This window comes from Argiope bruennichi, chromosome 7 (assembly GCF_947563725.1).
Source record: "Argiope bruennichi chromosome 7, qqArgBrue1.1, whole genome shotgun sequence".
NCBI classification, from domain to species: domain Eukaryota; kingdom Metazoa; phylum Arthropoda; class Arachnida; order Araneae; family Araneidae; genus Argiope; species Argiope bruennichi.
The window spans coordinates 55,340,474-55,628,831 of NC_079157.1; the positions used below are offsets into that span (position 1 = coordinate 55,340,474).

The window sequence follows — 288,358 nt, forward strand, 5'->3', positions numbered from 1 at the left end:
ATATAACTTTTGCCGAGGTAAATGTCTGGATATAGAACTATATTTAGAATCCCATATGAAAATTATATAAAAGGATATAAGTGGAAATATATTATGACCCTTGATAGCACGGTCTAAACTTGAATTATTGCAACAAAAATGGGTCTATTTATTATAGAATGTAAGAAAAAACATGTATAAACCTTGTCACGTCAATGTAAAGAAAATTTCAAAAATAGATTTATGATTATCACGGACTTCTCCTAAAGTGAGGAAAAAAAATATGTAGAGTGGAAAAAAATGTTAAGTAATCAATAGATATACTATCAAGAGAAGATTTCATGCCCGATATTAACAGAAAAAAAAATCCTAATGATTTTCAAAGAGAAACTTCATCAAGAGTTCGAAATTAACCATTGTATGCCTTGGGAAAAATGAAGAATATCACTATCTATACATATATGTAAACATATTTTAGCAGTTGCATGGTTGAATAGAAGAAACTTTTGAAATTTTAAAACTTTCCATTTATTTCACTACGGGAGGAATTTTATGAACAAAGAAGCGATGATACGCTGACGTTCGTTTACATCGCGACACAAGAGCAGAAAAGACAAGATTTTTTCCTTTCGATCATTTTGCTACGAAATTTTGATAGGGATTTGACATGTGTAGTCTTAGGAAAAAGAAATTTAGGGATCTTTAAAAAAATGTGGTAAGCATTAGAGATTTCTATCTCTTCTTTCTGAGTGCGGGAACCGGCGGCTGAATTCAACAGTTTTTATAGAGCGCGTATAGAATTAATTAAATAAATAAAATGGGAATCGGATCAGGAAATAAAAGAACAGGAATTAGAATAAAGAATTTAGAATCTAATTAATATGGGCTAATTTCAAATGAAAATTAGGAAAATAATAAAGATTTCGATTATATATATATATATATATATATATATATATATATATATATATATATATATATATATATATATATATATATATATATATATTCTGATGTTTCATTTATGGATAATTGTACCTTTGGTCTGTTTAAAAGACCTCTTTTTAAGCGTATACCAACTACGATTGATGGAGTTTAGAAAGCAATGAAAGTGAAAGAGGAATGGTGGAAGAGAAATGTAACATTAATTAAAAAAAAACCGAAATCATTCTCAAAATATGTAAACACCTGTTATATTTTTAATTGGTTTCATTTTCATTCACGGTGCTAATCAGATAAAAAAACACACACATTTATTTTAAGAAATGCATCGCCGATTTAATGAAAAATAATCTAATAAACTATTGTGGGAATTAGGGAAAAGAATAAAATGGTAATCAGTTTGTCGGGTAATTAATTTTCAATTTAACAGGGCAATAAATATTTTTTTGGATAATAATTTATAAAATCAACGAAAAATATCAAGATTATAAAATTAAAATAAAATGGTGACAAATAACAAGAGGAAATGATTATTTTGAATGCTTTTAAGGATTTATAATGCAAATCAATGCAATAATGCAGATTGCAAAGCAACATGCCTAGCTTTATGAGTGGTACATTGTATATGTATGGCAGATAATAAATTTTTGTAGACATATGTGTAAACTCAACTGTAAGTGATATTCTAGAAGTGTTATTTCAGCTGTTGTTTTTAGGAGGGTAATGTATTAAAATTATCAACATTGTCTTCTCGTGACGACAGGATTATTTAAAGAAATAGAGCTCAAGGATAGCTGTAATAAAAATTCTTAAATTTTAGAAAAAATCAGTTAAGTAAGGTGAATCAATAGGGGAGGGGGGTGGAATTTAATGTGTGACAGAAATAGATATTAAAATACCTATGAAGTTTTTTCAGTAATGAAATCATTCGGTAGTGAGTTACGTTTAAAGTTTCAGATCTTTGCCTCATTGGGAAGTTTGTTTAAAATCGATTGAGAAATTTGTGCCGAACAAGCAGACAGAGAAGAAAACGAATAAATAAAAATGTATTAAAATATATATCAATCATGAAAAAAAAAAAAGCATACAAAAATGCCTGTGAATTGACATAGTTAAAATCCACATTTCACTTCGAAAATGAAGTCGAATTTCACTTCGAAAATCAAGTCGAATTTCACTTCAAAATCAATTCGAATAATAGTTAGAATCCACATTCACTTCTAAATATATTAGATTTAGTATATCTGTATGAAATAATATGACAAACATTTTTTAAAAAAGAACAACATGGTTTTAAATTAACATTTTTCTGCTCGTGCAAAATTTTGCTTAAATAATGCAATTCATGAAAGTAAAGAAAAAAAAACCCTTCAAAAATTTCTGTTCTGTTTCATTTTCAACTGTTAATCACATCATTTACCTTTCTTTATTTGTGGTATACTACGATTACTGTTGGCATTATTTATTTGCTGAATGGATATCCAGCGTATTTACATGCAAATGCTTTTATTCTGCCCTTGTTCAGTAATGGTTCAATTTTTATAAAATATTGACTTTTCTTCACTGCCTATTTGTTGTTTTCATTGTCTTATTATTTTCAGAGGTATAAGTTAACTCAGAAATCTTAAATTGGATTGAAATTGATTAAATGGAAAGAAAATAGTACTTTTATTTCTGTAAAATATAAAATTTTCCTGCAACTCACGATTCCGTTAATTAGAAGTTCCCAGCATTTGTTACAGGTGTGTTGCATCCAAAACTGTGTAACTCGAATGCTATTACATAGTTTAAAAATAAATTTTACTAAATGCCACTAATATCGGTGGGCATGGTTTAAAATTGAACCATTGCTGAACAAGGGCAGAATAAAAGCATTTGCATGTAAATACGCTGGATATCCATTCAGCAAATAAATAATGCCAACAGTAATCGTAGTATACCACAAATAAAGAAAGGTAAATCTAAAAAGAAAGGTAAGGTATTCCTAAAATGAATAATACTTAATGTTATCTACTGTGTGTTAGTGTTTTAATCCTACTTTGTATATTTAGCCATGTCCATGAGTAAATAATTCACGATAAAAAGGAAATACGATATCTTTTGTTGATCAAAGTGACCATGGGCCAACTGAGGCAAGAGTCTAACTTTAAACTTAGAGTGATTTTTAAAAAAATTAATTAGAAATTTTAATTAAACTAAGAGAGTTTTTGGGTTTTTCCCGTAATAACTCCCAAATATACTATTGTGCAAAATTGATTTTTTCGCCATTTTAAAATTTTAAAAAATTGTCTTTGTAATGCTACCAATTTAATTACAGCCTAAATAATTCCTGAATTTAGGAGCCTTTTAAAATTTTTTATTCCGTAATTTTTAATATCAGTTTTCATTATTGCAATGAGATTCAAAAGATATTCATTGTTTCGTAAAATATTTAATCTCAGTATGATTTCTTCCCACTGTTGATAACTAAGGAAGAAAGATTCTGTCAATTATTTGCTCAATTTGTAAAAAGGGATATTACATTAAAATAAAAGGCAATGTACAATTTCAAATAAATTATTCAGACATTTAAGCTTTAAATGGCACTATGATTCTCATGGGATTTAACTCCATTAAAAATATTCATTTATTTAATGAACAGATGTAAGGCTATTAAAACTAAAGCGGTATAATATTTTCCTCAAATTTCATGTTTTACAGAGGGAATCTCAAATATCAAGTTAGGCCCAAGAGATTTAATTGAAATTAAGTACAACTAATATTCTCAATGAAACAACTGGTCGCAAAAGACGAGTAGAAGGAAATAAAAGCTTATAATAAGTATAAAGGAATTTGTAAATTGAAGCTTCATAACCAAGAAAATAGCTCCCAGGAACAGCATCTAAATAGTTCAATCAGCACTGCAAGATAACCTTACTGAACTGAAAGAGATAAGAAATCCATTCGCTAGGAGAAACTAGTTTTAAAAAAAAATTTAACCACTTTAAGCTAATACGTGTAAATTATTTGTTTAAGTTCTAAATATTAAAAAACATCAAATAATACTTGCGGAAATGCTACGAGAAATGGATGATTTCATGCATCATTGGTGACGTTGTAGACTGTTGACGCAATTTAATTACAAAAGTAATTTCTTGTCTAATTTCAGTCTTCTGTTTGTTGACAACATTTTCCTTTACTGTACTCGTTGAATATACAGTATGAGCAGCACTGAAATAAATGCTATTTTGTCTTGTTGCCACTTGAAAAATTCCTTTTCTTGAAGAAAATTAAGTGTGAATTTTTTTTTACCTCTACAGTATAGAATATGATTAAAGGGCTCAAAATCTCGTTATACAGACAGGCACAAACGAAAGCGAGGCTATGTTTTTTTTGTGATATACTTCTACCTGGTTGAAATGGGTATGAATTTGAGGGAAAATCTGGCTTAAAGCATTTAATTATGGCACTTCTGAGAGTGAAACGACAAGAACAGAAGCGACAAGAAAAGTAATGTTGCGTTATAGATTCTTATAAACAGGCTGAATTTGCAGTAATCTAATTTTCGTCAGAAAAATTATTAATAAGATCGAAAGTTATTGCGGAGTGTTGCGGGACACAACAGCAGTTTTCGGTTGGTCGAATATTTACTTTCTCGTATGCGAAATTTACAAAGAAAAATCGCTATAATCGTCGAAAATTCAAACTCGAGATTTTGAGGAATTTACACGTTTGAAATCCCCAGTCCGAAGAAAGATTTATTTTTAATCACGTCTATTTTTTGTCAACACATAACTCAAAAATTTTAGATGATGAAATTTATAGATTTCAGTCAAATTTTGAACGAAATCTATTCACTGGAGATCTATCTAGTCTGAATACATGTGAACATGATAGCTACAAAACATTAGCAGCTAGATGGCTTAAATTTAGTATATACAATCGAAAATGTAGACCTTTATTAAATTTTGAATCAATTAAAAAGTTCATCGATATTTTTTCTCTATTTTCACATGCATGCAAAGGCGATAGCTCAAAAACAATGGTTTAGGTAAATGAAGTTTGATATGCTATCTTATTATTAACATTATATTTTTTGGGTCAAATTTTGGTATCAATTGACCGAAAGAAAGGCATTCTTGGTTTTTATTTTGTTTATATTTGCCAAAGTCCATATTTTTTTTGAAGGGTAGAGAGATACCACTTTTATTAAAAAGAATGCGAGAAGGTTTTAGGGAGCCTCCTCTTGTTGGTTTACATAAAAACTATTAAATTCGTTACATCATCGGGAAACTATACAAAAGAGCACACACCAGCACATTTTTCATTAATCTACAAATGTCAATATCTGTAACAACCTTTGGCGACAAAACTATACTACTGCGTATTGAATCTGTTTAGAAGAATTAACAACATTACGTTGTTTTGTCACTTCGGTTTCCCACATTGATTTGTTTTGGAGTTTTCTGGAGCAAGAGCCATAGATGTGATCATACTATGTCAAATTGAGTGGAATTCCATTTTAATAAAAGTGAAACTAATATGAACAGAAAATTAATATAAATTCAATTTAATATCAGTAGTTGAAACACCGCTTAGTGGCATATTTCTTTGATATACAAAACCGTCCACCATAAAAAAAATTTCATAGTTCTACAAATATTGTCATAATTTTTATTTTTGTGTGCTTTATGATTTTACAGTTTGCTAGAATGGAATGGATATTGTAAGTGAGTACTATAAGAATTGACTCATTGTGAAAAGTTTTCCCTGATGGATGGGCAGAGAATATCTTATAGTACGGGGAGCCATTTTGTCCGGTTGATATGACATCTGACTTAGAGAACAAACACTTCAGAAAAAGGGAAAAGACACCAAATATGTTGTTTGATTCCAGGGTTCTAATTTGACGTTTCTACCACGTTGACCACATTTTTACGGTAATACCTCAATGGTTTTTACTTTCTTTTATTATTTCATCAAGGGTTCTGCAAAAAATGGAAATAAAGGCTTTTAGGATAATAAGGTATTAGAAAATATATCTAGTAAGCTCAGAGATTAAGATTATTAATTTTTCCAGTATATATAAATTCAGTAATATGTGCCCCTCCATTTTAATGTTGAAATTAGATGCATTCGCAAATTTCACTTAGATTTTATATGATATGAATAGTTATTTAATTCCATTACATGCAATAAACAGAACAAATGTGTTATTTAACCCTTTATTTAGCAAGGTTGCTCAGAAGCAAAATATATTTTCTTTAGATCTTATAGGAAATCTATAGCTATAAATGCTCCACATGCCTTCTCAAGTTGCTGGTTAATATTAAAACAAATAAATTAAAATACATTTCAAAGAATTAATTAAATCAAAATTAATTAATTAAAATAAATTTCTTAGAAGTGTAAATTAATTATACATATCCTACTTATTTAGTATGTTCACCCACCAAAAATTTTTACTACAACTTTTCCTCATTTGCCAATTAAAGGATTAATAAAACGAGTAAAACATCTATCACAGTTTAAAATTTTAAATTATTTTGTAAAGAGAACCATGATAACCAAATTATGCATTAGGGATTACATTAATTTTCAGCGAACAAGCTGTGCACCTATTGAAAAATCATCAACAGTTTTAAGACACTTCACATTTTCAAGCAAAGGACAAGTACTCATTATCATAGTTGGCATTTATTTTTTAATGTATCTCAAAAATATATTGTATTCTGATACATCAGTACTACAAGCATTCTGGATATCTCTACGTGGGTGTAAAGCTGACTTTCTCACAAATTTATACTTGTCCATCCTGTCCAGAAACAAGGTATGTCGGACGACTAGAAAAGAAAAAGATTGAAATCAATGGACGAATCCGTTTGCCATTTGGTACTGTTGCGCGTCCACAATGACGCTAGTGTACTGTGGCTGCACTCCACCAGGATCATTAGGACACACATAGTCATTCGCGCCGTTGCTGGAAGATATACAGTAGGACTTGTCCGCGAAGTTGTCACACTTTGACAACGTGTATTTGATGCCCGAATCCAAATGCGGCTGTTGCTGCTGCTGTTGTTGCCTCGCCGCTTCGAAGTAACACGAATCGTTGTACGAATTGTCTGTCGGCGAGCAACTGGCGTAGGTTCGTTGCTGGAATTGCTGCTGCTTTGTCAGTCTCTGGCTGATGTAGTCCGCCGGCCTCTGCAAGTTGGTGGCCGTGATGACGGACTTGTAGTGATTGTTGCTGTTGCTACTGCTACCACCGCGAAGAACGGGTCCTAAGGCACTTGATGGTTGCTTGTTGCTGCTGTGTTGATGATGGAGGGGTGAAGACGTGGATGATGTAGATCTTGGTGAATCTGTCCGTCCGTTTTGAAAGCTATCAAGGTCCGATTCTGACAACATGGAGTCCGACGGACTACTGAAAGGTCCTCCGTTACCGACAGGTGTTGTGTATAGAATGTGGTGATTGACACCCATTTCATGGGCTTGTGGTGCGACCGGTGGAACGTATCCAATGGGGGCCGAACACATTTCTTGTTGAGGAGGCATGGCACAGGGCAATGGCTGCAGTGGATCTGTCTCGACATCTGGAGATGAAGACATTACAGAGGCCTCACACGGAGGGAAAGAAGTGTAGCTCTGCACGGAGTACCTAAAAAGAAAAACGAACTTTAATCCTCATAGATGTAGAAAATTATGCGTAGTTACAATATTAGAAACACGAAAAGAAGGCAAAAAAGTATTGATAGAAAAGATTTAGCTGTATACAAACCATATTCGTTGATCCTAATAATTAACGAATGTTAAATTCTACAAGTTATTGCATGTGTAAACTCTTGGAGAGTTTGGTAGAAATCATATCCTTTATGAACATTTACAAATAATAAACATTCTGTGATTTGTATAAATTTGTGAGAGATATTTTAATGCTCTAATAATAATAATTATTTTTTTCAGAGTTTCTAGAAATCTTTGCTGTAAATGATAGTGAAGATCATATGTGCACATCTACAGTTGACTCAATCACCTGAAAGGATCTGCCAGAATGTTCGTGAAATCATGTATATAAGATAGGAAACACGTACGACAACTCGTGGAGCAACTTCAAGTACTTTTCAAAATATAGTGCTTGTTTAAGTGCTGCTTTTTTATTTTTCAAGTTCATTGTTCAGGCGAGAATATAATGATGGGAATTTTAATCTTGGATTGATATATTGTATGAATTTTCTTTGAACTATCTTTCCATACATTTTTTTTATCATGTCTTTACTCATAATGCTCTAAAATCTCATTTTGGCCGTCAATTAATATTAATACCACCAGTTTTTCTTCTATACCTTCTTTATGAAATAAGTTAAATATATGGAAAAAAATAAGAAAAATTTCAAAAAAATTATTTTTAATTTAGAATAGGGATCTTCAGAATGACATGTTGAGGCTGTGAACCAACTTCATTTCACGGAATTAAACGATGTTATTTAATTTTATTCCAAAGTAATGTTCTATCAGGGCCCGGTTCATTAATAGTTTACTTTCTCCTCTAATTTTATGTATGGAAAATTGAATACAGTGTTTCCCTAACCAGCATAAGTATCTAATCGCAGCTTCATTTTGGACTACAACACATGCTTGAAATCTAAAGAGGTAACAAATTTAGACAAATATTTTGTTAGAATTATGGACAGAAGTATGTATTTCTAGAATTTTGTTTTCTTACCAGATAAAAAGCAGAATTGTTGTGCGTTTGGAGGAAGAATTCATTAGTGGAAATTATTTGCAACTTACCTTTCTTCCCTGTCATATGGAGCCTCAATGTGGGGCAGAGGTGAGATCCGTTGTGGAGGATAGTGTGGCAGGAAGCTTCCACCCCCCGGATCCAACAATCCCATAGCCACGTGGGGCGAGTGAGGATATTGTGGGGGTGGATTTGGACCTCCGATTTCGGAATAAGGTGAGTGCGTGACAGCCGAAAAAGCAGCATGGTGCAACGGAAAGGAGTTCATCTCGAAAAGGCAAGGATCCACTGCATCGCCTGAAATATTAGAAATCACACATTAGAGGATGCTAATTTTCTCTTATCAGGATTTGTTCTTTTCAGTAAAATTACGCAGGGCAGACACATAAAAGGAAATCATCTCAAAGCTAGATCAGTAATAAGTTATAGAATTATATTCTTTAGTAGCAACATAAGTATATTAGTGCTAGAACTATTTAAGGTCTGCTATTAATAGGTAATATAGTAAGGTCTATATCACCCAGTTGATCTCGTTTGACTTTCCTACTTTAGGTAAAATATATATGATCATAAAGATCGTCCATAGAGATTGACTAAATCAAAACAGTTAAAGCTTTAAAGCTAAAATAGGTTAACAATTCATTCCATCATAAATAATCCAGGTCAATTTGAAATTTCAAACCTTAATAAAAACCGTTTCGAAAGTTCTTTCGTAGAAACATTTTTTAAGGTTATTCAACCCTCTTTTCCGTAAACGTCATGGTATGTTAATGTTAGAAATTTACTATTATTATATATCCGCGATAACGTGCGCAGAGAAAGAAGGATTTTAAATTATCCCAACGCACGTGAGTATAAATTCAGTAACTAAAATATTGAAAAATATTGCTCTATAATGTATCTAAAGTATTTTTTTTAAAAAAAATTATTAAAATTAAAGCTCTTATCTTTCACAATTTTTTGAAATATTTTTGCATCACTCATGTTGCAGTTTATAAATATGGCAACTTATAAATATTATCATATTAAAGTTTAAAATTGCGCTAGGTTTCGCAATTTGTTAGTGACATTGTAAATATTTTTGAAAATTTTCTTGTTTGTTTACCGTACTTGTCTTCGTGTTAACCAGTAATAATGAATCTCACATACCATTTTTGATGAGTTGATAGATATATAAAATGTATTCTATCCATAAATGTAATGTAATTCTAACGCTGTTCCAAGATTTCCCATTAGAATAAATAGCTGTAACCATGCATAACGTTTATTCTGAATGATCGAAGCACAACTGTGACCAATACCAAAGCACAATTGGCCAACATCAAAAAGTATTTGCATTGGCAAATGTGTGCAGCTATACCTTTTTCTCAATATCAATTATTGTTCAGTTTATTGTTATAATTATAAAAATCAATGCAATGATGCTTAGAAATCAGCAAATAACAGAGTTCATGAAATTTCCTTTGAAATAAAATGAGTCTCATTTTTTTAAAATGAAGTTGGTTACCTCTCAGGCAACCCATATTTGCTTCATCATACAGATAGGGAGACTTCCTATTCTTGGCCTTCTGGTGCCTGTTCCGTGTAGGCGTCGTGGACGATGTACCGTTCGTGGTATTGCCTTGAGTCGTTGAAATGGACGACGAGTAGAGAGAGTCCGGTTTCCGTACCTGCTCTACTTCCAACTGCATGCTTTCGGCTTCTTGTTTGCTAGATAAAAAGGGGAACTACATAAATAAATCATTCATAAATATTTGGCTTAATTTAGTTTAGTTAAGATTAATGTTCATTTTTGAAGTCATAAGAAGGCAATTTCGGGATGTACCTTGTCATTTTAAACACTGCCGTTTGAAGCTTGATTTCACTTCATTTTTTAATTTCCCCATTTCTAAATGAGATGATAATTTAAAGATACAGACTTAGCGCATATATATACGCATTTAGGGCGCAAGTCTCTCTCTCTCTCTCTCTCTCTATATATATATATATATATATATATATATATATATATATATATATATATATCCCAGATCTTTTAATGGAATGATGCTCTGTACTTATTAAATCACCACCAAATTTGAAACCAAGGAATCACCTCAGCTCTTTGACAATATATCTTTGACAAAAACAATTTAATGTTTCTTAAAATGAGGTTGCTTAATCCAAGTGAAGGCTTATCACTGATTTTTATTAACATCTACACATGCAAAAAAAAAAAATCTTTAAACTATCTTAATTTGAAATATTTCTATAAAATTTTACAGATATATGTATATTTCATAGACTTATTTTCTCTAATCATTAATTAATTAATGCTGAATTTTTACGTTCTATTTTTTTGTTTAAATATATACTTAAATTTGCAAAAAATCTTTTCTAATATAAAAGATCTGATCGATAATTTCTGCTGTCGAAATAGAAACAGGAAAAAGTTTAAGAAACTTGGATTTTGAGGAAATACTAGTACATCGATTCCGATTTTATTTTTAATTTGTTGATGAATACTTCATATTTTTTAAGTACGTGATAATTACAGGATTTTTGATATTTCTTTATTTAATGATAAAATGCGCTTTGCTCGAGTTAAGTAATATTTTTAGAAATTTGAATGCACACATCTTGCTCTATGGATTTGTTGTTTGCATTTTTTTCTCCGTATTTTAACAATAGATTATTTCAGCGAATTTTTTTAATTATTTAATTATGTTATTAAAATTTTAGAAGGCATTTTCATTAACGACATATTTTTAAATCTCCAATTTTTGAACAAAATCTTAAAAAATCAACAAAGTATTTTTTTTAGAAACGATTAACACGAATTAATACATTTATTTTCTTTGTATTACGTACAAGTCACTTCTGGCAACTAGCTGATTTGTCGTCATTCTGGGATATTGATCAGATTTAATTTCGATTAAATTGCTTAGATATGACTTAATGTCTATCGTTCCATCAAGTTTTCTTACATTAAAGATATGTTATTTTAACTGTCTTACAAATGCTCTCTTCATTGTGCGTAAGAAATTCTGTAATGGAGACCAGCCCCATGATAACATAGCTCTATTAAAAACTTAAACGGTTTGAATACTAGGGCAACCATGAGTTATATTTTTGGAAATTGGACAAAAAATATTTTTAAAAGATTGCCAAAATTCAGAAAACATTTGTGGAAATATTAAATTAGTATCATTAAAAAGATAAATTTTTGAATTTCAAAATGACGTAAAGATAATTTTTATGCTGTAATATTTTCAAAAGTTATGGTGGAAAAACATCAAAATTTAACTTAGTTTTTGATTAATTAGAATTCCACTTAAAATAAAAAAAGGCCGTTCTGAAATATATAGATATATCAAGTTTGGTAGCTCCAGGTCTAAAAGTCAGAATGCCAACACCCACATCTTTATTATTAGTAGAGATGCATAGTAAAGGGCACACAGTGAACAATAAATATTCCCGAATAGATTATTTGTTAAAATTATAGTTCTTATAAAATCCTATATGAAAATATCACTTGCAGTGTTATATCCTTTTGATCGTTGTAGTATGTTTTTGCCATAATCAATTATGATAATATCTTAAGATGAAAAACAGAAATCGAGAGTTTCATTTAGTGTTGAAATATTTCTCTGGCAGAAAATATTTTTGACAGCACATGTAAGCATCAAAAAATAAAATGAAATAAAGCAGTTCTTCAGAACGACAGAAGAATTTCTTAAATGAAATTTTCTGTATTCTCTATTCTATAGATGAAGATTACTTATAAGTTAATTCTTTTGGGAGAGCATATAAGACCATTTTAAAAAGCAAAAGCATTTTTCATTTGTAAAGTGCACATAATTAGTACATTTCACTGCACAAGTTATTCTCCTTATTTCTCATTATCTTTAGTGTGCATTACAATAGTGTACTACATATCAACCTTCTGCTTTAGAAGAATATTAACAAACTTTACGACATCAGCCTCACACTATCTGTAATTTAGTGAAGCAACTGTTTTTCTGTTCTTAAAACAGAAATCATTTAAGGGCTTTTAATAATGCAAGGTCTTTTATGTCGTTAGTATGCCATTTTCCTGCAGTGAAAATTATTTTCCTATCGTCAAATCGTGATTCCGAAATCGAGAACACTCTGTAAACAATCCAGGAGTGTCGCAAACGTCTCGTCGCTCCACTAACCTTAGCACGTAGTTGACGCTAACAATACAATGCGGCCGTGAAGACCGGGTGTTATGGACAACAGTAGCGTAGCTCTGCATCCAAATCCAGCCGCCATCTTTGGTCAGGAATCGGTAGTACTTTGTCGTCACTTGACCTTTGTGCAATACTGTAGGAAACAGAAAAATTCCGTACTGAAAATATGATTATTATACTTTGATATAAAAATAATTGGACTTTTAAATAACAATATTTGAAAAGAACAATTTTCGTAGCATAACAACAATAATAATTTAGTAATAAATGCTATAGAGATGATAAAGAATCTTAAATAATAATGAAAACGTGTCTCCATCGTTACATGCGAAAATGTTTTGAAAAATTTTAAAGGAGATTGGAACCTTTAGGCAAAACAATTTAGCTTAATAATGTATTAGGCTTTATTCATCAATTTTTTTAATTTTTAAAATTTCTTCTTATTCATACAGTGATGATAATGATTAAAAATACTTTTATTTCTTCGCAATGCGCATATTTATAAATACAGTAATAAAACAAGGAAAAGTATTGTCATAAAATATACTTGAAAATATTTTTAAAAATTTATTGAAAGTAGAGAAAAAAAACAGCATGTGGAAATAAAAAATTTTACAATTAGAAAGTTCTTCTTAAAAATTTTAAAGTAGTGTCAAAATGTTTCTGTGCAATAATACGCACTGAAATTATTAAACAAGGTTTGTTCGTTTTTGAGAGATTCTTAACAATTTTTTTTTTTTAAAGTTTGAGGATTAATTGTTATTGAGCTTCTAATACTTACCTAAATACCCTTACTACTAAAAAAGGAAACCAAATTTGATTATTTTAGGATCAAATCTGATCTGATCTACTTGAGCATTTGAAACGATTTTTTTTCATCATGGATATCGCAGAGTAGGCCAACTCATAAACATTCAGATAAGAAATTAATATTTGAAACTAAGAAATTTCTCAGCTTGAATGTACATACAGAAACAAAATTTTTCAACGAAGCTTCTTAAAAATCATTTTTAAATACAGTTAAATCTAGTTTAATTTATTTGTATTTCTATAATTAAACCAGAGAGTAAACACATATATTTTATTAATAAGATAAAAAAATATGCATTATATGGAATGTTTAGATACTGCATGGTGGAGACATTTGAAATTTTCAGTATTTCATATATGGTTTATTCTTTCTCCTCTTTTACCTTCTTGATACGAAGTAAGGAAGCTGGAATAAAAATGCTAACCGGGTTAAACTCATTGTAGTTTTCCCGCATTGGATGAGGAGTAAGCAAACACGCAAGCCAGTGCTGAATGCAATTTGTGAATAAGATAAGATAAGATTTAGAAAAATACACCAAACGTCCTTCGGAATCCATTCTATTGAACTAAATGAAATGCGTGAGAGGTTAGGAAACAAATGTGAGTTATTAAAATAATGAATCAATGTTGTTTACAGTTTTTCAACACGAGGAATAAGAGACAAGGAAGATGTCATTTAGATATTTAACTCTTACTACAATAACAAGATTAATATAAAGACAAAACAACAGAAAGAGAATTAATGTTCGGATATCATACAGTGGCGAAATACGGTCAATATCAGTCCTTGAGTCATATAGTTCCAAACTTCAGCTCAATAATGTTTAGTAGTGGTATACTTGATTATTGTATTAAGCCCCAATCCTTAGATTACTACAGAATGAAATTTTAAGCTAACCTTTAAAAACTGGCAGATAAATCGAAGAATGTTTTCTGCTTTTGAAAAGTATAGTTTGTGAATCTTCCAGTTTACCTGTGGAGTTTTCCTTTCTTATTTTTCCACTTTTGCTACGTTTAAAGTTAATACACACGTCATATCGTAATAAGACAGGGAAGCAAAATTATCTATTGGGCTATAGAATTGTATGAAAAATTAGTTAATTGCGAGTGGGAGCGGGCCAAAGCTCCATTGATTTACTGGTGCATCTTCTGTAAAAATCGATTTAAGAGAAAAGTTTATGCTGGTACAGCTTTTATACCATATGTAAGCTAAAAAAAGACTCATTTAACTTATCTGAAATATTAATTGCTACTAAAACCAAATATGCGAAAATTTTTACAGCTTCCGCATGCTAATCTTTACAATAAGGTCCTTAAAAATAATATCGAGTCTAGAATCTTTTTTCCTTTCTTTGTTTACTTTATATTAATAACAAATGATGTCTTTCTTACAAATTCAAAATCTTGTAGATCTTGATTATAAAATAAATTTTACATTTGGAAAATAAATTGGTATAGTTGGAGACCTCGTGCCATTATCGTGATCCAGAAATGTAAAAAGCACTAATTTTTCGCTATCACATTTTCTTTCAAATTCGTCAATACTGGTAATAAAAAGTAATGAAAAACATTTCAATAATATTTGTTAAATAGAGATTTCAAATGGATTATATCTTTGCATAACGAAATGTTTTGTTTCTTCATGAGTTTTTTAATGTTGATTTGAATCAAAATTTATTTAGAAGAGGATAAGGTGATAGTAGAAGCCTTTCTAGCCATGTGTAACCATTAATGATTATTATTAATGAAACTCGGTTTAATTAAGTCAAAATCATTTAGAAAGTTCATACCCTCGATCACACGAAATCACATGAAACCACCGGGATAATCGCAACACTGGAGTCAGTTCACTAGACATCGCAGTTATGCGACAAAAGTAATTGACGTTTAAACAAATGAAAAAAAAACATTTAATTGCACGTTGTTGTGACGTGACATCATGTCTGTTCTTTTCTTACGGGATGTGCAGTGGGTTCCTAAATTAGAACTGAATGGAGATTTGATTTAAATTGCATCCAATCCTTTGAACAAATTTCATTCAGAAATGTTAATTAATCCTTAGACTACCAAAGGAATACATACATCCCATGAAACAGAACATTAACACAAATTATCAATTCTAAAACTCATTGCATATAGTCCCACTGATTCAGAACTCAATAGAAGTTATAGAAAAGAAATCACAATTTTATGACCACGTAAAAATTCCATTGTGGCACCTAACCACACAAGATATTAATATATAAGCACTTTGTGTGAACAATCCTAAAAAAAAAATGTTTGTAAGATATTTGTTTTTTCTTTTACCTAGAATACCAGTGGAACCTAACGATTTCATCTAGTAGTATCAGTAGGGACACATATGCCCCCATCCCTGTAAGTCTCTCTCTCCTCATAATATAATTATGATCAAGTATTACTAATTTCAACATAGGCTTCAAAAATAAAAATAAATCGGTAATTTAGGGGTTAAGATTAGGCAGTTTTTTTAAGAATAAAAATTTTACTATATTCTTCCGTCAAGTATGCCTCACAGTAAATTGCATAATAAGCTTCCATCAAAAGATACTCACATTATACATATGGGTATATATATTCTTCCCACAGTATGTCCAAGCTGGCTATTAGTATAATTTATCGGTTATATAAATTATAAATAAATATAAGCTCATTTGACTACTTACGAGTATCGTGAGAATATCGCATTTGGACACAATCAGCTCCATGGATGTAATGATATAACGTTTTTTCTATTAAATCTTGCGGCTGGTAGCCTGTTAAATTCGTCACTCTGGAAAAAATAAACAAATGGTAAGCGTAAATGATGACATTACTTTTATTATTATTACTTTTAGCATCGATGAACTATCATCATCAAATACAACATTTCAATCTGTGAGTTTGGAAAATGACAATTTTGATGGAATGTAAAAGTTTGAAAAGAAAAAAAAAGTGCAAATTTTAGTTATACATAATTATAAACTGAGATATTTTTTGAGCTTTTATGCAAACCTATTTGTTCGTAAAAAGACAGCTTAAGTGTCGAAAAGCCTTTTGACTGAGGATGTTTATAGAATATGTGAAATTGATGTGATCATATAATAACTCTATCTTTTAGAAGGTCCTCTACAGTTAAAACTAATGAACGGAATGAAATCATATTTCACAAGAAAATTGTATAAAGCATAGGGAGATGAATTTCAAACAGAAAAAAAAAGTTTCTGATATAATATCTTATGTACAAAGATGAAATCACATTGAAAAATCTATATTATTTGTTAACAAAATATATTTTCTGTAAGTTTCATACTGTATATCATAAATTTTTGTATGTGCAATTTTTATGACTCGAACATTAGTGAATTTGTGCATAATCCATTTTCTAAGCATTCGTTGCAATTATTTAGTGTTTTATCTCCTAGCAGCTACTTTTGTTACTATTTCCTACGCTATTCAACTTTTTTACATAATTTTGGAAGTTTTTTTTATATAGTTTATCTTATCGCGCATTCCACCGTCTGAATGTAACAGTTGATTTCATTCTATTTATTAATTCTAGCAGCAGATTCTTTCAAATCGGGAAGTGTTATTTTATCGCCATCTTGTATTTTAACTGTTGTCATCATCCAACTCAGGTCCTCATCCTCAAGGTACGTCCCAAAATAGTTCTAGTTTTGCTTCTAAACGTAATGTTCATATAAATTAAAAATTAAACTAGTGAATAAACTGCAATTGATATTTTATCCTCCAAACTTTTACGTATTTTTGAAATATGAGGTTCATAAACAGACATAATATCTTGCGGAAGGGTGAGGATGTGTGCTTTAAAATGTTGAAATCTATAAAAAACAACACGATCCAATTTTTTTTTTTTTTTTTTTTTTTTTTTTTTTTTTTTTACTATTTCTGCAGTTTTCTTTTTTAAACCATGTCTGATAATAGAGTCAATATTAACATAATGAATAAACGAAAGTTTTCCAATAACAGTAGATTCGAATCCTAAGAATGCTAGTGACTTTTAAATTTAAAATGCATTTAAATCATCCATTTTTTTTCTTAAGATTCAACACTATTATTCAGATATTATTCTTAAAATCTGATTTCGTAGTTACTAGAAAATCGTAATTGATCGGAAGATTATTAATACAAGGTAATATAATAATATGAGACTTCTCAAATTACAGCAATAAAGACTGATTTATCTTGATGAAGGAATAAATTATGTTAATCATAAATTATGTTCAGAATGTAAATTAAGAAAATAATTTCTTACGCTTAAAGATTCTTGATTAGATTCTAGAAATTCTTGAATTAACTGCAGTATTTGCATGATGCCGAGACAAAAATCTATTAAATTGAATATTATTGTTTGAATTCATTCTGAAAATTTCAGATATCTATTGTTTAGACAGCGTAATTGCTGGCTCTTATTGAATGGATTTCAAAGCATATTGTCGAAACTATTTCCAGATTATTGCTACACCCATCTGTAATACCATGCAGGATATGTGGCAACATGCTCTTGAAAGGACAAGCAGTCGTAAAAGTTTGAAAGTAAGAACTTCAACTGTGAGATTATATTAGTTTTGCTTTTCTTCACTACATTTTTACTTTTCTATACAATTAAATTTGTGTATATGATGGTGAATAAAATGTGGGAACTTGAAAATACTCTTGTTTAGTATCCTCATTTCTTTTAACTTTCTCATATACGAAATATGCAAATATATACTGAGTTCAAAAAATCATTTTTTGGAATTTTAACTGTCTGTCTGAACACGATGGCTCAAAAGTGCTTTGAGATAGTTGGATGAAAATTGGCAATTCTATCAAATTTTGAACGATATTCATTCAGAGGAAATCTGTCTGCCCATTTGTCAGAATACAAGTTAACACAATAATTATAAAATAAAAATAGCTAGATAGATGAAATTTTATATATAGATTTAGCATGTAAAAATATATATCTATATCAACTTTTAAACCAAAATTTGTTAAGTTGTTGAGCTTTTGTCGGATTGTATTTTTACAGACATCTAAACGCTATAATTCAAAAACCTAACAACTTAGATAAACGAAATTTACTATGTCGGGAATGAAATTTAATTTGCATTTAAAGTATAGATTTTTTTTAAAAATGAAATTTTGAACCAGATTGGTCAAATGTTGACAGTCTCTCAGTCGGAAAGCTTCAATGCGTAGAAGTAATGATGCATTTGGAACCAGCATTTTCATTATAAGTTTCTAATTCATTTATACACTTTATATGGAGGATTTTCCCTGCAATCGTGATTCAATAGCTCTCTCCTATATTATCAGAGACAAACGTATCATCCAATCGAGATAATGTTGTAAGTGATGAAAGAAAATTCAGATGCTTTGAATCGAGTATACAAACGTTTCCTATTTAAAATTGCTATAATAAAATCAATAACTGTGATTTTAAGTCTTATTGGCTATTATCCAGAGGATATTTTTGCGTTCTAACACAAAAATTATAGTTGCCCTTTATGGTTGGCTTCATATGTTTTACATACATTAGCATAGAATAAAATATGTTGACCTTGAAAAGAATCTTTTCATAGATTTTGCAAGCAATCAGAAGAAATTCAACAATTAAATAAAATTATGAAACAAAACAATAAAAGTGCAACCACTTCGATAAATAAGAATTTCAAAATGTAAAGCAGAATCCTATAAATGTATAATTTAGATTATAAAAAGAAAATCTATGCTGTAAAATTTTAGCACAATTACATAAAAAAAAAAAAATTTATTGATCAATAAAATCTTAAATTGACTTTCTTGAAATACTTTTGTTTTCATATATATATGATTTTTTGACGCTGAAGAGAGTATTTTTACTAAAATAAAAGCATTATGAAAACAAATTTAACAAACTGATAAAGTTATAAAATCATATAAAATAATAAATAGTTTCAGAAGTGAAGAATAGAGAAAGGATAAAAGACGTGATTCAAATGGAAATTCTACAACATCCCTATTTTCTAGTTTCAAAAACTATGCCAATAAATTGTGTGCCGCAAAGGCTTTTGGAACTTTTAAAGCGGTTTAATTTAAATGCAAAATATTTCCTTTTGTTCAAGGAAAAAAATGACAATAATGCTATTTTTCAGATAATTATTTTAATTGTAAAGACACCTTCATTTATTGAAGCTCATTTTCAATTTAAATATTCTATAAACTTTATAGAATGTTTAAATTGAATATATGGATCAATACAATCACAATAAACATGGATCAGTTTTCCTTTATAGTATAAAAGAAAATTGATCCACGTTTATTGTGAATGCCTACAGTAAAATTAATGCAAAGGAACATAAAGTTTGTTGCGCTGAGTTTTATATCCATTTTATTTGTTTAAATCTGCACTGCACAGTAATAAAGTGTAAGCATCAAACTCTAATTCTTACTGCACAATACATCTTAAGGAAATCATTTTTTTTTAAAATCCGATTATGAAATGGCCGAAATAAACTATTTTTTAAGCCCAGCAATTCTATCTTATTGTGTTTTTTACCGTTGCCATGTGTGTCTTTTGACAACATAAGACATACATAAGTTTTATTCCTTGATCTACGAATTTATTTTACCGTCTAAGCAGATAGCACATCTAATGGGAAAATTTATTGTTATTTCTATCTATATAAATATTTCCTTCCTTACGATATCAAAATGATTTTTGTCTTTTAAAATAGTTACTACAAGGGGTGTTCAAATGAAAAAGTACGAAACGACACTATGGATATAAATGAGGACTTTATTCAAAGTATACACCATAGGCCTGAGCTAGGCCTTCCTGTGGCCGTGACGAGACCCAGTCCTTCACAGCGTCCGAGTTGAAGCGCTTCCCTTCCAAATGTTTTTTCAAGGGACCAAACACATGAAAATAGCAGGTCTACATGTCCGGGCTGTAGGGCGGACGATCGAGCTGCTCCCACTTGAACTTGGCCAGTTCCGCGTATATGACCCTGGAGACGTGTGAACGCGATCTATCATGGAGCAGAACCACACTCTCCGTGAGTAGCGCCGGTCTTTTGTACTTGATGGACCTGCGTAGTCTTTGGAGTGTCTCACAGTACACATCGGAGTTAATGGTTCTTTTGTGCTCGAGGAATTCAAGCAGTAGCGGACTTTGGACGGCTCTCTTTATAAGAGCCTCTGCTCTCGCCTGCGCATGCGGGCGCCCACGCATCCTCTGATCTACAACGGAGACTCCAATCGCATTCCTAGAAGTCTCACTACTTTCTCCCATAGCGGCATAAGCAAATATGTTGTTACGACATTTCGTACCTTTTCATTTGAATAGACCTTCTATTTTTTATTGATTGCAGATTTAATTATTAAAAAAAGTCATGCTAACATACTCGAGTAATTCAATTTAAGTATGCGAAGGGGTTTAGTTCTAATCAGCAATAAAATTCTACTTTCAATGCTATAAATACCGATCCTTATTCTGTAATGAACTGCACAGTTAAAGAAAAAGAATCTTCCATTTGATTTCAAATTCAAAAATGACTATTATATTAAATTTTCGATTACTTTCTATCCTTAATCCCAAAATGTTATTGAAAATTATCATCATTTAAAAATCATTATCATTTAAAAAAATCATTATCATTTAAAATTTAAACTGATAGAAATACTCAGAAAGTAAATATATTATCCCCAAATGGAACACTGATTTCTTCCTTTTACTTCCTTTAGTCGTCTGTGTTATTGGTTCATGAATATTAGCTGTAGATGTACAGTGAATGTCGCATATAGTTATCAGTATATCTAAAATGGCTTTAAAATGCACTGTCGAGTTATATTATTATGGACACCTATATAATAGCTGAAATAGCCGCCCCTGATAGCCAACTAAGCATTAAGGCATAGACTTAATGAGTACTTAGAAGATGGCAAGAAGCATCTTTGACCATGAAAACACCAGAGCATCACATAACTCCTGAAGATTCCGAGGTAGATGGTCTTTTTATTTGATGTTTCAATCGAGATGCTCCAACAGATTTTCTCAGGAATTAAGATTTAGGTAACTAGGAAGCAGGGTAGTTAATGAAATTCTTTCTCATGCTCCTCGAAGCATACACGGACAATTTTGGACATATGGCATGTAGCATTACCTTGATAAAACACGCCAACACGTAAGATACGCAGTTGCGACGTAAGGATGTATGCACGTACTTATCTACGGCAATGATGGATAACTACGCACAGCTATTGAGGGGCCTTTCATAGGAATTAATGGTCTTAAAGCATACTAAGAAAATAGTCTTCAGAACATCACATTGCATCTTCCATTTTATTGGATATCAACAAATGTTTCTGGAAGTTTGTTTTCAGACGTCTCTCGGTGAATATGCAAGCACTCGTCTCTCCAATCCAACAGAAAACGAAACTCACCTAAAAAAACAACCGATTTTTACTGTTCCAGAATTCAATGTTTGTACTGTAATGAATGCACAACGCTCTCTGCAATACAAGCTTGTCAGCATGGGTGCTAAAATCAGACATCTTCTGCGAAAGCCAGTACGCAATTAAGCATACGTTGAACATTTGTCCTGGATAGCTGTATGATGCATTATCGATTTACTTGGGTCGCCAATGTATCAACAGTAGAGCTTCAACCCCTCTTTACCAGATGTCTCAAGTGACGCGCATCCCTGTTAAATAGTTCGTGGTGCCACACAATTTGCACGCCTGGACTGCACACCTTCTTGATTCTTCCAGATGTTGTACACATTGCATTATTGCTACGTGAACACTTCTCAAAAGCTGCGGTTTTAGAAATGCTGCCGCTGCGTGCTTTGCAGCCGATAATCATATCTTTTCAATGTCCATTAAATCGCGTGACTTGTACTGTACTATCAACTTTATATGTTTCATGCTGCTGTTCATAACGTTATATATTGGGGATTTTTTTTAATATGAAGGTTTTCTTCCTTTCCTCTCTTATATGTACACTTTCTACTTTTTTGTTACTTTGAGGAATATTTCTTATATGAGAATATATAAGGAATTGACAAATTTCTAAAAAATAATCTGCCCCGTAATGCCTTAAATTGAAATCAAGTAAATCAAGTGCCTGAAAATATCTATAATTGTTTTGAATGATCTTAAATTGAGTAAATATACCTTAAGACTGTAGTATAGCTTATAAATGTGCATTGATATTGAATATATAAACTTAAAAGGAAACTTTTAGCAGATAAATGAAAGTTAGTTCATTCATTTAAGTTCTTTTCAGCTTAAAGGTAAAAGGAAACTTTTAGAACTTTTAGCAGATATGAATGTTATTAAAATTCCAGATCATATTTTTGGAAAATCAAAAACAACAATCATATGTCTGCAAAAGCAAATTTTAGAGAATCAGAGGAACTTTAATTGAGATTGTAATTTTGGGGTTTTTCAAAATATTTTACAGAATGGCAATGGATTTTTTTATCGGATTGAAAACATCTGCCTCATTACAGCTCAAGACTTTTCTCTGTTTGATTTTGAATTTTAATATTAGAAGTAAAAAGGATTTATTGATAAATAAATTAGAACGGTCCAAAAATGAATGAAAACGGGTTGTCATTAGAGAAATACAAAAGAAAATAAGAAAAATAGGAGCTATATCCATCAGTTAAATCATCTTTTGAGTTTTTATTAGTCTTTTGATTTCATTTTCTCATTATAAGTTTCATTTCAGTGAATGATTGCATATTAAGCATAGTTTATGAAACTGAATTCTTTAGAGTAATGACTTTCAACATATGGGCCGCGAAATAGCTTTTTTGTATTTTATTTAGGTACTATTTTCCGAAAACTGAAGCTGAAAGTCAGATTATAAATTCTTTTGAATAAGATAACATAATGATAAAAAAAATATCGTCAAATGTAGAACACATGTTAATTGAACTATCATGTGACCAGCCTCTAAAATGGTTTTCTTTTTTAAATATTGCTGGTTTCGTTCTGGATACATCTTCAGTAACAGAAACGAAATCAAAATGCCAGATTTACACTATATTTGATGGGGGTTCTCGAGCACTTTCATGAATCTAATAATTTTTATGAAGCTTTCATGAATTTGCTTACCCAGCTTAAGATTTTTAAACATATATATGGAAACCAACTAAATATAGCGAGCTTCTTGAAGCTGAAATTGTCATTCTAGACAATGGCTTCCATTTGGGGGTGAGGGCAAGTAAAAAATTCTCACAGTTTTCTATTTTAAATATTGATCATGTATTTTAAAAATTTCTTACATTGTGACAGCTAAGTAATAATAATAAGTTATTTTTATAAACAATATATTTTAAATCCTTTTATAGAAAACTTTACTAGTTATTGATATATACCGAAATATACATAAATGTATGCAATTTTTCATTTGTATATTTAGTTATTGGATCTCAAAATGTTTATTATACAACGGGTATTCCGCATAACCAAAAATAGTTTGGTTAGATTGTTTGACTTTGAGTTATTCAATTTGGCTCGTAATTCTACTCGAATAGTAACTGTCCACACGGATTTTTAAAAAAATTCAATTAGATTTTTAATTAAAAATTAATCCAAATTTTGTTTTTACCCTCAATAACTCCGTGGTAATTTGCTTGCGGAAAAAAACTTATTTACAACATTCGAAAATATTTTTTAATATATTTTACAACAATATTTTTTCATCATTTTTTTGTAACTACATTTATATATTTGCTCGTTATGATTGTATTAAATGCACTTTTATTTTTTCTGCAAGTTATTGTTGTATAAAAAAAGTAATTTTAAAAATAAAATGAAGATATATGAAAATAATCTTAAAATACAATCAAATTATGATGTTTCGTATTAAAAGAGTGAATCTCCTTCACTTTTATAAATATAAATTTCAAAAAATTTCAATTGCAATTCGATTAAAGCAAATGGACATTGATATGGATACTTTATCAAAGTGTAAATCGGTGCGAGTATGAAGCCGGTATTAAGATACTTAAGTAAGATACATAAGTGCAAATATAAATTCGTTTCACACTAGTCTTTTTTACCGATTAGCAAGTAGGTCAAAAAGGTGCATCATGGAAAAGAATGCCATCTACCATCAACCTGTTGCGGTCAATAACCTGTTTAAGGAAAAGGAATCTTGCAAGAGTTCAGAAGTGTGGCGGAAAAGACGGAGTAAAATCCAAGGTCGAAGTTTTGATAAACTTTAATGTTGAGAATTAATTCTCTTCAGTTACCTATAATTAATATGATAGAGTCACAGAATTATGTTGTTCAGTGAATGCTTTTTAAATGTTTTAATTTTTGAAATTCAATAAAATTCCACTTTTACACATTTTTAACGTTACTCTTAATTATATAGCAATGATAATATGCATTTTATATATATATATATATATATATATATATATATATATATATATATATATATATATATATATATATATATATATATATATATATATATGAAACACCTTTTTTGAAAACTTAAAATGAATTTTAAAGAAATGTAATAATGCTCCTTGCACAATAAAATGCATTAGAATTACCGAGAAAAATTAAAATTATGATTAATTTTTAATGAAAACTCTAATTAAAATTTTGAATTGATTATTGATTTTTTTAGCACTTATAACTCAAGAAGTTATTTTTTGCGATATTTGGTTTTCCAAATTCAAAAATCTGCTGTGTAGTGCACGAAACATGTTGCATGACGCAACTTATAGACAATATATCAGCCTATAAACATAAAAAAAATAATTGGAGATCGCATTTACATATTTATCGTTAAATGCTTAAATAATTATGATATTGTAATGAATTTTAGAAGGCATTTCATTTAAAACTATGCCGTTTATCATAATTTCAAATAATTTTTGTATCCTTTACGCTCGCAGTTAGAAATTGTTAATAGAAATTATGATCTTCTAAAATTTAATTTAATAAGTTATTATTTGTAATTGCATTAAACAATTTACAGATAATATGCCAACTAATAATCATTATAAAACACGCAAAAATTAAGTGGAGTTCACAATTTACATAAATGTGATATGTTCATTACCACTAGATGTTTGAATAATTATGTTTTTTTGAATAAATGATACGAAAATAATGTGATTTAAAATAATGCCGTTTATTATATGCTTCAAATAATTTAGTGTTACGAATCTGTAATATTGCTTTTCTGTGCAGATAGATTCAGAGTAGGGAAGAGAAATTTATAGATATTTTTTATCAGTATTGATTAGATGAAAAGTCGGTGGCCCTCGACCTAGGCGATCATTTGATAACTAGGTGACGAACTCCATGATTTTAGCTACAAAAATGAAGGTTCTAAAAAATACAAGAATTATGGCGATTTCTCTTTTATGATTCATCTTGAAGGTTCTATGTTACATCGGAAAACTTATATAAACTCGAAAGGAGTGCAAACATCGGTGTTTGGCTATCAATGTTTTCTTGTAGAGTAGAGCGTCGTTATTTGTGTTCTAGCTTGTTGGACCTTATACTATTCATTCTTAGATGATTTTGACAACATTATACCTCCCTTATCTGAAAGTTGCAAATTATTTATAGACATTATGACTCGCCAAAATTTAGTTTTGCTTGAGTATATCCAACACGCTTATTTAGGATTATCGAAAGAAGATAAGATGCTTAATTAATTTTAAACCTATGTTCTAACTATGGATAAGTATATATTAGCATTAGTATATATAAGCAGCATATTCTGTTTAATTCAGAAATAAGATGTCATGTTTTTTTGCACCCAAAAAAATAGACATTCTCTCTACAGTTATCTACATTCAAAATTTATTAATTCAAATAATTGAATTACGTAATTTGAAGAAAAGCATATACAGCATAATTGAATTTATAGACAGCATCTATGTTTAATCTCACCTGGCGTCCAAGAAGATTAGTCTTAGGTCCATATTGGCTCTGAACATGAACATGTTGGAGTACATCTTGATCTCGGTGATGGCACTGGGAGGCAAGGAGTGACCAACAGCCACCAAACCCATGTTCTGGAAGCAGCTGTCGTACGGCGACGTGTCCACGGTATACCTTTGCACCTTCAGATACCCGCTGCAGTGGATTACCTGATGGATAAAAAAATATTTTTATACAGAAAGACTTTTCTGGTTCATTAGGTTTCTGTTCTCCTACCACAGAAGAAAAAACATTTTTTTAATAAATTGCTAAATACAAGTAATTGAAAAAATACTATTCGAAGAACCGTTCCTACTTTACTTTCTAATAGCATTCTGGGTTTTTTTAAAGTCCAAAAGTATCATTATAAACAACATATTTTAAATCCATACAACGCTTAATTTAACAAAGTTAAATTTTTAAACAGAGAAATGAGGAAATTCTAAGCATCTTCTTTTTTTAAAAAAATGGCATTGATATCACATTGGCAAGTTCGCATTTCTGAATGGGAATTTTTTTTTTAATATTCTTAATGAATTATTTGACAAAAGGAAAGCGAACATCGGAAGCATTTGTGAATGCTTTTATAAGATGTTTGATAATTAGGTTAATGATCTTCATATTGAAATTATATATTTATATTAAATTTTCAACGAAATCCGTTTATATTTGAAAACAATTGATCAAAAATACAACGAATTAAATGTAAATAAGTAAATTACATATCAGTTTATGAACAGAATAGCTTGTCTGTGCCTGTTTGATTGATGGACAATAAATAAACTGTTTACTCATATGTGTATATGAACATGACAATCCAAGAATAATACAAGTGAGATTCAGTATATTGCCACAGTATACATTTCGAAATTTACAATTCAAAATGCACATTCGCTTTGCTTCATGTAGTACGAAGACCGACACAAAACATGTCACATCTTATTTACATGAAAATGTTGATGCAGGAACATTCGCGTTGGTTTTAATTTGCTTTCCTCCTTTTAATTAGAGAAAAATATTTTCAATGCCTCATAGGTCTGCTTTCGTTCTTTTATTTTTGTTTCTCAATAAAATAATTTTCTCTACTCAGTTTATTTTCATTTATTACTAAGCGTCTTTTGGTGAATAGAATTGGTTTGCTGGGAATGCATTTAATTGCAGTTAAGTCACTTAGAAAATTCGATGTCCATGATTCCATCAACTCATCAGATATGAAAGCTATGTCATTTTAATAATCTTATATGTATTCTGTTCATTATTACATAAACTCTTTTAATAAAGATTAATCTCTTGACATCAAAATAGTACTCAAAATGCAACTTCCTGGTTCCATCTTTCGCAGTATTGCAAATTTTCTTTTTATTAATTTTGCAAACTTCATAGATATTAAACAGAATATTTTTCTCCTTAGATTTGAACACTGGAAGAAAATCCCACTATTAAATATTGGTGAAAAAATGAAACTGTTTGAATTTCATAACAACGATGTAATCTGTTATTGGAAATTAAATGAAAAGTTTTTTAATTGCCAGAATTCAGGAAAAAAAATTTACATAACTTTAAAATGGTATCCTTAAACAGAAATTTTTTTTTTAATTTTTTTGAAACGGTGCAAAGTTTTATTTGTGTGCCATAATATTTTCGGCCATTATCGCAGAAAAACCGCAAAATTCAACTCATTCTTAATTAATTAAGATTCTAATTAAAATTTCAGGCAAATCACTGTCAGGTGCACAGTTTTACTCTTCAAGTATATATGTGCCAAATCTGATAGCTCTAGGTCAAACAGTGTGAACTGTAGAGTGACAATGCACGCACAAAGATAAACAAAGACACATACATACAGAAAAACAGAGAGCACATACAGATTTATCTTTATAATTAGTAGAAATTTGCCTTGGAAATAAACAATGTTTAACACAAATTTCTTTATAATCATTTACATTCCGTTAAAGTTTGCTCAATTGCAGCGAAGATTTAAATTCTATTATTAAAATTAGAAATTTCGGTATAAATATGAAAATTCTTCATATAATTATAGTAGTTATAAGCTTTTTGTAATCTTTAAGTGTATCGTAAAGTACGAGAGATGTTAAACCACAAATACCCATTTCTAAATTTTTTGGCTCATATTAAAATTTTTTAGAATTGATAACATTTAGATGAGACGAATAGGCTTAATGAGATTTTTTATTTGTAAATAATAAAAGTTTTACTAACATTGCCAAGTCCAAAAATAAATAAATAAGGTAGAATTTTGGTTGAAAGACCTTGGAAACGGTCAAAGAATATCTAATTTCGAATTTATTAAGTGCAATAAATTAAAATTCAAGGAAATAATTCCACTTCTTAGTTTCCTCAATGATGAGTGAAAACACACTGACACACAAATCTCTTCATCTTTTGATCCTTTATCTTTCTACGCTTGATATTTATCTTACGAAGATTTATTTTGATATTTTTTTATTATCTGAGATTTAATTCTACACATGAGACAAAAGAAAAAATTCATTAAATGGATATTTAATCGACAACGATGATTAGAATAAATAGTTTTTACTACAACTTTTACCAGGAAATATTCATGTTTATATAGTTTAAAGGAGCCAGGATGTTTCATACGATAAATAACAGGAAAATTTTATTGAAATTGATAAGGGAATTTGTTCAAAGAAAATAATCTTTTGAGATGATAGAAATAATGGTTTTCTTATTCTTTTATCATTTACTATGTGATGGAAGGATCATATTGTTAAAAGATTTTAATGAACTCAATTTGTATGTTATTTTTTCATGTTGTTCAAAATGTTGGTTTTGCAAGTAAAATCAATTTATTTTCCCATCTTCATAGGAATTTCATAATATCTTTTCCTGTCTGCTTTAGATGAAAGAAGGAAATATGGTGAAGGTTCAAAAAACCTTTGCAGACAGTTAAATATATTTAATTAAAAGTAAACAAAATATCATTCATAAGAAAGATGAGATGCTCTTGTCAGCTCCAGACAAAGTTTTGTAATTTGAAACTTATTATTTACAAAAGAATTGCAGTTCTTTTATTCAAAAGTAGAAAAATTGGAAAATATTCCTTTTCGTGGAAATAGAAGTTTGAGAAATTTATTTTCAGCATCTATTTGATATTCTTTAAACTAAGACATGTTAGGAAAAGAAACGGATCTTATTATGTAATAGCGAATGGAGGTTAATAAAAACCTTGTCGAGCAAGGATTTACAGAGCGCGAATTTCATATGTGTGTTACCTTAAATTTATCATTTCATTTGTCCAATGCTAAAAATTTCCTTCCCGAAAGCACGCTGCAGAGCGTCGGCAGAAGTTATCAACAATTTAAAGAGAAAAATGAAAGAACTATTCGAGAAACTACGAATTAAGAATAAGACAGTCTTGTAACATCAACCGACAGGGGAAACAACGATAGGGAAGAAGTCAAAGCATCTTTAAGCCTCAAGAAGTTAAAAGAATCTTTTGAAAAAAGGCCCAGGAACTGTCAGATATCCAATCGATATTGACTCATGTGAAGAAAGAAGTGGACAGTTTATGATAAAGATTGTAAACTTTGTTGTTCCTTATCGTAATTTTTTTTAAATTCCTCGATTAAAATTATTAGCATTTAAAAAAGGAATTAATGAAGAGTTGAATCTCTCATCCAAAGCAACTTAGCAAGATAATATTTTAAGATCGATTAATTTGGGTATTTTTATATCATTTTCAAAAACTTACTTTTAATTATGGTAATAAAATATGCATACAAAAAAAAGTTTATTTAATATCGTCATAATGAAAGTGTGAATATATGTAGTTAATTCAACAAAGAATAGTATTGTTTTAGAAGATACTTGAAATATTCCAAAAAAATTATTAAATTTCGAGAAAAAAATAGAAGAAAATAAAATTGATAATACTGGTAATCTAATTTTTTAAACTTCAAATTGATATAAAAAGGATTTTTTTGCAATAACTAATGTTCCTAATTTATTTAGAAAAACTTCGATTAATTTTCTACAAAAAAATCTAATTAAAATTTTGAAAAATATTTATCATCTCAATACCCATGAAGTCAGTGCTTACGAAATTCATTTATTATAGGTTCAACGGAAGGTTTCACAGAAAGTTTTTCAAGTTTTTTTAATTACGGTTATTGCAATTTGCATGTAGTATACTACTATATAAATATTAGTATGCTAATTGTTATATCATGCACTACTTATTCAGAAGTAATAAAAATCCTTTCATTTTTTTTCTTTTTAAATAACAGCTACTGTATCCGTGACTGCGGTTGCGTGTGTTTATTTCTATGTAGCAATAAAGGAATGTATGACATAAATCCTGTGTTTGTGTGCGAGCATTTACTGTAATTAAAATAGACCAGATATGGAGAACTTAATAACTGGCAATGACTTTTTTTATATACAGGAAAATTCAGAAATGCGGGGCAAATTTTTTAAAAGAATCGACAATTTTTTAAGAAATGAAAATAAAGATTTCGTTTGAATATAAAGAATGAAATTGGATTTTTTAAAAACGTGATAACGTTTATGGGCTAGCATGCTATTTTTCAAACATGTTGCATAATTAAAAAGTTTTTCAAAAAGCTCCAGATTTGACAACAAATTTGACTGGATGTAACTGTTAGGATTGACAGCGTTCGCTAAGAAAAAGTGTTCACAATTTTAATTAATTTTTTTAATTAAAAATTATTTAACTAAAAATAATGAAAAGGAATTCACAATTTTAAGTAAAAATTATTTTAAATTTTTGTGTCTTTCCCTTCTTTATTCTAACCTATTGCATAAAAACCAAATTCACATCTTTTAAATATTTATAATAATTAACTTTTAAGTGATATTAATTTTATTTTCATAATATTTTTCTAATTTTAATAATTTTTAAAATTAACTTTTAAGGAATTTTATAACACTTTATGATTTGCTTGAAGTATATTGAGATGATATCAAATACACTTTTAACATCGTCTCAGTAATTCAGCATATGATTTTTGTAATATAATCAGCAGCAAATTATAAAAGTGAAATAAAGATGAATGAATCAAGCCTAAAACTATGATTCTATGTTGATTTGGACTAGATGTTCTTCGACAGACGTATTTTTTTATTATTATACGACCAAAATTAATTATTGCCACGTTTACAGCTTTAATAACCAGATGGTTTTTGTAATTGTGGGATTTTTGTGCTACATATAATAAGGCATTAATTAAATGGAATAATTTCTAACAAATTCAATCGTCGGAATAATTGCTAACAAAAGCTCAATGCATCATTCTTCATTTAGGACCTCAGCTATTAGAGGAAAAACCACCAGTAAGCAGCATTTTTGTATCCCATATTCCATAATATCATTAGAAATAGTGTTTAATGCGTTGAAAAATGTAGTTGAATGTATGACCGTTATGTTCCTGAATAAAGGATGACACATGGGAAATTTTCATGGTTCAACAATTGGACAAATATTTGGTAGTTTAAGCTACAAAGTATGCTTTCGCGACAATTAAAATGCCACTTCATTTTCATTTTCCGTGCAATTGATATCTTTCTATCTTTTATAGTTTCTACTAAACAATTTTTATACTTGCTCCGATCTTTTAACCCAATCGTCCCGTTTGAATAAATCGTGTACTATAAGAAAAAATGCTCAAACAGTGAATTTTATAAATTATGAATGATGATTCTTGCTAACAATCACAAACCCTTTTAGAATATTATGAAAAGGAAGACATGGTTTTTACTTACTTTGTAACCCCCAGACGTAAGGCCGGCATTTCGCTTGGCAAGAACACATTTCATTCGGACGAAAAAAGACCTCTCCAGTTCGAATTCCACTGAAATAGTAACAAAAAGGGGCAAGGTAAAGAAATTTATCCACGTTGCTGATTGAATACTTTTTGGCATCAAAACTTCGCATGTGGAATATTAAGTTTATTCTCAAAGAAAATTTAAGTAACCTTTTAAATTTCTGATTTGGGGAAAACAGAATTTATCGTTGTTCGAGTGTGACACAAAAAAAAAGTTTGCGCTTAATTTTTTTTTTATGAAAAGAATATATTAAGTCTTGACGAGATTCCCGCTAGACAATTAAATATTTCATTCAGTCTAGACTACTGAATATTTCGTTCAGTCTAGAATATTGAATATTTCATTCAGTCTAGACTATTGAATATTTCGTTCAGTCTAGAATATTGAATATTTCATTCAATCGTCTAGCATTTTATATTAATATTTAAATGCACTGACAGGTCCAGAAGGAAAATATTTTAAGAGGGTTATCATTTCCTGTTTTTTTTTATAACATCAGTATTATTTGATGGAGAATGTATTGTGAAGAACTACATATAATTATGTCAAATGTTGCAATTATTCAATTTTCTGAGCCCATAATTCGCTGACGAATATACGTAAATAAAATCTACCATTTCCGGAGAGTAGAACACCTAAGTTGCGTAAAATTAATAAGAAAATTTCCAACATCAAATGCGTAGAAACTTAAAACTGCTTTCAAAAAATTCTTTTCCCCTCTACCTGAAAATATTTATATTTTAATAATATTAAAAATTAGTAGATGAAACAAATATTTCAGCAATCAAGTAATATAGTTATCATCTATCTGTAACATTTAAATAACAGATGATCACAAATAAATATTTGAATTTGTTAAAGTTAGAAAGCTTTCATGAGAAAAAATATTTTGCTTACAATACAATAACACCAGATAATTTTTAAAAGCAGAATTGTATTGCAACGAAGAAGTAACAAATCGATGCAATTGAAATTCTAAAATTCTTCATATCAATAATAATAATAATAATAAATTTAAAAAAAAACCTTCTTTATGAGTGACGGTTACAATAGAATTTAGTTAGTACTCAGGTAACCCTAGACAAGGCTTAAATTCTACTTCAAATGAAATTAATTTATATTATAAATTATATTAACATAAGTAAACGTTACTTAATTGATATTGTAATTAATAAACTATAATTCATATCAATAATATGTTTGTATAATTCATATCAATAATAATTTGTTCACAAGTTTGATCAAAAGTTGTTTCGAAATATACACCATAATTTTGAAAATAGTGAGTAACTATAAAGATAGAAAAGCAAAGAGGAACAAGATTTGGATTAAAGAAATATTGATTGAATGAAAATTTTATCCATGAACTAGTTCATGCAGTGAAACTTGCGAACTAATTCACGAATAAAAGAAGGAGAAATAGCAATTCACTTGATTGTTGCAATACAAAGAAAAGTGTTGTTAAGGACAGAGAGGAGCTGAGACGTACTGACCACCCTGTGGTACAGGAATCTGGTGATGCAAGGGAGGCGGTTGCAGAGACAGGACAGCGGCCATCTCGTCGTGGTCGGTCGGGTCGATGTATTCGTAGATGCTGTTGCCCGTCAACTCAACCTGTAATAAACAATGCAAATCTGTATTTCAAGCACTTTTGAAAAGTACGGAGCGAGGAAAAGAGCTTTCCTTGATTTCAAAACGTTAGGACTAATTAACAATAAAAGATGACAATATAACATTTTTGTCATTTCAATGTTATATTTCTAAAATTTAGAATAGAAATTAGAATAGATAGAGAAACTGAAGCATGAATATTAGCTGTGAATAAAAATTTAAATGAAACAAGTAACCTTCGGGATCAGATGTTCTCCTACTATATCAACAACGTTAATTTGGTAATATCAACTTAATTCGACTTATTACGTCTTATCAAATGAATGTATTATTTTAAATTATAATGATACAATGAATTATAATAAACATAGAGTCTTTTGATCAATGTACTCAAAATGAATAAATTAATTATCTAATTGGCAGTTGTTAAGACTGAAACCAATATCATTTCTTATTTCATTTTATCTCTAAAAAAATGGAAGAAGAAAGGGACAGGCGATCATTGATGATGTGTATATACATTATAAGTTTCCAAATGGAATAAAAATTAACGAAATTGGTGCATTGGTTGGAGCTCCATCATATTTTCTTTAAAGTATGTATAGTGAAATAGAGTGTTTGAGATTTCTATTAAAAATGGGGAGGGGAGGGGCAGCAGGAGACTTTGACTGTTGGTGATTTATTAAAGGTTCATGAGCTTTCATATGAAGTCAAAATTGACGAAATTGAATTAATTGCTGAGACGGGGTACTGATTCTTTTGTTTATCTAATTATTTTAAATATATAGATGACATCCATTAGAGAAAAAATACAATTAGTTCGTTTCGTGGTTCAATGAAATTAAATCAGCCATTTTCTTTGAAGGTTTTATAATTTAACATATTAGTTCATGGAACTGAAATACTGAAAAATAAATATTGTGTCTAATGTAATATATAGAACGATTAACGAAATAAACAAGAATACCGGCTAAATATATAAGGCTACCGGCTTATTCGAGCTGAAAGAGAACGCACTTTGGAATTGGCTGCGATAAATAGTAGTATTACAAATAATCAAGGAATTTAATATTTGCTAAACTAAATAATATTCCTAGATATAATAGCTCTTGTGTAATAAATTTTACTAATCAGATGAAATTTTGTACTCGCATCATATGCCAAGAATTGTAAACGAAATCTGTTGAAGCATTTTGGTAATGTGTTGGATATATCGGAATTATGTTGCGACTTTCGTAAATGTTCAATAAACAAATTTACTATCAGATGCCCTGTTAGCATAATATAATATTCAAATACCCCATCAAGTATTTAAAATTTTTCTTGTTTTTATTAATTTACAGAGAGGGTGCGTGAAAATATGTCTCCTTATTTGCTATCCTGCGATGTAAATCGAGCAGAATCTATTAGATAAATCGATTTCCGCTCTTTTTTCTTTCTTCACTTTTACATTTATTAAAAAAATATCGTAATGTAACTTTGAAAGACATGTTTTGTTATCTGGTCGATTTTATGAATTTTTATATCTTTAAATAAATCTTTTTGTAAGTTGAAATGTTTTTGAAGGAAAAAAAATTATGCAGTTCCGAAAGCCTTCTGTTATTATAACATATGCTTAAACACTACATAATAGAAAAAGATTAAATTTGAAACTTCGATGTTTTCAGTCTTATTCCTTCCATTAGTACCAACATTTCTTGTATTTATAATCAAAAATTTTTAATTTATAAATTTAAATATTATTAAATCTATAAAATATACTTTCATGTTTGTAAAAGTGATTTACTCAAATTTTTTTGTCTTGTTTATTAAATAATGGGATGTAAAATTATAAAATAAGAATTAATGACAAGGATTTCTTACATCTTGAAGTATGAAGGAAAAAAACGAGACACTCATTCAAATAGAATTTCTAAATTTCGATTGAATATAACAACTCATCGGCTGTTAGCTAAAATTATAGCATGTTGTGTGCATTCCAGTTATTTCAATTCGAAAATTTTTTAGGTTTTTTTTTTTTTTTAAATAGGGTATTGCTATTTGAAAAAAAAAATTGAGTTTATTGTTTAAATCTCAATATGAAGTCGATCCCATGCATAAAGAAAATATTTTATATTCTTATAGAGTCCCTTTACATATTTAGTTTTATTGTGTGATAGCTTCCGAATAGACAGCTATTTTTTGGACATTTTTTTCTTGGGAAAAACTGTACAAATTCACTATCCTTCAGTTTCTATCAATTAAAAAGTTATTTTGCTGAAATGACTGAAATACATCGCCAGCTACTTTGTCATTCAGTAATGTAGCACTCTAGATAATCTGTTTTCCTTTTCAAAGTGAAGACAGCAAAAGGAAAAGAAGTCGTCAGTAACTCATTACCGAATTCAGATGAAGGAAGAATGTCGAAGGTTTGAGCCTGTACTCTACTTAAATTAGGGAAATATGAACGCGAATTTTCCTTCTCGAAGCAACTGTCAACACAGGTGCAGGAAATATCCGAATAAAAATATTTCGTGGTAAACTGTAAATTAAACAAGAGAAAATAATCTTTGTTGAAGTATTTCTCATAATTCTTCATCTCTTTATTTCTAGAAGAAGAAGCATCTATTGAAAAAGTGCCCTAATTTAGAGTTTTTTTATGAATATCAATCTTTCAAAAGCTTCTTAGTCCGAGAAAAAATAGATTATGTTTATCTATATATAATATGTTATCTATATATAATGTTTAATATCATATGTTTATCTATATATAATAATGTATAATGTATATTATGTATAATGTATAATATGCAAAATAATTCAGAAACGCAGTTAGCTAGATGGATGAAATTTAGCATTTAGCTTTATGCCAACATTGTGGATATGCCTTCAATTCTAAAGAAGAAAAAATCCGCCAACAAGAAAATACACTTTGCCCCAAATTCCTCAATTCATTTATGAAACATGAAATATTTTAATTTATATTCAGAAATATTCTAAAAGACTTTGTCATTTCCTTTTGTTAACAAATATTTATAAATTATTTATTTAATTGAGGTGATGGAATTCATTTTTAAAGAAATTATATGTAATTTCAATTATTGTTTTCATTTTGGCCTTCAAGTCTAACGCCGAAAAAGAATATTCTTTTTAATTTTAATTAATGTCTTTATTTATAGCATCGTCATCCTTTCTATTGAAAATATAAAAAATACACTTATTTAGAGGTACAAAATTATGAATATATATAAAGGTGAAATAAAAAAGATAGTTTGGAAATTAAAATGTTATGATTCGATAGAAAAAAAATGATTCAATTTTAAGATGGTTTAAAAATTTGTTTATTATGAATGATTTTTTTTCAAAGTTATTGAAGAAAAACATCAAAATGAAGTAATTGAAAATGACTGTGATAAAATTTTATGGAAGAAAATAATTTTTAACATATTGGAAGGATTATTAAAAATACTGATAAAAAGTATTTGCAATGTAACAGAACAAAATAATTTTTAACAGCAGGCAATAAATATCATCCCTTTGTAGAAATTTACTACTATACTGAATGGAGAGTGCTCTAAATTTTTTTCTGTCATATTGCAGTTAAGGCTAGAAAAAATATTTTCTTTTGGTAGTAAATAAACGAAAGCATATAAAGACTGATAAAAATAAACGAAACAAAAGTATTAAAATCAAACATATATTTTAAATAAAGTCTAGAATATGGTATTCTGTGTTGAAATTAAAGTCCTTTTTTTAAAAAAAATTTAATGCTTGGAAATGCAGAATTGTCATAGAAATAATTTTCTCCACTTTGGAAGCATTTGCAACTAAAATAAGTGATAAAAAATGCATATTAATACGAATATGTAATTTTGCTTTCTTGCGCTGTTACTTTCTTAATAATTAAGAGAGTTTTACATATATGGTAATAGCTGCGGAATGACAGTCAGGCCAATGATTCTCAGCCTTGACCACAGACTTGGCGGCGAATTGGTGGCAAAAAGGGAGGACCCGAACATTCGAGAATCTTCAGGTAACTCCAATAATTCGAGTTCCTTTGATGAAAACTATAAAAGTGAAAGCGCACAGTCTAGTAATAAAGTTGAGAGAAACAAGTTGCCAACTGAATTCTTTCTTTGGCGTGTAAATCCTGGGTGGTGATCTGCGCGCGTCGTGCCGTTGCCATTGTTTAATAACGGTTTACTCCTTGTGTGTTGTTGATTTCTGCAAGGGGTGTTTTATATAATCTACATATATAATTTTATATAATCTATTTGTGTTTTGATGCTTTTGTTTCGTGCATTTTTTTTTTTACAATAAAACGTTGTTAGACAGTTTGATTCTTCAAGTACACCCGCCAAAATGGATTTCAATTTTTTTTTTCTGCAAAAACAAAATATTTTGTTTATTCCCTTTATTAGTTTTAAACGAAGATGTCTCCAAACAAGGAGTGTCAGGATCTATCATGGAAATGCTGCTAATATCATATGGTCGTTCTCTATGATATTATCAGCATTGTCCATATTAATGGTTAGTAAAAATTTCTGAATTGAAGCCGGATGGCAAAGCCAGATTCCTTTTAGAAAAATCTTTCACCTCTTACACTATTTTCTATTCCATCTTTAAAATTTCATAAAAATCGGCGTTATAAGGATGGTGTTTGAGAAGATCATAGATTTAAAAAAATATAAAAAATAATTGAAGTATGCAAATGTAACTTTATTGCATTAAATAAAAATTCACACACACACAGACATTAGTCGCATTTGATTCAAGGGGAATTATGGTTGTGTTTTATTTCTCTTAAATCCCTTATATATATAACTTGAAACTATTGATTCCCTTGAAAAAAAATATTCTTAAACTTGAAAATGCGATATTCATTAGAAATATGTTATGCTAATAATCTCAGATTTGCTTTGTTTATTTTGTAAATAAACCTTCCGAATAGAATCGAGATAGCGTTAGCTGATAGTAATTGTGAAAGGCACAGAAATCGAACTGAAACTGCTCCACGAAAACTGTTCCATTAGGTAATCATTCGTACAGAAGTGGAAGTCTGCAAAAGTAGCTTGTAAAAAAGTCTTGTACAAATAATTCAAATAACTTTTTCAGTAATCTTTTGCTCCGGTATATAAAAATAAATAAATTTAAATATAATAATTTATTATAAAGAATTATGGTATTATAATAAATAATGACTACAAATAATAAATAAATTCTGTATTGCTAAAACATTCATTCCTTATTACTAAAATAATATTTTTGTCCAGGCCGTTCCCTTTTTGTGCTTGACATTCAAAATTTTGCATTGTTCCCACGATGATTGAAATGATATCATCGAATTTTTAGCTCTATCTGTTGAATAACACGTGTTGACAAAACACTGAGACAAAAACAGGAAAAATACAACTATCAAGGTCCTGAAGGTCCTTGGTCCTTCGGACTCTTTCGCACGCATTTACTACTTACACTACTCCTTTAGAGAAAAAAAAAAGTTCTCCTTCAATTTTTCGTAATTTTTCACTCGGCAGTATTTTGTAATCATGAAGGAAACATGTTACGTCCACAATTCTTTATTATTATTATTACGTTGTACAGATTCTGAATATTTTACACTTACATCTCTGTAAAAATATAATAAAAGAAATTTAAGAGTATATTTATTTTCTTAAAAGAAGCTGTTTTGCCAAAATTAAAGCTAATTTTGTTTCTTAATGAAAGTTTTAATCTCTATTTTCTTTACATGTCCATAAAATAGGCAGCACATGGAATGACAGATGCATCTAATATAATTTTGTTTTAATAAATCATTTCTACAACCTGTGAAACATGAAACTTTAATTGTTTAAAGAAAAATAATCAAATCATCATAGAGACCGAAACAATTTTTTATCGCCATACTTTCTGTTGGCGATGTTTTAAATTTCTAATACGCTAAGATTTGGAAAAGGAAATATTTTTATTTTTAAAAGATTGCACTGTTAAGATTTTAGTCTACCATAAGCAAAAAAAAAAAAAAAAAAAGAGTTTTGAAATTAAGTAATATGTTTCCCTATCTGTGAGCACAATAACCCATAAATTGAACAAGCTAGATGAATGAAATTTGTTAATCGGTGTTGACATGCGACTGCTAATTGGTTTAAAACGGTGAAATTTAGATTTCTTAATTTTTCATCAACCCATTTAATGTCTCAAATACCATAAAACATTATTATTTAAGTTATTTTTATTTCACTATCTGGAAGTATATGCCTATCTCTAACTGCTCAGAAATCAGCAAACGATATAGAATTAGAGTAAACATTCTCTTTATAAATATCATATGGAAAACTTATCATTACTAAACAATGCAAGTTATTTGTTGTTAACACATTATAAAGAATTAAGACAACTAACTAAAGAATTATATATATATATATATATATATATATATATATATATATATATATATATATATATATATATATATATATATATATATATATATATATATATATATATATATATGTATGTATGTATGTATGTATATTATAAAGAATTACAGAATTAATGAGTTTGAAGCTTTTTTATATGCTACAAATCTAATGTAATATGAATTTTCTACAGATCTAATAGTAGAAAAACTGCAGTGAATTTGATATAGATCCCATTCACATAGCTAAATAAATTAATTCCAATTACGGAATAAATACATTCTGAATCGACAGAATAATCTAATGTAAGATTATGGAAAATCAATGGAAATTAAATAAATTCTAAGCTAACTATATTCTGAAAATTTTAGTTTTCACAACATTTTTGTTTCCAGAAAGCTGGCAAGGAATGAATTATAGTGTAAAGGGAGGCCATAAAAAACTTCTTCATCTGGAGGCATTTGCAGCTATGATAAATGAATGGAATGAAATTAAATTTCACATTTAAGCTAACTTAGTACAAGAAGAGATGTAAAAAAAAAATTACCAATAGAAGGAATCTTGGGATTGCCGAAACAGAAACTGATAAATAATTACAATGAGAACACGGAAAATAGATTATGGCAAACTTCATTGGTGTTCCAGTAGTAAACCGACAGAAGTGGTATTTCTGAAATTTTCTCGCATATTCTCTAATAAATGTACTTGCGTATTATTAACAGAATGCCATTAGCGAATAGTAGTTAAAAAATCAATTAGCGTACGACCTTTAGCAGCTAATCGTTGGAATGTGATGTATACATAAGTATTTGATATAAAACTACAATTGTTATAAAAATAACATAATAAATTTCATATATTTAAATTAGGGCGTTTTTTTTTTAATTTTAGAATTTACTTGTTAGTGACAGTACAGATAACAGATGGTCAGCCTTTCTAAATATGTGATTTAAAATTTAATAAAAATATACACTTTAGGTGCTAAAGATTTAAACCAAATTTAATTGCCTTACGAATTTGATTATATTACATATAATAGCTTTGAAAGTATGTATGTTTAACATTCAATCATTCCTTTTTGCTTACCCTGCATAAAAGTGTGTATTTTAGATACCTTTCTTTTGTCGATTGGATCAAGCATTTGACACATATTTACAAATAAGTTGTACTTATCACATTTCAAATTTCATTTATTTGTGTTTAGCACCTCGACGCATAATTCTAGTGCATTTTAGTTTCATAAATTCTTTTTTTGAATGTTAATTATTATCTATTTGCGTGTGTTCAACATTATTTTTTTTCTGGCATATGGAGACTTTGGTTTTATTTCAAACAGTGAAAAAGAAATTCAAATTTTCATGGTTCAGCAATTTTTCAAGAATTGTTTTCTGAAGCTAAAAGTAGAAGATATAATATTTATAATTAATTATTTCAATTTAAATTTAAAGTCAGTTCTATCATAATTTAAAACCTTACTTATAATCAAACTATTTTGATCGTAAATAATATTCCGAAAAGGACGAGTTTAATACACAGGTGAATACTTATATAAAGCCACATTTTCTTTGTTTCCCAGAAAATAATATATCGCAAAATGTATTGCATTATTCGAGTCAAAAATGTTGTCATCATTTTAAGTCATTTGTAACTAACTTGAACGAAAGGAGTGAATTAAATTTGTGCATTGGTTACAATTTTAAGCTGAACTTCCTTTTTATTTTTTCACCTACGAAGTATATAGAAAGTATTGTAATCTTCAAAAAATTCGAGTTCGATATTTTGATGAATCTCTACGTTTCAGGCATTCTCGAATCCGTAAAATATATTTTTGAAAAATGTAAATCTGTATGTCTATTTGAAACAAAAATAACAAACAAACAAAAAAAACTTCGAGTTAGACGGATAAAATTTGTTATGCCATCTTTATATCAAATTTGTACATGTCTTTCCAATTCTGAGCAAAATCCATTCAGAGAATGTTTGTCTGTTCGAATATAAGTTGACACGATAGCAACAAACCAAAACAGCTAGCTATATGAGTCGGATCCCAGATTTAACATCCAAAGTGTAGACACCTGTCAATTTTGAGTCAAATCTAATAAGGGGTTAACTGTCTGTCCTGTACTTTCAGAAGCATGCAAACGTGATAACTCAAAAACACAATGACTTAAATATATCAAATTTGATACGCCATTTTGTGACTGCAAATGTAGATTTGAGCCAAATTTTTGTTACAATCGGTTAGGAAAAAAACATCTAAACCCCAAATTTGATTTTAGGGTACTCTTAACCGTATGCCATTGATTAATCACCAAAATACTTACCAAAGATTACACCATATCGTCAGTAAAAATGCTAAATTCACTCTAAAGGTAAAAATTTCGTTACTAATTTAATAACTATTGTACGCCAAGGCCATGCAAGGCATTCTCTGGGTTAGCAATTTTATAAGAGTGTGTGGAGAAAGTTTTGTGGAGACCAATTTCGCTGCTTTAAAATGATTTAGGCCATTACAGCTTAAACTTATCCTAATAATCATATTATTCTTAAATTATCAGGAAAATAAGTCAATTTATTGAATAGTTAAACTTACTTGTGATAGGCCCAGATGGACGGAAGCAGTTTCTGAAATGTACATTATTTTCCCATCAGGTGCTACAACGAAGACAAAACCGTCAAGTGTCTGGAAAAAAAGTATTTGAAATTAGGGGAAAATGCTTTATCAATCACAAAATGGTTAAAGAGCAAATAAAAGGAATTTAATTATTTCCTTTTCAGAAAAAAATAAATTTTCGAAAATATATTCTTATCACCCCCCTCCCCCCCCCCACACACACACTCACAAATAAGCAACGGAATACCATTTCTTAAGAAAATTATGCCCTGAAATGTTATGCCCTGAAAATTATATGAATAAAAAATTGTTAACGAAAGATATTTAAATTATAAAATATATCATAAAGTATGAAAATAAGCTTGAATATTGTAGTTCTAATGGCTTTTGTTGAGTACCAAGCATGTTTATCTCCTTGTCATTCAACACATGCTATAAAACGAATGGAAGAAAGAAAAGTGATTTATTTACAAGACTACTTTGCAAGAAGAAAGTGTGAGGTGTGTGAATGTGCCCCCTGTAAAAAGGGGTTGTGCAAGTGAATGTGACGCATGAGTAGCTAAGACGTACTCTTGACTCTAGATGACGCTACTGAAACAAGAGACGCTCTCTCGGCTTAAAATCTCTGACTTTGTCAGCGAGCTTGTCTATGACAAGTGCCATAAGAAACAACACCAACACAAGTTAACAATACTGAAATCATTTATAAGAAAACTCCTTTCGAGTGTAAAATGCTTCATCATAAACAGTTATTCGCTACCATTGAAATTTAGTTTTGAAAAAATTCAACTAATATTATTTTTTCATAGTTTTATTCCAAGAGGTTGAACATTGGGATTTCTTTGGCAGGATTTGTATGTCAGGAGTAAAATGGCTAATGGCGATAAAATTTTTATTGTCAAAAAATGCTAATGAATATACCTTCACAGTCGAATGAAGAAAGTGTTTGGAATTGAGTAATGGCCATATGGTGGTGCTATTCGATGGTGTAGTGATTTTAATATGGATATGGGAATGCAATTGCAATACCATCATCAAGTTATTGACATTTATGTATTGGTATAAAAAGCATTGTGGCTTCTGACAAAAGCTCTGACACAAACCATTTAGAATCAGATTTCTCTCAACATGCATAAGCATTACCCAGAGAGGTCTTAAAATTTCTAACAGTGGAATAAAAATCACTAAAAAACTAGTCTTATTTTTATATAGGTATATACATTATGTAATAAGCCATCTACAAATTTCGTCGTTTAAGAACTGTCCTTAACTTTAGAGAGATCAACTTAAAATTTTTTCTGACCTGCATTAATTCAATTATGATAATTTTTACAGGATGGTGTTTTATCTTTAAATTGTGACATGCGAAAGGCAGGAAGCACGGTGAAACAAAATAATATACTGGATAGACCATTGGATATAGAGCTAGAAAACTTGGCATATGATAAATTTTTGGATTGTATATATTCAAACTTTTTTTTCTCAATTTTAATCAATTAATTAAAAAGTATTCATCATTTGAATGCATTTTCTTAATAACTTTGGATGATATTATTATACAAAAGATATTTGTCAAACTACTTTTAAATTATTTTAAAAAATTTCTGGGAAAATAATGTTATTTCCGAATAAATTTTTCCTACACATTTCTTTAGTTTTTTTCATAAATAATTAAAAAAAAATGTTATCCAAAAATATTTTAAGGATATTTAATCGTGTTAATTAAGATCAGTAAGTTATATCACCGAAGCTCATAAGACGATTCTTTTAATAATAAGAACTTTTCATTCAAAACTGATTGGTATCTAGGAAAAAAAACAGTAATGCTCAGAATCAAAGGAATCATATCCCGAAGTTTTAAGGTTTCGTGAGAAGTATAACTGAGATGTAATCAAACATTTAATTACACAGTCATCTTAAGCCGTACTATTGAATTACTTCTTTTTACCTTGCGGCGAGAAGAACATAAGATTCCAAAATTAAATTAACACTGCGGATTTAATGTATATCAATGACGAGGAAATGATTCTGCTCTTATATGTAATTAGTGTATTATTTAGTTTGCAACAAATAAACGAATGGGAGAGGACTTCTCAAAACTTTGACGCACATTCTACAATAAAGATGTTACTCCACTTTCCTCTACGCATAAAGTTATGGACCTTGAATACGGCCGTGAATACCACGAGTGCTCATTTATTTTTTGGGTGATTAATCGCTGGTGTGTGATTAATACACAAATACCAGGAAATCCAATATGCATTTTGGATTCGTTTTTCCCAATGAATTGAAAGCAAAATTTGATATAGAATTGCTTGCATTTGTAGTCACAATATTACATAACTAATTTCATTTATTTAAGTCTCAGCGGTTTTGAATAATTGCGTTTATATATATGCAAAAGTACATACCGACAGCTCAAAATTTTATATAGTGCTGTGTTTTTTGATGCTAAACCTGCGTGATAAATTTTATCTGCCTTTACATTTTGTATTTCTGAGTTCACTTATATTCAAGGAATATAGTACAACGCAGCATTGAAAACAATAATTAAATTTTAAAATTAAATTCAAGTCACCAGAAACATTCCTTCACTGCCTCTCTTGAGTACTAATTATATATATATATTTATTTTATGAAATTTTCCTGCATGAAAGTAAATGATTAATAAGAAAAAAAATTTTTTGAACGCCTATTGAAGGTCTAAAATAATATTATTTTCATTTCCAAACTCATTAGCTTGCCGTTCTTATTATATCGAAATATACTTTAATCCTTTAAATTCTTGATGCCTTTGGTTTTTGGTTTTGTTTCAAGAAGAATAGCACGGCTGTATGAAAGTTAAAATCATTAGATTTAAAATATCTAGCGGCTTAAATAAAAAAGGGACTGTGGTTCTAGCGGCGTTGTAGTTCAGGTGGTAGACCTTTGCCATTGCTTTTGTATCAAAGTATAGGAGGCTAAGTATGAGAGGAGAAATATGTAGGAAATGGTAACGTGTCGTTGAGTGAAACTGAAGAGACAAAATATATAATATCGTGATATGATAATCTATAGTATTATCGTGACATAATAATCTATAGTAATCAGCCTATCGTTGTATAGGCTGGCAGTAATCGAATTTCGGCAGCTGTAAAGTATTAGTGGAACCGACATTTTCAATAGAATGTATATGAGACAGAATATGTTAGAAAGGTTTTAGTCATGAATATGAGCACGTTGTAGATTAGCTATGTACTAATCAATCATAGTCATTAGTGTAAGAAGTCGACTAATTCTTTAAGATTCGTTAGGTTCTGAATGTTTGTTTCACTAAAACCTATTGCTAACAAGAATTGGATTACCACGAATCAATCCTTATAAAATAATCCATAACGTCTAACTTTTTTTTTCACGTTTAACCTATATTTTAAATGGCATGCACAGCTATCTGCTAGATATCTCGAATTTCTATAATGTGAATTAATGCCTCAACAACCAAGTTTTCGACTTTATTTGGATGTGTTATATAATTAAAATTATTAATAATTGTAAAAAAACAACAATAAAAGATTCATAAAAATTCTGAATCCTTTCATCAGAGATTTTATTCTTCTTATATCTGTCTTTTGTTCTTTGAACGATAAGCATTCTTATTCGATCATTGGCTTAATTATTAAAAACACTTTTCAGATTTTTTTAATTATTATTATTTTGACAGAAAAAGAATAAAAAATTCTCATCGATAATCAAAAAATATAAAATCAGTTTTGCAACTCAAATTGTTTCCCCAATTCACTTCACAAAATGAATTCACCATCATGAAATATTCATTACATTATTCATACATTAATAGTTCTTTCAGCTGAAAAATTGAAAATCGACTTCTACTGATCTTCAACATCCGAAATAAAGAATTCTAGTTCTGAAATATACGACCATTTTTAGTGCTCGTACATCATACAATAGCTCCCATACATCATCATTGAAACGGCTCTCTAAAAAAGAACAAATAACACACGGCAATTGAAAGAAAAACTACCAGTCAGTCAGCACTTGGACAAACACGACCCAAACTTCGCCATCTATCCATAAAAAACAAAACACCATAAAAGTGTCTTTTCCATGAATCAAACCATGAATTCCACATACGGACCCACAAACAATCGGGGCCTAACTCTTTCATTTCTCTCTCTCTCGCTCTCGTAATGGCCCCCCACTCGGCCCGATAAGCGAAAAAGAGGATTGTGAAAACGGACTTGGAAATCCTCAGCCGATCTACAACTCGGCCCGGAAAATGGCGTCTTCTCATGCGGAAGCACGATCGTCTGTCGATGACGGATTATCGCTTCCGGTTTTATGGCGGGCCACAGCACTCGAGGGACGGTGTCGGAATTATGTAAATGCTCTTTGTGATGTACGATCGGAAGTGTTGATCTTGCCCGACGCGTATAAATCGTTCTTTCTATCGTAATGAATGTTCCACCGAAAAGAATTCTTTATCTGCAGAGCCCATTTGCACGACACTGTCCACATAAAAGTATCTGCGAGCAGGTGGCGGCCCGCTAATCACGCCGGATTCGATAGCATACGGTTACAGTTCAGTTCTCGGGTTTAACTAGCGGGAGTGTCATTACGGTGCGGAGATAAATGGAAATCGGTTGAAGAAAAATGCGTTTTCTGAACGAGTCGGAATGAAACATGTTGCCTAAAAGGTTTCATTAATGGAGCGATAGATAATTTAGTCCAAGAAGAGATATTATAGAAATTGTCTCAAACAGTTGAAAGTTTGATTAAAACTTTCACTCCGGAACTTTCCATCAATACTATTTATGTCATTTGTTTGTAGGTGATCAAAGACGAAATGACTTCCAATGTATATGTTTTGCTGATATATTTCAGTATTTCTTGATATCATAAGCAACTCTCTCTTCAAAAACAATTTACTTAAAAATTCGCGAATTTTTAAATCTCTTGTTAGTACAAATTTTATTAAATAAATCTCCTCGCCGTGCGTTGGGATTTATGAGTAGATAAAATAAATATGCGGAAATTGTTTATTCAATCCTGAATATCAATTATTTCATGATGTTTACCTACAATAGGAATTTTGTAATAAAATAGAATTGAATTTTTTTGTATCAAAGCTTGATTGATTGGCGAGTCCCTTCTGATTTCAAATGGTTGAGTCAAAATATGAATTGTATAGACTCATCAGTTATTGATTTTATTCTGCTCTGAATGCATCATTTTACTTTTTTTTTAAAGTTCAAATTAAGGAAAAAATTGTTTTCCATAAATATTATATATGGAATGTAAAATGTCAGGCTAATTGCATGCTTTATTTTAGCTGAATTATCTTAATCAGGACTACATGTGGAAAACTTTCGGCAAAAGAAAAACAGTTTCTATCTCAAAGAAGATACTAAAAAATTACACAGTATTTTACTAAGCCAATCTTTGTTTTCCATTTATAAGTCATAAAAACATAGATATCTTTAAATCTTTTTCTATTCTTATCGTTTCTAGTTTTTAATTTTCTGTCGTGTTAAAAAAACAAGGTGAAATTTAAAAGAAAATATATTACATGTTCATGGTTTAACAACCAAAAAAGTCAATAATGTAGGCTAACAACCTAGTCGCCAAAAGTGGCTAGTGTAACAGAAATTCGTGGCTCTTTAATTTTTGTCATCATGTCATACTTTAATGTATAATAAAATTCAAAAATTTCTGTAATAACTAAGCAACAATTTTATCTACAATTCTGTACATCAACAAGATAAAATCTACTAATCTCTCCTGTTTTAGTTTACTCATGCATCATGCACTGAAGATACTTGGTAAAAGGTGCAACTTGTAATATCTTCCGTTTGTAAAGGCATTCTTCAAATATCTAAATACTAGTGAAGAAGGTCTAACTCTGGAGGAAGAAGTCTTACTTTGCTCTAGTATTTAGTTTTGGTTTAATACTCTCAAATATAAGTGGCCCAAATTTGAATTCACTTGGTAAAAATTCCCCAGCAAACTTCGTAGCAATCATTTCGTTACTAAATCGCAGATTTGTGTACAAGTTTTTGAAAAAAAATAATTAAAAGTACTAACATAGGAAAGAACCCATAATCTCCTAATCATTCATATTTATCAGTCATTCCCCACTTTAATCTACAAAATCCATAATAAGTTAAACAGAACAATAGAAAAGAAAGCTGAATATTATTATATTAATTAGAAGCGAAAAAAAAAGATATAAAACAAAACTTTTAGTCTCGCTAATAAAACAGTAAGTGATCATAAATAATTTGAGATATAAAATAGGATGAGACAAGTAATACCTGACGGTTTTGAGATTGATCATGAGTTAACATAGAAGAAAAATTACTTATTAGAATACATGTAATCATACTTACTTGAAGGAGATGCGAACCTAGTTCTTTTATGGCGCTTTCTAAGGGATTTGCAATAGGTGGTGCAGCTCCCCAACCGTCACCAAGACCTATTGTCAAAACAAAAACAAAAGTTATAAATATCATTTTCTTCCTAAAAAATATCAATGAAAAAATAATTTTTGCAGAATTTTAAAATTTAAATTTATTTTTTAATCATACAAATTTAGCTCTCGAGTATTTTTTTCTCTCAATTATAACAACTTCGACAATTAAAAAAATCGCACAGTTTTCATTAATAATTTTTATTGTTATATATTTCATCGTGTCACTTTCTTCCATCGTTGAAGGTAAAGAAGGAAAGATTATGAATATCATCTCTACAGCTTACTTGCGGAATAAGATTTTATTACCTCGAAAAGCAAAACACAATTTCAATATCGATTATTCGGGTAGTAGAGCCACAATGATATCACAAGATTTTACTCTATTTAGAAGGTTCAAGTTTATGATAAGCAGAACAGATATAAGACTATAAAAATAACATGACTCTATGTCTATCACAGTTTGATGCTTATTTTTATTTACAGCCGTGATAGTTTGAACGCACTTATACACATTTTGTTCTTAGCATTCTCACGCTCAAGCTGTCTTTTCAATCTCAATCTAAGGAACTCTAATTGTGTAATTGATCCCCCCTCACCCTGTGTTTTCTGGGATATGTGCTAACTCCGTTTTTTTACAGCCATATGACGCTGTAACGTCTTCATCATGTAGTGAATAGTCACTTTACTGTACCTTGAGTACTGTACCTGTATATATATATATATATATATATATATATATATATATATATATATATATATATATATATATATATATATATATATATATATATATATATATATATATACCCGAAATCAATCAAAACGCGAATTCATTAAGGAAAACGTGTTCTAACTGGCAGCGCCAGGGAAAACCCGAATTACAGCGCTAAGGAGAACGGATTTTCTCTAGTTATTTACAATTTTGTCGAGTTAAAACCGTACGAATCTAGATTTCTTGTTCGTGAAATTTTCAAAACAAAGTGAAGTTGTCCAATTTTATTCTTGTTGGAACGTGTTTATGCTGGTTGATTTATTTACGATGAGTGAAGAAATCGTTAATGCTTTTTGCGCTAAAAAGTGGAAAAATAGATTTCTTGAACAATTACAACTGTTACAGAAAAAACAGAATAATTTGAATGTGATTACACGTGATGAATACAAAACTATTTTTTCTGAGGTTGAAGAAGCAAAATCTGCCGTTAGCAAGACTTATGTTCAGTACTGCAGGTTGAAAAGGTTTGACAATCTTGAAATCAATGGAATAAAAAAAATTGATTTCTTCAAATGAGCCCATCAAATATTATTTACCAGTTGAAGAAATTTTTGTTGTCATCGAAAGTGCACATGTGGTCATAGGACATGGTGGTAGAGATAGACTTAAAATTGAAACTTCAAGAAAATATGCTAACATAACCACTGATATGATACAATTTTTTTTATCAATGTGTGAAACATATCAACAGAAAAAAATTTGAAAAGGAAAGATTTGGTTTCTAAACCTATCATTCACTCAGAAATGAATAGTCGCTGCCAAGTGGATTTGATTGACATGCAATCTCAGGCAGATAATGACTTTAAATTTATTATGGTTTTCCAGGCCATTTAATAAAATTTGTGTTACTACAACAACTTCAGAGCGGAAGTGGTTGGGTTGAAGTACTTGATATCGTTTTGATATTTGGGACTCCTTGCATACTGCAATTTGATAATGGAAGATAGTTTGTAAATTCAGTTATAGAGCAGTTACGTACGTATTGGCCAGAATTGAAGATTGTTCATGGGAAACCTCGTCACAGCTAGTCGCAGGGTTCGATTGAGAGGTCCAACCAAGACGTAGACCAACCAAGAACGTTACAATATGTAGGCTTCATGGATGAAGGATAATAATCAGGCTTCATAATGCATCATCAGGCTTCATAATGCATAAATCAGGCTTCATGGATGAAGGATAATAAAACTACAAAGTGGTCATATAGTCTTCGTTTTGTCCAATTCATGAAAAACAAAGCTCTACATTCAGGAATCAAACAATCACCATACAAAGCTATGTTTGGGATTGAACCAAGGGTTGGAATGACAGCATCAACTTTGCCATCAGATATTATAAAAACTATCGAAGTCGAGGATGAGCTTCAGAAAATTTTCGAGGATATGAATGCAGAAGAACAAGAAATTGAACAAGAACAATCAGGGGAGCATATGCTTGCTAAGAAGTCGACCAATATTTTTCTAATTAGAGAGGAAGCTAAAGAAAATTTAATGAAGCAAGCCAAACGAATAAAAAAGATCTCCGATACAACACATTCTATGGTTGATATTGGAGGTAATGTTGTTGTTCCCATTCCAGATGTTGATAGAACAAAAGATGATTTGCGATCTGTGTAGGGCTTGAAAAATTAAGATGGCCTGTACAAAATTGGTACGAAAGATGTTCTGAACAAACTGTATTTGAGGTAAGAAATGATATTTAAGCTTAATTAGTTTAGTATTTATTCAATAAATATAATTTATTCAATTTATATTAACTTTAAATTATTTTATAAGTATTTATACAGTAGATTATATCTATTCAGGGTGCAAGTTTGATACAAAAGTTTAACATTATTCCCTGATTTTTAGATCTAAATTCGATGTATCTCAGCAAAGGTTCTTGACTAAAGAACAAGTACCGAATCAGGAAATATCTCTGAGAACAGCAGCAAGAAAAAGAGCTATAGGAACTGGGCAAGGGTTCGTCCTCTGTTCTTGCAAAAAACACTGTTCTTCAAAGAGATGTTTATGTATGAAAAATGATTAACTTTGCAATTCTAAGTGTCACAGTAGTTTGCCTTGTCGAAATAAATAATCTGTAATAAGGGTATTGCTTTAAACAATATCCAAAGAAAGTATTTTTTTCTTCAATTATAGGATTTTTCCTCAAATACTGTTTTACTAAGTATAAGTTAATACAATAATTTTGGATAGATGCAAATAATTTTGTCTAACAAATCAATCAAAATACGAATAAAATGGTTATTATCCTTGATTTGTTAGTGAGAACGCATCTTTCCTTGTTAATTCGGGTTTTCCCTGACGCTGCCAATCAGAAACGCGTTTTCCCTAGTTCATTCGGATTCTCCCTGGCGATGTCAGTTAGAAATCGTTTTCCCTAGTCAATTCGCATTTTGACACACACACACACACACACACACACACACACACACACACACACACACACACACACACACACACACACACACACACACACACACACACACACACATATATATATATATATATATATATATACATACATACTTTTACTTACGAACTTTTTACCCATTTTCATTTATTTTAATTTGTTTCCTGTTTGTAAAAAAGGAATTTTGCAATAGATTTTTTCACCTATATCCTGATGTATTAGAATTTTGAAATTTTGTTCCATTGTGTGATTCTGATGGTAATAAGCTACTTTAACATTTTAGGAATTTAATTATTTATTCATCGGTTGATTCTATAAACATTTGGTTCCATACGAGTTGCATTACCTCTTAGAGAATTTGAGAAAAATTGATTTCAGGTTAATACAATATTAATAATATTGAATCATGAATAAAAGAATTAAAAGCAAAAAATAATTAAAATAAAAAATATACTTTTTTTTACTATTTTATCAATGTACGTTCGAAAGTTTTTTATTCAATTTATTTCTTTCCTAAGCGTTTTAATTTTTCTGAATGTAAACAGAAATAATCTTTAGACTTTAAAACAACTTGAAAATAATTCATGTTTCAAGAAAGAAGATATTTGTCTGATGGAAAGAGTAAGATATAATAACTGGTTAAGAACGCCAAAATAAATGAATTCTCCTCCTAATATAGAAGTTCCTTCTAATAAAGGGAAACTTATTATTATTCATTGTTAGAAATGGCGCTTGGTAAAATTATTTCTCAACTGTTGATTTCAACTTCACTAAAAAACGTCAGTCCTTCACTTCGGTAATTGCGACGCACGTACACACTCACTTACGTGCTTTTTGAACCAGAAACCTTCATGTCACTTATAAAATTTAATTACATTATAAGAGAGTTGAAACTCGAAACAAGAATGAACAACAACAAAAAAAAATATTTTTGTCACAAGTAAAACTACTTTATTTAAGATGGCTAGACATTTTCACTTATGCTTTGAATTGGTATGTTATTTATGCAATTATCGTCATATTTATTAACTTATTCACTAATAATGATGTGTCTGATAAATGCATCTAGTTATGAAATGTTTTGGATAGTGAAAACTGAGAAGTTACTATTAATTTCAAAATAGAAATCACATGGACATACTGAAATATTTTCTGGAACATATCTTTCTACACCATAAAAATCTTATGAGAATTGACATTTTCGAAACCGAATGCTCCACTAAATTTGGTGAGTAACGAAACTAGTTTTCCAATGGATTAATATATTCAATTACTGATTTTATTTAAAGACTGAATTTTAAATAATATTTCTTAAAGATTTCTTCATTAAACTAACCTTATCTTTTCTTCAACGAATGCTCTTAGTAATATATAAAAAGAAAAACTAAAAAATTGCTCCTATTATTAATTTTAATAGAACAGAAAAAAAACGATAGTAAATAATTTATTAAGTAAAAAAACGATAGTAAAAATTATTCGTTAGTTATAGTTATTAATTTGCTAAATTTGTGTTTTTATATAATTCCATTATATCAAAATATGCACATTTATGAATTTATCAGAATTGAATGTGCGCGAAAATACAATTCGCTATTCGCTGCAACGTAAAATTTCCTATTGCTGTAGATTAGAAAAAGTGAATGAAAAGTTACTAAATTTGAAACTTTAAGACTAACTTTGCTTCGTATGACTATCTCCAACCAGCTCAATAAATTTTACCTAATTAAGGCAAACTATTCAAGCCCTTCAAGGCATGAGTTTAAAAACAATGAATGCTTTTCTTTATCTTTGACATTAGTCAAAACGTCGAAAAATATCCTAAAGACAGGCAATAACCGCATAATTAAAAAAAACATCCTATTTCGTCTATTAATAAAATAGACGAGCACGAGACATTGACAAAAAAAAGAATTATTTTTGATATTAAAAATGACATTAAATTCTATCATAAATTCTATAATGCCTCTGTCCTATTTCTTCTTTAACCCCAATTTTGATTTTAAAATAAAGAGAGCAAAAAGGAAATTTTAGAATATATTTTTATCAATTATTTCGCCAATGGTTTAGTGGACGAAATTATGGCGCGATATGAAAGAAAAGATTATGGTTCCTATACCTGGCTGTACTTTTAACTTTTCTTAGACCCAACCATTCACAGAGACGATAACGAAAAACCATCATCAGTCCACGAAACTCAACAATCCAGTTCAATCCAGTTCACTATCATGTTGCATCTTCAGTTGAATATTACTCATATGAACATTATATCTAATAAATGCTTGAATTCGATAAATTTTTAAGAAATTTTAAAAATTATATATGTATGAATACTTTTCAACCCTTTACATTGTAATAATTTTTCTTCTTCTAATTAAGACGAATGAATAATACGAATGACGTCGTGTGGTCCTTTTCTCTGCTGTCCTTGTACACTTATAGAATTGTAGTATCCTTAAAACATGATCATTCGGATTTAATAATCACTTTGGCTTTTACCCAAATTTATCACTACAAGTAGCGTCTACAATAGCTCAAATGTTCTTATAATTTATAATATGATATTATCGTGTTTTTGAAAAAAAAAATTATTATAACAGCCAGGAAATTTGGGGTTAGTAATTGGGAAAAAAATAGCTTAAGTAAAGTAATAACTTTAGGAAAAATACAAATTTCTCTCTTTGCCAAAAAATATACATTTCAAGGTGATCTAATTATTTTTCTTAAATGATGAAACAAAATAATTTTCAGAGATTTCATAACGGTTATTGTGTGTCTAGAAAAATAGTTCAGAAAAGTAATGATCGTTGCTTTGCTCAAATTAGAGTATTGTTCAAAGAATTTGAACTAATTTCATCGATTAGGTAATTTTAAATGAATATACTTTAAAATTTGTAATGATCGTTTAACTTTTATATATGCTTTCCTGTTATAAACAAAAAATCTCTGAAATGAATTAACAGTCAGATGCACTTTGTGAGAATAAGGAAGTGTTTAGAATGTCACCCTAATTCATGCTCGTTTATTTTTATTCGTTTTTTAAACATGCAAATACAATCGTTTATTTTAGTACATTTCTTACACATGCAAATACAATCGCTTATTTTATGTTATTTTTTGCACATACAAATGCGGGAAATCTATTGAAAAGCTTTAACAATGCTCTGTTTTGAAAGGAACTAATTGGCAATTTTGTTTATCTTACACATGTCGCTCATTTATTGAAATGCGTTTTTGGAATACATAAAAAAGTTTTACAGAATGGGGTCATTTCATGTTCCTGTGATGCACGTGCAAATATGCGCATCAATGCAATTTTGAAATTTATTGCACATCTTCCATTAACTATATTATAACATCGCCATAGACAGCAGGGCAACATTCTTTTAGATATGAGATGTCATGCGTGGTGACGTTTACCATGCAACTATGACTTGTGAAATGATTGCATTCGTCATTTATTTATTCATTGATTCGATTTACCGTTGAGCTACTTTGTCTCATAATTTTTTTAAATAGATCCATAATTTAAAAAAATATTTTTCATATGATAAAATAAACTAACATTTATTTTATCATATTAAAACCAGAAGAAGTGTTCTCTTCTCCACTTTTCGATTATTTATGTAATAGAGATTTTATATATGTACTACAAGATGTGGCCAGCTAACAGTTTGTTTCCTGTAAATAATATCTTGCATATTTCTATCAAAGTCATAGTAGAAAATCTTATGCACGTTGACAGAGTTTTAAGAAATAAAAGAAAACTCTTATTTGCAGTTCAATTTAGATGCAAATATATAATAATATTTACAGTTTTGATTCCTTTTAATGGGATATTCTACATCCACAAATACTCAAATCAAAACTAATCATTAAAATCGATTCGAAACAAATAGTAATCTACTATTATAAAATGTAATAAATACAAAATTTTAGAAATCCCGAAAGAAACTACTAGCAATAACCTCCAACTCAAGAATGAATATTATAAATCAGCAACCTTGTCTCCTTAATCTTTCGTATAATCCAACGTAAAACAGTGTAAATAAAATTTGAAGCTAGAAATCCCTTAATTAACTTTTATTCTCTTGGATTTGTCTAGTCTTCCATCTTGCATTTTTTCTCTCGTGTTAACTTTTGTTTTCGTAGAGTGAAATGAAAATATAATGAATGTGTATATTATAAAATTTGCATACCTCAGCTTTGCTACAATCCAACATAAAAAATGTAAATAAAATGTGAAGTTAACAATCTCATAATTTATGCTTAGCTTTACTACAACACATAAAAGAACAAACTTGTTCAAATTGCTAAGTGCCAAAATAGAAGTTTGGGTTTCGCATTGGCTGGGTTATTTTAAAATTCCGCCAAGCATTACAAACGGCGTTGAGAAATTATATATACTGATATTTTTTGTATAGGTCTCTAGTGAATAAAAATGAGTATGGATTTTGAACCTCTTCCTATTGATCCATCATGGAAAATCTGATGAAGACCTATGATATGATGTCAAATCATCATATCAGATACCTTATTCCATCAAATTTTTAACTTATTCAGGAAGTTCAGAAAGGTCTTTTACTCATTTTAAAGACTACAAACAAGGCCTTTTTGCAGAAGAATATAGCTTCACAATTGGTGTTCATTGTCGATGAATTAAAGAAAACTTATGGATGTACTATATAAAATTCATAACATTAGTTCATTGGAATATGAACTCACAACAACACACACATTGATAAAAGAATTTCATGTCGCATGTAGCATGTAACATGATGAAAATGGTACGAAAAATGGCAGTATACTACAATTATAGTCTTGTATAAAATTTTGGTTTTGAATGATTAAAAAAAAATCTGTCAAGATGCGTACTCGATTTTTTTTCACTGTATTACGTAGCACAAAATGCTCATGCTCTGAACTCTAAAAATAAAATATCTAATCACTCATGGTGTTCACAGCCTTTTTCAAAATTAACAATTTTATGAGTCGGGTGGGGATAAAGCCGTTATTATGTAGTGCACAAGAAAGCCACTTGAAGACCCCTCCTTCTGGTTTATAAAGTTCTTGTACGTCTAAGATTCTTTTAAATTTTTTAAACGCAAATATTTTTAACGAATCTATTTTAATTATTAATTACTTACTTTCCTACTTTAATGTCAATATTTTTAACGAATTTTAATTGTTATAAATTACGATTTAAAAAAAATCCGAATTTATAATTATTAGTCAGAATTCTTTATAGTTTTTATTGAGCTAAGTGACGTTAATTTGTCAAATGTTGTGCAAGTAACTCATGTTTTCAAAAGTATTTATAAAGCAGGGAGAAACGCTGAAGTGTAAGGTGTCTTAAACACTTGTGTAATTTGTTTCCATAGATACAAAAACAATTATAAATATCATTAATTCTAAAAGTATTGTCTACTGTTTTTTGTCATTTTTAAAAATTATCAAATGTTTCTTTCATGTTTCATATATTTAGGGAGCCAAGGCTCTTAAGCGATCTTCTCTTAATTTTCAAACATTCCATTCAGGTAAATGGAAAAAGAGAAAATACTAATATAAACATATGAAATGAAAAATGGAACAATAAAAATTATTTTCGTCGACAGAATGGGAAATTAAAAAAATAAGTGGAAAATCTAATTTTATTTTTGTTGAATCATATGAATACCACAGAATTTTTTTTTATCGCGATAGTATTGTAATGTGAATAATGAGACAGCTTAAAGAAAAGCGCATGCGCAAAACCCGCCTAAATGCTTATTCTCATATAAAGTATTCCTATTACCTGTAAAGTTTACCGTTATTTGTATTCACATAAAAAATGGAAGAGAGAAAGGTAAATATGAATAATATTAACCCCATATTATCGCAGATCAAATAAATTAGCAATAAAAATTTATAAATTGAAATAAAGAACCGCCATTGTGGGATGGCCATATTGGAATTTATTCGTCAAGGTCTTTTCCTCACTGACTTCTAAAGAAATATTCTATATTTAAGAAACTCAACCAAATAACCTTGATTCATGCGTCAATTCCTCTATGTAGTACTGGTTCTCTCTCGATGTTCGTTTGTTCTTTATGCTCTATTGACTACTAAAATAAACTGCAAGTCTGAAAGAAACCAGGAAGGACCCTACATTGTATAACACATTTGAAGGATAACATCTTTTTGAGAATAAGAAATTGTTTCGAAATGACCAAACCAGACAATGAAAAACAAAATGACCAAAATGTATTAAAACGTACTTCCTCGGATTTCGTCTCTTAAAAAGATTTCAAACATTTATAGATTTTAATTAAAGCATGTTTGATGCTATTAGTGATGTTTTAATTAAATTATATTATAGATATATTGCCAGGAATATATTCACATATATATATTTATCATATTTTTTTCATATACATACTTCGGAAAATAGAGGCCTGAAATGATTCTTTCAAGAAAAATATTGTTAATAATAATTTAAAAAAATACTCAAAAGATCTGCGCCAAAGAAAAGATGGAGAAAAATTACTTTTTTTAATTCTAATGCTTAACCATGCTCTCCCTTTTTTTAAGATTATTTTTAGGGAAAGAAAGATCAATAATATTACTTCATATTAATGAGGCGCTTTTTTCCTCTATATTAATAACAAAAACAACATTTTTGTTTGTCCCTTCCCATTGCACGAGGTAGATTTTTTGAACTAAGAACTGTTAAATTTACATAATAGTATTTTTAGAGATAGGAACGTAATTCGGAGTGATCTTTTTGAAATTCTAATAATAATTTTAATGAATGAAAAATTACTTAAAACTTTTATCCCCTTTATAATAACTGTCAAAAATATTTTCTAGCAATTATTTTTTTATTTCATTATTCTTAAAATTCAGAAGAATTATCATTTCAATGCTACCAGTTAAATTGCCGTTTAAATTTGGTTTTCCTTATTTTAAAAAGGGTAAAAAAAATACATAAAAAATATAATTTTCAATTTTTATAATAAATTTCAAACCATTTTCGTTTTTTGATTTTCGTGCTGCTCTTCAATAGTTGAAAGTTAAGGAATGATGATTCGGCCTGTTCTTTAATATTCTTGAAAATATTTTGATAAATCTTTACTTTTTAAACTAACGGTGGAAGCTGCAAATAAAATCTTCTAATATTTTAATTACAGCTTTGCTAATATTAAAAAAACAAACTTGTGTCTGTTTGCTCTAGCGCTTCACAGTACGAACCATTTGAATTACAGTTACCAAATTTTTCAAAATATAATTTTAAATAATAAAAATGCATATTTCGAAAATTTTTCATTTGAAATTTAATTAACTGAAAAATTAATAATTACTAATCGATTGATTAGATTATAATTATAGATAATTAATCGATTTCGATTAATTAAAATTAATCCGGTAGGTTTTTTAAAAATATTTTTCTAAAATTATATGTAACAATCTATTTGATAATAATCCATATTATCTTTGAATTAGAAAAAAAATTATTTTCTGAATGATACCACATAAATTGCAATGAAATGTTTTCTTTCATTTTCAAAAAAAAAAAAAAAAAAATTAAAAACAATATAAAAGTACTTTTAAATAATGATTTTTATCAGTATTTCCCATTGTTATTAGAAAGTCAATTTCATTTTATAATTTCATCAAATTCTCAAATTCCAAGTTTTAATCCTCTTGGTGGGATGGGAGAAAGATCATTATCTTTCGGTTACTTTTTCTACTTCAAGAATTTCACTTTACACTTAGGTAATGAAAAAAACCATGATTATTTTTATAATTTATGAAAATAAAAAATAATGCTTTTTTTATAGTTTATGAAATATATATTTTTGTTTTCTCTTTTGTGGGATCTTAAGCATAAGAATGTTTATTTCTTTTTAAAATTTATCATGCGATGCTATAAAAAAGTTGCTATAGATCATCTATTTGATTGCCATAAATTCTAAAGCTATAGATACATTTGCTGAATGAAATTCACAAAAATAAATTAGTTGTGTAATAAAATTAAAGTTGAATATGTGTATTAATGTTGTTGGTATGAAGGACAAATGAACTGGTTTTCCAAGTCAGCTAGTTAGGAAATAGATCCAGTAATTCATATGAATATGATTGCTTACTTTTAATTATTTTTATCAGGATGTTTTTCTAAGCCAGTTAACGTGCTGTTATATACACAATGCAGAACGTACCTCACTATTTTATTGCTGAAATTATTGCATATATTGCATCACGTATAAGAAAGTGACTGTTATGTACTTTGATTCGACTCCACAATCATGTACAAATGAACATGATAGAATTACTAAAGCAATATGTCTTAAAGGTCTGTCAGAAATGAATATCAAACAATGTATAAAAGACTGAGATGAAATTAATGATAATCAGTATCTGTAGTAAACAAGCTAGACGTTAAAGGCGTCAAATACTTTCAAATATTATAAAATTCTTTCACTTAATAATTTTTGTAACCTGCAAAACATACAACAAACAGCTAAGAAAGTGAAAGGATGATACCATGCGAAATGAGAAATTTACTTTTGGAAAAAAAGAGTTTGACGCTATTTAATGAGATATGATTTTAAAAAATTGGAAGCTGAGAAACGGATATATAGAGGAAAAAAAGCGCATTTTGTCTTTTTGAAACTTTTTCGCATATTCCCAAATAAAGGTGTTATACCATCTCCCCCACCCGCATAAGAATTTTGGATCTTGGGCAAGACCGGGAACACAAAAAGTGATCAGATTTCTAATTTCGAAATCCCGCATATGAGTACTTCCTATGCCGTAATATACTGATGAAAACTAAGCACGCCTTTTGCACACTTTTTTTTTTCGATCAAATCTTCCTGAAACTTGACACAGAACTACAATTTGAGCAATAACTTTACAATTTTTTTAATCAAAATCATCGCATTTCTGAGTTATCACATTTACATGCATACAAATGCCCAGACGGAAAGACAGTTAAGGAAGGATTTCATTCAAAATGTAATATGATTCTACACTTTATTTAATTGGCCTGCGTACCAAATTTTATCCATATAACTTTTTGCGTTATATAATTATCGTGTCCACTTTTACTCGGACAGAAAAATAGAATAAAATAAATATCCATAAATTTTGTGTAATGAAAACATATCAAATTTCATGCGTCTAGCTCAAAACTTTTTTGAGTTGTCGTGCTCATAGCCAAACATAACAGCAGAAATGGGATTTTTTCGGATTCGAGAAAATCTGAAGCGTGGAGATTCGTTGAAATTTCATTCGGAAATTCGTTGAAATTCAAAATTTTCTCACATACTCTCTAATAAAGGTATTATATTTCTCCCTTCGCATGAATTTGTGGATTTGGAGCAAAATCGCTAATGCTTTTCATGGTGTTGAGGAGCAATAGTTAAGAACTATTAAACTTCGACATGAATCGAATATTTTTACTGAATCCATTGTGCCATCTTTGGAAATGAATCCCTGGAATTTGGTTAATACACAAATATAGAAAAATTGAATATAAATTTTCGACACCTTTTTTTCCAAAAGATTAAAACTAAAATTTCACATAGAACTATAATTTATAATCACAAGATCCTACACAAAATTTCATTTATTTCACATTTTTTTTTTAAATTATTATTATTATTCTTTCCATTTACACGCATGCAAGAATACAGACCGACAGAGGTGAACCCTTTGACAGATTTGATTCAAAATATTAAAAAAAATCCAAATTTTAGCTGTCAAATCTGTGTACTACATTTTATTTATTTATCTCCTGACATTTTGTAATTATCTAGTCCACTTATACTTGGACAGACGGATTTCTTTCTGTCTGTCCGAATTTTGAAATGTTTCAAAATTCATAATAATTTTTCAATGCGTTCTTGAACTACTGCGTTCGCACGCTTCGGAAATTATGGACTGACAGATGGTCAACTCTTTGATGGATTTGCTTTTTAATTTGATATGAATCAACACATTAGATGCTAAATCTTGGCTTCAAATTTAATCCATCTATATCACGTCATCTAGTAATTATCGCTTAAATTTTACTCAGACAGCCAAACAGACAGACTTCTTAAGTACAGAATTTGATCCAAGCGTTTCAAATTCAAAACGTTTTTGAGTTAAAATATTCACAAATAGGCAGCCATGTCTTTTTTGGAGTCAGGGAGTTCCGAACCGTGGAAATTCGTCAAAATCTCCATGTCTTTTTTTTTTTTTTTTGATGATTATAATATTTTTTCTCCATTTTTCGTTTGCGAGAAAGTAAAAATAGTTATATTTTACCTATTAAGTTATTTTTGTTTTTACAAGAATACATGCATATAAAGCATAGCAAAAATGATAAGGCTTTTCACTCGTGTTTGATAACTATTTTCGCTATCAGGAGGAAATCTAATTTCTATATCTCATAAAATTTATATGATTATACGAGGTACTACACTTGTGGTGATGCAAAAGTTTGGTGATTTCTTTGTCCTGAAGAGAAAGGGTGCTAGACTTATAACCCGGCGGCAAAAATTTCTTTTGTTTCTCTTTCAATAATGATCTTTTTTTTTTATTAAACTCCACAGAAATGAAAACAAATTTTTATACTCGATCAAAAAACAGTTCCCTATCCTGTGCTTGTGATTTAAACCGAAGATAATTAGAGAACTTGAATACACTTGGAAAATAGCTTACATTCTTATTTTGGAGTTAAATCACAATTCTGTCCCAAGTGTTACCGTGGTGCTTTGATTCGCTTTGACCAATAGAATTTACCCATAAGAGTCTTTGACTCATAGGCTTAATCAGATATCTTGAATCAAGTGAGGTTAGAAGGATAATTATCATAAACCGTAGATTTACAACAAACTTTAGACAAATATCTCTAACGAAGCATCCCTGCCGATGCGCGTGCGAACTTGATAAAAAAAAAAAATGCAGTTAAAGAGCTATTTTATTATTAATGCATCGAATTTCAGACAAATTGCGTCAAAAAATGACCCTGTAAAACCGTCTGTTTTGCTTATGTGAATGTAATAATAATAAAATGTCTGTATATGCGAGCTATTGTATTTGCACTAAAATTTCAAACCTACATCTAATACCTGATATTTCGTTCAAGGAAATGATACTTTACATGCATACTTAGTTTCCTTCGTTATTCTATGAAAATAAACACAATACCTTATTGTGTAAATATGCAAGAAAGTTTAAGTGAAGGAGTAGAATGTTTCGTATATACCATAAAAGACTGCATTTAATAAGATATGCAATTTTTAACCGATAAACAAGACATTTTAAAAAAAGGCAAAATTTTCCCTCATTTTATATTTAAGGAAATTATTCTTTTCACTCATCCTTTTGATTCATCCTATTATAAATAGTAAAGCAAATGGCCCCCACAGCAAAGCATCCTCTTGATGGTAGGAATTAAATCTCCTTCCTCTTATTTTTTCATCAATATTGTTGATTGATTTAGCTGTATAACGATTAATCATCAAAATATGATCTACTTAATAGAGCATTGACTTCTTAAATGAGTTAATGGCTCATTAAAATGATATTTTATTTTCAGGGGACTTATTATAAAAGCATTGAACGATCCTTAAATGGATGAGGCCATCATTACATTTTTAGCATCACGATAGAATCCGGAAATGTTTCTTGGCGGAAGTAGTTATCTCCAATGATAACAATTATTATCTTTTTTTTATTTTCTCGTATAAGCAATCTAGAGAAAATAATATAATCGTCAAAAAATTAGAATATCAAATTTTGAGCAAATTTCATTCAGAGGAAATTCGCCTGTCCGGCTTTTCGAAAATAAATTAACACAATTACTAAAAATTGAAGAGAACTATATAAAAATTCAGTACACAGATTTAACATCTGAATTGTTGATATCTATTAAGTTTTGACCCATATTCAACAAAGGCTTGACCATATGTTTATCTGCATTTTCCGAAACATGTAAACACGATAGCTCAGAAATGTAGTAACTGAAATATATCAAATTTGATATGGGATTTTCTGACTAGAAATGTAGTTTTGTATCAAATTTTTATTCAAATTGGATGGGAAAAGCGAGTCTGTTGTTGTTACTTATGGCACTTGCCTCGGACAAGCCCGCTGTTCGAAGACAGCCTATTTAAGCCTAAGGGGGAGCGCCTCTTGTTTTAATCATAGAGCCAACTAGAGCCAAGAGTACGACTTATCTACACACACGTCACAACTTTTTTTACGGGGCGGACTTCATTCTCGTATTCCATTCACTCAAACACAGATCGTAATTTAGATCTCAATCAGAGAACGATCACCCCTGATTCAGTACCCCCAGTGGTATTACTCTCAGCATGGAGGACTTTGCGGCCACTACAGATTTATAGCGCATCAGCCACCAAGCACGCGGGATTCGAACTCGCAACCTAAGGGACGCGAATCCAACGCTCGACCAACCAGGCTATCCCAGGCTAAAGCGAGTCTTAGCCCCAAATTCGATTTCGGACATTATTAACATACACCTGGAATAAACTGCCAAAAAACCTGCCAAGGATGACACGATAGATTCAGTAAAAGTACTAAATTCATGCAAAAATTTAATATTTTGTAGCATTGAACTCCAAAGTCCTGCAAGGAATTTTCTAGGATAACACCTTTATTAGTGAATATACAAGAAAGTTTCAGAGAGATCACTCCCGTTGGTTATGGACATCAGCTTCTTCCCGTTCTTATATATTATATCAGAATATTCTGCTTTCTATAGATGTTATTTTTTTTTTCAAATATTGATCATTAACATTGTTTATAATCTTATCGTATTCAATTGAAAATCAAAGTCATTTCAAAAGATGAGTACTGTTCATTTTCGAATTCGAAAGCGGATTTAGTCAAAATAGGGATGAAAGGGAAAATAAAAGGAGGAAATGTTTACATTTAACATTAGGGTGAACTCGGATTATTCGTGGGCTTGGGCGGCGTAGAAACTGCTGCAAACTTGTAATACTGTTGGAAAATGAACTACTTCGCAATAAAATACCTTAGAACAATTTTTATTCACTGTAAGAGGCTGAAAATTAAATTATGATGAATAAATAGCAGATTTCTGTTCTTAAAATTTGGTAATTCGCTTTTTACGAAAAAAAAAGTAATAGTAATAATTTTTTTATGTTAAATACATTTTTTTATTATTGAATTTTTGATACCATTTTGATATTAACAGTAGATAATCTTGGTCTCATTTAATAATATTATTTCTAATATTTTTTTCTTGCCAATTCTGAAAGCGTTTTTGTCGCTTGAACTAACCATATAAGCAATCAATACGCAATTTTGTGTTAAAATAAAATAGCACAGTAAGAAACGACACGATACTCACATTTATATGGAAAAAAACTGAACGAAAAACTATATAATGGCACGGAAATCAATGTCGAAGAATTTCGGAAATATGCTCTTCCTTTCGCATTTCACCCGTAAGCGAGATAGAATCGTCGAAAAGTGGTTGCCTTGGGATATCGAAACAAACAGAATATAATTAAAAGGTAAAAGAAAATCCCTTGAATTCATTTTTCCAAAAATATGCATTTGGCGATATTTTCATATTTCAAGTAGAAACTGTCTTTAACAAAGAAGTTATATAAAAGTATTTCTTATTGCAACATTTCTAATTAGTTATTATCAAAATGATATTACGACCTTTGCAAGTTATTTTTGTAATTATTACAGATTTTGACCTCTTTTCTTCATTTATGCTAAGAATTTTCCTTTGAATCTCTTTAATAATTTTGAATGTTATTTAATCAGAACCCTGATTTACAAGGCATTAAAATAATACTATTTCGATTTCATGTGTTTTAAAAAATTCGGTATAATGTCCATTAAACAACTTTAATTGTGATTAGATAACGTCTGAAAGAAACCAGCGAGAGTGATTTCTCAGGAAGTTGTCTCGCTTCCTTTTCAATAAAGGTCTTATTTTCCTTTCCCAACCCACATTAAATTGTAGATCTTCAGCAAGGCAGTGAAGGCCTTGCACAATATTGACGAACAATAAATACGAAATATAAAGCTTTGGGGTGAATCTAACATTGTTACTGAACCTATTGGGTGAATATGTATTTTGGAAGCCTTTTTTCCCTGACAGATCAATTTCTTACGGAACTATAATTGTAATTATAAGATAGCACACCGAAGATCGTTCATTTAAGTCAAAGAGCTTTTGAGTTATTACGTTTACATGCGTACCCTGGGTGTCATGTCAAGGTTTGTCTGTGTACCTCTTTACGTTTAGTAGTTATTGAGTTCATTTGTACTTGAAGAGCTAGACACGTTTCGTCTGAATGTATTTCATTCAAAAGTTGATAGAAATTTATAAATTTTGTCTTCAATAAAGTAACAAATTTCATATGTCTAACTAAAAGAGTTTTTCAATTGTTGGGTTCATGGATAGACAGGCATAATTCCATATTGTAAAGAATTTGACTCGAGAATTTCCAGGGGGTGGATGGCGGCACTGTATTGGTGTAGATCAGGGGTGTGATGACATCACGCCAGAGTTCGTTGACCGGACGGAGAGTTTTTCAGCGGGAGTCAGCGTGATGTTGTGCTATGTGATGCTGTGCTGTGTTAGGTGGTGTTGAAAGTAAAAGGCCTTGATGCCTTGTGATGGAGTTCTATATTGTGACTTAAGATAATGGTCGTGGGAATGGAATTACTAATATTGTAATGCATGAATTTCCCATTGCTTTTATGTTGTGAATGTTTTTTATGTTATGTGTTATGAATGTTTTTATGTTATGTTATGTTGTGTGTATTGTCTGACTGTGATGTTATAAATAAACACATTTAAAAGACAAATTTAGCCTATTCACTCAGCTGTATTTTCATGACATCACAATATATATGTTTTTTGAACTCAGGGAGATCTGAAATTTCGTGATTGGTCAAAATTAGCTGTTCGAATTTTTTGACAATTACAATACTTTCTCTTTTGCTACGTATGCAAGGAAGTAAAAAAATATGAAAAATGTAAAGAATCAAAGAATAGCATCGCTAGAAAATTAAAAAGACAAAAAAAGGCATCCAAATTAGTTACAGCAGCTAATTAAATACACTACAAAGAAAAAAAAATAAAGTCAGTTATGTCAAAACAATCTAAGATGAAATATTATAATAAAATTGAATACTTTTTTATAATTTTGTGTATTGTAATATATGCAATTTTTTTTTCAATATTTATTTTAAGTTTTATTCTCTAATTTTTCTAAAATAATAAGCAAAAGTTTCGTGCTGATTATTTAAATTGTTTAAATACGTGTATTCAAATTAAAATATGGGTTGAAACTGCATGACTACAGCTTATAAGTCATTTTTAGAACTTATATAGCTTATAAATAAATGATTAAATCTATATACATTGATACAACGAAATACAAAAAATATATTATGAATAATATATAATGAATATAAAATGACTAATATATAAATATATTATTAATTATATAATTAATAATATATTTGAAATGAGGAAATATATAATGAATAATATAATTAGGAGGAATTTCAAAAAAGCAAGCCAAAAATTTATTTAATGTAAAACAGAAAGAACATAAAGTACGTTAATGTATGTTATTTTTAATATTATGTACTGCTGAAATATCGTGTTTCTATTTTCTTTCTCAGTAAATGGTAATTCCTCGGCAATGGAATTTATTTTCTTTTTAAAAAAGTAGACATTCTTTATGTTATAATTTATTGATATAAAAGATGCAATGTAACAGACTAGCAAATAAATAAAAATTTTAAAACTGTATTCTACATTATATATATATATATTTGCTTGGTTTACATTTAAAGTGAAACATGTTTAAATATTTAAAGTTAAATTCTTTAGTAAAGATAAATTAAGGAAGTCTAGAACTGCGTATTTTACTTGGTTATAAAATAAAATAATTAAAAAAATAGAATTCATTAATTTCTGTATGCAAATACAAATTCAGCTCAGTGATCGATTCTGCATATGTATCTAAGGTCTACGAATTTAATAGCTGAAATATTACATATTACTTATTTGATTAAATTATAGCAAAATCCGTGCACCAATATAAATTATTTTATCTAAAACATCTCATATTCTAAAACAAGAAAAAAATCATTTTTCTAAATTTAATACTTTTTAGTCAACTAGATAAAATGCTCTATATTTTGATGCTTCTTGGAACACCTAAAGAATATCAAAAAAATTGCCCAAGACGTATAACTAGAAACTCGCCTTACTTAATCCCTGAATGTGCTTAGTAAACTTCTTTTAAATTGCTTCAGTAATTTCTTATCTTTTAAGATATGTAAATTCACATATCGAATGATTAGGATTAAAGTACAACAGGCTCCAATTCCCGGCATTCAGAGACTAGATCCGATTCAGATAATTGGGGAATTGATAAAAAATGAAATTTCTTTACAAAGTATCGATTTAATTACAAAAAAAAAGTTGTTTCTATAATACCGCATTAAAAATAATTATTTGCACGGATGAGCCAAATTCGACTGTTTTTCCATTTTAAATCGCTATTACCTGGGAAGATTTTGTTTATTTTATTCTTGTAGATTCGGAATATTTTCACCTTCTTCAAAGCGACCGAAGTAACTGGTATATACTGGATAATTGGAAATATACTGTATCTCTATTCAAAGCACTTTACAAACAATTTAATGGCCATTAAAAAAGCAGCTTTCACTTATGTATTTTAAAACTTAGGGAAATAAAGAACATAAAATAAATTAAATTCTTATAAATGGGTAAATAGACATATATTTAGAAAATATAATATAACAGCAACAATCGTCATCAATTATTGTTACAAACATCCCAATTTCAATTTTAGTAATCCACAAAATGAATGTAAAGAGTTCTAAAGTGAAAACAAGTTCCCATTATGAACAAACTGTTAGGAGAAATAAAATATCTTTCGTCATTTTCTGAAAAGCATATTGCTAGAAATGTTAATTTAAAATTATCATTACGGTTGTTGTGTATTTTTCCTCTCTTGCGGTGTTTCGTAAAAGAGTTTTTTAATTATAATCCTAAAGGATAATGATTAATTTACAAGATATCAACTCTCATCATGCTCAGTAGCTAAATTTTAAACCATTAGAGATATGTATATACTTCCAGTAGGAAAAATGTTTTAAAGGGCAAACATCTAAAAACATTTAAACATCTCTTTTATTTAAATAATGAGCATACTGCTTAAAAAAATATGATTCTAAATTTTTATATATTTGCTTATTCCTATCTTTATTACTAACAGAGATAAATGCGTGTGTGCGTGTTAGTGCTTTACAGACCTGACCATTTGGCCTATAGCTAACAAATTTGACACGTATATTCTTTGGAGTCTAGTAATGTTCACTTTGGAACGATTTTTTAAAACTTTTAACCAGAATATTTATTAATTGAAATTTAAGCTAAATTTCGCTGTTCCTCCGCGATATAATTTTCGTAAATATTATTGCGCAAAAATGCATTTTACACCAATTCAAAGTTTTTAAAATTGTCTTTTTAATGCTTCCAATTTTATTTGCCATGCAGATTTTTCCGGAATTTTGACCCTTTTCAAAACATTTTCTTGCCTATTTAGCAACAATAGATTACATTGTTACTCTGAAATTCAAATCATTTTCATTGATTAAAGGCAAATATTGATTACTTACATTGTTTAAAGGCAAAACAGAAGGATTCTAAGTAATATTTTTGCAGTTTTCAAGACGAATAAAAAATGGATATATTATACCCCGAAATTTAGATAGACAAACTAGAAGAAGTGAAGATAGATGATGTGCAAATTTACGTTTTTAATAGTTCTATGATATCATGAGACTAATCTCCATTAGAAAGATTCATGTACACTATGAAAACACTTGAGACCTTAAAAATAATTTGTGACCTATTGAATTGTTTTGTTTAAAACTTTTTTTCCTTAAATCACAATCACTTCCTAGAGCTCGATCCTTATAATTGAATTATAAATATATTAAAATATAAAACGAGTTATAAAGACTACCGAAATTAAATGCAAAAAAGAAATTTTTCTTCAAAAACTAATAAATTGAATTGGAGAGGCCTTAAAACGCACGAATTATTTTCAAATCGTTTCTTCAGTTTTTCTGAGAAATTCTCTTTATTTATTTATTTTAACAAGCACTGAACATCAGTTTTTTCACTTTATTTTTCTGTATATACTAAAATAGCTTTCAAAAGACTTTCTTGGAAAAAATTACAATGTAACCATTAAAAATTTTTCAGACATTTCATAATGTTTTACTCGAATAATCTTCATTATTTCAAGTAACTCTTCCAATAAATTGTGCTGTGAGGAAAACTGCTTCGTCTTTCCTACTTAGTTGATAATTTTTTTGCATAATCTGCCTCAATGTCTCTTTTTAAAATTCTATATGATTCTCGAAATTATTTCCACATTTTCACCCACAAAATTACCCCGAATTCATTGTCGATTCCAGAGGTGTTCAATCTTTGCTGCTTTCTTTCTGTTACCTTTCCTTTTAACAAATGTCATATCCATTTGAGTTAGAAAAAAAAAACCAAAGAAATAAAATAAAAAAAGTAGAAAAAAGAATTTATCCCACTTTTAACATACACTTAGTGAATTTTTGATTTAGCTTAACAATTCAACAAGTCGGCGTTTCCAGACGCTGTTTTGAGGTCATTGACCTAATTATATTGCGTCTTTCCTATAATATTTATATTACTTTATAAATCATTTTTATTACGATATTACTTTTTAATAAACCAATTCTATTACTTTTTACTTTCTCGTATACAAAAAAAAAAAGTACAATAAATATCAACATTTCGAGCTTATGATTTTGATAAATTTCTACGTTATAAACTTCTCAAAGTTCTAAAGAATTTTTTTTTGTATTATTTAACTCTGTTTGTGTAGAATAGGAGATAACTTAAAAGCGAAGCGAGTTAAATGCATTAAATTTGATATGGGACGTTTGAACTAAAATTTTGAATTTCTGTCCGCTTTGATCTAAAATTGTTAATTTCTGACCATTTTGAACCAAATCTATCAAAGAAAAGTCTATCGTTCTACCATCTCTGTGTATGTGGACATGATATTTTTAAACGATGTTATCGAGAGATATTAAATTCAATATATGGCTTTACTACTGAAATTATAGATCTGTGTCAAATTTAAAAAAAAAGGGTTTTGACAGAGAATTTTTTAGAAAAAAAAAACCATGTATTGATTTTGACTAAAATTGAAGATAAATGTCATCTATTTCAATCAACGGAGTGACTATCTGATGACCTCATTCGTATCCATGAATATGTGAAAATAATTCAAAAAACACAACAGACTATATAGTATTATAGATATTTTAGAATGAGATGCACAATTGTACAGTATGCAATTATACACAATTATAGAGCTCTATGTGGTTTAAAATTAGATTTGAAAATAGATAAATAACATGCTGCGTAGTTGACATAAAGCGACAGTTGTATTGTAGCATTAATTATCCGTCGATTTTTATATGAACATACAAAAAAAGATAAATGAAATTTAATATGTGGTCTTTGCACTAAAATTTTAAATGTACTCTAAATTTTGGTCTGAACAGGCCAGTGAAAGAAAGTCCAAAGGAACTTAAATAACTTCTAATCTATGCACAAAGCGCACCACATTATGTAAATATACAAGAAAGTTGGAGGAAAATCTTTTTCCATTTGTTCAGTGTGTAATATAGTACAAAGTTTAATATTCCCATTTATTTTATCTGTATTATATTCCCCTTTAAAAGGTATTTTAGAGAGTAACAAAACTGAGTCAGCAACATTTGTAATTTCATTCAAAAACTTTCGTACTTTCGAATAAGAATGATTTTCTGATGGAAGACTCAAGAGTTTGATTGACACGCGAATACTCTTTAATCGACAACTCAAAGATAAACATCTTTGAATTACAACATGATAAAGAAAAAGCAATATTTCTCTGAATGGATTAAAATGTTAAATGGGGAAAATGTACGTTTCAGGAATGCATTCAATTATAAAGAATTATCTTTAAATATCTTTAAAAATATTTAAATTCACAATGCTAAATTACATTTAGATGAGACAAAAAAATTAAAATTAGATGAGACAAAAAAATTAAAATTAGATGAAAAATACAAAATTTTTCAGACAAGAAATAAAGAAGAAAAGTTATCTTACGAATATTTTAACTGACTTAAGGTAATTTTTATATCATTACAAGAAGATACTTTTAAGAACTTTCGTCCCAAAAAAAATGACTAAATTTCAACTATTTGGTGCCATAAATAAAACGAAAGATATAAATATAGACATGAAACAAATGAATTTTTTTTTTTTAATTTGAAAGGTTAAAAATTTAAACACAGTTGCAACAATGAAAATCGGAAATTCATTTTACTTCAAATTTGCCAAATATTTTTTTTTTAAATTAAAGATAAGGTATGATACAGATTTAACGAATTAACTATTATAAATGTACTATAAGTAGTTAACACTTGTAATATGTTACCTGTGTTATAACGAAGTATTAAAAGTCAATGTTTTAATAAGAATTCGATATATATTAAATGCTTTCCTTAAATTTCAAAAAAATCAATCAATCCTCAAATAAAAAAAAGAAATTTTATGGACATATCTGACACATCTATTGCTAAATTAACATATTTCTATACCATTTGTGGTATTTGCCTACCAAATCATTTTTAAAGAAATTAAGATAAGAAAATTTTTATTTATAAAATAAAGATAAATTAATCAATCTTAAAACATTATCGTCCTCCGATGTTTCAGATTAGAGGTTCGAATCTCAGATTTTTCCCTAAGCCTTTTCCAGTTTTTTTATACCATATCATGACATTCATTAGATTTCTTAAATTATTTTCCCTTTTATTTCAAGTCTTATAACAAGATCTGAGTTTCACTCGGTAGCTTAAATTCTACTAATAAATAAGAAATTAGTACTTGATTATTCTGAAATGTTTTCTGTAATTTCGATAACTAAATATTGTAAAGAACTACGGAATGTCTAATTGCACAAACTTAATAATCTTTACAGAAAACATCTTAGCACTTTTATCTAATGATCAGATTTCAATGGCTGATTTTAAATTTTGAAGCATTTGATTGGTGGATTATTTTGCAGGCGAATTCGCTATATTTAAATGTGACCAAACAGCTAAGATGGTGCCTAAACATGTATATTTTTCAAATTTTCGTAAATAATTGTAATACTTCTAAGTAAGTTCGGTATATAAGTTAAAACCGTGTTAAATCATAATCTAAAATAATATGCATTAACCGCAAATTTCATAACAATCTATGGTATGACTGAAAATCAGAATATGCTTCACTGCTGATGAAATCAGTATTCTTCCCAGCAAGTGAACAATCCTTGCAATGAAATAATTTTAACAGTTCGAAAGATATTTATTCGATGTTACTTCCAAACTAAAACTTCGTAAATACTATGTACAACATTTTAATAACTAAAATATTTTAGAGAAAAGCAAAATAAATCTGGATTCTTCTGTAGATATTCATTTTAGATGGATTTTTTTCTATATCGAAGAAACACTATCGCTTAATAAGTAACTGCCTTTGAAGACAAAGAAAATAAAATTTCTCTGACAAAATATGATCCGAAATCAAAACTAGCAACTTCACAGTGGTTTCTAACTGCCTTATATGAGGCTGGAACCAGTCAGATTACTTTTAAGGCTTTAGGCCAGAACACACAAAGAATTTAGAATTTTTATGGGGAAAAAGTATCTTACAAAACGACTTCCGACCCTCGAGGATTCAGAATAATGAAGGTTTCGTAAACTTTCTTATGAAGCCTAAGACAGATTCTAAAAATTAAGTACATGTAGAAGGTTTCATAAGTTTTCTTATCAACTAGAGTAATCTATCAGAGCGAGTTTCGAAAATCAAGTCTTTGTAGGACCACAATCTAAAGAATCTTGAAAATGTCCCTCAGAACTGCTTTGTTTAGAACAGGTTATTGCTTTTTAAAAACCTTTTCACAGCTGATTTTCAATTAAATAGTGCTTTTATTATTATCAAGTGCTCGAAATGCTATTTTTTAGCTTCAGTTATTGAATTATTCAGTGAAAAAAGATTCCCTCAAGAATTGTATGTGCATTGTATCTTTGCACTGTGCATTGTATCGTTAAAAACAGATTATTTATGTACTGGATATTCTTGAATACTAAAAGAATATTTTAGACATTCTTAATGTGATTCCAGTGTAATTTGAATGAAAAATTCTAGGACTATTTGATAAAATAAACGTAGTTTTGATTCATTCTAATCATACTGTAAAAGATAAAACAATAATATTTCAAGATTTTAAATTTGAAAATTCGCTTTTTCTTTTGAAAATTTTTATTTTATTTTAAAATAAATAGTATCTGATAAAAAAAATTGAAAAAAATTATATATATATGATTAACCCTACAATTTAGAAAATTGTTTTAAATATATGATTTTTAGAATTTTTAACAATCAAAGATTTAATTATTTAATTCCTTAGAATGTGGATATAATAACTTTTGGCTTTTTATAACTTATAAACAATTTTTTTCTTGTAGTAGTTGAATTTCTAACTTTGAATACATTCATTTCTATTAGAAATTCTGAATTCACTTACTATTTGTTTTTCCCTACTTTTTTCTCACTATCCATCTTTCTAGTTTTCGATAAATCTAGTAAAATTAAACAAATTATGTTTGCCAGGAAGTATTCTTTGAGTTTTTTTCTCCTTTTTTTTTTTTTTGTATATAGATCTGAGGAAAAGATCACACGTACTTCGACAAAAATATAAATATGCAATATCCACGAAGTCATTGATTATGACAGAAATTAAATATTTATCAAAATATTTTCAAAAACACTCTTTTTTTACGTATACTAAAATAAAGTTAAATTATAAAATAAAAATAGAAGGAATAGTGAAAATTATTCATTTGTTGTTTTTTAACTTTAAATCAAAACTCTGTTAAATAAGCAAAAGCTTAGAAATTGTCATTTTGCATAATAAAAGAAATTAATATAAAATCATATCAAAATAAGATAATTATGTTTTTTAACACTTTGAATATTTTGATTAGCACCATTTAAGCATCACTAATTTTTTAATCCCCCCCAAAAAAGGAATTGTTTAAATTCCTACTAAAAATAAAGATAAATGTGTGTGTGTGTATTGGTGCTCTACAAGTCATATCATTTACCCACAGCTATCAAATTCCGCCCTTATATACCTTAAAAGGTAGTAAAAAAAGTAACCTTGGAACGATTTTTTTAAAAAAAATATTAGAAGTTTAATTAATTAAAAATCAAGGCAAGTTTTAACGAGAAGTTAACGTTATTAAATTTTAACGTTTTTCCACGAGAAGTCGCGACCATATTATCGGTAAAAGCGAATGTTACATCGTTTCAGAATTTAAAAAATTATCTTTTTAATGATACTAATTTAAAAGTCATGTCAATTTTTCCTAAATTTTGATAAATTTTCTTTAAAAATATTTTTTTTTTACCCTATTTCTAATAACAGAGTACACTATGTCTTGAAATTCAGATCTTTTCATTCTTTTATCAAATATTTAATCTCTTGATTTTCTTCATCTGTTGAAAATTAAAGAAAAAGGAGTCTGTTTAATATGTGTGCAGTTTTGCAAGACAAATAACAAAAGGATGTTTCGCGAAAATTAGGAGATAGGTGAATTAGAAATTTATGTTTTTAATAGTGCTGTGTTATCATGGATCTGATCTCCGTTAGAAAGGTTGATGTGCAGCTGTAAGAGAATGAAATAACACGGCATTAATTCTTGATAATTTGTTGAAATACGTATTAATTAGGAAATAAATAAAATTTTATTTTCGGTGTCACTTTAACAATATTTCTATGATTTAAATTAAAGTTTGGGTTAAGGACAATATCTAAATTTTAATTAAGGACAATATTTAAATTTTACAAAAGAAAGAAAAAAAACATTAACATTTCTTTTTTTTTCCAGATGAAAGCTATCATATTTTAAGAGCTACAATTACGTTCCTGATTTTTCAGTTGGAAAACTGAAAAATGTGGAACGTAATTGCACTTGGAACTGGGAACTCATTAATGCCTTTAATAACAGTATAGTGTTATTGGCAAATGAAGTATCTTGCGATTACCTAAGAACGCAATAAAATTATCTGATGCATAATTTTTTTACAAATGTTTAACCTTTATTTTGTTATAAAAGGCATTTAACGCTGTCTGTTTTATTAGAATTAAATGTTGCACAATTCTTTATGCTTTTGTATTGCAGAAATTATCAAAAGACATAGATTTAGATGATTTTTTGCAGTATATATGTTCGACTTAATTTTAATATCTTACATTTGTTAAACACGCACAGAACGTAAAATCAGTTAGCGCCATCTATTAACATATTCAACAACACTTAAATACAAATGTACAATTCGAGGCAAGTGTATAGTGAATTAAAACGTATTTAGGAAAACTTGCAGGTGTTTTATTTTATGTGAATACATCAAAAAAAAATGTATGTTTTTGAAATATAATAACAACTAAAATTATTTATATAAAAATTATGTCGACAAAAATACCAATATATATATATATATATAGCTATAGATAAATATCAAGGACTTTATTATATATTCGCAAATATTTCAATTATAAAGTCTACAACTATTTAAAAACATTTTTTCTTGAAAACGCATTTGAATGCACTGCATTGGTCATCAGATTAATTTTAATGTTTCGACAGCAGAATACCAAAAATTGCAATCAGATGCATTTCATGAAATAAATATATTTTCAGCTGTCTGGAATTTAATTTAAACTATTTTTTAGATATTTTCAATTTATTAAAAAGAGAAAGGTATAACTATTTCTAATAAGTATTTAAATATATTTCTTGTGATACAAAATAATAAATTTTCAAATCTGCAAAATTTTATTTGAAATAATAATTGTTTGAAGAAATAATTATCTTTATAAAACTTGAAATTTGTCTTTGGCCAATATTCCACTTATTCGAATGAAATATTTATTCATTTATTACTTTTGAAAGAAAAATTTTCTCTATTTTATTTAAAAAAATAAGTAAATTTTCTAAAGAAAGGAACAAAGAAACTAAGTACAATTGCGTTATTGATCTCAAAAAAAAATTAATTAATTATAAAAATAGGAAATTATGTCCTTTTACTTTTCAAACTACTCCATTTTTTTAACTATAAAATTAATTTAAAATCAAAAAACCGTAAGGAAAATCGCTACCGTCGTTTCAATTTTGGAATTATATCAATGTAAAGGAATGTAATCAAAACTCGTAAGTTTTTTAAATGCTTGATAAATATATTTATTTTTCCAAATTTCTATTCTAGAATTTTTTGTTACAAAATAAAATTCTGAAGAAGCTAAACGTTTTTAAAAAACGGTAATATCAGCATATTTGAAGTATCTAATCAAAAATGTTTCCTTATCCCAACTTCATATTTCCCTTAGAATTTTTTGAATCGTTTCTAAAATTCATTTTCATTGTTTTGAAAATTAACTAATAAACATTTTTATCTTTTTACGTTTATGATTTTTTAATGATTTTTTTTTAAATTTTAATTAATCCGAAACTTTATTAAAATCACTTATTTAATAAATCCTGTAAGTGAATTACGAAAGTTATTGCAGAAAATGCTCTTCTGAAAGAAAGAAGAATTTAACTGCCATCTATCGGCCATCGAAAGAAGTGGAAGGTGGTGGTAACTCGAGCTTACATTCAATTTTCTCTTCCGCGCTTCACTTATATTTCTTTTTATTGTTATTTGTCTGTTTGTTTGTTTATTTGTTTTTAATGAATTAAACCATAATTTTATTAATTATTTTTAACAGAATAATTATAATGATTGCAAGCACAGCTGAATTATTATATTTTGTGACGGCCAGAGCAAAAAGTTTACGATTATTATTAAAGAAGCAATTCTTTTTATTAGAATCTAAGTTTTTGTAGCTTGAACTGCCACATTTGATAGAGATATATTTTATAGGATAGAAAATCCATTTCGGAACTATTTTTTTAGAATTTTAATTAATAAAAAATTAGGAAATATAGTTGCATTTACGGTTGATAACTTCTGGAAATACTACGATAAATATGGTTTTTACGTAATCATAAATTCAAAAAATTATCACTTTAATTGTTTAAAAATAATTAAGGTGCAATTATTTTCTAAAGTTTGATAATCTTTTATTAAAAATATTGTGTAATATTTATAAAAATTCTTATTATTTTTCACATTTTTTTTTTGGCTACCTTATCATAAAATTTTACTTTGTGATTTTTTAAAATCTTTTTTTGTCAAATTTGTCAACCATCTATGTAAGATTTTAATCCCTATAAGTAATTAATATGTATGTCATGATGAAAGAATACAATAGATATTCTTCATATTCTTTCCGCTTAAAATGCTGTTAGATTCTCTTATATAGTAACAAGTAAATTCACCGTATGTATCATGGTACATGAAATTCATTGATTTTATCATGGCACATGAAATGCGCAGTGATAGAATATATTGCGCATTTCATATGAGGGATTAAAAATGAAAAATGAATCCCATTAGATAACGTGTAATAAAATGTTTTATATGACGTGAATAGCTACGTATGCATGCAAATAAGATGAAACATGAGTTCTCTTCATTAAGGAGATTCATTATGTAATTTTACCTTAGTCTCAAATTCAAAAAATTATCACTTTAATGGCTGAAAAATAATTAAAGTGAAATTATTTTCTGAAGTTTGATAATATTTTATAAAAATATTGTGTAATATTTATACAAATTATTTTCATTGTCAAGGAATAATGTTTATTTTTCACATTTTTTGGTAACATTATCATGAAATTTTACGCATTTTTTTTAAATCTCTTTTTGTCAAAATTGTTAGGGCGAAATTAATTAGACTGTGAATACAAAGTTGCATCGTACAATGTAAATAGTGTAAAATTTAGTCTTACATTTGGTGAATGGATAAGTGTAAGAAATAGACGCTATTTAAATATAAATATTCAGTCAGAAAAAATATTTTGGAATATAGGACTTACACATGTCTCGGGAAGTATGCCAGCCGTAAAATGCGTGGAAGTGCTTAAATCTAAATTAGCGAAGCATGGATTATCCCTGAAAGAAGATATTGTTTCCATAACTATTGATGGAACAACAGTTATGAAAAAAGTTTTGAAAGTTGATTGGTGCAAATCAGCAATTGTGCTATGCTCATGAAATTCAATTAGGAGTAATATATGCATTATACCAAAAAAAAAAGAATAAAGAACAGAATAATCCAAATACTGTGAATATAGAAACTTCAGATTCCGACTTTGAAGAGAGCGAGATTGATATTGACAATGAAGATAATGGCAATGTAATTGTTGAAGATATTGCTAATGAGGATGAAAAATTAACCCATCAAGAATTGCTTCCTATAATTTATAAAGTTCGAAAAATTGTTAAGATATTTAAATGTTCCTCAACAAAAAATGCCATATTACAAAAATATATACTAACTGAAAATGAAACAGACTATATGCTAATATTAGATTCTAAAACACGTTGAAACCGTTTACTCCTAATGATGGAATGAGTTTTGAAACTGAGAAATCCAATCCAAAAAGCAATAATCGACTTAAACCTGTAAATTAATTTTTCAGATAGTGAATTCCACTTAATATCCAGAACCATATCAGCTCTACTTCCAATAAAACTGACTATTGAGGCATTATGTCGGAGAGATTCTAATTTATTAACAGCTAATGCAACAATAAATTTCAAGTTGTAGTCACTGAAAGAACAGCACACATCACTATCTGAAGAATTATATATTACATTGAAAAATAGTACAGAAGAAAGTCATATCGAAATAGAAAATTTCTTACAGTATATACATAACTATAATGATTTTAAAATGAAAATGAAAAAGAAGAAAAGAAACTAACCAATTCAAATATGATCATGTTTATAGTAAATTTTCTTAAAATTTTTTACCCACAAACCTATCCACATTCAGAAGTTCTGAATGTGGATACAGTTATCGAAGATTATGATGACACTAATGTCGATAGTGAAAAGGGATTGTCTCTTGAACAAAAATTAGAATTAGTGATAAATGATAAAATGTCAATAAACCAAAATACAATACAGAAATCAGCAATATCCAAAACCATCCGACGAGAAATCGATTTATTTGAAGATGAGGGATTTAGAGATAAATATTTGGAAGAAATATATCGCGCATTATTAACAGTACCACCAACTAGCGTAGATGCCGATAGAGCGTTTTCGACAGCTGGTAATTTTTGCACAAAATTACGTTCCAGGCTTAATGACAGTACAGTTGATGCATATTGATTTTTTAAGATCACATTTCAAAAATTTGTAATAGTACCACTAGGGATTGCAATACCGGACCAAAATTTCAATACCGGTATTCGGTATTTTTTAGATCTTAATACCGGGATACCGGTTTTAATACCGGTATTAGAAATTTTAGAAAAAGAAAGAAAACACAGGTGTTTCTTTGTTTTATTTGCCAGTTTTATAAGAGAGTGTAAATATCACAAAAAATAATATGGAACTTATAAATTATAACAGTATATAAAGAATTAGAAAAAAGTAAAGGAACAACTTATTTATTTAAATCACAAAAAAAGTTTACATATCACTATTCAGTCTGTGGTACTATTACAAATTTTTGAAATGTCATCTTAAAAAACATGATGCATTAATTGTACTGTCATTAAAGCTGAAAAGTAATTTTGTGTAAAAATTACCAGCTGTCGAAAACTCTCTTTCGGCATCTACGCTAGTTGGTGATACTGTTAGCAATACGCGATATACTTTTTCCAAGTATTTACCTCTAAAAAACCTCATCTTCAAATAAATCAATTTCTCGTCGGATGGTTTTGGATATAGCTGATTTTTGTATTGTATTTTGGTTCGTTGAATTTTTTTTTTATTTATCGCTAATTCTAATTTTTGCTCAAGAGACAATTCCTTTTCACTATCGACATTAGTGTCATCATAATCTTCGATAACTGAACCGAATTCTTCTGAATGTGGATAGGTTTGTGGGTAAAAAATTGTAAGAAAATTTACTATAAACTTAATCAGGTTTGAATTGATTATTTTCTTTTTTTCCTTTTCATTTTCATTTTTAAAATCATTATAATAATCATTATAATTTCTATTTCGGTATGCCTTTCTTCTGTGCGATTTTTCAATGTAATATATAATTCTTCAGATAGTGATGTGTGCTGTTTTTTCATGACTGCAACATGAAATTTATTGTTGCATTAGCTGTTAATAAATTAAAATCTCTCCCACATAATGCCTCTATAGTCAGTTTTATTGGAAATAGAGCTGATATAGTTCTGGATATTAAGTCGAATTCACTGTCTGAAAAATTAATTTGCATGTTTAAGTCCATTATTGCTTTTTGGATTGGATTTCTAAATTTCAAAAACCGTTCCATCATTAGGAGTAAACTATTACAACGTGTCTTAGAATCTATTATTACATATATTCTGTTTTATTTTCAGTTAGTATATATTTTTGTAATACGGCATTTTTTGTAAGGGAAAGTTTAAATATCTTAACAATTTTTGGAACTTTATAAATTATAGGAAGCAATTCTTGATGGGTTAATATTTCATCCTCATTAGCAATATCCACTTCCACAATTACATTGTCATTATCTTCATTGTCAATATCACTCTCACTCTTACTCTCTTCAATGTCGGATGTTTCTACATCAACAATGTTTCTACATCCGCAATATTTGGATTCTTCTTTCTTTATTTTTTTGGTATAATACATCCATTACTCCTAATTCAATTCCATAGCACAATTGCTGATTTGCACCCATCAACTTTCCAAATTTTTTTCATAACTGTTGCACCATCAGTCGTTATGGATACAATATCTTCTTTCATGGATAATCCATGTTTCGCTAGTTTAGGTTTAAGCTATTAATTAAGCCATTAATTAGCTAGTTAATTTCGCCCGTTAGGGAGACATAAAAACTAAAACGTATACTATTTTGCTATGTTGGCGATCCCTAAACATGTAGTGGAGACAATTTAAAAAATTTCTAGTAAATACCGAAAAACCGGTATTTAAACTTGTGAATACCGGTATTACGAAATTGTAAAATGGCTCAAAATACCGGTATTCGGTATCCCGGTATACCGGTATTGCAATCCCTAAGTACCACAGACTCAATAGTGGTATTTACACTTTTTTGTGATTTAAATAAATAAGTTGTTCCTTTACTTTTCTGTGATTCTTTATATGCTGTTATAATTTATAAGTTGCAAATTATTTTTTGTGATATTTACCCTCTCTAACAAAACTGGCAAATAAAGCAAAGAAACACGTGTGTTTTCTCTCTTTCTCTAAAATTTCTAATACCGGTATTAAAACCGGTATCCCGGTATTAAGATCTAAAAAATACCGTATACCGATATTGAACTTTTGTTCCGATATTGCAATCCCTAGATAGAATAGATTGCGTATATCATATAAGAGATAAGAAAGTGAAAAATGATAGATAACGCGTAATTAAATGTTATATGACGTGAATAGCTACATTTGCATGCAAATGAGATGATGATGACTTTTCTTTATTAAGGAGATTCATGTATGTAATATATAAAACAAGTTAAAAACATGGATTGAGAATATATCTTTATTCTATTTTTAAAAATACTTCGTTCAGGGAATAATTAAACAATTAAAATATTTGCAACTCTTTTTTTTTTTTTTTCGCAAATATTTTATATTCGCATCAGGACCCCGGAACCTTCTAGATATATTAATAACATCAAATTTAATCAGAAGTTAACTACTATTTATAGTCCAACACCATTTCAACACCTTTCAAATTCGTCGATTCTGTTGGTATCACTTCGGGTAGCCGAGTTATCATTGGCACTTCCATGCCGGAATCTCTCAAAAGCTACCACTGTCAATAAAACTCGGTACACACTCGGCCTCGGCATTCTATCACATAGACCACGGCTCTATGACGGACAGGATTAGGGTTTACCCCTTGTTGACTCTGACCACACAGCAGCCAAGACCCCCCCAGACAAGACAACCCGGCAGGCTGGGCTGCCAGTTTTGTTTTCAATCCGAGAAGGGGGAGAGTATTTTAGGTGGTATATATGCTTTATATCTCTTGGAAGAGGGGGTGAGGCAGGGAAATGCTATCTGAAAGAGAACATCGTCCCAAAGCCATACGTCAGGCTGAATGTCGTTGTCGAAGAACTGGGATGGCTGTAAGAGCAAACAGAACTCGGTATAACACAGAGCCCGCATTTAGGTTGTTTCAGATAGGGGTCCTATTTTTTTCATTCCCCTTTTTATTGTTGCCTCGTGAATAAAGGTTGGCTCGATTATGGAGCCGTCCACAAATTGAGAAGTAGTTGTAACTATTTTTAAAAATTACAAATTTAAGGAAGAAAAAGAGTTAACATTTTTTTATTGTCATAATCCATAAATATTCTATAAAGACGTTAGATTGTACTTGCGAAATCAAAATAATTACTATAAACTAAGGGTTTTTGTTGCAAAAATACATATTCAAAATGTAATACATTCATCATTCAGGTGTTGATTATTTGTAATACGAAATGCGCAGTTAAATAAAGTAAGCGTTCTTCTAATTATTTACTCCAATTAAATACTTAATTCTGTGAGAGGAGAAATATATTTAAAAAAATTATTTTTGCTGACATTTGGATGTTAGAATTTGTTCAAGAAGTGATATCTGCAGTCTGGTAGAAATTTTTCCATCATAAACACAATATTTTTTTCACCCAATGAATCATTATTTTCAAAGATAAAAAGAAAATAAAAATATTTAGAAAAAAAATTTCAAAATATACAATTTTTTTTTCTCTTTTCTTTCATTGCAATTTATTATAGATGCTTTCAGGATTCGTATTGCTTAAAATTTCGTAGAATATTATGAGAGTTCAAAAAATCGCCAATAGATGTTCAACAAAAGAAGGATTTTAAGCTTAGATTCTCTCATTTTGGCAATTATTATTCATATTTCTTATAACAGCTGCAAAACTCTTATCAAAGCATTTCATATTACTGAAAATGGAAATTAATTACTTCATATTTGAAAGATATTGGAGATACATCTTAAGAAATTGGAGGATGAATCAAAAGAATCATTTGAATCAACTGTTTTATTATATAATAATTAAAAACTGTGATTATTTTAGAATCAATTTTACAGCTTTTTATTTATTTAGTCTTCTGTTTTAAATTTATTATCGGCAATAATTTCAATAATATGTGAAATACATCTGAATACTCCTGCGTCAATAGGATTTAATAATGCATTGCTGCATACGATGAATGTACATGTGCTTTAAAATCATATTCTGCTACATTTTTATTTTGTGTCAACATTTTGATTAGGAAAAAAAAAGGCTAGATTGCTCACATCTTAACTGTAATAGAAAAAAAAAAAAAAAAAAAAAAAGAACCTATTTGTGCTGTAAATTTTGAAATGAAGTAAAATTCATTTTTGTTCAATAATATTTTCGGAAATTATTCTCAAGAAAACACAAAAATTCATCATTATTTTTAATTAAATAAAGTTGCAACGAAATTGCTCCGTGTTGTCCATTTCACCCTCTAAGGTACATATGAGAAAAATTGGTAACTGTAAATGAAACCGTCTAGTATAGTGCCATACAAACACATAATACTCGTTCGGCTTTATTATTAGTACAAACAGATTATTTTTTGTTCAAAAGAGCAGTAAAATGTACTAAAAATAATCGATTTCATTAAAAAAAATTTACAAAGTGTTTCAAAAGAGCAGTAAAATGTACAAAAAATAATCAATTTCATTAAAAAAAATTTACAAAGTGTCAAAAATACACGTTCAAGGGAACCCAAAAAGTCTTCGAATAAAAAAGTTTTGTACCTATAAATAGATGACCCCCAGAGAAGAGGATAATCCCCGTACCCTCTCACTTTAATCAAACGACATTATGTAGGTCTTCCTTTCGGCAGACTTAACGAACATCGAGCATTTCCATAACAATCTATCCAAGAGATCACAAAAAATAATGAGAGTTATCCTATTATGGGATGGAGGAGTAATTTGCAAAAGTACCAGGCTTTCTTTTGCATTTACTTTTTCATTTTATCGATTGCCAACAAATTATCCATTTAAAAAAGTGTAGTGTTTAGTAATAGTTAATGTTAAAATTTTTCTAATTGAATTAAAACTGTGCAGTATCTATTATGTTGGAAAATAAGTCATTTGGGTTTATTAATTCAAATATTTCTGATAAGCTTCTTGAAATTAAAAGTATTCAACGGGAGTGATATTTACAAAACTTTTTCGTATATTCTCTAATAAATGTTACTTATGAACTTTTACTATACCATTGAGGAACAATAGTAACGAAAGAGTCTATTATATTGCGATAATTCGAGGTTAATCGTTGGAATGCGGTTAATACTCAAGTACCAGAACACTGAATGTGTATTTTAGACTTCTTTTTTCTGACCTTTTGAATCCAAAATTTGACACAGGACTACAATTGTAGTCGCAAAATCACATATCAAATTTCATGTTTTTAAGTCAGTGCTTATTTAGGGAAATGTGTTTACATGTTTGTGAAAGTACAGATAGACTAACGATAAAATCTTTAACGGATTGTGTTCCAAATTTAATAGGCATCAATACTTTAGATGTTAAATTTCTGCATAAAATATTTTCCATTTTGCTTTCCAGTTTTTTATGATGAGTTATATTCGTACAACCAGTAAGACTTCCTTTGAATGGATTTGAAAGAAACCTACAAACTGTTATAATTTGCCCCACCGGGGGGGGGCACTTCAGATATGAGGATGAGAAGCTTCCGGCATGGTGGTTGGTTCTCTCCACCCAGATGGGTACCAAGTTACCTGCTACTGATGACGGAATGTGCTTCCCACGGGAAGGGTTGTACCACGCTGGTGATGATACGACCTTTGCTGTTTGACGGTCCGATCAGTAAGATTAAATCCATGTGAAATGACCCCATGATGTTTGAAATACATGCATGCACTTCATGTTATTTATATGTATGTGATTTTGTTTGTTTGATTTGACTTGGGTATATTTTTTTCAGTGATATTTCAGCAATCATCTTTTCGAATTTGATTTCAGTGATTAGTTTCTATGAGATTTTTTAAGTTATTTTTATTGTATCTTTTGCGTACAAAACAGGAATCTCTGATCTGATGGCAGAGATTTTGAAAATATCTTCATTAATAAGATCATTCGAAGAATAATTTAGAATTTTTTATTTTCACATAGCGATGTCATAATCGAACTCAAATTCTATTTTTAGTTAAAAGACTGCAAACTACATCTTGTCTTTAAGTTCATTCAAGCTCCAAATATATCTGGATTTTTATCTACATATGCAAGATTATGATCATAGATTGTATGATATGATTGTAGATTAAAGCGCGATTAAGTTTTAAACGAAATGAGATTCAGCGATATTCCTAAGTCATCATTACATTACAGCCTATATAACATTTCCGAATGGCAAAGTTTTTCCATCTGTATATACTATGTAGATGATGAAATATAGTATATACACTGTTTCTGATATTTTCCTTGAAAAAGTCCACTTATATTAAATATATTTTAATAGAGTATAAATTTGGAAAGTTTCAAGTCTAGAAAAATTCATGAAGTATGCAAATTTCTAACAACATTATTCAAATGTGATTTCTAGCTTATTTCCAATATAGGTTTGCAATTTCCGAATTCGACAATTTTTATTTTTTCATACTACATCATACATACCATCTATTATTTTATTTTGCTTTTCTTTATTTCTAAACGTCAGGTTTAGAATAAAATACCTCATAATTAGTACATAATTAACCGGCAACATGAAATTAACAAAAAAAATTTTTAATATAAATTTAAATACGTAGACAAAACCTACTATAAAAAAAATCCAAAACGAATTAAATAAAGAAAAACCTAGATTTTGGTGTATATTGGTAATGCTGTTTCCAGCACTCTTTCTTGTTTATAAGAAAACAATGGGGCATGTAACGGGAAAAGAAAACGAAGATGGAGGGAGAGCTTGCTTACAAATCGAGATCGGGAAAGTTACATAGAACAAACCAGGTGATATATTGTAAACTTTCATTAAATTTGTTAAGAAGTATTCATTTGTGCCAGCACATATTATGAAACTTCATTGTTTATAAATAAACTTTTAAATGTTCGTCGACATTTTGTCAGCAGAAAGCAACTTTCACGTGATAATAGATATGTTTAAAACAATCAAGAACAACGTCGTCCAGTCCCAACCATAGTATCGATATCATCTACTATTATTTCATATCAAGATTCTAATATGTTTTCTAAATGCGTCATCTGTGGTCGCCTATCCCTTCACCATCCATTTTTGAGGGATATCATAAAATGAAACTTTGACAGAGTCCTCTCTCTGCCAATTTTATTCGCACATTAATTTTATCCCTTTGTAAGGATAGCTAGCTAATCCCAATACTCTATATTAGTTATGTAAGTAGAAATTGAAATGTTTTCTTTGGCTATGATAAGATGTATTTCATAAAACTAAACGTGACTAGATTAATTTTATTAATATTTTGAGTCAACAAAGGATCACCGAAGAAGGTTAGTTCAAATAATTTTAAAATGTTTTTAAATTTTGTTTTTCTGGAATATTAATTTGCCTTATATATTTTAATTTTAAAGAAACTGTATAATTTCCAATATTATTTAACTCAGTACTGCCGATTGATTAAAATTTTAAATACTTATATTCAGTTATCCAGGCAAATCTCATTACCAGTAAAGGCGAGGTCCGTACAGATCAGCGGAGAGCGATTGTAACGTAGCAGGGTGGATCGTTGTATGATATTCTCTTTATGGCTTCCAGGACAGTTGAGGATAGATCTTTAAGTGGCTTCCCCTTTTCACCCACAGGTGTCGGGGGTCGGATATTGAATTGAATTAACCTGTTAGAGAAGACGGAATTACGTATCTTTCCCTCAATAGGAAGCCATTTGAGATAAAAGGTCAATTGAAGCGTTATTGTAGTTCTGAGATTCTGAAAGGTAGCAGACATCCCAGTTGTTTTTTTTTTTTTTTTAAGATATCTATGTTAGTCAATTGTCAAGAAAAAAATTTTTAAGTTGATCAATCCGTATGATTTAACAGATAACTCATAAATAAAAGGGTGTCTGTTTAAGAATTATTATTATAGTTGTTGAGAGGAAGATACCATAAAAACAACATTTACCTTCAAAAATAAATAATTGCTAATAAAAACAGAGCTATACAATGTATAATTACACGTTTAAAAACACTGCCTCTGTCTTTGACCACAATAAAACTGTAACATAATGCCTTAATAGTGGGGCATTAATATTTAAAAATACATCAAAACGTTAGCAAAATAAACAAATACTCAAAATTTATTACTTCATGAGGTACACTTTAAAAGTATTAAGAGTTCTTAGACAAATCTATCGAGATGAAGATACTGGCAATTCGACATTCGGAAACATGGGATGAGCAGAAATGTAAAATTTACTTTACCTTTCATTTTCTACCATGTTCTGATGAATAGGACAGAAAAAATTACAAACTGCTGAAATTTGACGTTCAAAAGAAATTTCGGAGAAACAGCTTATTTTGATTCCGGTTTGAAAAAAAAATGTACTATTGAAATTATACCTTGTTTTTATAGTTATTTTAAATTGTTAGGAACCTTACCAATATGGTCTGAATTCAGAAGCTTATTAATAATTTTTTTTTTAATATTCTGATGAAGGTTTTTCTGAAATCTTTTCTCACTATGTAAGGAGAGAGAGAGAGAGAGAGAATTTGAATACACTGACATAAACTGAAATTACTGTATATAATGCTCGTATAATTTGAATATTTGCTTTTGAAAGGACATTTCGTTCCAAAAAATATCAAAAATTATGATTTGATGAAAGTTTTCTCTTTCTAAAAAGCATTGACATTTTATATAATCATCGTGATTATGATAGTGAAGAATATTATATGATCAACAACAACGTGGTAGCATAGATGATTCGAGTAATAAACAAAAATGCTGAAATTAGAAAAAATCATGATATTTTAAGATCACTGTTTTTTGTTTGTTTGTTTTTTCATCCAATATACAGACCGTGACATTTTTTACAGTTGTTTTTGTTTCTGGTGCTCAAATGTCACTTGACTTCCTTGATAATTATTTAATATTTGTAAATGCACATGCTTTTGAAACTCACAATGAATTTTCTAATGGCAAAGCTTTTCAAAAATTATTCTAAAGTAAAGCTTTTGAAACCTTGAATTGCAAAAAAATATAAGGGATTCGAAATTTATGTGTCTTTTTTTCCGGATACTTCAGAATTTATAAGCAAAAATTGTTCAAAAAAGATTTTTTTTTCCTCTTAGAATATTCTATTAGAATTTTCTAAATACTTTTAATTGAATTTGCTGTTAATTATTATTATTCAGCGCTTCACTTTCTTGTTAATTTTCCAATTTACAGATGACGAAATAAAAAAAAGCCTGAGTAGCTTAATAAATTTTCTATGGCAGGATACATTGAAGTAGCGTATGATCAAATATCATGGAAGATATATATTTTGCAACTAGAATGGTTTATTTTATGCGAAGTTTCTTTTCTTTTTTTTTTTTTTTTTTTTTTTTTTGCACTTTAAAAAAAAAAAAGGAAAGAAATTTATATAGGTTGAGAAGATTCTTAAAGCAGGAACGGAAGCACAAAATAGCTACAAGAATGTTATTTAGGAAGATTTCAAAAATTGAATAGAAATCCGAGAGTTTCCTTTTCCCCTCCCTGGAAAATAGCGCGCTTGGATTGCGACTGGTCCCAAATACATTCAGCCTGAAGAAGGATCTTGCACTTCAACTCAGTCCGAGCAGAAAGATGTGCAACAAAAATGGCAAACACTTAAATCGTCTGCGCTCCGAAATAAATTTGAATCAATACTTCGTTCGAGAAAATACATTGGTACTTATCTCATTCGAACGGAGAAGGAAATATCGATGGTGCAACGAAAAAAAAAGTTAGTAATATAATCAAAACTTCACTTCTTTAGTAGAAAAAAGAAAACGGAAGTAAAAAAAAAAGTTATCCGAGAAATTACCGAGTGGTTGGGAAAATGTTATCGATAAAATTTCGTTCGTTTGCGGTTTTCGTAAGTTTTCAATAAAAACTATCTATTTTATCTTTTTTATTTGGAACAAACTCTCACAGAAAATATTTCATCTCTGAATAATTATGAACAAATATTAATTATACAAGCACTGATTAAAAGTAAATTTTCAATAATATTATCTGCTGATAACTTTAATTTTATACTTCAATATTTAAGTCATTCTTTTGCGCTAAAAATTAGTTGAAATAAAAAAAAATGAATTGAAGAAGCAAACATAGCTTCATAGTTTTCCAGTAAGTATTATTTGGAGCAATTTGCAGGAATGATTGAGATCCCAGTTTAAAAATCCAAAGTAAATCTCAGTAAGAATATTAAAATAATATAAGTTCGCAGTTGTATACACACTTACTATAAAAGAATTTAATCAGCGAAACAGGGCATAACTTTTTGAGAAAAAAAAAAATGGTATTAAAATCTATATAAATTTCTATAATATTTTTAATTTCATTTTGTTATTTTTAGAGAAGTACATCAAAATCTGAGAAGTGGTGCTTTTAAATATGCTCCAATAATCATAAAAAATACAGTGTGATCAGAGAGATTTTAATGACAATATCACTTTACTTCGCCTACTTCTAACCGCCTTTAGCAACCAGCCGGTTCGCCAATCTTAATGCTCGTTAAAATTTCACTAATTAAATATTTTATGTAATTCCACTTTAATAGCTTCTTTGTCAAAATATTTTTAAATTTCAAATTTTGATAGTTATATAATTCACTCATAATATTACAAACACCTTCAACCGTAACGTAATATGTATCTCTCTCATTTTCTGTTAGCTGCCGTAAAATTTATGCTTTAAATTAAAATGGAAATGGTTAAACTGCAATTAATATAAGAACATTTTTTACTGAAACGAAGCATTTTTTTTTTAAATATGACTACTGTAAACAGAGTCGCTGAGTATTTAAACCTTATGGGCACTAAAGAATATCTTTCTTAATTTATGTAATATCTCAGGAAGTTTTCAACAAAATTTTCTCATATTAATCATGAACAGATCAATTAATTAACAATGTTTAGTTTTAAATGCATCAAACTCTAAGAAAATAAACAGAATCGTTTCAAATAATCGTTTGGAAACATGTTAAGCCTTCAAAAACAAGTTCGTATCCATTGAAAGTAGAGTTGTCAACAATCAGAACACAATGCGCATGCGTGAATTTTCAAAGCCAATTACGGTAACGCAAATGCATGAATTTTCTACGCCAGTTGGGATAACGCTATGCAGATTAGAAATTTTTAATTTCCTTTATTCTGTTTTATTTTAATTCAAAAGTACTTCAGAATGAATCTGAAAGATCGATTAATCAACAATGTTTAATTTTAAATGCATCAAACACTAAGAAAATAAACAGAGTCGTTTGAAATAATCAGCCGCTGTTATATTAAGCCTATCCTCGTTAGCGTGGGAAAAAAAACTGAAGCCTTACTCATTTGGCGGTGGGGAAATGAAAAGATTTTTTGGTGGGAAAGTTAGTTCTTGATTAATAATTAAAATACTAAGTAAAAATTTAAAAAAAAGGGACCCCAGGTGCACATTCCTGACTCCAAGGTATGCATGTGCCAAATTTGGTAGCTGTAGATCGAACGGTCTTGCCTATAGAGCGCCAATACACACATATTGAGCTTTATTTTAAATATAGATATAGATAGAAGATGTTCATTTATTAAGAGGTATAGAAGGTACGGAATTGCAAAGAGTATTGGCGGAAAATATAGAGTTTTATTGGATATTCATTAAAAAGTTCTTTAAATATTTTTCAGTAAAAAGAATTTTTGATGCGGAAAGTTAGTAGCATTTTTATCAATTAGAAGGATTAGTCTTTCAGTATCTGCTTTCAAAGTTCAAGGATTTTCTAATATCAATCAGAATATCGCCGTCGTAATTAAGCTCTGTATGTTATTTTATTGTGTAGCAAACTTAACCTATTACATTTAATAAATCCAAATTTTCCAGATAACAGATTGAAAAATATTCTGAAATTCAGAATATAAAAAATTCTGAATTCCAGATTTATACGATATATAATTACCGTTGAATAAAGCAATTCTTCCCACAATTCAAAGAATTTATAGAGATCTCTCGTCTTTTCCAATAGTCCACGAGATCGTAACATGTAATTAAGAAAATTTTATCATTGAATCCAAAAAAGAATTATTCTTTGAATGCTTTGGCATACAATGCTATCGGTAAAATAATTTATCTCCTCGTAGTAATCTTACACTGGAAAATAGTTATCCAAAAATTTCTAATCCATGTCTATTGCTTCATGCACTGAAATCAGTCCCTAATACAATATTAAAACTTGCCCTAAAACTTTTAAGCAACAACAACATGCAACGGTTTTTCATTTTATTACTGTAAATTTATTTCATTTGAAGGAAACTTAACTTTTCACTCTGTTTTTAAATAAAAAGATAGAACCATGTATAGATAAATTTAAATCGAAAAGAAAAATAAGTATTTCTTGAAAACACTGGGTAAATAAAAAAAAAACTTTTGAGTGATATGCATTTTGTCAATATCATATCTGTTGTCGATAAATGGATTGATTCTAAACTATTATCCCAAGAAAAAAGAAAAATATTATGTTGGATATATGTCTCACAAGTTTTTTTCCTACAAGAAAAATTTTAAAGTTTTCAGAAAGAAACTGAAACAAGTGGAATAATAATAAAGATTCTATTATAATAGCATTTGCAACGAAATAAGTAAAATCATTTTACAATTAATAAGGGAATAAAAAAACTATACCGTATATATATATAAAACTATATCTTCAAGAATTTTAAAACAATGCTATTAAAGAAAAAGGAATTCTCAAAATAAAGTTAGAAATAAGTATTGAAAAATAAGTTTGCTTTCAAAAATTAAATGTAATCTAGAGAAATTTCGGTAAAAACTTTAAGTTAGAATGTACTTAACATTTGCATGGAATGGTTATTAATGAATCAACAACTGCAAAGACGACAGTTTTGTTTCGTGCATAGAATGTAAAAATCGTGCTCAGTTTGAGAAATTTCATCAGCATAGTAAAAAGAAAAAAAAAGAAGAAGAAAAAAAACAGCATCTTTGTCTGTCTGTTTTTTTTTTATTATTATTTTTATTATTATTATCTGACATTTTTTAGGCTACACAAATAACTCGTTTGTTTGAACATTGGTTTCCTTATAAGCTATACATTTAGGTACCCAAAAATACTTTATTATTGTTTTTGCAATTGCCAGAAGCAAAGTTATAGTATAAATAATAAATTGGAAATAAAATTTTTGAACACAAAAGTGAGACTAATCCTGGAATAATTTTTTCTGAATTTTAAACAAAATTGGTTACTTAAAAATATAGAATTTTCTTTGCATATTTTTATTGCTTTATTTGTTTCTGTGAGTTGTCTTTTGAAATTCAAGCTTGAATTAGGAATAAAGGAATCATATGTCACTAAATAGGCATCTCCTAGTTATTTCCATTTACACTTTGAAAATTCTAGATTAAGATGCAATGATGAAACACTGCAAAATATTTTAAATAAATAATATAAGCAAACTTTTGCCTTCAAACTACAAGGAGCCGTTTGTAACCATGAAAATTATTGGAGGAATTTTTTTGAAAAATCTCTTTTATAACAAAAAATGCAATGCAGAGCATATTAGGGAGATTATTATACTGAAGCTGTTATAATAGTGACAGATATTTGTAAGACCACAATTCTAAAGTGAGAATGTATAATATGACAAACTTAAAGTAAAGAACTCATAGTTGATGAAATTAAATGAGAAGATATAAAGGAAAGTAATATCAACAATAAACTTATAGACTAGTCACAAAATTATTACTCGAATTTTATCCGTAATAATATACTGGAAATCTAGAAAATATGCAATTTATTGTAATAACATACTTTTGTATTGTTGTTGCTGTAATCAAACTAACTATACCAGGGCAAAACAGCTGGTTTAAATAGGGTAAAATAACGAAAGAAAGTTTTCAAAAAAATTATAAGGCTTCCCAAATTCAACTGTAAAAGCTTATACAGAATTTTCCAATAAATATTTGTGCAGAAATGCTTGAATGGACTTTTAGAACAATAACAAAAGTTTTTAATAAACTTTGATGAATCATTTTGCCCAAAGAAGCTTTAATTTAGTAAAAATAATTAGATAAAGGCCACATATTGCAACATTATTTTTTATTTATGTTATTTAGATCTATAACCCATTCAAGTATTTAGAAATATCAATAAATCCACTCATGTTTGAAAATTACATGTGAATTTACAGAGCGAATTTAGGTACAGAGACGTCAGTCATTACCTATTGTCATATTATTCAAAAATAATGTTTAAAGATAAAATAAAATAAAAGTTAGTTTAAAATCAAGTAAATGAGAATTTGATTTTCAAATGTGGCGAGTTTTAACATTCCAAAGTCATTATAAAATATTTTGGGCTGTAATAATTTTTTTTCATGGAAAGCTTTACTAGTTTTTTTTTGCAGTAAGCATTCTTACGGAAAATATTTTTAATACATTGAAATGAAATTTTAACAAAACATTTAATTTCACTTTAGCTACTTTATGAACTAGAAACTAACCGTTTAGTACATATTTAATCCTTTTCCCTTTAAAATGAAAAAATCGATAATTTGTAATAAAAATTTTGTATTTCCTTACTAAATTTGAAATATTTCCAAAATAGTTTTTTTAGTTATTGACAATCACAAGCTTATTACACAGCTAAATATATTAGTTCTGTATGGTGTATGAATAACTTAAATATACTCATTAGAATTCGCTATAGGAAGTTTTATCGTAAATGCAAACTATCACTTTTCAACTTTTGCTAAAAATTACTTATAAATTCAAAGTGAATAAAATTTCTTCTAAAATTTCATCCTTCAAATACATTATTGCACTGAATTTCAAACCTTTTTATTTGTTCATCAAATGTTCAAGCGCGTGATTTTCTGCCATTGCTCAAAACTAAGAAAAGAGGATTCTGCTTAATATCTTTGCAGTTTACAAGACGAATAAAAAATGAAGTTACAGTAGCGCGAAGATAAGACAGATAGTTGTGCTTTCATAATGCTGTTATGCCACGGGACTTGAGTCCATAAAAATGTTTCATAAATGCAATGAATAGAATAGGTGCAAGAATATTAAACTAATAAAACTTTAATTTCTGTCACAATTTTATGTTTAAAAATATTTTCATGGGGAAATTACGAATATTAAGTAAATACATAAGAGCATTTTATTGAAAGTATTTCCTGGTAGCCAAAAGCGGCTAATATTAATATTTTACTTCTCAACAGAAATAGGAAATGCGTAGGTAAATTTCCATAAAAAAAAAATTGGCTTTATATTTTCCTTTGAAATAGATGGTGAAGTGCATAATAAATAAATGCAATAATCCAAAAATTTATATAATATTTTCATTTTATTATTTATAATATTTATTTTTTGTTTTATTATATTTATTATTTATATTCAAAGAATTCTAAAATATCGAAACCTATTAATTAAACTACAGTTGGATAACTTTTTTAAAGAATTATACATAACACATAGATGTAAAATTCAAAATTATTCTGATATAATACTTATCATAATATGACCAACTGCATTTTATCTTTCAATAGAAAGTATGGATTTAACGCTTAAAAAAAGTTAACGCTGTAAAATTTTTATGATACTGAAATTTTGTTGCACGAATAAATATTTATAATTAAAGAATTACTGATAAATTCAAAGTGAATAAAATTTCTTCTAAAATGTCATTCTTCAAATACATTATTGCACTGAAATTCAAACCTTTTTCTTTGTTTCATCAAATGTTAATCGTTTGCGTGCTTTACATTTTCAGATATTCACTTATATTCAGCTTCGATTCTTCGAAAAGGTACTTTCTCAGAGCTTTTCCTTGAATTGTATTCTTAAATTCTAGAAGCCAAGTACTTTCTTTCTCAGTTCGAGATTTAGACATCTCGGTTCGTTCTATTTGCTTGAGTGAAGAATGCAAGGCCCTTAATCCCCTCTCAAACAGTCATTAGAAGTCAAACGACAGTGAACAGATTGGAAGGAAAAGCCTTCTCTCTTACAAAAACCGCCGAGGGATTAGATTTCAGGCGACGGGGTGGCAGATATGAGCCGGGGATCTAACGGGGCAAAGTGACAGTCCTAAATCACAAAAATGTCAGAACACTTCCGAAATAAACGCGTCTGAAGGATTTATAGATTCAACAGCTGTCGCCTGCACGCGATTCGTGTGTTTACAAGATTTCGACTAAACTGCAAAATGAGTGGCTGAACTATACCTACAAGGTCTTACTAGTTTGACCCTTCTGATGATGGACAAGGGTTAAAAGGAATGGATACAAAAAAATTTGAAAAGGATACATAAGTAACAGAAAATATCAAAATGTATCTGCGTTGATTATAATTGGGAAATAGAAAACAATTTATCTATATAGAATTACTTATCAAAATTCTTGATTTTTATTATTTAAATTCGTGTATAATAACATAGAATATGTTTAATGAAAGTTATAAAAGTTTAAAAATTTTGTGTAACGAAATATATGTAGCTTTCATTAATTTAGTCTAGAGACTTATTTTTGTTCTTATCAATCATAGTTATGAATGAATAATAAAGTAAATTAATAGTTTAGATAAAAGATTCTCATTATTAAATCATTGAATTAGTTTTAACGATGAATTCATTTTGATAGAAATAGAATATAGTAAACATTATTCTAACTGAGACATCCAGCAGAGATCATTCAATCTGGTTTTCATGTTATTAACAATCACCTTCAACATCATTAACAAAAAAATAATAATAAATTTTCCAAAACAAAGTTGCCACATTTTGACTTTATCAGGGTTATCAAAGTTACCACATTTCACTTTGAATTTATCAGTAGTTCTTTAATTCTAAATATTTATAATTAAAGAATTATTTATTTTTTATATTTATATGATATATTTATTATTATGATTATATTATAGTTATGTTCAATATTAAGCATTACTTCTGATAAAAAGATATTTAATTTAGTACAATTATTTCAACTCATGAACCAAAGTTTAAAAAAAAACTAATAGTACTTCATATTTGGTTTCACAATCGCTAGTAATTTTGTAAAGGTATCCTATTTTTAGCCTTCACAACTATTTTTTTTAACCAGAGGGTATACTTTTTATACCAGAGGTCACTTCCTGTTACTTCTTTTTTTTTTTTTTTAAGTTTCTTTGTTGCTTTTATGCAAAGTGCTCAGAACGATTGTTTCCACACTTCCAAGGTAGACCAGACATACAGAAAGAAGTAATTCTTTCAACAGAACACGGTAATTCGAAAGCTCAAAAAAATATATATATATTTATATAAAGTCACTAAAAGGAGCCCTAAATAAAAATAATAAAGGAAATCGAAAATAATAAAGGAAAAGGATACGACAGATACCCACAACACAGATATAACCTTAAAATAAATAAAATTCATTGTGACTATCTACCTCCTAAACGAAGGGCCAGTTTCAACCAAACTTATGCACTTATGCTTTAAGACAAAAGAAGGATTACTCACAATTTTTCGAAGTGCAAAAGTTAATTAAATATTTAATTAATTAGACATAAAATGAAATTTTGCCGTTTTCCTGCAGTAACTTCGGAGTAAACAATTTTGCAAAATATATTTTAAAGCCATTTTAAAATTTGAAATTTTACTAATCAATATCATTTTTGATATCAGTTTCTTCTCGGCACAATATTTCTTTCTATTTTTAGTATTTTTTTTTAAATTAAAGACATTAAAATCATTGCTACTTTTGAATACTCTATTATTATTTTTTAAATTTCTGGTATGTTTAATACAAATTTTCTCAGTTTTATATACAGTTTTCATTTGTTTCAAAGTAGAAATTTAACAATGGCAAAAAAAAAAAAAAAAAACCTTTTACGAACAAATGATAAATAGACGTTCGACGACACGACAGCAGCGATAGGCTATAAGAAATTAACCAATATTTTTTCTTTTCATCACGGACATTATTCCAAAAAAAAATTTACATCATCTTAAAATAAAACTTTTCATCTATTTAGCGATACCAGTTTCCTTTTAGTGAATTTTTTTAAATTGTTAATAACTTTTAATTTAGATGATTATCTAATAAATAAATTTTTCTTCTGCTGATAAGGGAGTGCTTCTTAGCCGGGCAACGTTAAGATTTTGAAATACTTTAATACATTTTTTTTTTAATTTCTGTTTTTTTTCAATACAAAAATCTTTACTCCCGAACAACGTCGGAAATATCAACAGTTGAAATAAAAAATTAAATTAGCACAGTCTAATTTATTAGCAAAACACAATCCCAATTTTTATCCTTATATTTTTTTTTTTTACTCGTGTTTTTGTAAGCTCGACCAACCCTTAAAACATGTAAATGAAATTTCAAAATATAAATATATAGTCAGCAGCACAACAGAAGAAATCGTTTATGACTTTTCAATAATTTGGTTAGAAAACGTGAAATCGTCAACTTCTTTCCTTGTTTAGAAAAATAGACAATGAAAAGATTGATACTGGTTCTAAGAATGTAAGTTTTAGGATTAAGCTTGAAGGTTTTATTTTGAAATTCTCTTTCAAAACAGTTTTATAAGACGTGTTTTTTTCCCTTTCCTTTTATTTCTTATTATTTTTTGACATTAAAGATTAACTTCGCCTTGTATGTCGTCATCATTATTCGACAAAAGCTCGATTTAAAATTTTATTTATAACGGCAGATGTAAATTTTCCAACGCTAAAGATTTCTAACTATTATTATCCACGGCTTTCTATATACTATTATTTAACTTTGTGGTACGACATAAATACGTATTTATTAATGCATTTAAGCTTTCACTTCAACATGAATGCCCCCTCCTCTCAAAAAAATGAAAGGGAGGGGGCGAACTTGGTAGAATGAAACCCTTCATTCTCTTCGAGGTTCCACAATTTGCAAAGATCTTTCTTTTTCTCAGGAATGACGGACTCGCCCTCGAGATCCAACAGATTCCACAGGGCAGACCAGTATCGCTCCAAACACTGGGCGCTCATTCTCCCCCCTCCTGAATCATCCCCTGACAATAGCATAACGAGCCTCTACGAGGGCGCAAACTGGAGCCAGCCATCGGCTAGCTCGTATGAGAGAGGGGTGAGAGAGAGTGAGCGAGCTGGGGCGGAGGCCTGCACAGCATGCGCGCATCGATCTCGTGTCCCACCTCTCTCTCTCCCACCGCCAGGCACTACACCACCGTTACGAAAAGGGGCCACTTACCCGTCCCTTGCTTGTCGCGAATAAATGCTTGTTAAACACGTTCCAAAATTTCTCCCCCGCTAGCTCCCAGCTTATCTCTTGGGCGCACGGGGGAAGGTTTCCCCGAGAAAACCACTCCAGAATCCACCCCCTCTCGTGTAGCCCCCACAGCCCCTTCGTTCAACGTTTGGTTCTCTTGGTTGCACTCGAAATTCCGTGGACCCCCTTCCTTCCCATTTCCCATCCATGCGCAACGTTTTCCAATTGCGTTGTGATGTAGAATTCTTCAATTTCCCCCTTTTCCTTCGAATCCATCCTTATCTTCCTCCCCCTCTCCTTCATTCGTCCGCATTTAAAAGGCACAACAGACGATTCTCGCTTTCTTGCGCATTATTACTCTGCACCCTCCCCACCCACCTTCCAATCTTTTTCTTTTCTTTATTATTTTGTCTTTTTATTTCTTCTCCGTTCTTCTTCTTCTTTTTTTTTTTAATTTCCTCCCCTTAATCCCTGTGTTTTAGATGGGACGTTTATTATTTTTGGAATGAACAATTGATAAGCTGGGCTAAGGGAATGAAGGGGAAGGGGAGAATTTAACGAAAATTTTATTCTTTCTCTTCCCCTCTTCTTTCTGAATGAGCGTACGGATTTCTGAAAAATCCTTAATGTGCATGGAATTAGCACGAGAGACGTTGGGTTTTGTTTAAAGATACGATTACTGGAATATCTGTGAGTTGGTGAGAGGGTGATGTTCGTGTCTTTTAGCGTATTATTGTCGCCATGTATAGATTTCGAAGTGCTCGAACATAATTTGTTTCTTTACTTCCGAATATCTCCGTAAAATGGGGAGCTGGTTACAGAGCACGCAGATTAACATGAAGTAGCGACGGTTCTTTTTGTTCCACGATTCTAAAGCGGCAACTTTTACTTTTGTTTCTTTTTTATAGATAAAGCTTTTAAGTAGTTTTAATTTTACTTTCACATATTGGCGTTGGGAGAATGTAGCGAACTGATTTATTGATCAGTATTTATGCGCTAAGTAGGAGGCGCTTTAAATTTCTAAGGTAATAACCTCCTTGCATTCTCTTTAATTCCTTTCAAAGAGAAAAGGTACTGTGATCGTTTCTTGAAATTTCTACTTCCCACTAAACCATCTGAATTATTTATGCAACTGAGTCTCGTTTTTCTGCATTAAATTCTACGATATCAATTCTAAATTAATTAAGCTTCATAAATTGGAAAATACACTCAATTTTTTTATTATCTTTAGATAAGTGTTTGTTTCATTGTTTGTAGAACATCAAGTTCAGTTGTAAACCTAGCTTACACTAGCCGATAAACATCAAATTCGAGGCTCCAAGCCGATTTCGTTGCTGTGGTAGTAGATGCTGTTAATTTTTGTGATCTCATGAGCTAAGTCATAATGATGATAACTAAAATGAAGAGCGTTGTTCCCGTGATCGAAAAAGAATAGTCAAGTAAAATCAACGATGGTGAAATAACTCATTAGGTGAACTGAATGCTTTTGAAGCATACTTGAAATATATTGAACAAAAAGAAAACATTTCAAATAAAAGCTACATTAGAAAGACAACTGCAAGATTCAGAGAAAAGGTTTCATGAAGTTTTCTAGCAGGCAATTAAGACAGGCGATGTAACTCTTTTGTCTGGAATTGATGCATGTGCTCTTTCTCTGATTGAATAAAAAATATTTAGACTTCCTTTTTTTGTGTAATTTAATCCCCACAGTTTATACAGAAAAAAATAGTGATTTGAAAAAAAGTCAAATCCGTAAATGAAGAAAAACGTTTCTGAAATTGGTAAAAAGAAAACCATGATGTATGACTTCATAAGTTCTACATTTAGAGAAAAGTTGAAATTTATTAAGATATATGAGCAAATATCAAAATACTTGTTGCTTAAAATTAGCCTTACATTGTTTCGCAAAAAAATTAACCATTAAATATTTTTATTTTTATTTTTTAATAAGGATATTAAATTTTCGTCTCTACAACAAAGGCATCAACAAATCAAGAATATAATCATCCAACAGTATCTGCGTCAAAAAAAATATAGAAAGATAGATAGATTAAAGACAATTCATATGGAAAAATACTAGATATTTTTAAGAAATTTTCAGAAATGTTTTTAAAATTTATTAAAATGACTCATTGAAGGACTCGGTAATTAAATTATTCAAAGACTCAAAGTGATTCCTAAATTGAACATTTTCGAGTAGGTTAATATTATATCAGACCAATGAATGCTTCAACTTCTGTTAATTATTGATTCAAATTCAATCTTATAATTTGTTTGTACAATTATTTAATTTGTTATGATATCAAATTTCCTATATATATACATCATAAATAGGTTAACCTCGCCCTCCTGAGAATTAGAGGTTGAGGTTTATATTTTTATGGCACAAGAGCCAGAATTGGCTATGCTGCGCCAAGACACATGGTATGAATATATTACCATACGATTAAAAATCTTGTTTCCTCCAGGCTAAAAATTGATAAAAACATTTTGTTAAACCTGAGAATTAGAAGGAAGGAGAGGATGAATGATCATCATTGCGGCAGTCATTCGGAAGTTGTATTGACCATCTCTGGTCATGACCCAAAGTCTCTAGCGAGAAGCCTCTTCCATCATCGAAGTGGAGAAGAACCAATTAATGCTCTAAAACCAAAAAAGTTGAGCTGGTTCTCATAGGTGTTGAATGAAGGAATAAAAACACGTTTATTTGTTCAAACACTTCTCATGAATGTACTCATGGTGTGGAGAAATTAAAATTAGATTATTATAATTATTATATAGTTTTCAGAACATTTTTAATTATTTCCTTTTTGAATCAGAAGGCGGATAAATCTGAATCTAATACATCACAAACTGTTTGGTACCCCAGTTGCCTTGAAGTTTACTTCCTACTTCATGATTAGAAAACTGCAAGTTTGAGATCTACATCGGTCAATGGAAAAACCAACGTGCACACGAAATCTGCACACATGCCATGCACCTGAGGGAAACCTAGCATTAAATGAAGTTTATTATACAGATATCTTTAGGATGTGTGTCCCATTATTTATGTATTACTCATCATCTTCCCACTGTTTCAATTTACAGGTCAGTCTCAAAATTGATCTTGTGTAACTTCAAAATGAGATATTAAATTATTTAGATAGAATTCATGCTGTTTCTAAATATTACATTTTAACAACAGAGAAAGTATATTTCTACTATCTGTTATTATTATCTAGCATACGTTGTTTAACTCTTCAAATGTAATAATAAAATGGACTCAAAAATAGTTAAAATTATCAGATTCCATTGATTTATCTGAAAAAACTTCATTTTTCTGTTTGCTTGAATTGATTAATGATGCTAAGGTAATTTTCTCGCCTACATCTAAAAACGAAAATTACTGAATGCAAACATACTAAACAAAGTTTAAAAAAATAATCATAGAAAATACATTTATTTAAGTGCTCGTAATTTTATGAAACTGGGTTTACTTGTTTAGAAAAAAAAATATCCATTATATTTTTCAAGATTAGTGGTAAATCAAATTGAAAAATTTAATGTAACAAGAATAACTGTAAATATACTTATAATATAATCTAATATTATACATTGGTTCTATTAGAGCGTTGTTGGTCAGTAATTTGATGCAGAAGTTACCGTAGGTGATAGGCTGTGTTTGTAATTGAAAGTATAATGTGAAAGTTATGAAAACACGAATTAACTTGTGAGCGGTCAACTGTCGTTAACTATCTACCTGATGTATGTTTGAATATGTGATTTGGAGAATAGAGATAGAATATTTCTTTGCATAATTAAAGTGCATAAAAACACTACTTTCAGTCACTACGCGGCTTCACTCTTGCAAGCATCCACCGATTAAATATAGATTAAGTTCAAGAATGAAGTCAACTTCTTCGATTGCAAACTTTCAAGAAAATCGTTTTTCCCTCCCTTTTTATCTTTATAAACAACTCAATTTCTTACTACTCATGCTGAATATTTAAAGAGATTTCATCAACAGACCAGGCAACATGTATAGTTGTTCTTTAAATCAAATTCAAGACTTGGAAAATGTTATTATGGGTTGCCTGCAAGTGCAAATTTCCAGAAAAATTTTTAACAAAAATTTAGAATTTCAATAAAGAAACGGCCAATAGTTCTGATTTTAATATGACATCCTCTTTCTTATTTTAGTATAATTTACTCACATTTTATATTATAAATATTGCAATTTTTATACTATATTTATGCATCTAATGTAAAGCTGTTTATCTCAATAACGTTATAGTTCTTGCCTTATTATTTTTTTTATCTTCTCTTACTCCATTCCCCTCATCACCACTTATTTTTATTTTTTTACAATCCTTTTTTTATTTAATTACTTTCCTTTCCTCTAATTCCTATGAAGTGATTTTTTTATATAGCTTATATATATATATATATATATATATATATATATATATATATATATATATATATATATATATATATATATATATATATATATATATATATATATATATATATATATATATATATATATATTATAAAGGTTTGTAAGTAGGTAAGTTTTTATACAAATTAACATGTAAGTTATAATGTATGCGTTCTCATTCAGGCAAGTATTTATTTGTATGCATATATATTTAATTCTATTTTGCTTATTTTTATAAATTTCTTTAATTATTTTGCCTTTTAGCATTCAATACCTTAAAATTTTGTTAAAAAACTAAGGTTGTTGTTTTTGCTGTTGCTGTTGTTTGTTTTTGTTTTTGTTAAGGAATCATGTTACATTTTGTTTTAAATTGTTTAGTATATTTGGTTCTGAAGTATAGTGCTGTTCATTTATATAGCACGAGGAGTAACTAATGTTCAATTATAAATCAATAATGAATATCAGTTTTTATTAAATAAACTATTTAATCAGAAACGAAATTTATTGTATCGAATTATCGCTTTTATTTTAATGCAAATAATTCATTTTTTATTGTAAAAAAATTTCATTGTAGTAAAAAGGGATCATCATTTTTTTGTTTGTTTATTTAAGTGAATTTTTGGATATATCAAATCCTTTAAGAAAGTAAATCTAAAATCTGCTATAGCATTGAAAATTATAAAAAATGCTATTGATGAAATTTTAAACTAATGGATATTTAAAACAACTAATGGTTATTTAAATGAATATTTTATCATGAAATATGCGTTTCATCATTTAGTTCCCTATCAAACGAAAAGTATTTAAATTAAAGATTGCTCATGCAAATAATTTATCAAAACTTTTTTTAAAAAAATAATAAATCTTAAAAAATTACCCCCCCCCCTAAAAAAACAGATTTATATGTGTCCGTGTTCATTAATTGAAGTTATAATCGTGCTTAAGAGAATAACTTTTTAGTTCACTTTTTTTTTGTACTAAATTATCTTTCTGTTTATCAATTTTATCCTTCAAATTCCATATATTTCCATGTCAACGCGGAAAGCCATTTAATTCTTTTTTTTAATCATTTCTCCGCTTTCCTTCCAATAATTTCTTACGTCAGCATCGCTTTTTCTTTTCCTTTTTTTCTTCTTATATTTTTTTTATTTCCCTTCTAGCCTTTTTTTCCCATGCCAAATTTATATCATTAGCAGATTTCGCTAAGAAAGACAGTTTCAAGCAGCAGTAAACGAATAAAAAGCAAAGAAAGAAAAATAATGAATGAGACAGAGGGAAGTGAATAGAGCTTGGAATACTGAAAAGAAAAGATTCGCTCGCTAGAAAGAGTGCCTCTTCTTTTTCAGACGATTTTTATTATTATCTTTATTAATTTGCATTTTTAATTTTCCCCCTTACTTTGGCAACATTTTATTGCTATTTTTACGACTTTTCATCGGAGCAAGTATTAGCGTTGGTCCTTCACTGAGCGCTAAAAACCGGTTCGCATATTTTTAAAGCGACTGTTCTTAAAAAAAAAGAAGACTAGAATTTTATGAATGATGTAAATTGAAGGAAGCGAGATAAGTTTAGAGATGCATTCAGTTTAAATTGAATATGAAAACACTTGGGAGGACATCATTTTTTTTTTTCCCCAGCTTCTTGAAATAAGTTTAGTGATATAATTTCCTTTTTAATAGATTTAATACAAATTACGTTATTTTTAAATGATTTATACAATTATAATACTTCGTATTTATACATTAATACTGCCAAATATTTTTTTATCATTCAGTTCGTCACCAGCAGAGTAATTGACAGAACATCTCATTTACAATGTTGTCAAATTTACCCATGTCCATATATATCTTTGAAGAAATAAATTGTATTATTATAAATATCGTTACCACCAATCCGTACCATTTCCTATATAGTTTTCTCCTATTATGGAAAAAATATCGAAGAACAAAAAGAAAAAACAAATTTTGTGCATTCACTAGAAGATTATTTCTGATACACAAGACAAAAATATTTAAAATCGATTCAAACGTCTTGTCCAAAACATCACATGATAGAGTTGCGTTAAATGATTGATTTATTTATTTCTAATTTATGCTCATCGTCCATTCTTAATTATAGGGCAGTAATCACGCACATCAAAGAATTAATTTAATAACGTTGCAACGCACTTGAATTTAAAAGGATTTATTCAAACAATAAAAAATATTATAGCAAAATATACTAAAAATATTTTAATAAAAAAATTTGTTGAAATCAAAAATATTTCATTAATATTAAAAAAATTTGTTGAAATTAAAAATATTTCATTAATATTAAAAATATTTTTTTTATAATTAGAAAAAAGATTGAATAGAAATAAATATTGTATAATTTTTAAAAAAAATTAATTTACTTTTAAAATAGTACAAAAATATTTTCGCGCAACAAACTTCTTTGGAAGTTTTTATGAAAAATTTAATATTTCAATCAATTTTTAGTTAAAAAAATTATTAAGAATTCTAAAAAAACCTCTTATTGAGAGCCAGCAATTTTATAGCGCTAGGTCCTACGGACTACCCTATAGAGCGTTTTGAACGATTTTAATCATATAAATCACAACAATCATACAATTTAGGAATACTATATGAGACTATAAGCATTATTATGTTAAAAATTCAATGAAAAATGAATTAGAATTCTAAAAAAAATAAGAATTCTAAAAAAACCTCTTATTGAGAGCCAGCAATTTTATAGCGCTAGGTCCCACGGACTACCCTATAGAGCGTTTTGAACGATTTTAATCATATAAATCACAACAATCATACAATTTAGGAATACTATATGAGACTATAAGCATTATTATGTTAAAAATTCAATGAACAATGAATTAGTGAGTTTTAAAAGATGTACTTCGGAGATTTTTACAAAATTATTACCTGTTTTTTGTAAATGCTATTTCAAGATTATATTACCGTACCAAGATTTGTTAGTGTTCAGTGGAGGACTCTGATTTAAAACAAAATTAATTGAACCTCGATCCATCAAAAATTCCTGGTATATGTGGACCTAGCATACATTAAATATATCTTTGGAGAGTTGAACATCCTCACGTTGGTGTGACGTGAAAATTAACAAATTGGAATGCCGATTCGGATATTGCTCTCATTATCTGACAGAGGCTAAAAATTGCACTGATGTAGATTCAAAACTGGGCACTGATCGAACAAATCAAATCAAACAGACATACATTATAATTTCGAAGGGATGTTAGATCCAAAAAAAAAAAAAAAAAATTGCACTCATTCTCCAGTTCCCAGAAGCAAACTCATTTTTCAGAACAGATCATCATCATCTCAAGACCTGTTTCCACTAAACACTGATATAAATCCCAGCCCACATTAAATGCGACAGGATCATGAATCCTGGCTGTGTAAAAGTTTTGATCGGAAAAAGCTGAATGATTAATGTACTAATACAGTTTTGATTAATTTCAAATATTTGTGCTTCAAAGGAAAATACTTTGATACCTTGCATTGATTTATCCTTAATGCGCAGCCACTTTCATAACAGCAAACGACAAAATTATTGCAATTTGAAGGTCAATTTTTTTTTAAAAATTACAGTTTTTCGGAAATTATGAAATATTTTCACTATTCAATAATTTATAAACGTTTGGTGGAATGGAGGTGAAAATATGTAAAAGTATCAAAGATATTTTCAAAACATCTTGATTATTTTTTCAAATGTTTGTATTCTGATAACGAAATTCGAAATATTTTGAGTTGTGTTACTTTGACATGCTTCTGTAGAAAGTGTTTTCCCTTTGAAACTCAACTACTGCAGTGAAGTATGATATGTTTCCTGATAACAACTGAGTCTATGCATTCCATTTACAAGAGTCAAGTTTTAGCTAATTTCGAACATCTAGTCTTTATTGCTGAATTTTTATCAAATATATAAAGAACATCAGTCTAAGATTTCATTGTCTATCCTGGTCACGGGTAATTTTTTTTAAATGCCAGCTAAGCTTTCGCTGGAGCCCTCAATAACAAACAACATCAATTTTTTTAAGAAAATTACAATTTTTTCCACCAACATATTTTATTTTTCTCTGCATATGTATAGAAAGCTTTATTTTAACATATTCTATAAATTATTTGAGGAAAATAATTTCAAACAATATCTGATGTTTTCTAAGAGAATATAGTCTCATTTTGCTCTTTATCTTACTCTTCATTAAAGTTCCTAAACTATGAGCAAACTGTCCCTTGACCCAATGTGCGTACCGTCTAATGGCAGACTTCAAGGACTTCATATCGGAAAGCAATTTTTTAAAGTTTTACTTCAAAGAACTTGAATTTTTTAAAGAATAGTGAAACGTATCCTCTTTAAAACTCCCATATGCAGATTAGAGTTTTAAGATATGGAATCATTGGAAACAATAAGCTTTAAAATAATTACATAAAATACTTCATTTTAAAATTACATAAAATTTACATGTATCTGAAAATGTGAAAAATTTTTTAAGAGGTTTTAATATAAAATATTCTTTATGCTTATTATAAATATGTTATTCGTGTTTGCATCCTCAAATGTGGTTAACGTATTTTAATACTACAGACTAATTTAAATGCAGGAAGATTTTGAAAAAGAAGTGAATAGTAAACATTTTCTTCTAATACTTTTTTCCCGGTTTTATCGTTTGAAACCATAAGTGTATCGTTAAGACAATAAAAGAAAGACGAGCATATTTGAGCAATTCTAAAAAACACAAAATCCAGTTCTCAGCTTAAGTTTTAAAATTATAAACTCAAGCTTTCATATGACTATATGGCATCAAAAAGGAGCAATATTTTGACGAATAAGAACCTTGCAATTAGCAGAAATCCAGCATCAGTGATTTAATCACATTTCTCTTACATTTTTTGACATTGGTTAATGTTTTATTTAATTATGTTTCTGCTTTCTCTTCATATTCGCCAATTTTTCCTTCGCAAAAAATCCATCCCATTTAGTTTGATTCTATTCCCATATCAACTAAACTTGATATTTCACCTATTCCTCATCTGAGCTAAGAGCTGCTCCATCTCTTCGTACGCCTGGAGGTGTTGGGAACAGGAAGTGACGAGCGGAAGCGAAGGGGCGGAGTACCATAACCAATCGGTGATGGAGAGTGTTCGATTGGCCACGCCCTTCCTGCCTCGCTACCTGGAGGGATACACTGTTTGCATACCTCACCTTCCTCTCCCCAGGGACACTCCATAATCGCCGACGAACACAGAACAATCTCCGATATCACACTTCGCAGCTACAATATTCGATTTGCGTTCCACAGAGCAAATCTATCTACACCAGTCCTATTTTCTAGAGCAAGCGAGCACACGTTGGGACAAATGCATTATGGATCTAACCAAATGCTAATGGGAACTGTGTTTTCTTCGAATGCAAATTTACGTGCCCCTACGTTAAGTATGCTTTTAAGATGGAATGCATCAGACTTGGACTCGAAATGTAGGGTATTATTACTCGGAGGATTGAAAGCAATTGTAGTTACATTCCACGGTGTATTATGTATAGCAGATTAATTTCATCATATAGGTTAAACCATTTACATTACTGGTATTATGAGTGGTCTGCAATGTAATTTCCATTATTACTGTTTTGTTTCCTGCATAAGTAAACTTTTCTTATAAAGATTACCTGTAAACATAGGCAGAAATAGAAATTTTCCTTTGGAAGAGACAAAATATCTGAGAGAAAACAAGTAATATCTCTGATTTAGCTACAAAATAATCAGTAATAATTAATTAAATATTTAAATCAAAGTAATTAACTATTTAATAATTAATTCAATAAATGGTCATTTACTATGTGTATAATGATGGGGAATAAGAAATGAACGACACAATGGCGGGGAATAATAGAAAATGAAGAATCAACAATATAATCTTAAATTGAAGATATCGCACTGACATTAAAAACATATTTTCATGTTATTATTTAAATTTTATCACAAAATAAAATAATTGTCACAACAAGGAATATATTGAATGTTATCGATTGCAATTTACCTTCAAATAAAGGACACCAAACTCAGTGATAAAGTGACCAAGTGTACCTGGAAAATTCGAACCTGTTTTAAACACTGTAGGCTATTTATTTATTTTTTACCATTGGCTTTAGCTAAAAAGCGGGAAGTTAGAACTCTCCGACAGCGAAGGGAATTATTGACTTCTTGTCCACTTGATACCCTAGATACTTTTTAAACATATCTTTGAAAAAAATTCTTTTAAAAAGTTTATGTATTTCTTTTTTAGAGAAATAATTTAAGTTTTATGGCTTGGTTCTTGTATTGGCATTTTATATAAAAAAATGGTTAGAAAAAATTGTTTAGTAAAATTTTTAACTGAAATATTCGAATTTATGGAATTATTTGTCTGGAATGAATGTATTCTAAAAAAAAATATATACTTGAATTCAAACTCGTTTTTTTAAATTTATTTTTTTTAATATTGAGATTTATTTTCCAAGAATTTCTATTAAAGCTATTAAGAGTTTCAATATTTTCAGAAACAGATTTTTTTTTTTTTTTTTTTTTTTGTTAACTTTTAAACATTTTTTTTTCCGTCAGGATTGATATGAGTATTTTATAAACATTATAATTAATCATCATTTTAACATTTATCCATACGCCGTTAGAAAAAGTATTTGTAATAATATAATTTTCATGTTGAAGAATAATTACCAGAAGAAAAAATGAGCCATATTTCGATTTTATACTTATAGTATTGAATGTAATATCTGAATAATTTTGATGTGAACTTATTCAATAAATTATTTCATAAAATCTTTAACTATGTTTAATAGCCTTCTATATCATACTTACATATGAAAATGCATTTTATAATTAAATAATTTCATTTTCATTTACACATTTTATTGACACCAACGGTTTATGTTAAATTCGTATAATTTGATTATTACAAAGAAACTCTTCTTAGGAAACCGATATGGTAAATTTTTACAGTTTCGTTTAGTTGCATTTACGTGCCATTTTAAAGTAACACTAAGGTCATTTTGAAACTGACTTCGTAATCTTGAACCGCAGTCAGATAACGAGTATGACACCTGAGCTGACACCCTGTATCCCAAGCTTCCAAGCCACACCGACGGGAGAACGTTTGGCCCCACCCAAACGTGAACCAAACCGCTTACAGGACGGCGCGCCGTTGGAACAGGGTCTCGAACCTGAAACCGTCTGGCTCCGTTGTCGAGACATTACCACTAGCCCACCGCGACCCTCGCTAACGAAAAAGAATAGTGGCAGGTGCTGCCTAATGTTGCTACCCCGTTTGTAAATCCTGAGTTTCGTAAGAAAGAAAAAAAAAAAGATCGATATTTAGAAAGTAACCATTGAAGTGTAGAATACAACAATGAAGTGTCGTGAAATATAATAAATTTAAAAAAATCTTCACAATTTATTGCTGCAAAAAGAAATGATTGAATAAATAAAGTGTCGCTTCTTCTTTTTAAGTGTTCAGTAAAATTTGAATAGGGGAAATCAAATCGAAAGGCCCCATGCATTTGCTGCATTATTTTAGAACCCCAGTGTTATATAATACTGATACTCTCATTTCTCCAAATAATTCCAGTATTAAAAGATCATACTGGTCACAAAAGTACCATCCATACAAATTTTTATCTGTTTTGCTGATTTCTTAGTCGATCGATCAAACTATCCGTAAAACGTGACATCTGATTCGCTTGTGACATGTTTGTTATTCTGACAAATGTAGCACAAATTACGGACTAAATTGATGAAAACAGAATTAGATGTCCAATGTTCTGCAAACTTAACTGTTGTCCGTCAGATCATCGAATACGAAAGAAACTCGATTATTTCTAATGCTTACAACAGAATGATGTTAAAATAAAATTTAAGTTATCAGAATCTTTAATATTTTACTCTATACACCTTCCTTCTGAAACGGCTAAGATATTTACTGATGAAACTTTTAATTTATCGCAATAATAGGAGTAGCAAATGGACAACAACAAGAGAATAATTCATCTTCTGTCTTCACCCAAGAGAATAATTCCTCTTGTCACCACCCTTGTTTGTAAATCCTGAATTTTGTAAGAAAGTATCAATATTTAGAGACTTTATGAAATACAAATATACGCATGTGAAATAGCTTTTTTTTCTTTTTGCATACATATATATCACTTTAATTAAATACTCTTTATCATCAATGATGTATTTTAGCTTACCAACCACTTTTAAATTTTTATGAACATATTTATTTTACAAGAGAGTTTCTATAATTGTAAACATCAAATATAATTAAGGAAAAAACATTATTGAATTTCACATAAACTGTCAAGCACTAATTTTTTATATACAGCTTGATAAAAATGTTCTCGAAAAGCTAAATGTGACACTTAATCGCACAATCATGCAAATGTTTTGGTACTGTAACTGATAGCTGCTGGAGGGGTGATTGACTGCAATGTCGAAAATAAAGGAGAACAGTAAATATTTTTCAATAGAAGATTTGTGAGAAGTAAAGAAGGTCTCTAGAATAAATTAGCATAATCTTAAAAATCTCTTACTTTATTTTTGGAAGAACATCTTATGTCAAAAAGTTATGGATAAGATCTTTTGTATAAAGTGTTCAAGATAAGAATGAGTAATATACAAGTTAGGGAAATTAAAAAGCAGAGACAAGTTAATATATCGAGATCAGAATATATCGAGTTAATATATCGAGCAGAATCCGGCGCATTCTTATTTATCTTCCAAAAAAGAATATTATTGAATTGTTTCTCAAAAAAACCAATTAAATTATTAATGAATACTTAACAACTCATTAATAGAAGGAAGGTGGAATATGAAGCTATGATCACAGAAGTTTCTTTGAAAATATAATTCGGTAATTTTGTTGAGCAACCTTGCTTTTTCTCTTAATCCCGTAATTTACCTCCTAATTGTATATTACTATTGAAGTTTTTAAATTAATTTTCTATTCTATGTAATAAAATTAGACAAACTCTTCAGATTAAAAAGCTAATTTGATCAAAGAAATCATTCCACTTTATATAACAAAAATTGAAAAAATAAAATAGCTGAGCTTTATAGAGTTTATAGATGAATCATGGACTTTATCAGGTGGATATAATTTTGCGATCAGGAGTCAGTCATTTTGAGGATTTCGAATTCAATTCCACTAAATATAACCAAGAATGTAGAGTATGGTGGAACTAATATTTTTTTCTTCTTTTTCTTCTTTTAACAGTATAACTTTTTAAAGGTACGGAAAAATTATTTCTTTTATGTAAAAAAGACAAAAGCAAAAATTGATGCAGTAAAAAGTTAAAATAAATAATAAAAAGGTAAAAATTTGAAAATAATAGCATATCTTGAAGTGCCACAAATATTATAAATTTTCATAAATTTGAAAATGTTCCCCAAGTCAAAAAACAACTATTCTGAGGAGTGATAATAGTCCTGAAGAACAAGAGAAAATGAAGGAAAACTCGTAATTAAAATGAAGAATAAGAGAAATCTTAGCTAAGTTTAGCAGATCAGTCAATATTGCAAGTAGGCATCAATAAAAGAGTATAAATGCGCATTAATTAGTAAACTGTTGTCTTCAGATGGAATGATACATTGTAATATCCGTAAGAGGTAAGCATGCATTGGATTTTCTAAATAATGATGAATTTAAATGGTTTACTTTTCTTTAGTGCTCATTATTTTAAAAAAAATTCGTTTGAATTATATGCGATACAATAGATCATTTACTTTATTAAATTTTATTTTAATAGTATTATTGTAACATATCTTAGCAAAGCATTATGAATTTGTAAAAAGAGAAAATAAAAAAAATGAATGCGTTTAAAAACTATTTTTTATTCTTTATAGTATTTTGAGTTGAAAAGTTTACATTTTACCTAATAAGACTTTATTATTATTCACTCCATTATTTTCAAGCAGATATATTTTTCAAAAAAACAGTTTAAAAAAGTACAAATTTTTTTTTAAATTTTTTAATAGTTAGGCATTTTGAGCCACCTTCAAATGTTGTAGTAGAACAATGCAATTTCATTTGTTTTTCTGAATCTAAAAGTCAACTATTGATTACTATTAAAACTTTTAAATCGAAAAAGTTTTTTTTTTTTTTGCCAGTTTTTTTTTACTGTAATGTATGGCTTCCAAAAAAAGCCAACAGTTGCAATTTTTGTAATATTTTGCAAACTCAAAGAGCAAAACGTTTCCTCATTGCATAACTGTGTTCAAGTGTTTCTATTTCCCTCTTGTTTTTTTTTTTTATATTTTTCGGAATAATTCAATCAACATGCATTTCTCAACACTATTTGTAGAAAATTGCGCAAAATATTGACGCAAAGTTGGATTTATAATTTCGAAACTTAATGAAATGCAATGTAGAAGCATGTCATTGAAAAATTAAGACAGCAATTGCCTAGAAGAGCATTTCCTTCATAATTTCATCAACAAATCTCAATAAAGAGGGTATATAATAAACAATTTCCACCACATCATTTCTTTTCATAATTCGCTTCATAATAATGTTTGCTTAAATGCTCAGCTTTATTTGCGGTCTTTGGCATTTCGTCTGAGATAAAAGCCAAAAGTAATAAAAATAAAAATAAATTTAAAAAAAAAACATTTTTCTAAAATCTTTTTAAAAGGGAACTGTTTTACATAGAAGTTGCATCAAAATTCAATTAAATAACTTTCTCGGCATTCATTCATTGTTATTCAGTTCGCCATTTTTCAGGACGATATTGATTAAGATTATGATATGAACATAATCGGTGATTTTCTCCTTTAGACTGTTGGGTGTACATCTCTTTTAGTTTGTATCCTGAATGAAAAAAAAAGAAATATTTGGGATTCTCTCGAACTGTCTTTTTAATGAAACATATCAATGAAATTTGGTATATATCCTTTGTAAAAAATTGCTGTAAATCTATATCAAATTATGGAATGAACGTGTCTATTGTGTGCATAACAAAAGGAAACACAAAAATTCTATAGGTTAGATAGTGGTTTTATTTCCAGAATTTTATGTTCATTACATTATATTGCTATTAAAAAAATTGAAGCTATTTTACAAGATAGAATTTTATACCGAATCAAAGAAAAAAGTTCGGCGCGTTAAAATAAAATTGTATTCGTTATTCAAAGTAATATATAGGCTAACAGTAACACTCGTTTGTAATTTAAAGGGGTTATAAATTTGTATGCTTACTTTATTAAAGTTTCATAAAAAGGATTAATGTACTGGGTGAATATAATACTTTTTTTTCTCCTCAGAAATTTATTTTTAACAATTTGACATAAAAGTTTTTCATTTTTCAAAATATTTATTATCTCAAAGATTCACAAAAAGAGAAAGAATATTGTGTTAGTTTTTTGGTTGAACCAAAATTTACACTCGTTACTCGAAAAAAGGCTTAGAATCCATGCCGACAAAGAAGCACCATACAGAAATCTTATGTCTAAGTAAAAGGGGGAAAAAATATTCAAAGAAACCATCTTAAGAAAACACTTTCTCTTGTAGAGAGTAGTTATTAGTTATTAGTCAATTTGAAGAATAAACAAAGAAGAATAAAGTGGAAGAATTAGAAAGTAAAAAAACATGGAAGAATTAGATGTTCAAGATAAGAACCTTAATACATCCGGAAAGAAATGAAAACTTTCTAATACCTTTTCGATCTTCTTTTATCAAATAAGTGAAAAAGAAAATATTTTGAAAAACATTAGAATACTTTATAGATTCCTTGTCTACATTTAAAACAGACTAACTTAAAGATATACTGAGAATTTGACAATGGAAATGATGGAGTTCGTCATAAGCGTTAGTCACTATAAAATCACAGATCTTTTAAGAATTTTGAAAAATGAGCTTTCCTTCATAGATATCTTTCATTTGTACAAAATAGTAAAATAAAAATTAAAAACTTCATTATTCTAAAATTTAATTTAATAAAATTATCTAACATCGGAAAAAAGACTATAAAAAGTATACAACTGCAGCAACAAAAATACCAAAATTATTTAATATTAGCCGGTTGACCAGTTGGTTCAAAGACAATTTTGGTTCTATTTAATTTCAGTTAAATTTCCTCGATATATCTTCATTCCATGATCAAAATCCTGCTAATAAACTATTTTGAACAATCAAATTGTCATATACATTAAAGTCGTGTTATTTTAATAGTCTTACATATATCTGTTTATTATATTTATACTTCCTAATATAAATCAGTCCCTTGATAACATAGCATTATTAAAAGTGTAAATGTCCGGTTTATCTATCTTCTAATTGTCGTGGTATTGTAATTTTTTTTTTATTTGGCTTGCAAGCTACACAGATATTAAACAGAATTCTCCATCCTAAATTTTCACCAATAGAAGAAAATAATGCGATAAAACTTTGATGAAACAATGAAAATGTTTGAAATTTAGAGCAACAAATACATTATTAAAAATTAAGTAAAAAAAATTTAAAATTTGAAAATTCATAAAAAAAATTTCACAATTATTAAATTGGCATCACTAAAAAGACAATTTTTCAAATTTTGAAACAAGATGCGAATTAATTTTGTACTATAATATTTTTGAGAATTATTATAACCCTTAATACCAAGATTTAGCTTTATTTTAAGTTAATTAAAATTCTAATCAAAATTTGAAACAAAATTCGCTCTGAAGTGTACATTCGCCCCCTTCAAGGCGTATGTTTGTCGTCTTTAGCAAGTCTAGGTCAAACGACCCTGCACCTGCAGAGTGTCAACACGCACGCACACACACACACACACACACACACACACACACACACACTCACACACACACACACACACACACACACACACACACACACATGTGCATTATCCTTTATAATTGGTATAGATAAAATGGTGGTTTCTTCTCACTTTCAAAATCACTAATTAATTTAAAATACAACAGTTACAGTTTCAATGAAAACTGTTATTATAAATTGGAATCATTATTATTAATTATAATTAAAAAATATTTTAGTGAATTCTTAACAAAACATCAATACTTAATCAAGAAGTACTCTTTTCTAAACCCATCAGTAGTCCCTCTTAAAAATAAAATAAACGTCTCAGCTTTCTCATAACTTACTTACTTTATGGTGTGATTAGACTTGTCTTGTACGAATCGATAAAAAACAAAAGCTCTTCAACATTTTCATGGTCCCCCTGATTCCAAAATTATCCATAAACCATTCCAAACCATTCCGATCTTTTAAATTTAAATGTGGAAACACAATAAGCCTCTTTGACATTCTTACACCTTCTCTTTTCGTCCGCACCTTTCGGGGCTCTTAAAACGCTTCTCCGAGCCCCCCGAGGGCTGATTCTGCACTCGGGCCTTTCCTCAGAAGAATTCGCGCCATTTTCGCAATCAATCCCTTCTGCAGCTCTTCGGATAAACGCTGACTGAAAGGAAACTGAAGTATTCGATTTTATTTTATGTGAAAGGGTTTTCGAAAGAGGTTGTTCGCTTCTGTGTCACACGCCAAAAGAGTGTTAGAAAGAGGAGGAGGAGATCAAAAGAGGTGAATTAAAGAGGAATCCCGTTTCGCCCAGAGATATTCAGAGCCGTCATGAAGAATGAACAAAAAAAGATTCCAAATAATCGATTTGTTTCGGGTATGGATTTAACAGTTTGATAATACACCACAACAGAAAACAGACTTTACTCCAAATTAAATATTTAAAAGAATTATATATAAATATTTATATAGTAGAATTTCAATAATTCGAATTCTTCGGTAATTCAATTTTTTTTTTATTGACCTTTGAATTTTTATTTCTTTGTATATGAAATATGCAAAGAGAAAATATTCTAATCGTCAAAAAAAATTCAATTTGTACGAATTTCTATGTTTAGACCTCTCCGAAACGGAAAAACAATTGCAATAAAAGTAAATTAAATATTAAGTTAATTAAAAATTAATTAAAATTTTTCTGTAGTAACTTCAGTTTAAATTATTTGATTAGAATCGTTTTTATATCATCTTAAAATTCTAAGTTTTTCTTTTCCAGTGATACCAAATTCTTTCCTACGGTTTTTTTTTTTTTTTTTTCCCCTTCAACTTTAATATTATGTTAAAAATCCGAATAACGGCTGATATATCAACTAGTTTGTAATAAAAATGTATTTTTTCTAGCAAGTTTAGCTAAAACTTTATATTTTTCTCTTTCTATTTGCACATTTTTACTTTCTCGTTTATAAAGTATTTTGATCACCAAAAGATTCGAACTCAATATTTTGAAGTCTCCAGTTTCAAATCTCCCTGAGTCTGAAAAGGTACAATTTTGGAATTATGTCTGTCTGTTTGCCTTTGAACGCAATAACTCAAGAACGCTTTGAGCTAGATGGATGAAACTTGATTTGTTGATTTAATATTAGATTGATAAATTCCGATCGAATTTTAAACGAAATCCATTCATATGGTCTATCTATCTGATTGTTCGAGTAAAAATGAACTTGATAACCACAAAACATAATGAACTACATCGATAAAATTTGGTAAACTGAGCAATCATCTAAAATGTAGCTTCTTATCAAATTTTAAACGAAATCTGTTAAATAATTTACTGTATTTAAGTCTTTACATTCATAAGCATTTAAACACAATAATTTGAATCGGAGAAATTCGAGATGTGATCTCATGTATGCAAACGTTATAACACAATAACGCAACAACTTACATAAATGAAATTTGTTAAGCAATGTTGTTATTAAATAATGGTGTTTAGGGTACCTCCGTTTCTTAACTACACTATCGAACCGGACAATTTTATTGAAAAAAATAAGTGAATTTGAGAATGGAAAAGCTGCTAGAAATATTCAAATCTGTGAAAACATTTAAGCATTAATCAATTTTCAATAGCAGCTTTCAAATCTTCAACTGAGCAATTTAATAGGAAAGTAGCATATATATATATATATATATATATATATATAGTGTTATACTAACTATAGTGTTAACATATCTTTTTTTGAAACGCATTCAAAATATTCCTCTATTTGCTGATTTTTAATGAAGTTAAAAGAATCAATGCTCTAAAAAATAATTTCGTCATATATGTTTGGCTTAATTAGGAGCAATTTATTATAAATGTGTAATTTTAATAAGGAAAAAAAATGTGAGTAAAAAAATTATCAAAGTGGATATTATACTTTTATTTCCATGCTTTAAATTAAACATATCACCTATCCTCCCAATTTATAATCATGCTATTAGTATAAAAAAATAAATACCTTTTATTGGAAAATCTGCAGACAATAAAAAAAAGAAGAAGAAGCTGAAAAAATGAAAAGAAACAGAAGGATCCACATAAAATCCTTTTGACAACTACTGAGATAAAATGGGATAAAAAATGGAAAAAGTGGAAAAGTCTCGAAGAAGAATACAGCAAAAGATTTCGAGGACTTCAAAAAAATAAATAAAAAAGGAAAAAAATGGGTCTGTCAGTGCGAGAGCATAATAAATAAAGAAAAAGAAAACTACAAAAGGCAAGGCCTTCCAAACTAAAGAATAAAAAGTGAAAGAGAGGGTGCAAAGGAATAGAAGGGGAAAAAAAAGCGGCAGAGAAAATCGTTTGGCTTCTTCGAGGGCGGGTGGCAACGGCGGGGGCGTTCGAACAAGACAACGAAGCCAATTTGCCCCTCATCTTTCGAACATCCAATTATATACGGGCATCTCTACCTTCCCACGTGACCGTCTATTATTCTTTCCCACCCTTCAGATGGGGGTTTGCCTTCCCTTCATTCTCCACCCCCACTGTCTTTGTTGCAGCAGGAAGGTCAGGCAGAATCACCAGCCTTATGCCCCGGCGGTGTCTGTCTTTCATCGGAAGGGCTGAACAGGGACACCCCGCCAAGACAACCTGCCGGACCGACACGCGTCCTAATACCAACCCCGACTTTAAATTAACTCTACGCGCCAATGAATGCGGGCCGCTGACTCTGTGACTATATTGTTCGGATTATTGCAATTATTTTTTGTTCCCTGTAACCACCAGCCGACTTTGAACCATTCGAAAATAAGCTACTTTCTCAGTTGGTGGGTTTTGCTATAGACTGTGTTGGTTTACAATGAGATCCTGTAATAGCAAATTTCTCACGCTTCGAAACGGAGCAAATGAAGATACCTGATATTTCCATTGTTGAAGTTCGAACATACCAGACTTGAATTTATAGAAATGTATGAATATAACATTGATGTAAGCTACTGAATCGAAAGAGAAATGCACATGAAATGCAAGATGCATTTAACACAACCTTTATTGTTCATCGTCTTGACCATAAATATGCATGTTCTATGCATTTTTTTAAGAATTATGTTTCTTCGGCATGGTTTGCATTCTACTTTAGAATTAATGTAATCTGTAAACAATAAATTCTGAGGCTCTTGTAGATAGCTAACCCATAAAAAGTTGTGATGCACTCAAGGAATGAGTATATGAAAAACAATAATTATGAATTTCTCTATCCAGTATTTTTACTGAATTTTTGACATACTTCGATGAGTTCTAGTTTGATTTGTAGCTACTAAACCTCGCCGCTTATACTTGTAAAATAAGAAAATAACTTTTTTTTAAAAAAATATTATCAACCAATAGATTTCATTCTTTTAATAAGGAAACCATCATATATTATATCAAAACACTATTGAATTAAAATGTTTCAGAGGACTTCATCACCTTATATATGCTTTAATTAAAGCATCATATAAAGTATAATTCAAAAGTGTCTAATTTTTTCCTAATGAATATTTCAGTTCGGAATTGTGCAGAATTTTTTCATAATTATTATTATTATTATTATTATTTTGTCAAAAGATAGAATCCGTTGCATTGTTTTCGTTTTCTTTTTTCTTTTTTTATATTTATAAACAATTTTTTAAGGTAAAACAACCAGAAAAAAAAAGAATTTAGAATTTTAGCGAATAATTTCGTCAATATAACTTCAAAATTTCATTATTTCACTTTCTCATAATCTGACATTCTTGGGGAAAGAAATTTTACATTTAATTATTGTAAAAATTTACTAAATGTTTTCACTTATAAAATTATCTTATATATAAAATCAGCTTATTGTTTTCGTCTTCCTCTTAATATAGTTCTACTTTTTCACCATTAAAAATCAACAAAATTCTTCTAGTTGCTCAACAGGTAATCTCGATACTAACTGCCATACAGGGTGTCTCAAAAACCTTGATCGCGGCTTTTATTCCTTAAATATTGATTATAGACATATATTGTAAATTACAAAGTTGCATAAAAAAAGGTACAAAATGTTATAAAATCGATTAAAATTTTCAGAGGATTAAACTTCAAAAAATACAAAATTTAAATTTTTATTCTGACCCCGTAGAAAAAATTCCCAATGACTAAAATGTGTCCCATCCTCTAATAAGGTCATGTACAAAATTTGAGCAATTTATCACAAACAGTCTCAAATGTATGAAATTACATAAATGCTGACTTAAACCACTTTTCGATGACTGGATATGAGTTCGCAAAGAAAAATCATGTCGGATGATCGTGTTTTAGGGATCGTACACAAATTAACAAAGAAAGTAATATTGAATAAATAAATAATAATTTTGCTATTTATTGGTTCAAAAGTATTAAAAATTTGTAGAAATAATAACTTGAAGGAAATATTACATAACTTAAAGGAAAAGATTGCATAAATTTTTTTACAAGTTCATTGACTGTGCTATTTTTAAGTTATATTCTGTAATTCATGATATAAAATTTTAAATTTATATTTTATTTCCTTATGATGCATTCCTGCTTCACGTCATTTGCACTGAAGCTGTAAACACTTGCATTTTAATTTGTAATTTGTTTTAACATATCTTTGAGAGTTTTCATGATAAAATTCTGAAATTTTGTACATGACCTTATTAAAGGATGGGGCACATTTTACTCAGTGTGAATTTTTTTGTACGAGGTCCGTATGAAAATTTAAATTTTGTATTTTTTTTAAAGTTTAAATCCCTGAAAATTTTTATCGATTTCATAAAATTTTGCACCTTTTTTTACGCAACTTTGTGATTTATAGTATATGTCTGTGATCAGTATCTAAGGAATAGAAGCCGCGGTCAAGGTTTTTGAGGCACCCTATATATTTGGATAGGAAATGGCAGACAATTTTAATATTTCCAGTATGATTAATAACTATAACTAGTTATTTTAATTTGAAAAATAAGTCATAAGCATTCGAAAGAATCTAAAATTAAAATATGTGCGAACTCTTCGAAAAGTGCAAGTTTTACATAATTTGTATCAATGAGATTGAAAATTATAGCATTGTCATTTTATTCACTTCATTTTCATGCAATTTTGTTAATATTAAAGACGAATTGCAATAAGAAAATTTTAAAAAAAACAGGTCTAGACAGGCAGCACAATTAGACAAAGTAATTAAATTAAAATACTCTGAAGCAAAAAAAGCCTTCAGTCTCCGTCAAGCGAAAGGTTTGAAGGATCAAGCGCGTGCAGGACTTCACCACGACGGCCCATCCCGACCATAATCTCAGCGATTTGGTTAATCAGGACGTATCCCTTCAGTTCAACTCCTCGAGCGAAACTGTTCTTTATCACAAATTGTACCCCAACTGCACTTAATAAGTGGGAGAATTGTAAGCTGCCCAAATACTCGAAAGAATGACAAAGAAAAAAAAAAGGAAGTAAAAAAAAATGAGGAAACAAAATAATTTTTTAAAAAAATAGTCCATTCTTATTCCGCTTAATTCACCCATCGTTGGTATATTCCCACAACCTATCCTCCAGTAGCTTTTCGATGACGGAGGCAGAAGCGTCCCGCTGAGAAGCTGCATATGGGGATCCACTCGAACATATGATGGTCGATCTAATAGGGATGACCTCCTCGATCTCTCTTTTCAGTAGGGAGCCCGCATCCCACTTGGGAGCACGTGATCTTGCTAGCAGGGGGGCACTAATAGTTGTTCTTGCGCGGGGAGTGAGCATTGTCCCGTTGGTATACACTTGGAGAGGTGGCTTTTTAAATGGGTGAAGAGAGGGATTGAATGGCAAGGATTTGCTTTTTTTTCCGTTACCTCTTCCGCAACATCAGAGGAGGCCGTAGCACGCGGTAGAAAAAGTTTTTTCAGCCTGTCCGAATGTATGATTTCAAATACATTCAGGGTATACGAAGTAAAATTGCTTCTTTTTATTACTTTTTATCAGCATATATCATCTTATACTTTCCGTTTTTCGATTAGCTGTCGTTTTAAGGGTAGAGAAGCACGTTTCAACGTTATAAAAATGATTATAAAAACTATATACATATCTATTTTATATGAAAACATAATTCCCACGCAGTCAACCCGATTATACCTCACTGGAGATAGACTGTCTCTCTAAAATTACTTTTTCGCCATTGTATTATCGTCATCTTAAAGATAACGAAAAGTCCCTTTTGACATTTTTACCGATAGTGAAATTAGATATAAAAACAAAATTAAAAATAAGTGAATAAAAGAAAATGTACCAAAAATACCTCAAAAATTCTGACAGAATATATATATATATATATATATATATATATATATATATATATATATATATATATATATATATATATATATATATATATATATATATATATATATATATATATATATATATATATATATATATATATATATATATATATATATATATATATATATATATATATATATATATATATATATATATATATATATATATATATATATATATATATATATATATATATATATATTACGAAAGCTTTCAAAAACGTCTTTTTCTAAGGATCTGTAAAAAATTTTTTCTCCCTCTCGCTCTCAAAATCTGTTGAATCTCTTTAAGAACATGTATAAGGCCGTGGTAAATAGCAATAGCTTTTAAACAGCAGTTTTACGAAATATAAAAATTGATTAATTATTTATTAGATTAATTATCTTTTTCTGGAATAATTCTTCAAGCTGTTCACACCATAATCCGCAGTTTGAAAACAGGAATGATTAACTTTGAACACGAGACCTTGCTTTTCGAAGTTATTCAAAATGAAATAGGTGGAAATGTTGGAATCTTTTAAAACGGATCAGAAAAAGTCATATTAGAATTTTCTTCGATAACTAAAGTGTTTTTTTTTTTTTTTTTTTTTTGCCAAGAAATGGGAAGATTCGAAGTTGTTTATTAATTTAAAGTCAAAATTCCTAGATATAAAAACACAGTTCAGATACTTTTCAGAATAATGTACTGGCGTACGACAAAACGGAAATGCTTTCTTTGTTACAATTTTACTTGCAAAATCCAGTGAAAGCCGTTCTACTTTCAAAATTCTGTTTATGCAGTAATATTAATAATTCAAAAATACTGATAAATAAAATAAGGCATAATCCTTTTTATCTTAAGCGATAATCCAAGGTGAATTTGAAAAAAAAAATGACTTCTAGTTTCCATCATTACATATAAAATTAAAATTTTACTCTTATCTTCTCATTTGCAGATTCTTTTTCTTTTAAAAGTAGTCTTGAAAATACATTCTTCTTTATGGTTAGCATTTGATCATAAGCTTGTTTAAAATGAATTTGCTTTAACTCAATTTTTAACTTGTTGAGTCAATGCTGAAATGACATTAAAATTATTAAAATAATTTAATTTTCTTATAATTATAGAATTAAAGATTGAACTTAAATAAATTTACTGTTTACTTGCCTTAAGCGTATATTCCAACGTAATTTTACTTCTTGATTATTTATTCATTATATTCCAGAACTTTTGCACAATGGAAAGGTGAGCAATAGTTTTGGAAATGCGAAGTTAGATCTTTGACAAAACTGTGCCCTTTTTACTGTCATTCAGAAGGAATATCTTTCAAAAGACAGAAAAAGATATGAAATCGAATGAATTCCCCTTAGGAATTCATTTGATGTCACTATTACACGATAAGCGTGGTTACATAAACTGTATAGTGTCTGTGATTTCACATAAATTTTCTTTCCGCAAGGTGCTTAATTGATTCGAAGATTGAATCGACTTTGTTCGCTTATTGCGATCATGAATAGATTCCAATTAAAATAGAATGTTTAGAAGTCAAATAAGAAACTAACCCTCCTACAGTAGTAAAAAAACAAGCTGATAATTATACTGTTGGAAATTGCTGACAGATTTACATGCAGCCTAATTAAAGATAACTTTGGATCACGTTCAATGAATAGTGATGCATCATATTCAAAACACTTTAGATAAGCTGTTTTAAGTTGCTCGTTTAAGTTTAAGTAGCTAAGACTTATTGAATGAATCTAAGCGTGCTGTTTCCTGCGAGAATGGAGCCAGAGAGCAGAGACAGAGACAGATCAATCAGTGCAATAAGAAGGCAGGAGAAGGGCTGACCTTTCGGGAAGACTTCCCTCATCCTGAGGTAGGAGGTGGTGAGTCGGATGATGGAGGCCTTGTCCAGCTGGCTAGTGATAGCGGAGGGGAGGGGCAGCAACTTGGCCAGCTCCAGAAATTCAGCGTTCTCCTTCTCACGCCTCGATCGGGCAGCGTTCTTGGACTTTTCCTTCATCGCCTTCCCTCACGACCTTCTGTGGCCTGAAAGAGAAAAGTAATTTCTGAGCTTTAAAAGTCATAACAATGATGCACAAGATGTTTGAAAAGTATCTTTATGCCTTAAAGAAATCATTAAAATAGTTATATAGGTACGATTTTTTTATTCCAGAATTCTAAGATTAAAGTTTAAAAAAATAACATGAGCATTGCATGGCATCTGGTAACTTATATTGTAATTTTCATTTGAATTTGGTTTCTTAGAAAGAATTTATTGAAGTTGTTAAGAATCTTAACCAATTCGAACTTATAAGGCAATTTCGAATTAAATTTCGAACAGAATGCAACGAAATCTTTAATGCCGGGAATTTACGAAAGGTATAACAAATTTATAACAGCAGATGGCATTTTGTCAAAGCCAAATCTTAACTTTCATACTCCTATTACTAATGATGTACACAAAGAAATATGCCAAACATTGGTTAAATGTTTTAAGAGTGGAGTGGAAGTTGTTTGGTTTTACCTTCCCGTTTTCAGTGCCTTTCCTCCGTTTCCAACATGTTTTGTTGGTCTCTTCAAATCTTCTAACTATTCTTACCTACAGCCAGTAATTTAAATTTATGTTTAATTTACGCCATACTATTCCTTTTGCCCATTGAAAAATGGGAAATAGAAAAGAGGAGTTTATTTTGGGCTTTTTGTGTCTAATGCAAAAGACCGTAGATGGTTCTCTTTGAGTGCATTTTTTTTTAAAAAAAATAATTGTTTGAATTGTAAAGATACTTTTTGGAAACATGGGAGATCTTAGCGATTTAAAAGGGCTATGAAATATAAAATTTAATAAAAAAGGAAAAAATACTTAAATAGAAAAGTTATGAATCATCTAACTACAAATTCATTAAAAAAAGTTCAAAAGACATGCTTAAAAGTAAACATTCTCATTTTTGCCATTTATTTTTTTTTCTAACAATGCAGACGGAAACCAATTATATATGAATTTCATTCTTTGGTTTAAAAAAATACATATTTATAACTTTTATTAAATTCTTGATATTAATGAATCTCTTGTTGAAGGATAATTTCTTTTAAAATTAATTTTAAAATAAAAATTAAAATCACACAGTTTTTATTATTCGAAAAATATAGTGATCAAGCTGTATTCTGTTAATAAATTCATTTTCTAATTTAAAATTTAAATTTATTCAGATTATGCCTCTCTTTGTTAATTTTAATGAAGTAAAATGCCAAAGAGTATAAATAAAGGCGAAGCAAATCATTATAAACAATTTATACTATAACTATATTTAAGTTGGAAATAAACTTATTACCATTTTTATAAACCTATTTTTCATCCATTAAAAGTATACTTACAGAGGAAAGCAGACTCCTCTCTACCCTGGATGTTCTTTTTGACGAGATTTTGACATTTTCTTTTGCATTGCCCTACAACAAAAAAATAATGATTTATTGTTGGAGACAAAATAATACTGAAAATTATCAGTTTCTAACAATTTGAAATACGAAAAAAAATATCTTAAAAATGAAGCATAGGCGTCTTTCAAACTTGTTTCGAAGTTCACTATGAAGCTGGGAATATTATAGATAGAATGTTGATATTTCGTTTAGTAAGCGTTTTAAGATTGTAAACTAGCGTATTTAAATTCTTTCCGTTTATACATTAAATCATATGTAATTTCTATTTATTATACAATTGAAAAATTTTAATTTTATTATATTCATAATTCTCATTTTATTATATTCATAATATCTAACTCATAATTTTATAATATTCATAGGCATTTCTTGAAAGATTTACTTTAATAATTTTATTTTTATAGACTTTTAAAGAGTGCATCAATTCATTCTGTTGCAAGTGTTTATTATTAATACGTTTATATTTGGCTGCTATTTTTAAAATTACTTCACTTGCTTCTAAGCAAAACAAACTTTAGTTTTCACATGTTCAAGCGAAAGATGCTAGTGCCTAGTGGATGAAAGATAAAAGTGCCTAGTGGTCGATAAATTTTCTAAGTGGGTAGGACAAAGGCGGATAAAAAATTATTTTGCGTGACAACTTTGCTGTTAAGACATGACACTGCGACCTCAAAACTTCAAAGGAACTTGTTTCCAACTAGGATAAGCAGAATTTTGCGCCTGCACTGAAAAGTTCAGTTCTAGTTATTATATATATATATATATATATATATATATATATATATATATGTGTGTGTTTTGACCTTTACCATTTTTTTTCTCGTGATTTTTTCTTCCCTTCTTGCATGTTAACTAGGTGACAAGGTTGAAAGTTCGTTTAAGACATTATATGACGAATCCCGGGAAAATATCCTATGTCATCATTCGTGGACCCAACATCACCCACTTTCTGTGTTCAAACTTATGTTCCGATGGAAGTCAAGAAAAAGGAAACGCAGATAATTAGCAGTTCGTAAAAAACAAGAGTGTAAAACAGGGGGGGGGGGGGGAGGCAACTAACTGGCAAAGAAAATGTCCCGTGAAAAGTGAATCATAAATAACGGAAGTCCCAGCTGTGCAGTGGCATGCCATTTGGGAGGGTGTCACACCTTCTTTTCTTTCCCTCCCGTGCAATTTAAGTGACATATAATCGCCGTGTAAAGCACTATCGCATAAACAAGATTATCCACATAAACATGGCATGAATATTATGACAGCGGAGATTTGGAAACCTGCTTCAAAGTGCACATATAAACCAATTAGAATTTTAGCTGTTTTTTTTTTTAATGTAAACACACAAATTTAAAATTTACATATTACATAATCAAAGTTGCTGTTTCTGATAACCTGTTTAATTTTTATAATACCTTGACCAAGCTCAATAAATTTGGGAAAATTTCTTAAAAATAATGCCATTCTAATAATAATTAAATTAACGCCAGAACGTTATAATCATTCAATCTATTTATATTCTATTATTTATATATTAATCATATAAAAAGATGTCTTAATTTTTACGTCGTGGAATTCTGCTCTCGAAAATAAAATAAACAAATAAATAAAAAATTTGATAAGAATTGTTAGTTCAACAGATGTAGAAAATAAGCTTACGAGAATTCAATGACATATCATGATGCTGAAACCTCATTTATGATAAAAATTAACTTCGCTGTTTACAACTGCTAAAAAATTAATAAGGTAAATTGCACATGTTCATAAATATTTAATAGTTTGCATTGCTGAATGACAGTTGATGTGATGTCACAATCAATATTGATTTGTTAAATAATTTGACGTATGTTTCCAATATTTTTCTCATCTGTTCAAATCATTTTGATTGCATACAATTAAAAAATGAATTGTAGGATTAAGAAGCACAATTTAAATAATGTTACATTTAAAAAAGGATGTTACTGCTTTCTGAATATTTTCTTGTTGTTTCTGATGGCACTTGCCATGGACAAGCCCGCTGATTCGAAGTCAGCGATTTTAAGCAGATAGGGAGTATCTCTCGTTTTTGTAGCGCCAACTAGGATTAAGAGTACGATTTAGCTACTCACGCATCGCATTCGGTTGCACAGACTCTTTTTGCAGGGGGGCACATTCACACATCTTACAGATAGAACAGATGAAGAACAACCATGCCCGAATCGGGACGCCCAAATCATGGGGAAGATGCCGCTACCCCTCCCTATGCCAGGACGCGGGTTCTGAATGTTTTAATAATAATAAAATAAAACTTCAAAGATAGATTTAATCTTTAGATGATTCTCTTATCAGAATAGATTCTGTATAGACATGGAAATTTCTCTTATTCAGCAATCAGAATCACTAAATCTACACTCTAATTTAGAGTAAAATTCTTTCTTTCTTTTTTTTTTTTTTTAAATTTAGGTACTTTTTTTAAAACTATTTTTGACATTTGTCTGTTATACAAACAAGACAACCATATATAAGAATAATTGATTCAAACATTTAATATAGAAGCTAAAGAACCTTTTATTTTTTTCTCAGCAATTTTCAAATAAAAAGGAAATATATATTGAATATAATTGAATATATATATATATATATATATATATATATATATATATATATATATATATATATATATATATATATATATATATATATATATATATATATATATATATATATATATATATAATCTATTAGGACTAAATATTATTTTTAAGTTAAAGTAGATACACAATTTTGTAAGAACAAGTTAATGTTGTTTTATGATTCAGTTTAGGATATAGAAGCCTTTTTTATAATACTTTTTAACTTGAATTTTAATAGACTATATCCCGAAATCAAATTCTTTTTATTAGTATTGATTTGTATGAGGATTCTTTATCTTAATAATAATTGATCAATTCTATTTTACATTTAAAAGATTATTATATTTAAAAAAAAATTGTTTCTATGAATATCGGACAACTATCTGAAAAAATTTCAAGCCAAAATTCATAAATCATTTATAAGTAATTCATTCATATATAAATTTTAATATTAAAGTTTGAAGAATTTTTTAAAATTAGTTAGCAAATACTTTTCCCAATTTTAAAAAAGATAAATTTATATTTCTTAAAATATGTTCACAACATTTAAAAAAATTTTAAGCAAAAACTTTTTTTATTTATTAATTTTTGCAAATTATAATATTTTTTCCAAAATCTTTATAATTTATATGAATTTTATAGTTTCATCTGTTTCAACAACAGAGTGTTCACTTAGCACATACGAGTAGAAACATTTATTAATCAAACTTTAAAACAGTTGGACCGAACATTAACTCATCGCATATTCTCTCCAAAAATATTAAGATTTATAAAGCACTTCACCCAAACACCATTCTTCATTCTCAGAAACACGGTATTTATGTTCTTGACAGAACCGTAATATTCCTTGTCTCGTTAGGACCCAATCCCTTGGGGCAAAAACGCTTAAAGGGGGGTAAAAATTCTTTTTCTCTCTTTCTTTTCGCTTCTCTCTCCCTTCTCTGGCGACTTGGGTTCTTTTCTCGGATGACAAATGGGAAAGTTAGATTTACCGCGAGCACCTACCGGTGTCAAAGTCAATTGCTCGTGAAGTCAAAGGCGGCACTTCATTTCACGCCACCATCTGTACTGCAGCAGCAGCACATCTGCCGCTCAACTCTTCTCTGTAGCATTTGCCTCCTGCTTTATCGCTCTCAGTGTTTCCCGGCTTTGTTTATAGCGTGATTCAGAATTATTAAGAAGGAAAATGTCCTCTGCGCCAGAATGGACGGTATTTATGATTTCTCGAAACTCTCAGCTCTCTCTGTTTCTTTGTAGAGAAAAGGAGACGCAGAACGAATTGTTAGAGTTTGTTTATGATCCGGAAACATTCTCGAGGAGTTTCGGCTCTACCTCTTCACACCTATTCCAGTTAACTCGTTTGTTCTTGACTCGTTGTCAGGAAAGGAAAAAAGAGAGATAGAGAAAGAAAAGAAAAAAAAATCCACGCAGGAAAGTAAATCATAAAACAACTTAAAAAAAAAAAACTCATTTTTAGAGCTTAGAATTTATGTTAAAATAAATTTGACTCTTTATCAAATAATATTGTGCCATCAAAGGAGTTTTTGCGTTCTCTTTAAGAAAATATCGACTGTTTAAAAATATTTTGGAAACAAATCTGAAACCTTGTTTATTGTGAGAAACTAAAAAATTACCATCCTTTTCTATAAAAATTTTTAAGCTGATCAGAGGTATTCGAACATGTTTACAATATTTCTTCGTATTATTTAAAAATCACGCATAATTACATCAAATTATGTAATATTCATATTTGGAAGAAGGCGTTCAGTATTCGGAAGTGGCAATCAAAATAAATTTTTTTTAAAGATTTCTAGTTTTCTTTTTTTTTTTTTTTTCAACTAATCTGGAGGATTAAATTGCCCATAAGTAGAAAAACATTTCAATGACAACTTTATAAAATACGATACAAACTATGAACATTCGTAAGTGTTTTAATCGAAAAAAGAGAAATATGTTCATTTTGAAATTCAGGATAATTACCATCGAATTCTTAATGATATTTTTATAAATTTGTTTTCATCCTGAAAATTACAGGAGGATATAAAGATAATGAAATGTAGTTGATAAAAAGCAAGAAATGAGTCAATAATGCAACTTGTTGAGTTCTTAGTAGTCTATATATAATAATTCAGCCTTTAAATAAAAAAAAAATTGAGATAACATCGGAAATTGAACTGAACCGTAATTGATTCATTTTAACTAAAAGATGCAATATGCCAAATGAAATATAAATACTTTAACGTTTGTATTAAAAATTACTTTTCAGATTCGTAATTAAATCAAGAAAAGGTGGACATTAAAAATAATAGCACATATTATTTTATAACATAACATAAAATTAATAGTATATATTAATTTATGTATCAGTACAAAAAAAAGGAAGCGCTATATAAAATTCAAAAAAAAAAAAATCTTGATATTTTTATTATCTATTTAACGCCTCAGGTGATCAACTAGTTCTCCGGGATTTCAAATAAATCGTTTAGATACAACTTCCTGTTCATGATTCATGAATCGACCAATTAATAATTAAGCTCTAAGAATATTAAAATACTGAATTGTCATAAAAAAACACAAGTATTAAAAATTTTAACATATCAGGAAATGAGGTAAAGAATCGATAATAAAATATCATCTTTAAACGAATGAATAATACAAAATGAAAAGAATTACTTTAAATAAAATTGTTTAGAATGTATTATCGAAATTCTATGTATATACACAGAAAGAATATGTATATATACCGTGAGAACAAAAAAATATATGAAAACTGAAACTATCAGGAATGAACCTCAAGATATCACGTGGCAAAATGAATTTGTAATGCACGATGTAAAATCTTCAGTAAAGCGATGATCCCCCAAACCATTCTGGTTATATAATTGAAATCCATTTAAAGCTATGCATTTTTCTTATCATTATCTGAAATGAATTCCTTCAAGTTAAATTTCTTTTTAAAAATATTCAGAAAGCTTCTTATGCTTAATATATTATGTGCGAGCAAATTTAAATATAAAAATGCGCATAGATTGATACACTTGGTTAAAGGGGATTTCTAAAAGAGACGATTTTCGTATTACGCGTTTTAATACCATTGTTGAAAAAAAAAAGTGCAGAAGTGTCTGATTAACAAACTAAAAAGACGACAATTAAAAGCAGAATTCAAGGGGAGGGGGGGGATCGATTCAAGCACTTTTCGGTGAAAGGAATTTTTAAAAGGTTGCACTTTATATTCTGTAATATTACTGCTGGAAATATTGCTTCCGCCTTACTCAAGATTCTACATTGTGTTGGAAATAAAGTATAAAATTGAATGAGAAGTAAATGCTTGTCTCTACTTCAATTTCATGTTGTTACTTTGAAAATATTGTTCTTTACTGCTTAATCAGTCTTGATTTTGATATGATAAAAAATATCCCAAAACAAAATTCTTTGTTTACTTTCTATATTTAACATCACTTTAAAAAAGTTTTATCTACAAAAAAAACCCTGCTGATTTTTTTTTATAATTGACATTTACAGTGTTAGATTAATAAAAATAAAACAGAAGTGAAATATGGTTACTTATTACTTCGGTTTCCTTTTATCTCATGCTAAATCATACTCTCAAATACAAAATTTGAATTACTAATGTGTATTTTTTTCAAACAAATGGAATTTTTACATTTGTGAAAGAGTTCCAATGCGCAAAATTTGAAATTCAACTATTTTCGCAGAACATTACAGGAAACGTTCAAACTCTGCAGTGTTCTTAAAATGGCAGTGGCATAAAAAAAAAGCACTTTAAGTTTAAAACAATGAGACAGAAATTCACAAAATGACAATTTGTTATTAGTTACTCTAATTGTATACTATAATGCTATAATTGCGCCTGATTTAAGACATTAACTATTTTAATATAATAAATATTTAGAGCATTGTAATTTCAATCAAGTGAAAAATTATATAGCAGTAGTAAAATATAAAAATCTTTTAAAGAATTGAAGAACTTATTAAAATTTAAAACATTTGCAACTTGGAAAAATACTTCTGGATTTTTATGCATGTTTTCCCGAAATTTTATTGTAATTAGTCCTCTTTAACATCGAAAATCAATGCCAATTTCAAACTGTTAATTAACTTTAAAGATTGAAAAATAACAGGAAATTATGTTTGAGTTAATTAAAAAAATTTCTGTCATCCACTTTACAGTTCTCTCTTGCCATTGATCTATTTTAAAAATTAGACAAATTCTGCAAATTATATTAATATGCTTAATTTAATCCCTTTTTTAATATAAGAGAGAAATCAATTGCGAAATAGTAAAGTAATCAAATATTTTAAAATATTGCATTCTAAGGTTAAGGAGCTCAAAATCTTTGAAATCTAACTATACGAAAAATCACAAGAATCTTTGTTATATAATGGATTTTTTGACGGATCCCTACGTTTTTATGAGAAATATATATTATTCCACATTTCTAGTAGGTGTACAAATTTGTATGCACAGCTTTTTTTTCCCAAAATTTTGAGCTTTATTTTCAAAAAGAGCTTACCTGTTCATTATCTATTGTTAGGTACTATTTTTTACCCCATCTTTTTAACAATTGAAGTATACTTTTTCGAAAAAACGATGCATGTTTTGAGGTGATCCACGAACTGGTCCATTTTTGAACTTCATAAGAGCGGAAAGGTTGATCAATCAGGCTGTGTGCCATCATTCGAAACAAATGGTAGTCCGAAGGATTAATGCCTAGAGAGTATGGTGAGTAGAGTAAGAACTTCCATTTTAGCATTTCCAACACTGTCTTTACGGCTCTTGATACATGTAATCATCACATAGAGTTGGCTCCTACAAATACAAAGCATGGCCTTGGTACCATGAACATTCGATCTGGCCATCGATGTAGATTCATATCCTTGCATTCCCCATGATTTTCTGCCCTTGAGATTATTACAGTGGACCCATTGTTCATCACTGGTCATATTGCGATGTAGATACCTCTTCCGTGTCTGTCTTTGAAGCAGCTGTTCACATGTAAAGAAATCCCTTTCCATATCTCTCGACCTTAAATAGTGAGGAATCCAATTTCCTTACTTCTGAATCATTCCCGTGATTTGAAACTTTTCAAAATTGTTCTTCTTGAGTTTGGTACGAGTCTTCATCAAGTAATGTGTCCAGGTCGGAATCTTTCTCTCGGAAAATTTTCTCTCTTCCACTACCATGTCGGTCCTCCACGTCACCGCTCTTGAAGCGTTGATATCATTGATATCATTATGATATATGATATCAGATGTTCTTTTCACTATAAGAGCAGATTCACTATAAGTACTTGAGAGAATTCGATGCATCGCAATTTTCTTCAAATGGAAGTAGAAAATCAAAATTTCCCACAAATGTACCTCCGATCAAGAATAAATTTATGATACAAACACAAATTTACTACTAAGATGTTCTTATATTGACAGATGTCCAAGAAGATGTCCACCACTAACCACTGCAATTATTTATCGAAAAACTGTGGAAGCAAAGTTGTGCGCCTAATATGTGAATTTTTAATAACAATTTAATTTTATTGTTGTTACCATCAGCGTGAAAGATATTAATAATTTTCTTCTTTTTCTGGGTAGCTTAAACATAATGAAGTATATTCTACCTCTCGCAACAAGTTAAATTCGCTTCCTCAATTTAATTTTGGAATCTAATACATATACTGCAAGCGGAATAGAATGTGATATCCTCATACGCGATGGTAAATATAATTTAAATGTCAACTAGATGCCCAGCAATGTTGATCATATAATTGTGATTTCAAGTAAACGTGAAATTAACTCATATGAGGTCATAGAGTATTGAATTTTCAGTGAATTGATTACAGCAAGGGAGAGTGACAAGAGAGATAACAGTATCACCGAAAGATAAATTAACATGCATTGAATTTGCCTATTAAATGAGTTTTTTTAAATTGAATTCACTAATTTTAATTTTTAAATTATATTTTTCATTTTTATCATTGCATACATTTATGACAATATTAAGTAATTAAAATTAAATTCTTAATACTGTACTAAAAAAGCAGCATTAAATATTGAAAATATTAAAATAGTACATTGCCATTGATTTAATGGCAATGTACTATTGGGATTTCTAATATTCCAAGAAGTAAGTAAAAATTCCATTTCGAAATTCCAAATTTCTTTGAAAGCATAAAACATATCAATTAAATAAAAACATTTTTTAAATATTATTCAAAAAAGTTTTTTTTTCATCCAAATGAGTTAAAATTCAATGTTTGGTCGTGTTAGCGGTAATGTATAAAACGCCGCTTTTGTACAGAATACCTTTATAGAATACCGGTCGTTTTTAGGCAAAGTATAAAATATGAGAATATTGTGCACTTTCCCTAGGTATTATACATAGTACTTAGGCATTTCATAAAATGATAAATGCTATCTAAGCAGTTCGTAAAATATTATAATAAGGCTATCATTTGAATTTTACTAGTTTCTAAACTAATTTTATATAACTCTTTTTACTAAAAAAATTACTTCGGAAATTTCTGAACAATAAGTGCACAAAATATCATTTTCATCATCTCTACTAGCGTGGTCACAGACGGTATGAGTTTTTTGACGATTATGCATGAATCTGCATCACAGGTTTCCTTTAAACACGCATAACAGGTAGCAGAAATGGAAATCTCTTCTGTAAGCATGTAACCATCATGTTTGTTTAACCCACCGACGAATCTAATCTCATTCCATTTTTTCAAACTAGCACTTATATTCTTTCATTTTATATAAATCGATGTTCGAAATTGTTTTCTAATATTTGCAATTGGATGATTAAAACTGTGGTAACAAATCTCAGTAATTTTTTTTATCTTTTCTTGTAATTAAATTTAATGAAAATACTGACTTGATTCTTCTTGCAAGCTTATTGCTTCCTGTAAGCTAATATGTATATCTTGTAAGCCAAAGTACTACGGAATCAAAAGTCCCGGTTTAAAATTTCTAGAAAAAAGAAGAAATTCTTATAAATTATATAAAATTTCCTTTTCTTCTGATGTTTCCCACCACTATTCCACTCAATTTCGTTACTTGGCTACTTCAGACGACAAATTTGAATCATATTAAAGAAAATAATTTTTACATAATCTAAAAATAAAATAAATTAAACTTTTTAATCATGACAGATCAATTTTAAATAAATTGCATTATCCCGAAATTTTAATATATATGAAGAAAGGCAGGAATATTGATACACTTTTTTTAGAATGCTAAAGTTAACACACTGTAAAATGATTTTATAAATTTTACAGCCAAAATTAACACAGTGTATTCCTGCATTTTTAAGCTAATATAAATGATAAAGCACTTATCACAAATTTTTCCTAACAATGGATTTGTATCAATCTGCCCTTATCAGCGGAGGGCACTGACTGAAACAACTTTTGAGGTTTCATTGACTCTTTAATGAAGTATTCTCAAAAAGTGTGAAATAAAAACAAAATATCAATGCTTTCTACATTACAAATCATGATTTAAATTTTAAACCAAATGATTCTTTAATTTCACTTAAACTCTAACACTTATCATAAGATTTTTTAAAAAAGCAAGATTGTCCTTAAAAATAGATAACTAATAAGTAATATTTTTAAACTTAATATAAGGAACACAGGATTAAAATTCTAGAATTTTTTTTCTTTTATGAATTATTAGAAACGTAGTAATCCCACAATAAAGTAATAATTAAAAAAAGAAACAAGATAAATGAAATCACATTATTCTTTAGTAACACTTTAGACAAAATGTCAGTTCATTGAAAAAAGCACAAGGAAACCATATACAGAGTGCCTCAAAAACCTTGACCGCGGCTTTTATTCCTTAAATATTGATAGTAGACAGATACTGTAAATTACAAAGTTGCGTAAAAAAAGGTGCAAAATGTTATAAAATCGATTAAAATTTTGAGGGGATTAAACTTTAAAAATTGCAAAATTTAAATTTTTATAGGAACCCCGTACGAAAAAATTCCCAGTCAGTAAAATGTGCCCCATTCTTTAATAAGGTCATGTACAAAATTTCAGAATTTTATCATGAAAATTCTCAAAGATATGTTAAAACAAATTTGGAGAAGGATCAATCACAAATTAAAATACGAATGTTTACAGCTTCAGTGCAGATGACGCGACGCAGGAATGCATCATAAGAAAATTAAATATGCTTCATATCTTTAGTTTTAAATACAAATTTTAAAATCTATGCTTCCTGAAAAATACTTTAAAATTTTATATCATGAATTTCAGATTATAACTTAAAAATAGCACTGTCAGTGAACTTGTAAAAAATCTTATGTAATCTTTCATTAAAGTAATTTTTCCTTATGTAATCTTTCCTTTAAGTTATTATTTCTACACATTTTTAATACTTTTGAATCAATAAATAGTAAAATTATTATTTATTTATTCAATCATTGTTTCTTTGTTTGTTACGACCCCTAAAATACGAACATCCGACATTATATTTTATCTTTGTTTACTATCCAGGCAAGTGATTTAAGTCAGCATTTATATAGTTTCATATCTTTGAGACTTTTTGTGATAAAATGCTGAAATTTCGTACATGACCTTATTAGAAAAAGCGGCACATTTTACTCACTGGGAATTTTTTCTACGGAATCAGAATAAAAATTTAAATTTTGTATTTTTTTAAAGTTTAATCCTCTGAAAATTTTAATTGATTTCATAGCAATTTGCATCTTTTTTTACGTAACTTTGTAATTTACAGTATATGTCTACGATCAATATTTCAGGAATAAAAGCCGTGGTCAAGGTTTTTGAGACACCCTGTATATACATAACCCATGAGAAGAAGATAAAAATCTTAACGGATCTATTGAAGTTGGTTACATTGATACACATAGAAGACTAGAATCAATGTGTTCCTATCATCTGTAACAATATGTCCGAATACATTATTTTACTTAAAATCAGTGATCATGCAAAACTAAAATTAATTTATTTTAAAACTTAAAGCTGTTCAAAAAAGTACAAGTTTTTGCTTTTGGAATTAATTGTTAGGTCCGAAGACGTAATTAAACAGATAAATCATGCACCGCAACACAAAAATAGGAACACAACTATTTATTTACTTATATTAGATGGAGAAAGTTTTATTTTGTTAGTAAAATAACAACTTTTTAAATTTCACTGGCTTAAGTGTTGCAACATCATGTATGTGGAGAAGTGATCGTCTTAAACCAAACCTTCTTCAAACTTAGGGATTGTATCCACATTCTCTTGTATCAACCTACTAAAAATCTATAAGGGTTAGAAATTTGATTAACGACATAATATAGAGATTCATATTTGTAGAGTTACTATTTTTGAATTTTACATTTAATTTGGAAATTTTCTTAATTGACTAACACATTTTATGAATTTTTTAAAAGAAATTTTCATTAATCAATAAAAGCTTCCAAGTAAATAATTTTAATCAAAAGTTGGAACTCAAAATTAAATAGCTTAATCTACATTTTTTTCTCTTATTCATGTAAACTTTTACAACTTCTGTTGGAAAAAATCGGTGCCTGTAGGGTTTTAAAGAAGTTATACTAAAAAGTTACTAAAAGTTGCCTGTAACTTTTCTCATAGAGTTTTTTTAAATTCTTTATCCCATTTATTAAACAGATTTTAAAATATGATAAATACAAAAATTAACTTGATATACAATATAAATATACAATAAAAGAGAGTAATATGGTGATTCATTATTCCCGTCTGATTTTTTTACTTATTTATCATTTTAAAATAGGGAAAATACTTGACCATTTATATGTAACTTTACAAAATGCATGTTAAAAATTCTTTTAAGGCCAGTAGATAATACACATGAAATAAAACTTGTAAAAGTTTATAAGTGCATCTAACATTTCATTGAAAAAAATGCATTGAATTTGAGAAAGCAAAAATATTGATTCTCGGCTCTACGAGCACGTGTAGCCAAAGGATTAGGGCGCTTTGAGGTAAGGCAGGAGGGTTGGAACTAACAAAAGATGTTTGCATTTCGAGGACTTTTGGTTCACAGTCCATTCAAACAAACACCCGGTAGTGTGGCCAGAGGTCATGCAAACAGAACTCAAAGGTAAAAAGAGGGATTGTAAGAGTATTTCAGCTACAAAAAGTAACCTTTTTTTTTTGTTGTTGTTGTTGTGGTCTGTTACAAGCATTCTTGGAGATAATTTTCAGGAAATGATTGCGCTAATAAACCGGTAAGTTAACATGTCATTTAGCAATAATTATTATATTAAAATACCGTAAAATAAAATTGATTAAAATTTTCCACATCGTAACTTCAAAATAAACTAAACCATACCAGATGTATTTGCATAACAATTGAGAATATTTTCTCCTCAATTTTGCTGTATATCTACCCAATATATTTGCTTTTTGTATTTACCATTCGTTTCAGCATTCTGATACGAGCACTTTTCGGTGATGCTATCTCACTTAGGGATGAGACGCGGAAAGATTTGCGGATTTTTGGAATTAACTTAATAGTTAAATGTAATCATCTCGTTTCATCTTTCTTTTCACCCCTATTTTGTCGAATTAAACACATTTTAATGCTTGCGCAAAAGCGCGAAGGTTTTAGAATCCGTTGGCAAACTATAGCTTTGTAATATGATGACAATAATCAAGAATTGATATCTTCACTAGATTGTGTATAAAAATACAGATATAAAATTGTGGTGCAAAAACGACTTGATAAATAGCATTTATCTGGTTTATTGCGTTTTTGATTTATCGCTATTTCATGCACGTGAATTGATAGAATAGCTAACCATGCAATCTAGGGATAGATTTGTTCCAAAGTTTAAAAGAGATATAGAATAAATCTAGTAATAAAACTATGATCGAAGTTTCATTTATCGAAATCTTTGCTTTTATAAGTAAGTTTGGCTTAAACTGTTCGTCGCATTTCACCAATTTAGTTTGATGAGTTTTCAGCTATTTTACTGGCAGACAGATGTAATTCTAAAAATGTCTTTTCTAGATTCGTGAAGGTCAAAGACGTAGTGGAGATACATCAACACTTCGTGATCGAATGTTTTGCTGATTAAATACTATCTCTTTGTATCACACAACTTTAAACGAGTAATTCTATAAATTTATTTCTTGTTTCTCTGAATTGTTACAATTGTTTCTTGTTCTCTGAATTGTCGTTTGATCCAGCTCTAACGATTTGGATCAAATTTTATATTAAGATAAGGTTTTGCTTTTTAAGTTTATCTATATGAGTGTTTTTCTTGAGCAAACACAATTTTACAAAAAAAATATTTATAACTAACTAATAGAGCTTTTTTCTATCTGCTCACATGCTGTCAATATCATATAGAGCCATCTCTTAAATTTTTGTGATACTTGCATTGTCGCCATAGGATGATAACTTAAGTACCTCAAAATTTTGTGAGATGGCACTATATGACAGCTCATACAGCAACAATAGCGGCCCCAATAGCAACAATGCAATTATTGTGTTAACCAATTCGAATAACATGTTAAATGAAGTCATTCATAATTTATTTAAATCTAAATAACCAGTTCCTATGTAGGTAAGATTGAAAAACATTAATATGTAATCAATATGGGATTCGCATTTAAATATTTTTTCCAAAAAAACACAATTTTACAAAAAAAAAAAAAAAAAAAAAAAAAAAACCCGAAACTTGGTTCTCCAGACACCAAAATTCTATACGAGAGATAAAAAAATATAGTTTGCACAATGGAATTTGAAAAATCGACGCTCTTTGCAAATCAGTATAAAAAATCTATAAATAAATAAAATTTTCGTCCGCTTTAACAAAATTTTATTTCACTTAAAAATAAGAATTTCTCTGCAATCAAACATAAACGATTTTACAAAATATAAAACTGAATATTAGTTCCTTATGAAGAAATCCTTAAATTAACAATTTTTAAACAATCAATACTATGTAGGAATTTTTTTCAAACATAAAAATTATCTATGAGTTTAAAGGCAAAACGTATTATTGCAAAACGGAAAACATTTTGCAATAAATAATTCATTCCATTTCAAAATAATTTAAACGACATTGAAGGAGATTGCAAAATAATCCAAAACTTACTTGTGGAATAATTCTCTGTACACGGAAAATTATCCATTTACGCGTTTCTTTGTTCGAGCAGAATTTTCTTTAATGCATGTATTAAGATCTTTTCAAACAGTCCAACATATAAAAAGAAAATACTTTTTTCTACTGGCGTAAAAGCAAAAAATATATTCAAAAATTTCATCTCATTCTAATGACAAGTTAATTTAATATACGAAATTTTTGTTGGAAGATATCGCTGTTACTGTCATCAGCTAAATTTCAAAAGCTTTAAAAATAATATTGCGTAAAGATCGTCTGCAAAAATCTACGGCTTGATTCTATTTTTTCTTATTAAAAAGATAATAATATTGCATTTTAAATTTTATTCCATTTCAGACGATATTATCAAATTGTTTTTTGCTATGTAAAATATCAATAACAAACATTTTAAAATAAAGAAGGATCAGATAAATTAATTTCATTATAAAAGAAATAATTTTCCTTTCTCTTTTGCTGCTCATAATTATTTATTCTGGACTAATTATGTTTAATTTTTCAACAAGTTTGGTTTTTTAATGGGTGAATTTATTTTTGAAAAAAACTTTTTAGTTTATTTTAATTTTATTCATTTATTTGCATTAAACTTTACGAACTGTAACTTTCTCTCTTATAAGTTTTATTTATTTATTTTTTTCTTACTTGCAAGTTTCTGCGCAATCGCAATAGCTCTTTTTTAACTGCTGCTCAACCAACCGCTCTTGATCACATGCATCTTTCATTCCTTTCAACCAGACTTTTTCCTGACAGAACTCAAATAAACATTGTTGTCCCCTCGCCCCACATCGCGACATCCTCGAACCTCTGAATAATGCCACCTGGTGATGAAGAATAAAGACTGCGTGAAAAAAGACCAAAACATTTTGTTTATAAATACAGCTGTGCAAAGAATGAAGTTTACCCCAACAGTTAACTACCAAAAATCAAATGTGGTATTTTCTCCTTAAAAAGTAGATGGATCAAGTCGAATATCCCTGATTTACGATTCAAGCGAATTTTTATTAGTGATTGCTATAAAGATTTTCTCTATTATTCTTCGACTGAAAATATCTCGGTTTTTATTTTTGTCAGCCATTTTAACCACCAATTGGAATTTTCTTTTCATGATTATAATGTTTATCGATATTTCTGAGTCAGTACTGCATAAATATGATTAATACTGAAGATTGAAATTTTACTGCTCTTTTCGAACTAAATTAATTTTTTTAGAACTTGGATTTTCTCTAACTTTTTTTAAAATCAACTTTATTTTTTATTAGATACCAATAAATATTATTTAGTATTAAAATAATAAATGTATACAACAATATTTCTCTACAATAGTGATACATTTCCACAAAAGTATTGATACACAAAAGTATTTGAATAGTCATTGTTATTATTTATTAAAGATTATTTTATTTTATTAATATCAAATTGATATATTTAGTATTTGCAAATTTAAGCTTATAATAGTTTTTTTGCAGCATGTTAATTAAATTGATATGTATTGTACAGCAGACGTTAATGGAGAGCTTTTGATCTTTGTTCTGGTAATCGGAGCCATTTTCTTCCTCCAAGATGACAGAACTGATCTTTATTTTATGCAAATTTATTGAAAATGCATCAAAAATAAGGATCAATTTAAAAATCAAACATGTGATCTGAAGTGCTCTCATGATTCATTTAACTTTCTAATATTTCTATTTATCTTACTACCCACATTTGATGATGAACTGATTCGCCATGAATAATGGTTGATAAAATGTTCAATTAAATATTTAATTTAGTCTGCTTTTAATGGCCTCCTAAGCAAAGCATTTTTAAACTTTTAACTTTGATAGATTTGTAACGCGAACTTTTTATAAGCCTTTCACGATTATGCTCATTGTTCTATGTATCTACTTAATTTTTTTTTTTTTTTTTTGTAATCTCACCTAAAATTAGAATTTTAATTTAGAACGAGAGTAATAAAATTTTGCCTAATACATAAACTTTTTAGCTGTAAATTATTTAAAAATGAGTTTAAAAATCTCTGATCTAAGCAAAAAAATCTTTAAGGCTGGAAAAAAAAAATGGTTTTTTTTTCATTCATTTCATTTCTTAATGAAATAAATGAAATTTCATCGTGCATTTCATGAATGCAAGATGAAATGAATAATTCAATCCATTGTTTATTTTTTCTTCACAAGACGTTAGCAACGAATTAGGATTCCCACTCCTATAAATAACTAAATGATCTTATCTGCCATCATACTTCGGATGTTGAAATGTCTTTCTGACCTATCGTTTAAGATTTCTGTATTTTAGTGTCATTATTGTTTGTTTGTTTTTCCCATAAAGCAGTCCTTTTTTCACCGTCTGCACGTGTTTTGCTCAATATCATTTCAATGATTTGAAATAAGATAATTAGAAACAATTCGTTCAAATAAATTGATGAGATTAAGCTAGTTCAAGAAAATGACATTGAGAAACTAGTACATGAAGTTGTTCAAAAGCCGAAAATATCCTTACAACTAGATCGGACCACTTCTGCAGTCAAGTTGAGAGATTTGTTCCTTGTGAAGCTTGAAAATGGAATGCTATTGTAATTAACAATTCCTCTATCTCCAGTAATCTAATCCAATCATTTTCGCTGAGATCTTCCCAACAAATTTTTAATAAATGAAAATTCAAATTTTAAATTCATATTGAATTTCGCAGTTTGTCATGAGTCTTTACTAATGAAAACCCCTCGTATCATAAGCCTCTTTAAGAAAAAATAATTAATTTTTTCCTACCAAAATCTCAACAAAGATTGGTTATTGGTGATATAGTACAAAGTATTACAATATGAAATCTTACAATCAATTTGTTACCATCTAAAGAAGGCTGTTCTTCATTATTATTATTATTTAAATTGGAGTTTTATTATATTCGCTTAGAATATTTGCCAGGTACTTCACGCTAAATTTGATGACAGTAACCTCATTCTAAACCACAAAACAAAATGTATTCCTAAAACTCATCATCTAATTAGAAGAAAGAACCAGATTTTGAGTTAAACGAACAGTTATTCATCTAAAATTTTGTAAATATTACACTTCTTTAAAAATATTTCTTGGCAATGTGTGGGACAGATCATCTCTTTATTGAAATCTGTTTTCGAAGCTCCTACTTCTTTTACCCAGAAGTCAGAACCAACCAGAATAAAGGTATGACTGAGCAAACTTGTCCACTACCTCTCGTCGGCGGTGAATGAGGGGGAGGGAGCTAAATCAATATACCAAACAATTTGTAGGACCACCCCAGGTGCACGACGACATACCTAAACGAGGCTCTCTGGCGTAAACAACACCTGTAAAGTCAAGGATCACTTTTGCTAGAGATCACAGCATGAAAATGTTTATTTTGTTTGAAATAAGTTATAAATCTTCTTAATCTAGGTGATTATTCTTACCAGAAATGGTCATTCATTTTTCAATGATGAATCAGAATCGATTGGAATCAATACATTTGGAATTTAGGGAGGGATGGAAGTCGCAACAGTTAGGGACAAAATTCTTTGAATTGTTTATATGCCATAAAGAAAAATGCGGGACAAAATGTCCTTTTGGAAAAGCACGTACCTCTCAAATTGGTATTCTCTAGATCTTATAATGTTTGAAAATAATGACTGATTTGAGATTAAAAAACCTACGCACATTCTTGAACCAAGTTTGCTGTACTTCTATAAATTTAATCGACACTTATAAATAGTGACAAAAAGAAAAGACAGAGCGGTCCATGTCTAGTATCACAGCGAAGGTGAAGAATGCTAGGGCAAAATTATCTTCTCTTGGTCATTATTATAGACGTTATATGTCAAAATCCCTAATAAACGCCAAAAGTATTGTTTTTATGTCATCCAGGGAATTTATAATCAACCCTTTTCTACTACTCGAAGCGACTATGATATCAAAATATTGAATCTATTCTTTTATTGAGAAAAGTCATTTATGACAGAAAATTTGTTACTTTACAGTAACTGAAACTCATTCTTGGATTTTTTAAAATTTTATTAGAAGTATTAAATTATATCATATTAAAAAGAGTGACCTTATTCCTCTTTAAAGCATAAAATGATTTTGTAATAATATCTACTAATAATAAAGATGTCTTTGAATCTGCGTGTGCGTGCATGTTGGCTTTTGGTACAATAATCAAACTTGGCACATCTTTATCCTGGAGGATGGAAATGTGCACCTCAGAACCATTTTTTGAAATGTAAAGAAGAATTTTAATTAATCAAAAATTCAACTGTTTTTTAGCGTTTCACTACGATACTTCCAAAAATATTATGGCACAAAAATGAATTTTACACAATTTCAGTTTTTTAAAATTGTCTTTTTAATGACAGCAATTTAATAAACGTGGGAACTTTTGCTAAATTTTAGCAGTTTTTTTAAAAAAATATTTTTTTACTTAATTTCCAACAATACATTGCAATGCTCTTGGTATGTAAGGTATCAAACCTTACATGAAACATATAATCATCAATATATTCTTACATGAAATATATAATCACCTGATCTTCTTACTTTGTTGAAAACTAAAGAAGAAAGATTATGTTTAATATCTGTATAATAAAAAAGTAAAACAGTAAAAGAGTTAAGTTACAGGATCCTGAAATTTAAAAGATAGGTGAAATGGATATTTACGTTTTTAATAAAATGCTCCCATTAAAAAGGTTTCATATACGCAGTAAACATAACTTACGTAAGACAGATAAATTAACACGGTTTTAATAGCAGAAAATTTAATTGAATTATGGATGCGAAATTATATCTAACCGATTTATCAAAAATGAAATATGACCAATATTTCCGGATAATTTATGGTCACCAGAAGCTATTAATATAAAAATTAAAAAAAGAAGTCAAGTCTTTTGTAATGCTCCTAAATTAAAAATTATTTGAAAATATAAAATATTACGTAAAAACTCTTTTGTAATCTTGCTGCATTTCTTCCTTTAGTTGTTAAACAAATTTTCTAAATAACTATGACTTTCAAAATTATTACCATTCGTTATAAAAAAATCTCAGATCCCAAAAAATGTAAATCTCAAAAACTATGGAATAAAACTTAATGTTCAATGTATACAAGAACAAACAGCTCTGTCATAGCTCTTAGTTGAGAATATTTAGTATCATAAGGAAATTTTTATTCTTAGAAAAACCAATTATTGCTCTAGAGTAAAAAGTTGAGTTGACTCTTCCAGGTGATATATATGAAGAATACTATTCAATTTCATCTCTGATAAGGATAAAAAAGATACTTTACAAACTAGCGGATTTTGGTGATCTGCCGGTTTGCCTAAAAAATGGTTATATTTAATTTCTCTAAAATTGCTTAAACGAAATTTCATGTTTATGATTTCATCAAAATGTCGAACATTCAAACTATGTCATTTTAATAGTCTTATGTATGCTCTATTCATTACGTAGATGAGCTTTCTTAATGGAGAATAATCCCCATACAAAATTCCGTGTTAATGTAACTTCATTCATTTATTTGTCTTGCAAACTACAGATATATTATACAAAAATTCTTCTTTTTTTCTTTCAACAACAGCAAAAAAAAAAAAAAAAAAAAAAAATCACGAAATTAAATATTTGAGACACAATGAAAAATGGTTTAAATTTCAAGGCAATAATTTAATCCATTGTTCGAAATCATTCAAAAATATTTTTAAAAAATTACTAAAATTCAATATAAATTCGTACTATTATTAAATTGGTATAATTTAAAAAGCATTTTTTTTAAATTTTGGAGCAGTATAAAATTTACTTTAATGCAATATATTCGGAAGTTATCGCAAAAAATCGCCAAAATTCAGCTTAATTTATAATTAATCAAAATTTCGAAAAATTACTCCGAGGTGCATTTTCACCCTTTAAGGTATACGTGGGCAAATCTTGATACTTTACGTCAAACGGTCTGAATTGAAGAGGCCAATACATATATACACAGAAACACAGACACACACAGTCATTTTTATTTGTAGTAAAGATTTATGATTAATTTTAATGCATTGCAATCTAAATTAAATAATGCTGCTTAAATAATAGTTAACGTATCTATCCCAAGTGGAGAAATATCAGAATCAATATTGCTGTTTGTAATATATTAACCAGTAATAAGTATGTATCATAGTAGATTTAAAAAATAATCGAAAGTTACATAACGCAATTTTAAAAGCAATAATCTTTATTTTTCTACAATATGTGCTACAAAATCATAGTAATAAAATCATTTCTTCCTTATTTTTAAAAAATTTCTATGGGGAAAAATTCCTCAGAAAAACCATACATTGGTTTTATGAGATTTGCGTATTGGTATTACATTTCCATATTGTCCTAATTCCTCTTTTTACAATAAGACGGAATATAGATAGATTCATAAGTCTAACACATTATGTTATTTCATTATCACACATTGTATTATTTTGTATTAATCAATTTAACCAACACTTTGTACGCCGGCGTCCTTGCATAGGGGTAGCGCATCTTCCCCTGGATCTGGGCGTTCCGGGTTCGAATGCCGGTTCGGGCATGGTTGTTATACATCTGTATTCTGTCTGAGAGGTGCGTGAATTAGCCCCCTTGAAAAAAGGGTTTATGCTAGCGGAGGTGTGAGTTTCATCTTCATATGAGCTAGAAGTCAGACTTCTGCCCTCGGGTGCTTAGGGATCTTTACCCTCAGAAGCTACTGTAACCCTTTTCCGTGGTAACACGGACACAACATCAGCAGTTTGTACTTTAGGAATGGTGAATTTTTTTTAAACTTAACTTTCAATATGTTGCTATCTATTTATAGTTTTTTAAACAAGACATTTTAAACTTAAAATATTGTGTAGTACGCAATATGAAGAGTGAAATTATCAAAACTAAATTAATCCAATAGTTTGAGTTAAATTGATACATATTGATTATAAAATAATAGAAGAATATACATTGTCATTCAACATCGGTGTATTATGTTTACTAGGTGCGTTCCATAATCTGCTTATTATCTTAAAAATTCAACAACAAAAAATTCATTGCATTAAAATTGGAAAAAGAATTCCCAAGCACAATCAGTAATAGTACTTTTTATACACTTTTATAGACATGTTTCATTTTTATAATGACAGAATTTTATAAATGTTTACCGTTCTCTTCCTGATGTGTTGACTTTTGAAACTGTGTATATTTTTGTATTCTTGATGATAAATATTATTTTCAATATTTTTAAAATTTGATCATTAATTAATCGATTGATTTGGTTAAATTTTTTTACAAAGATAAAAAGAATTTTTTTTTATTTAAATTTTTAAAAAATAACAATAATTTTGTGAAAAACTAATTTTTAAATATCATAATAGAGATAGTCAAGAAAAAAGTAATTAAATCTATTTATTAATAAAAAATGAGTTTTAAAAAGTTGTTTTATTAAATTCATAATACATTAAATTATATCATAAGAAAAATCAAATATGGTTAAAAATGGTAAACTATAAGAATCTTCTGGGCATTGTTTACTTATGTAGTTAAATCTTAACTCTAAATAGCCTTCCCCCCAAATGACAAAATTATGTTTCAAAGTTATTAAAAGTGCATCTTAAGTTTTTAATGATAAAAGAAAGAAGTTTGTAGAAGAAATAAAAATAAATAACAATTTTATAACAAAAACGATAATTATTGTTGCAAATTATAATTAAAATGGTGGAACCAAACACTGAACAAACTTGCGTGCTCATTGAGGCGGACTGAGAAGAAAAAATATCTTGAATTAAAGTGGTAAAATTACATCAACTGAAACCTAGCCGCAAGGAAAAGCGGAATTTAAAATCACTTGAACAGAAAAAACTTAACTTGAAAAAAAGCATTAAGGAATTGTTTTTCTATCCCATCGTATCTCTGAAACACTTCTACAATCAGTGATAATTCATATTCACACAGCTTAAAAAAATAAAATCACGAATAAATGGCATAACACGTATTTTCATGAGTCTTGTTATGAATAAACTGTGCAAAATAAAACAACTTTTGATATCGGTACAGATGTCGGTTTGGCAGCTCAAAATATCTTACATCAAAACGGAATGAATTCCAATCGCCCAAATTGTTTTAAAATACATTAAGATCATGTTTAGAATCTAGTGGATTAAGAAGTGGCTTGACTGAAGATCATGATTCGGGGAATAAAAATAACGGTTTTATGCTCTGTGTCTAATCAAGAACTTATAGAGTAATACGAGTTTTATGAATTGTCAATCGAAGCAATCGCGGTGGTTATTGAAGGCTTTCCATTTTCCCTATCAGTAAAACAGAAACAGGGACCATTGTCCACTAAAAGTCTAAAAATAATAATAATAATCTACCTCGAAACTATTCAGATTTTTGTCTCAGAAGCTTTGCATGAGTTCCAAAGTCGCTTTAATCGCCAAAAGTTGACGTACTTACTCTTTACCACGCGTCCTTAATTCAAAAATTTGTTTAGATATGCTACGCCAGATGACATTAGAACCATTACCACCACTTTCAGAAGCATTTTAATTGGTGGTTGGAAATACAAACCGGGACTTCATTGAGTAATTAGTGATTATAAATAGGATCATGGAAATAAATATTGTAGAATTTATATAGGTATTTTGCACAAATTATTATTATAATGAAGATAAGGAAAGCAATAAAGAAATAAAAGATGACCTGGAATGAAAAATGCCAGGAGAATAATTTGTTAAGGATTTATTTTGGAAATGGGAGTTGAAGTGGTAAAAAAATAATATACACAGGAAGAAACGATGTCTAATGGTGATAGAAATGACGCCATTCGACATCGCCACATCATTGAAAGGCTAGTATTATAATAATTATTTAACACTAAAATAATTAAATTGTGAAGATATCTTCTTAAATGAAATCAGTTTCAGACTTATTTAGATTAGAAATATTATGAATACTTATGAAATCACGAATTTAAGAATTTCGTGCCAAAGAATGGTTCGGACGCCATCTGCTATAGCAGTCCCCCCTGATAATTTGGCGTTTTAAGAGTTATTTGATTTCTTGATATAATCAACTTTCCCATATTAAAATGTCACTTTTAAAATTGCATTCATACCAAAGCTTGCTCGAAGGGAAAGGTGAAAACTGAAAAATAGACAAAATCAAAAATCACTAGCCTGAAAATAACATACTTAAGAACTCATCAAGGGCTATTTGTATGAACTTGGTCACTGTTCTGCTTGTAGTTCATTGACTCTTGAGCCATTAACCATTCTTTGACCATACTACGCCTGTTTCGTTACTGGTAAACAAACATTTAATAGTTATTTGATTTTAAAAAAATAATTCACTTGTTTTTGTTTTTATTAAAATGTGACTTCTGATACTAAGCCTATATGGAAGTTAGAAGTGGAAGCAAGTATGGATACCTACGAAATCGCTAACATAATGCAACATGCACATGCTTTTCAACCCAACCGAAATCAATCTGCAAGCAACAAACTCTCTTTTCCAAAACCACAACAGTATCGTCTGGGGGAAAAGTCCTTCCTTACCTCCTAACCTTGGCCGTGAGACGTGATAAAGGGTTCGTTTTCGGGAGAGATGACGTAAAGCACGTTTCGGATGCTGCGCTCCTGGTCAGATCGGCACGTACGGCACGAGGGGTCACGTGCTCTCCTCTCTCTTCCTCTCGGCCCTCGTGCCCGCGGGTCACACACGGAATGAAAGAGAGATCACACTCGCGAATCGGACAATGACGGAAGCTGTTGCTCTTTCGAGAGGGTTGGAGACATCTTTTTTTCAATATTTTCAGTATGTGTGTAAACAGATCCTTAAGAAGTGTGTGTCGGTATTTTAGGTTTGTAGCAACTGGAAAGTATTTTAGGTTTGTAAAGTATTTTATGTTTGCAGTAACTGGAAATTATTTTAGATTTGTATCAACTGGAAAGTATTTTAGATTTGTCGTAAATGGAAAATATTTTAGGTTTGTAGTAACTGGAAAGTATTTTAGGTTTATAATGTCTGGAAAATATTGTAGGTGTTTAGTATCTTGAAAGTCGATATCTAGAAATTTTGATTTCTACGAATCTGAATTTCTGAATACGAATTACATTTATGAAAACTAGTATTAAAATAAGGAATAAAATAACTCCATGGTTTATTTCTTGGTAAGTAAGTTTCTCAAAATTCATATAGTTTCATATATAAGAAGAATTAGACATGAGATTTAACATATGTGCATGATGGGGGAAACAGCTTATGGAAAGAAATAAAAATTGAACTTTATTCTTATTATTTTCTCTGGTATGCATATCTTAAACGATGTTTACAAAAAGAAGTTTTGTAAACATTAATGAACATGGGTATCTGAAAATTCGATGTTTCATTGTTTTATACGAAATCATTCTTTTCTTTTTGTTTTATACCATGTTTCTCTTTTTATTTCAGAAACAGAACTAGACATTTTGCATGATGGACTTTCATATGCAGTCATTACACCAAAAGAGTAATTTTGAATCAAATCCTTCCGTGAAAATCAAATATGGGGCCTAATTGAAAAATAACACTAGCATGATTTTTTAGAACATGCTCAATATATGCCTTGGTTAAGGTAGGTCATCAACTAAGAGGATTACATAATACTAATGAATATTTGAAATACAGATAAAACACCTGTGCATATTTGAAAATAGTTCATTTGGCTGCAATACATTAAAGTCCTCAATATCTATCTATATCTATTACTTATAATAAAGATAAATGTGTGGGTGTGTTGGCGCTTTACAGACCAGACCATTCGACACGTTACATAAAATACTTAACTGAAAATTTTAACGAGCATTAGATTGGTAAACCGGCTGGTCGCTAAAGGCGGCTAGTAATTGATAGATTTAAAGAAATAATATTTTGACCTTCAGATTAAACGAATGCAAAAAGAAAGAGTTATTCTGTCAAATGAAAGAGAAAAACTGCGTAAGATTCTCGGGGTAAAAATTATATAACTTTCTACAAAGAGAGGAGGCTGAATGTTTGAATGGTTCAAAAAGGAGATCAATAACTGAATGACGGAAATGTTAAACACAATAATTGCGAATCATATCTGTACCCATTATTTTCAGAGTTAAAAAAACATTCTTTGTAAATGACTTGTCGACATTTGGTTTACTGAAAAATTGTTTGGTTGTTCGTAATGCTAATATTCAAGCATTTATTCTTGCAATGGCGCTGCAAACATATCACCAGAAGTATTCTAAACATCACAAAACTGGAAGAATGGTTCCCATCTACATTTTTGTCACTTAAATAAATGTAAACTGCGCATGAAAAAATAAAGCATCCCCTAAAGATCAACACTAATGCATCTTTGGGGGCAAAAATTAATAAAAGACCGGGTCTTATTTTTGGAGAAACTTGGTATCTCTTCTCTTAGACGTTTATAAATACGTTAATTCAAAATCGCAATGAGTTAGTTTAGTGGAATATAGCCTACAATTTTATCATCCAAATTGTAGGTTTTTTCCAAATTTTGCGTCAAATCCAAACCTTCAATATATTGCTGTAGGTCTGTCTATTGTTTCGTATTTATATGAATAAAATAACTAAAAAGCAGCAAGTCAGATAAAGTCTAGAATATAAACACTCCTGCTGGTGAATAATACCAGATAAAGCATGTTTATAATATTACTATGACTATCTTTGAAATAAATGTTTAACTGAAATTTAATCATTGCTTTTTAAGATATATTAAAAGCAATTATTCCAGGCTACCTGATATACTGATAGTTCAATTTCATGCATTATGCATTATTAGATTCTAATGATTCTTTTAATAGAAGATATTTACTTAATAAAGTCCCATGGTATCATAGGTGCCGTTAAAATTCATGTGTCTATTAAAATCTATTTCAAACTACACGTTGTCTTTTTCCATAAGGTAACTTCAGTTTCTAATTCTTCATCTAAGTGCTCATTTAAGTAGCAGAATTTTTCTTTCTTAATATTCGACAGTGGTGATAAAATTTTTGCTTGAAAAATAAATAAATAAAAACTGCTTGAATTCCGTCGCAACAATGAAATCCATTGTTAAAAATTAAGAAAAAAATATTTAAAAAACCTGTTAAAATTTAGGAATATATTGCATGGTATTTAAATTGGTATTATTAAAAAGACAACATATTTTTAAATTTTGAAATGTTGTAAAAATTAAATATGCTTTATAATATGTCCAGAAATTATGACAAAAATGTTAAATTTCATAATTTTTAATTAAAATTTCAAAAAAAAATCAATTTAGTGGGCCTATTCTAACTTTCTAAAGTATATCTGAGCTGAATTTGATAACTTCTTCTAATAGCTTGGCCTATAGAGTATCGCACACACATACAAGTATAAACGCTTGCTTATATATATATATATATATATATATATATATATTTAATTCTTCATATTCGATACAATAAGAACTGTAACGAATATAAAGAATTTTTGCAAGATTTTCATCTATATGAAAATATATCTCTAAAGTCATTACCACGCACTTGAGAGAGAATTTCTATCTCCGACACTTTCTTTTCTATCTCTATTTCAATTTCTATCTCCACCACAACATGCATTTCCTGATTAAAAATTAATAATATGTGCAATCTACATAAGAACTGGGTACTATCTATTCAAGGATGTTCAACATTCCTTCTACCATAATATCAACATGTACAGTCGATCTCAAATATATTTCGCCGAGATCGATGACTGCAAAAATTTTCAATATTGGGCTCAAAAATTTTTTTTAACTTTAAATTTTGAGAGACAAATAGATTATACACTATTAGTGGCCTTATGCTCATTGTGTTATGCATCTCTCTAATTTTTTTTTATCTATACCTTTATACAACCAATTATATCATTGTGAAGAGTAGCGGTATTTAAAAATTGAAGTACTTTAAAAAGTGCTTACCATTGCTTAATTCCGAAATTAAACCTTAAATGTAACAAAAATATTAAAAATTTTATTAAAAACATACCTTATACCGAAACCTACCAAAGCGAAAAGAAACCAATCTTCATATCCGGATTATCAGATATGAAGAAAAGGTCAGGATGGAATGTAGGTAATATAAAACGATTTGAATTTCATTTCAATAATAAAATATGTTGCTGTAAAATAGCTTAAAATACTTCTTTTAATAACTGATTTAAAAAAATTTGTGGAAAAAACATTGGTAGCAATAAAAAGACACTTCTTAAAATTTTAAAGCGTTATAAAACACATTTTTGCGCAATAATATTTTAGGAAATTATCGCAGAAAAACGCCAAATTCATCATAGTTTTTAAATAATTAAAATTTTAACTAAAAATTCAAAAAAAAAATGCATCGAAGTCTACATTTCCAACATCCGAAGCATAAATGTGCTAAATTTAGCAACTCTTGGTCAAACGGTCTGTGATTTGTAGAGCACTAACATACACGCACATACATTGATCTTTATTATTAGCAGAGATCTGTTCTAAAACAATATTTTAGAAAAACAATGTGTCTGCATTTCATAAATGTAGAAGCTTCGGAATAAGTGAATTAAAAAATTCGGAATTTTGGCTATGTTTGATCAACAATCACCTCAAGAAGTACTCATTACTTCAGAATTTCAAAATTAATTAGTAATACGAAAAGAGAAAAAAAAAAATACTTTCTTTTATTGCCTCTTTTTAAATGAGGCAGAAAAAAATCCTCTCAAAAATTTGCATTTATTTATGTAATCACGAGTTTCATCTTCCCGAAACATACATGTGTTATGTTTCCCAAAAAAAATTTAGGAAAAGAAGTAGTTGAACTGGAAATTAATAATTATTCAAAATTAATAATTTTAAAATCGAAATCAAGAGCAATTTAAAACGGCAGATTTGACTTACAACTTGAAGGTAGATTCTAATAAAATTGGTAAAACAAATTAGAGCCCTGGCAAAATTATTATAAAATCTTGAATTAACAATGATTAAAAAGTTTCTCTTATATAGTAATTATGGAATTAAGCTAGTCAAACAAATTAAAAACCTCATGAATTCAAAGAATATTTTTAAGTAAGATTACAGAATGTTATGAAACACCACCCGTCTGCGAACACTCTAAATTAGCTACCTGGGGTCCATCTTAAGAAGTTAAAATCTTAAAGTATGATCCCTTTAGGCCAGGGCGATTGAAGAGTCAGCAGCTCTTTCTCCGTCAACTTCCGGCCGATCCTCGTCGGCCACCCACCGTCATCCTGATCCGCTACGGTCCGTACGTACCACACCAACCGACCACTGAAGCAGCGGCGGCGGAAAATTGATTTTCACAACTCGAACTCCATATTAAGCTGAATTCGAAACGGATTGATTCGAAAAGGAGGAAAGCTGCAGCTGATTTTTGTTATTTTAATGTAGACAGAAAAGGAAATTAGTTTAGAGTAATCGCCGTGCATTTCCAATCCGTCAACAACTGTTTAATGTCTCTGGAACAGTCTTTAATAAGTCACATTCATTCTATTATAATTTAAATGATAATAAAGGGAAAAGCCATCTCAACTAATAATAGGGAAGAATTTATGTGTGTGTCTATGAAACGGGCTGTCTGACCAAAAAATATTCAATTTGGCACTTATAAACTTTGAAAAGTAAAAATACACAATTCAGGAGGATTTTTTTTAAAAAAATTTGAATTAGAAATATAATTAATTTTTCCTCAATACTCACCATCCCCGAATATATTGTTGGACAAAAATAACTTTTACACTATCTTAACTTTAAAAAAAAAAAATATTTTTAGTGACAACAGTTTAATTACTGTACAAATTTTTTTTTCAGAATGTTGACAGTTTTTTAAAAATATTTTTTATATATATTTAAAAAAATAGATTTCATTTTTGATATGAAATTCAAAGCATTTTTTATTATTTCGTCAAACATTTGTTTCATCCCATTCTCCCATTGGTGAAAACTTAAATTGTTTATTTTTCTGGTTTCAATCTGTAAACCATGGCATGCATCGTGAAAATAATAATAATAATAATAATTCAAGCTATTCTACAAAGCAAACCATTGAATATAAATCTACCAATTTTGCATATGATTACTTTTTGAAAAGTTGATAGTCATTAATAATACTTTTTTCAAAATTTTAATAAGACTTTTGTGAAAAATGAATTCAAATTTTATACAGTATTTTTTTATTTTAAATTTTATATTTATTTAATTTTATACAGTATACAGTACATTTTATACAGTATCAAATTTTATACAAATTATTTACAGTATTTATCTCCTCTGTAAATTTGGAGATAACTACTGTAAAAAATCCATCCTAATACCACTGAAATTTTTTTTTTAAAAATTATTGATATTAACTCAATTTTCAAATTTTTTTTCTCTATTTTCAATCTATTTTTAAAAATATTTTTCTTATGTATATTTTACTACAATGCTTTTCATTGCTTTAGTTACTATATTTATACTCAGGCGCGTAATCATATTTTTGTCTGCCATGGTAGCTACTGATTATATAATACGTAATCATACCATATAAATAAGAAAAAAAAATTCATGAATTAAAGATAGATGAATATTATGCTACTCTGATATGGACTAAAGTTTCGAATCTCCATTAAATTTTATTTAATTATCTATTTTTCTAAGAAAAATCCTACTTTTTGGAAAATTTATAGACTAACGCTAAATTTGGGACAAACAAATACTATTGTGTCAATAAAATAATATTTTTTTTTTCTAAAATAACTATATCAGTTTTCCATAAGACCAAAAATTATATTTAAAAAAATCAGTTAAAGATCAATATCAACAAATGAAGTTATCAATATTATATTATTACAAATAGGTTAGATACATACATTTGATGCTTTTGCTTTTACAATGAAAAGTAAATACCAAATACAATACAGAGCCCTCATAAAGAAAAGAAATAAAAAGACACACAGAGAACAGGCAAGTCGCCTAATGCAGTTATAAAATTATTTAAAGAAACTGAAATATAATATGCATTACAGAGAAAGCTGTTTTAAGTCTTCTAAAGCTCTTAAGAAGAGGCAAATCCCGGGTCTTTCTTTTCCCCTAAATTCTAAAATCTAAATATTTTTTGTTGGTTAATTTCATCTTTACATAAGCAGTTTTAAGTAGCAAAGTTAAGTTGCGAAACATTTAATTGCAGATCATTTGCTAAAAATTTGGTTAAAACGTATTGCTTATAAAAAAAAGCGCAACTGAAATTTAAAAGTATTGTGAACAAAATGGTAAAAAAAAAAAAGCAACATTTTTAATGCATTCTAAATAATGGTTAATAAGATTGGACATTTTACTATTTTTAAAAAGTCACTTTCAATTTTCTTTTTTCAGCGCAGTTTTTTTTTTTTCTTTCTTTTATTTCCCCTATTTTTAAAGCCGACTTTACTTAGAATAATAATTAGTAGAATATCAAACCTGCAAAGAGTAATTAGTCAGTAAATTTACTAGAATAAATTGCAATAAACAATACTTGATTTTAATTTAAATAAATTAGATTGCACAGTTTTTATAATTAAATGAAAGCACAAAATTATATAAGTTTCAAAATACCGCAAAAAAAGCTTAAAGGTTCGGGACCTTCTAGAATTGTGAGGTCCCAGGCGACTGCCTATTTTGCCTATATAAAAAACCGGCCTCAGTTACAGATTATGGTTTAAACTGTAGATGATGCATGTAAGTGAATTGTGCATGTATTAATTTAATAATGCAATAAACTGCATTCATAATTACACGAAATAATAATTAATTACAAAACATATTATTTAGATATTACTTAATTTTAACTATTTAAAAATTCGGATTGACTAACTATAAATTGGGAAAAATTCAATGCTATTTTCGAATAGTTGAATATTTAGTGCAATAACAAATACATAAGAAAGTGGCAGAAGCTTTAATAGTCACCATCTTTTACATAACAGTAGAAGTTTAAATGTGTTCGTCATATGATGATTCATGATTCAAAAATTAGTTTGAAGTCATTCTTGATACGTATTCGAAACGAGGCGTTAACCCACCATATAAAATCAATAAATGTGTATCATTTAATATTTCAGCGTTTTTTTATCAATACCAATTAATTTTTAACAACACAAATTAGCAAGATATTAAAAGTATAAAATTCATAAGAAAAATAACTTAAGCTGAGATATTTAATAATTTTTTTATACAACTTATCCAATCCGGGTTTGTTGGCTTTATGCATATATATATTGCAGCCTATCGTACACACAAGAAAGGCCTCCCGTGAATCCATGAAAAACACATTTCGCAAAACGCAGCGTTTTTTCCCTCCCCTCCCAATGTGGGCATCGATTGACATTGAGCGATGATGAAAAATGGCGCCTCGTCATGCAACGTCGCCTCAGTTTCTCGGAAGAAATCAGTTACAGATTATGCGCGCAAATGTATTAAGCATTCGAACAAACTAACAAAGTCATCCTTTTCCTGCCTTTATAACAGAATAAACTTGGATTATTCTTTCATAACTTTTGAATGACCTCGATTTAACTGTGACCAATATCATTCAATTTTCATTAGACGGCTGATGTCTGTTGCAAACAAGTTTATATTCTTTTCAACAGAAAGTTAAGACGAATGTATTTTGATTGCAATTATATGGTTAATATAAACGCTCAAGTACATAAAAAAAAGTTGTTTGATTCATTTGTTTCATCAGGATAGTGCAATTTTTGCAATTATACATAAATGATGCTCTTTACCCTCTTATAACAATTATCGATATTCAGAAATATCTCTTGGTCTGCTCATCAAGTCTTCTGGACTCTATCCTTGCAAGTATAATACCGTACTACTATTCGTTGACGCTCGACGTGTTGATACCAGAGTTTTTAATGCACCTAAGTAAGTTTAAAAATTCATAGATATTCACAAATTAATGTGTATCATTTAAAGATCATTTAAATCAGCGAAAATGTTCACCTCTGGACTTTTTCGCTCTCTATAAAAAGGTGAAGAAGAAGAAATTGATCCTCTGTTCATCTGTTTGACCGAGCGTATGAAAATACCATAATTCAGTAAAATGAACTATAGTTTGACACATATGCCTAGTTTTGCCTGATTTTGTTCCAAACCGCAGAAGAGCAGATTGTCAATGGAATTGATTATTCATCTGAACGTGAACGCGGTAATTCAAAAAAACTAAATGGATGAACTGAAGCTACGATCTCTAGTGCAAAATGAAGATCAGTTTGAATTAAATCCGTGTATGATCATATAGTTCGTTTGTGTGTTCACTTGAAAACAGCGAATTCGCGAATTCAATGAAAACATTCTCATTGATTCGTTGGATAGCTTAGCTTCTTCGTAGAAAGAATATGTATTAAACCCACGAATGAGTGTTGTTCGTTTGTTTGTTTGTTCTCTTGAGAACAGTGATATTTTTTCAGGGGCTAAGTTTCTTCGTAGAAGGAATTTCTATCAAATTTGTGAAAGCGTGAATTTTTCGTTTTTTGTTCGTTTGAGAATAAGAACACAGAGAGAAAAAAAGAATAAAGTAAGGAGGGCATACTCAGTATATGATTTAATTCCTTAGCAAGGTAAAAGATAATCAAAAATGCGTAATATTCCTTTTAATTATAATGCATTTTCTTTAGATTGGATGAGTCCAAAATTTAACGCATATCTACAATTTTAAAGTCGAATTCATAATTACCATAATTTAATAAAATGAACTAGAGTTTGACACATATGCCTGATTTTGTTCCAAATCCGTAAAGGAGTAGATTGTCAATGGAATTGTTTACTCATCTGTACGTGAACGCGGCAATTCAAAAAACTAAATGGATGAACTGAAGCTACGATCTCTAGTGCGAAATGAAGATCAGTTTGAATTAAATCCATGTATAATCGTATAGTTCGTTTGTTTGTGTGTTCACTTGAAAACAGCGAATTCGCGAATTCAATGAAAACATTCTCATTGATTCGTTTGATAGCTTAGCTTCTTCGTAGAAAGAATATGTATTAAACCCACGAATGAGTGAAAAATGTTTGTTCTCTTGAGAACAGTGTTATTTTTTCAGGGGCTAAGTTTCTTCGCAGAAGGAATATCTATAAAATTTGTGAAAGCGAGGATTGTTTGTTTTTTGTTCCCTTGAGAATAAGAACACAGAGAGAAAAGGGAATAAAGTTATGAGGGCATTCTCAGTGTATGATTTAATTCCTTAGCAAAGTAAAAAAAAAATGCATAATATTCCTTTTAATTATAATGCATTATCTTTAGATTGTATGAGTTCAAACTTTAACACATATCTACAATTTTAGAGTCGAATTCACGTATTATATTTCAATGATCTTGCATGCTGTGATTTTGAATTATTGTGTTCAATTAAAAAAAATTCATTAAAAAACAACATATAATCTTACGTTCAAGAGTTCAAAAAAGAATTGATCACGAAATTTTGGCGATATGACCATATGCTAAAATTCATACACCTAGCTTTCAGCATTTTTGAGCCTTCGATTTCACATAAACATGAGCAGAGCATCTCGTAGACACCCTTCTACTGGAATTCGAAGGAAACTTATAATTTTAGTGTAAAAAAATGATAAAAGGAAGGAAATCTAAATGGAGGGAATTTATAAAAATATCGAGCTCGAATATTTAAGAGAAAGTTCGGTTTATGAAAAAGCGAGGAAAAGATTGTTAAAACATATAAAAAATGTGCAATTTAAATGCATTAAATGGGGGATCTAATATCTGGGACCAAAATTATCTGGCGAAACATTTTACTCATATAAGCATAACTGTCTACATTTAAAATCTTCGTTTCAATGTTATATTCGGAGAACCCTTTCGTCTATTCAGCTAACACCAACGACTAACATCTCTTTATCATTTTTATTCTAAATTTGTTCATTCGAAATACACTTTTATAATTTTCAATGGTCCAGTGTCTACTTTTATCTATAGGAAAGAAGGGTTACGAATTTAAGATTCGATTCCATTGAAGATATGAGGTGTTTTTATAGGGGAGCGGAGGGGGAGGTTAGCGCACATGCTCCCAATTTGGAAAAGTGGGAATACTAACAGAAGAATTCCGATTCAGTTATCATTCACTTCATCTAAACATAGTCAAAAGTATAAAGTCACTCTCCAAACTTCAAAACTTCAGTAATTAAAAAATTCTTAACTAAAAAAGCATGACAAACATTTGCTTTTACATTATTCAAATCACTCTTGATTTTAATATCATGTTATTTTCAAATTCACTAAAGTTTTAATTTAAATGTATTCCCCACTTATTTCTATTGTGCCTTTTTCAAACTAATATAGGCCCCTTTAAATTATTTCGAGCGAGATCCCTTTGTTGACCAACTTGTTCGTCTGGAATATTGGCTTTTCCATATTTAAAACTATAAATATGGAGTGCAATTATTTAAAACATTGCCTTTTTATTAAAAATTATGAATTTATTGAAAACATTCTACTAAAACGTTTTGAACGCAGAAACTAAAAACTATACATTACTAAGAAATAAGAACAGAAATGAAACAGCAGAAAAGGAACATTAATCCCTACTTCTGGATTAAAGTTCCAAAGAAAGCTTTCTTTGGTTTCTTTGGGGGGGAAGTCTTAATTTTAAAACCATGGGCAAAACATTTGATTGAATGTTTTTACTTAACGATGCAATTTATTTGATTCGCTCTATACTTAAAAAATATTGTTACAAATTACAATTATAATTATTTTTGCGAATTGTGGAAAAAAATTGTATTAAACTAAAATTAATATCATTAAAATGATAACTTTTTCCGAGTTTCAAGACAGTACAAAGAATAATTTTCTAGATAGCATTTTCCGAAGATAAAGCTGAGAAATACTAAAAACTTGCTTAATTTTCAACTAATAAAATGTAATTAATTTTTGGATTTCTGAAAGTTGACAGTGACCTTCTTGTCTTGAAGGGCACAGTACCAAATTTCATCAATATGGGTAAATATCGCATATCTGTAAAAAAGACAGACAAACAAATATTCTTTTTACATACAGATCATTCATTCTTGAGAAAAATGTTTGAAGGTTAAATGGTTCTGTATACAATTGCTACAACCAATTTCTAGATTTCTAGAAGTAACTAATAACCAACCAAAGAAATTAATGCCATCTTTAGACTTACTCAAATCTAACGGGAAACAAAATATTCAATAATATATTTGAGTATTCGTATATATGTTTAATTTTAATAATTTCTTTACTAGGGCGATGTTTCAATAAAAGAACATTCAAAAAATTATCTATGGAAATTTTCGGATTCAAATTTCCAAATGCTGCTTTTCCCAGTGAATTGTCATGGGTGAAATATAAATTATTATTCTTTATGTTTATAAATACAAACGATACCCCTACCAAAAAAAGAAATTAATTATTTACAGCTAATGTCTTATGTCTTGTATCAGAATGAGTTTGCTAATGCAGCTATACAACGCATAAAATCGAGAGAGTAATTTCGAAAAATGTCTTGTCCAACCGGATGATTTAGCTTTGAGGCAAATCTGCAATTTTATTTTAAAGACAACATACTCAGTTTCATCTATCAAATTCATTATCTATTGAATTATTTCATACATATGGACAACAAAACATATTGTCAACTTACTGATGAATTTAATCTAAAGTATGATGCAATTTTGGAGCTAAACCTCTTGCCGAATTTCATTTATCTAGATTTCTTCCTATATCTAATTCGCTTACAAACAAGCAAAGAAAATTCTAGTACTATGAATTTTTTCGGTGTCTGGGGAATTTAAAATTTCTTCCAAATTTCATCAAAATCTAAAGGTTTTTTTTTTTTTTTTTTTTTCAATAGTTAAAAGAGGGGATATAACTTTTCTATTACGATTTTGCTACATTTGTGATATATTTGATTAATTTTTATTAGATTTCATTCATATAAAGTAAAAGATTTGTGAAGAGTTATTAGTACATAATTATTAGTATATAATTTTCACAGTCTGGATTTTAAAAAGAGATATTCCGATTTGAACTTCACAAGTTAAAATGAACGATAGCAAATTTTATTCCCTAAAACTTATGATACTCCTTATATATATTATAGTATTGATCCTATAGATTTATATAATCCTCACCCGTTCGAATAACGGAAATTCCAAATGTTTTTAAACTATAGGTTGCGATTTTTTTTTTTTATCATAATTTTTATTCTTTCGGAAAACATGACCTGAAAACATATAGGAATCGGATAATTTTTTTAATAAAAGGAATACCATTGTGAAAGAGAATTTCTGAGAATTAAAATAGAATTATATCAAAATAAGCCTTTTTTATTTGTTTTTTTAAAGAGGAATTTAGAGAATAAAAAAAGAAAATTGGAAATCCCATGTTTGTGAAATCGTAATATTATTTTTGTTGCCAAAATACAACGTAAAGAATGAAAATCAGATTAATTATGAGCTTTTCCAACTTAGAACATTTTTAAATTGTCATTAATTTAAAAAATAAATATTTCTTCATTTTATGAGCTAGAGAAAAACTTTCATCTCAATTTAAAAGTAAAGTTTCATAATTGCTTTATATCAACAATTTTTATGACCTTTCAGTCGATGAAAACCTGATGAATACTGCAGAAAAAAGTTTTTTGGTTAAATACATTCAATTTTAAAGCTAATTTTAAAATACCCCGTCTTGATGATAGTTTGACGGAATGATGGGCAGGAAATTATAACTAAAGGATTTAAATGACACTAAATATAATCCCGGAGTACTAACAGTTCATCAAAGACGACTCATTAATAATTGCCAGTTAATATGATAAATCATTAATCAATTTACTTAATAATTAATAGAAGCAATACCACGTATGCAAATTGTCAAAATTCTATATGATGAACTATTAGATTAAACTAAATATTTCACTATAGATTAAACTAAACTAAATATTTCACGATAAGATTAAACTAATTATTTATTAGATTAACTAAATATTTCACGATAAATAACAAAAAATTCTTTTTTTCCCTCCTACCTTGGCTATAAGCATACAGTTTTTTTTTTGTTTTGTTTTTTTTAAGTTTATACAAGGTGTGGGAAAAAAAAGGACTATTCGTTATTGGTTCCGAAACATTCATTTTTCCCCCCTTCCTTTTGTAAAATTTGGAAAATTCAGATAGGCTGTGTCACTTTTTACGGGATAATATCTTCAGTTAAATTTAATAATTTTTACATGTGATGTAAGGTTAACCAAAAAATATTGGGAAAAAAGAAGTCAGTCACTCTTTAATGTCAAACAAATAATCTCATTCCTATTTAATAAGTACTCCACCGTATTCAAAATTTATAGAAATCTTACCATTTCCTTGAAATAATGCGTTACCGCATTGCTTCAATAAATCTCATTTTCATTGTTGTTGTTGTTGTTGTTGCACATTGTTAGAGTTTTTCCTTAATAAAATTTTTAATCTGTGTTTATTAAATAATATAAAAGAAAAAGTGCAGTGTTTTTGGGTACGGCTCTAAATTCATCTATCATCTTTCGGTTTTCGTACTCACCTAATTTCCTCAATAAAATATATTTTCCAGAAGTAAATTTTTTTCAGTAAAAAGAATGCCTTTGAGTATCACCTTAACATTTAATAAGAAAAAAAATTATTATTATGTGAATATTCTTAGTCTTTGCTTGGTGGGTTCAAGAAAGTACTGGGGTTTTTGAAAAAGGTATAAGTAATAATAGATTTATAATGTTAATCTATAACAATGTCTAATCTATGACAGTTCTATATCATTTTCTATTGCACATTAAAACTAAAATTTCAGAAGAGATCACAGAACTGTAGTTTGGTGCTGGAGCACAAAAGAAAGAATATGCTCCTAAAATAGTATAGGTTATCTGCTTATCTGTGGTTTCAAGAACTCTTTCAGAAAATGAACATAAAAGATTCATTTTTCCTGAAGCACAGCCAATATTCTAGATAATTTCCTTGTTCTAGCACTCGAGTAAGGAAAGCTTCTACCATATCATCCAAATGTGAACAGGCTATCAAGTACTTGGCAAACCGTCTTCCGCAACAATGCTGAGTGTTAATACTCATTCCTGTTGTTACTTACATAAATATTAGATACAGTTCTCTGATAGACCTATTAGGAAGTCTCCCAACCATAAGACATAGGATAACAACTCTCTGATAGACGTATTAAGAAGTCTCCCAACCATAAGACATAGGACCTAGAAATTTAGCAATTTTTATGGATATGATAATGGTTTTCAAAAAGTATTTTATATATTTTTTTAAATATACATTTTTTAATATACATATCTTTCATTTGTTTGATTTTGAAGGAAATAGTAAATGTTTAAATTAAAAAGAAATAGCTGTTTTTTGATAAATGTTATCATAACAGTCGAGAAAAACATGTTGAATTCGAAGAATTAAATCATAGATTGACGTTTCCAACTTATATGATTTCTGTACTCTGTTTAAAACTATTTCCTTAAGATTGTATTCCTTCCTTACTCAATAACTTTTTTTTCTACTTCAAATACTAAATTCGAAAATTATTGAAATAAAATTTGAGCAAATGGTGATAAAATAATAAATTGATTCAAGTTATAATAAAAATTATTAACAATATAAAAATAATTCAATTATTTAAAGTTATGTCTTCTATTTATTCTATCTGAAGGTTGTGCTTTATCTCTTATAGAGATAGCTAAAGAAGGAAAGGATGGCTATTGAATTTTTTTTTTTATCCAGTTTCGATTCGCTGTAAATGTTTCTAGTGGTAAAGCATGCATTTCTACAATATGGGATGAATTTCAAATTCAAATAATTAATAATTTCGAAGAGATGTTTCTAACTGAAAATTTTTAATTTCGTTTGCGTTTCTTAGATGCTGTTTGCTTCATTACAATTGATCTTTTTTTATGTACTCATTAGCAGAACAATGTTCAAATCAATGGACATGGGTTTCACGGAACAATTTGTCTGCATTAAGATTGAATATTTTGCTCCGATACATCTCTTTCGAATTACATCATTCTATCAAGATTCAATACAAAGAATGTCGCATTTTTATTTCGTATTTGGAATCTTGAATCGCTCAATTATAAACCATAACTGGATGAAAATTCCTACTTGATCATCTGCTTTAAAGCGGTTTATTTCAATCAAATTTTATAAAGAGATTATTATTGTTTTTGTTTTATTTTTAATATTCTTGACTCTTTCAAAAAAAAAAAAAAACTCTTCACAAAAAAGTTTTATAACCTAAATATATATTTTAAGCAAATAAAATTAAAAAATACAATAATAACAATAAATTCACCTGGTTCTTTTTAAAAAATAAAACGGAGAAAATAGATTAAAAGTGTACGTGTTTCAGTAAAGTTTGTAGAAAAAAAAGTTGCTTTTGCTTTCGATATTAAAGAATTTGAAATAAACTGCTTGTTGAGAAATTTTTCAAGTGTACCAATATCAGTGTTTTCAAATGCTGGTAAAGAATAGCTGAATAAAGACATTTTAAAAAAACACGTTTGTTTCTTGAGTTTTCACAGATATCTATGACCAGATAATGTTTATAGCATGCAACTTTTAGAAAATTTAGATCTCAAATTGTCTACTAAAGTACTCTGATGAGATTTTAGAGTACTTATTAACTGAAAACGAAATTTCGAAACTGAAATTTCAACTTGTTAATTCAGGAATTTTTCAGAGATTTTAAAATGTATATATATTAAATCAGAGATTTAAAAACTCTAATTTTAAATCAAAAATATTTTTCAGACACGTTAAAGTATTTATTCATTAAATGCGAAATTAATGCAGAATATTATAGAAAGAAAAAAAAAAGAAACTCATCATATTATCAAAGATACAGTTTATAAAATAGTAAAAGACAAACGAAAAAAATATGCCATTTAACTTACCTATGTGGGAGATTATGATGCACAAATGTTGATGGTTCCAATTTCCTACTCTCCACCGAACAGTCACAATATGATCAGCCCATCACTTATTGGTCAATAAACGGCATGTCAACAGTTCTAAAAACAGACTCGGTTTCGATACTCAGATTTCGAATCCAGTGATTCTCCTAGCCGTGAACGAATCGAATACTTTCCAACGACGAGTTAAAATCCATTTTTAACAATCTGACACAATTTTTAGAAGTATTCTGTTCTTTTTATGGAAAAGCAGACGAAAAAAAAAAGAACTCTAGACTCAGATTTCTGGTTGTGGTCGCGAATAGGCTAAAACTGCCGGAGGACCTGATTGTCACCTGAGTGCTCGAATAAAGGTGCGTCAATCACGATGGAGTGCTGACGCCTACATTCGATGTCATTGGAAAGACATCTAAAAGTAGGAGGAGTCAAAATATGTGTAATAGAGCCACTGAGGACCGATTTCTAGTAGGAAGGCGTGGTGATAGGCGGGGTCACTTGTGAATGATACTACTGATTGCGGCTGTTAGCACAGGGCTTAGCATATTACCAGGCGACGGAAGTGCCTTTTAACACTAACTGAAAGGGAGTGTAAACTGTTAAAGGAATCAAGATTTCACGGTTCGGGTTTCCGGGGTCCTCTCGAACAAAGAATCGTCAATCGCTTGTGTATGCTGTCAGTGTCGATGTTAGCGAAATGAATATTTAATATCGGTAGGGAATGTGTGAAAGTTGACAATTGTATGACAGTTAACAGAAAGAGGAATACAAAAGAACAGGACGAATACTGTCAGAGCAAATTTATTTTAGTGAGAATAAAATTTTAAAAAAACGGGGAGGGATAGAGAATTTGATATTTTTTTTTACAGTAGTATTTCACCAATACTAAAAACACAGTTGGAATATAGACATACTCCAAATTCATTGATGTTTCTGCGTTATAATGAAATTTACAATGAAATCTCTTTAATACGCAATTTTACATTGGCTTTGATTCATTCATATCCAATGCAATGTTTTTTTAAGTCATTATAGCTTCGATGTTATTCAATAGTGCAAAGAAAGGAACAGGATATTAATTCAACTCTTAAAGATTTGTTAGAAAAGTTTCATCAATCGACATATATGGAATTTATTTTCAAAACAAAATCAAATTTAATCGCTTCCTTGTAAATCTTCTATAAGAGAATAAAACCAAAGAAAGCAAATGACAATAAAATTAAGCCGTTAATTGTAGTACTTCAGCTCGGCAAAAGTTTTTTTTTTTTTTTTTGTAAAATCGTGGGAGAAAATATTTAGACACAAATCACATACTGATTGCAAACGGATATTTTTCAACTTACCTACATATGAATGGGTCATTTAAATAAAAAGAAATCATGAATGCCCTTAGTTTAACATGTTATTCGAAACAATCTGCGATATTACAGTATTCATTTTACAATTTATCTATCATTGTTTATATTTTTGAACTTATACCAGTTTTACCATGGTGAAATAGGATCCAAGATGGCGTTATATGATATTGTCGGCATGGGAGCGGGTAGAAAAAGGCTCTTATAGTTAATCATTAAAATTTGTGTGTGTGTATGTGTAAAACCCCTTTTTATCAGATTAAACATCTATATAAATAAAAAAATCAAAACCTTTTTTAAATATAAAATTTGATCCAAAACGTTAGACTCATTCCGAGATACACGAAACAAATTTATAAGTCTATAAAAAATGGTCATTTAAAGTTATAAGATTTTTTTTTTATCTTCTATAAAAAAAATTGTTTAGAATATTACAATGTATTCAAACTATTCTAAATTAATCTAATTCTATATCCTAAGACAAATACTGGAGAAAGAAGAAATATTTATAGATGGTTTCTTAAGGAGAATTATTGAAATAAGAGAAATATGGTATAATTATCATCCGCGTTGTTCAGTAACTTATAAAAAAAATCGGAATTTCAAACATAATTGGAATTTTAACATATTTTGAACACAGGCTGGGTATAATGTCGTTTTCATTAATATGTTATTTTGCTGTACCCTGAATAACCTACTAAAGAGTTTTATTGTATTTTGAAAACAAAATATTTTAAAAGGTGTTTTTTAAAATTTAAAGATAATATTATTAATCATTAAAAAAATCTTTTTTTGAAATCAATTATTCCTTAATAAAATAATATTCCTTCTCTTTATAAGAATCTTTCTGTCATTCCATAACTTTTTTTTAACGGTTGCATAAAATGTACTTTAATTCTTTTTTCAAATTCAATATTAAAAATTTGAATGAAACTCTTTTTACTACGCAATTTTCTAATCACGAATACCTCCTAACCACAAATAGAATGAAGAAAAAGCTTTAGGCACAATCAGTTATCGAAACAAAATATAAAAAAATTCAAGAGTTTTTCCTCTTTTTTTTTTTTTTCTTTCCTTTATTTTATTATTTTGTCTAGACGCTATGTAACCAAATGTTCTCGACTAATGCCAATAAAAATCCTTTAAAATATCCAAAATGACTTTTTTGCAGATCATTTGTCAGTATTGTTTTTCAATTTCGCATTTTGAATATTTTCCGACAATAGTTCTTGAAATTATTATCGAAAGAAAGCCGTTTTTACACAATTTTAAATTGGAATAATTATTTAATCACTGGTGGTTATCTGAATGTCTTATTACTTTTCACATTCTTTTAAAGAAAAAAAAACATTTTTGATTAAAATCAGGATTAATTGTAAACAAATAAATGTATATAATATTTCTACTATACGGAGTGGTAGCACGCTGATATAAACGCAATTAAAAATCAACGAGTGTGGTCTCTTAGAAACTTTCTTGCATGCATTCTAATAAAGGTGTTATCTCAGAGAACGCCTTGCTTGGCACTGGCGTACAATAATTATAAAATATTACTTTGGCGAGAATTTAGCATTTTTCTGACTCTATGGGGCCATCCTTGGCGAGTTCTTTGATGATTAATTCCTGAGACGCATAAATAGTATTCGAAAATCGAATTTATAGTGTAGGCACGTTTTTCCCAACCGAAGGAAACAAAATTTTGACACAAAACTACTCTTGTAGTGAAAAAAATTACATTATAAATTTGATATTTTAAAATCATACCTTTTTTTGAATAATGACGTTTACATGTTTTTGGAAATATAGACCAACAGGCAGTCAAACCCTTGTTGGATTTGGCTCAAAATTTGAAAGATATCTAATCTACACTGTCGATGTTAAATCTGTGTACCAAATGTTATTTGTTTAGTTTTTTTCCGTTTTGTAGTTACCGTATTAACTTAGAATAGCCGAACAGGCAGACTTCCTCTGGAGGGATCTTTCTAAAATTTTGACAGAAATCTGCAAATTTGGTGTAAAGACTGCATGCCAAATTTCATTCGTCTAGCTCAAAGCGTTTTTGAGTTATCTTCGTCACAGACAGACAGACATTTTTTAAAATATGTTTTTCAAACTCAGAAATGTTTAAAATATGGTGATTCAACAAAATCCCGAGTTCAAATTTTTTGACGATTACAGTACTCTATCTCTATACAACGCATAAGAGAAAGTAAAAATGTCTATAATATTTTCTTTCAACATGAACTCCACCGAGCATGCTAAGATTTTTGCTAATGTATGCACAGTATAGAACATAGCCGTTCAAATAAATACAGTTCAAATACTGCAGGTGTTCGGATTAAATTTATCTGAGGGAGGGGGAGGGGGATCGACAGAGTTAGAGCATTAACACGTAGAGACGGTAATAGGCAGACATGATATAATATTTAACAAATTTGTACATTTCTTTCAAATATTGTACGAAATTCATTGACAGGAAGTCTGGCCGGCTGGCTTTTCAAGTAAAAGTGAACTCGATTAACTCAAAACACAAAGAGTAAATTAATAAAATTTGGCTCACGGGTTTAACATTTAATATCAAATATAGACATCAAATTTTGAACCAAATTCATCAAACGGTTGACAATCTGTCGGTCTATACTTTCGCATGCATGTAAACACATCATTTCTAAAATACAATGGCTTAAATCTATGAAGTTCGGTATGTTATTTTCTATTTATAACTGCAGTCAAATTTTTGTGTCAATTTGCCGGCAAGAACGCGTCTAAAATGTAAATTCTTCCGATATATTCAGCAAAAATGCTAAATACAAACAGCATATTTACATTTTATAATTATTGTTCGCCAGTGTCACGCACGGTGCTCGTAGTCGCACTTAAGGTCCCAAATTTTATGCGGGGGAAAGGGAATAGGAGAGTATGTGAGAAAGTTTAGGGGAAATTATTTCCACTGATTTTTTTTTTTTTCATTGATGATAAAGATATTTAGATTCGGCTGATTTTATATACAGGGTGTTTATAAAGTCCCGGACCCATTTTGATGTTTAATAACTCATAAAATAATAAAGATAGATTTAAATTAATAACATAAATGGTTAAATAGACTCAAAAAGTTTCATGACCCTTGTCAATGAACTTTCATGTGTGCCCACTTCGTCGCACGGAGAATATCAAGTCGATAGTCAATTTCACTCCAGGTAGCGACAAGCATGTCGGCATCCACAGAGCCATTTGCGCACATTATAGCGATTAACAATGAACATGAAAGGATGCTTCATCGGAGAACATTATGCTCTTCAGAAAATCAGCAGCATCTTCTATCCTCCTTAGCATATCTGTTGCAAAGGCCATCCTCCTAGGTCAATCGTTCGGTTCCAAAACTTGAACAATTTGAACTTTGTATGCATGCAGTCTTAATTTTTTCTTAATAACCTTGTACACCGCCGAAATTGGCATATCCAATTCTGTTGCCGCTGATCTCACAGATATTCTAGGATTGGGTAAAAATGTCTCTCTGACACGCTCAACATCAAAATCACTTGTGCAAGGACGTCTGGAACGTTTCTTATCTTCGATACTTCCAATTTCTAGAAAATTCTTTTTCCACCGCAGGATGCTGTTTTTTGATGGAGGATCTTTTTGGTAAATTCTTCTGAAATTTCTCTGTGCTTGCACTATCTATTTCATTTCTATCAACCACCATAAAATCTGTGCTTTCTCTTGTGGTGTATGCATTCTCCTTAATATTCGCTCGAATAAAACATCACATACAAAAATACTACATAGAACAAACACATCAAAAGTAAACATAACATTGCAATAGTTGACAAAAACAAAAGAGAGAAAAATGCAATTAATAAGCAGACAATATTTAGAAAAGTACAGATATTTAGACTGGAAAATGAAATTTTCTGAAATTAACCACACGCGCAGACGATATTTACAAAAGTAAAAATATTCAAACCTGAAAAGGAAAATATATGAGTTATTCCATCAATAAATGTCATAAGTGTCTTTATATCTTTATTATTTTATGAGTTATTAAACATCAAAATGGGTCCGGGACTTTATAAACACCCTGTATATATATATATATATATATATATATATATATATATATATATATATATATATATATATATATATATATATATATATATATATATATATATATATATATATATATATATATATATATTTCAAAGAAAAAAAATTGCAATCAAGATGTAATTTAGAATCAAACGGTGATGAAAGTTTCTAATGTGCGTCCGATTTCAACTCCCACAGCTGCTCTTTCCTGTGTTGTAATTGAATGTATAAGCATATAGACATAAAAACAGGGAAATGTATAGCACAATGAACAGAACGGTGAAAGGGTTTTAAAATAGTATGAATATTTATAAAAATAGTAAGTAAAAAATAAATAGTATCTACTTCTAAAAAAGTACAAGTCTATCGAAATATGAAGTTCAAAAATATTTTACTAAGAAAGTTCTTAAGATTTAATCACAAAAAAATGTTTAATTTAAATTAGGAACAATTCATATTAGCTATTTCTCCCGGTGAACCAACTGATTGTCAAAGGTAGTTAGTGTGAATAAAAATTGACTAAATCGGACCAGTGGTTGAGACAGGAAAATTGGTTCTTTCTATTTATTTATTTTTAAATGCCGGTAAGCAAATTTCAGTCATTGTTGTTGTTTTGGTAGTAGCTTTTTTTATTAATCAATTATTCAATTATCTGGATATTAGATTAAATAGATCGAATTTGCTTTTCAATTAATACAGATAATTGCTGATAGTTGAATTCCCTTTGAATTTAGTACATTGCATCCCCATGAGGGGCTTTTAGCATTTAGGTCTCCCAAGATAATTCTAGCTTCTGCTGTCGTGTCTGCAATGGAAGAGGGGGGTTGCCAGTGCCTTCGGCGAGGTTGGAAGTGCCTGTTGGTCCGCAGAAGGCATTTTATTTCCCTTCTACCACCCAAAGGAAAAACCAATGGAGGCATTCCCCAATCCGCCACCTGGGGACGAGCCCTCTAGGGGTTACAGGTCCCCCGAGGGAGGCTATAAAGGAGGCTTTGAATCTCTACTATACCAAAGCAATCCAAAATTCTAATTGACTTTTATTATTCTCGGACTCTCTCTCTGCCCTCCAGGCCATATTAAGAGGAAATTCACAGCTCACCCAAGATATCATCCTGCTCTTAAACGAAATAACTAAGGCCCAAAGAATCTGCATTCTCCAATGGATTCCGGCACACGTCGATATCGAGGGTAATAAGAAGGCTGATATCCTGGCCAAGGAGGCCCGAGAAACTCCACAACTTTCTTACAGCCTGATCCTGACTGATGCTGATGCAATAGCCAGCCGCAGACTACTCCCTGCTTCTTTTCAGAAGCACTCCATCCCTGCCCTAAATTGTGATCGTACTATCTCCACAACCATTGCTAGATTGAGGACTAAACACTTCAGGGAAATGAAAATATATTCCGATGGTCATCGAAACTACGGAAGTTGTCCTCACTGCATTGATACTGAACTCTCCCCCGACCCTATCTTTGATTGCCCAGCCATTTTGGCGAAGTTCTTCAAGATCCATCTCGATTCACCGCATCACCTTCTCTACTCTACTGAAGTTATTGATGTGGCCAAAGCCGTTTTAGACACTTTTGGACAGATCTAATCCTATTGCACTACTGGAAAGACAACAACAACAATTGTTGATAGTTTCTTTGCGTACGGAAGAAACTCAAATGTGTGTTTAAGCATTTCTTCCTGACTACGGATTGCGTCAAAAATTGAAACGGATCAACTGCCTTGATGTCAGTGGACAGTAAGCCAAATTTTTTTCCATCTAGCTCATTGTAGTTTTCTGTAACAAAGTACATATTTTTACCGAAAAATTAAAATCCGGTAGTTTTACAGAGAGAGATATTCATGAAGCTCAATACGGAATAACAGCGTTTTATTTTTCAAAAACGCGAATACATTGTAACAAAACATAGTTGAGGAACAGCAAGAGCAGCACTTGCGGTAAACAGCACATAAGCAGCTATTCGTTATGAAATAACCTCAACAACATAAAGCACTCAGAAAACTCAGAACACCACCACTCCAATAAAAGGCTTTGCCCACATGTTTAGCTCGACTACTAACTCTCATCTGTGCGCTCGACTACTCCTACAGACTACGCGTTTTTTATCTCCCGTTAAGGGCATTAAGCGTTCTGAACATACATCGGATTTCGTATCCTAATGTAGTTATTACCAAGCTTCTCAAATTTTCTGGGTGCTTCATTTTTTTCGCCAAGTCGACAAATGGTTGTCAATTCTTTAGCAAATGCTGGATGTCATCCATTCAACATTCAGTTGAGATATCTGTAAAACTCTCTTACTTATTATAAAACTGAGCTATGTAAAACTCTCTTACTTATTATAAAACTAACTGCTCAGGGAAGCAATATTCATACAAATAGACTGGCAAGCACACGAATGAAATTTCGAAAGCGTCTTTCTCGAAGTCAGCAGAGATTAAAGAATTAAAAATTAATCAAGTTTAAAAAATGTTTTTTTAATGATTGCGATATTCTTTATTTATCGTCTGTCCACAAGGAAACTTTAAAAAACACTAAGTACAGTTAGGTTTTATATCCATATTTTCAAAATTTACACATATTTTCACACTAAATTTTCACACATCTTAACTTTTATAAAGTCTGATGATCCTATTACTCTTATTTAATGAATTATTCTTGATACGCTAAAATTTTAACCAAAAAGAGTCCCATTCTTGCGTAACTAAGACTGATCAAGTCATGCAGCTTTGTATATCAACATTTTAAACCCTTTGAATGGCTACCTAGAGGGCGATCCACCAATCAATTTGCGGAACTTGCCGCAAGCAGTCGTTGATTGATTAAAATAATAAAATTCGAAGTTCCATTATTTAGTTGATTTTAATCGCACAAGAATGAAACTTTCTTGATTCAAAACGTCAATATGCCAAGAATATTTTACTAAATATGATTAATAACTCCAGGGATTAAATAAAAATTTAGACTGAGATTTTTCAAAGATTTTTTCGACAATCCATTTATTTACTCAAATAGCTTTAAATATAATTATTTATTTAATTTAAGAATAATGGTCAATATTTTGGCATCATTTGAAAATTCTTTATCGAAACAGTATTCTAGATTGGTACGATCGCTTTAGAGAAGTAGGAAAAGGAGGGAGAAAGATGGCTGAAAGCATTTGAAGTGTATGTATTTTCGAGATAAGGATTACCGAAATCAAACTGAGCAAATATTTATTAGCAATTTATGAGCAAATATTGTGACCAATTGTATATTTATGAGCAAATATTGTGATTATCACGTCGTATTGTAATTTCACACTGGACAGTTAAGGTTGAAGAAATTAGATCTTGAGAAGCATGGGAAAACCAGAATCTTGCGAACGCTGAAGTTAGACTTCAAATGAAGTTTGAATTCAAGTAATTAGAAAATAATTAATCTCAAGAACCTATCATAATAATAATCATAAATTGAATTATAATATTTATATGTGCTGTGTGATATTGATTTAGTTTAGTTTTTTATTGAATTTATATCCGTTTTAAAGCAGCACAGGACTATTTTGGGGCGTACTCGTAATTTTGAGCCAAGGTAAGATAATGACGATGGAACCTAAACTGGCATCACTTCTCTCCAAACTTCCACACCACACCAGGGGGAGAATATTTAGCCCCTGAGGATTTAGTAAAAGGCTTACATTACGATTGTTCGGTGGAATAGGATTTCGAACCGAAAATCTCCCCTGATACGCTCCCCTGATAATCCCAACACAATGATACGCTGAAGAAAAGGTGCAATCTTCAGTGAATGTAGACAATTTTGTTTCTTTATCTCTCTCTTTTTTTTATGACACTGAAAAAAATAAAATAGTAATTGTTAAAGAAAAAAAAAGGGGTGATGGTGAAAGTGACACGCAGACTGAGGAAAGTGTCGAGAATGCTCATTCTATGTTAGTATTTGATAATATGAAGCTTCATTGTAGACATCATAAATTATTAAAATTCCATCAATAATTTGGTAAATAAGAAAGCATTGGAAGTTATATGCTATCACACAACAATTTCTCAATTTTTCTATGATAATATGAACATATTACTGTATATAAATTTTTAATATAATATTGATAATATAAATATATATCAATAATATATAATTAAATTTTTTCCGGTAATTTTGTAATAATGCTTGTTTGCGTTTTAATTTTATATAATTTATTGGATTTTGGACAATATTTATAATTGTGATGGACAGAAAGCATGACTTATGGACTACGCATTCTACAGTTTTTAGTTCTCGAAACAAAAACTGAAATAGTTTCTCGTTCTAGACACAAAATCCCTTCTTATGCCGTCAATTTTCTTGCATTAACGAGGTCACGTTTTTTCCAGACAAGACAGATTTTACAGTATATTAAAAACATTTTCAATTGAGTCTACATTAAAAATCCAATAAAAAAATTGGAATATATTCTCAGTTAAACGCCCTCTTTATATGACAAATTGTAAAAATACTTACATGTTTCTTTTATTTATTTTTATTTAAATACTTATTTGGAAATTTCTGCTATATATTATCAGAAATTCACCTAAGCGTAGTTCATTTGGATTCGAATCGAAATTTCATTTAACGTATTTGAATGGCCTATATAAAAATTCAATAATAAGCTTAAAAAAATAGGTTTAAAATTTTTACATCAACTGCGATATTATTACGAAAAAATATCAATATAAAGTTAATATATTCATTAAAAACATTTTACATTCAATGACAATTCAACACATTCTATTCTCAGTTCATCAATTATTTCAAAATTTTCTCTTCAAATCCCAAAATGCTTCCAGACAATTCGACTTAAATTATTGGGAAAAAATTTACTTATAAATTATCCTTTCAGAAATGTTTTGCGAGTGAATATTGTATACAAAATAATTTAAAATTTTTTACAATCTTGCAGTGTTAAATAAGCCAAATATAGTAGCAGTTACTTGATATAATTACTTAGAGATTAAAGGATTTTGATAGCATTAACCGAATGGTAACAATAACCGAATTCGGTACTATCAATTACACTTTTATTACATTAAGTGAAAAGAGAGGGGAAAAACCCTACTTACCTCCGGGCTATCTAAAATTTATTTAAAAAACAATTAAAACAAGTTCATTCATTTTTGCTAATCGACAATTATTCCTTAGCAGTTCATTCATACTTGAATGGTTTTTATTAAGCTGTTGAAAGATGTTACAGGCCAGTTTGCGAAATATCATTTGACAATTTTTAGTGTTCGATGGTGGATTTTCTTCAGTACTTTGGTCCCTATACAAATCATCAACGTTTATTGCTGGATTTGCACAAAAAGTATTCGATAAACCCAAAATTTGAGATAGAATTACAATTTTAGTAATAATTTCATATAAAAATGTCATTTCTTTAAATCGTTGTGTTTTCTGATTTATCGAGTTTACATACATGCGAAAGTACAGACAGACAGCCTACCTCATGTTGCATCTGGTTCAAAAGAAGTAACAATTTGTCTAGAGTGCCGATTACCTTCATAATACCATTCCGCCAGAAATTCTTTTTGTTCAAATGATTAGTGAATTCTTTCAAGTAAATCCTTGGTCAAATATTTAGACAAATAGATGGGCCCAACTATAACCATATATTATTATAAAGTTACAAAATTATATTAAGTTAAAATATTAAGGACTTTATAAAGTTAAAAAATTAAGAAACAGGGGGGGGGGAACGAAAGATTATAACGAGTATTTCCCACAAATGAAATTATGCAAACTCATTCCATACCTCTTAGGAATGTTACTTAAACAAAATGCTGCCAAAGCAGGGTTCACAAGATTCAATAGCGCCAACAAATGATAATAACAACTGCTGGATGAAATCTCCTGACGACACAGCTCCTGGTGCGACACAAAAAGGAAGCGATTTTACGAGGCAATTAGGATTCAGCTGACAAGTTCAAGAGAGAGTACGAACTTCAAACTCGTTACTGGTACAGCATTTGTACCGAGCCGTAAGGAAAGGTAAAAAAAAAACTGGTACAACTGTTGTACCAGCCGTAAGCTAGAGGTTAAAGGCTTCACTTTAGATTCTAAATATGTTAACCGAATTTTATCTCCCAAAATTTTCACGTTTCGTAGTTATGTTCACTTATATTCGAACAGACAAACATACTTTAAATGGATTTAGATCAAAATTTTATAGAAATTTGCGACTTTAATGTGTATATAAAATTTCATCCGTGTAATTTAAAGCGTCAGTGAGACAGGCAGACTTCCAGATAGACAGACGTAATTCCAAAAATTTGTTTTTTGAATTCATGGAGGTTTAAAATCTGAAGATTCATTAAAATTTCGAATTCAAGTTTTTTGATGATTATAATGCTTTTTCTTTGTATTCGAATTGACAATTTTTTTTTTATCTTTATATCTAACATACATAAACAAACATATATGAGTATGTCAGGTTAATGACGTAAAAAAAAAAAAAGCAGCGTCCAAATTTATTATTTTCTCTCACTCTCTCTCACTTTTTGATCTTCAACTGAAACATTCGTATTTTTTTCGCAAAAAATATAACTAAGAACCGACATTTCGAGTTTAAATCCTAATGCTCTTAAAAATCTTGTAATTTAAGATTCATTTCAATGTTTGAGCTAATGAAAAAAATTCAGAAATAATCTAGTTCTTCTAGATGAATAAAGACGAAAAATAAATACAATACTTTACAACTAACGTAAAAAGCTCAAATTATATCGAATCAAAAATAGACGGAGCAAGCTTAAGTCTTATAATTGAATATGAAACATGATTTGTGATTTTTAAACCATTAGAAGCTAAATTTCCTTTTATTTTTCCTTTCAAAAATAAACAGAGTGATTTGAAATGATTCCGACGATCTTTAAGACTGGGTTAAATCTACCCAGGCATCCCATTTTTGTACAGGAACATATAAATAGCAGTTTTCATTTTTGTATATGTTGCAAGACATCATTGTTTCAGCAAAAGATAAAGAGAAATTAGGATAAAGTTTTACTGCACTGCTGAAATAAAAGATATGCATTTAGTGCACTGAGCATTTAATTGAAAATGATGAGTTCAAAATGTGAAAGATTTCTGTAAATACGTTTGTTTCATGTATTTATACCTAAGCTGTGCGAAACTAATTATTAAGGACCAATTGAATTGTGACTGCGAAAGATCTAACCTGATAAAACTCTCCTTGAAACGGAATTCCTTATTTCTGAGATAGAAAAATTTCCTAAGAATTAAGTCGGCATTAAACCCTCTAAGGGCCCTTGGGGAATGAAGACAAGTCCCGAGACTCACTTTTTACTCTCCTTAATTTCCACAACCAGATCTTTTTTATTTATTAATTATTATAGGAATATTTAGTTTAACTACTTACATATGATAGCTATATATATAACTGTTTATAAAGGGATCATTAAGTTTTATCGCTATATAAACAGTCCTTAGAAGCAAATTTTAATAAACTGATAAGCAAAGGATTGCAAATCACTTTCAGGAGAGTTTGTTTCTGTATATCGCAGAGTGGCTTCAGTGAAATGTTCTTGCATGCTCTCCAATGAAGGTCTTATTCCCCTCTGATGATATCCCCCCGGAGGGCACCTCGGGTGATATCGGGGCACCTCGAAATGAGGATGAGATGCTTCCGGCATGGTGGTTGGATCTCGCCACCCTGGAGGGTACACTAATAGGTGGGGGATCTGGCTCCTCCCATCGATGACGGGACGTACTTCCTTCGAGGAGGGTTGTACCGTGGCCGGTGGCGGCCCTTAAGACTCAACCACAGTTCCCGCCAATGTTGCTGTTGTGGCGGTCCGGTCATTCAGTTTCTATGATTTAAATCCGTGTGCCTTCGTGGCGGGGCGGAGAGTCAGATGGCTGACTTCCCTTTTCTCTGCATAAAATTGTTGATTTTGGCTAAGGTCCTGAATTCCTTGCATGATATTGGTGAATGATGATTACGAAATATAAATCTTTTATGAATCCAGCATTTTTATTAAGTCTATTGAGAAAATATATATTTTAGCTACCTTTTTGCCGGCGATTAACACCAAAATTTCAAACATAGAAGCATCTATAGTCACAAAATAACATACCGAATTTCGTTAAGTTTTTGAGTTTACATGCATGCGAAAGTGCAGACCGACAAATGAATATGGTTCAAAATTTGACAGCTATATTTGATATTAGATGGTAAATCTGTGTACCAAATTTTATCGAACTAGCTCCTTGCATTTTGTAGTTATCGAGTTTTGTATTTCTCTTGTACTCGAACATCCTTCCAGATAGATTTCAATTAAATGCATGTATTTCATTCGAAATTTGATAGAAATCTATGAATTTAGTTCTAATTACCTGTACCAAATTTCAGCCATTTGGCTTACCATTTTTGAGTTTATCATGCTCACAGACAGAGGGACAGACATAATGCCATAAATGTATTTTTCATCAAATAACATGCTCATCAAGCCAAACGCATTGAAGCAATTACTGTTAAATACCGACGAAAATTAAAATATCATTAAGAGTATATACATATTTTGTTTTACTAAATAAAATTCGAATATCATATATATCTCTATTTATACTTATAATAAAGCTCAATGTGTGTGTGCGTGTGTGTGTTAGCGCTCTACAGGCCAGACCGTTTGAAACACAGCTACCAAATTTGGTGCATGTATACCTTGAAAGTCGGGAATGTGCACCTCGGAGTCCTTTTTTGAATTTTTAATTAGAATTTTAATTAATTAAAAATTAAGAAAAATTTTTCCTGTTTCTCCGCTATAATTTCCGAAAATATTACAGCACAAAATTGATTTTTACATCATGTTGAAGATCAAAATATAATCTTTTCAATGATACCTGTGTTTTAACCCACTAATTAAATTTCGGTTTTTAATGAATTTTTAAAAAATCTATACTATTATTATAAATGTGAAAGTTTGGATGGATGTTTGTTACTCAATCATGCCAGAACGGCTGAACTGAATTGGATGAAATTTGGCACAGAGATAGATTATGGTCTGAAATAGAACATAGGCTACTATTTATCCCGGTTAATTGAGTGGTTAATTTTTAGTTAATTATAAACTAACTTTCCCACCAAAAAATCTTTTCATTTCCCCACCGCCAAATGAATAAGGCTCAGTTTTTTCCCACGCTAACGAGGTTAGGCTTAACATGTTTTCGGATTATTATTTCAAACGATTCTGTTTAATTTCTTAATGTTTGATACCTTTAAAATTAAACATTGTTCATGAATCGATATTTCGGATTCATTCTGAAGTACTTTTGAATTAAAATAAAACAAAATAAAGGAAATTTAAAAATTTCTAATCTGCATAGCGTTACCCCCCCCCCCCCCCCCCGGCATAGAAAATTCACGCATTTGCGCACCATAACTGGCGTTGAAATTTTACGCGTGCGTAGTGTTGACAACTATATTTTCAACGGACACGGACTTGATTTTAATTAATTGGTTTGCTGCTTTGTTTTATTTCAGGTACACACTATAAATAAATTGTTTTTAGGTTAGTTGTGTGCGTTTGTAATTGAATTATATTTATGTTAGTTATATATTTTTCGTATATGCTTATAGTTTTAAGTACATCGTTTTTTTAAAGTAGTTTTTCCCCCACGTAAACGAGATTAGGCTTAACATGTTTTCGACCTATTATTTCAAACGATTCTGTTTATTTTCTTAGCGTTTGATGCATTTAAAATTAAATATTGTTAATTAATCGATCTGTTCATGATGAATCTAAAGAAAATTTTGTTGAAAAATTCTTGAGATGTTACATAAATTAAGAAAGATATTTTTTAGTGCCCTTTAAATGCTCAGCGACTCTGTTTTCAGTACTCATATTTAAAAAAAATGCTTTGTTTCAGTAAAAAATGTTCTTATATTAACTGTAGTTTAATCATTTCCACTTTAATTTAAAGCATAAATTCTAGGGCGGGTAACAGAAAATTAGAGATATGCATATTACGTTATGGCTGAAGGCCTTTATAATATTATGAGTGAATTATATGACTATCAAAATTTGAAGTTTTAAAATATTTTGATGAAGAAGCTATTAAAATAGTAATTCATAAAATATTTAATTATTAAAATTTTAACGACCATTAAGATTGGCGAACCGGCTGGTCGTCAAAGACGGTTAGTATCCAATATATGTGAAAAGCTACAAAAAAGAAAAGAAGAGAAAGTTATCGCTGTTACTTTCGGACAAAAAGAAAGAATTTTATTCTGAAATCGTCGCCTTTAATATAATGTATATGGAGATAATTGCAAAACATATAGCAAAATTTTAAAATGTTGTAAGTGGGGCATAAAGAAGCATTTTCTGTCCCAGAATGATTGTCTGGAATTAGCTCCTTTATATGTCTCTTGTTATGACAGTCGTCAACACTAGGGAGGAGGTGGTAAAGACTTCACTCTAATTTGGCAAAGAATGCATCTCTTTACAAAGGCAAAGTTTGCAAATATCCATCAGATGTGCGGACCAACAATTGGATATGGATTTTCTGCTCAGAGGCTATATGATGAACGATTCCAGAGGAGGTAGCTGCCATATTGCTGAATATTTGAGTGACGACTAACAGTTCTACAAAAGTGTAGCTCTCATCCTAATTAGAAAGGATCTCGATCGTGCCTAACTTCCCGGATTCTTGTAATGGAAGAAAGTGTTTTTGTAGTACTTGGGTCTGAAACTTTTACTCGTATGCTTAATTTCATGTATATTTTAAGAAATGTATTCATTCTTCTTACAGAATTTATATGTGCAGAAAGCGGGAAGATATCATCCTGCATAGAGTTCGCCCGTTGGCATTTGTATAAGACTGCATTACGGTCAAATGTCCTTGCAGATGTAATATTTACAAATGAAGCTACACTTAGATGTGAAAAACTGTTTAATAAACCCAGCAATTTACTATTAAACAGCAAAGACTTTAGATCGATGCATGGACTAAGTAGTCACATAATTATCTGACTAGGTTGTACATCCTACCCATTCGCCACTTGAATGGAGACATGAATTCTTTTTCCCGGAAGAGATAACCGGAATTGCTTGTCAAATTCTTGTTGTGATTCGGAGCAAAATCTGGTATCGGAATAATGGTTCTACCGCACATTTTAGCATTAATGCCAGGACTTATTAGGAGGCCACAATCGCAAACCGTTAAATAGATCAAATCCTACCCGATCTTTGACACATTTGAATTATGGATATTCTTAAAACACACTGCAAAGTCTCGTAACCAGAAAGTCTGTTGCTTCAACGTATCAGTGAACATGCTTTACAGAAAATTGATAATGGTTTGCAACATTCATCATGGGTTTTATTTTTTGGGGGGAGGGGGGAGGGGGAGGTTATAGCAAGCAGAGTTTTTAATCAAATTATTAAAATCTTACAGAATGTGTGAGAAGATTTTAGAACAATATCATATTGCAATCTGTGTTTTAAATATTCGAAGAAACTATGAGTAGTAGATATAGAGCAGAATTTGCATAAAAATTCTAGCTGAATATCTTTAAGATTCAGAAAGATATTGGCATTGCAGAGAACTGATTTACAATTACTCTGTAAGAGAAGCTAAAGAAAGAGGTATTTTCCATCGATTGATATTTTTTTTTTAAAATTGAATCTGTAAAGAAGATGCATGACTCACATTTGTGCAATGAAGATTCTGTTAAGACCAACTAGATCGACCGAAAATAGTACAAACAGAATGATTTAGGTTCTTTCCGTTTTATGAAAAGCTGGTAATACTTTCAGTTTTTTCAATTGCTTTGTTCATTGCCTGCAATATTTATTTTCATTTTCAGGAAAAAATAGCACATGTATTCGGTAATGATTTATTAACAAATCAAAACTTTTTCGGCATGTATTTTTGAGTTGCAATATGCACATTTTCAATCGAATTGTACGAAGCAATATGCTAGAACAGCATTTTATTAAAATTTTAAGTAAACGTTATCGATATTTGAGAAATTATATTTGTAAAAAATAATTTATGACTAAACATAAATTAAACATAAGATCCATTTTTGAAATGAAATATTTGATGAAAATTTCAATGAAATACAATTGAAATTCAGAAAAATAATATTACTCCAGCCAGATGAATTTCAGTTGCTTTATAAGAGAAGTTAAGTAATAAATTTTCCAGAAACTGATATTTTTTTTAATTTAAAACTTTGAGGTGTTGAAATAAATTCTGGTAACTCATAAATAAAGTATAAAATTATTGAATTATCGTGTTTACATGCTTGTGAAATGATGGAAACAAATGATCACTTCTTGACAGGCTTAGTTCAAAATCTGATACAAAGCTACACTTTCTGTGCACAAAATTTCACTTATCTAAATCACTACGTTTTTACGTTTTCGCGCTTATATGCATGAGAAAATACAGACAGAAAGACGGCCAACCTCGTGTTGCATCTGATTCAAAATTTGATGCAAAGTTGAATTTTAGATATTAAATATGTGAACCAAATTTTATCTGTCTAGCTATTTCTACTTTGAAGTTATGGTGTTCATGTTATTGAAACAACCATACATACGAAACTATTCATTTCATTGTTGGAAATCATAATAAAAGCTTTCACAATAAATATTGAGTTGCATTTAATTGTAATTGTTTGTATATTATTAAATAAAATAATTTATTAATTTTAGGATATTTTAAATGCAAGCTAATAAATATAATTAAAAAATTAAATAATGTTTCGATAATTTACCAGTGGGAGTGATCTTCTCAAAACTTTCTCGTGTAATCTCTTGTAATATTGTTACCCAAGAGAATCCCTTGCCTGGCATTGGCGTACAATAGTTAAGAAATAGTACCCTTTAGCGGGAATTTAGAATTTTTACTGAATCCATCGTGTGATCATTGGCGGAATTTTTGGCGATAAATCCCTGAAATACGGTTAATAGTATCTGAAAATCGAATTTGTGTTTCAGAGATTTTTTCCCGGTCGATTGAAACAAAGATTTGACACACAACGATATTTGTAATAACAAAATACCATACAAAATTTGATATATTGAAGCCACTGAATTTATGAGTTATTGCGTTTACATGTTTCTGAAAATACAGACTGACAGACAGTCAATCCACGGTGGATCTTGTCTCAAACTTTGATAGCTGTCTACACTATAGATGTTAGTTCTGTGCATCGAATTATATTTATATTGAACTCTTCGTTTTGTAGCTATCATGTTAACTTATATTCGAACAATCGGACAGACAGACTTCCTCTGGAAGGATTTCATTCAAAATTTGAAAAAAAAAAAAAAAAAAACTAACAAATTTGATGTACAGACTACATACTATCCATCTAACTCAAGGCATTTGTGAAAAATATGTTTTTCCGACTGCGAGAAACGTGAAAACTCGTCAAACTGCCGAGGTCGAATTTTTTCGTCGATTCCAGTAATTTTTCATCATAACAGTAATTAGTGCATTAGTGGAAAAAGTAATTAGTGGATGCCATTTCAGCGAAAGCTGGTTCCAATCAATATTAATAATTCATGTATCTCCAAGATAAATGAAACATAATGGTGTTCTAGATTCGATCAATTCTGATGAAGTGTTCTCAAAAAATCTACAGAACATCGATTATTTCACTCAGTTTCTTGTTGCTTAAAGGTAATATAATTAAAGGTTGTTTAACATATTTCGTAATGTGGTCCCGTATGCGTTCATTTGTTTGTAAGAAAATACATAAAGCATATTCTTATTCGTCTAATTCTCCATTTCGTAGTTATCGTGTTCAACTTATTCAACTTCCTCCGAATGAATTTCGTTCAAAATTTGATAAAAATTTACTAATCTTGAATACCGATTATATATCAAATTTCACCCGCCTAACTCAAGGTAGGTGGCTACGTTGAAAAGTCGATTTTTTTTAAAAAAGAAATGTATGAATTTTTTTAGTTAATATTCCTAGAGTTTGAACAGGTTTCTTTATAAAACCATTAGAATTTTGAGTTGAACCGGAGTTTAACCCCCTGCTTCGCCAAGATGCGATAACGCGCCAAAGATGGCAACCTCCGTTTTCTCTAGATTGGCAAACCTATTATCTTTCGCCTTTATTATGTACTATGATTGGATATCTGCTCCCTTGCTTTTGAACATTTCCCAAAACACGGCGCAAGAGCATTGTTGGCGAGTTGGCGATTTATGAAAATTTCACCAAGCAGGGGGTTAAACTCCGGTCGTACCGAATTTTTTTTTAAGTCTATTTTTTGTGAAATAACACTGATTTTTATAACTGCATTTGCATACATTTTAATGCTATTACATGCTATTTTCTCAAAATCTAATCTTTGATAGGAATTAAAATCTAATGCATATTTTTTGTTCAAATTTTGTATGTTAATTTCTCAGTGTGTTCTGCAGTTCCTAAACAAGAGAATAATTAATATGCTCATTCAAAAATAGTGTATAACTTACTTCGTTTCATCCCTTAGTGAGATAGAATCATCGAAAAGTGGTCGTCTCAGGGTACTGAAACGAACAGTACTTCAAAGTGTTTTGAGCTATCGAGTTCACAGGCAGAATTCCACAAGTGTGTTTCTCGAACTCAGAGAAGCAGAAAAATGCAGATTTCGTCATTCATTCATTCAGGATTACAATACTTTCTTTCTCTTTTGTATAATTCGTACACGATAGAGTAAAAAAGAAAAAGTAGTTTTTAATGGAAGACAAATGGTATGTTAACAATAAGCAATAAAATTTCAATAATAATAAACGAGGCGATCAAATTAGGTCAAACACATACAGAAAACGCAATAATTTAAAAAAATAATAATGCTTAGGTACAATAAGAAAATATTTTTTTAAAAAAATATTGTATGTATTAACAGTTAAACTACAAAAATATCTGTAGAAAGAAACTTAACAATAATAAAAGCAGAAGCGTGCGAATGATATTTGTGATTAAACAATGAAATTGGTTTAATATTTTGATGACAAAAATAGAGCAGGAAAAATTATGATTAAGTTTACTTTGAAATCATCGAAAGTGATTTTCCTGAAGCTTTCTCGCATACTCTATTATAAAGGCGTTAGTCCAGAGAACACCTTGCATGATACTGGCGAGACCTTGGCGAGCCTTAAAACCTTTGGCGAGAATTTGGACTTTTACCGATTCAATAGAGTGATCCTTGGCCAGTGGTTTGGCGATTCATCTCTGGCAGGTGGTTAATATAATCCGAAAATAGAATTTGTATTTTAGATCTGTTTCTCCCAAACAGATAAAAACAAAAATTTGACACAAAATTACAGCTGTAGTCATAAAATCCACTATTAAAATTTAAATATTTAAGTCATTGCATTTTTGAATTATCGTTTACATGCGTTTGAAACGATGAAACGAAAAACTGACAGACAATGAACCCTTTGCTTGATCTGACTCAAAATTTCGTACGTATCTACAATATAGAAATAAAATCTATGCATCGAATTTTATCTATCTAACTCTTTGTTTTGTAGTTATAGTGTTAGTTTATATTAGAACAGCGGAATAAACAGTCTTAATTCGAACAGAATTAGCTCAAAATTTGATAGAAATCTAGAAATTTGAAGTAAAGACAGTATATCAAATTTCATCCGTCTTAGCTGAATGCGTTTTTGAACGATCTTTGTCATAGGCAGACAGACATTGACCAAAAATGTGTTTTTCTATTTCAGGAAGGTCTAAAATGTGGAGATTCGTTAAAATCTCGAGTTCGATGATTGCAGTACTATCTCTATACTTCGTGTACGAGAATGTAAAAAATGATTTGAAATAAGGGGAAAACAATATGACAATAAAAATGGTCGCACTATAATTTTTTTTTTAATTTTAAGTAGGCGTTTATTTTTTATTATTATTATTTTTTTTTATTGTTCAAAAATTATGGCAGAAGAAATATAATTTTCAACCCACATTTCATCCCATTTAGAGAATCGTAGAACTTTTTTAAAAAGAGCAATTGATCTTTCTTGGTGCAAAAATACGTGCGCGAAATTGCTTTTGAATATGTTCTGGATGTGGAGTTGCTTAAGTTCAAACAAAAAAAAGGATTTTCTATTTTATATATAAATATCAAGTTCTATGATGTCATAATTTTAATGTTTGAACAAATAAAAAAAAATATCGTAAAAATACCACAATAAAAGTTATTGTTATGTATTATGCCTAATTTACAGCAATTTAAGTTAAATACTTAATTATGGCAGATTATTTAACTTATTGTTTATCACGTTTGAATTCAGTTACTCAAAATTCAATTTTAAAAATATAAATTTGGGAAAATTGCTCCTTATCTAAGCGTAACTGAAAATCGGTTCACCGCCATCTTGTTATCTTCCTAGATCTTAATGGGATTCAAAGGGAATTTTTATACAAAGGCTTCGAAATTGTGAAAAAAGAAAAAAGCTATACATCGCATATGGGTAGTTAAAAATTATATACTACAAGTAATCATATTTATATAATATAAAAAAAGTTGTGTAATATTAATCTAGTATATTATCACATATTTTTTAAGATTCAAATAATTTTATTGAAAATTCTGCATATTGCAAACAAAAAAACATGTGAAAAAAATTGGGATTAAAAAAAATTAATTACTGAATATTATTGAACTTTTATGAAAATGCGTGTAAATATTGCGCAATTTAAACAAGAGTAGTAATGAAAGCTACAAGTCAATTATAGTTTTCTGCAAAATAGAATAAACCAAAATTAATTTCTTAAAGATCCCTTAGATCCGAATATTCACTGTAAAACGTGAGATCAAGTATTTTCTTGACTTAATCGAAATTCAAAGGCAGTTCATTGAACCTTTCTGAAAAAATTCAAAAAAATATGTAAATCTAAAGTATCTTTTGATTAGGTAATATTTGGCTTATGACCAGAGTTTCGCAATTTTTTAACGTTTGAATTACTGCTTTCTAGATTAACTTTATTTCCTATTTACATACAAAACTAACTTTATTGAACTTGAAATAATTTTTAAAAGATTTTTCCCACCCTTTTGTTTTGAATTTTGAAGCTTTAAATAATTAAATATCTCTTCATATTCTGAGTTAACATTAATTATTTGTATTTAATCTTTTTTTTTATGAGGACCTTATAATTTTAAAATAGTAAATGGGATTTTTTTGCTTTTGTTTATTTACTTCAAAAATACATTTTTGTTTTTTTCCCCCTCCCTCATACATTGTCTCCTCTATTTCTACCATTTCGCTCCAAATGGTGTGATAATTACACAACAAATTTAATTAAAAAAAATCTTATAACTTTAATTTTAGAATTTTTTTATAGCAGAATAAAAATGGTAAGGGTCACAACGCAACAGGTCTATTTTCACTGGAATAATCACTTAGCATAATAGGAAGACACAAACTGAATCAAGATCACGTGACTATTTGATACTGATAATTCTTAAACAACTTATAAATACTTAAAAAATTAGCACCTTTTACCCAATTATTCAGCGATTTTATTAAAACCTAAAACAAATCGAATATCGAACTTCGCTCTTCATTGCACAGAAGAGCAAGATTGCTATTCCATGTATATCAATGTCCTTGAATCTTTTAACATTTTGTGATCATCTTAAAAATACCTACAGCTTTGATATAACTTATTTCAAAATAAATTTTAATGTTGAATAAAATTATTTAATGTTTTTTTTGATAATTTTTTTAAATAGTTGGAAAATATCTTTCATTGCGAAAAAAGAAGAACATCAAAGAAAAGAAGTCGGTTACCTTGGTAACTGATATCTGCTGTTTGTTGATATTTTTGAATGCGTTATGCATTTTTATATGTTGAAAGTTATTTCTGGTTATGGAATTATTTCAAATTTTATGATTATGTTTCTAGACAAAAATAGTACTAAATTAAGATAACATTTTTCAGCAATATATGAAATTACTGAAGTTAAGCTGAAATGGAAACTCTCAATCCGCCGAACTTTGAAGACGATGATTTATATTCTGGTTATAACGAATATCATCCGGGCTTGGATACAGCCGTCAGTATTACACGATTTTCAATTTTTTTTAAAAAAATTTATTAATGATGCTGTTAGCCTTAATGCTTCACTAGTAATTTTCTGTTTTTCTCTTGCAGAAAAAAATTAATACATCCGAAATTTTGTAATATAACTTATTATGTTTTGTTTTTTAAGGTAAAGGTTTAAAAGATCGCATGAAGAGTTCAAAAATAAAATTTTCTTTTTTTAAATGTATGACTTACTCAAATCTAATTTTATCATTTTGTTTAATATGTAATACTGTATTATTTATTTATATGTAAATTATTTTAGCAAATTGAAATTTACTATTAGATGTAATCTTTTCATGCATTTTCTCCTATTATTTTGCTAGTGACTGAATCTGTAGAACTGGAATCTTTTTCTGTTTGTTAAATTACATGAGATTTTGAAATATGTTCTATTTTTAACCACATTGTGAGATGCATGAAAAGTAACAAAAATTATGCTTGGATTTAATATTTTATTAACTAAATTTAAAAAGTATTATTAATGCATGAAAATACAATTTCAAGATCAGGATTTCGATAATTCACATTGTTTTTTGTTTTTTTGTGAATTACACATTATTATATTTAAAAGTTCCATCTTAGAATTATTTTCGTATAAATATTTTGGTTTGGTTTTCAAAATTACTTTAGATTACTTAAATTTACTTTGTTAGTGAAAGAACTTTTGTTTTCTGCCGAAAGATTTGTGCAACTATGTGGGATGCTATTGATATTACTGAATAAATTGTACTTATATTTGGTTATGTAATTAATAACTCTGAAAAATAAATGAGAAACAAAAAATGAAATCTGAATTTATAAATGTATAGAAAATGTAAAATATAAACTTGAATTGTGTTCTAACTGCATGCCATGAGTGAATTTAAATATTAGTAGCATACATCTACTATCATTAGTTACGAAAAAAGTATTAGCATGCGATCTTTGATGATTTTACTAGCAATTAATCATTGATATGCAGTTATTACACAAGTAACATAAAATATTTGAAAATTTGGAGAAAACATTTAAAATTTCTTATCCATTTAAATTGAACTACCTTTTTTACATTAGGGTTTTATGTATTCCAGTTTTGGAAAGAGAGAGAGAAAAAAATTAAACTAGCTATTGAAATATCTTTTATTCTGAAATAAAAATACAACTAATAATTAATCAGAAAATTACAATAAATTAATCAAACTTTATTGTAAACAACAGTCTGAATTCTAAACAATGCCTTAATAACAAAGAGTACAGGAATATGGATATTGAAAGCTCCAATCTGATGAACTACTATAGTGAAAATACACTTATGCTATTTTTTTAGAGCTAATATGGAACAAAAATTTAAAAGTATATCATGCCCCAGATAGCATTTATCTGATGCTAAATCATTAATTGCAAGTTGGAGCATTAATGATGTTCCCAGCTACCAGTTACCTTCAACATACAATTGATTGCTAGTGTTAAATTTAAAAAATAAAAATTGTTCTTAGTGTTATATAAAGAAACAGCAATCTGCTAGTTTTCTTGACTATTCTATATTAAAATATTTTTAAAAAAAATGTTAAGCATTCTCCTTCTCTATTTGTCAAGTGCAAAGGAAAGAAGAATTGGATCCATTATTCTTTTAAATGTAAAGAATCTAGTTAAGTTTCATTTCATACATGTGGTTTCTTTAATTATTTTTTTATTTAATTTGTATGTAGACTGTAATACCATTTGGGAAATTGTATTATTTTATCGCTCCTGTCATCATATTTGAAAAAAGGGAGAAAAAAACATTATTTTATCTTTGTAGTATCTTCTAAACTTATCATTGAATAGCCTTTCCCTCCTCCATTGCTACAGTTTAGCACACATGTAAACTTCATTATTATTTGCATAAAATTATTCAGGTAATTAGCAAGTATGATACTTGTTTACTTTTACATCCCTCATATTTTTATCACTAAGCAACCACAATTTATCTCCAAGATGGTGTATAGTGTGTAAGGGAGTGTGGCTATCTTGATGTAATCTGAAAATTGCTTATTGAACCCTTTACTTTTAGGTTACCCCAATAATCTTTAGATTATTGTAATATTGTATTGAGTAAGCAAATATTGCAAGTATTTATAAATGTATTTTTTTATTTAAAGAAATATCAGTTTATTTTTATTTGTTTTATTTAAAGAATGAAACTTTTGAAAAATAATTTAATAATTATAATTGTTTACAAAGAATTTTTTGACATTTCTAAGACATGAGGAAAGCCTTGATGACATTGAATTTAATATCTTCTTGTTATAATATCAAATATTCATTTATATTTTGGAAAATAATAGTGTTTTTTTATTAATATCTTCTTTGAAATCATGTTGTTCTTTTTAAATAATTTTTAAGAAATGCTGTCTTATTTCTAGGCAATCCATGAAGATGAAGCTTTCCAACAAGCTGTACGTACCAGTTATGGCAAGAGACCAGTGGTAAGTTATTTCCTTTAATAGATATATAAAAAATATTCTATCAATAGCAGTTCTTTTTTCTTTTCTTTTTTCAATCTGAATATGTTTTATGTTTGACATAAGTTTTGTTTTTGGTACTTGTCGGATGTAACAGCAATTAAAAAGCATAAGAAAATACTTTGCCAATTTGGTAATTTCAATCATTAAACTATACAGTGTTCTTATAGCACAATTGAGTATATTTTTATAATGTGGTGACATTTTTTTCTTGACTCTATTTGGTCACTTTTAAAACCAACTTGTGCTTTGTTTTTGAATATTATGTTCTATCATTTCCATAAAAATACCATAAATAATGCTGTTTTTTTTTAACCCTTCTAAAAGATGTCAATTCATTCTAGTACAAACAAATATTATTTTTAAAAATCCAGTTTTAAAATGAAATTACATGTGTTATCGCATGAGAAATTTTTTAATCATATAAAAATTCTTAGTTGTCGATTAAAAGTAAACTTTATTCAATAAATTTTATTTTATATGAATGGGCAAGTAAAATATATTAATATTCATCAAGAGATTAGAAGTAGGGTATTTATAGGTGTGAGTGTTTTTCTTTCTATGAATTTTATTCATTTTATTATTTCCTTAATTCTTTAATTTATATTTCGAATATATTAACAATGCTGTTTTGTTTATTAGAAAATAAAAATATTATTACTTAATTTCAAAATGAAGAATATGGAAATATTTTGAAAAATAATTACTGCACTCTGTTTAAGAGTGTGGGGAGTTTAGTTTTTATTATTTACATATATTTAAAAATTCCCTAATTATTACCTAACAAAAACTAAAAGTTTTAATTCATTTTTTATTTTAACTTTTCATCATGAATCATGCAACAATAGTCAAAGATTAGATTATTATTTAATAAATTCTATTCATTTATTCCATTCTCATTAAATGCCAAGCAGGTCAAATTCAGCCTTTTCTTCTTAAAGGATCCATTGAAATTAATCACAAAAACAATTATTAATTATCACCAAACAATTATAATTAGTCACAATTTTTTTTATTTCTGTGAAAGTCTAAATACTGAAGCAAAACAATAGAGAAAAAGAATTATTCTTAAAAAATTTGTAAAACATGAAAGTTCTAAAAACCTTTCATGTTGTTTTTACATTCATTAATTAAAGACCTCATTTAAATTAATTTTTTAAAGAAAAGTGTTTTATATGATACTTGTTCTTTTTAAGTATTATTTTTTAATACTTTTTAATTTTATATTGCTTTAGCCTACTGTAAAAGTTCCAGGAACATCACGTTTAAGTACTTCACGTGGTGGTACAACAGGAGTAAGTTATCTTTCATGTTATGTAAAAAAAAATTTTTTTTAATCGTTTTTGCATTCATAATTTGAAATTAAGTGCTAACAGCTGTTTAAAAAGTGAGAATTTTATTTTAAATATCTTGAATATATTTGGACTTAATCTGTTTATATATATATATATATATATATATATATATATATATATATATATATATATATATATATATATATATATATATATATATATATATATATATATATATATATATATATATATATATATATATATATATATATATATATATATATTTAAGTCATATTTTTAAAATATATTTGTTCCATAAAGCATATTTTAATTCACCATGTTGTATATAATTCTTTACACATTTATAGCACATATGTTGATATTAGCATCTCTAATATAAATCAGCTCTAATAGATTCAGCTCTAATATAAATATTAGAGCTGAAGTTTTTAAATCATTTACATTAAAATATATTTGGTTTACTACAATTAATTTTTAAGAGAGTTTTCTTTTCTTCTTTTTGTTGTTAAGCTTTTTGTCATGCTTCCAGTCAAATTATTTTATTTTTCTTAAGTGTTAAAATCTTTTATTTATTTATTTTTGGTTATATAGCAAAGATTTTTCTAAATTTAATCTTAGTTCTCAAAACATGTTTTTTTTTTCCTATTTTTTTTTAATGTTAAAAATCATTCTGTTATAGAAAAATTGTTTAAATATCATTTAAAAGCAAGGCAATTTTATAATAAAGTGTACATTTAAATGCAATGTTGGTCATTATAAGAGCTGAAGTTTTTGATTGCAATCTTAAGAATAAATTGACAAAAATTGTTGTAATTTTTTATAAATATCTATATAATAGAGTCCTGTGCTTTGTGTCTCAATAAAAAATTTCTACTTTTTTTATATTATACTTAAAGTCTAAGAAAAAGAGGCATTATTAATGAGTATTATAAAAGCATATTTATATTTTTTTAAATGAAATAAGACAGAATATTTTCCTTCCCACTTATAGTATTTTGGTTACATATAAAGTATTCAATTTTATTTATCATAGACAAATGGCAATGAATTTTATTTACATTTTATATTATTATTATTATTATTATTACATTTGTAGTGATTTTTACATAAAAATTAAATAGCTCAAAAAAGTAAAATGCAAATTAATATTGATGATTTTTCAAAAGATTTTGTAAAATAAAAGTCGTTAAGTAATTGCTTTTAATTACTTAACTACAAAGTTGTTGTGACAGAAATATGTAGATTAATTACTTAGTGTTCGTACATGTACAAATACCATGCAATGTTAGCCCATTGTTAAAACTTAATTTTGCATAATAATATTTGAATATTTCCCAACGTGTTGCAGAATTTAAAATGTAAATGCAAATGGGGATAATTAAGTTTTTAATGTAGTTAGATTACTCATATAGTTGTTTTTAGCAACTTTAAAAAGTATATGATCCCTTATTTTCAGGATTTTTATATTCTTCAATAAAAATTTTATTTTCATAAATAGAAAATAATAATTGTCGTAGAAATAAAGCCAAAAATTCTGTAGTGTGTCTGTTTTAGTTCAAATCAAAATTAATCACACCACCTGCACCAATGAAAAAAAGAATTATCCTTGTAAAAAAAAATTATTATTGATATTATTGTTAAACTTTTTAAGTATTAAAAATTTATTTCATTATTATTATTTTATTCCATTTTTCTCCCCAAAAAATTTTCTTTAAGTATATTATTAGCAGTCATGATTTTCACCATTTCATATTAATATTGCTTTTTATTTTTATATAGTGGGGTCGTTCAGCTATGCCATCATCTTCTGGGCTGTCTTCAAGCTCTCAGGAGGGTCTAACCCGACCCATGACTGCTGTTCGAGGAGCAGGATTTACCTCATCTGGTTCCAGAGGTAATTAATGTGTTTTTTTACAATGTCAGTATAAAATATTTAAATTTTCTTTGATTTTTGAATTCATCTGACAAATAAAAGTGAAATAATGAGAATAAAATTATGTAAATAATCCAGTGACCATCAAAAAAGTTTATTATGAATTTTTAAAAAATTGTGTTAAAATAATTTATTTAAAAAGCAATGAGAAAAATAGTCAATATTATGATTTGTTGCATAATTTTTTTATATTATTAATTATGGCTATTTATGTAAGATGATAAAATATGTACTAGTTACTTGTTTTTATGATTTTTGCATTGCTTTCGATTCCATTGAGTATGTTATAATTTAAAAAATAAACTATTAAATTTCTTTCACTTAATTGACCTGAATTGATTATCTTTAATAATTACAGCACCTTCAGGAATCTTTGACCCCCTGAATCAAGCTAAATCCACAGTATCTCCTCTTCTGATGAAAGATGAGAATAGGTAGTATGAAATTTATTCATATCAATGATTTATGTAATTTATACCAGGAATTATTCTCTTAATAAACTGCATACCTTTTGGTCATTTAAATACAATTTTAATTAGCAAAAATATTTTTTGTATAGTTTTGTGAGCACACATTTGAAAGACATTGGTCCCTGGAATTAATTACCTCTTTTTAAATTCTGAGTTCTACATGTTTAAACATTTCATTCCTAATGTATATCATGTATACATAATGATAGGGAGAAAATTATTATTGTATTTTGATTTTACTTGGAGCTTTAAAGTCCAAATGCTTTATTAGATTACACTGTACTAATCAATTGTTCATTTTTGTTAAATTTCAATTAAACTTTAAGGAATGCTTGGCTTTAATTATATCAAAGAAGTCTTGATAAAATTTCAAATGTTAATATAATTAAGGCAAAAATGTAATTAATTTTTAAAAGATTAACATGTGGGTTTCTACTATCATATCTTGAATATTGAATATTTATTTAGAAAATTTTAACAGGCTGAGAAAATAATGGAATTCAGTCAAACAAATTATATCATTATAATTTTCCATTAATGCACCATTAATTGCCACACAATATATTTTTTTTGTAATAATCATCATATATATATTAATATGGCAATTGTGATATATGCAGAAGTGTGTTCAGTTATTTTGTACTATAAATTTTACAAAAACACCAAAATCATATTACATAGTATTATTTATATTTCGTGAATTCAACTCTCACTGTAGCTGTTGTTGAGGGAACTGAAACAACCCAATTTTCCTCTTACATGGATAGAAAGAAAGCAGTAATTTTGTAGTTTTTCTTACAAAATAATTATTCCTGTAAGTTTCCAAAGCAGTTTTTTTAAGCTTCATATTCTGTAATGTTAAGCAATTTAATGACATTTACTGTATAAATATTGAATACTTGAAATACATTCAAGAAATATTACAGATTCATTCAGAAAATCATATTATTCGTTAGAATGATTGTATGAAATTAAATAAAATGTTTGAATTAAACATTTTTACTTTACTGATCCATGCATTTGTTAAAAAAGAGAGAGAGACATTTTATACCTAATTATTTTATGTATATAATATAGAGGAGAAGAATCTTAGACATATTACAAAATTTTGTCAAAAATAAAGTATAGAAACTAAATGCCTTTTCTGACTTGTAATAAAACTAAAAAGTTAACAAACTTCTATGTGATATCCCTTAAGGACGCTTAGTATGCTCAAACTATCATCGATCCCTCTCCCCATGCAATTCCAAGCATCTGAGAAATTTTGGAATAGGGTAGAAACTGCAACTGAGTGTTTAAATCCAGCAAATTAAAATAAGGTAGCTGATAAAACAATCTTTTATGAAACTCCAAGAAAAAATTTAAAGAACTTTAATTTTTAGATCTCATGGCATGGCAGCTGAATGAAATTTTCTCATACAGTTACCATTAAGCAGTACCTAGTGCCATCTATTAGATTCTTGGATATAATAAAGTTGCAAAACTGAACTCCAGATGCTACGTTAACACCTTAAGTGATATAGGAGTCACTTGTGACCAGTGAACCCATATAAATTACATTGTAAGAAATTCAGTGTAGCAACCAATGTATAAATAATGGAATTCTGTGTTGCATAAAAACTTTACTGTTTCTAATTATTTTGTTGATTTATTTTATGGTATGTCCAAGCAATCTCTGCTATAAAATTGCTATAAGAACCTTCATATGCATTTTATATGTATTATTTATCAGATACAGATCATATATTATAAAACATGCTTTTGAACTGATCAATCTGTACTAATTCCAAATTGTATAACTTTTTTACAAAAACATCCTAGTCCTGAAGAAAGACTAAAGCAACTTGAAAAGAAAGTCTTAGAACTGCTAGAAGAAAGCTGCATTGCTGCCCAATCAGGAGAAATAAAACTCGTTAGTATATGTAGCAAGTTTTTATGTTAAAATTCACCTTTTTAGACTATAATTTTCTGTTAGTAAAGTATCTCTTATTTTCTCCTTCTTATTAAAGCAAAATTTCTATTTACTTCTTTTTTTTTAACATGAAATGAGTTTTTACAAGATTTTGTTATATTTTATGTAATGAAAATAGATTACATTATAGCCTAAATATATTTCTAACCATTATTATTTTTTGGTTTGTTACATTTTAGCCTTTATTATTATTATTAATTTATTTATTTATACTGAAAGATTTTGTTTCATTTCAGAACTTGATATGAAGTTTATGTTGGTGAATTAGATTGTAATATTTTATTCAATAACTTTAATTGTAATTAGTAAGCTTGTTTAAACATATAAATAGATGAATTATTTATTTAACATAATGCAATATTGTCATTATAATTGTAATTATAAGAATTAAATATGGTCATAAATGATTTTATCAGTGTTGATTTATTTTTTCAAGGCTTTAGACAAAGCTAAAGAAGCTGCCAGTAAAGAAAGAGCTCTGACTAGGCAGAGAGATCAGCTTGCTTTAGAAATCACACCAAATATGGATCTTACCTTTTCAGTGAGTACCATTGATTTTAAATGATTATTAAAATTGAATTTTTCCTGTGATAAATATCATTTAAATATTTTTTCCCCTTCAGGTGTTGCTAAATTTGGCTACTCAATATGGAAATAATGAAATGTATGGTGAAGCTATGAATACATATCAAATAATTATCAAAAACCGATCCTTTAGTAATGCAGGTAAGAATCTTATTTTTAATATTTTATTTTTAAATATCCATGCATATGAGGTATTAAAATGTTTCCAAGTGAAAAAAATTCAAAAGAGGAGTTTATACTATTTATATTTAAAAATTCCCATTAAAATGCCATTTTTTAAAAAACTTGCAATGGAGATTTAAGTGCAAAACAGAATTTGTTTTTCTGTATTTTAAGAAGAATAAAAATAGATTTCCTAATATGTAATTAAGTTTCAATTCCAATGTTATTATAAAAATTCAACAGCTCCACCTTTTTTTTTTTTTTCCCCTAAATACAAGCAGTTTAGGAAAAGAATGTCTACTAAGAAATTGCTAGACAAATTTGTAAAATTGGCATCAATATTTTAGATGATGTTATATAATTACTGAATACAAAGACAATTATTTCTTGCCAAAAATGGAAGTATTTGATTCTAATCTGTCTAAGATAACAATCTTTTTTTGTTATTTCTTTATATGAGGCATACATATACATTGTGATACCTTTCAGTCTGCAAAATGTCATTGATTGTTATAAGGCATTAAAAATATAACAGGAAAAAAATGTCAATAGTTCTGTTTAATTTTCTTTTTATTTTGCTCTTAATTCTTAAAACTTAAAAATTCCATTTCGTTATTCAATTTTCATCATAGTTGTTAGAAAAAATTTTTTGAAGCTTCTTCAATTGTTAATATAATATGTTTTTTGTTCTGTGAATCAACATGAATTGATTTAGAAAAGTCACGTCTTAATTGCTATATCTGGAGAATGTTAAAAGTTTTATACTAAATGGAAAGTGTTTAACCTTAAGTCTGAGGAAAAACATTGAGATTCCAAAAGAATTTATTCATCCAAGAAATATATTATCTTTTAAACTGAATTTGTTGCATTGATTTCTCTCTTTTTATTCCATTAGGTCGTTTAAAAACAAATATGGGTAATCTTTGCTTCAATCAAGGAAATTATCCCAAAGCTATTAAATTTTATAGAATGGCATTAGACCAAGTTCCCAACACCCATAGAGACATGAGGCATGTGTATTTTCTTTCATATTTAAGGCATCACCTTTTTTTTTATAAAATTTTCATAATTAAAATTTTATTTTTTAATGTATATGTCCAATTATTAAAACTATTAAAGCATTTTAATTATAATATGTTGTATTTTTATCTTATTGTATTTCTATTATAGGATAAAAATTATGAAAAATATTGGCTTAGCCTTTGTGAAACTTGGACAGTATACTGATGCTATAACATCGTATGAGTATATAATGGCTGAGAAAGCTGACTTCAGAACTGCATTGCATCTCCTTCTTTGTCATCATGCACTTGGTGATAAAGAAAAGATGAAAAGAAGTTTTACTAAATTGTTAGATATTGTCCTGGATCATGTTGAAGATGAAGATAAATATTCTATATCAGCAGTAAGTGAAATGAATCATCATTAATGGAACTTAGAGTACTTTAGAATAGGTCCTTTAAAATTATTTGCATTCCGCTTTCAAATAAATGGTCAAATAAATAGTCAAATAAAATTAATATGTTTGTCTAGTTATTAATTTTAGGGAAAACTCTTAATATTTAAAAGTTTAAAAAAGAATGTATATTTTTTTATATCTCCGAATAAAAGTAATCTTTTTTTAACATAATTTTTGTTTTTGTACTTTTTTGATAATAAGAAAAAATTTTAATGCATTAGAATGTTAGAAAAAACATGCATGTATATTTTTTCTTTGAATTAAAACATTTTTGGTTACATAATTTTATTTATATGAATTAATTATGTGTTCTGTACATTGCATATATATTTTTAAGGTGATCATATGTGATAATTTAATATAATATATCTAAAAGTACAAATCTACTCAGCTTACAATAATGCAATCAAAAATTTTCTTTAGTTGTAACAAAAATTAAACCACTTATATTCAGGACATTCTCTTATCATAATTTTTTTTAAAAGAAATATATTAGCAAATACAAGAACTGAAATTAAAATGCAATAACTTTATTTTGTTCAACACCTTAAAATATCTAGATTATTTTGACATATCTTTTAAAACAGTTTTTAATAACATTTATGTGCACATGCGTGATAACATTAAAAGATTGTTCTTTTAGTTTTGAATGCATTTAATTTTTTTCTTGTAGGATGATCCACAAACAAATTTGATTGTGGAAGCTATAAAAAATGATTCACTTCGAAAAATTGAGCGACAAAGGTATTATTTTTATATAACTTCCATTTAATTTTGTCAAAAAGATGCATTTTAATTAATTGACTCTTCAACATGATTGAATTGTATAGGCTTCCTAAATTAGAATATTTCTTATTATTTTAACTATTTAAGAAGGATTTCATGTATACTACATTGTTCATGTTTTATAAAATTCAAGTTAAATGAATGATATTTGAGTAATTATTTACAATTTTTGTAACTTCTTTACAATTTTTGTAATTTTAATTCCATTCTAATGAAAGTATCTTTTGTTTGACACAATAGCAAAAGAAAGAATAAAATGAAGCAATATTTTGTTTAGCCTTACTCTAAAGTTTCTGTTTCAAGAATGTCATGCATGAACAGTTAGATGTGCTGCTTAATCTAGTTGTGTGTTTAATATTTTGCTTCAGCTTTTACATTTCTTATAAATTATTCTATTGTTAACCAAATTATATAAAAAAACTATCTAAAAAATTTATGATTTAATTAATTTAACATTTAAAATTTGTTTAATTTTATTCTTTGTGTTTTTTTTAAATGTAATACAAAAACTGAATTTACATTTTTTAAATTCTTTCCTCTGCACATTTTTTTTAATTTTTAATGTGTTCAGTTACATTAATAGGTTTTTTCCTATTGGATCGATCCAGTTGATTATTTAGTTTCTTTATATCTAGAAAACAAGAAGCTGAATGGACAATTCTCACTGCAGCAAAATTAATAGCTCCTGTTATAACTGACTCTTTTGCTGCTGGATATGAATGGTAATTTAAATGCTTGGAATTTTTCTCTTGTTAAATTAATATTATATACAGTAGTGATTATTTTATATTGATAATTATATGCCAAACAATTTTTTTTAAGAAATAATTTGTTTTTAAATAATTTCTACATTTATAGTAAAATGGCTGCTTTTTTTGTTTCTTTTTGCAAGTTACTTTCATTAGGCATTGGGTATAAAATATTTTTTCCAAACATTTTGTGATACCAGAATTACTTTTACAGGTGTGTTGATCAGATAAAGCTCTCTCCTTATGCTGAATTGGCAAATGATCTTGAAATCAATAAAGCTGTTACATATTTAAGGAAAAGAGAATTCAGTCAGGTATATATGATAATGAATAAAGTGATGCAAATTATGAGTGATTATATTGATAAAAATGTTGATTGCATATTGAGAAAAAATTACATATTGATAAAAAAAAATGTCTTGAAAACTGTTTTGTAATATGTTTCAATTACATCTGTATAGCATGTTGAAAAAAAACATAACTATTGTTCATTAATATTTTCCTACATTTTCTAGGCAATTGAAACACTAAAAGGTTTTGAAAGAAAAGAAACCAAAGTTGCAAGTACTGCTGCCACAAATTTAGCCTTTTTATATTACTTGGTAAGCCACATTTCAAAATCTCTGAAAGCAAGCTAACATTTAATCTTAATTTTATAATTTTTAAAAACTTATTATAATTCTGATTGTTAATTGATAAAGTATAGTATTTTCATAGATGCTTTTGAATTTTACTATATTAATTCCACAAAAATATTTTACATTCATGCCCCCTTGAATTTAATTATTAAATAAATTTTTGAACACATAGAGAATGAAAAAATATCTCATTATTTACAAGTTTTTTTTAATTATATTTAGCAAGGCGATATTCCACAAGCTGAAAAATGTGCAGACCAAGCTGTGATTGCTGATAGATATAATGCAGGAGGTATTGTTGCACTTAATTAATTTTTATACAAAAGGAAACAAAAAAAAATTCTTTTTCAATTTTATTATTATTATTATTATTTAAAATTGGTTGAAGAAAACAACTTATTTCATTTATCTGAACTATTTCCATATTATTGCATTATCAAAAATTAAATAAAAACAAAACTTCAGTTATCATATGCAAAATTAGAGCATTTATATTTCTGTTACATCTTTCTTTCACTCACTTCAGCTCAAGATAGTATCTAATCTCGAAGAAAAAAAGAAAACTATTAAAAAAAATTCATTTTAAAGTATAACTTTAAAATTCAAAATTTTGAAAATATTTTATAATTTTTTTATTTAACATGATTTTTATTTATTTTATTTGCAAATACATACACAAATGAAAGTTGAAATGCTATTATTTTGTAATAAAGATTTAATATTTGCATTATTTTTCTACATCTTTTAATACAAAGTGTTTAGTTTTTTATTTAATCATCAAATAATAAATAAAGAATATGTTAAAATATATGAATATAAATAAAGAATATGTCTCAGTTTATAATTTTTTTTAGAATTCTTGTATTTTCTTACAAAGCTATAAGATATTAAATGATGATGCAATAGGGATAGTATAAAAATATTATTATAGTATTAGTGTTAATATTCTTGTAATTCAAAAATGAAAGATAAAATATGATTGCATAAATCTTACACATTTTTTTTAATTATTTAACATTGTTTTTTCTATTGTTATTGATTACATTCTCTTGAAATACTTTATGTTGTTATAAAATTTATTGAATAATACACTTAATAGATTAATATTTTATCATAAAAATTTTATTTCTTTAAGAATAAATTTGTTATCTTTATTAAGTTTAAGTTAAGTTTTATATGAGTTTATTATATTCACTTTTATTAAAGGAAAGAAAAAAAAACTGAGCTTGTCAAACAATATTTATTTTTTTACTGATAAATTGTTTCTGTTTGTTTTACAGCTTTAGTTAACAAAGGAAATTGCTGCCTTTCCAAAGGAGAAACTGAAAAGGCAATAGAATTTTATAAAGAAGCTCTTTCAAATGAAGCAAGTTGTGTTGAAGCCTTGTATAATTTAGGTACCTTAAATTCATATAACTGAAACATTTATTTTCACATACCACATACTAAATACCATTAAAATATTTAGAATGGAGAAAATTATATATATATATATATACACAGTTAAAAGATAATTTAGAAAGTCTTCAGTGTCTTTTAAAAAAAATATATTTCTTCTACCATACAAAATGTGAATGTTTTCTTCTCAAATTCTAGTATTAACATATATTATATTTTTAGACAAAGAATTCAATTTATTTCTTTATAAAAAGAATTCACGTGTTAAATGTATAACTTGGAATAGATAACTGAGCAAGGGTCACATTTATTCTTCACTTTTATTTTCTTATGTATACTTTTGCTAATTATGCTATTTTAATTTATAATATGATTTATTATTAAAAAAGTAAAAGATTTTAATTAAACATCATGGAATTGTTTACCATTAACTCTTGGCAAAATTTCAAAAAGTTTTGATTATTTTTGACAAAATGAGAATGAAATAAGGAAAACAGTAACTTATAGAAACTACTTTATTTTTTATCATTGTGATTTACAGATTTTCATAAAATCCATAAGTATATTTTTAGATATTTAAAAAAATAGCAAATAGACTTAATGAGTAATTCAAAATTTATGCACAATGATTTTTGTATCTTTTGAATGCATTCAATATAAAATCTTAAAAATGCATTTCATAATGTGCAAAAACTCATGGGTATTTCAATTTTAGGTTTGTTTTACAAAAAGCTTAATAATGCCGAAGATGCCTTAGAATCATTTTACAAACTTCATGGTATTGTGCGGAATCATCCTCTTGTGATTTATCAGATAGCAAGTTTGTATCCTTAATCTAAAAAATTGTTTCTTGGAACTTCTCCTTTTTCTTTTTGATCTTCTTTTATTATACAAAATTCATTTGTATTTCACCAATTGAATCTATTTGATTCCTAAATTTTACTTTAGATATGAGCAGCTAGAAGATGTTGACCAAGCTTTAGAATGGTAAATTTTACATATCTTTTACTCTAAGTTACATTTTTTCACCCTCTGTTAAGTTTTTTTTACTAATAATGCAATTTGAATAAATTTTTTTACCTTTTTCTTCCTGTGCTTTCATTGTAGATGTTGTATTTACAGTTTGTTAGGTAATTTTATAAATGCAATGTAATATTAGAATGTATGTAATAATGTGCGATGAGGAATACAGTTTGAACTTTCATGTATTATTTCAATAATATCCTTCTTATCATTGCTTTTCAAGAACTTACTGTTGTATAAAATAATGCTTTAATCTATTTTTATTATATGACAAGAAAATTATTTTATCTTCATTGTTTGTATATTTTTATTAACACATGCAGGTGGTTAGAGCATATGAATTATCCATTATGTTGTTATTCTTAGTCCCTCAATGAATAATGCAATAAAATTTTATTAATCATGAATACTTTCAGAGAAATTCCAATTAAAAATTTTGTGCAAAACAGAAAAATGTACAGAATGCAGATATTGTTTCATAAATAAACTATTATAATAAGTTTTTTAACTATTATTAAATAAACTAAGAATTATGAATTCATTAGATGAAATTCAAATGATGTTATAGTGATAGTTATAAAGAAAAGAATCTCATATGAAATAAGACTTGCAATATTTATTTGACTTTTGCCCTGTTTATCTTTGTACCTTCTCATGTACAAAGAATTAATATTGCAACAAAGAATAGAGAAAGTATTGTAAATATCAAAAAAATCTGAACCTGAGAATTAGACAAACCTCCATGTTTTACTCTTCCCTCAGTTATTATATCTGTCTGCCCATCCATCTATCTGTGAACATGATAACTCAAAAATGCTTTGAGCTAAATGGATGAAATGGACTTAAAATCAAATATTCAACATAATCCATTTAGAAAGAGTCTGTCCACCTGGCTACTGAAATTCAAGTGAACTCGATATCTACAAAATGTAAAGAGCTAAATAGATCATATTTAGTACACAGGTTTAGCATCTAAAATATGAATTCTTATCAAATTTAAGAAATTCCATCAAGAATTGACCATCTGTCAGTTTGTACTTTTGCATGCATGTAAAAGCAATGACTTAAATCTATGGAATTCATTGTATGATCTTGTGACTTCTTGATTCTTGCATGATCTTGATAGTACAAAGGCAAATTTTGATTGCAATCAATAGGGAAAAAAGCATCCAAAATACATATTTGCACAATAAATTCAGTATTAATGCAAGATTCTCACCAAAGATCAATATTTCATTACTGTTGTTGGCCAGTACCATGGCAGCCTTTCCCAAGATTCACTATTTTATATGGGAGAAGGGAGATCTTTATTGGAATGTATATGAAAGAATTTCAGGAAGTAAATTCCGGCTGATTTTATCATAATTTGCATTCAATATTTTACTAAAATTATGTTGGACTATTCGAATTTCACTTTCTATTCATTTTTTAATTTAAATGCATGGCATGCAATATGTAATTTTTTTAAATTTTACTACAGATTTTCTTGTATTCTTATTTTATATGTTTAAGTTTTGTAGAAGTAACTTAACAGACCATGGTTTTTGTTATTGATATTTTTAAGTTTAAATTATTATTATTTTGATAAAAAATAATTATTAATAATTTATTATTAAATAAAATAATTTATTACATCAGTATGCTCATTTGATTTTATTTTTACTAAACAGGTATCAGCAAGTTATCACATTAGTGCCTACTGATCCATTTCTTCTTTCAAAAATTGGAGATATGTTTGAATCTGAAGGGGACAAGCAACAAGCGTTTCAGTATCATTCAGATGTTAGTAGTTTATGCTATTTAAGCACAAGCTAAGAAAATTTGTTTGAATAACATTGTATATTAAATTTTAGCTATTAATATAAATATTTTAAAGAAACAATTTCTAAAATCAATTTTCAAAGAAGAAATGTATTAATTTGTGGTATGAGGAAAAAATCAAATTATGATATGATTTCATTCTTTTATAACAATCTTGAAGATATATGTAATAAATGGTTTCATAATTTTTTTAAATGTAAAACAGCTGTATATTTTTATAAGATAAAACACTTTTTCCATTTATTTGAAAGATGTATTATGCAGTGCATATTGCATTCTTTTTTTCAAGCAAATGTTATTTTTAATTAGTATTTTGATAGAAAATTGAGAAGAGAATTAATTTTACCAAGTAATTTTAAAATGGTTAAAGTAACATTTTCTTAATATCTATTAATAGATTTATTAATGATATCCCATTCTTTATTTCTAAAGTTGATTTTTTTAAAATGTTAAAAATATGTACCAAAAACAAAACTGAATTCTTATACCCAGCTTTGATGCCAGAGGTGCTGGCAGAATGCTTCTATGTATTCATAAATAAATTATTTAAGTTGAAAATAATTAAATTGAAAACTTATTTAATTGATCTGAAACTAATTAATAATTCACACATCATTTTTAAATAACCAAATATATATAAATATATATATTAATTATAATTTCATGTTTATGTTCATGCAGGGTATTACAATTGAAATAAATAAGAAAATTTTATGAAATTTTTGCTAAAACTTTAAAGAAAATTATTTTATCTTGTGTAATATAATGCATTTACTTAAAACTGTTTTAATGATTTTGCATTTTTGACAGGGGTTTCTATTTAGCGAATGATTTGCATTAATAATGATTTTTTAATTAGTCTTACAGATATTTTCCATCAAATATGGAAATCATTCAAAAGTTGGGTTCTTACTATATTGAATCACAAATGTTTGAAGAAGCAATAAAGTTTTTTGAAAGAGCAGCCATTATTCAGTAAGATATTTTATTTTAATATTGTTTATGAATGTAATAGATAATACTAAGAACCAAATCAATCTAAATTATTACATCTATTGCTTTTTTTTTTTTTTGCTTGCTGTAGTTTGAATTTTTAGATTAACTAATAAAGTATACAAGCTAGATTACCACATAATAGACAATTTTCTTTAATATTTCATTTGATGAAATTTGTGAATTTTTGCATCAAATTTAACTGTAAATTCTTTTACGTAGCAGATATAAATAATTTTTAAAAAAAATATTAGTTAATTTCAATTCTTATTATTTTTATATGTAAATGTCTTGCAATAATTTAAAAATTACCTATTAAAAATTTAAGTTATAGTTTTCTTGAAAACTAATAAAATTGTTATCGATTAATAAAGATATCTAAAATTAAATCATATTGGTTTGATTAATTTTTTAGAATAATTCTTACTTTTTCTAATTGGTTAACTATTTTATTCTTTTTTAGCAGATTGAAATTCTTTTTCTTAAATTGGAAATTGATCTGAGAAAAATGACTTATTTATTAAAATGAAGATAAAAGAGACATTTAAAAAGCATACTATCTTAAGGTTTATGTGGTAATATCAGTAGTATTTTCTGAATAATAATCTGAGTAATCATAATTCTTATTATATATCAGAGTATAATTATATGATATCAAACAGTTCTCAGAAATCTATACACAGCTTTTTATTAAAAATAATTCCAAATTTAAATTTAAGTTGTAGAAGTATATTACTATAATTAATAACATTTTACTTACTGCTTCTTATTTGATATATATTTTATTCTTGAGTGGCTATCAGTCAATATAAAATTGGAAATTTTTCATTCCTACAGACCTAATCAGGTGAAATGGAAACTTATGGTTGCAGCATGTCAAAGACGCAGTGGAAATTATCAACAAGCACTTGAAGAATACAAATCTATTCATCGCAAGTTTCCTGATGATGTTGAATGTATGATAATTTTTCACCAGTGGTCTTTTACTCTTTCAGATTCCAATATAATTTTAAAGATGATGATATACTGCATGATGATTCCTATTTTTCAATGTTTTGATAACTTAACTATAACTTGTTCGCTTGATAACTTAAATGTTTAGTTTTTACCTCCTAGCCTATTCTATTCAGGTAGCCCTAATGGCACTTGAATTAACCAGTCATTTAGTGTTTTTGGATCAATATTATTATTAAGAATACTAAAATCAAACTTCAAGAATTAAAAAATAATTTAAAATATTAATAAATAGAAAAGAAACATATTGTTCAAGAGACATTCAACTTTTAAGATAATGGGCAGTATATTATATAAAAATAATCTGAGTAAAAGTCTTTATATGTCTTTATGTATTTATTATTATATTTATGATATATTTATTATTATATTATAATATTGAAAAAAATAAGTTTTATCTATTCAAATATGAGGCAAACAGAAAAGCTGGTCTTGATTGGTCCAATCAATTCAATAATCATAAATTCATCACTGTATCACAGGTATATACTTATTAGACTTTCTGCAATTATATGATGAACTAATTTCATGGTTTAGTATTTGTTTCTAATTAATCCAATATCGTTACTTCTGAAAAATTACTTCGATGCTGCTTACTAAAATAAACTGAAAGATTTTTATTTATTAAATTGTAATACCAAAAATTTAATTCCTGTTTTTTGTATTATTTAATTTTTTTCTATAATTTCTGTGTGATTTTCTTTTTTTAGGCCTTAGATTTCTGGTCCGTTTGTGTACCGATTTGGGTTTGAAGGAAGCTGCTGAATATTCTAATAAATTAAAGAAAGCAGAAAAAGCGAAAGAAGTTAAAACGCAGGTATACAAATTATAGTATCAAATTCAATAAAATATTCTGGTTGAATTAAAGCTTAAAATTTTTCGTTTTTCCTTTTTTTTACATTTTTTTTTTTTTTTTTAACAGCGAACAGCAAGTAGTGGCAGTCGACCAGGAAGTCGAAGAAGTAGTAGTCGTGCATCGAGGGATGGATCTGCCAGCAGTTTGAGCAGTAATATCAATTAATTTATTTATTTTTGAAATTTATATGCTTAAAATAATAAGGAAAAGCAAAAACTAGTCCACCAGCCTCAATAATTGATTCAATTTCGCCAATTTTTATTTCATGTGAAAGCTCATAATCTCTGGATACTTCATCAGTTGGTCTCTTGTCCCTTGCCCATACTCTATTTTTGAGGGAAATCTCAAAAACATTACTTAACTGTGCCTTTTTTTTTTTTTTTTCTTTTTTTTTAGAGTTCTTCAGCCATAACCATTGTACCAGTCTAGCTATTTTTTATTTTATTAAAACCTCTTTGTTCCTATATATGTTATCAAAAGTCCCCTGTCATTTTTGAGAGATATAAAATAAAATTGGCCCAGCAGACAGCCTCAACAAATGAACCGATTTCGTCAAATAATTTCATTACTTCGCCTGTAAAGCTATTTAGTCAATATGCTTTGTGTTTGTTTCGGATATATAATTTAAATTAAAACTTTCTTTTTTTGTGACAATATGTAGTTTATTAAATTGACTTGGCTAGATTAATACTATGAATATGATTGGTGGACGGCTGCTTACCAAAGGCAGATGTTTCAATTTAACTGTTAAGCTAATATTTATTAAATTTTGTGATTTATTGAGACAAATAATGAATTATTTATATAATATTTAAATAAGTTAATACAAATTCATGAAGTGGTCAATAATGATTATCCAATTCATGAATTTAAAATGTTACGAGTTCACACACATTGTGTATATATATGTAACATATTTTGATTGAAGTAGAATGCAGGTTCGAAACAGTGAAGAGACTTGGTATTTGTAATTACGTTTTATTTTATTCCGAGTGGCAGGCATGATTATATACAAGAAAACGCAGCTCGGCACACACAGTAGTAAGAAAAGGAAAAAAAGGGCCGAACAGATGATCACCAGCCCCACACAACATTGGACCCCTGGCTAGGCGCCAACCCAATACACTTGCGATCCCCTTCACCCCTTGAAGGGCAAAAGCATCACTTCCACCCGACACGCAGCACCGATGGCGCATCACTCTCACAAAGGGATCAACCAGACCGAAAGCGGAACCGGACCAAGAAATAAGAGAACATTCCAGAATGAAGTTACGATGAGCCATAAATTAAGACAAAGTTTTGGAAACCAATTTGGATTAAATTAAGAGTTTAATATATATATATATATATATATATATATATATATATATATATATATATATATATATATATATATATATATATATATATATAAAACCATTTATTATTGGAGATGGCTTCCATATCCTTAATGATTTCATAAATTATGTTATCTTGAGGTGTGTCACTCTCAAGATGATAGTAGTGATTTTCCTTTTAGAAATTATTCCAAACTTGAACATAACTACAATAAAAAGAACAGAGTACTGATGAAGCACTGCAGCGGAGTACTGATTTTTTAAAATTTTTTTTCGATGGAAACATCTATCTTACTGCCAGTGGTGGCGCATGCATTGTAAGCATGGATAGCACACTGAGTAGTGATGTCTTAATTTAATAACTGAAATTCCACCTTTTAAATTAATTTTGAATAGTTTAATAAATGTTTAGATTTTTGATGTGATGTAAATTTTAACAAAATTTTTTAACTATGCAGTTATTTATGTTTAGATCATTTAAATTTAAAATAGAACTTCAAAGTCAATTATCTCAATTACTTTTCTTGCATTCCATTTCTCTTTTATAGAGATTTACAGAAATACTGATAAATTCTATAAAAGCATGAAATATAAGCTTAAAATTAATATACACATAATGTACAAATTACATTTTGCATATACTTTTAATTTTTTGTTTAATATTAATTACTCTATTATAATTTGCTGTATAATTATTTACACTAATTATATTTAATTTAAAATTAACTACACTTAATTCTAGATTATTTTGAAATTTTAAGAGCCCCTTCTTGCACACTGTCTTAATTTAGTGGAGGGATCTTTCATCATTTCTCAGAATCAGTTGCTTTTCTCTTCTTCTCCCCAAACTCCTGCATACTGAAAAAAATGTTCTATTTAAATTTTATAATTATTAAATTATTGATTAAACTTTCTATACAGTGGTAAAGGCAGAGCAACTTTATATACTTCATATATTTATTGAGATTTTCTTTTAATAGCTATTTTGCTTAACCAGCAGTGGGCAATAAACTCGAGTTTGGAAGCTTTTCTGTGAAAAAATAATTTTTATTTTTATTTACTTTTGTACCTAAAGAATTTCTTAAGAAACATAACGATCGAGAGCTATTATCACATTTCTTAATGTCATTTGGTTTTTGAAGAGGATGTAATTAATAGCAAAAGTTGTATTGAGTAAAATGAATAGACCTTTTTAAAAATTAAAATTTAGTGTTTGGGACATTTGGAAGATGATAAGAAGGACATAATTTAAATAACTTTAAATTAATTAATATTTTATCATATGTCATCGACTTTGTACATCTTCAGTAAATAATATATGAATAAATATAATTAACTTCTATAGTTTTGGGATTAATAATTGTGCAGATGTCTTAAAATGTGTAATTTTTAAAAGTTATATACTTTGATTAATTCCAGGCCTTATTAATTGTTTGAAATTTTATTTATTAATTGCATTTATTTTTCTTATGCAGATGCAAGCCTCCCTCTTGGAAGTCCACGGCAAACGCATTCTGGTCATTCTCTAACACCATCAGCTAAATCCTTGAGTAACGCTCAAAAAATTTTAGAAGCTGATGAATTTATTCCTACCGAAGACCGGCATGGTATTTCTTTTATTTTATAAATCAGTTATCTTAAAATTAAAAATATATATAAATATGCATGTTTTAATTATAAAACAACAAGATTACTTTTTCAAAAAAAAAAAGAAGAAGAAGAAGAAGAAAAATTTTATAATTGTAGAAGATATCTATTAAAATTTTTCTGCTCTGTATTAACTTGAGAATAATGACTACTGTTGCCAAAAACTTGGTGTCTAGGCATTGTAAAGTAACCATGCGCTATATAGTGACATCTGTTACAGCGCCACCTGGAAGCAAACTACGGGTTAAAGTTTCGATCTCGAAAGCAATAAAATATACGGGGAAGAGTCAATTACTAAGCTATAGAGTATCTTTTATTTAGTGCGGAAAAACACTTTGAGCAGAATAATGTTTAGAACAAAACATATAAAACAGTTTTGAAACATAATGAAACAATTTAGCTACTGTAAAACGCAATTATTGTTAAGAAAAATAGAATCCTAGTAAGCAAAAAAATGTAAAATTACGGATATTTTTTTAATGTGATCGTTGTCGAGTCAAAATAATCATTAATTATTTGTAATATATTCAAAGAATTACACAGGTTACTGTGACAGAACTTGGAGCAATCTTAATCTGTATTTACATATATAGCATGCTCTTGAAAAAAGGAAAATTAATTTTATTTATAAAACAGAATTGTAGAAATTCAGTGATTAAATGTCACTAATATTCTTTTATAAAGGATTATTTAAAACAAATGCCTCTGTTATAAAAGACCATAGCATTTTTGAAACAATAACAGGGAAGGATAATTTAGATATTTGTTTACTTTTTGGTCTCTGCAATTAATCGCCAAAAAATGCAGATCATCGCCAACTATCTGGGTAGAACCATAATAGTTTTTTTTTTGTATGATGGAGCTTGCTGATCTTGATGTAATCTGAAAATCGTTAAATAAACCCAGTATTTTTTATCTGACAAACGCTAAGTAAACCTGGGGACCTTAAAAATAAGCCGGTACTAAAATTAATATGTTAATTAGAGAGAAGCTGAAGGATTTGGGCTGATGAATTGCTTTCTGTGATTTCTCTTAGTTACATGAGTAACATTCATGTGATGGCCCATTTCATACTAGACCTTTATGAAGTATTCCAACCATTGATGCACATTTCATAGCTACATGTTTAATATACATGCAGCTATTGAAAATTATTACTTGCATTTTCATTTCAATGGGATATGTTTTAGAATCTTTTTTTTTTAATATCTCCTTTCTTGAATTATTGACTAGTTGATACAGAGAATGCTTCACTTGATAATCGATTAAATTAAAAATGTATAATATAATTGAACAATCATTAAAACAGTATCCTCATAATGTGCATTGCCAGAAACCACAAAAGGTCTAAAGTTGATATTGGTGTTAATGTTTTGTGTATGTCATAATTTTTATATCACATAAATTTATTGAAAAAAAATGTATTTCTGTCTCTCCATCTAAATGCCTGTAAGTCTTATAGCAATTATTTATTGTGCTGGTTTATCTCACTTGTTTTCAATGAACAATTTTCTTATAAAGTTATTTATAGATAGCATGCCACCTTGAAAACATTATCATGCAAATATCAACACAACAAGCTATGATGTCTTCTTTCATATCCAGAATATCTTTGTGTATTTCCAATAGATTCGATTCATTATTGTTTTATTACTATTTAATAATTTCGTGCTAAAATTTGTTAAAATGATGTGTTAGTCTTTAAATGATATATTTTTTATTAAAATATTCAAATTATTCACAGATATAAATTTCCGTGACACATCAGCTTCAAGACTAGGCCGTCCAAAAACTGCAGGTGGAAATAAAGATGATTTCGAAGACGACGATATAGGAACTGATCTTTTACCTGATTAATCCACATTGTAAGTGGATGTGTATTGAGTAAATATTGTACATATTTTATTATTATTTTTACACTGAGTGTTTTACTAGTCACACATGCTATGCCTTATATTAAATGAGCTTTGATTGTTATGTTTTTGTTAACTGTTGAATATATCACCTGTCAACTCATGAATTACAATATTTTAAAACAGAATAGTATATGTATATCGATTCATTATCATTCAGTTCTTTTTTACACAGATGGGAGATGAACTATAAATACCCTATATATGTATTTAAAGAGGAAAAAAATGTAAATAAAACAATTTCAATGAATCATTTAAATACCGTTTTTCTGTTTTATTTATTTTATTTTATTTTATTTTCTCACATTCGAAATATATAAAGAGAAAGCTTTGTAATCGTCAGAAAATACGAACTCGAGATTTTGATGAATCTGTACACTTCAGGACTTCCCGAGCCCGAAAAACACATTTTTCGAATTATGTCTGTCTCTGAACATAGCTATGCGGATGAAATTCGGTATATGGTCTTTTACTCCAAATTGGTATATTTTTATCAAATTTTGAACGACATTCAGAGAAAACTGTCTATCTGACTGTTCGAATATAAGTTAACCCTTTAAAGAGCCATTTTTTTCTATTCACATTATGTTAAAATATTTTTAGGCTTGAAATTAGAATAAGAAAAGGGATTCATTTAGCTTATTAGATAAATTTAATCTGATTAATTAATTAATTTGGTTAATTAATAATTAAATAACAAATCAAGATGCATCATTTTGTCTGAGATAAAGAACTGAAGCATCTAAGTTTCTGACTTACTAAAAAAAATCTGTCAGAACTTATGCCAACCTACATAATTTCATACAAAGATTGATAAATTTGGTGGGAAGCATACTTCCCACGGCCCTAGAAAGGGTTAATACGATGACTATGAAACGAATAGAACTATATCAATAAAATTTTTCACACAGATTTAACATCTTTAGTGTATCGATATGTATCAAATTTAAACCAAATCCATCAAAGGACTAACCGTTTGTTGGCCTATATTTTCACAAGCATTTAAATGTAATAGCCTTAAAAAAGCAACGATTTAAATATATGAAATTTTGTATGTGATTTTGTGATTATAATTGTAATTCCATGTCAAATTTTACTTTTAATCAGTCGGGAAAAAACCGCCTAAAACACACAATTGGTTTTGTTTTAACCGGATAAAATTCGCAATGGGTCACCTAATGAGCTTTTTCATAATTCTTGTTTGCCAATGGCATGTGATTAATAATAGACAAGTACATTTATAAAAGAGTAAACTAAAAAAATTTTTGAGCTCTTCCTTTTGTTTTCCTTGTTCTCAGAATATTTTAAACTTGTCTAAAATACATGTGATTTCTTTCCGAGAACTGAATACTCACCAATTTATTTTCTATCATCACAATAATTGATATGTTATGAGCAAACAATAGAGTCATATTCAATTTAACTATCACTTTTTGAAATGCCTAAATTTTAAAATAATGTCAAATAATCTCCAATAACCCTTAATAAAGATTCTTTAATTTAACATTTCAATCACTGTGAGTTTCTAGTTGCATAATATTTTTCCACTATGAAAAAGAAATATGAAATTAATATCTCAGCAATTCTAAAATAAAAAAAATGATAATTAATAAAAAAAAGCATTTAAATTAACTATTTTTTTTTAAAAAAACAAAGTGGTGTAATTATGTGATATAGTCCCTAGTCCACCAAAATGAACTCTTTAAAAATTGTCTTGGATACCAGAGTCGGTTTAACATTACGTGACTCGAACCGATGGAAGTGGTAGATTCAAACATTCTCCGGCCCTAGGCAATACACATTAGGAGGCTACTCTTCTAATAAACATTAACATTTCAACACTTCTTAACGAAATCAAACATGATAATGATATATTTAAAGTCAAGTTTTAATTTAATTTGTTTTCCTTTATTATGACTCATACAAATTCAAGCTCTTAATTTTAATCATTTCTAATTCTAATAACTAAATAGACGTTATCAAAAGATAGGATTTGGGTAAATATATTGGATCAGTGTTAATATTTTTTAATTCATAGAACTTTTATTTGTTACAAATTTATTAGGCTACTAGGCTAATAACATTTTGAAATCGACCTACCTGTTGCCCCACTTCAGCTGAACGTTCCTAGGTAGCTGCTTAGTCAGATATCCGCCAGTGCCTAGAGACATTTTCAAAGTGGGGCGTTTGTCCATCAAACGAAACTATTCATTTATTTGTTGGAAATCATAATAAAACATTTCAAAATAAATATTGAGTTGCATTTAATTATAACTGCATGTATATTATTAAATATAATTATTTATCAATTTTCTGATATTTTAAGTGCTAGTAAATGAATTTAATTAAAAAATTAAATAATGCTTTGATAATTAACCAGCGGGAATGGTATTCCCAAAAACTTCGCATATTCTCTAATTAAAGTGATATCCCAGAGAATGCCTTGCGTCACATTAGCTTACAATAGTTACGAAATATTAACTTTTAGCGGGAAATTAGCATTTTTCTGATCTTTGGCGAATTTTTTGGCGATTAATCCCTGGAATATGGTCAAAAGTATCCGAAAATTGAATTTAGGTTTCAGAGGCGTTCTTCCCACACGATTGAAACAAAAATTTGATATATTTATCATTGAATTTTTGAGTTATCGCATTTGCATGTTTCTGAAAGTATACATCAAAGGACAATTCAACCCCTTATTGGATTGGGCTTAAAATTTGATAGATGTCTACATAATGGATATTGATTCTGTGTACCTAATTTTATTCATCTAGCTCTCATCGTTTTGTAGTTGTCGTTTTAGCTTATATTCGAACAGCCGAACAGACTTCCCTTAAAAGGATTTTGCCCAAAATTTGGCAGAAATATATAAAGTAGGCGTAAAAAATGAATATCGAAGCATTTTTTAATTAATTTTGTTAATATACTATATATATTTGTCTATAACATTATATATATATATATACTAATTTGGATAATTTTAATCCGTTAACAAATTGATTGTGATTTGTTTATACGAATGCGATAACTCAAAATCGATCTCTGAAGTTTTTTTAACATCTATTGAATGAACTCTTTTGGCATTAGGGAATAACGGCCTTTGTTGCCAAAAATCCCTTTCTCATTCCCATTTCAATCAACTCAAAACCTCAACAAGCAGAATCACAAGGATCGTTGATCTTATCAAATTTTGGACTAAACGGAAGTGGTTCAAATGGTGGATTCTTTATATATATATATATATATATATATATATATATATATATATATATATATATATATATATATATATATATATATATATATATATATATATACAATCAAATGAAAAACCCACTCGTGAAAATGTACGAGAAAGTTGGGAAAAGAATACTCCGACTGGTTTTGTCAAAAGCAAAAAAAAATTATGATCAATAAATAATAAATCAGATTTATAAAAATTCTTGCTAAATTCTATTACAACAGCTAAAAATTCACATATTTTATTATACAGCAGATAGAAAACAAGCTCGAAATTTCTACTAGCCAATCACACTATTTCATCTTTTGTGGGAGTATTTGCATTCCATTCTCTTTTGACCCAGTTCCCATCAATGGGAAGGAAACAGATGTCAGAAGGGAGTGGCAAAGAAGAATTTGTAACTATAAAAAAAGGAGCTTGATCGCATGTTGATGGAGGGGAATTTAAAGTTACTTAAGTAACTTCCATTAGAGGACAGGGATGTACGCATATAGAAGATAGTACTCAAAATAAGTAATAAGAGTGCTTTTCCCCTTCCATATTTCCTCAAATTTTAGATCCATATTTTAAATAACTTTATTTTGTGAATCTGTTTATTATAATTCCACGGTAAAAAGTTATAATTCGTTGCGTTTTTTACTTTTTCATATACGAAGTATAGAGAAAGTATTGTAATTGTCAAATATTTCGAACTGGAGATTTTGACGAATCGATACGTTTTAAACCTCCTCGAGTTCGAAAAACACGTCTTTGGAAAATGTCCATCTGTCTGCCTGTGACAAAGACAATTCAAAAACGTTTTGAGCTAGATGGATGAAATTCGGTACACGGGCTTATACCAAATTTGTAGATTTCTGTCAAATTTTCTGCAAATCCGTTCAGAAAATGTTCGTCTGTTCGAATGTAAATTATCACGATAATTACAAAACAAAGAAGCTAGATGGGTAAGTTTCGGTACACAGATTTAACACCATCTTTCGTAAAGACACCAACAATATTTTGAACCAAATCCAACAAGGGGCTGACTGTCTGTGGGTCTGTACTTTCAGAAACATGTAAATGTGCTGACTCAAAAACGCAATAACTTAAATATATCACATTTGAGACGAGACTTTGTGACTTTAAACATAGCTTTGTGTCAAATTTTTGTTTCAATCAGTTGGGAAAGACGCATTTAAAACACAAATTCTATTTTCGGGTACTATTAACCGCATGCCAAGAATTAATCGCTAAATAACTCGTCAATGATGGCACGATAGATTCAGTAAAAGTGCTAAATTCGTGTTAAAGAATATTTTGTTATTATTATATGCCAATGCCATGCTAGCCGTTCACCGAGATAACATCTTTATTAGTGAGAATGTGAAAGTCTTTCGGGAGACCACTTCCGCTGGTTTATTTTAAAATACAGATTTTAATAACCATATTATTTACGACTTGATCTATTTAATATTGTTACAAATCTGTAATTTTGCTACCCGGCACGAATAGTATCACCGTAAGAAAGACCGTTGTACGATCTGTCCTGTGCATGTTGAGTGGGTGCCGCGTCAATAACCTCGGAGCTTGGCGACAACTTTGACGAGCATTTGGCGGCTTGGCGATAAAATGGATTATACTGGAAAGTTCGAGAAGTTTCACGATCCATCCAGTAGGAACCAAGATACACTCAGACACGCCCTGATTGGTCTGGAAGATTCTAGCCCCGCCTCCCAGAAGTATAAAAGACAGGCACTCTGAAGTTGCAGGGAAGCTCTGAACATCCTCCCAATCAAACAATTCATCCTCAAACAAGCCCAAAACTTCTATGGAAACATCATAAATATAGACAACCCCACCCTAAGTAACCTACCGACATATGATATAAATGACACCTGCAACAAACGCAGACCTCGCTGTGCCCTTGCAATTTAAATTGCAGACAAATAATACATAACCCTTTTTTTTCCCCACACACAAGAAAACAATACTTCCAAACTAAAATAAACTATGTATGATGCACTGTAATTACTAAGGTCAGTTTCATATCACTCCAAAGTTAACCATTTTTAGATTTACGGATGGTGGGGCCGGCGGCCCCAATGAACCGTAATCCCTCTCAACAATTCAGGGAAGTTGTGTGTGAGAGGAGTCGGAGTCACCGACAAGTAAAAAAACTGGAGAATTAGACAGCAAGCAAGCTGCTGAACTAGCAATTAAATGTGCTGCGTCATTACGATTTATTGGCGGTATTTGTAGCAGAAAAAGTTTTGTAACAATATGGATCTTAAAGGTTTTATATGACTTTTTCCTTTTTTTTTTTATTAAAAATAGTTTTAAAAAAAGAAGTGTTTGCTTTTTTTAAAAAAGCAAGAGGATGTTTTAAAATAGCAATAATTTCTTTTCTTACTTTGCAACGTAACACTTTTTTTTCCCCTGACTCTTCATACAGAAAAGATGTTTAGAATTACACAAATCCGAAATGTTATATATCAAATCCGAACTGAAATAAAGAAATATTAATAAATATACATTACATAAATATACATAACCAATAAATAAACATTAATATTATATAGCAACCTCCGAGATATAGATGGTGGTGAAATCACGCCAAAATATAATAAAGCTGCGTATATCATAATTGTGATATTGACGTAATTCTAAGATCGGCAAGCAAACTCGAGAGCCGCTTTAGTCAAAAAATAACAAAAAAATTTGAAAAAAAAATTTTTTTTTTTTTTTTTACTTTTTAGCAAAATATTTATATTGGCTGCTGATTATTTTTCTTAAATATAAGAATATAGGTTAATATATAGATAAAACTAAGTTAAAACTAGACTTCGCCCTTGAACTTGAAAGAAGTGAGATATTGGGATTTTTAGCATCAATGGCTGTTATCCCCTGTTTCCAGGGATTTCCAGGATCCCTTGTTTCCAGGATATTGGGTTTTGCAGAATAGCAAATATCCTTTTCTTCTACTACAGTAACCTTTGTATGGCTCAATTTTACTAAGTTTTGAAACAGTAGAATAAAAAAAGAAAAATGGACAGGTCTCACCTGACTTCAAAGCACTATATCACACACCAGTTGAAAACAGAACTTCTAATAAAATAAAGGAACAAGGAGCAAATTCTTTTGCTTCAAAAATAACGGCTCAAAATTATTCAAATTTCAAATCTCGTTTTCTTTCAACGACAACAACGCCAAAAAAAAAAAAAAAAAAAAAAAACCAATCGACTTCGCCTTTATTGGCAATAGCACCCAGGACACGTGCTATTATTCATTTGCGTAGAACCACCTAGTTACGTCACAACGCTAGATTAAAAATAAACTTATCGCTAAAACTAATGACCACAGGCCCCGGATTTCATCTCGAACTATAAACTTGATACCTGGAATATGATAGTTGTGGTTGCTTCGTATTTAGTTAGGCATCATTATTTCACAGAAAGAAAGTTTTATGCATTTACTAGATATAACTGGGAGATGTGGATTTAAAGATGATGTGGTCCAGCTTGATTTGACTTTCATTTTCAAAATTTATTTAATTCCGTCGTACGTGGTAACGTAAATTAAATCTAGTAATAAAAATAATGAAAAGATTTATTGTAAAAAAACATTTAAAATATTTTTAAATATTAATTAAAATTAGAGAAAAGGATGTACCAAAATTAAAATTGGTTTCACAGATAAGCAATTTTTTTAAAGTGGTGTAAAAGTGGATTTTGTGCAGCAATGAGTTTTGAAATAAATAAAGAAAAATGTTAACATTTTGATACATTTCTAATTAAAAGTATGAAAAGACCTATCCAAGAAGTAATTAATACCAAATTTGATAGCTCTAAATCAAACGATTTTCTACTTGATAGGCGTTTTTTTAATTATATATATCACATCCAACAATTTATAGTTAGTATATCAACAATAAACCTTATCATTTTAAAAACTGGGAACCAAAAAATTTTTAATCTACAGAAAATATGTATTGTAACAGTCGTTATCTTTCTATTACAATTTTATAATTCTTTTAAATACGGCAATGACATAAATCTTGAATTATGAGTGCCCTCTTTGTCTCTCTCATATCAGAATTTGAAATATGTGAAATTCAATTTATTACTTCATTTCTCCTAAAACATGATATACACTTTAAAAGACGTTGAAAATTATTGAAACAAGCAAACACCTTGGTAACCTAACAGCACATCTATGACAGTTTATAAAAAAGAAAGAAAGAAAAAAGCAGTTGTAGTTGGTTTAAACTTTTTTTTTTTGATCAAATGAAAAGATTTTATTGCAATGAATACATAAAATTTTGCATAAAATAAAATTAATATCCACTATTATAACAAAATTAAGGATTTTAATGAAATTAATGCTGGATTACCTAGGGAAAATACCAAACCAAAGCAATTAACTGACTGTGAGCTCATTGGTATATTCAAAGGTTACTAAAATTGAAGAATAGTACTATTAATTAGGTTGCAGCTGAAATTGAAGTATATCGCTTGAAAATTTAGAAAGCAGCTTAAAAAACAGTACAGCGAAGGAAAAGTTTAAGCGGATTTTTTTTTTTTAATAAAAATATATGAATGAATATAAGATCCTTATGAAAAAATATAAGGATTATTCTGAAAACTTCGTTAGAATTAAAAATGTTCCATTTAAGCGTTGAGGATCAATTCGCAATCAGTCTTTCGCTATGGACGTTCCTAAGTCTATACATTTTTAGATCTTAGCAGCTAAAATATTTTAATCGCATATCTTCTCCTGTTAAATCCATTTTAAAAGATTAAAACAAGTTAGAAAGATTACAATTTTACTTATCATAAGTCAGAGCAGATGGACCTTTTTAAAGATTTTTATGATTATATTCCTACTAGTCGCCTTTAGAGACCAGCTCGTTCGCCTGAAACATTGGTTAGATTTAATTGTTTAATAATTGTTAATTGTTAACTAATAATTGGATATAACTTTATGATTTCACCAAATTATCAGACATTAAAGTCGTGTTATTTTGATTTCCTTTTACATATATTCTGTTTGTTATGTGCATGAGCCTTTCTAATTGAGAACAGTCCCATGACACCATGGCTCTAATAAAACCCTAAATATCTTGTTCATCTATATTGTAAACTTCGCGATATTGTAACTTCACTCTTTTATACATCTCGTAAACTACCCAGATATTAAAAAAGGACTCCTTTAGCTTTCAACAATGAAAGAAAATCACTTAATAAATATTTGATGAAACAATTAAAATGATTTTCACTTCAGGGTAATAGTATAATTGATTGTTGAAAATTAGGCAAAAAAGAAAAATATTTATTAAAAAATATCAAAGTTGAGCGAAAATTTGTATGATTATTAAATTGGTATAATCAAAAAGATCATTTTTAATATTTTAAAATGGAGTAAAAAACCACTTTTGCGTAATAATATTTTCGGAAATTGTCTCATAAAAATGTAAAAATCTCGTTTGATTTTTAATTAATTAAAATTTTCAAAATAGGCTCAGAATCTCACACTCTAAGTTATATATGTACCAAAAGTGATAGCTGCAGGTCAGACGGTCTGGCCAACATATACAGACACATACGATCATTGCTATTTTTAGTAAAGATCAGAGATGACAACAAATGGCTATTTAACACAAACCAAATGTTCCCATTACAAAAAGCTGAACGAAGAATTCCACATAACTTGCAAAAACTAACATTTTATTACTAGTGATAAATTATATATATGACAGTAGCAGCCAGACCATGCTGCGATACACATCAGATATAATTTTTTGATTGAAAAAAATTTAAATATGGCCTTTTCTATTTATCAAGAACTGACTGAAAAAAATTTGAAAAAGGGCATTAATAACCAAAAATGTGTCCGTTAACGTCGTGGAATATAAGAAAAGGATCTTTGAAAATGTAATTACAGCAATCAGGTCTAAATTTCCCACTAGTCACACACAAAAACTTATATATGTACAATAGAATAACGAAAAACTTCTTTCCTGATATAATGTTGTTCTTGTTGCTGAAGATTCCAAAGATTATGACTCTATTCAGTTTAAATCGCAACCATTCTGATTTAAATACTCTGAATCTAAGATTTCTCAATCTCATACAATATTTATAACATAAAACTCCATCAAGTGTGATTGATGAGTTAATTGAATGCGTTTAAAAATGTGAATAATGCTTTAGGCAAAAAACACTTTTGTAATACCACAAATGTCTACGAAATCAGTTATATTGCTCAAGGAAGAAAGTATTATAAAATCCATAATATTAATAAAGTAAATTTCCGCAAAAAGAACCGTTATCAGCAAATATACGTGGTTCCTAAGGTGGCCTGGTGAAGGCTAGTTCCCATACCAAAGATTGTATTATAATGTTCAAAATACAAAATTATTTTAATGGCCAATTAAAACAATTTTCGTATTTTAAACTTTATATTTTGTCAAGAAACTTAACCTACTTATTTGAAAAGCTGCAATTTCTTCTAAATGTATACCATATATTCGAACAAAGATGAATATAAAATGCATACCATATTTTCAGGCATAAGAAATATTTGCGAAGAAGAGAAATGTAATTTGATTGACATTCTTAAAATATCGAAGTCTTAAAAGTTTTAGGAAATAATCTGGGCAATTAGGTAAATCATTATTTTCGGTTAGCCGCCTCCAGCGGCCATTTGGTTATACCAGTAATATTGGTTACGTTTATTTTCAGTTAAATATCATATGCATAACTTGTTGATCATGATACTTAAAAAAATATTTTTTAGCATAAAATTATTTTAATAATCTTATTCTCTTCTTTTATTTGAATTATGAAATATCACAATAGAGTCAAGTTCCATGGACACAGAGTGATGTTTAAAATGTAACCGTCCATTTCATCGATCTAGTTTTCATGGTTTCGTATTCCCACGAGACGCCTTAGGCAAATAAGGAAAACATTCAACAACGACAAAAATAAAAAGATGCCGAGCTATAAAATATGTCATGGAACAATGAAAACGGTTTTGAAGTTCAATGCATCTATCACATCTATCGTTGAAAATTATTCAAAATTAAAAAAAAAATACTAAAATTTGCCTAGAACATAAATATGTATTATTAATTATTATTATTTTTTTAATTTTAAAATGGTGTAAAAGGTAGATATGTGCAACAATATTTTTTGAGAGGGGTCATCACGGAGAAATTTCAAAGCCCAGCTTGATTAGTAATGAGTTGAATTTCGAATTGATTTTTTTAAAAGTAATTCCGAAGTATATAAATATGAAATTTGGTTGCTCCAAACCAAATAATTTGTCCAGTACAACGCCAAAACACATATAGATATGCAAATTCTACTTTATTATTAGTACAGACTATTTAATATTTTTATATCTTTTTCGATAGAGTTATTGAATAAAAACATATTTTGATCATTATAGCTTAACCATGACCTAAAGAATTATCATTTTAAAAATTAATATAGCCTGCTTTCCCTATGAAGATTATAAATTCTCATTATGATGTTTCCTTGTAGTCATTAATCTAAAATATGATGTCAGAAAATGTACCAGATTATGTAAGGCAGACCGGTTTCCAGATCTGCCGATTTGCGAGAGGGTGAGAGGAGTGCTTGAATTGCAAGGTTTTTAACCTCTAGACAAGATTGTTAAATGCAAAAATGGCTTTGCAATAACGGCGTGGGAAAAAAAATTATTATTTAGCAAGTGATTGTGCATGATGATTTCTAGAGTGCTTAGTAATTATTAAAGCTAATTTATAAAGAGGGGGGGAGAATAGAGACATTCTGCATAAGAAAAAACAGCAAAATTCGACCAGGGTAACGTTGGCGTGATAAAACTGTTATTAAAAGTCTTAATCTCAAATAAGTCAGTGAGATTTCCTGAAGTTCTAAGGAAGTTTACGGTCATAAATTTCGATTTTCTTTATTGCGATAATGTGGCTCTTGTCGAATTTTTCGAACTGTTGAGTAGTTTGTTGTGAAAATAATTTTTGGTGGAGAATTGGGGGTCTATCCTTATGTTGTTATTCTTAAAAAAAAAAAAAGAAAAAAATCCACGGTATATAATTAATTAGCCTCACCCCTTTCTTACATATTCAAAAAAATCATTTAAAAACTATAAAGATACAAAAAGCGAAAATATGGCCTATCATTAACTCCAGTCTCAAACTTTCAAAGAAAAATAAAGTACTTACTTCAAGGCGATGTTATGGCCATTCATATCCTCCTACACTCCCATTTACCAAATGGGAGTATGCACCCCCAAACCCCCACTTGGGAGACAGTAGGAAAAATGCACGTTACAGTACTGGAAAGACTTTACTATATGACCCTGTTTTCAATTGCTTAGCTTGTATTGACGTCACTCCAGCCCCAGCGGTAAAGCTTAAAACGTTCAAAAAGTTTGATCATCCTGCTAACATACTCCCCCCCCCCCCCCCCAGACGTGTTTCCTGTATCCCAAAAAGAAATAGTTTCTCTCAAAAGTTTATCAGACATGACCCTTGGGCTAGGCTCTGGAACCAATTTGAGATAAATTGTACGACGAAAATTGGTCTGTGTTGAACTGCTGTGAGGCTTCAGAACTGGGTGACGGATATTTATAGAAATGAATTATTTATTTATACTAAAATGAAAATCGTTTGATTTGTACTAACTTCCGTTAAACATACACAAAGCTTTCCAAGAAATGGTAGGAGTCAGTTTATTTTAGTAATTTCATTTCATGGATTTCCCGTTCTTAAAGTATTCGGACGTCAGTTAAAAAGAAACCAGAAACCAAATTTACTACTTCCCAAATTTCACAAAAAGTAGCTTCAATTATATTTATGAAATAAAATTCAAGGGATATAGATATCATCAGGGATATAGATATATTTCTGAAGGAGAAAATTCAGCAATTAAGAAATCATACTGTCATATGTTATAAAAAGTTTCTCTTAAAAAGAAAATTCGATAATTTTTTTAAAACTTTGAACTGCAAATTTGTAACCTTTTTTGTATAAATTTCCAAAATGTGTTAAAAAAAAAGATATTTTTTTAATCTTTACTAATAATAATGATGAATGCTTATGGTTCTGCAGACTGTTAGATCTAAATCTACAAAATTTGCCCAAAAATATAATTTGAAATGGTAAAATGTCCACTTCATCTCGATTTTTCAGAAATTTTGATTCTAATTAATTAAAGGCTGGCATTTTTCCGTAATTACACTTGAAACATTACAGCACAAAATTTTTTTATTCCATCTTAAAACTTGAAAAAATTATCTTTTTAATGATATAAATTTCAGTCGCATAAATTATTCTTTAATTTTTTTTTCTTTAATTTTGCCTAATTTTCAACAGAAGATTACATTGTGCGGGTTGAGGTTCGAACTCACAACGTTAGGGTTCATAGCCGAGTAACAAATCCACTAGATAAAAGTGTACACTCTTCTCCGAAAGTTGTTATCTGGCTTATAATGTTACCACCACAACAGTCCCCCACCAGTGAGTCGGTAGAGCTTATCGCGCCAGTTATGGCGAGCGACGAAAGTGATTATCGCGCCAGGCGTTATGGCGAGCGACGAACGCTGTTATCGCGCCAAGTGTTATGGCGGGCGACTTGCGAGCGTGTGTGAGTGGTTGCTGCCGGTAGATGGAGCCACGACAGCAGAACGAAGGATGCGGTTGTTCAGAACCAGGGTCACCAATGTGCGGGTTGAGGTTCGAACTCGCAACGTTAGGGTTCATAGCCGAGTAACAAAGCCACTAGACAAAAGTGTACACTCTTCTCCGGAAGTTGTTATCTGGCTTATAATGTTACCACTACAACATTATTGCACAGAAATTCATTGTTTCTTGAAATATTTAATCGCATGATTTTCTTCCATTGTTGAAAGCTAACAAAGAAAAGTTCTATATAATGTAAGAAGGTGAAATTACAGCACCAAGAAAGTTGAAAAATATATAACCCGGAGAATTATGTTTTTAAGGTCCAAGTTTTTATTTATGTTCTACGCTATGTTATGTTTTTACGCTGATATATAAAACTATTCTAAAAGTCATATCACTAGCCCTCCGACCCGCCTCGTAGGCAAATGGATAAAAAAAACTGAATTACCGAACCGCTGCTTCAGCAATACTGGCAGGAACTGTGGTTGAGTCCTAAGGGCCATCACCGACCACGATACAACCCTTCCCTAAAGAAGTGCATCCCGTCATCGATGGGAGAAGCCAGCCTTTTCGTGTACCCTACAGGGTGGCGAGAACCAACCACCATGCCGAAAGATTCTCATCCTCAATTACGAGGTACCCCCCCCGGAGGGAATAAACTATTCTAAAAATAAAAACCTAATCAATGTCAACGCAAATAAATTTAAATGAAAGTTGTTCTATTTTTATTTATTGTTATTATTATTTACAATTGAAGGGTTTGCTGCAAAAAGGAGGTAGCTCCAATTATTCAAGTTTGCAGAAAACCGGCGGTAGCACCAGGAGCTACCTCTATATTGCAACAAACTAATGAGGCAAACAGCTCCATCGCTTGAGTTAACGCGAGAGCTAACGATTGGAGCTACATCTTTCTGGTACCAAACGAACAAGTTTTTATTTTACAACATGATAGCACATGCAACTCCAAATTCCCCAAATTGGAGCTACATCCTTTTTGCAGCAAACCCTTCAATTTTAAAACAATGCGATGCTTTAAAAAAAAGACAAAAAGAGTTGGGGGGAAGGAATTAATAACTTTAATTACACCTGGTGTCCTATTTTCGATTTCAGTTCTCTTCTATGATAACTATTTCATTTCCCTCTAATAACTACTGCATTTCCTCTTATCTAAAGTTCATTATGGACCTTGGGCTGCATTTACTCGTCGGTTCTTCCCTCATAGACGACTGCTAATGCCTTAATGAATTCATGCTTTCAGCACGAATGTTTACACAAAACGAATTTCTAGAAAATTTCTACATAAGAGCATTATTTATATTCTGCGGCCCAAAATAATGTTATCCAGATTTTTCCTGTTAAATGGCTCCGCTTCATCGTTGCTCATTAAAAGCTTATGTATGAGTAAATGTCCTCAGCTTTCTTCTTTTTTACTTTTTCGTACGCATAGTATAGAGAAATTAAGAAAGTTAATACTTAATTACACAAAAATAATTTTTAAGCCATTTTAAAATTTAAAATTACAAATTTTTACTGATATTTTTCTCCTGATTGTCCTGAAGTACAAACGTTTCCATTAATTCTTCAAAAATATGATCGCTGGATTTTTTTTTTTTTTTTTTTTTTTTTTTTTTTTTTTTGTATTTTTGAAAGCTAAAGAACAAAGTTTCTATTTAATTTCTGTGTAGTGTAGGAGACATATATAAAAATGAAGTTACAATATCGCGAAATTTAGAAAGTAGATGAAAAGATATTTACATTTTGATTTTTTTTTTAAAAATATGATGTTATGGGAATGATCTCCATTAGAAAGGTTCATATATACAATAAACAGAACATTTGTAAGAGAAAAATTAAAATAACAAGGCTTTAATTCCTGATAATTTGCCGATATCATGAACATGAAGTTATATCTGCACGATTTAAACAAAATTAAATTTAACCAATACTTGCAAATAACCAGCTGATCGCTAAAAGCGAATAGGTTTAAATAAATAAATAAAAAAAGTTCACTCTATAGAGACTAAAACTGAGTGAGTTATGCAAATTTGAATATTACTATCCTTTAAAGAAACGCAATTTTAGACCACTTCATCGAGCATCTAAAAGAAGATTCGTCAGTCAGCATCCAGAGTTTCCCAACGACTAATTAGCCTAATATGAAAATTTTGTTGTTTTAAAATTGTAATATTCAAAACCTCATAATTCAGTCAGATTTCATCGCAAAAGATAAAAACTTTATTTTGTTTGTTTGTTTAAAAGTTGGAATTTAAGAATATTTTACAGAACATGATTCCTTAAGACCATAGGACTGAAGTATATTTATTGCCTGGAACAAAATAAAATATTATTACTTACATCATTTAAATCCCTTTGAAAGTAAAACTAAAAACTTTATTTTATGATGAAATAGTTAAAATTTTTATTGAATAATACTTTGAGCTATTGCACTTATTAAATGATCTTTTTCTGTAGTGCAATTAAGATTTCAATGCCGAATAATTCAGTTTTCTGAATTCATGCTTTTAAAAATACATACTTGGTTTATGTAAAAAATAATTTTTATTAATTGAAAAAAATGATTTTAACTTTAAAAATTTAAAGTTATTTTTTTACGGGAGGCAATAGAAAATTAGAAAGGTACATAGCAGAATGGCTTAAGGCTTATATAATAGCATGAGTTTTATGACTATCAACATTTGAAGTTCAAAAGTATTTTACTGAAGAATCTATTAAGAGACCAATTTACATAAAATATTTAATTGAAAATTTTAGCAAACAATAATCCGAGCGAACCAGTTGGTCATTAAAGGCGTCTAGTGTTAAATAAAAATATTAAAAAAAAATAAAAATGTTCACCAAAGTTTGAAAATAGTGAAAAATATTTTCATATTTTAAAAATTCAAAAAAAACAAACATGAACCTTGTACCTTAAGCAGTTAGAAAAATGAAAATTTGATATACAGTCTTTTCATCAAAGTTTCAGATTTCTACCGAATTTCGCATGAAATTTATCTATGAGAAATCTGTCTATCGACCTGTTGAATATGATTGCTCAACAAACGAAACGAGCATACAAGAACATTATTTTCTAAATTAAATATGAAAAACCAGTTTTTTTATAGCATGCAATCGAATCACAAATTAATTAATTCTAGCTTAACTTTTGCTAGACACAGATTCTTCGAGTAGAAATGATCATAATAAACCATTTTTATCATTAGCTTCAAGCCTTTCAGCGCAAAAATTTCCAGTGGTAGATTTTTCTGAGGAAATAATCGGCTTACCATTGCGAAACTTTTTTGTTGGTATTTCATTAGTTGAACACATTTTGAAATCAAAATGGTTTTTATAGCTATTACTTTTATTAGAAAAGCGATTAACCTTGCTTTGCAGAGTAATTTTATTTTTTGCAAACATGATACTGACTTTGGAATGATGTCGAAGACGTTGCGTAAGTAAAATAAGGCATTTTTTTGCGTAGTATGAAGAGAAAGAATATTGTAATTGTCATAAAAATTGAATTTCCAGTTTTTGATTAATACCCACGATTAAAAGGTTTTTAAGACATATGAGGTATATGTCTGTGAGCAGATAACTGAAAAATGGAATACATTAGACCAGCGGTTCTTAACCTATGGGTCGCGACCCAAAATTGGGTCGCGAAGCATATTTCTTGGGTCGCGCTGAGTCGAACCAAAAAAGTTAGTAATACATCAAATTTCAGACATTTTAGAAATGACGACTTGAATAAATATCAACAATCGAAAATGAATGTATTCAAGCACAAGGTTCTCATTAAAACTGTATGACTTGCATTTTAAATTTAAAAGACTAACATATGTATTGATATTTCTTTTTTTTTTTTTTTTTTTTTTTTTAGGAATAAGTTAAAATGTCAATTATTTTCAAAAAGTTATAAATATATTTTAATTTGGTCAATAAAAATTATTAAAAACACTTGATTATTAATTAAATTTTCCTTGGATCGAAAAGTACTTTTGTTTATCTTTATTATTAAAAAAATAAAAAAAATTGTAAGTTAAAAAAAAATAATCGTCGTAGGATTGAAGATTTTTTTTATATATATTTCTCAAATTTGGGTCACGGCTTAAAAAGGTTAAGAACCACTGCATTAGACAAATGAAATTTGGTATTTAGTCTGTACATCCAAATTGCAGATTTGTATCGGATTTTATACAAAATCTTTCAACATGCGAGCACAACAAATCACAAACTCAATCAGGTAGACTGGTGAAATCTGCCATACGGTTTTGTCACCAGAATTATGAATCTGTAGCAAATGTTGGATCAAATCAATTAAAGGGCTGATGCTCTATTAACTTGTGCTTTGCATGCATCTGTACAGATAGGTCGAATTGCAACAAGCTCGAAGGATGAGTTTATATAAAAATTTTAAATTATTATCACATATGTGACCAAATTCGGCAGACAGGACCGGATTAAGCTCTCAAGGAGCGCTTAGATAATGCAAATCATGGAAACCTGCCCCCAGAAACTGAATATTTTTCATTCATTTTAATTCATCTATGTAAGCAGTTTTGAATAAAAAATTTTGATACACTGAAATAGATGAAATATTAAAATACGAATTGTCCTCACGTGAGCTGATTTCAGTATATCGTCTGTAAAAATAAATAAATAAATAATTTTTTTAAAAAATAAAAAATTTAAGCTCAAAAGTAATTTTAAACAGAATAATATTGAAAGAAATTTTAATAAAAAGTAATTTTAAACAGAATAATATTGAAGAAATTTTAATAAAAGGTAATTTTAAACAGAATAATATTGAAATAAATATTAATAAAAGGTAATTTTAAACAGAATAATATTGAAAGAAATATTAATAAAAGGTAATTTTAAACAGAATAATATTGAAAGAAATATTAATAAAAGGTAATTTTAAACATAATAATAAAGCAGGAATGGTCACCCAGAAACTTTCCCGCATTAACGGTAACTCCCCTCGGTTAATTACGGACCTTTGTCAAGCCATTGAACGTCATCGTATCTCATATTTTCATTTGATCATATTTATATATTTAGATTCGCGCGCATGAGAATCAATAGTACCTCGTAGTACAGTAAAGAAAACTTATACTAATAACATAACCACTAGACAAAAGTGATCACTCCGGTCCGGAGGTTGTTATCTGGCTTATGACGTTACCACCACAATATTAATTCCATACTATTGGCGAACAATATACAAAAAAGTCTAAAAACGTGGAATCATCCGGACTTTTTTTTATTTAATTGCTGAAATACTTTTGATACTCAAGTACTAGAAAACCAAATATATATTTTGGACACCTTTTTTTCCAACCGATTGAAATTGACTCATACAGAACTGCAATTGTAGTCACAGAATTCACATGCCAAACTTCATTCACTTAAACCATTGTGCCTTTATGCATGCAAAAGTACAGACCACCAGATAATCAATCCCTCTACGGATTTGGTTCCAAATCTGTTCCTGATTTATACTTCAGAAAATAAATTTATATCCCAAATTTTACATATTTAGCTTTTTTTTTTTGTTTTATAACTGCATTTGGGTAACCGGGCACTTCCTCTGAATGAATTTCGTTCAAAATTTGAGAGAAATCTACAAATTTAGTGTAAAGACCACATATCAAATTTTATTCATATACAGTGGCGGACAAAAAAATATGCATCTTCTAGAAAAATATACATTTTGTAGTGCTAACGAATTATTTTATTCATATAAAATTATCTTCGTTTCTGCAAAGCAAAACATCATACAATTCAATATTTCTATCGCATTATACAGCCCCTCCGAAGTATTATTTCATCCAATTTCTACAAATAGCGCGCTGAGAGGGGGAAACTGTCATTTATTTCGTTCTTAAACAATGGTGTTCAATTGACGCTAGGGAAAAAAAAAAATGTGATGCTTACTTTAGTTAAAGAAGGATATTCGACACGTGTGTTCGCTAAAAAAATTAGTTGCAATCAGGCGACAACTTCGAGAAAGATTAAATTAGAACATGAAACTGGTAATGTTAAGAGAAGGGCCGGATCTGGCCGAAAGAGGAAGACCACAAAATAATATGATCAATATCCGAAATAGATGTCTCTCAGTAATCGTCATGCAAGTGCTTCTGACGAAAGTTTGAAAGAGTCTAAAAAGTCTTCTAAAAGCTTAATTTAAGAAAGCACGTGGCATTAATCTAAGAGCACTGACACACCAAAGACGGCTTGTAGAATGCGTCCAATTTTTTCGTATGTATGCCCCAAGGAAAGCCTTTCCCTACAAAAAAAAAAAAAAAAAAAAAAAAATGATACAGTAGCGATTTTCTTGGACAAAAGAGCATGTCTCACGGGCAAAGGTATTTTGTCTCAAGGGTAAAGGCTCTAATTTTTTGGAACGAATCGAAGTTCCACCTACATGGATCGAAAAATTAGGGGTATCATTTAGACTGCATGCTAGATTTTGTAAACTTTTCAGCCAACCAAATAGTATTGGACGCCTGAAAATTATAACATGGGCTCCGTTATACCAAGATCTTGAAGGAGTGTTTAAATCTAGTTATTCGAGATTATTTGAAAGGTACCGGAAATTGCATTTTTCAACAGGACAACTTATCTACCCTTATATTTATTATTAATTCAGCACCTTATCTATCCCATATATTAAATTCCAATTTTAAAATCGTAGAATAAACGGAAAAAATATATCTCAAAAGTTTATAAACAAATGCAATTTTATGAAAATATAATAACGCTAATCATAATGTCGATTTGTAGCTTAATAAATATGTTGTAAGAAAATGAAACCTGAAGTTTGTTTTGTGTTTCAAGATGCCTACAGCTTCGCAATTCTACAATGAAGAAGTAATTAAAATTTGAATTTGAAATTGCTCGGTAAAACTGTTATGAAAAATTAAAGTTCTTAAATCGTTCTAAAAATATGATTTATCGTGGATTAATTCATAAAACGTCATATGAAACAAAACCTCGTTTCAGAAAACTACTTGTGATGGATAATCACTGTGATAGAAAGATACAAAGAGTGACTTCAAATCAGAAAATGCCGGGTCTCTAAATTATAATAAATTCCTAGTGGCATATGACTAAAAACATTACTCACAGACGAATTGTAGAATCTGGTTATATGCTCCACGTAAAATTGGGTCATAGATTACCACTTTCAAAGATTCACATTATAAAGAGACTACAATGGCCTCATAATGATACGGCATAAGGTAATAAATAGATGGCCGTTCTTTTCAGTGATGAAAAAAAAAGAAGAAAAAAAAAAAAAAAACAGCCTCAATGGACTTGAGCCTCAAGCAAATATAAAATATTTGCTTGACTTACGAAAAAAGCTCAGGAGCTTTTACGATAAGCAAAATGGTGATGAATCTTAAATGGTGTGGGCAGCTACCGGTTTCAACGGTCAAGTGGGTTTGGTCTTTTTAGGTCGCCGGCAGAATATCCCTAAATACACAAAAATACTAGAAAATTTCATCTTACGCCATTTTCAGAAAATATAGGAGGGCGAAATTGGGAATAGCAGCAAAATGATGTTCCCAACCATGCATACAATGCCATGAAAAAATTATTTAAACTCGAAAAATATTAATGTTCTTGAGTGGCCACAGATGAATCCTGATTTAAGCCCAATTGAGAATATGTAGCATTATGTCTCGGAAAGTATATGAAGATGGAGGGAAGTTTTATTCAATGAATGCCTTGAAGACAGCGATTGAAAGTGCATGGTTCAATTTGGAACCAAAGATATTAAAAAACCTTAAATATGCCGTTGCAAAAACGAGTATGCGATGCCATGCTGAAAAATAGAAAGAATTTAAACTATTAAAAACATTGCATTGAATTCATTTTGTTTAAATATCATATATCCTATAAACGGTTTGGGACACCTAATATTTGCATTTTGTTAGTTTAATTATAAACACTGAATTTTTTTGTAGGTTCTCGAAAAACTACAACGACTTTTAAAAATAACAGGAAATTAATTATTTTAGACATTAACATTTTTTAAAAAATACTATAAAATTTTATTAAAGTGGTAAGTGATAACTGAAATATTTGTAATTTTGTAACAATACATTGCTTACACTAAGTTGCAATACAATACTTTTGCAACTTAAATATTTTTTACAGCATGAAATACTATTTTGAACCAATTTTTAATCTAAGGCAAAAAATATTTCAGTAAGCAAAAATAAATCTTATTTAAATATCTCTTTTTCAATTTATTTTAATTGTTCTAAATTTCGCTTATTAAACAAAACTTGAATGCCGCTATGTTGCTTGGTGACAAAATAATGCTGTTTGCAAAACAAACAGTTTTCAATTAATCAAAATTAACTGTTTAATTAACTATCATGAAACCTTTCTATTGCTTCATAATATTTGTAAGAAAAAAAATTTAATCTTTCAGTAATTTAGATTTTCATAAAGAACAACAACAGAAAAAAGGCGTCATAGTCTTATTTATATAAATTCTGCATACATGAAAAAAAAGAAAAGGGCATTCATAAGGTTTATTTTCTATCCGGTTTTTATTTAGATTCAACAGCTTTGCAATGAAAATACACTCCAAATTTCAAAAGAAACACATTAAGATCACATAAGATGTTTTTTCATACCATTTCCATGGTGAAAAAGCGAGTCAACGCTCATTACATCTCATTATTTTTTTTTAAAAAGTTATTTCGTTGAAAATTTAAAAATAGTAATCTACGAGTTTCAAAGTAAGAAAAGAATATGTGCATGCGAGTACGTAACTAAAATGATTAGGAGGGAAAAAAATATCTGCAAATATTTTCAATAAATTTTATTTATTGATTATAACAGATTTCATATCGATTTATCAGCCATAAACATTCAGTTCTTATGTGAATAAAAATTGAAATTCCTTCAACTATGTTTTAAATAACATAAAAACTAGACTTAACTAAAATAATTTGTTAATGTAATGACCTAAGCTCTAGAAGCATTGAACATTTTCATTTCTTTTCTGGCAACTCATTCGAAACATTCGTTGGTTCCAAATGTGCAAATTTCGGTTTGAACATCGGGGTAACTACTTTACCCACTCCAAGGCTCTCCAACGTAGATTTTGCTACATTCGTTTTTGATTCTCTCGACACGTAAAGCTCAAAAACTCGAAAGTGTTTCACGATATTATCTACGTCGCTTTCTTTCATGGAGCGAGCTTCGGCTATGGATTTGACGGAGTGAGTTTTTGGATCGTCTTGATGCTTCGTGATGAAATCCAGAGCTTGCCTCAGAGAACATTTTCCTTGAGGTATGTGCTTCGGCTCTTCGAAACCAAAAGTGGGTACTCCTACTGCCTGCCGGTCTTGTGGTAAGGGCCGCTTCGACGCCGGATTCTGTAGAAACAGAAGAAACAAATATATTGCAATAATATAATGCTGGAGGGTTGCATCCCATATTCACTCTGCACCAGACCCAAGAATCACGTTACAACTCTTTTAGAACCATTACATGATACTAACTCGCTTCCGTCGCTCAACATAATTATGCATTTTTGCTGGTAATAAGAAATTATACATTTATTACTAAAAATAAATTTAAATTATTTCAAAATGGTGAACTACTAATATTGATTTTTTTTTATCAATCACTAAAGATGGAGTATACCTAAGATAAAAATTTCCTGGTAGCAAAGACATATATATAAGTAAATGTTAGAAATCAAAAATATATAATTTTACAATGTTTAAAATTCAAAATTGAATTTATTTCTTTTTCCCTGTTTGGATAAGATATATTTCATCAAAATAGGTCGACATAATAGTAATGAAATTGAAATGATTGTCCGACACGATGTGTGTTAATAAGATTAATTCAGAGAGGTCAATCAATTCTGATGAATTAACATCATATCACAAAAAAGAGATACAATATTATTTTTATATTATTTTAAATTCTGTTTGAACAATAATAATAGAGTATTCTGAGTAATTAGCTATGCTTCATACTAGCGAAATTAATTGGCGACAAAAATTGACGATGGTGTTATAATTCACCCCGTATTAGGAAAAAAAAAAAAAAAAAAAAAAAAAAAAAATTCAAATCTCTCTTTACTTCTTCCTTTCGTTCGTTCCGACTGAATCCTCTTATGGATGATTCTTTAACACTTTTATTAGTAATAATTTCTTGTTTTTGACAATATCGATTTATATTAGAAACTTTTCAATTAAACTCATTTTTGCGTTCTATTCAACTAAAAAAAAATAATAATAACGTTGTCTAAGATTGATTGGTTGAAAAGAAATGAGAATGGGATTTTTGGCAACAAAGGCCGTTATCCCCTAATGCCAACTTTTCAGCCGAGGAAAGTATGTAAGCAATCTGAATGTGCGAGCTGTTGCCAAATAACGATTAACAAATTCGGTGTGACTTTGAATCCCCATAAGCGTTTTATTTAGAGATTAGAAATCAGATATGGTATAGAGTTTTTAGTAGTATTCTTGTATCAATCGTTTAATTTTTCTTGAGATACTTAACATCAAATAAAATAAGGGAACCCAATACCTCAGTTCATTTAATATCTAATACATCGTTTTTTTTATTATCTTCTAAGTGTGTGTGTGTGTGTGTGTGTGTGTGTGTGTGTGTGTGTATTTACAGGGTGTCTCAAAAACCTTGACCGCGGCTTTTATTCCTTAAATATTGATTATAGACATATACTGTAAATTACAAAGTTGCGTAAAAAAAAGGTACAAAGTGTTATGAAATCGATTAAAATTTTCAAGGGATTAAACTTCCAAAAATGCAAAATTTAAATTTTTATACGGACCTCGTACAGAAAAATCCGAAATGAGTAAAATGTGCTCCATCCTCTAATAAGGTCATGAACAAAATTTCAGCAATTTATCACAAAAAGTCTCAAAAATATGAAACTACATAAATGCTGACTTAAACCACTTTTCGATGTCTGGATATGAGTTCGCAAAGAAGAAAAATCATGTCGGATGTTCGTGTTTCATGGGTCGTACACAAATTAATAAAGAAAATAATGATTAAATAAATAAATAATCATTTTGCTATTTATTGGTTCAAAAGTATTAAAAATGTGTAGAAATAATAATTGAAAGGAAAGATTCCATAAAGGAAAGATTACATAAGGAAAGATTACTTAAAGGAAAGATTACATAAGTTTTTTTACAAGTTCATTGACTGTGCTATTTTTAAGCTATATTCTGAAATTCATGATATAAAATTTTAAAGTATTTTTCAGGAAGCATAGATTTTTAAATTTGTATTTAAAACTAAAGATATGAAGCATACTTTATTTCCTTATGATGCATTCCTGCGTCGCGTCATCTGCACTGAAGCTGTAAACATCTATATTTTTATTTCAGATTGATCCTTCACCAACTTTGTTTTAACATATCTTTGAGAGTTTTCATGATAAGATACTGAGATTTTGTACATGACTTTATTAGAGGATGGGGCACACTTTACTAACAGGGAATTTTTTTGTAAAGGTCCGTATAAAAATTTAAATTTTGTATTTTTTAAAAGTTTAATCCCTTGAAAATTTTAATCGATTTCATAACATTTTGCACCTTTTTTAAGCAACTTTGTAATTTACAGTATATGTCTGTGATCAATATTTAAGAAATAAAAGCCGCGGTCAAGGTTTCTGAGACACCCTGTATATACAGCCACCCACCTAATATATATATATTACTAAATCTGAAATAAAGTTTGCTTGGGACCTTCGTCTAAGCAATCCAACACTGAAATGCAAGTGTGTTCATCAGGTTTCAGAGGACATCCGTTTTCTGATGTACGAAAACGGGAGAAATTTCTGAAATGCTGGTGGTCAGTTTTTAAATAACCTTGAACGCAATTACAGAAAAATAAAAAAAATTTCATTAAAAAAATTGATTTTCTGTTATAAATTTTCAAAGCTCTTGAGCCTCGGGAAATGAAGCGCGTCCACCTGGTTTAAGATCTAGTTTTGCAGCTATACGAAAACAGTTGAAGATGGAGCTCGCAATTTCAAATATAGTCAGAATAAGCGAAGTGATATCTGGGTCTACATTTCATTCAAAACTTTGGCACCAAAAAATGAAATAATGTTATGAAAAAGCTCGACTTACAATCAAGTCGATATTACTAAGAATTTCAATGCTACTTGGAGATGCCATAAATAAGTAGTTGTGAAATGGCAAGATAAGTAAGAGGATTTTCTTTCCCCGAAGAATATAGTACAAATGGTGGTATCGTATTGATCATATTTCCATAATGGATCCTGCTTCTTGTGGAAGGAGTCGATTCATGGGTCGGTGATGCCTATTTTGAAATTAACTTTGATGTTTGGTTTATTATTCGCAGAGGTTAAGCATTCAAATGCATCGGACGACTCAAAGCTAGGCTGGATATCAAGAATTGTTAATAAGTACAGTCCGCCAAAAGAGTCAATACTTAAACTAGCAATCTTCAGAAAGTCAAATTTACAATACTCACTGATGAATAGAATAAAAGAGATGAAATCCCAAACATTTTTAATCGTATTTGCTAACTTCCAAGCTTTTAAATTTCATCGAAGTTCACCTCTTAAGCAAGCGAATTTTTATTTGCCTTTTCATTTAGTTTCATTCTATTGTAAGCCATTTTTAAAGTGGAATAATTTTTTCCTTTCCAAAAACCCGGATACTAAAAACATATTTCGTTCTTATATAAAGGGTGTTCATTAATTATTGTCGGGGTTTCCGTACCTCATAACTTTCGAATAAAAAATATTACACAAAAACCGATTACGTATTCTTAAATTACAACTCAAAGAATTTTATTAATGATATTAAAGTGTAAAGCTTGCACAATTTACACTTTGTAGGCATTCAGCTGAAGGCGATTATGTATTCGTAAATTATAACTCAAAGAATTTTATTAATGATATTAAAAAGATTAATTAATTTGCACATGACTGCCATTCGTGGCTCGTAACACATCGAGACGAAATTCGATTTCTCTCCAAGTGTTCTCCAGCATTTGTGGGGTAACATTTTGGATCGCAGTAACAATTCTGCGCTTCAGTTCATCAAGGGAGGGCACGGGGGTCTTGTACACAATGTTCTTGACAAACCCCCCATAGAAAGAAGTCCAGCGGTGTTATATCTGGTGATCTCGGAGGTCATGGGATTGGTCCACCTCTTCCACACCATCTGCCGGGAAAGTATTCGTCTAAAAAGTCACGTACAATCATGCCCCAATGTGGGGGTACACTATCCTGTTGAAATATCACATCTGGCTGATGTTGCTGCATCTGAGGAACCGCATACATCTCCAGCATGTCAAGGTATGTCATGGAGTTTATTGTTGCTTCAGCAAAGGAGAAAGGTCCAATAACTTCAGTATGTGATAAAGCGCACCAAACATTCACCTTTGGGCTATCTCTTTCCAATTCTCGATAATCGCGCGGGTTCTCCGAGCCCCATATTCTACAGTTATGTTTAATCACTTTTTCTGACACATGAAAAGTGGATTCGTCACTGAAGAACCATTTCCGAAGGTAATTTTCATCATCCTCAATTCGAGTCAAAATTTGTTCAGCGAACTCAAAACGACGCGGTTTATCATTCGGATGTAAAGCTTGCACAATTTGCACTTTGTAGGCATTCAGGTGAAGGCGGTTATGGAGAACGTTCCATATCGTCGTATGCGGGACATGTAACTGCACAGCTGCTTGTCTCATTGATTTTAGTGGATTGCGAGTAAACGTTTCTTGGATGCGATCAACATTTTCCTGCGAAGTGCTTTCGGTCTTCCCGCTCCCTTTCGGTGTAGAACGCTACCAGTTTCCTGAAATTGTGTTAACCAGCGTCTAATAGAATTATCCGAAGGAGGATCTTTCTTGTACGTGATCCTGAAGCGACGTTGAGCAGTTATGACTGATTTAGTTTCGAAAAACCACAATACACACATTGCTTTTTCTTGCACGGTCGCCATTTTTATTTATGGCGTCATAATTACCCAGACTGCAAATGCGCTAAGATCGCATTGTTGCCACGTAAAATTCTTTGAGTTGTAATTTACGAATACATAATCGCCTTCAGCTGAATGCCTACAAAGTGCAAATTGTGCAAGCTTAACACTTTAATATCATTAATAAAATTCTTTGAGTTGTAATTTACGAATACGTAATCGGTTTTTGCGTAATATTTTTTATTCGAAAGTTATGAGGTACGGAAACCCCGACAATAATTAATGAACACCCTGTATATTTTCAATAAAGCCATGAAATGAAATGGATATTTTTATCAATCTGTTAACCATGTCACGCCCATGCAATATACACGTTAAGAACAAATTGTATTTCCAACTTTATAAATTAAAAGCATTCATAAAAGTTTACTACAGTGCAAAAATTTGTGAAAAATTCAATATTATATACATTTTTTGCTAAATCAATATGATAACACATTCTAAACCAGAAGGCGACATGCAATTAAACTGGAGAAGAAACAAAATAAATAAATTAAAAAAAAAATACTGAGCAGGTCGCAATCACATAGAATGATGCTGTTCAAAATCATTATCTTATAACGAAAAAAAAAAAAAAAACGTCAATAGTTTCGCCTTCTATTTTAATCTGCAAGAATGGACTATCCTGTTTGTGTTGCTTGGGGCCATGCCGAAAGCGTGGGACGTTAACTTATCTATCAGAGCACCCTGAAGCGTCTCTTAGCCTGGAACGCGCTGAAATTTTCCTTTTCAAATTTTCTCCATTCTATGGACTTTTTCAGGCCTCTTGAAGGAAGCCTTTTGTTGTTGTTAGGTAAGAAATTTCAAAGATTTTTGGGAGCCACGATCTCTACTAAATTATGGCATTCTACAACTTCCTGACCACGAAGCTTAGTAGAACTTCCTTTTTTTTTCCCCTCCCTGATATGAAAATAGAAAACTGGTGAGAAACAATTTATTGAAGAAAGGAAAACGGTTTTTTATCCAGCCCGACTAAAGTAAAACCACTTCAGCATTGATTCTTAGGTAGTTTTACCCAAATAGAAAATATATATGATTTTAAACGAACTAGAATAATTTCTCAAATCGAATTTGATGAAAACTAACTTTTAATTGAGTTTATGACCTCATCACGTTAATAATTTTAATAACAACATTAAAAACAAATGCGATGTTTACCAGTGGTATTTAACTTAATTTTATAATAAGCTACATAAAATTTTAAATATTCATGCATTATAAATTAAGAATGCAAACAAGAGTGAAAAAAATTGAGATAATACCTCCAGAATTTTAAGCCCAGCTTACTTTTAAGTTTTAATTTAATTTATCATATTAGTATGAAGATCCAATAGATTCTATAAAGAAAGAGTTTCCTATTCATACATAATTTGAAATTGTAGCTGGCAATGGGCATAAGTTTTATTTGGTATGGGCTGTTTTGATTATTCTAAACTCTCTGTTGACTTATGAAAAGTAATTTGATTTCTGAATATAAAGTAGTTTTAACCCATAAACAACATTATTCTTCCAATAATTTGGCAAGATCCAATAATTCTGACGTTTTTCCAAATTACTGATTTTCCAATAATTTGGAAACACCTCAGTTCTAAATAAAGTAGCCTGCTACTGGCATTTACCAGTATTATATTAATATTCCAAATTTCTAAGGATTAGCCAGGTGTTTCATGTATCTGGCCGTGTTTTTACAAACAGTTACATTCGCTTTCAGTGGCTTTTGGCAGTACCAGTTACGAAAAAGTTGAAGTACAGGGTTAGCAAGAAATAAGTCATCCACTTCAGAGGACTCTAATTTTTACCATCTGCTTGGCGCAGCATGGCCAAACATGGCTTTTGCGCCAAAAAAAACCCAACCAACCATCAGAGGACTCTAAAATGCGTTCTATTGATCCAAATGAGATAAAATTTGAATTACAGATTATTGAGATGATGCGCTTTATATTTATTTAATAAAAATAGTACAAAAAAGATTTATTTAAAGTTTTAAGATTTATTAAAAGTAAAGAAAAAAAACTGTACAGAAATGAATGCGCTATCATTAGAAGAGGTAATTTTTTTGAGTTTTAAGATAATGCAACAAACTTTTGGGATATTAATAGTTTGGGAAGTCATCTATTTCCATTAGGTAAGTCATTATGAGTATCCACAGTGATGGTTAAGCCTATTTTGACTCTTGATTATTAAATGCTTATTTCTTAATTTCTTTTACTCCTTTTAACTGAATTAAATGTTTGACATGGCGAGTAGCAATTATAATACAATAATTTTATTTAATAAGCTAACTGTTGAATTAGGTGCAACTGTAAAACCGCGGAATAAAGCAGTCTGTTGCAACTTTCATACATTGATATGTTTACATTTCATTGCTGACATTCCGTAATAAGAGCGATTTCTGTTTTCTGTACGTTAGTGTTTATATACAGGGTGTGCCTCAATTCAAGAGCCAAATTTACAGGTAAGTAAATTATATATTAAGAAACATTTTTTTGCATAGAAATATGGGGTCGAAAATGAAAAGTGTTGATGGGAAAAACAAGAAATTCCGAGGAAATGAAAAGAAAAACACTTTATTTACATAATATTTTTAGAGCACATGACATATAGGTTTAATAATGTAGCTTAAATAAAGAGGAATTTTTAGTAATGGAGTTTAATTTAGTTTGTTTTATCGAATTGCAAAACAATTTTATTGAGTTTGAATGGCATTATGTGAGTTTCAAACAATTCTTTGCCGTTAGAGAATATTTTTGAGTGATGAAGCGATTTCCGCTTTCTGCGAAAGCAAACATGCATCATATTTTCGGGGCTGCGAATTGTAACGGAAGAGAGGCTTTAAGGTTGTTCCATGAACGCTTCCCAATAGGAGAAAACCGGATTACAAAAATTTTCTATGTTTATACCTCCAGCTTTGCGAAAGTGGCTTATTTTATGTCAAGAAACCGGACGCGGGTCGTTCGGTCCTCTGCCAATAGTTTTCATTTTGAATCCCACATTGCTATACGAAAAATGCTTTTTTATACGTATTTTACCTTTTCTTAAAGATTGGTCCATGAATTCAGGAACACCTGTATATAGATTTACCAACCGTATTCTTAAAACAAAATAATATAACACACTTTTATCAATCTGCAATTGCATAGCCATAAAGAAAACTTTTAAAAGAGAGAATATCCCGTACCTCTGTCGAACCTTGAGATGTAACTTTTACAATTTTCAGTCGTTCCAACAACTCATCGGGCTTCTTTTCGATCTCCTTTCTAATTTCTGGACGACCTGAAAAAGTAAATAAATGTTTTCTTCCACAAACAGTATCTACATAATTATAAAATATAATACTATTCATATCGTATTGAAATATTTTTATTAAATTATTGTCATAAAACAAGCGTATCAGTACCATATTAGTATCATAATTTAAGATATTCTTCCATACAGAGACGTTTAAAGGCTAACTACTTGGAGTCTAATTTTAAACTGACTGGCCATGGAAACTTTAAAGCATATTTAAACCGCCGACTGACAGGTATTCGTGCTGCAGTTCAGGATGTCAATCATTTGAAATTTGAATGCACCAAATTTATTCCCGAAAGACGTAAACTTAGGAATTGCCTTCTGAAGAACATCATAGCTTGGCCTCTTCATTTATCCGCCTTTGTATAGTGCAAACTATCTTTCATTTCCTTTTGTATATATATTAATAGTATTTCCCCTCCTATTATTTAGACTTTATTTCTGAGTGTATGCTTACAGATATTTACATATATTATTTTTATTTGACCATGTTTCTCCAATAGTATTACATGATTTACTATATGTTTCCGTCAGTATGTGAGCAATTCTTTTTTGTCTGTATTTGTGCATTTGCTTGTTTCCTCCATTTTTCTCGCATTTCTGCCAGCGTCCTTCACATTTGAAATTTCTTCCACTATCAATTGTGTACTAGCTTTGTAAGCTTTTTGGTACATTTGTTAGCACATAAGGAGTTTATGCATCGAGAATAAAATAAATAAATAAATAAATACAACATGAAAATATAAGTTATTTCAAGCTGAAGTTCACTACAGTCTGAAATAGGAAAAATTTCCTTCTCCATTTTTTTTAAAGAATTTGCTGCACGTTTGTGTAAAAAGCATGATGATAAAATATTTGTATTAATGTATTTATAATAAAGTTACGCTTCAGACGATTTTGAAATTGAAATATTAACACTCATTTTAACAATTTTGTATGGTTAATTTCCCAAAAGTTCTTTAAAAATATATTGAATCAATGTTTCAAACTAAATATGAAGTAGGTTTTAATTGTTCTGTAGAAAAAGTGACTTAAAAAAAAAACAGAAAACATTGGTTTGAAAGAAAATTATGATTTGCAGACACAAAATGCAGGATGATTAAAGAAAATATCTAGCTGTAAGATCCATTACTTTTTTAAGAAATGTTTTACTGATATCTCAGTGAAATCACACGTATTTTATTCACATTTAATTTAACAGCATTTTATTTTACGCGAAACATAAATCTAAAATTACAGGAATGCCTTTAAAACAAAAACAATTAAAAAAATTACTTAAATTAAAGTTTTCAATTAAAAATATACATAGTGATTTGCATTTTACAAATTAAAAAGTTTTTCATAATTGATCAGTAAAGTTTCTCCCTTTTTGCCTTTCAAGTTTGTCGAAAATACTATTTTAATAATAAGATATTCAATAAATAATAACATCGAAACAGCAAAATCAAAAACCGGGAAGATCATAAAAGTTTATTAATTAATTTGTGAAAAAAAAAAGAACGTATAAATTCCTGAAATGTTAGTCTACTCTTGGTAATTTATATCTGCATTTTGTGTGAACTTTCAAATGCATTGATAAACGATGTCGATTCTAGTAATTGTTGCTTGATAACCAATTTCTAAACCAGTTGTTAGAGATAGACATATATTTCCAGATGGAAAAATACTCTAAATGGCGTAAAAAATTATATTTTATGTTATTTTAATCAATAATAGTATTGTTAAAAAAATATGAAATTCTAAATTCTTATTCAAATTCTTGATCTTATTAGCTACAGTTAGTAATACGTTCTTGACGCTCTACACAAAAAAGTTTCACCTCTTTACAATCAAGTTATTACCGAAGTTGCTGGAAATCAATAGCCCTCGTAAGGAAGCATTTTATATTAATTGGCAGATTTTTCTCAAAACTGCCATTCAATGCTCTAAATCGCCTAAAAATTAAGTTGACTCAACACTGTTTAACTCAATCAGGTACAGTCGCAGAAGAGTGGAACTTTATAAAAATTCACAACTTTAGAACCATTTTAAAGAGTACTGTGAAGGAGATTCACTGATCAATACACGACACTTTTTCGGAACGGTTTTCGTCCTAACATAATGGAATTCAAAACTTCAATATCCTGTCAGCTAGTGACAGGATAGTGAACAGGATAACAGTTTAGCGATAAACTAAAGAGTAAGATTCCAATCCTCCTATCTTGAAATGTTATTGAGACATCTTACTAATTCTAACTGTTAAGGCCAGGAGACTGAATACAAAGTTAAATTTGGTAATTTATTAAGCAATATATTAAAGGATTCAAACAACATAAAATATTCTTCTTATCATTTAGAGCATTTTCCCGGCTGAAAGTAAATGCCTATCAGAAATGATTTAGAAATCAATTATTGGGTCAAGATTAGAATGAATAATGACGAACCAGTTTCAAATACTACAGACAAAAATTTTAACGTTCAATTTTTCTTTTCAAATATAATAACTCCTTTCTAATATAGCGTAAAAAATTATAATAAGTTCAATTTAGTGTTGAATTTCTTAAGTTTTAAGTTTTGACACCAAATTGTTTATAAAAACTTCTACAGTAAGTTCTTTCAGATTCTTTAACGTTTATTCTTCAAATAGTTAAGAAAATAATCTTGATTCGAAATATTTGATTAAGGTTTTTCTAAAACACTACTTTAAATCAAATTTTGTCTTGTCTTTTTTTTTTTTTTTTTTTTTTATCTCAAGCTGATTTATTCGACATTAATCGGAATTACAAATCTCTCGAATCAAATATTTTTAATGTCAAAATTGCTTTTGAATAAAATAATACATAAAATTCCTTTATCGTCTGAAACATTTTTTAATCAGTTTGCACCAGATAATTAAAAAAAAAACCCCGTCGATAACTAATTTGCATTCTAAGTTAATAATATTTGTTATGTAAATACTTCAAATTTTGCTCACAAAAATAGAAGAATAAAAAAAAGTTTTAATGAATGTTTTGAGAAAATTAATTAAATAATTTTTCAATAATAAAAAACATAAAAATGGACCAAATTGTTAATTGTTCCTGATGCAATTTATTAATCTTCAGCTTTTAAATTTTTTTCCAGAATTCTGCTAATGTGTTCTGGCAATAACTTATATTAACTTATCGTGGGTATTCTTGTTCTTCAACAATAAATCCAAAAAGTATTTAAAAAAATAAAACAGAAATATAAAAAAAATAAAGTAAAAGCGATTGATAGTGTCACCTAGTAATAGAATATTTATAAATTACTTAATTTGAAAATTGTCAGTATTTACTAAAACATTCATTAAAAATTAAGGGAGAAATTGCACAGAAACGAAGTCTTAATGAATAGGTAAGATTTTGAATTTTAAGATGGTATAAAATTATGTATTATGGAATAATTTATTCCAAAATTAGTGCGAAAAAATTTCAGTCAATTTGTAATTAATTGAATATTTAATTATCTTTTGCATTTTGAAAAATTCCATGTTCTTTTTCTTGCTTTAAACAATAAGTGTACAAAGTTTTCAAGCCCAGTTGTTTAGAAATGGATATAGAAGATATATCCATGAATTATTTATATTATATTAAATTTTATTTATATTAAAATTAACTAAGATATCATTTCCAAGTTTATTTTATGATTTTTGAGTCTTATAAATTTTTTCGCTTAGAAAAGATGTCACGAAGGAACAAGATTTAAGAATCTGCAATAGTGAAATTCATAATGACTCTGTTGGCGACCATATCTATACTTATAAAAGGAAATATATATTTATGTGTTTGCGCTGTAGGAACAAATCTATCCCATTTAAAACCATAAAATTTGGCAAACATATATTCGTAATGGTGACTCAATGCATTTTGGACATTGAATTTTAAAATTTAATGCTTTGCGTTATTTAGGATGATTTTTTTACAGTATTTGTCCGTGTATCATTTCTAATAATATCTGTGTAATCGAATCTGTGTTTATTGAAAAGAACAAACAACTGTTGCCCTAGGTAAATTTGTTTTGTACCTTTAACGTAATTTATTGAATTTTGAGAAATTTTAAAAAATTTTGTCACTTTTTCTGAAAAAAAGTTATTAATTTAAATTAAAACTCATTCAACATTCTAATTCCGTTATCTTTTATATTCCGAATTATAAAAATTATTCTGTTTAATTTCAAACAAAAATTAATAAAATATCACTATTCATTAATTTTTTAATTAATTGTTTTTCTGATGAGTTCAAAGGCTGTTTTCTTTCTTTTTCCCTTCACTGATACATAGCAGAAGGCGTTGATCTCCGAAGATACGTTTCACTTTTTTACAATTTGGAACGTTTTCAAGTTAAAAAACTATGAAGAAATAAAGGTTAAAAAACAATAAAGAAATCAAGAAAATTGTTTAGTATATTTTTTAATTCTAATGGTATCTCTTGTAGGAAAGTTTTTCATTTCACTTCCTATTCTTTTTTTTTTTTTTTTTTTTCTTTTTTGAGCTTGTCTTCATATTTCAGTTACTTGCTCCGATTTTTATCTTCTATAGTTCATCCGTCAATATCACTGTCGCAATGAAAAATCTAACGAGCAACATAAATATGTTTTTTAATTCCTTTTCATATTTTATGGTATTGTAGATTTGATTTCGCTGACATACAGTGGTGGCCAAAAGTGTGGACATTTTTTGAAAGTTTCATGTTTTTCTACTTTGCGTGCTTGTAGAATATATTAATTTTCACTTAAATACAAATGTTTATATATCAAATTGAAGGTAATTTAATGTAGAATTTAATAACAAAAACAGTATTACAATATCTGTATTACAAAAAAAAGTTACGCACATTTTAGTAGGGCAAACAAACACAAATCATTTTGAATAATGACGTGTTTTGTAATAAAAGCGTACTAGCTAATCACAAACACTGTTCTGAGGACCAGTCAAATGTCTGTAACTATAGTTTAGGTTATTTGGATGGCGAAAGAGTTATTGTTGTTGAAATATTTTGCAGAATGATGCATACTAGTACAATTAAATAGAGTATTGCTGTTTATGAATATTTTAAGTCCTTTTTTTTTAATTAAACTAATTTTAAACTATGTCACCAACAAGAACTGATTGGACATCTACAAAAAGAAGCGGAATTGTCATATTGAGAGAAAATGGTCTCTCTTATACTGAAATTGCAAGACAAGTTGGTGGTTCATTGACTTGTTCTGGTGTATGAAAGTTCTGTTTACATTATGAAAAAACGAAATCAGTGGAATATAAGGCCAAATCAGGCCGAAAAGAATGCACAAGTGCTACTGCCGATAGAAAAATTAAATGGCTATGCCTTCAAGATAGAAAAATTTCATCAGATGCCATTAGATGTGAAATGAATGCAGCGGGTATTGCAGTAAGTTCAAGAACAATAAGAAGAAGGTTATCAGGATTTGGATTACAAGCTAGAATTCCAAGGAAAAAAACATATTTAAATCAAAAGCAATGCGAAAAATGAGTTAAGTGGGCATAAGAACACATTAAATGGTCAGAAAATCAATGGAAGCAAGTAATCTGGAGCGATGAGACTAAAATATCGCTCTTTGGTAGTGATGGTAGAAAATACGCGAGGCGTAGAGTAGGTGAAGTGCTTCATCCTGATTGCATTGAAGCAACTATAAAATCAACAACAAATGCCATGATTTGGGCATGTATGTCTGCAGATGGTGTGAGCCGAATTCAAGTGATTGATGGCATCCTGAATGCCAAAAAATACATCGAAACTGTCCTGGAACCAAAATTGATACCTTCCATCAGGGATTTCTTCCCCAACAAAGCACCATTTATTTTTCAGCAGGATTCAGCTCCATGCCACACAGCAAAAGTATGCAAAGCATGGTTTCAAAATAAAGGCATAGATGTATTACCATGGCCAGGAAACAGCCCTGATCTCAATCCAGTTTAAAATTTGTGGCGACGTTTGAAAATTCTTGTACGAAAAAAACGTCCATCCAATAAAAGACAATTTATTGAATCTATAATTGATTCTTGGCACCATGTGATTACGAAAAAGGAACTCCAAACACTCATTCACTCGATGAAAAGACGCTGTGAAGCTGTCTTAAAAAATAAGGGTTATCTTACTAAGTATTGATTGTGTATCACTTTAAAAAAACGCAAATCCAAGATAGATCTTACTAAAATGAGCGTAACTTTTTTTTTTAATACAGATATTGTAATACTGTTTTTGTTATTAAATTCTACATTAAATTACCTTCAATTTGATATATAAACATTTGTATATAAGTAAAAATTAATATATTCTACAAGCATGCAAAATTGAAAAACGTGAAACTTTCAAAAAATGTCCACACTTTTGGCCACCACTGTACATCATGTCAAATAACACCAAATGAATTCTACTAATTTATAACACAAAAAAAGTACTCGAAACATACATCACACTTCCACGAAAGATTCTATAAATTTTGCAGCTATTCAAAGCCAGCATATTTTCTTTAGCAAATCATTGTTAACAACCAATTAATTATCTCAAAGCATAAACATGCTGTGAGTACTGGCTAGCATGTTTTTTTACCAATTCATTTTGCAGCTACACCAAGATTACTTTCAGATTAGAGTTAGTCAATTTGAATGAAGGTCATTCGAGCCAACTAAAAATTTCCCAATCACTGTTAAAAAATATCTCGTAATTTTCTTTGATGTCTGTAATATACGGTATGGAATGGGCTGTAACTAATCATCGGATTTCAGGTATGTAAATTTTATTCATGGAAACAATTTCTTTTTTTAAAAAACCGGCAAATGTCATGTCAGAATTTTAACAGGCTTATAAAAACGGCTAATAGACTAACAACTCTGTATAACTTTTATCGCTGCACAGTTTATTTATTTCCTTCCGTATGAAGAGTGTATTAATTATCAATTATCTAGACTAGATTACTAATTGGCACTAGATATTTTGAAGCGAAAATCATTACAGAATTAAAGAATGCTTATAAATGTTTATTAATAAAAATATTATGCTTATTAATAAAAAAATGCTTTTATGTGTTTAGTAAACATCATACCAATATAGGATGTACTTAAAGCAGATTGATTAAAACTAGAGTTATTTTGTAAGAATTTTTATGGAAAAACTAAAAATGCTTCAAAAAGTTGAATTTTTTTGTGCATATCCATCATATTGATTTTCTGTTATTAATAAGGAATGTGTTTATTTAAAATTTCACCTTGTCACTTAATAAAGCCGAAATATATGAACTTAATGAAATCAATCAATTATAAATTGTTACGCCTGCAAATTAAAATTCATTCAAATTACGAAATAAAAGCGAAAGTTAAATTCCTACTTCAGAATTAATAAGCAAAGTAAATTTTTATCTTAATTTTAATTCTAATAAAAGCACGTGATTGAATGGTTTGATGGAACAATAAAATTGGTTCGAAATTCTTAAAAATAAAAATAATGTTATAAGCTTTGCACTAGTTTTTTTCCACTAGTTTTTTTCAATTCTTAAAATTAGAGGGGGTATGGAAAGAAACTGGTATCATCATACAAGGAAGTTTTTGTGTTTTAACCTAGTGAGAAAGTCCTTTTTGTAAAAAAAAAAAAATATTTTCAGAAGATATAATTGGGAAAAAAATTCTTAATTTTTAATTGTATCTAAATTAATTTGGGGATTTCAAAAAATTAATAATGACTTCCTTCTTGTTTTGAAGAGTACATGTGCCAAATTTCATCATGATCGGGCAAAAATCAGATTTGTGTAATAAGAAGTGCAAACAGACCATTCATCTTATACTACATGAAGAGAAAGAGAGATTAAAATCTTTAAAGTCATTGAACAATAGAATTATAACTAATAATTTAAAATTAGCTGTAATTATCATTTTAATATTATTTGCATTGCCTTTAATAGACAACATATTAATAAATCAAATAAAAAGTTACTTTCCTGTGTTTACAAAACATAATAATTTGCCTATTCGTTGAAATGTTCCAGATATGTATACTGATTATAAAATCTTTGAATAACCCATTTAAAGTAATTTAAAAAACAACCAGCGAAATTTTTCTACCTTGTTCTTCCTGCAAACTAGCATAAGACTTTATGTTCCGTAGTATTTTTAACATTTTCCTTTAGACCGGTTGGATTCAAAGAATAACACAGACCTGCAATATTGGTGATAAGTCAATATATTAAATTTCATTTATTTCAATTAATTTAATTTGTTACATTTTTGAGTTATTGCACTCATATGCTTGTGAATGTACAGTCCTACGGCGGTAAAAGCGTACACAGATTTGGTCCAAAAGTTGAAAAGATCTACAAAACTGATAATAAATTGATATAATTATATCGTATATTGATATAATTATATGATAAATTCTACTCAACTAGTACTTAGCATTTTTGAATTATAATGTTCACATGTACACGAATGGGGCAGATTTCACATAGAGGGATTTTGACCAAAATTTCATAGAAAAATGTCTCATTTTGTTCATATACCAGCTTTCACCTGTCTAACTAAAAAATTCTCCCTCGTCATGTGGTTCTGTTCGTCAAAAATGAATTCTGACACTTGATATTTATAAAAGTTGAATTTAGGAGAAGGAAAAAAAAAAAAAAAATGCTATTCGATTTGGAAAAATGTTCTCCCTAAAAATATGTACATTGTATGCGCGTAAGGGACCCTCTATATATTTATATTAATTATTTATTTTATATTATTTATATTTATTTTATCATATTTATATTTATTTTTATACACAAAATTCAAATTTCCCATTTGCAATCGCTGATTTTTTCTCTCTCTCTCTTTTAACTGATTGTGCTTAATGAGAAATCACCAGATATAAAATTTTAGACAGATCGTTTTAAAATAACCAGAGATATGCGAAAAAAAGATTAAGGAGGCATTTCAATCTCTTAACCTTTTGAGTAAATGTTTAAAATTCAAACACTAATTCTTCGAGCAAGTGTTAATATCCATAATTAACAGACTTTGGAGAGAGGAACGGCAATGAGACAGTTTTTCCAATGTTTACGTCCCATTCTGAAGCAAAAGGAGGTCTATTCCGGGACGGACGTAATAATTTTGAACGTAATCAGATGGCTACCGGCAACTAGGAAAAGGATTAATAAGAAATAAAGAATTCTCGCAAGTTGTCCATCTATTCAATACATTTTTTCTAAACTCTTTACCAATGGAGTGCTCATGAGATTTTGCAGCTTGCACGACAAATAAGACATCAATACTCAGAAATATTCATTTGTCATAGCACCTCGCATAAATTGAACGGATTTTCAAAAGTGCACCGAGAAAGGAGAGTAAAATGGATTCAAGTAGTTTTGCACTTCATTTTCCCTTTTTTCAATTCGATTATTCCATTCCAAAAGTTAATAGCATTAATAATTTCGGACAAATATCAAATGAACTTCAGACATGAGATTTTATCTTTCATCTTTTGAAACTAGCTTTATAAAACCCAAGTTCATAAAATAATAATAAAGAAATAAACCCTCAAAGTTCGTATTGAAATTGTCTTTCATTTGAAGCATAGAATTGTTACGATGAATAATTGCTGTTTTTCATAAATTAATGCGAAATGCTGTTTTTATTTGTTTTGTGTCGAATTAATATTAAAACTAGCGGGAATAGTTACTCCAAAGGGGATAATACCTTTATACTCCCTAACAAATGTATTATCCTTCTTCCCTGTATAAAACCCAAATAACTTGAGAAAGGGTATGAATATCGCGCGTTTTCAATTTTAGAATTGCGCAAGCGCTTTATGCTTCGTAGTAAAGTGAAGGAAAAATGAGTAGAAACTTTTGGTCCCCTATCAAACAATTTGGAGCAAAATTGAAACACTTTGGGAGATATTGTAAGGAATTGTTTGCAAGTTGAAAAAAAGTATTGCTGTATTAACCTAACATTTTTCCGAATACTATTACTACTGATTTAAAAACCTATTTAATATATAATTACTATTTAGTTGATCCTTTCTTCAATCTTATCTTCTTAGTCCTATATTTTAATTATTGTTTCATTTAAAGAATAATTTACAGAATTTTTATGTCATAAAAATATAAATACTTTATTTATTTTTTTTGTTTTTTTTTACTAAATATGACTAAAAGTTAGGAAAACCATGTTGTAAATAAAAATTTATAACTTTTTCAAAAATATATTTACTGGCACAAACAACCTGAAATATGATTCTACCCCCATTTCTCCATTCTTTTCAACTATATATACATATATATTTCTATAATAGTTTAGAAATTAATTATTGGTGTACAGTTACAAAATGTAATATGTATTTCTATATACTTGTTTTAACTTTTTAAAGAAGTGCCTAATGCTATACACAGCAGAAGAGCAAATAGCCCTCTTAGACTAATAGAATAAGGCACAATGAATGTGTTATTTCACAAAAAAATTAAGAAAACTGGGGAAAAAAAGGACGACTCCACCAAATATTAACTCAACTCTTTATTAAAAAACTCGAAAACGATTCTCTGTATGAAAGACACAAGGTGCTAATGGGCATGGGCTCTCTATGAATGATTTGTACAATTATTTTTTAACATACAACCCAATCAAACAAAAATCATTCAGTCACTTGTGAATAGAGGTTCATAGCATTATTAAAATAAAAGCCAAAAATAAAGGAATGTAGAAAAAAAAAATTCAAACAACAATTTAATAACTATTAATAATCTTTACCAATGCAAAATTCTTGATTCATATAAATAATATTAACTTATATAAGTGTTAAATGAAATGATTAACATAGTCATTTGCATACAAAGAAAAAAAACTTATTTGAGAAATATTTACTGACTTTTTACATAATTTGATTAAAAATTTTAATTAATTTTTCATAAAAACTGCAATTGCTTATTTGATTTACATGCTTTAATTGCAAAAATGAAGAAAAAGGAAACTTCCAAGAAAAGGAGTAACAAACATAGAATTCTTTCAAAGCTCCCCTTTCCCTATTACAAATTTTAACTCTTAAATTCAAATCTTGAACTAACAAAATTAAGCAATGGAAACTCTCCAGAATAAAATGCTCACCAGTAAATATGTTTTTGGCCATATAATTAAACTTTTGAAAAACAAAATGACCAAATAAGTGTAAGCGTGACAGTAGGATTTTAATTCGAAATATATTAATATTTTAAGCATTTTAACAAAACATTAAAAAAATACAGGAAGTTCATAAGAAATCCAAAAAATTTGAAATTCAAGAAACATAATAAATGCAATTTATGCACAAAATGCTATACCCTTATAAAGGACTGCTGAATTATAAATAGCAAACAAAGTAGAAAAAAAAAATATTGTTTAAATTATGAAAGAAAAAAAAGTATCCTATTAATATCTTATAATTCATTAAAACTAAATTTGGCTGCCATAGTAATTCAAACTAAGTTCTGTAAATAAAAAAATTCATACATTTAAACAGCTGCATCATTAATAAATTTCTCAAATTTAGGAGAAATAGTGATCACAATTAATGCTCTTTTATTCATTCTAAAAAACTTTTCAAAAATAATGAAATTCTTTTAAAATTTCCTAATATGGCTTTGAGTATTTAATAAATGCAAGAACCTCATAGCATGATTCTATACAAATAATAAATACAATGTCTACAATTGTACATAAATAATGAAATGAGTTAGCACCATCAAATAGGAACTCTTAACATACATTATAAAACTATATGTATTATATACACATAGTAAGAATATACAAGTCCAAATATAAACAGATTAACAAACAAAGACAGAAACAAAACACAGGGAATTAACAAATGAATTTTTAAGTTGAAATTCCTTATTTTCATAAAAACTCAAAAAGTTTTTAAGTGTTCGAATAAGAAATATAAAAACAAAGATATCTATGTTTAAATTACAACTTATGCGTTAGCAAAAATATTAGTATTAAAAATATTATAGTGTTTCAATTAACCTTTAAATGAAATCAACTTTCCTATCATTTTGTATTAAAATTAGGTTTAAATTCAGATGTCAGGAATAATTACATTTAATAATAGTTATGAATTCACAGTTTGCATTTCTTCATCGGTATCTGAACTTAGCATTAAATCATCACAAATGGTATCACAGTTGGTTTGGAAATAAGGCTCCATGTTTTCAAGACCATCATTAGTATTTTCTATCATAGAAATTCCATTCATAGGTAATAAGCTCTGCATATTGGTGGGAATTGATGGACTAGCAGTATGACTTTTCAGTTCTGAAACATATTCTAAGCCAAAATCTGAAGAAATGAAAGATGAATTTGATTCTTCTATTGGGAATCCCTTTAAGCTTTCTCCATTTATATCACTGTTCATGAAAAAATTATAATCCTTTTCACTTGAACTTTTTGCACCCGTATCAAAAGATTCAACATCCACAAAAATATCATTGTCTATAATTCCATTATGGTTTTGTGGTTTAACTACAAATTTTATTTTCCTGGATGGTGTAGACTTCGGACTATTTTCAGGGGAATTATCATCCATTCCTCTGATTTCTAGTTCAAACCTATCCAACTCCTTAGCATATAACTCTAATGAAGCACGACAAGTATTCACAATTTCCTGAGCAGTTTTTGTAAACTGGCTTGTTTCACCATTGTAAACCTTACTGTTTGTGTGAATCAATTCCACATCTGAAAAAAAGGCGAGTTTTGTTTTGTACTTATTAGATTTACAATTCTTAATAAGAGTTTCGAGATCCATAGGATGTTCAACCAGATTATAATAACCTTTCACTTGTCGCTTATCCACAGGTTTATGGAATGGCCAAGAATCAGGCACAGCTTTTAAATAATCACACACAATAGTATTTAAAAGAAAATTAAAAGCAACTCGGGGACTATCCAGAAGGGGATTAATGGCCTTTTCCAAATCCATAAGCTTTGCCTCATCTGTTGCCAGCAATGTAAAGCAATGCTCCAACATTTTCTCAGCAGTGAGAGTGAAAATGCTCTGCTTTCCATTGTACAAAGTACTATTGTCAAGAATCTGCTGCAAATCTACAATAAAATCTTCACGACTTCTATAAAGATGCTTTCTAACTTTTTCTTTCATAGAAAAAAGATCCATAGGTTTATCAATAATATCATAGTAATTTGGAGCTTGTTTGGCACTTACAGGTTTCCAGAAAGGCTCTGTATCTGGTAGATTTTTCAGTTCTGAAAGTATCTTTTCAAAAAGCAAATTTATTGAAACAAGGGGGTCAACTCGCTTACGATTCACTACCTTTGGAGTGCTCAAATAATCAGATGTAGGTTCATCGTAAGTGCGTCGCTTTTTAGCAGATCCACCAATTGCATCTTTTGGAATCTTTAAAATTAACGATTTCTTGCGAAGTTCAGCATCATGTTTAACTACTTTAGTACTAATAATAATCTTTGTTTCATCAATTTTAAGTAAATCTGGTTCATCTAAAGCAGCAGTTTTTTCCACAGCTTCTTCCTCTTCCTCCTCGGTCATTGCAACAGCAATAGGTGGAAGAGAAGGAGATGATGCGTACAGTGGACAAGATTTATTTGTTCGCATATGTCCAGAGGCACCACACGCCCCACATTTCACTTTCAAATTTGCAGGGGATTCCAATTTTATTTTCTTTTTGGCTGGTTCTACATTTTGCAGTTTCAGTTCATTTCTTTTAATTCTACGTAACTGGTCCTGAATACGTCTTTTTTCTTTTCGAATTTCTTCTTTTTCAGCTTCATCTAGAGAATAGTTGCGAATAAAAGCAGTATCTTTAGTTTCACGAATTTTTAAATACATCTGCATTATGTCAGGTTTCCTAACAGTTTCTGTGCGCTCATATTCAACACCAGTTGCAGGATTTCTGTAAGTTCGATATATGCGTAAAATCTTGCCCTCATATGTCTTACCATTGTTTAGATCAGGTTTCTCTTTTTGATTTTCTTTAGACACACCTGAATTCATTAACTTCTGCAATTCCTTCCTTTCTGCTTCTTCATTTTCAAGTGAAAGTTCTTTAGCGGATTTTTTATTCGAAATAATACTTTCTATGTGCTTTCCCATTTCTTCCAAATCAGATTCATCTTCCGAACTTGCATCTTCATCACTTGACAAAACTTCAACGGATGAAAGAACTTTGTTCTGCAATTCAAATAATCTTTGGCATTCTTCTTTATACCTTCGAATATATTCAGACTGACTGTTTAGATTGCCTCTTGCAAATTTTGTAATACCATCTTCGCCCATTTTGGCTTGCTGGGTTGATAAAGTACGCACAACATCAACAATTTCCCAACGCGTCAAATTTTTTATTTCACGGTCAGGAACATTAAAGCTTTTCAAGAGCTTCTTAGCATTATTTAAAGAAAGTCTACGTAAATCAGCATCTGTACCTTTGACAAGGCGCTTAGTAGGATTTTGACCATTGCTATCATCTTTTGATATCTGAGGCTTATTTGGTATTTTAACATAGGAGAAACCTTCTCCACATCCAGTAGGATCTGCAGAACCCCAAAGCTCCAAAAGGCATTTGCCTTTTATTGCTGAAAGAAAAGCCTGAGAAGTATTCCAAGGAGCAGCTTTAACCTCATCAGCAATTTTATTCTGTAAGCTGTCAGTTTCATCTTCAGGCATGAGCTGAAACTTTTCACCATAACCAGCATCTTGCAATCTCTGTTCAGCTGCAAGCATACTATAAAAGCAGCAGCATTGTTCAGGAGAAACAAGCGCACGAATCTCTTCCTCAGATGGAAGGCGAAAATCATTTTTTATCACCCAGTATCTAGAGTCGCAACCAGTCCGATTGAAAATAGCACATACACTAAGGCGTTTTCTAATACTAGTTTCTTTATACATAGGAAAAGCCGCCTTTACAACTTCCGTTCTTACTCGTTGAGGAATGTCCGGACTCTTTAAGAACAGACGATATATATACACCATGAGAAAGTCTCGAATAAAGCTGTTAGCTTTTTCAGATTTAGGAGCAGGCACTTCAACAAGAGGAAGTTCTTGCCCAACCGCAAATATAGCATTAATTTCCCGAATATAATATCTATTTCTAGTCCGTATTATGAGGAAATCTGTCTCTTGGACTGAATGTTCATAAACAGGGGCTCGAAATAAATTGTTCTCATACGCTTGTAAACTTTGGCCAGGTTGGAGAGTTCCAAGGAATGGAGAAGTATGAGCATATGCTATTTCCCCAAATTTATAGTCAGGCATAGAAGCATCTTTGCCAGGTTTTCGTCGGTAATAATTTTTAATTCTAGAGGCCATCCCCACTTGACTTAGTAAAGGTGGGTGCTCCTCAGAAAACTCGAACAGTACTAGAGTACCATCTCTACCACTTAGATCAGAAAGCGTACGCATAAAAAACATTTCACCCCCACCTGCCGCTTCCGATTCCTTTTGTCTTGCAAGCTCTTTTTCCTTTATATACCTAGAAAGAGACTGAACACCATGAAATTTTGAACGAGAAGTAAGACCATATGGAAAATCTTTTAAAGCAGGTCGATGAAAGCGGCGCAATTGTTCTTTCGAAAAGTTAGTTGGAAATAACTGGCTGTGCAATTCCAGAGATGGAATGGAATGTTGCAATAAGTTGTTGCCAAATTTCAATGCAGTTTCTTGAGTTATCTTAGGATTATAATATTCATCATTAGAAATATTGTAAAAATTATCTTTTACGGTAGCACAAGAATCTTCCTCCTCCTCCTCTTCTTCGGGCTTTTTCAGCATAGGACGGAATTTTTTATCTTTCCGATCTTTAGTAAGCTCAGGAGAAGTGGGAGGGGGAGGTTTGTCATCAGGAATTTCTACTATTATATCAGGATCATTTTCAACGGGTTTGGGATAACTAATTGTATTCATAGCTTCACTGTCCCAAATGATTTGATCTTCCCAATTATCGTACAAAAGCTTTTCATTTTCTGCAGGAAATATCGACTGAGTCACAATTTTTTTGTCATTCTTCATCAAATTTCTATTCGTATACTGAAGAAATCGTTCATTATCTGACTGACTAGATATGATTTTGCAGTGTTCACGAAAAGCTGACATAGTCCGATCAGCACTTACAGGAATCCACCCAGCAAGTTTATTAGGATTGTAAGCATCTTTCATTACTTTTTCTTTGATTTCATCTCCATCCCATATGACATCATCTTCCCAAGGCTGAAGAGTAACCATCAAGTATGCATCAGATGGTAAATCATCTTTGTTCCCATCTTCACCTGCGCATGAACTATCTTTCAATTTTAAACCATAATCATAAGTTTCGGCAGTTTCGGGTACTTCAGCCATATCATACCAAAGTTTGGCAGGCCCGAATCTCCAAGAATTATTAATTTTACTATCAAATGATGATCCATTAGTAGAACTACCAGCTGCCGGTTCATTATAAAGCATAAAATGAGTTTCTTCGTCAGATTCAACTTCAAGTTCAAGTTCTTTTACTGGTTGTTGTTGAACTATAGGATTTTCAACTGCTCGTTTTCTTACACTGCGCCAAATATCAGGCATGCTTGATGGTTTCCCTGGGCCAAATAATTTTAAAAATCTTAAAGTTCCATCTCTGAAAAATGAAAAATAATCTTTTGCATCTACATCCTTATATTTCTCTGGAAGAACAGAAGCAAGTGGTCTATCAGAATGTGTTTCAACAGAAGAGACTTCCTGAAAAGTGAGTTTAATTTCTTTTATAAAATCTTTACTTTCTTGTTCAGTATTGTTTGAAGAACAATTCTGTTCCTCGTCATCACACAATTCATTAATATCATAGTAGTCTATGGCTGATGGAGAATTAGGCACAGAGCCATCGCTACTCGTATTTTCATCCTCTTCCATTCCTTTAAATCACATCACAACATGTAAAGCATTTCTGTAGTTTTCAGACACCCAGCTAAAAAAGAAAAGGAAAAAAAAACAACTATAAAATACAGAATTTAAAAATAAATGAATACTTTTTAAAAAATTGCATTGCTTTTATAAATATGTACTAAGACAGTGGTTAACAAACTTGTGAACTTTTAGCGAATCTAGACTTCATTCTTTTTCTCTACCAAGAGACAATATGTGAAACTGCAATAAGTACTTTTCACAAATAAAGTCAATTTTTGCATAGATTACATAAATATGAATAAAGTACCTTTTAGAAAATATTTTAAAAATTTATAAAATAACCTTTTAATAAATATAATCAATGAGTTGATGAGCTTGTGCTCACTATATTTTTTCTCAAATGGTGAAGTTAAACTGCCAAAAATGAAGTTAAGCCTGCCTGGTAAGAGACCTTGTCTCTTCTGTTAACAACTAAATCTTAATTTCGTACAGCGAATTTTTTAAAAAATTATTTGCCAGGTGACAACCCAATCTGATTATTGGTCTAGCAACTAAACAATAGCGAATTTTATCGGCAGGTGGGTTTTTATTTTCCCTACATTCTTTGTTTTGAAAGTGTATTCAAAGAGCCAAACTTATATATTGTTTTCTTGTTGTCTGAACTTCCACCTTTAATAAGCAAGACAATTATATCGAGAATTAGTTATTTTCCTTTTCACCCCAATTTAAAAATGAGAGAACAAAATGCACATTTCAGGCATATTTAATTATATTATTTCTGAATACACAAGAATGCACTGTAAGCATACAAGTTATAGATACCATTTTATGGCAATGAGACATTGAAAAAAAAATGATAGTATCAAAATTGGTTTGCCAAATTTCGTTCCGAAGATTTTTTCACTCAAAAATATATCACAATTTGACTGTCCTGGTAAGTTGATAACAGCTATATCAAGGTCATTGTCAATTCAGATCATCATAGCGTGAGATTGCAGAGAAGCGCAGTTAGTTTACAAACATTCAAAATTTAAACTGCTTGGTTATGTTAGGTAATTTGAATTATGGATCCTTTATCAGCTTAAGAAAATTCATTTGACACAACGTATTAACATCTGCGGTTCGCTTCTGAGATGCAATGAAATTTATCCATTTCTGGAACGACTGATTACTAATCACAAAATGGGAATAATTTATAAGAATGTTAATTGGAAAAGACCGTGGGTGAAGCATGATAAACAGCGCAGGGGAAAAAAAAATTATGCTGTCAGTTTGGTAGGATCATAAAGGAATTCTGCACTCTAAGACTTTTACCGAAATATCAAATGAAGTCAAACATCAACGTTCAACAACAAACCATATTGAACGATGCAGTTCAAGAAAAGCGGCCAGAATTGGCAAGCCGTAAAGGTGTGTTTCCCAATATGATTTCACATATTTTTGGTCACTTGCCAAAAATTTCTGGATTTAGTTTGGGGTGCGCAATCACATCCACCATATAATCCTGGCCTTGCGCCTTCAGATTTCTATTTACTTCAAGAATCTATTTATATTCTATTCATTGCAGAATTTCTTATATGGTAAAATTTTAGTGACGCAGATAATGTAAAATTTCATATCATTTTTTGTTGTTGTTGTTGTTAACAAAAGCACAAGTTTTATGAATATGGAAATATGACACTAACTGAAAAATGGGAAAGTGTCACTGTTAAAAAAAGGACAATAATTTAATGAAGTTATATTTTCAAGTAATAATTTTGAATTTCCTTCTTATTTTAAACCCATAATCATTCTAACTGCCAACCCAATATCTACTTCTGCAATAATAAATACAAATTTAAACTGCTTGAGTAATAACAATAAACTGATATACAATTCATGCAAAATTATCGATATTTTTATTTCCAAAGTATATTTCTTAATCGATATGACAAATAACCTGTAAAATGTCATCCCCTATGAAAACGAAATAAAAATATAGTTAAAATAATTAAGTTTATACAATATCTTGCAGCGACCCTGTGAAGAAAGAATGAACGATTCTTCAAAGAGTGGGAATCACTATCATTCCCAATGGAGCATGTTTGGGAACCACTGAACATAAACAATTCAAGCATAAGTGAATATTATAAAAATTATTTTTCACGAAATCAAATTTCACATGAAAATTGAATAAAATCAAAAGTTTGGAGCATGATATTCTTTTTCAATAAAGAAATTAAACTTGGTTCTTGGATTTAAAAAAAATTACCTTATATCACCACTTAGCAATCGAATTTACTAGGGAGATACAAGGTTAACATAATACAAGTTATGTTTAACCTGTTCTGTCAAATACTACTTAATAAATAATACTCTTTCCCTGCTTTGCAATTAATGACATCTGATATGAATACTTTCTTCAGTCAAAATATTAAAGATAAGTTTAATTTTTCTACACTCAATTATGCAATATATCATTTCACAACAAGACAAATTAAGAAAATGAAATTATAGAATCTTAATAATTATGCAACTTTAGAGCCAAGAGTTCAGTTAATATTATTGTTACGAAATTTCCCGGGGGTTCGTTTGGATAGTGGGAGTTATATGGTGTGAAGAACGCTCAATCACCAGGCGGCAGTAGAAAATAAAACAACGACGTTTATTTACACGAAGACACACAGGACAGCACAAAGACGATTATTTTCAGCCGAGACGTGCAGCATACAACAGTATACACAGCAGCTCCACTCCGTCGCTGCTCCGCTAGTCCCTGAATGACGAGTTCTTCACCGTTGCTTCCGACTACAACTCTCCGATCTGGTTCACGACGACTCTCCGGCAGCTGCAGCTCCTTCCTTTTATAGGTCTCAGGAGGCGGAGCTAGAAACCTCTCAACCAATCAGGAACGTTCGAGGCGTATCTCCGTTCCTACTGGACAGATCAGGAAAATTCTCGATGTTTCGGGTATAATCTATTTTGGCGCCAAAGTCGCCAAGCTCTGGGACCTCCTATGGAACCAACTATGCTGGAAAGCCTCATCACAGATTCGTAACATTATAATCAGGTAATCAAAAGTTCCTTCAATATCTGAAAAAGAACTCTTCGGAAAAATTCGCCATTGCAAAACTGCCCAATCAAAGAAAGCAGGGTCGGATCGGCCATATGAGGATTGTGTAGTGTGGCAAGGCATCCGAATCCCAATATGGGGGGGGGGCATTGTTAAAAATTAAAACACTCACTTTTCGGACTACTAACCTTGTACATTTTTTTGGTGAACTTATAACGTAAATTCTAATATGGTAAAGGGACAAAATGACGTATTATGATGTTACTGTTTGAGAATGCTACAAAAACATAATTGCAAAATCCGAAACTGTCTTTACAGATGGTCAGTCTAATTGATCCTGGTGATATTTTTGTGACCCTGGCAACATTCCACGGCACTTCTTTCACATCCGAGAATAACCATGCTGAATTCTTACCCCCCCCCCTCCATCCCAGATGTGAAGAAACCTTTCGGGGGAAGGGAAAAAATTGGACCATATCTAAAAGAGGCCTATCTATCCTATATCTAATATCCATCTTTCCCATTATGATACATAGCTTTAAAGGCAATAAAAACAGTATTTTTCTAGTTACGGTGAAATATGCCACAGGTATTCGTCCTGATCCATGAACTCTATCCAATGTGAAATAAACATATTTAAACAGTTTTCATTAAATATATTTAACGTTTACTTTAAATCCCGTTATTTTGTCTTTAAAGAAATTTTTTTTAAATCGTTCCATAGATTTTTTTCTCTGCCAACACCACCTTTACAAAAGTGATCGGTCCTGAAAGACGGGTAATTTACAACTTAATATTTTATTTTAATGACAGTCAAATGATCCTCAAAATTGAGAATTAAAAAGCGCGCGCTCGCTCACATACAATGGCGCTAAAACCAAATGCTAAAATAGGCACTGTCAAAGCAGATGCTGCAAAGCATAAATGGTCTGAAGTAAAAAAATCTTTAAAATGATCGGTAAACCGGAAGTGATCATTTAAATAACTGAAACAATTTAAAGGGTCAAAAATATGTTAAAAATTTGTATAAACACAAATTTAGTTTTAAATACGGAATATTTTTTACACTGCAAAATAAAAAATGTCAATGAGAGTTTTAGCGGTGTTTTGTGGAAATTTGTACCTAAAAATGTCTTTGTTGAGCTCCGAATCCTCGGATTAGGAGTATTTATGTCTATAATACATTTTAACGAAGGTTTCAGAGGATTACTGAATGTCCTTAAGGTTATTGGAGTATATAATAGTGCAAATGCAGTTGGAGCATTTGCTAAGCTCGACAAAAACAGAAGATACAAATCCAGGCGGCATTCACTGCCAAACACAAAAAGTTCCAGAAAAAAAATGGTTAAAAAGGGAAATTATTAAATGCTGAGGAGAATGATGGTATAACCTATAAATGATGGTGAATTTTAAGTATGTACACACATAATTTATCATTAAAACACGTTAGTGTATATTTTAAACCCATTTTTCTCAAAATTGATTTTTTTTTCTTATTTTTTGCTTACTTCAAATCAAATAACTCAAAATATAATTATCATATTACTATGAAATTTTGTGGACTTTGTCTTTATACTATTTTCTAGGGAATGAACAAAAATAATTTAGATTGAGGGAATATTTTTTTAATTTACAGCCTATTGTTTGAACAATAACGTCATAAATTTACTAAAAATTTCATGATAAATTCTTCGACTGGTTCTAAAATTTTTATTTATTATTATAATCATACGATTGTAGATCATTCCCTAGAGAAAGCTATGTAGTTTATTTCGGTATAAGTTTTGTTCGGATGAGAGTAATAGTTCTTGGTGTAGCCAATTTGAAGTTTTTAAAGAATTTGCTTAAATTTATGCAATTAAATGACAATTTTCAAAATGTTTTAATGTTTATTTCAAATATTGGCATCCTATTACTAATTTTGAATAGTCTTAAACCCAGAAATATGGTTAAAGTATGTCTACACCATGTTTTTCTAAAAAAGTACTCCGAATCTGTTCGGATACCTTAAATATTAACTTAGAAATATTATAATTCAAGATGTGTTTTGTAATTTTTGAAAAAGTTTCTTTTTTTTTTTTTATAGTTGCCAATAACTTTTTGTTTTGTTATTTGAGAGATTTTTTTAAAAAAAATTGTGACTAGAAGTTGAAAATATTTCATCCTGAATTTGCGGTTTTGTTATTATCACAGTGAAAAAAAAAAATCGTCAAAGTTTTCTCTTTACAAGTAAATGTAAAAATAAAATAAATTGCTTGGAAAAATAACTATCACCATGAGAAACACATTCACACTTTGCTAAAATTCAAATCCCTGGCCTCTTCAATCTTATAATAATGTTTGGAACGGTTTCTTAAATTAACATTCAATTCAACTTTTTTAATAAACACCTTCTAAATGAATTTTAAGAATAAGAAAGAAATGCGTTTAATTTCTGCTATAAAAAGCTTCATCTCCAACAGCAAACAATTGAATGCAATTAGCCCACCCACCCTTCTCCAGAATACATAATAATTTACTAATTGAAGCAACAATTCTTAAGCTAAGTTACTAGTCAATCCTCAAAGCTATCATTTATGCATGCTTTCCACACATTCTTTCATTCTAACCAAATCCATCATCAGGATTTAAATTTTTAGGCATCAATTTGTTGACTATCTGCTGAAGGCTTCTATTTATTTAAAAAAAAAATTCCAGTTTGTTTTCAAAGCTTTAAATGTAGGGGAAAAAATTATATCCTCTTCATTTTAGGCAGCCTTGAGGACTTAATGATTTTGTTCTTATTTGTACAATAGAAATTGAACATTCAAAGCAGGAGTAAGAAAAATGCAAATCAAGAATCTTTATTCAGAACACATTAAAAATGTATTATCAATCAATTCAGATCTATCAGACTGATAATGTTTATTAAATGAATCTTACTGTATTTTAAGTAATAAAAAAGAGCTAAACATTTCTTACATAGGATTTTTGCTAAGAAAGTAAAAAATAATAATACTTCAAATCTAAGAATATAAAGCAATCAGCATGATTTAAGGATCTCACCTTACAATAAATGTGCACACTGATTATTTAATGACCAAAACATCAGGAACACTATTCTCTCATACTCAACTTATCCCTGCAACATGCTGACAATATAAATCGAATTTAAGATTTTTTTTAAAAAGTCGTAATAGTTAGTTACTGGTTAACACTGCGTATCAGCTGTTAATGGAAAAAACATTTAAATGACTTTGAGTATGACATATTTGGATTGGAAACAAAAACGAATCCCAACTATTTACAAAATGCTAACCTTTTTAGTTTTACTGATGTAACAGAAATTTTCAGAGTATCTTTTAAGTCCAAGAAATTCAAACAAAAGGCAGAATCAAAGCCAAAACTTCCTATCTAATAAAAGAGATACAAGATGACTGATACACATTATGAGTAGTAACAGAAAAGCACAATGCAATACAACTAAGATTCAGTGCAAAGCATTAATTATATGCTCTTTACCAGACAGTTTTCGCAATAAACTGGTTTTCACAGCAAAAACCCACAAGAATCCTTTTGCTTTCATTACAGAACTTACAGAAATCACTACTGAGAGCTAAACAAAAACCAACATTGGACATTAAACGAATGAAAAAATATTGCCTGGTTAGACATAGATCTCCCCCTCCCCTATTAAGCAAATGGAAGGGTTCATATATGGTTTATTTGTAGGCACATCTGTTCAAAGTTTCAAAACATAACCATAAAATCTGAAGAAATCAGAGAGTTTGATAGCATGGACTAATATTCCTCCTCAGCAACCTAGAGTTCCAGCTAAGAAAAATATCTGAAGTCATAAAATCTAGAAAATGTTCAACATGTTTAGAACTGCTCAGTAATATATTCCTGATATTGTAGTCATTTAGTATATAACATACTTACATATATTATGTAATATATTACATAATGAAACAAGCAGCTGATTTAAATAACAACAACAAAGAACAAAGCTTAAGAACAAAGCTGATGGAAAATCTACAATAATTTTTAAGCTAAATCTGCTTTATAAAGCAAATCTGAAAAATAGAAAGTAAAACTAACCATTCAGAATTTAAATTTTCAGCTCATAATATAATAAAAATAAGAAAGAAAACTACATTGTTAAGAGACTAAATATTATAATTCTGTCTTATCCAAAAAGAAATTTAGGAATTATATTTGTTCAAAGAATAAAAGGAAGATTATTAAGTGGCATTTTTCAATACTTTCTTTTCATAAAATTTTAATTCTGTAATAACAAAAATAAAAAGTAATATGGCAATTACAGTAACTCATTTTCTATTAGGTATAATATTAAACTTTAATAATTTAAAGTATTAATATTTCTGTTAAAATTAACATTCATATATACTTAGCAATAGTTGACTTTTATAGTACTACCCTGCCAGGGGACTAATTCAAGTACAAAAGAAGATATGACTATGCAAATATGAAAACTCTTGGTTCCTCTGGCAGTATAATAATGAAACCTTAATAACTATTGGTTAACCAACAATGACGCCATTATGAATGACAGAATATGTGCCACTTGAATGTGGAAGCTTGACACTCATAATGTGATCTCTGCTTGCAGCAGCATTTTTGTCTACTTCTCTGGAGTTTTTAAGGATGAAGTAACTCTTTAATGTTATATGGCACCTAAACAATGAATTATAGATAAAAGCTTTATATTAAAATTTCTCAATTAAAATAGTTTTTTCCAAAACACTTTAAGACGAATTAATTTTTCCTTAAATAAATTGATATTAATTTCAAAATTTACTTTGATTAGTCACATTGTGATTGAAAATTTAATTATAACTATATTTCTATTCTTACATACATTAAAAAGATGCATAAAAAATTTTCAAGGCTATTTATTACAACTATATCACAATTTTTAGTTCAATAATTCATATTAATTAAAAGAATTTATTTTAATTAAAGTAAATACATTCTGAACAAAAAGAATATAAAATTCTAAAATTCCATCATATAGGCACAAAAGGATCATATGAAATACTCAAACTTACACCAAAGATGTTACAGATATTGATTTATGACAAACAAAAATTAAACATCTAATTTCAATTATTTTAAGACATTTAAGAAATACCAGAAAATACTTTTGAATAAATAATAGTGTGATTAAGTAAGAAGCAGATACTCAGCTAAATTTTTAAAAAGCAGGTACAGAAATTTATACTGCATGTTGTATAAAAATGAATCTTTCATATAAGAAATAGAAGGAAAAAAAAGGGGGGGGAGGGCATTTAATCCACTTTTTTCCCTCTTATTTCCTTATTTTTTTTATACTTTCAATCAATAGATGGTTTAGCATGTTACCAGTGCATGTTATTTATTCATTATCAGACCTGTTCTAAAAAAAGAGACAAAAGTGTAACTAACCTAACATTTTGTCACCATACTATTTAATTTTTCTCTTTCCAAATAATTGTATAGAATATTTAAGTCATGGATGAAAAGAAAAATTGCCAATATAACCAACAATTCATTTGATGGAACAAAGACAATTATACATTGATATGTTTCAATACAATTGATATATTTATAAAGAATTTCACTTTAAATATCAGGTATCTCTATTTTATGTAATTAAAAACTAGATTATATTAAAGTTGTTTAGTTTATAAATCTTTTTTCTCTAGTCTTAATATAAACTGAAGCACAATCATCAGTGATGTGACTATAGCAGATTTCTATATAATGCTAGCATGAAATCTCACTTTGATAAGTTTTTAATAATAGATATTTTTTTAATATAATGAAATGCTTAGAGAATTTTATAAACTGTAAAAGAAAAAAACTTATTTCAAACATTTTTACACTTAAACATAAAAAAATTGTCAGTGCCCATCTTACTAATTCACAAGACATAGCAAAATTCATATTCACTTATAACCTATTAATGCTTTCAATGAGTAGAAGATTGCAACTTGGCAAACTATGTAATAGTCTGGTGCCACGTGGCAGATCATGACAACAGGCAGGTTTAATCAAAAACTATTATTAGCCCAGAGCTAAATAACTTTGTCAGAAATATAAATTCTAAAATAAAATTCTAATAAATTATAAAATTTAAGGAAGTACTAGCAATTTTTCAAGTATAACAGAGTAGGATATTTTCTTCATTACGCTCAATTACTACAATTTTTATAAATGTCTGTCAAACTGATAAAAAAAAAAAATATGCATGGGCCTAGGGTAGCAAAATGTCTAAATTCAATAATTTCACTTAGGTTTTAACCATAGAATTAGATTGAACTAATCATTAAATTCCTTGTATTTTTCCAACAGCAGAATATTTACATTTTAATTTTCATAGAATCAAGAGATAAGATGAAAGTAGAAATAAATCAAAAGGTTAATTACAGTTAATTTTAGAAGACCTGTTCTTATTCTATTTCGGACATTCATGTATTATATTAATTTAAGATTTCTTAAGGTTTGAGCATGAGTATAAAAAAAATTATGCCAAATTCAAATATGATATTATATATTAGTTGAAATATTATCATAAAATTAAAGAAAGATGCTATTAGTAAATACAGTACATATGGATAAAATTTTAACTGTCAAAATCAATCTTCTCACTCAATCAAATTTGCCAATCAATTAATGCAGTACCTATGGATACAAGATTATCTGCAAGGATAATAATAGGCTAGTAGCTGGTTCTCAACGTATTAATGAGGAGTTTTGAAAGTGTGACTGGGAATGTAATATGCAGCAGCTTTTAAATCCTAATCTTGGAATTTAAGTTATATCAAACATATATTAGGTAAAGTACTTGTTGATTAAATGGTAATTTAAACTGAAAAATAAATACTGCAATTTTTTCTAGTTTTAATCCAAAAGGACCTGCATCAGTACTCCAAGGCATAAGAGCTTAACAAATATATCACAGAAAAATGGCTTTTCTATGAAAAAATTCCATTTTTACAGTAGCTGCATTTAAGATGACTTGGAAATTGTTATCAAGCATTCCAGAAATTTTCATACCTCAGAAAACAGGTGTCCGGGTTCAGAAACCTAATACCCGAGCTGTCATTTAAATATTAAATTATTTAAAATTAGATTCCAACCAAATTTTATTTCGAATTTAATAATACAAAAACCTTTTTCCATCAATAATTAATAATTTCAATTAAAGTTTTGTATTCTTAAATGCAATGTTTTAAAAATATTACATCATGTTTATAAAAAATAATATAATAATTTTAAAAAAATATTTATCTGAAAATATTCTTTTAAATTTTATTTACTGTAGCATAAGCATAATTTTGTCTTTCATTAAAAAAAAAATAATAATAATAACTATCCAGACCTGTGAGGCCTAATACATATTCTTGAATAAATGCAAGAGACACTTATCTTAGGAGGTTAAAAATTTTAAATATAATTCTGAGTAACACTTCTCCTTAACATATTTATATTCAAACTACTTTGTTTCCACAAGAACATAAAAATTAGTTTTTAATCCATTAATCAGAACTGGTTTAGATAATGTGACTTACAGAATTATTTTTAAATAAAACATTTATAGGCATAATATATCCTGTAATTTTTTTACTATTGACATCAAACAAATATTTATATATTTTTAAATTTAGATATATACAAGTATTAAGGTTGTGAAGTAAAATAAGAACAGGTTTATTTGAAGTACATCTGAAAATTAATTAAATTAGAAAGAAAAGAAAATTGAATAAAAGTTGAAATTTACATATATAATTTTAAAATACTTTAAAAAATGGCTAGTAAAAATCTAAATTCTTCCATATTTAATTAAATTTATTTGCTTAAAATTAATAAGCAAACATTTAAAAATCTCATCACTGAATCGTCATATTAAACAGCAAGAAGTTATTTACTGCTTTTAGCTATCCAATTTATTTAACATATTTATTTAACAGTAATTAATTTGTATTTTTTTTTCAATGGCATTATAAGCAGATTTAAATTACTGACCTAAGCAAAAGTTGCAAAGTAGTTTAAAATTTCTATAGACAGTTTTTACTCTTAAGATTCTTAGAATAGGAAATTTAAATTTTTTTGATGATCTGGTCTGAAAAAATTTATGAAATTATGCTGTCTTGAGAATAATTTAATAAAATGAATTGGGAAAAGACGCATTCAAGAACAAATTAAATGGAAATCAAAAACGTCATGTCTCTGAAGATGTACTAAAAATTCTCACAAATTAACATCACTCTTTTAATAATATCGAATTCAGAAAGACCATTTCAATGTTTTTGCATAAATATACTAAACTTGACAAAAACTGTTTAAAACTAAAGCATGAAATTAAAAGAAAAATGAAGAAAATTAAATATTAAATCATTTAGCACAAAAAATCAGCAGAGTTTAGAAATGAGCAAACTCTTATCATTTGTTACTTTTAATAACAGTAATTACTTCAAAAAAATTTTTTTTAACTTATCATAATTTTAATAATTGGAAAAAGATGGGATTTAGTAGCTTCATTATCGATCAAATTGGTTTTAATTTCATTACAAGAAAGGAACCGTTAAAAATATGTAACACTAACTTTTAAATATATATATATATATATTAAAAATATCAGAAGGTCAAATCAGCATTATAGAAATGGTAACTTCTTGAAATTTAAGATGATGTAAAAACCCATTTCATAAAACTTTTTTTAAAGTTACCTTAGAAAAAGCAATTTTAACTACCTTCTCTTTAAAATTTTAGATGTACATTTCCAACTTCTGAAGTCTCCACTGCCTTTTCCTCCAAACATCACACTTTACACAATGCCGAAACACATATATACATTTTTTTTTTTTAAATTATAAATACCAAATATTAATACTTAATGCTTCACATTCACTCATTTTCCATTTTAACTTTGTAGAATGGTGTATTTGATATCAAGCAGTTTAAAATATGTTCATAATAACCAAAATAAATTCAAAAAAGTACTTTCCCATTCTGAAATTCTATTTAATTTTTATAACAAACAGGCAAAAATACATTTCTGTAATAAGAGGTTTTTAAAATATGTCTTATTATTTGATGGTACATTATAAATAAAGTGAGAAAGAAAAAAATATATACATATCCAGCAAGAATACATATATTTTTTATATTTTTATACACACTCTACTATATGCATTTTATACTCTTATTTAATAAAGAGACAGGATCGGTTCATGTGTTAAGCATAAAGTTTTGAATTTAACTAAATGTGCATGAATATAAATCGTCTTGTTAGATATTACATAGCTGCATGCAAAAAAGCTGAAATCTTATACCTTTTATCTTAAAAACCTCAATATAAAAAAATATTTTCATTTACAAATAAAATTTTTTGAATGTTTCAATTATAGCATAAAATTCTATATAGAACATTTAGAAAATTATACTTCCAAATGTGAAATACATTAAAGATAAACTACAAAAATGTTTAATATTTAAAAAATAAATACTTACTATTACTAGTTACACTATCGTCCACATCTTTCCTTTGATTTTGTAGCTACCACTCAACCGCAAATAAGATGACAATTGATATGTATTAACAAATAATATCTATAGCAAACATAAGATTATTTAGTTATGAAATGAATATTAAAAATTTTTGGAATATTTTATCTACGAGTTCCAGGAAAAAGAAGAGGGGACTAAAAAGACTACAAACCCAAATAACAATTAAAAAAAAATGAAAAGATCAATACTGATTACAGCAATGACATTAAAAAGAAAATTGCATACCCAATTTGAAGGAAAGGTTAATTTTTAAAAAAAATAAAAATTGTAGGACATTTAGATAACAGACGAGCAGAAAAAAAAATAAAGGATGAATATTCTACCAAATTTTTTTCTTTTTCTGTTGTTACAAATCTGTTTGGATATGATAATTACTTATGTATACATGACAAAACAGTAACAATTTACCAAACAAATACATATCCTGCGATATTATTTCAAAAATATTTCTTTATTACTCAATATCACTCAGTAATATAAGAATTTTTAAATTTTTGCCCAACTTTCCATTACAGTTTTAAATGTGCCTCTTTTCCTTTTATACAATTTGCATTGAATTTCAGCACTCTTTTCAATAAATTCCATAATTTTATACTATTAATAAATCTCGTGTTATAACAAACCTTTGTCACTATATCCCTCACTGTTTATATTCAAGTTCAAATGCTTTTTATTGATTTTTTTTTTTTTGTATATGCAGAAAAAAAAGCAATATAAATGTTGCAGTATCCAAAAAAAATTACAATATATACTGCTGTAAAAGCCATCACAAATTAATAAATTAAAAGAGTGATATGCAAGGCACATAAATTGCATGAGGGTTTCGAGTAATTATTCTAGAAGGTACACCTTTATATTTTCCTTTCATGTAGCTACCACAGTTGTATGCATGCCATCTATAATACATAATATCTAAATCAAGTTCACTTAATATCTCCTATAGAGCTTTTGCTAGTCCTTCTCATCAGTTATTTCAATAAACCCTATAAATGACTCATTTATATTTAATCTTTTCACTTAAAAATTTATATACGTATTTAATAAAGACTGAAGTTTGATTTATATAGGAAATCACAGAAGCAGAAGCCATATGTATACTGTAAAACCTAGCTGCCTCTATATCATCTTTAAATTTCTTCCTCTCTTCTTTCCATTCCGCTATTACCGTTCAGAACATTTAGTTCTTGATCATGTCAAAGCCCCCTCAATTGTGGGGCCGCAGTGCATAGCATCTGTCACATACATCCCCAGATGACCGGCCCTGATGCAAGGAGAATTTAGGAAACTTGACTCAAACTTTTCTCGAATTGCGACATATTTTGTAGATTATTAAAAGTGTATGGCTTTCTGCCAGATAGCGTGTTAAAAAGAATTAACATTCTTAGTAGGAGAGTTATTAAATTCGGAGCAAACATGCATTACAAGTTCAAAATAATTTTTTTTTTTTTTTTTTTTTTTTTTTTTTCAATTGGAACATTCTATAGTAAACTTTATTTCAACCTTTTAAGTTTTAACATATTCTACACCATAATTTAAAATACAATAATACTGATTTCTTTATTGGTATATAGTTTAAGTTATACCTCTCTCTGTCCAACTTAAGTCCCTAAATTTGGTATTTTTTAAAAATCAAAATTAGATGTACAATTTCAAAGAAACTAATTATTTATGCATTATTTATTTTATAGAAACACACAAAAATAAAATGATTTATAGTAAGCTTAGTATTTAACAATGCTGTTTTTTTCCACCGATCATAAAACAATAATGATAGGACATTACTATTTCTTTCCAACTATCTTCCACAATGTAAGATAAATGGTAATTCTATTCTTACAAATTTTCAAGGTTTCTACCATGCATTGCTGATAAATAAAATGAAAATGCTCTTCTTTATCTAAACTTTAAAACAAAAAATAGCAACAAAAAAAATGTTTGTGAATTAAATTTTACAAAGAAAATCGAGTATACCATGCAAATTAGCCATTCTTAATTAAGAAACAATGATGAATATACATACCTTAAAAAATGAATGCCCAAAAATTTAAACTGAATTTTTACTAACAACTAATTTTGAATGACATTTAAACTGAATTAATTCTTTCCTTAATTTAATAATAAATTCCAAAACTCAAATTTAATAAAGAGGACCTAAAAAAAGGTCAAAGTCTCGATAAATAGCCTTGGTAAGTTCAATCAATATATATATATATACACAAGACAAATAACAGCTTCACTTGCCCTGAAAATGTTCAATATTCTGAAGAAGCTTAACCTTTGCCAAAGTAATACATATTTGTCACACACAATTATTACACATTGTCAGCAGGCAATTATTCATTATATGCCTTCATAAATACATTATTTATGAATTTCATTCAATAATTTCTAAGAGTAAAGCCAATTTAAAAATTAATGAATTTCAGCCTTTTAACTCAATGATCAATAACTCCCCTATCCCCTAATTTTCTTTCTTTTATTACGTCACCAAGTCAGCAGAGGTTGAAGACTCTCATAATTAGTTAATATAATATCTATAAGTGTAAAAGTAGATGACAGTAAAACAGCGAATGAATTTGCTAACAGTATAATTCATTTACAAACTAAATATAAGTATATTTATCATTTACGCATTTGAATACAGCCAAGAAGTTAATCCTTTTGACTCAATTCATGATAAAATAACAACTAGAAAACAGCTGAATAAATCACAATTCATATGAATATTAAAAGCTCAAAGGCAGTCTTTACAATCATTAATTATGCAAAATTATAAATAAAGGATTTCCAAAAGAAAATTTTAATAAAGAAAATTCTAATCAAGAATCAAGACACAAACCACCAAAGGGTTTTTTAAAAAAAATTCAAACAATATTATTGTCATAAGAAATCAATGTCTAAATGTTAAAGATGTCATTTCTATCATTCCCCAATATTATATATTCTAAAAGAATAGCAAATTCTTTTTAAAAAAAATAATTAAAAAAATTTCTAAGAATAAAAAAACTGAAAAAAAAAACATGAAAACAGGTTAGAAACCAATTAAAAGCTGTCAATAAAATTTAATCAAATGTAATGAAGAATAAATTACAGAGATATGCATGCCAAGACTGATGACTTTGAAGAAAATTTGTTAATTTATAATAAGGTGACAATAAAATTATTTGATAAACAGCACCCATAATACTCATAATAAAGCACTTTAGATTCAATATTTCTTTAAAAAAATTATTCAACCATCACAGTGAAATTTTAAAACTACATAAATTAATTATTATCCAGTTGAGGAATAAAAATTAAAAATAAACACATGAAATCGAAAAATAAAAACACGTAATCGAACATAGCTACATTTTTAACAGCAGGTTTTGGACAAAATATCTTACAAATTCCCCAGTGTATTTTGTTGTCAGTTTCTTATCATAAACTTAAAATAAATAGCTGATTTTTTTCATGCAGTCTTTATGAATTTCAATAAAATGCTTCAGTCTTTTTTTCCTTCCGCTTCCCCTCTCATTTCAATCAGTTTTGAAAGCTTTAATTCATACATATTATTGTGCTACAACTCTACAATGCAAAGTTTTGATCATCATATCATTTGCAAGCATATAAAATATTTAAGATTAATTGCATGATGATGCATCTTTACATATTTATGAGCTAATTCCAATGCAAGTTACTTTCTGTCACTAATAAAAATAGAAGGCATGGGTTACAATAAATGTTGATTAAGAGGAAGTTTATAGCAAAATACTTACAAAATAAAAAATAATTTGATGTAAAAATTTTAACACAGAAAAACATTTTACAAATTTTTATAATTTTTTTTAATTAAATTCACTTATAAATAGTTAATTCTTAAGTTTAAAAAAGGGTTAATCATTTTTAAAATATACAAATAATAAAATTTATCGATAGTGTAACATTTAAAATGTCATGTTTTGCTGCATCTAGATTTCCCATTCTGCTTTCTGAGTTTTTATCATTTTTTTTAAGTTCTAAAAACTTATTGTTATCCAAAAGACAAAATCCATGGCCCTTTTTTGCTCGTGAAAGAAAATTTTTTATCTGATAAAAGGAAACTATTTTTCTATTGAAAATCCAAGATTCCTGAAAAACATTTAATATATGCTTTTAATAAGCAGAAATTTGATTCATAGTGGTTCCACTGTAATTTTAGTTCAGTAACTGTTGCTGTGGGATATAATTACATAACAGACTTTATTCAAAAGGAACTCTGCACTTTTTTTTAACCACCTGTCTCCATGTAGTATTTGTATATACATATTGAAATTGCCAAGAAATATTTGGATTCTAATCAAATATCAGAAAAAGGAAGCTTCATTAATTAACTAGCATCTAAGTGAGCTAAATATGAATGTAAATCACTCAAATCCTGATTCTCTATAGTATATAATGCAAGCCTCCAATGATATAGAAAGCAAAATAATTCAGAATCAAGTGAACAATAATGAATAAAAAGAAATATCCAGAAGTGTCAAAATGCAATTGAAAGTGCTACATCGTGATAACAATATATATATATATATATATATATATATATATATATATATATATATATATATATATATATATATAAAAGATGCTAAATAGATATAAATTTAATGAATTCCATCATTTATTTTTATTGAAAATTTTTAATCAAGTAGTATACAGTGTTATATTTTTTACTCTATTTCTTCAATATTTTCAAACAAAGGTTTACCATGTTTCAGTTATATTTATAATAGTTCATACTGACTATTGTAGATGAATAATCAAAATGTATATTTACCCATCCTATTATGAAGTCATAAAAGTAGAAACATATGCAGCTTTTTAAAAGATTTAAATGGAACATTTATTTAAATGAATGAACAAGTTTTATACGAAGCTTTGGGAAAAAATATTTCTCATTATCACGGTATATTCTCGCAAACAGAAATTTAAATTAGACCTAAAATTTAATTGCTGTGTCCGTATAGTAATTTTCCATATGTGCATATACTGCACCCTTTAAAAAAATATTACTATAACTGTTTCATCAGGTTGCGTGTTTACATTGAGCTTCAAGAATCCCTTCCAAAAAAAGCCAAATGATTATTTCTTATCTACTGAATTCCATTTAAAAGTTGCAATTTACAACATTCTTTCTTAGATGCGACATTTGTAAAGTGGTGTTCCTATGACTGGAGAATCTTCAGGCAGGCCACATATTCCATTCCTGGAGCTCCACTTGTGGTTTTCTGGGGTGCTTCGATGCCTGTCCAGTTTACCGACAAATCGTCAGAAAACTAGACAAACATCAAAGCACTCCAGAAAACTGCAAGTGGGGTTGAAGGGGGAAAGTGTTGCCCACCTGAAGATTTTCCCGGTCGTAGGAACGCCGCTTAAGTCAGATACACAACATCCCAAAATAGTCATGAACTCCATTTAATTTTAAATTAAAAAACATTTAATCAAATACTTGGTAATTTTAAATGTAAAAAATATAATAAAAGATTTTTAATGTTTTTAGGTACAATTACAAATTTATCTAAAAAATGTGTGCGATCATTTTATATATATTTAACTGTATGACACACATAACAAGCTGGATAAGAGCTTCATTTAAAACTTTAAAATCATGCAAAGATCTAAATACATAAAAAAAAAACTATGCAAAATTGATTTAAATATTAAATATTACTTTAGATGTAATTTTTATATGAAATAAGAAAGAAACAGAAATAGACTAAATGGTAAATTATGAGAGAAAATATAAATAATTATAAAAGAACGTCTGCCGGCTAACACACTTTCGGGTGATTCTTGCGTGATGCACGGGACATTTACATGTGTTTAAATCAATAAATTTTACTGAAATTAAGGTAATTCAATGTTTTGAAAATTATGAGGTATAAGCCCTTAACTTGCACTTCAAAATGATATGCAATTTTTTTCTACATTTAAAAATTAAGCAAACAAAAAAAATTTAAATGCATGCGTGATGCACGGGATTCACAAAAAATCAGAACTTCTGATCATACTGATATTAATATTAATTTCTGTGATGTTTCTTGGATTTACGGACTGTAATTTTTTTTAATGAAAGAACAATCAGATTGATGTGGTACTCAATATTAAGTAAATATAAAATTTAATTAATAGTTTATGTTGATATTTTGGCTGTGATGCACGGAACAAACAAATGTGATGCACGGGACAAGTGTGATTTGTTTGCACACACCAGAGATTTATAACATTTCTCAATATATTTAGGACGTTATATTTTGAGAATACATGACAGGTGATATACTAATAATGTATTCACATGATGCAGATATTTATTTAGATACTAATGATGTATTCATATGATGCAGATATTTATTTACATAAAATAACTGCCAGTAGATGGAACTAGTGTATGCACAATTTGAAATGTTTAAAAAAGTAAATCAGCTAAAAATGTGTTTAAAAATATAATTTATTTTAATATTCATATAAGCCTCATTATCCCTCTTCCTAAATGCAGCTAACCCAATTATTCAGGAACAATCTCATAGTGATACGAACATAGAGATAGGAAACTGGATCTTGGTAAATTATGATGGCAAGGAATACCCTGGACTGGTAATTCAAATTATAGGTGCAGAAACTGGAGATCTGTGATGACGAAGAGCACAAATGGTGCATATTGGAAATGGCCTCAACATGGAGACAAACTGTTCTACACACAGAATAACATAGTAAAAAAGATAAAAGCTCCTGAAATTGTAAATTCACGAGGATACTACAGTTTTGCAGATTTATATTAAAGACGATGTATGTTTTTGTAACAACAATCAATTAAATTGTATTTTTTAAAAACCTTTTTTTTTAAATCATTTAACATAAATAAATATGTAAACACCAAAAATTTCTGAATGTCTTTTATTTTCCCCCTTTTTTAAACACTTATTTTAACATGAACAATGCACAGAATAAGGATGTGTGATGCACAGGACATTTTTAAAATGCTTATAATTTGAAAAATTATTAACATGAATTTGTCTTAATAATAGAATTTTTTTTTCTTCTTAAAAGTACAAAGTAGAATAGACATTACTCCTGTCTGAAAAAAAATTTAGTACTGCTAGTAAAACGTATAGCAGTTTTAATGTGATGCATGGGACATCCTTTAAGATATATCTAAAATCGTGAACAACAATTTGAAAAAATTAAAATGAAAGTAATTTCCTTTTTAAACCAAATAAAAATGTACCTGTAGCTACTTTGAAAAACCAAAAATTGAATAAAAGTGTAGAATATTTGTTTACAGACATTATTGAAGTGTACATGTATGAATTCAAAAATTTTTCAATATTGTATGCACAATTTTTGACCTCCATGAACATATAAAAACAAACTGTTTATAAACAAAATACATGAATTAAATAGCTCAAACGGTGTGTTTGACTAATCTACAAAAAAAAAAAAAAAAAAAAAAAAAAGAATTTTATTTTTTGAAGGTATGGTTCACTTTTGGGAGAATCGCCCTTTCATGTATTACAGAAAAAACTAATATTACTACTTTAACAAATTCTATTGATTAGCTCCATATTAAAAATTTCAGATTCAATGAATATAACATATTTGAAAACTTTGCAGTAGTGTTCCATACTCTGTTAAAATGTGAGGTCCCCCTACTCTTCTCAAAAGAAATTAAAACTTCTTATACATTAACAGTACAGCTATTTTTTATTAACAAAAAAAAATACATTGTAAAAATACGCAATTGATAAAAGTGATCCATATACACTTAAAAAAAATCATATACTAAGAAAAAAATAGAGTACAATCCACTATACAACCAGAATTAATTTCAAGATTTTAAATAAACATTTCTATTTCACAAACTGAATTAGTTTAAGCAACTTCACTCAATACAATTTAAACACCAATATATATACATATTTAATGTTCATTATTCTTCCAACTAATAGAAAAGTTCAAAACAGTTCTTTTAGCCACATAATTCGTTCAATTCAATTTTAATTCAAAATATTACAAGTAACAACAAAAAAAGTTAAAACAGTTATTGAAAGTATTCTGTTTATCATCTCAACAAGCAAAAATTTCAAAATGATTGTTTCAGGTTAATGTAAAAGAAAAATACTATTGTATATAGATTTCCTCTAGAGTAATAACTTATGGCTTTCTTTCTCTGCAATTCAATAGAAGGAACTTAAGGCAGTTGATTTTAACTATATAAAAGAATACTGTAAAGTAAACAAATATTCAACCAAAATAACTAGGCTACGGAAAAATATTTGCTTTCACTGTTTGATCTTTTCTCCTACATTTATTTGCATTGCATCTAGCATGTAATAAATTATTTAGAGAAAAATACTGAAAAATTAACATGTTGACATGAAGATCATAAAAAAATGTGTCTTTAAGTATGGTTGAATATCAAGGGAAAAAAGCAGGATTATAAGATATTCTAGATTTATAAGATAGCTGGCAATTTAATATTACAACATAGCAAACACCAGCAATTTTTTATAAGAAATATAAATATAGATATAAGCTTTGTATAAACGAAAAATAAAAAGTTCATCACAATTCATATATTATGGGTTAAGGCAAATATTAACTTTTCTGCTTTTATATATCAAACATCAGAAAGAAAAATTTCCATCTCAATGAATCTAAATTTGATTTGGTAATATAATAGTATAACACTCAATTCAAATTATATTTTACGTTGAATTCCTCTTGATTTGTATGTATGTGTGTGTTTGTATTTACCGCACAGGGCGCAAGTCAAATTTGGCGCGTAATTCACTGTACTATCTAACAAAACGACATTTGCATTCAAAAAAATTGCTCCACAGAAAATTCAACCTTAAAAATTATGCAAAAATAACTTTTATGAAAGAAAATAATTCATTCGAAAACATTATTAAATACATTTTCTATTCTTTTGAAATTTATAGTTATGATCCATTATTAAAAATGTATCAACTTAAAAATCTCAGATTATTCAATCCAAATTTTAAAAATAAGTATTTTAATAAAAAGCTTGCAATGAAAAAATAATATCCGATATTCAATAATTACCTTGAACAAGAACACGAAATTTAGTTTCCGTGCCAGGATGACGAGGAGAAGGTTTTTTTTCATCCTCCAAAACCTTTTCTGCCCTTTCGATCACATTATAATTCTTTACAACAGTCTTAGCTCTTCCAACGACATATCGCCAAAGTAAACGGATTGCCATGTGAAAAGCGGTATTTTAATATAAAACTTCACTGGCGTTAATACAACCTACTCGATGGAACATCAACATCGCACTCCTAAAACTCGAGAAAGCATGCGAGTTTCATGAAATTTGTTGTGATTTCACTTCAGTTTACGTTAAAATAACTGTTCAGATTAGTTGACTCATTTTTCAGATTTGATGGATATTCAATCTATTTCTTCTATACATGTGAAAAGAATTAAATATAATGACATAAATCATTAGAAAAGTATAATTTCCAAGAAAATTCTTTTTTTTCACCTTTTTTTTATATAAAATGTATTAAAAAGTGATGAATAAAATCTTCTAGACATTTTCTCAATACTTAAGTGCACTTCAAATGGCAACAGCTGCATCAATGAAAATGGTGTCCCTCTTCCATTAATTGAGAATTTTGATTTTTATGAACGTGTATTTAACAGTTAATTATTATTTGTATTATTTTCTGTGAAAAACTATTTGTTCAATATTTGGTCATACTGCTAAAGTGGCATTTTGCATATTAGTAACTTTTTGAAAGATTTCTCTTCTATTTGTAAATGTGAAAAACGTGAGTATTTGTTATAATTTTTGAAGAATAACTACATTCTTCTTGAATGTAATTACATCAGAAAATCTATGAAGCTTAATTTTTCACATAAAATGATTGATGTATTTTAAAACTTACATTACTCGTGACAATTACGTAAGACCTAAAGTGCGTATATTATAGCTATTAATGGCCGAAAATTTTCATTTAATGCATTTTTCTTACAAGTTTTTCTCATTATGAGAGGAAATATAGTTGATAAATATTAACAAAATGTTTTGGTCGACATAATTTGCTTATTTATTTCTAATAATTATCATTAAGGTACCTACGTTGGAGTCGGGAAAAACGTGCTTTGAATCGTAATGTAATCTAAGAAAACGTGCTTTAAATAATTTTATATTAGAGTAACCAAACGACGTGCTGAGTTTATAATATCTGCGAGAATTTTATTTATTCATCCTAAGTATATAAAAATAGAGCCACAACAGAGTATGAGAAATCCTTGTTTAAATCATGCATTGCTGTACTTAAAGAATAATAATTATTTAAAAAATTGTAATATAATTTTTTTAAAAACGTTTTTCTATGTAATGAAACAATTACAATTAATTCATAAGAAAGTGATCTTCATTTTAGGAAGCTAATAAATTTGGCATAGTATTAACTTAAAATTAGCAAAATAATAATGGGACTCATAGCATAATTCAGCTATGTTTTCTTTCTAAGTAAAAGGTATAAGATCTTTTTCTGTGTATTTGAATCTGTGGTACATTACAAAACTCTAAGGTTATCTACAGAACTTCTGCATCTACAAATTTTATACAGTGTTCAATTAAATCATGATCAGAGATTTTTACATAGGAAATTCTATGAAGAAGTACAATAGTATATTATATCAGCAAGATTGACACACAGAGAAAGTAATGCAAGCTCAAGCACAAAACTCCTTGGACCACAATTATGAAAACTTAGGGAATAATAAATTACAATTTGAAATTCCTTATATATTCTATTCCTATTATGTAGGTTTCATAATTTCAATGCATATTCCCTGTGCAAGGTTACAAAATATCTAAATCCATCATTGTTTACATGTATCAACTTTTATAAAATACAGCACTTTAAGATTTCTTCAGTATTAAATCACTCACTTGAAATCATTTCTTAGAATTCTGTTTGAACAAAAAAAATACCTGGTCCTAGTCGCAGCCTTTAAGGTTGTTGGCCTATCTTCACCAACAAAAGACTTTAAACACAACAAAAGAAAATTGTATAGACTTTAAATCTGTCTTATTTAAATATTTATATTTCAGTGGTTGATTGTCATTAAGACCTTTACAGTTACTCCTGTGCTTTTGCTGTTATTCTGTTTGTGGAGTCTGAGACAAAAATCTTGCTAATCTTAGCAATAACTTTAAATTTACTGAATTGTGGAATAATGTTAACATTTAAGCTTGACTACAACTGGGACTCAATTAATAAAGTAGTACATATTTTCATCAAAATATTTGTGAATTTATCATTAAGATTTTATAAATTGTAAATGGTTAATTCTATTTATAACAAGCATGACAACTTTCTTATCCAGTTTTAGGTCGTAAATACTAATCTATTTAAATGAAATTTGATATGCTGATATATCTATAAACCTTATTTACAGATAATACAAAACTTTTTCATCCTAGGAAAAATTAGCATTTACAAGGAAAAACACATTGTGATAGATATGACAAAAAAAAAAATAAGCATGATTGTGTGCGACTTTCATTATGATTCAATTGCTCTAAATATTGATACAGTTTAAGCTCCAACTGATATATAATTTTGAAAAATCAAGAAATTTAAATAAATAAAAAATATTTAATTTGACAAATATTTTTAATGGCATGACATGTGTAAAAATTTGAATAATCCTTACTTGTTTTTAACTTTGTTTTTATTAATGATGTTTAATAATATTTTTTATACTTGATGCATTGTATTATTTATTAAAATGGACAAAATTTATAAAATCCTTAAAAATTGAGAAAAATAAAAACTAAATTTTTTTTTTTTTCATTTATACCAACACTCTATTTGATATTACTTATTTGCTATTTCTGTTATCAGGCAATGGAGTTCTTCATTATGATACTGTGCAATAATCCACTGTCCACATTGCTTTTTCAGATTTTCTAT

The 288,358-nt window shown here is 28.9% G+C and overlaps 3 protein-coding genes across 5 annotated transcripts; 1 reads left to right on the plus strand and 2 right to left on the minus strand.

The window, feature by feature from the left end:
* Positions 1-6,637: 6,637 nt before the first annotated feature.
* On the minus strand, positions 6,638-168,869 carry LOC129975906 (single-minded homolog 2-like). Of its 3 annotated transcripts, XM_056089189.1 has the most exons (13): positions 168,566-168,869; positions 127,803-127,874; positions 126,276-126,476; positions 49,428-49,513; positions 43,021-43,110; positions 33,915-34,035; positions 32,359-32,447; positions 26,563-26,762; positions 16,329-16,435; positions 12,820-12,967; positions 10,149-10,351; positions 8,692-8,938; positions 6,638-7,558 (listed from the first exon to the last, which is right to left on the minus strand). In XM_056089189.1, the coding sequence occupies exons 3-13, from the start codon at positions 126,448-126,450 to the stop codon at positions 6,766-6,768; spliced, it is 2,259 nt and encodes a 752-aa protein (XP_055945164.1). In that variant the 5' UTR covers positions 126,451-126,476; positions 127,803-127,874; positions 168,566-168,869; the 3' UTR covers positions 6,638-6,765. The 3 variants fall into 3 exon arrangements, with proteins under 3 accessions (XP_055945164.1, XP_055945166.1, XP_055945165.1); XM_056089191.1 differs by lacking the exons at positions 126,276-126,476; positions 127,803-127,874; positions 168,566-168,869 and adding an exon at positions 70,395-70,486; XM_056089190.1 differs by lacking the exons at positions 126,276-126,476; positions 127,803-127,874; positions 168,566-168,869 and adding an exon at positions 58,555-58,660.
* A 22,986-nt stretch (positions 168,870-191,855) lies between these two features.
* Positions 191,856-216,902, plus strand: LOC129976412 (intraflagellar transport protein 88 homolog). Its single transcript, XM_056089967.1, has 25 exons — positions 191,856-192,100; positions 194,517-194,579; positions 195,851-195,910; positions 197,711-197,825; positions 198,223-198,298; positions 200,156-200,246; positions 200,743-200,847; positions 200,930-201,032; positions 201,949-202,063; positions 202,224-202,458; positions 203,186-203,256; positions 203,934-204,020; positions 204,262-204,361; positions 204,563-204,649; positions 204,908-204,977; positions 205,966-206,082; positions 206,799-206,907; positions 207,032-207,070; positions 208,777-208,888; positions 209,787-209,902; positions 210,758-210,876; positions 211,645-211,751; positions 211,857-211,941; positions 214,603-214,734; positions 216,519-216,902. The coding sequence occupies exons 1-25, from the start codon at positions 192,017-192,019 to the stop codon at positions 216,629-216,631; spliced, it is 2,511 nt and encodes an 836-aa protein (XP_055945942.1). The 5' UTR covers positions 191,856-192,016; the 3' UTR covers positions 216,632-216,902.
* A 40,513-nt stretch (positions 216,903-257,415) lies between these two features.
* On the minus strand, positions 257,416-285,608 carry LOC129975633 (transcription initiation factor TFIID subunit 1-like). The gene is made up of 2 exons (XM_056088719.1): positions 285,468-285,608; positions 257,416-263,837 (listed from the first exon to the last, which is right to left on the minus strand). The coding sequence occupies exon 2, from the start codon at positions 263,780-263,782 to the stop codon at positions 258,989-258,991; it is 4,794 nt and encodes a 1,597-aa protein (XP_055944694.1). The 5' UTR covers positions 263,783-263,837; positions 285,468-285,608; the 3' UTR covers positions 257,416-258,988.
* Between the last annotated feature and the right edge of the window lie 2,750 nt (positions 285,609-288,358).

Coding starts and splice junctions, on each gene's coding strand:
- LOC129975906 (XM_056089189.1), bottom strand. CDS start 126,450: ATGAAGGAAAAGTCCAAGAACGCTGCCCGATCGAGGCGTGAGAAGGAG. Junction 8,939..10,148: donor AAATATGGGTTGCCTGAGAG/GTAACCAACTTC, acceptor CTAATATTTCAG/GCGATGCAGTGGATCCTTGC. Junction 7,559..8,691: donor CCATATGACAGGGAAGAAAG/GTAAGTTGCAAA, acceptor TTTTCTTTTTAG/GTACTCCGTGCAGAGCTACA.
- LOC129976412 (XM_056089967.1), top strand. CDS start 192,017: ATGGAAACTCTCAATCCGCCGAACTTTGAAGACGATGATTTATATTCT. Junction 197,826..198,222: donor TACCTCATCTGGTTCCAGAG/GTAATTAATGTG, acceptor TAATAATTACAG/CACCTTCAGGAATCTTTGAC. Junction 210,877..211,644: donor GTTTCCTGATGATGTTGAAT/GTATGATAATTT, acceptor TTCTTTTTTTAG/GCCTTAGATTTCTGGTCCGT.
- LOC129975633 (XM_056088719.1), bottom strand. CDS start 263,782: ATGGAAGAGGATGAAAATACGAGTAGCGATGGCTCTGTGCCTAATTCT.